The following is a 288,358-nucleotide window of genomic DNA, read 5'->3' on the forward strand; positions in this document are numbered from 1 at the left end:
GCACATCACATTAAAAGGAAGAAGATTGGAGAGATTAACTCAAAAGAAAAGAGGATACAAGTATAAAATTTGTTCTGATCATCTAAGTAATGTTTTTGAAATCTTCAATTTATCCCAAATGAATGTTTTTTTAAAGATAAACAAGAAAGCCAGGAGACAAAGCAAGTTCTGAAAGCAGATGTATCACTGCAAACCATCCCTATATCTGTGGTAGGTATTCCACAGCTACTTGTTGAGTTCCCGTATTATCAATCATCTATTGCCATAATAGACAACTATAACTGTCAGAGGCAGACAAAAGTGGACTGTTATTTACTTCATTAATAGACAAGACATGCTCTAAATAGATAAAAGACAAAAGCCCTAGGGTATAGCCTGCTACGGTTACTTTACTAAATGTTCATGCTGTCAAATTGCCTTCTAAGCATTTATGCTTATACCAATAAGCCTGGGCTACTCTCAACATTGGTTAGATGCTGTGGAATAATCCTCTTGTACACTGTGAAGATTTGTCACTTGAATTGTTTTTAATAAAACGCTGATTGGCCAGTAAGCAGCCAGGCAGGCAGTATAGGTGGGACAACCAAACTAAGGATGATGGGAAAGAGAAGGGTGGAGTCAGGAGTCACCAGCCAGCTGCACAGGGAGCAGGAGATGAATGTGTCATGCTAATAAAAGTACCGTCATATGGCAAAGCATAAATAGAAATATGGGTTAACTTAAAATGTAAGAGCTAGTTAGTAATAAGCCTGAGCTATTGGCCGAGTATTTGTAACTAATATAAGCTTCTGGGTCGGTTATTTTGGATCGGGCGGTCAGGATAGGAAACGTCCATTTACAGTTAGAGAAGCTGCTTTTTGCAGTTGACAGCAGTCAACACAGAGACCCGTAACTGGTCAAAGTGCTGAGAATAAGAATCTATGAGTGCTTTTTCCTAAACAGGAAGGACCCCATCCCAAGCCCAAGCATTCAGGAACATTGCAAAAGAGGAGCCAGAGGATAAGGATGAGGAGTGCTTTGACATGCAGTCTTCTGGCCACAGCAAGCCTATTGCACATGCACAGCAGCTGCAGTTACCTTTGCAGAATCAAGCTGGTCCGAATTCTAGCATGGATGTTGGTGGTGCTCTGTAGACCCCACCCCCAAACTGAGGAGCTATAGGCAATTGGTAGATAAAAGGGAAGATCATTCTTCTTTGAGAGTGTGGCCACTAGTTGGATCTTCCAGTCGATGGTCCCACACCCATGCACATATGGGCAGCTCCCACTGGACTTGGTAGATTATTAATAAAGATGTGAAGTTGGGAGAAGGACCTATTGGGAGGGTTGTAGGGGGAAAATGGGAGGTAGGTATGTTCCATAGTATACATATATGATTTTCCTACAGAGTAAAAATGTAATAAGAATATTATTGTCTTACCGGGTGGTGGTGGAGCTCGCCTTTAATCCCAGCACTCGGGAGGCAGAGCCAGGCAGATCTCTGAGTTCGAGGCCATCCTGGTCTACAGAGCGAGATCCAGGACAGGCGCCAAAATGACACAGAAAAACCCTGTCCTGAAACACCAAAAAAAAAAAAAAAAAAAAAAAGAATATTATTGTCTCATCACCCAAAGTTGACCTTAAAACCTTTGTCATATTCCCAAGAACAAAACAACACAAGATTGTCACATCCTATGATGCTCCCTACAGCTACATGCCCTTCTAAGTACCTGCTCACATCTTGACATTTAACCATCATCATAATCACGTTAGAGACTCTTATATTTCCATTTGAAGTACAAAGACATTGTTTCTAGCCCAAGGCACACTGCTCAGAAACGGGAGAGCTAAAAATTTTTAGGCATTCAACCATCCAAACTGCAAAGTCGCGATGCCTCTCGTATGATGGCAAGCTTTTGTTTTCAGTTTTTATTTTTGTTTTGAGACAGGGACCTCACTGCATAGCCTACGTTGGCCTCAAACTCAAGATTCTCTTGCTTCTGTCTCCTGAATGCTGGGTTCTCAGATACATGCAACATTGGGCTTAGCCTCACAGTTTCGTGCATATTGTAAATATACAGAGTTGTGTCCGGTGAGGCCAGCATGATGGCTCAGAGTGTAAAGGCGCTTGCTGACAAGCTTGGCAGCCTGAGTGGAAGGAAAGACCCAGCCCCTACTGGTTGTCCTCTGACCGCCACATGAGCTCTCACGGCAGGTACATTCCCCGCTCCAGTCAATTTTTAAAAATTGTATACTAGCCATGGTTTTAATAAGTTGGGCCAAGATTAAAAAAGCAAACTCTCACTTACATTCATCCAGCAGCCCTCATCTCTTGCTCTATGCCGTCCCTCCTGTAAGCCCTTCCCATGTTTGGTTTTTCTTCTCCCAACTCTCTCTGCCAGCAGCAAAAGCTCATAGGTAGACACCGAGAAACACAGCCGAGGCCGTGAAGTGTTTTCTGCTCTCAAACCTGTAGGAGTTTGTCTGTGACCCACTTGCCACAGTGATTCTTTTGCACTTCACAAAATGTCAAATTTAGCATCGGCATGGAAGTAGCCACAGGCAGGGTGGATCAATATTTATAAGCCTACAAGGCATCACTGGGGACTGCATACTAGGTAGGGCGAAGCAGCCTTTACTTGGCTCTGATTTGCCAGGCCCCCCTCAGACTAGGTATTAAATGTGTCTGCTTGAGCCCTATAAAGGGTTGTTTTCAGTGTGGATCATTCCTAGGTTAGTGGCATTCCACTTTGGAAATTCAGGCACTTAACTGCCACCTACTGTTCATGTTACTGTACGGCACTTGCATTAAACAGCAGTTCATAGGCAGCGAGTGGTACTGCCTTCTTGATACAAGTGCTCCCAGAGTGTGGGAGACTGTATAGACAGGGAAAAACACGAGCTAAATGTGAATCATTAAAGCGTTGCACACATCTTGGGAGGCTGTGGATGATCTGTGTCAACGTTCAGTCTCCAAATCTTACCGATTATATCCTCCTAGGTATTCCTGTCTCCCCATTTTCTGTCCCTCTGGTACCCGCCACAGAGGTGGTGATATGCTCTGGAATTAGGTGTTCATCCTCTATTTCCTAGAATATTTTTGTAACCGTAATGTGCTTTCTGACGTCAAGGCTTTCTCTTTCTGTTTACCTTATTTACTGACAGAAGCTACCACCAGTGCTGCTTGCTAAAAGTAGATTCCCAAGCCCCACCCCGCCCCCAATCAGAGGTTTTGATATAGAAAGTCTGGTGTGAATCCCAGAACTTCACATGTTGCAAAGCAAACTTCCTGGGCAATTATAAGTTGCATTACCATCGGGGAACTCTATGCATACTGGATATGGATCTTTAAAAATGCCTCAAACCCAACTCGTTTTTTTTCCCTGTCTCATCACACATACTCTGGGGCTAGGATGTAAGCCATTGCGACCCATTCTATGCACTCTGACTCTGGAGGCTTTGCCAGGAGCTTCCTGAAGCTGAAAATGCCCGTGCCGCCATTCTTTCCAACTTGCACACGAGGAGACCAACACCAGGACCTAGAAAGATGTGTTTATGTGAAGTGATCTTCTCCCAGCCCGTACACCCTACAATACATAGATAGCCCTTCTCCCATTTCCTTTGTGTCCCCTTACTGTGTTATGTACAGTTCCACTCGGCACGGTTTATGCTGTTGCGTTATATCTGTATCACGTTGTGTGTCTACCAGCTGCCATTGTGGTGGAGGGCCAGTCAAGACCGGCTGTGCTGCTTTTGTGTTGGCATTATTCTGCAGCCTCTCAGCCCCTGAAAAACAGTAGAGGCCTTAACGTCATTTAAAGAAGTAGGATACGTTACGTGAAAATGATTAATGGGAAACCAGTCAGTACAAAATTAAATCATGTCAAGTTATGCACAGTCCCTAGTAAATATTGGAAAGATGCAAGTATCAACCATATTGTTGTGACCATATTGTACCTTTACAGCCTCAGCTATGCATAAGACATCTGACTGGTCTCTGGAGCTGTTCTTAGGAAAGATTTTATTGGAGAAGGGGTTTTTCAGTAATCATTTTAAAAGTTGTGCTTGACAAGGGTTAGATCATGAAAACACTGGGAATGATGACTGATGAGAAAGGAGCTTCCTTTAAGATGTTCTGGAATTAGTGACTAATGAATATGCTGAAAATACTTAGTGGGTTTTAGAACCTTCATTTATCTATCTATCTGTCTGTCTGTCTGTCGATCCATCCATCCATCCATCCATCCATCCATCCATCCATCCATCCATCCATCCATCCATCTATCTATCTATCTATTGACAGGGGTTTGTTTTTATAGCCTTGGCTGTCCTGGAACTCACTCTGAAGACCAGACTGGCCTCAAACTCAAAGACCTGCCTGCCTCTGCCTCCAGAGTGCTGGGATTAAAGGCGTGTGGTACCATGTCCAGATCAGAATCTTTTTAACAATTGGTTGCAATAGATTTTTCAGAGTTCTACCCACAGTTGAAATTTCAGTGGGTCTGGTATAAGGCTCCCAGTATTTTGTATTTATACTAGTGCAGATCCCCAAATGGAATGCTTATGCTATGGGTGACTCTTCCAGGGAAAACCAGTGGGCTAAACAGAAAGTAGGAGTAAGAGAAACAAAATAGAATAGAATTTGCCAGGACCAGGGGAAGTGGGAAGGACATTGTTAATGGGCATGGAGTTTCATTTTGTGGATGTGAAACCGTTCTGTAGATGGATGATGAGGCTTGTGCAGTATGACTGTACTTTTACATCACTGAAATATAATCACAAATTTGGTTGAAAATGTTGTGTGTCTTTTACTACCATAGAAAAGGAAGGGGGCTGGAGAGACGGCTTAGTGGTTCAAAGCACTGCAGAGGACCTGGGTTCGGTTCCCAGCACTCCTGTGGTGGTTACAACCACCTATAACTCCAGTCCCAGGGGACCCTTCTTCTGACCCTTGTAGGCACCAGACATACACATGGTACACAGAAATACATGCAGGCTAAAACACTCATCCATATAAATAAATAAATCAAAATTAGCAAGGGGCTGCTGAAAGGACAGACATCATTAAGGTGTTGTTCATGTGATGAGCTTCATTATGGTTGAGAACAAAAGAATGAGAGATTCTGCCCTGCTGGAGAAGTGTAAAGAAAAGAGAGAACATAATAACAGAGACATATTTGTGCAGGTGTGACTAGAAATGAAGTTAGAGGCCTACTACTGGATGTGCTGTCCTTGGTCCTGAACCGATAACACCTCGTTGCAAATGGTTCTCACCTATCCAGATAAATTAGTAACTCCTCCATAAGGCTTATCGTTTTAATATTAAACCCCATTGCTAAAGATGTTGTAGCTTTTTAATATCTCAGAAACAACAGGGTCACGTTTTCCTTAACCGATTTTATCTATTTTAAGTTTTACATTTTTTTATTCGCGTATGCAGGTGCGTGTGTGTCTGTCCGTGTGCAGGTGTGTGAAAGTTAAAAACAACTTGTGAGAATTAGTTCTCTCCCTTGTGGATTTCAGGGATCAAACTTCGGTTATCAGGCTTGCAGCAAGTACCTTAACCCTCTGAGTCATCTTGCCGAATCCTCTTAAAATTGTGTGTGTGTGTGTGTGTGTGTGTGTGTGTGTGTGTGTGTGTGTGATTTAGCAGTTTCACTAGGTTTCTACTTAAGGAATTCTCTCCCTCTTCCCACTAGGCAATCTTGCTTGCCTTCCCTTCCCATCCTAGTTAAGATGAGGCATTGGTACGTTGTGTGTGAGGCATCAGTAGCACTTGCCAAATGACTGTATAGAAGGTATGGGGGTGAAGGTGGAATGGGGGTGACTGTCAAATCTGTGCTAAAGAGTCACTCCTAAGGAGACTTCTTGGAACAACCTGTTGACCTTGGCCTCCTGTCCCAGGAGGCTTTGATGCTCTTGTCTCCAGAATTGCTGCATAGCTCACATTGCCTTCATTCTTACACCTTTTCAAAATATAGTGCCTCATTCTCTCTCATTCGACACTTCTATTTTTATTCAAAAGCTTGTGCCTTCCGGCTTTAAAAAAAAAAATGGAAATAATGGACTTTTCACCAAAGAAGGTACTTAACAGTTCCCATCTTAACCACTAGGGAGATGTAAATCAAAACCACAATGAGATATTGCATCACACCCCTTAGGGGAGTTATGATCACAAAGAGTTGATAATAAGAGCTGCTGGAGCTGTAAAAAGTCTGATGAGTTCTGATAAATTGCCTTTGTGGGTATGAAACAGTACAGTAACTGGACCTAGGAATGGAATGTCTAGGTCCCATGGAAGTATGTTTAATTTTTGTGCAACAGCTGCAAGTCCACAGGCTGTCTTCCTTGGTTATTAAAGTGTTAAAACATTTAAAAATATATACATAGCATATAAGTAAGCACTCACACTTCCAGGTTTCTGTTTGTGACAATCAGACACACACATCCACCTGGAAACAGACACTTGTTCATAGCAGCATTACTCACAATAGTTGGAACAAACCAAATGTCTTTGAACTGATCAGTAGCAAACAAAATGAGGTTCATACATACAGGGGAATACTATCTGGCAATAAAAAGAAATAAAGTACTGGTTAATGCTGCAGTGTGAGGGAAGCTTAAGAACATCATGTCAGAGATGACAGTAATATATGATTTCACCCATGTGGTGGTTTGAAGGAAAATACCCCCCAAAAGGGTCACCAGAAGTGCCACTATTATGAGGTATGGCCTTGCTGGAGTAGGTGTGGCTTTGTTAGAGGAAATGTGTCACTGGGGAGTGGGCTTTGAGGTCTCAGATGCTCAAGCCAAGCTAGTGGCTTACAGTCTCTTCCTGCTCCCTACAGATCTAGATGTAGAACTCTCAGCTCCTTCTCCAGTACCATGTCTGCCTGTATGTCACCATGATTCCCACCATGATGATAATGGACTAAACCTCTGAACTGTAAGCCAGCCTCAATTAAATGTTTTCCTTTATGGAAGTTGCTATGGTCATGGTGTCTCTTCACAGCAATAAAACCCTAACTAAGACAACCCCTGTGAAATGTTCAGAATAGGAAAAACTACAAAGACATAAAGTAGATTGGTAGTTGTCCCAGATAAGGGAAGGAAGGAACAGGGAGATACTTTGTGATGGCTATTCTTAGCTATCAACTTGACTACATCTGGAATTAAACCCAAAAATGGAGGGCACACTCGAGGGATTTTTGTTTAGTATGAAATGGGAAGATCCACTTTTAATCTGGATTTTTGAATTGGGAAGATCAGCTTCTAATCTGGATCTCTGAGGTGGGAAGACACACCTTTAATCCAGATCTTTTGAGGTAGGAAGACATCTCTAATATGGGCCATGCCATCTGCTGAAAGCCTATATAAGGGCATGGAGGAAGGAAGCTTTTGCTCTTTGCCTGCTTTTGCCTCACCAGAAAATCCTTCACTGGCATTAAAGCCTACTTCTTTGAGATCCGGGTGTATCCTGAAGACCAGATGAGACATCCAGCCTTGTGGAGTGAACAACTACTGGATTCTCAGACCTTTCATACATAATCAGCCATTGTTGGATTAGCTGACCTGCAGCCTGTAACTCATTGTGATAAATCCTCTTTCTCTCTATATAGAGATAAATGTTATAAGTTCTGTTACTCTAGAGAACCCTAATTAATACACACTTCTAATGAGAAGTGTTGGGATGCTGAAAATGTTCTGAAACTAATGGAAATGGGTTTGTAGCTTCGTGAATGTACTAGAAACTACTGATTCTAACACTTAAAAAATAAAATGTGACTTTCTTCAAAATAAGCAAAAATGATCACGTGTTTCTTACCAGAATATATTTTAGGTTCCTGATTAGACTTGGTTTGCAGCTCACGGTGTGATCAAGGAGTGGAACCTCTAAGACAGTGGTTGTCAATGTTTGGGTTGAGACCCCTTGGGGGGGGTGTCAAATGACCTTTCACAGGAATTGCCTAAGACCATTGGAAAACACAGGTATTTATAATTCATAACTGTAGCAAAATTACAGTTGTGACATAGCAATGAAAATAATTTTATGGTTGGGGGTCACCAAACAGGAGGAACTGTATTAAAGGGTCACAGCACTAAGGACATTGAGAACCGCTGTTCTAAGAGATAGGGTCTAGGGGTCACAGTGGTTCAGGGTGACCTCACATAACATTATGGGACCCTCATCTTTTCCTTGCTTTTGGTCTGTTCATAAAGCGAGCAGTTTTCCACCACATGTTCCCCACCCTGGTATACTGCCGTGTTACAGCCCCAAATCTTAAGAGCCAGTTGATCACACACTGGGAATTCCAAAACCATAAGCCAAACAAACCTCTTTTATTTATAAGTTGATTTTCTTGTGTATTTGTTACAGAAAGAAAAAGCCAATGGGTACACAGCCAGCGAGCCTTAGGGAAATGCCGCACACCATCCGAAGAATGTGCTGGACTCGCTTGTAGGGTTGTAGTACTATTTTTCTATCATTGTGGCTGCAGTCCCTGACAGAAACCTCTTGATAGAGGAAAAGTTTGATTTGGTTCACGGTTTCAGAGCATTTCAGTCCATAGCTCCTTGGACTTAGGCACTGTGACCCCTAGACCCTATCTCTTAGAGCAGGACATCGCAGTAGCCCAGGGCAACTGTTTGTATCACCACAGACCGGAAGCAGAGAGTGAAGCAGGAAGTGGAGTTGGGTAGACCCTTCAAAAGCCCACCCTGCTAGCTTACTTCCTCCAGCTGGATGTCACCTCTTAAGGATTTTAAAGTCTTCCAGAATATTGCCACCAGCTGGGAAACAAGTGTTCAAAATGAGCCTGCAGGGGACATTTTAGATTCAAAATATGGTGAGAACCATCACCAGGGTGTAAAACCACTGTCTTAATCTGCTCTTGGGTCTCGAATGTTCCCACCAAAACTCTCATTAAGATGTAATCCCTTCTGATCCATAGTCAGACGCATTATCCATTGCACCACTATAAGAGACCATGATAAATGAAGACCACATGAGAATAGGAAGAAGCCAAGTGCTAGAGAGGTCCACAGAAATCCACAAAGACACCTCCACAATAGAGTACTGGCAATGGTCGAGAGACAGCCCAAACTGACCTACTCTGGTGATCAGATGGCCAAACACCCTAACTGTTGTGATAGAACTCTCATCCAATGACTGAGGGAACTGGATGCAGAGATCCATGACCAGGCCCCAGGTGGAGCTCCAGGAGTCCAATTGGCGAGAAAGAGGAGGATTTGTATGAGTGAGAATTGTTGAGACCAAGATTGGAAAAAGCACAGGGACAAGTAGCCAAACGAATGGAAACACATGAGCTATGAACCAATAGCTGAGGAGCCCCCAACTGGATCAGGCCCTCTGGATAAGTGAGACAGTTGATTAGCTTGATCTGTTTGGGAGGCTCCCAGGCAGTGGGACCGGGACCTGTCCTTAGTGCATGTGCTGGCTGTTTGGAACCTGGGGCTTATACAGGGGCGCTTGGCTCGGCCTGGGAGGAGGGGACTGGACCTGCCTGGACTGAATCTACCAGGTTGAACTCAATCCCCAGAGGAGTCTTTGCCCTGGAAGAGATGGGAATGGGGGCTGGGCTGCAGGGAAGACGGGGGGGGGGGGGAATCCGTGGCTGATATGTAAAATTAAATTGAATTATAAAAAAAAATAAAGTTAGACTAAGGATAATCTCTAAAAAAAAAAAAAATGTCATCCCTGGTGAAGTCTGACGAAGGTGGAAATGGAACACCACTGTAGTCAGGAGTTAGCGCCCCTTTCCTCTCTGGGAAACACCTGCTAGACAGACACTTGCTTATAACCTCCTGCTCTTGCTTTAATACACTGCTCCTATCGCAGATTACTATACTAGATGAAATTGTAAGTAAGGATGGCTTGCAACGAGCCTGCCCTCATTTCAGGTAGGAGAACTCAGACCATCTTCGGTAGTTAGTGTTTAGCAGGAATTGGCTTTTTAACCTTTCATTTGCTGACATCCTAAGGTTTGGTTAAAAATTGCAAGAAAAGAATTTATATGTGTGTGTGTGTGTGTGTGTGTGTGTGTGCGCATGCACATGTATGCACACACATATATGGATCCCAGTGTGCCACTCCACATATGCGGATCAGAGTACAACTTCTGGGAACTGGTTCTCTTCTTCCACCACCCCCTTGGGTCCTGAAGATCAAACTCTGGTCATTAGGATTAGCAGAAGGTTCCTTAAGCTGCCAAGCCCCGTTTCTCCGGCCCCAGGGAAACATTCTTTTTGTTTGTTTTTGTTTTGTTTTTTCGAAACAGGGTTTCTCTGTGTAACAGTCTTGGCTGTCCTGGATCTCGCTCTGTAGACCAGGCTAGCCTTGAACTCACAGAGATCCGCCTGCCTCTGCCTCCCGAGTGCTGGGATTAAAGGAGTGTGCCACTGCTGCCTGGCCGCTGAGGGAAATATTCTTACTAGAGGAAGGAGAGGGACATGACGATACCTTGGTTTACCTAGCCCAGTGAACACAGAGCCTTAAGAGAAGAAAGGACAGAGGACACCAGCAGAAGCTGTTTGACGGTCAGGGCCCTGGAGGCAATATAGCAAGCTGAGTGAAGACTGATGCATCTTCCTGCCAGGTCTTCACAGCCCATAGCATTTTGGCACAGTCAAGACTACAGAGAGTTGACTTTGCCGAGTGGCTGGAAATTACCCAAATCACTCGGATAATTTAAATCAATGGCTCTTAACTAGAGACAATTTCCCCCACAGGGAATATTTGGCAATGTCTGGGAAATTTTATGTTGATCACTACTGTATGGGCGCTACTGGCATCTGGTGAATAGAGATCACAGAAACTGAAACACACTGAATGCCCAGCATAGCCAGTCAGCCCCCTCCCCCTCTCACTCCCCTCAGCTTCAGGTGTGAAGAGTGAGTTTGAGAAACCTGGATTTACACAACAGCACTTACTACAACCCTGCTCTTTCAATTCATTATTGTCATTCAATTCATTAAGTCAATTCATCATTGGTTGAATGCCTAGTGTCTCTAAGACTTCTAGGTCTTAAAAATCATGTCTTAAAGCCGGGTGGTGGTGGCGTGTGCCTTTAATTCCAGCATTTGGGAGGCAGAGCCAGGCGGATCTCTGTGAGTTCAAGGCCAGCCTGGTCTACAGAGTGAGTTCCAGGACAGGCACCAAAACTACACTAAGAAACCTTGTCTCGAAAAAAAAAAAAAATGGCGTCTTAAATTGGCATGAGATGTGGTTAGATATGACCTTTTCTCTTAAGATGCAGTTATTAAGGCCGGGCGGTGGTGGCACATGCCTTTAATCCCAGCACTCGGGGGGCAGAGCCGAGCGGATCTCTGTGAGTTCGAGGCCAGCCTGGTCTACAAAGAGAGTTCCAGGAAAGGTGCAAAGCTACACAGAAAAACTCTGTCTCAAAAAACCAAAAGAAAAAAAAAAAAAGATGCTGTTGTTAGATCATGGTGTGCATGTCACAGTGTCCACAGCATCTTGAATTCTTAAGATGGTACGGACATCTTCCTCAAAGTTTCTATCACATCTTCTTCAAAGCTGTATTGCATCTATTGAGAGCAGGAATTTTTGAAATCCTGCCTGGGGATGTGGAAGAGTAACCTATCGATACACTAGCTGACTTGTTTTACAGGTTATATCATTAATAATTGACTTTTCTCCTCCCACTGCTGAGGAGTGCTGCTGTCACATTTTCACATGCTGATCTTTATGATACATATTCAGAACAACAACAACAACGAAGTATATTAGCTTTGGTGAGCAAGCATTTCAAAGATAGGAAACCAGAGGCCCAGGAAGGCTCATTGACTTGCCCACCTCTGCTCAGCCTGTCAGGGAGAGACCAAAGCCTTTCGGGCTGGGTCCTCAGTCACCAAGGTGCAGTCGTACCCAAGCTGAGCTCAGTGAGACATGGTTATTGTTGGATCATCTTTCGGATCACATGTGTTTCTTGCAGATCATAGTTTTTGCCCTGGGCCCATATTGGTATTTTCTTCCCACAAACGGACCACACAGTTACATTAGGCCCTGAACAGTAGTAAGTGTGAGTACACACAGAAAATCCATTTTAGTAGCCATATGAATGACAAGTGAGGCAGACAGAGTTTCCAGAGGCAATATAGTCACCCTAACTCCAGTGCGTGAATTATCCTGGATAGAGTTATACCATTACTACTCTACTAATAATGAAATCACCACAGAGCAACTTCGGGTTTATTGGATCTCCTTTGATATTTGCCAAATCCAGTAGGCATGACTGGCTCGGAACCAAGGGGAGCTCGAAAACTCATCCTTATCTATAGGAGGCAGCTTCTGTTCATCCTCCGAAGTTATTTCTAAGAGAAATACAGCCCCAATGATAGCAGATTATTGAAATTATCATGGTAACATGGCTGTTAGCTTGGTGTCTCTGTGGGACTCCTAATAGTGGGGTGGGGTGGGGTGTCTCTGACTCTGGCTTGTCCTTGGGACTCTTTTCTTCCCACTGGGTTGCTTTACCCAGCCCTGATATGAGAGTTTGTGCCTATTGTTATTGTAATTTGCTATGCTGTGTTCGGTTGATATCCCTAGGAGGCCCATTATTTTCTGAAGGGAACTGGAGGAGGAATGGGTCTGGGGAGAGGGGAGGTGGGGAAGAATTGGAAAGAGTGGAGGGAGGGGAAACTGGTCGGGATGTATTGTATGAGAGAAGAATTTTTAAAAATGTATAAAAAAATATTCAAAAGGGGGGATAGGAAGCCTTGCTTAAACATTTCTCTAGTAGTAAAAGGTGTAAGTGAGCCGGGCGGTGGTGGCGCATGCCTTTAATCCCAGCACTCGGGAGGCAGAGCCAGGCGGATCTCTGTGAATTCGAGGCCAGCCTGGGCTACCAAGTGAGTTCCAGGAGAGGTGCAAAGCTACACAGAGAAACCCTGTCTCGAAAAACCAAAAAAAAAAAAAAAAAAAAAAGTGTAAGTGGATTTGGAGAATTTTTTTTTTTTAAACTGTGGGTCATAGGAGAAAATTTTCAAAGGTCAGCATGCCTGTGGATTTTGATAGTATTTACATGAGCCATAAAAGATCCTTCTCTCCCATCCACGTATTGAGCCCTTTGAGCCACACACATCATGGGTATTTTGTATTGATGCTATAATAACAATGGACTTGGCTTTACTTATCACCGGTTAGGCTTATTAGTTAACTAATCATGCCACTTCCTCCTAAATCCAGTCCCCGAGGACAGCATGACAGCAGGTACCCTAGAGCAAACCACGTCTGGCAACAGACAGAAGCAGGTGTACCTGGTTGAGCTGCAGAGACCTGGCTTCTTCTTCCAAACTCTCCAAATGGCTTTTCACACGGGAGGATAATGAAAGCCAAAGGTGAGAGGTCAGCTTAGCTACTGCTCCAGGAAGGAAGTCCTTCTGTGTGGAAATATGAGCTAGACAGGAGTTCGTTGCTTCCTAAGTCAGTTGGATTTCATCCTTGTACCTTTGTTTTTCCATCTGACTCAGACCCTGGCTTTCAGTGCCCCATACATAGTTCAACAGAGGGATTGATGGAATCAGTCAGGTACATCAATACACTACCAGCACTTGAAGGAACATCTGTGCAGGGGCTGTCCAGTCGGTAGAGAATGCCACCAGCTGCAAGACACATTTGCACAGTAGGGACCCTTCCTGTCCTCTCTTTTCCTCAGTGTCTGCTGAGGTCTCAGGACAATAGGTGGCCTGTTCTCCAGTTCTGAGGGAAAGGGATGAAACACCATGCCAGGCCTCTAAGAACGAAGAAATAAATCGATTGCTCTCTGTGACTAGAGTTGAGGGAGACAAAAAGCTTTAAGGTTGAGATGATTGCCAAGGTCTGGTGATGCAGAGAGATGAATATTTTAATTACAGAGGAAACTTTTTTTTTCTTTTTAAATTAGAGGTAACTAGAGGATATCTTACTATCAGCAAAAGCACACATAAGGCTTGGGTCTTCTCCTCTACTCATATACTTCACCAAGATTTCATCTAATGTTCCGTTAGCAGCATTTGAATGGACAAAGGAAGAAAATAACTCAGTAATGGAGCTGGCTTTTTCTTCACACATGATCTTAGGCATCCCGCTCTTAGGCATCCTTGAACTCTCTATGCAGCAGCCAAGAATGACCCAGAACCCCTGATTCTCCTACCTCCACCTTCCAAGTGCTGGGATTCGAGGTTTGCAGGACCACCCTGTACAAAGCTGGAGACAGAACCCAGAGTTTCGAACATTCTAGGCAAGCAAACAGCCAAGTGAGTGGCATCCCTAGCTGTCTTGGCAATTACATCTTATATATGTTTCCTCCTTGCCTTAGTTAGGGTTTCTATTGCTGTGAAGAGACACCATGACCACAGTAACTGTTATAAATGAAAACATTTAATTGGGGCTGCCTTACAGTTTCAGAGGTTCAGTCCGTGATCATCAAGGCAGGAAGCATGGCAGCACGCAGGCAGACATAGTGCTGGAGAGGTAGCCGGAAGTTCTACATCTGGATCGGGAGGCAGCAAGAAGAAAGAACGACACTGGGCCTGACTTGGGCATTTGAAACCTTAAACTTCCTCCAACAAGGCCACACCTACTCTACCAAGGCCACACCCCCTAATATTGCCACTCCCTCTGACCCTATAGGGGCCGTTTTCATTCAAACCACCGGTCGTTAACCAAAAATGTTACATATATTTACTTGGTTAAAAACAAAAATCCCGTCCCAGATAGACCAGCTTGCAAGACAGTTGGGACCTAGTTTGATCAAGGGTACAACTCTGCTCCCCATGATCCTCTTAATTCCATTCTCCTTCTTTCCAAGTTTCTTTCTTACAGCGGCAGTCTTCTTAGTGAATGGTGGCTCCCAGTGACAGGTGCCATCGTATGTGCCCCCTCATTTTGAAGGAGACAACATCACTTCCCACAACCATTCATCAAAAGTCCCGAGCAGAACCCTTCTGAAAAAATCCCCATGGCTAGGGAAATGTTGTCTGGGGGTTGAGTGAGGCATTATTAATTAGTCACAAAATGCAATTAAACTACCCAAGATCCTCATAGCCACTGAAGAGAAGGTGAAACCAGCCAAGTAAACGGCAGCTACTTAATAGGGTAGAGATTGCACAGATGTCAACCCCGTAAGAGAAAATGTGTGCCAAAGGCCGGAAAGGACTAATTAGAAGACAGCCGTTCAACAGCTTTAAAATGATGGAAAGTGAACTGGGCTGGGTAGGGATCAGAGGGAGAGCAGGTTATGTAGGAACTGAGCAAGGAACGCTGGGGCCTGGCCGATGGAGGTGTTCTTGAGAGAATCTTGCCATATAAGCAACATGCTTACATTATTAGAAACTTCAGCAATTGGTTTAGTGAGTACAAGATACTGGGGAGGCTGGAGAGAGCTAAGGCTTACGTCAAAAATTTAGATACATTATCAGTAGAACCTGGCAGGAACCAGAAAATAAAACATACTCAGACTGGGTAGTAAGGAGAGCTTAATCCATGGGCTATTTACAAAGAAAGGCACGTTCAGGATTAAGGGACACCAAGCTGAGACAGAACGTGCACTATAGGGCTAGCCTCGTCAGGGAATAATTTCTGTGCTGGGGGAGGCAACACTAGAGAGCCAGGCATGGTAGAGCATGTAGGTGTGCGTGATAGCAGCTGTGATGTTTGGTAGAGGAGCACTGCTTACCCTTATCAGCCTGGCTTGGAGGAGTCGAGGAAAAGAATATCCCCCAAAGACGTCTCTCTTGTCGGTCTGGATGATTGCACTGGTTAAAATCAAGCTAAGAGGTGGAGGGTCGTAAACGAAGCCTTTGCAGATCACCAACCTGGATTCCAGAAAAAAAAGTGGAAAGAAATGGAACTAGATGTCAAAGGACAAACAGAACTCGGCACAAGAGAAGGGACAAACATTTGGAGAAACAAAAAAACAGCAGCACACATCTGGAGAGTGGTAATGGATCAGACATTTGGAGTCCTACTGTCCCCTAGAGGGCGCTCCTGGACTTCACTCCTTAAGGAGGTGAACTGATTGCCACAGGCTCAAGAAGGCGCCTTTGACCAGGCAATGGAGCTTGGAAGAGTAAAGGGATTAGGTCTGGGATAGAGACACCCCCCCCCCCCCTTTGCACTTAGATTCAGCACACTGGGATTGCTGTGTAATAAACAAAGCTAGTATTAACTATGTGCTGTGTGCGAAGTGCTTGATTTCCACTAAGCCCAAGTCATTGAGTTAAGTACCAAAGTAATTATATTATAGAGATGAGGAGAGCCTGTGTTCAGACCGCTCACATTCAGCTGCTCTCTGTACTGTTTCGTTCCCATGCTACTGGATTCATCAGCTGGGTTAAAGATTTCCCTTTCTTCAAGGGCTTAACAAAGTCAGGGCAGGGTTTGTAAGAAATACGTGTCACCAAAAAATGTGTGAAGAGCCCAGAACACTGCCTGGCAGATTGTTCATGTTGCAGAGGCGTGTGCCACATTTCTCCTGACTCGCTGCCAGACTTCGGAGCTCTTCCGGCAGGTGGGGAGACAGAGCACCCACATCAGGGGCTTAGCAAAGAACAAGGAAACCCAAAGGGCTGCCCACCAATATGTCAGCAAGGCCGAGGCTGTGGGGACGAAGAGGTTCTGGAAACTTCACTTGGTTCCGTTCGGTTTTTGAATTTGAGGCCAAAGCTCTAATTCAAGCGTGACAGAGAGGTTCTCACCAGGTATTCTAATTGACCAATGGATAGTGGGTACCTGACCCCATGTGCTAAAAGAGATTCTCAGACTGCATTGATGGACTTGCTGGAGACATGAGGGACATGGTTCTAGACCAGTGTTCTTTGACCTAGAACAGCCCCTGGGCCACAGCAACAGTTGGGCAGGACTCAGGCTCCTGATAATAGCTATTGATTAACAATTCGTGTTTGTTCAGGTCTGTCCCGGTTTTAGCCGTAAAGGGCTGATCCTGGAAAATCCCTTAACTTTGGCGCCTACAAACCAGTTTCATAAGATTTTTTTCTCACTGATAATGAAAAGAACAGTGACATCTGACCAGTAGAGAGCATTGTTTTTGTCTTGGCCGATTTCAGCATGTGAAAATGCATCTTACTCCGTCCGTCCGGCCTGTTGTAGTCTTCAGGTTTCCCCTGATTTCACAATCGCCGCGGCTACTCTTCTCCCAGCTCTTTTCCCGTTGACGTATTGAAAGGTAACAGATGGAACCCTCAAAGGGCTTAGCTGAGAAGCGCTTCACTTGGGGACCACTTCCAAAGGTGTGGGCAGGCATCGTTAACACAGACGCAGCACATACTGAGGATGCACTTAGGGATAGGTCCTTACAAGCGAAGGTCGTCTGCAGGGACACCGGGAGGCAATGTCCTCCTGGTACTCTGGGTCTGGCAAAAGCTAGAACCACACAAGAGAGCTCTCCTTGGCTGGCAGCCGGAACACGGCCTGCACTGTGGCAAGGCAGGGATGACAGAAAAGGAGGGCATCAAAAGACCTGGCCTTGTTCTCTGCTCTGGCCTCTTGCCAGGGTCTCCTGGCAGAGAATGAGAAAAAAAAAAAAAAAAAAAAAGCAAATGGGGACAGCAGGCCTAATGGAGGTCAGTGTCCAAGGCCACGGAGCTTGACAGGAAAATGCAGAGAACTCATCTAAGAATAACAATCCCAGGCCATCCCGCTGTCACTCGGCCTCCATTCTGGTCTCTCATTTAGCTGTAGACACTCAGGTCCCAAACACAAGGCCAACAGCTTCATCGTCTCCCATCACTGAGTGCAGATGCAGGCCAGTCAGGGTCTTCCCTGGAACCTGAGCTGCCCTATCAGTCATCAGTAGGACGTAGACAGTGAGGGAAAGAAACACCTAGAATGAAATAACCCACCCCAGGCCCACATCTGGGCAGGCCTAATCCTATAGCCATGGATTCTTTGTTCCGGGTCTTCATCCCATGACTCAGGACCCTCAGCTGCTACTTGACAGGGTCTCTCACGGCATCCAGGTATCTCTGTTGTTTCTGCTGCTGCCTGTCCACTGTGAATATTGGGCATGCAGTGTGATGAGGCTAATGTGTTCCAGGCCCAGCACCACTCCCATTCGATAGGAATAATTCCAATTTCTCTCGATAAGAAAAGTCCAACACACTGGTCTATGGGATCATTGTCCACCGTTGATCAAGGGTATGAATAGACTGAAACTCTCCTGGGGGAGTCTCATGTTCCCTGGTGGAGGTTCTTCGTGTGGTACAAGGACCTCAGACCCAAAAGGTGAGTGTTCCGAGAAGAAAACAATATTCTTCAAGTGAAAAATTAAATGTAATGGTGAGAGAAACTGTTCCCAAACCCATGGCTGGGTTTCCAGAACATATATTGGTCATTGATCTGACCACTTCAGAGGCCAGCACCATGACAACACAAAGTGTCACCTCTCGGCAGGCATCTCAGGAGAGTTCATGATGCCATTCTGTCGTCGTTGTCTTTTTCTCCTCCTCCTCCTCCTTCTCCTTCTTCTTCTTTTCTCTCCTCCCTTTTTTTTGGTTTTTGAGATAAGGTTTCCTTTTTTTTTTTTTATTAAAGATTTATTTATTATGTATACCGTGTTCTGCCTGCATGTATGCCTGCAGGCCAGAAGAGGGTACCAGATCTCATTCTAGATGGTTGTGAGCCACCATGTGGTTGCTGGGAACTGAACTCAGGACCTCTGGAAGAATGGCCAGTGCTCTTAACCTCTTAAGCCATATCGCCAGCCCCATGTCATCTACTTCTACATGATGTCAGAACAATACATTTCCATGACGAGCCTGATTCTACTCATGTTTAACTGTGAATGAGGTCCTGGACCACTAGTAATGGTGTGCGTGATGTTGTGAGGTGAATAAGCCAACCAATCGTGTAGAAGGTGATGCTGGCAGAAATGTGGAAAAGAAAGAGAGACTGCTCTTCAGAATGTGCAGGTATTCCCATAGGGACAGATCACTGTCCTTATATAATTAGCCTGGATGATGGCTGCCCCCAGGAAATGGCACCAGCTGAACTGAGAACTCTACCTAGTTTTTACTCCTATTTTTTTTCATTTTTATTTATTTATTTATTTCTATTATCAGCTTGATACAGTACAGATTCTTATCCTAATAGTAAAATGTTTCATTGAGGCTTGCCCAGTAATTGAGTAAAAGCAAAACTTATTATAAGCCACAGTCATCCTAGGGTCCCCCCTGCTATGTAGCCTCCCTGGTTCTGTGGGTTGCAGTCTGATTGTTCTTTGCTTTATAACTAGAATCCGCTTATGAGTGAGTACATGGAACTAGAAATTATCATCCTGAGTGAGGTAACCCAAACCCAGAAGGACAAAAATGGTATGTACTCACTCATAAGTGGTTACTAGATAAGTGGATACTAGGTTTTTACCCTTATTATTGTCTCTATTTTGATTCCCACATCCACTTGCTTCATGGACATAAACGTGGCTAGTGTCTCAGACTCTCCAGACTACTGCAACAAAATGCCACAAACTAGGTGGCATATAGACACAGAGATTTAGTTGTCACAATTCAGGAGGGCAGGAGATTCTGAGACCAAAAAGATTCTATATTTCCTCATTCACACAAAATACCTTCTGTGTCCTGTGATGGAAGGGTCTTCTCCGTCATGCTACTAATCCTATCTGTGAGGGCAATGCCTCGATGAACTAATCATTTTCCATGGTGGTTTGAATAAAAATGGCCCCTATAGGCCCATAGGTAGTGGCACTATTAGGAGGTGTGGCCTTGTTGGAGTAGGTGTGCTCCTGTTGGAAGAAGTGTGGGGTGAGGTTTCAGGTCTCAGATGCTCAAGCCAGGCCCAGTGTCACTTTCTCTTCCTGCTGCCTGCCAATCCAGATGTAGAACTCTCAGCTCCTCCAGCACCATGTCTGCCTGCATGCCACCATGCTTATCCCCATGATGATAATGGACTAAACCTCTGAAACTGTAAGCCAGCCCAATGAAATGTTTTCCTTTATAAGAGTTGCTGTGGTCACAATGTCTCTTCCCAGCAATAGAAACCCTAAGACGTTTTGCAATAATGTTATCATACTGGTGATTATGTTTCAGAATCTTGAGGGGCTAGAACTGTTCCAAATATAGAAGTCAGGAGAGAGACTCACTGATAGCAAGCCAGAGACCATCATGGCTGCTGCCTCCTTTAGCCTTCTGTATATGTCCTGTGAGAGAACAGTATGGGACACAAATAGCCTCTTAGAGGGTCATCGTATACGCTGCTTCCAGATGATCTTGTCACCAATCTTCCAAGCCTTGCATAAACCGGCCACTTTATTAATCGCTCTCTATAAATGTTCCTACCTCAGGAAACCACAAGTTATCTCTGACTTCATGTGACCAACCACATGTACTTCCCCAAATCCTGTCCACGATGCGAACTCCGTCTGACTTTCAGGACCGACCCAGAGAGAGCTACCTTCTGAAATCTGGCAGTGTCCCGTGCTTCCTCATCAAATGATCATAGGAAATTCCCCATGACATCAGAGTCGTAGTGGGAGGGAAAGTTGGGAAGCAGCAAGAAGCCTGAGTCATCTGCTTAGGCAGAGCAATCGGTGCTGAAAATAGAGCGGGAGAGGTGAGGGGTGCGGAACAGCTCACCCACACATGTGCAGTTCTTCACCCTTCAGTTAGAGGGAAAGGGCTCCTCAGCAAGCTCCTTTTAACTGTGAGAACCACCCTGATAAAGGCATCCACACTAGGTGCCAACAAGGCAAGGAGAGATTATCTTAGCTTATCTTGACACATTCCAGATAAGGAGTGTATCTTACGGTCTTTCTTCAATGAACCAGAGGTCAAAAAGTAGATAGATCTAAAATCTGTGGTTAACTGGCTTTTGCTAGGAAATGTTAAAAAATATTTTTGTGTGTATGTGTGTGTGTGTGTGTGTGTGTGTGTGTGTGTGCTCTCACTTGTGTGTGGTTATCACACATGCCTATGCGGGTGTACATGCATACAAGGTCAACCTTGGGTGTCATTTCTCAGCAGCTGACTGCCTTGTATTTTGAGACAGGATCTATCACTGGCGTAGAGTTCACCCATTAGGGTAGGCTGGCTGTGTAGCAAGAGACTCCTGTCTTCACCCCTCCATCCCTCCACCCTCACCTCTGCACTGGGATTGCAACCACGCACCAGCATGCCTGTATTTTCGTGTGGGTGCTTGGGCTGGAACTCAGCTCCTCATGCTGTGTAGCAAGCATTTTACTAACTGAGTCATCTCCTCAGTCCCCAGGAAGCCTGTCTTTAAGTGTGAGCATTTGATAAATTCCTTTGGCTTAAAAAAAAATTCCATGGGGGATGGAGAGATGGCTCAGTGGTTAAGAGCACTTTCTGGTGTTGCAGAGTACTGAGTTTGGTTCTCAGCACCCATACCCAGCAACACACAGCCACCTGTAAGTCAGTTCCAAAGGATCCAACATCGTCTTCTGGCCTCATCAGACATGTGCACACATATGGTACACACACACACACACACACACACACACACACACACACACACACACGAGAGAGAGAGAGAGAGAGAGAGAGAGAGAGAGAGAGAGAGAGAGAGAGAGAGAGAGAATAATAATGAACCTTAAAAAAAAACAACAAGATCCTTGGGGATGGAGAGATAGCTTTTCAGTTAAGAACATTGGTTGCTATTGCAGCGGACCGGGGTTCAGTTCCCAGCACTCAAACGGTGGTTCACAGTGGTCTGTAACACCCCCAGTTCAAGGAGCTCCAACATCCTCTTCTGGCCTCTGCAGACACTACACGTACGTGGTGCACATACATGTTGTTTTAACTTTGACACAGTGTCTGTGCCCTAATCTACTGCTATTTCAGCCAGCAATTGCGACTCTGCAGTTACCAGCCTGCTTCCTTAGCAGTGGCCTGGCTGCTCAGGCCACAGCCTGGCTGGAATTCTGCTCCTACAGGCAGTGGCCCTGCCGCTGCCACTAAAAGGTAGCTTACCTAAATGTCTGTCGTTCTATTTATGAAGAAGACTAGAGATTCAAAGGTTGGGGTGAAAACCTGTGAGCTCAGAGAAGCTGAGTAGCAACTAGCTGACTCTCTCTCCTTGCTGGAGTCCACGGAAGCCCCGTGCTTCCAGTTTGCCAATCCAGAAAATGCTGCACCACTCCAAATCCCTCCCTGCTACTTCCTGTGTGTGTGTGTGTGTGTGTGTGTGTGTGTGTGTGTGTGTGTCTCCCGGATGCCTTCTGTCAATTATTTCTAATGCAGTCTCCTGACCCAAGGTTAATTTTATTTAACTAATGCAAATGCAAATTTGGGGTTCACAGCGTGATTGACTATCCCCCAACACATACATATACACAGGCAAAACACACATTATATGTTATATATATAAATATAAAACACACATTATATATTATAATATATATATATAAACTATAAAGATAAACTTAAAAAATAAAAACTTCATTTTTATAGTTTCTTTGTCAGTAAGGTGAGAAAATTCACATTATTTTTATGAGGCTGGCTTCATGCAAGCATTAACGACACTATTAGATACCTAACAGGAATAAAATAACATGTGCCTAATTTGTGAAATTATAAGTCAGGAAATGAAGCAAGAGGCGGGCACCGAGAGTTGGCAATGTATTCTCTCCCCCTGAGAAGTTACAGGGGTGGCTTTTATTTTGTGAAATTACCACAAGTTGTATGTTTATGATTTATATGCTCTCATATACATTTATTCCCATAAGAAAAAAAAAATGAAATGGACTCTAATGACGATGCCCTTCCTTTAAATGTTTCCATAAAGTGGAAACTAGATGAGAAAATTTCATGAAATACTACACAACGTAGTGCATTCTTCCTGCTGAATCAGCAGTTTGCCAGAGATATTTATTGAATGCTTACAACACAAGGAATTGCTTTAAATACTGCTGAGCTGTACAGCGGGGAGAGCGATATAGAAAAACCATCAACTCATTCACAAAACAGTTATTCACCAAGCACCTACTGGATGTCAGACAACCATCCAGACGCATGAGATCCCACGAGTGAGCAAGACAGACAGAACTCCTCACCCTGCGGAGCCCATCCCTTGCGAGAGGAGACTGTCGATTAACAGCAGTCAATGAGCAAATTACAAGGTACAGGAGAAGGGAATAATGGTTCCTCAAGAACGTAGAGCAGGTGATGGAGATGCAGGGTATTTGGCAGGGGGCGGAGACTGCAGTTTTAAATAGGATGTTCGGGTAGGTGTCACCTAGAAAGTGGTACAAAGAAGTGATGGAGAATAAATCAACCATGTGCCTAGCCAGGGAGGAACCAATGGGGAGGCAGGGACCAAGTTCAAGGGAAATGGGCCGATATGATTAGGTTAAGTCAGCAATGGGGGTGGAATTGATCTGAGGCCAGATACCCAATAAGGGAGAAGATAATGGTAGACTGTTGTAAGATTTCAGTTTTTCTAACTGGGACACTGTTGTCATCTGGATGCACATGTCCCCACGGACTCATATGTTTGAACGCTTGATCTCCAGCTGGTGGCGCTGTTCCCGAAGGTCATAGAATCTTTAGGAGGTGGATCCTTGTTGGAGGAAGTGGGTCACTAGTGTGGAGCATTGAGGTTGGTCATAGTCAGGGTTTTTATTGCTGTGAAGAGACACCATGACCACGGCAACTCTTATAAGGTAAACATTGAATTAGGGTGGCTCTCTTCCAGGTTCAGAGGTTCAGTGCATTATCATCATGGTGGGGAGCATGGCAGTGTGCAGGCAGATGTGGTGCTGGAGCTGAGAGTCCTACGTCTTGCAGGCAACAGGAAGTCAACTGACCGTCACACTGAGGGAAGCTTGAAAAAAAGACTTCAAAGCCCGCCCCCACAGTGACACACTTCCTCCAACAAGGCCACACCTCCTAATAGTGCCACTCTCTGGTGACCAAGCATTCACATCTATGAGCCTATGGGGATCATTCCTATTCAAACCACCACATGAGATTTGCAGAGTAGTAGTGCACAATTTCCAGATTCTAGACCTGAGTAGGTGAAGCTGTTGACTGAGATGAGGAAGGCTAGAAACTGAGGTTTGGATACACTGGGTCTGAGATGTCCGTCAGCTTTAGGGAGAGGGGACAAGGAGGCAGCTACATTGGGTTAATGAGTTGAGAGTTCAGGATCGGTATGTGAGTGCAAATGTAAACCTCACATTAATAAGAGTAGAGATTATATTTCTTTGACTTACAGGAAGTCCAATAAAGTAGAACAAAGAAGAAAGTATGAAAAAGTTAAGAGAACCCAAGACCAAGGCCTGCAGTACTTTAAGAAAAGCACCCAGATGGATGCACCTTTAGTCCCAGTACTTGGGAGGCAAAGGCAGGTGGATCTTTGAGTTTGAGGCCAGCCTGGTCTACATAGTGAGTTCCAGGACAGCCAGACTACACAGAAAAACCCTGTCTTGAAAAACAAGACAAAACAAACAAAAAAGCACCCAAAAGGCACCCAAAGAAGAGGTCTGCCCGTGTCTGTCCTAGCTGGTATTCCAGGCTGGGAACAGAGCGGTTGATGGACACACCACTTGCTGCTGTAATAATTTCCTCCTAGGAACATAAGTCCAAGGACGTTTTTTCCAGGTTTCATGCCAGGCCACAATTATGAGTAATTGTACAGTACCTGTCCCTTCCTAATTATTGCAAATTGTTGAGTGAATTGTTTTCAAGTTTCTGGGGGCAGGCCAGATCTCTTATCATTTGAGTTCTTATTAGAGGTTCCTGGTACCTGAAATGTACTTATGCTTCCCTCCCTTCTGGCTGCGCCAGGAATACTAGGGACCAGATGCTTCAAGGTGGCTTCTATTTGAGTTGAAACGGAAACCCAGCGATCCACACATACTGCACCTGGCCCTTCTCTCTCATCGACTCCATCTGGATCAACTCTTTTGGGCTGCTAAGCATCTATCTTTCTGCCATCTATGATCCTTCACTGTTTGAATAGCCCACTGCCTCTTTTAGGCGTCATGGTGTAACTTAGGCTGGTCTCAAACACAGTCCTCTGGTCTCACTTTCCCAAGTGCTCGAATTAAAGGTGTGAGCCATCACGCTTGATTTACAGCTTTTTACTGACGCCTCTACTTAAAGACCGCCATTACAGTCCACACCACTCCACCCTCCTCTGCTTATCATTTTCTGTATGTGTCTCACTGCTTCTTGTCATTGCAGAATGTCTTTCTGGCCGGCTGGTGATTCTTTGATGCCTCCACTGAAACGTAGTCTCCTTGAGACAAGGAGTTCTCTTGTTCTTTCTTTATCCCCAGAACATAGATCTAGAAAAATGCTTTGACTAAAACAGACAGCTCAATACATGCTGGTTATGAATGAATTAACTTCCTCCGGTCTGGTAAAGACACCACGTAATTACATAATTAAAATGGGTGAGGTTAGTGCTCAGTATGAAGAAAGGTGAAGAGCAGACAATCTCCAACGCACAAAATGCCTGTACTCTGGTGGGCTGCTAGGCTGACTGTAGTCCACTCCCAAAGTTCAAACTCCCATGTCCTGCCAGGTTGTGGAGAAGAGGGACCTTGGACCTTCATGCAAAGTGATTCCACTGTGTTTTCAGGGAGAGTCACCTCCGGGCAAAAAAGCAGGTTTCAAAGTAAAAGTAGTTCCTCATGTGGGATGAATATTCTATTTTGCCTTAAAAAAAATTGTATCCAGCAATCCTTTCCTCACCACGTAGCCCAAGGAACAGGAGAAATGGTGTTTCTCACCTCACTCAAAATAGGCCAGGCATCCTTTATAAAGACACTTAAAGGAAAGGGCTTGAGAAAATGAGCTTCTCAGGGGAGTTTCTATGTGAGACCTTGTATTATTATTATTTTTAAATTGAACTTTGAAAATTTCCCCAAGCACATCCCTCCTTCCCACCCTCCCCTACCCACTGCCAAGTGAGCAGACTCAGGCTGCAGCCAGCTTACACAGTAGCACATTGTGTAGAGGTCAAGGCTCTCGGGTGACCAAACTCCGTGAGCCCAGAAATGCAAGAACCCCGATGATGAGGGATTTTTGCAGCCCAAAGGCAAGGATGTCAAGAATGCATATGGCTGTAAACAAACAAACAAACAAAATGCCACGGAAGATAAGCAAGAAGGAAAGCCTTGAGAGTGTCCTGTCTTGATCCTCTTTAGGAGTTAAAAGGATTCTAATTCTGTCTCGAGCGTAGGCTTGGGCAAACTCTCTGTGGTGGGCTGTGAGTGGGGTAGATGGAAAAGGGAAATTCCTTCAGCCCTCTCTTGGAGATGGGACAAACTCTTCCAGCTAGTGAACTGTGTTTCCCCATTTCCCAACTCCGTGCTAGCTTGCCCAGTCAAACTTCCTCTAGTCTTTTACTGATTTCACAACTTATTTTAATTTTTGTCTTTCATTTCTTAGTTCCTTTCCCACAGATGGTACTGGGTAAAATAGAAGCCTGTAAAAGTAAAACTCAAAGATTTCCTTTTCTTTTTTGGCTTTAAAATGCTTCATGTGATTGCATGATAGGCCCACCTCATCCACCCACACGTGTATTTTTCCTCTTCCTAGCATTAATAAGTCTAAACGTTCATTTAGGGAGAAATGCACACTGAAAAACTGCATCTTTTTCCTTTTGTTCTTAAAGGAATTTCTTTCTCATGATGGGGGTTCTGACTCCAGTACAGTGGACTCCACTGTTTCCCCCATGGAGTAAAGCACTAGAGGTGGGCAGAAATGCACGAGACACTTGAGTAACAAGTGGGAATCTGGGCGGTGGCGGTGCATGCCTTTAGTCCCAGCACTCGGGAGGCAGAGCCAGGCGGATTTCTGTGAGCTCGAGGCCAGCCTAGTCTAATGACAGAGCAAGATCCAGGACAGGCATCAAAGCTATACAGAGAAACTCTGTCTCAAACAAAACAAAACAAAACAAAACAAAACAAAAACAAAAACAAAACAAAAAACAAGTGGGGCATGGTGGTACATTCCTGTAATCCTATAATCCTGGAGGCTGAATCAGGATCATGGCAAGCTTGAGTCTAACTTTGCTTACATAGTGAATTCCAGGCCAGTCTGGGATATATGGCAAGATTCTGCCTTAATTAAAAAAAGATAAAAAGAACAAGTAAATCGTAGTAGGAAGGTTGAAAAGAAAGTCAAAACGATGAGTTTAACACCCCAGCATTTAGCATTTCTTGGAATGAACTAAAGGTTGTCTGGGGCCAGAAGTGGCGACAAGGGCATAGGCAGTGCTCAAGATGACCTCTAGCTCTGGCTGGGAGGACAGGAAAGTTGACTCCAGGTGCTCAGAGCAGCCAGGGAAAAACTATTACATTATCGTCTTACCTTTAGTTTGCTTTGGTTTCCCAAGACGGTCTACTACAGCGGATGCTCAGGAGCCAAAGCTCTGTGGAGGCCATCCTTGTCTGCTGGAGTAGTTGTGACACCAGGAGAATTCACAAACTCATGCTTCTTTTCTCACGTGGTGTTCTCTCACCACTTGGCATGAGATGTGGGGGATAATTGCAGGAAATGCAAAAAAAAGACAATACTAGCAAACCGCAGCTTCTCAACCAGGAGCGCAAAGAGGACCCCTGGGAAGCTCGGAGGCGCCAAACAGATGAGAGATGAGGAGCTTGGATGGCTGCTCCTGAAAATTGCTCATGAACTTCTGATCTTACCCTTGATTTGATGTTAAATCACATGGACATCAATGGCTGAGTGGCCGGACCATGACCTGGACCCTGGATAGCCAAGATCATTGACTGTGCATTGGCTAGAGAGAGAACTGAACTTGGTGAGTTTCGAAGCTTAGGTTGACACTGGAATCGTAATCATAGTTGACTGGTTGGAACGTGTAAATTCAACATCAGTTGCCTGTTAAAACAAAGCTGTCAGTGTTCTTTGTAGGATGTAAATAAGACCTCCAATTCTATAATAAAAATTTGAAAAGGTCAGCCAGACTGGCCAAGTGGCTCAGTGGGAAAAGGTGCTCCCTGTGTAAGCCTGATGACCTGAGTTTGATTCCACGATCCCATGGTGGAAGGTGAGAACTGACTCCTGAAAGTTGTCCTGTGATGCTCACACATGCATGCCCACACTCATATAACACACACACACACACACACACACACACACACACACACACACACTAACAACAACACCAGTGATGATAAACTTTTTTTTTTAATGCTGAATGCTGTTTATTTATGGACGGAAGAGGTCTTAAATACAGGCTTACAGCACAATGGTAGAACCCCGGAGGGCAGAAGTTCGCTACCCATGTTTTACAATCTTGCATCCAAGCTGTTAATGCCCATTATGCAGGATACATAGACAAGGAACTTCCCTTAAGCATTCAGGAGGGTGAAACCCAGGAGGGAATTAGCATAGGGAGGATATCAAGGTCAAGGTCAGCAAGCAAGGCAACAGTTACCCAAAACAGGGGCCAGGGCCCTACAGGTCCCCCTTTTACTAATAAATGAGCTTCTGACTTAAGTTGCATGGGACGTCAGCAGGTCACCTTACCTGTCATGGAGACGCCTGCCCAGGCCACACAGGCGCTCTGTCTTAGGTTGGTGAATGCCCCCGATAAACTTTTTTTAAAGATTGAAAATTTCCAGAATACAATCCTGAAGAATAAATGCAGTGTGTAAAGAACCAGTGACCCTGAGCCACTCGAGGAAACCAGCATTGGGTTACAACACATCAACAGACCTGGATCCTTCACGTGGAATCTGGGATAGAATGTGGTGCCTCATTCTTGCATAGCCAGTGCTTTACTGACTAACCTTTCTCTCAGCCCAACAAAAATATTTTAAACACACTAATTTAAAAAAATAATTAAACAAGAGTTCTATATTCAATAAAAATACTCTTCAGGAATTAAGAAAAAATAAAAACATTTTTATACAAAAAAACGAGAGAATTCACTGCCAGCAAGCCTCTCCTAGAAGAATAGCTGAGGGGAATTCTTGAGACACAAGTGAAATAGTGCCGGAAAGAAAGACATGGCAGACACCTTAGAGAATCCTCTTCTGTCCATTGCTTTGAATATGCCTGATGATTGACAGCAACAATTACAGTTAATGGGGTTTTCGGCGCATGCAGATGCACCGAAATAATAAGAATGTAATAAATAAGAAATTACAAAAAGCAGGGCAAGAAACGGAGCTAGATGGCAGTGAGGTTTCTGTATCCCACTTCAACTGATAAAATATTGATTCTAAGTAAATCTGAAAAGTTAGGTACGTGTGTTGAAACTTACGAGCCTCAGATGGAGAGGCACTCAGAGGGTATTTGTAGCACTAAAAATTCATATTAGAAAAAAAAGTCTCAAATCAATCATCTAAATGTCTAGTTCAAGAAGCTACAGGGAGAAGATTAAAAATAGGCTCAGAGCAATTATAATGAAGAAGTAAATGACAAGGATACACCTGATGAACTGCAATGGGAGGTCAATAAAGCTCCAAAGGTTCTTAATATATAAATGGTAGAAAGAATGCAGCAATTGCCAATATATGACATGTAATGAAATATTGCTGCAAATTCCATAGGTATTAAATATTAATATAATAAGAGGATAGTATGACTTACTATTTATAAGTGGCAGAAGAATATATCAACACAAAAAAATCCAGCTATCAATATCCTCTTTTTAAAAAATATTTATTTATTTTTATCTCATGTTGGGCACAATCCCAACCTGTAGAACAGTCCTTGAAGGGAGGAGTGAGGATTAACAAGTAATAGATATGAAAAATAGAGACATAAAGGATAACACCTAGTGTAATAGATGTAAGAGAAAAAGACAGGGACACAGGATAGCTTCCGGAGGGCTCTGGGTCAATACCACAGTCGCCTTGAGTTTATTCCTAACGGGACTTTTATATACCAGCAAGGGGAGAGGCAAAAGATCTTCCCTTTCAAGGTCAAGGTACAAAGTACAAACAAGTGTAGACCCTTTCTTAATTATCAAAACACCTGGTAACCACTCCTTATGGCAAACCATCTTATAATTAGGCTTGAATATAAGACACCTGGTAACCACGCCTTTGGCCAAAACAACTTATTATGCAGCCTTGCAGGGCAAATCAAACTTGGACTCTCTGACCCTGAGTCAAGATGGAATAAGGCCTCACTATGGAGTCTCTGTGGGCATCCACAATCTTATGTGCATTGATGTTCTGCCTTCCTGTATGTATTAAATATTAAAATAATAAGAGAATACTATGCCTTCTGTGTGAGGGTATCAGATCCCCTGAAACTGGAGTTCCAGACAGTTGTGAGCCTCCATGTGGGTGCTGGGAATTGAACCCAGGTCCTCTGGAAGGGTAGTCAGTGCTCTTAACCACTGAGCCATCTCTCCAGCCCCCAATATCGTCTTCTGATGAGACGGATAGTCTGAACAGTCTTATGACATTTAAAGAAAATTTAATTCTCAGTTAATAAACCTAAAAAATTCAAGGAGTTTCCAGTTACAGATGGTTTTCCTGGTAAAGTCTACCAAACAGGTAACACAGAAGAGAGAATCCAATTTTATAAACTTTTTTCAGGAAAATAGGAGACAAAGAAATATCACCTAGCAGCCCATTTTAGGGGCCACCATTACCTTGACAAGGAAACTAAAGGCAGTGAAAAAAAACTACAAACCAATATTCATATTTCAATGTTTCATATATGAAAACATATGCCCAACCCCTCAAGGAAATGAAACCCAACAATATGTAGTAAAGAGAACACACCACACTGTCTTCAAGTTTGGGTTTCTATTGCTGTGAAAAAACACCATGACCAACCAAGCAGTGATGGTGCACACCTTTAATCCCAGCACTCGGGAGGCAAAGGCAGGTGGATCTCTATGAGTTCGAGGCCAGCCTGGTCTACAAAGTGAGTTCCAAGACAGCCAGAGAAACTGGCTACACAGAGAAACTCTGTCTCAGAAAACCAAAACCAAAGTAAACAAAACAACAAAAACACACCATGACCAAAAGCAGTTTGTTAGAAATGATTTATGTGGCTTATACATTCTGGGCTTCATTAAGGGAAACCAAGGCAGGACCTTAAGGGAGTAATTAAAGCATAGGTCATGGAGGTTCCCTGCGTGCTACTCGCTCATCATTGTTTGCTCAGCCTGCTTTCTCATATACCTCGGGCCCACTTGCCCAGGGTGGCCCTGCCCACAACGAGCTGGGTCTTCCCACATTGATTAAGGAAATACTCCAAAAGCTAGCCTGCAGGTCAGTCTTATGGAGGCATTTTCTCAATTGTGTTTCCCTTTTCTTAGATCATGAATCCTAGCTAGTGTCAAGTTGAAAATGAAACAAAGAAAAACCCAACCAAGTGGGATTCATCCTGTGACTACAACATTGACCAACATGGAATATCACCCAAGGTAATCCATCATATTATCCATTGAAAGAATAATAAAAAAAAAATGCCACATAGATTATAGACCCAGTTGCAAAGTTTATACTTGTGTGTGGACGTGGTGTATGCTTGTAATCTCAGCACTTGGAAGGCCGAGGCAAGAGGACCACACGTTCCAGGCCCACTTGGGATACACTGTGAGATCCTCTCTCAAGACAAAAGCAAAGCAAGCAAACAAAAGATATGTAACACACACACCTGTAAAGCCTTTAGAAGAAAACCAGATTAAAAGCCTTCATGATTTAAAGCGAAGGAAAGAGTTTTGCCATGATGCAAAAGCTTGAGCCAGGAGATAGGGGGAAAGGCTCGGTGGATGAAGTACTTGGTACGTAAGTCGGAGACTTACATGACCCCCTTGTAAACTCAGCACTCCACGGAAGAAACAGGTTGGCTAGCTGGACGAGATGAATGGCTGAGCTCTGGGTTCAGCAAGAGACACTGCCTCAGTAAATAATATGGAGAGCAGTCAAGGAAGAAAACACTTAACATGAACCTAAGGCCTCCACACACTTGCACATGTGCATGTGAACCTGTACATGTGTGCCTACACACATGCACACAGGTGTTGTTGGTTGTTTTCTTACTCTTTTGGCTCTTTGCTCTTTGGGGGCCCGCCACCCAGCTCCCATATAAATCACATGGAGGCTTATTATTACTTATAAATGCCCAGCCTTAGCTTGGCTTGTTTCTTGCCAGCTTTTTTTAACTTTAAATTATCTCATCTACCTTTTGCCTCTGGACTTTTTCCTTTCCTTCTGTATATCTTACTTTCACACTTACTCTGAGGCTGGCTGTGTGGCTAGGTGGTTGGGTGGCTGGGTGGCTGGGTGGCCGGCCCCTAGCATCCTCCTTTTCTTGTTCTCTTGATCTTTCTTCTTTTGTCCCCAGATTTCTCCTTCTATTTATTCTCTCTCCCTGCCAGCCCTGCCTATCCTTTCTCCTGCCCTCGTATTGGCTGTTCAGCTCTTTATTAGACCATCAGGTGTTTTCGACAGGGACAGTAACACAGCTTCACAGAGTTAAACAAATGCAACATAAAGGAATGCAACACATCTTTGCATCTTTAAACAAATGTTCCACAGCATAAACAAATGAAACACAACTTAAAATCATATTCCACAACAAGCAGGCACACATATCACACACACAAACATGCAGAAATTTAAAGAGTGAGTGCTTGAACCATAAAAGAAGAAATTTATAGGTTTCATCAAATAAAAAACTTGCTAATCAAAAGACATTTTAGAGCATGAAAAGAAAAGTTTAGCTGGGTTGTGGTAGTGCACACCTTTAATCCCAGCACTTGGGAGGCAGAGCCAGGCAGATCTCTACAAGTTCGAGGCTAGCCTGGTCTACAGAGCGAGATCCAGGACAGGCACCAAAACTACACAGAGAAACCCTGTCTCAAAAAATAAAATAAAAATAAAAGCTTGATGTTGGAAGGATATATTTACAGATCACATTTCCAACAAAACTTTTATCCAGAATGTATAAAAATCCCTAGACTTACACAGTAAGGAACAATCAAATTGTAAAGTGGACTAAAGAAGGGCACGTGTGGATGGAAAATAGCACATGAAAAGACATACAATTTCATTAGTCATTAAGGAAAGTAAATTAAAATCACAGTGTGACTGTAAAAGTGGCAAAATGAAAAAACACTGGAACATCAAATAATGACAGTGGGGCTGGAGAGATGGCTTAGAGGTTAAGAGCTGTTCTTCCAGAGGTCCTGAGTTCAATTCCCAGCAACCACATGGTGGCTCACAGCCATCTGGAATGAGATCTGGTGCCCTCTTCAGGCCTGCAGACATACATGCAGGCAGAACACTGTATACATAATAAATAAATTAAAAAAAAAATGACGGTGATGTAATTGATAGATTTCTTGTGTTCTGCCAGTGTGAGTGCAAAATATCCAGTCACTAGGGGAAGAAGTCTTCAGAGTTCTTAAGTAAAGTAAAACATTTATCTATCACCACATCCAGCAACCCATTCCTACATATTCACCATAGAAAAATAAATGTTCCCCAAACATTTGTGCATCCCCAATGAAGCTGTTCATAAATGTTTATAACTGCTTCTATTCATAGTCACCCCAAATCGGAAACTACATCAATATAAATGTCCTCCAAGAGGAACAAACAGTGGAACATCTCAACAATGGAATTCTCTCCAGCGCTGTGCAGAACCAGCCATTGAATCATGCAGAAACTTGGATGAGTCTCAAAGTCATTAGGCCAAGTGAAAGGAACCAGCCAGGCCTCACAGGGTAGATTCCACTGAGGAGAATGTCTCTAACAGTCAGCACGCTCCAGCGAGGCAGCAGACCGACGTGAGTTCCCCGTTAGGGTTCAGAGGCCAGACACAGTGGCCGCTTTTGTTTTGCTTGTTCAGTGTTTTGGTTTTGAGGCAGGGTCTCACTGTGTCTAGCCCAGACTCGCCTTGGAACTGGTGATGCTCCTGCCTGAGTCTTTGGACTGCCGGGATGATAGGTATGTGCCGTCACCCCCAGTCCAGAAATGTGTATTTTCATGGCATTGGTTGTAATGGGAACTGGATGAGTTTATAGACATGTCAAAACTTACAGCGCCAAGCACAGAAGAGGTCATTTTTGCTCTTTGCTACATTTTAAAACTCAGGGTACGAAGACAATGGAGGAATGCCTAGGCATTTGAAAAAGGCAGACACATGTCACCTTGCTGGATTTTCCTTTGTTTTCCTGGCAGGGGGGAACATCTTGGGCCTTTCAGACTTAGGACTCTACATGTTTGCCCATTCCCATCTCCATCAAAGCAGCTCTGTAACCTGAGTCACCAAGTCCAGATCTGGAACAGATAGCACAGAGGACAGGCTATCAGAAAGTTAATGACTTGGCTGTGTGCCGTGGCTTAAAGGAACAAGGAGGAAATTCAAACCTTACTGGAAGCATTGAGTCCAGGAGACAGGGAGACATGCTTTACTTTTAATCAGCTCTTGCGCTGCGTTCGGTTCCAAGTGTTTTGTTAGGTCAACAAATGCCCAACTTCAACATCGTAAAGCTCACAGCAAAGAGAAACTATTACCTTCCTATTTTGCTCAAAAATAAAAAATGAAAAAAATATAAAGAGTTTTCTGGGTACAACAGAACTATGCTACTGAGGATGAAGTAAGACTTGAGGTTGGTTGACTGTTTTTCTGAACTAAGGATTTATCGGTCCTGTTCAGAGTTGTCTTCAGCACTCTAGACATAACGATATTGAATTCAGTTAGTACTTATGAGAGTATAATTGGCCATTGAAAGTTGTCTTTAACTGGTTAACATTTTTTTTAGGTTCCCTGCTTGTAAACTGGATTAGTAATCATGGTATAAACAGAGGATAGTGAGAAAGGGATGTCGGTGAAATGATCTTAGATGTTCAAATACCATATTCCAGAGCAGAAAAGGGAAGCATGGGCACAGCCAGGCTTGATAGCTCTGTCCAGAGGAGAGGCTCACAGATCGAAAGAAGGTTGGGGACTGCCCATGTCCCTGGGAGGAGAAGAAACTTTTGAAAACATCAAGTGATCTGGGACTTGCTTCAGCTTGGCTAGGTTGGTTTGACTTGGCCACAAATACATCCGAACAACACTCCTAAGCACGATGGGAATGAAGACAAGAAAGTCCCTGGAAACTTCCAGCCCAGCTAGTCTGGTATACATTGTGGCAAAACAAGGGGCCCTGACTCAGACAAGGTGAAAACTGAGGACCAACACCCGAGGTTGCCCTCTGACCTCAACATGCGTATCACGGCATGAATATAGCTGCACTTACATGTGAATGCAGGGGTGCGCGTGCAAACATTAAAACATATACTGGGACCTGGGGAAGGCAGCTCCCTGCATGAGGGTTGTGAGAGCCAGGAGTTGGCATTTTTCAGGGCACAATCTCTAGATTTCTAAGGCCTGGCCAGCTAGTACTTTGGCGACACACTTCTTTGTCATTTACAGGACGCAGCAGGTGTAGGGGTGGGTGAGGGCAGTGTCTCTCTTTAAGCTGGAAGAACTCATCCATAAAGAGTGACTGAGACAGAGCTTTTATTGTTGGCCTTGGCAGAGCAAAATCTGGTCTTCTACCTGGAAACGGACTCCTGCTCCCCTGGCTTTTGGGGAGCCCTGTTGTGCATGTGTCTTTTGGGGGTGACAGAGTTTGTTGGCCAAGAGCATAGGTTTAGGATGTGGATGTGCCAATCCAAGCACGGTCGGTCACTTGCTTCGTGATTTTTAAACCTATTACCATTCCCTCCAAATGCTGGCTTTATTAGCGATAAAGCCAGGATTGTTTCTTGCGGGTTACTCAACTCAAAATCCCAATCTGGTTACTTTGTTGCTTCAAGTCAGACACAGCTAGCTTCCCATTGCCCGGAGTAAAATCACAGATCCTCCCACGGGCTGACAACATCCTACGTGTTCCTCATTCCCTGGCCCCCCTGGTCCTTCCCTTGTCTGGCTCTGCGGGGGGCCACATTGGCTTCCCCATTGTTCCCTGTGCATTTATTCTAGTCACGCCCCTAATGCAGACTCCTCAGGCTCTCTGGCTGTGTCTTCCTCCCCCTTCCCAAACAAACAAACAAAAAATAAACAAACAAAACAAAACAAAAAGCTTCTCCCCATAGCCACGAAGAGTCAACTCTGCTGAAAGAGGCGAGAATCATAGACCCTGTATAGGTCTGAGCTAGGCCCTCTGCATACATGTTATGATTGCATAGCTTGGTGTTCTTGTGGGACACCTAAGAGTGGGGATGTCCCTGACTCTTTTGCCTGATTTGGGGACCCTGTTCCTTCTCCTGGGTTGCATCATCCAGCCTTGATATGAGGGTTTTGTGCCTAGTCTTATGGTAACTTGTTACGCAGTGTTCGGTTGATATCCCTGGGTGGGGGGTGGGGGGTGGGGGGGTGGGGGCGCCTGCTCTTTTTGAAGAGGAAAGGAGGAGGAGTGGATCTGGGGGAGATGGGGTGGGGGTGGGGGTGCTGGAAGGAGTGGAAGGAGGGGAAACTGTGGTTGAGATGTAATGTATGAAAGAATTAAAAAAAAAAAAAAAAAAAGAGTCACCCTGCTGTCTTCCACGCCTGAGCTGGAACATATTGTCTCGGTCCCCTGCTGCGTAGCTTACCCGGTAACCGCTCACTCTCCTTCTGCTCTAGTTGTCCTCTGCCCTGTTTCACTTTTCCACAGGGCATATCTCCTCTAGCACGGCAAAGCGTTAATTATTGATCTTGTTTATTGTCTATCTCCCATAGCTGAATAACAAGGCCCGGGGAAGTGGCGGTTTCTGCTTTCTCCCTTGGCCTATCTTCAGCCCCGGGAAGGAGCAGGTGAAAGAGAAAGTTGGAAAAAAGATGTGTGAAGAAACGAGAGACCATCGGCTCCCGTGGTTTTATTCCTTTCTCTTGCAGTCTCAACTTTTGATTATCACCCCAATTAATGTCTCTCACCTTTGGATTTCTGTTTATGGATTTGTCTCCTGAGTCATCATTTATGCGCATGTGCTGGACAAGAAATAAGAGGACAGTGGGCTACGTCATCACTACCTTAGTCACCAAGAGTCCAGGCTGTAGAAACATAAAAAAAAAAAATCCTGTCATTAGTCATTAACAAAGGTGTCGAGAAGGCGAGGTAGACGGTGCTATTTTAGGTGAGGATGGCCAGGGAGGTGCCCCTGGGGAGAAGTGGCATTTGAAGTGTGGGTGAGGGGCCAAATACATGGCTGTGATGAAATGCGGTTTTGGCAAGAGAACAGCCCAGGCAAGGGTCCAGCAGAATGATTGGCATGTTGCTGCACGCACCCAGCCAAACATCCGATGTACAATCTGCCACGGCCACACCTATCCCTGATCGGCCCAACCCGTCAGGAGGAACTCACCCCACCGGGCTGACTGTGGCTCTGTAGGTCTGTGGTCTCATCCTCCAGTGGGTTCTCAGTGCTGTTCTTACCTTACTCTTTCATCTCCTTCCCTTGCCTTACCCTCATTCCAACTGTCACCCCACACTTAAAAAACCAGAACAGCAACAGCAGCATCGGCCACCAAAGAGCCACAACTGAGTTGTGTTCATGTGGTCTATGGCCCATTCCCCCCCCCCCACCATGCATGCATACCATTTGATCTTTACAGCAAATGTATGCATTAGGACTGTTATTTTTATAGACAACTGAAACCTGAATACATCATGCAACTTGACCATACAGCCGGCCTAGTAATTGGTGGAGCCGAAGGTCAAGCTAGAGCAGGGATTGTACCAGCCAAATCCAACGTCCAACCCGATATCTATTGGCCGACTACTTCACTCCATCCCCTGATTGACTTAGAAGACGAGAGCATGGAGTTGGTCAAACACAGTCACACTCAGATTACTGACATAGTAATGACCTGGCATCAAATCTTGCTCTGTAGACCAGGCTGGCCTCGAACTCACAGATCCAGGACAGGCACCAAAAACTACACAGAGAAACCTTTTCTTGAAACACCAAAAACTAAAAAACAAAACAAAACAAAAATGATAGAACAAATGCTGTAGTAGTTCATCTTGCTTGTCAGCTTGATGAGATTTAGAATTACTTGGGAGACACAGCTCTGGGCATGTCGGTGAGAGGGTTTCCAGGGAGGTTTAATTGAGGAAGCAGTGCCCACCCTGGATGTGAGTGCCACCGTCCCATGGGTTAGAGTCTTGGACTGAAAAAAAGGGAAAGGGACTGCAAACATCTTCTGCTCTCTGCTTCCTGGTCTTCCCAAACGGGAGGTTTCAGATGCCTTCATGGGTTGCCATGGAGTCTGCACTGGGTAGTGAGGAATTGCCTCCATTTTCTTGGCCTGTGGGCATATCTGGGGGGCCATTCTCTTGGTTCATGATTGACATGAGAGGGTTCACTCCATGGTGGCAGTGCCACCCCCCCTCCGCGGGCAGGCAGTCCTGGGTTCTATAAGAAAGCAGGCTGAGCAAGCCATGGAGAGCAAGTCAGTAAGCAGCACCCCTTCACGGCTTCAGTTCCTGCCTCCAGGAGCCTGCTAGAGTTCCTGTCTTGACTTCCCTCAGTGATGACTACCTAGAAATGTAAGGTAGAATAAACCAAACCTCCCACGCTGCTTTTGACCTGTGTTTTATCACAGTAACAGAGAAGCAGACTAGGAAACCTTCCCTCTGGGGTGAACGACCCTCCATGAGCATCCTTTCTCCCTTAAGTTGCCTTTGTGGGGCATGTTGTTATAGCAACGAGAAAGGAATGGAAATGCTAACATTATTCATGTAGGAGAAACATTTCAATGTGAAAATGAGCTGTGCTCAAAAAGAGAGGGGTTTAAAGTGTGACACACTCATACCCTTTATTTATACCCAGTCTTTTCATTTCTTGCACCCAAATATGAAGTGTGCTGCCTCAAGACCAAAGCCCCTTTCTAGTGTTTAGTCTTTCTCATCATTGACTTTTTTCCCAGTGATTTTTCTTTCTTTTCAGTATTTCCTTTACATTTTTGACTTATTTTCTTTGCTTGTACATCTTGATGCAGTGTGACATTTCAGCACACGCAATCAGTGTACACTGCTCAAACTCAGCCCCCTTGCTAACCTCTAGTAATTATGATTTTTTTAACTTCATATGAGAAAAAAAAGATATAATACCTTTCTGTGTCTGGCTTATTTTACTTAGCATAATGTTCTGCAGTTTGTAAATCATGAGATTTCATTCTTTAATGCTGAACGGTATTTAATTGTGTATATATTTTATGGATATAACACATGTATATGTGTGTGTATGTTCATGTACTCATTGGTTATTACCTACTCTGATTTCATATTTTAGCTGTTGTGCCATAATACACTTGAGTGTGCCATATCTCCATTCTGCTTATTTTATTTCTTTGCATATATGCAGAAATGGGATAGCTGGATCCTGTGACAGACATATTTTCAACTTCCATATTGTTCTCCATAATGGTTGTGCTAATTTACATTCCCACTGACAGCTGAATTCCTTTGCTTCTTTCTCTTTTATTTGACAGCAGACCATCTGAATTCTCACCAGAACTTTCCATTGCACCTTCATCAGATTAAAACGTTTGTCTCATCCCAAAAATCATCTACTTGATTTACATTATTTTTCTAGTTGTTTTTTTTGTTTGTTTGTTTATTTGTTTTATTTTATTTTCCTAGACAGGGTTTCTCTGTGTAGCCCTGGCTGTCCTAGAACTCACTTGGTAGACTAGGCTGGCCTCGAACTCACAGAGGTCTGCCTGGCTCTGCCTCCCAAGTGCTGGGATTAAAAGAGTGCATTTTCTATTTCATTTTTGTCTTCCCTTCTCATTCTTTTACCCTCCTGTGTAGCTGAAGTTTTCTCTGGTCCTGCCCAGCCCCTCAGACCCCACAGCCGCTTATAAAATAATCACTCAGAAGCTTATATTAATTAAAACTGTTCGGCCATTAGCTCAGGCTAACCACTGACTACCTCTTACATTTAAACTCAGCTCATTTCTGTTAACCTATATGTTGCCACATGTTCTGTGGCTTTACCTGTGTGCTGTTACATGCTGCTCCCTGGATGGTGGGCTGGCGGCTCCTGACTCAGCCTTCCTGTTCCCAGAATTCTCCTTCTCTCCTTATCCCACCTATACTTCCTGCTTGGCTACTGGCCAATCAGCATTTTATTATCAACCAATCAGAGCAACACATTCACAGCATGCAGAGCAACATCACCCATCACTCCTGATGTCAACCGTTCCATTTAATATTTGTGGTAAGACCTATAAAGGCTATCACAGAGATAACAGATAATTCAGCCACAATTATAAAGCCAAACTTATGTACAGTGTAATTATTTCAGGCATGCTGTGGTTGGTTCTGCCCAGTAACCCCCTGCTTTGGGTATCTAATCATCCCCTACAGTATCCCATGGAAATATGGCTCAGTGTGTATGGTTCAGAATGACTGACAGCGCAGTTCCTTCCTCTTGAGTGGGCACTAGATCTAAAACTAGACAGAATTCCACATCAAGACTGGCTGAAATGAAAATGGTCCATCACACAAGTCAATCAAAATCCTGTCTGGTACTATCATCTGTGTGTTCTCAGGAAAGCTGTACCCTTTCTGCAAGGAGATTTTTTTCTTGCACCCCTGGTAGCCACCTTGTTTACTTTGTGGATGAAGGCATGGATTCCTCATGTCATCCCCTGGTTGCTGATCTTATTACACAGATCTAAAGGTGTGTAGAGCAGAATTCTTCTAAACATCGCAAGCACATGAGCTGTACGTTCCCCTGTTGCATTTAGTGTTTCTATCACTTGCAATGAAGAGTGTCAGCACAGCCCTGTGGTTTCCTCAGTGTCCATGTGCGCCATTTCCCACGAACTGGTCTTGCCCGTGACAATTTCAAGGACTAAGCACAGTTATTTCCAAAATGTCTTGAAATACTGTATAATTTTTCTTTCTTATTTGCGGATCCTAGATTTTACATAGGGACACTAAATTATGCATGTATATATGGTATGAAAGAAAAACACGAAACTGTCTAGACCAGTGGTCCTTAACCTTCCTAATGCTGTGACCCTTTAATACAGTTCCTCATATTGTGGTGAACCCCCCCCCAAAACACAAAGTTATTTCATTGCTACTTCATAACTGTAATTTTGCTACTGTTATGGATCATAATGTAAATATCTGATATGCAGGCTATCTGATATGTGGCCCCCAAAAGGGGTCGCGACCCACAGGTTGAGAACAACCAATCAGGCTCCAAGAAGGAGATGAATGGGAGTAAAGAAGACAGACAAAAAGGAAGATAGGCGTGTATTGAAGGGAAATACGCTCCAGGTATATATGCACATTATATTTATATGCAAATGTCTTTATGAAGCCCAGTGCTGTGTATAATGAGTATACACCAATATAAACATTACCTAAAAACATATTTGCCGAGTCACATGGGTTGCATATTGCTGTCACCTCATTTTATCTACTGGTGTACTGAGATGAGAGAGTTAGGTTAGCGTGGACTAGATTAAGAGTGGCGTGGGCATGGTTGGCCATGGTTGTAGACTAACCTGGAAGGGCCCATCTAACTGGACGCCTGTGAGTTCCAGTGTAAGTGTCTCCAGATTCATTTAAATCATCAGATCTACAGCAGTTTTCAACTCTGTCCCATGAGGCTTTTCTGCTTTATAAGCCCCCATTAATCCACCATCCACTCAGCAGCCAGAGTGGTATTGTTGAATGAGATCTTCTCACCCTCCTGATTTCAACCCTTCCATATGTTTCCATCATTGAGGTCTTTGTGTTACCTCTTGCTCCATCTCTGATCCAGCCTCGAGCCTTCTCTTCATTCTAGAAAATCACACTTCTCTCCTAACCAAAGGCTTTTTCCTGGAGCATCCTTCCCGTTCTTCTTCCAGCCCACTTCTACTTCCCCTGAGGCCTTGCCTGGGCCCTCTTTACCTACTCTCTCTGTAGATCCATGCCTTGCAGCCCATTCTTACCCCACATGTTGGTTTTTCTAGCACCCATCAGGGGGTCACGGTGATGAGTGACTGTATCTCCGCAGACCATCTTAAGCTGTCAATCAAGGTCAGTTTAAAAGTGTCTCCCAAGGGGGAAGTCAGGAATTGATATTTCTAAGGTTTTGAAGGCTAGGGTCAGGTACCAGCTTCAAGGGGAGTTGATAACATTTAGAAACGTCAAACAGGTTGAGGTGAGAGTCTTGAAGCAAACCTTGATGGGTGAAAAGCTGTGTGATAAGTGAGTTACACCGGGCCTCTGTCCTAAGGTATTGGCTGGTTGAGAAGCTAGACAAATTGATTTAGGGCAAGTTCTTAAAGCAAACAATAGGAGTGTTGATGGTGTGTAGTCTTACCTCCCTGGGCAAGAATTACCGGAACAAATAATGAAGTCACGTTGATGTAGGCGGCTTTGGTTCTTATCCTGAGTTGAGGTATCTGGCTGTAGGCAATCTCAGTTCTCATGACATACCTGTGTTTGTGTCTCCCCTTCCCTAGCACAAACGGCAATTGCGGCTTTAGATTTATCATCTATCTGTCCCTGTATTCCATGGGTTCTGGAGGGAAGACTCCCTGTTCATATTGGTCACCATTTTACTTGAAGAAATACCTGGTAGATGAAAGGTACCCAGTTCATACTTGCTGTGTGATTGAGACCTTGGGCAGTCGTCTGAATGGACAGGTGGAGGGGGTGTGGATGGGTGAGGGGAGGAACCCGAGCTCACTTTGGCTTCGGTTCTGAGTGAAAGCAGCTTCAGGAACCTCAAGGTGAGCTTTGGCGATAATAAGCAGTCCCAGGCAGAGCAACCGAGCCTTAATAGAATTCAGTAGAGACAAAGATCTCGGGCCCCCGAGGCAAACTTTATACATTTCGTTTGTTCAAAATGGCTTTTAAAAAATCAAAGCGACATGGAGGTCTCTTTTTGGCCCACAGACAGGTTATTTTTCCCTTTCATGGCTGTTCCTGTGTGTCTGTAAAGAGAAAGGCATGTCCAGGATTTCTTACTCTTCTTATAAAGACACCTTTGCTTTGGAGTCCCGATCTCATGACCTCATTTAACCTTAATTACCTCCTCAGAGGCTCTGTCCTTAAAGGAGTCACATTACAAATCAGGACTTCAACACATACATTGGAGAAGACATAATTCAGCCCATAATCCATTGCTTCAGAGAAGATTTATCATAGAAGATTCTTCTTTGGTCTGTCTGGGGCAAGAGTACCTGCATTGAGTTCTAGGTATGGTGCTGAATGCATCCCGAGAGTCTTCTGTGTGCTAACCCCCTTCTAAGAGCTCAATTAGCTCATTAAACCTCATGATGTCTCTCCAAGTAAGTGCTTTAATCATCCCCATTTACAGATAAGGGACATAAACAGCAAATGAAAACTGCTTGTAACTCCATGAGCAAGCATGGGCTACCCCGACGTAACTTTTTTTCTGGGAGGTCTTGGGGTAAGACGATAAAGTTGTCAAATGCTCACTTCAAAAACATCCCTGAAACTTCATCTATCTTCATAACATACTGTTCAACTGGGTGCCGAGTTACTTATCAAAGGGATGTCTGCTTATTGAGAGTTGCTCCAAAACCCAGGCCTCGCCGAACTTGCCAAAGCCCTATCATTATGCCGCTAAACCAGGAGAGTAAAAATCAGATCCCCATGCTGAAAATCCTAACCACAAGCTCCCTAAATCCAACAAATATTCACCTCTGGAGTTCTTTGAAGATACAGCCAAGATTTTACCGAGGAGCCCCCTGTTCCTGGCTCCATGACCACCAGCAGGTTCCTTTGGTGGTCTTTTCATAGAGTGATCACACAACACAATCAAGAGATGAATGCCTTGTACCCGGTGCTTTGCTGTGCGTTCCCTGATTCTGTCTAGACGATGAAGTAAAGTTGGGATAGTTAATCCAGAGGGGCATACATTGAGCTTGGGTGAAGCAAGTTAAAATTCAGGAACATTAAAGCAGTAATCCTTTATCTGTATCTGTTAGATGGCTCAGCGTAGGGCTGAACTGAATTAAATATGTGCCCAAGCCCAACTGAATTAAATATGGTTCTCAAACTGTGGGTCGGGACCCTTTTTTTTGGGGGGGTCAACCGACCCTTTCACAAGGGTCACATATCAGATATCCTGCATATCAAATATTTACATTACAATTCATAACAGTAGCAACATTATAATTATAAAGTAGCAATGAAAATAATTTTATGATTAGGGTGTCACCACAACATGAGGAACTGTACTAAAGGGTCACAGCATGAGGAAGGTTGAGAACCACGGGTCTTAGCTAATGACAAAAGAAAGATACTTAAGTGAGTATTGTCCAAAACATCATCCAGGCGAGGACGACAATTAGGAAAGGTCCCAAGGTGTCACTGAAGGATTGGATTTGGTTCACAAATGGGTTTACATACTGGCTTCATCTTTACTAGTGATTTAAAGTTGGGCAAAGTAGCGTCCTCTACTCCTCAGGAGCCAACTGTAAAATGGGCATAGTATTAGGACTGATGTTAGTGAGTTCATTTGAGAACCCAGCGGGACTGTGAACACAAGGTTGGCCAGGGGGCAAGGGAAGGTATTAGTTGTCATTATCGTAATTGTCTTTCAAGTTTTGGGGCTTGTAAAGACAGAAGATGTGATTGTTGGTGTGTCTAATGGCAGCTGGGGAATTAGAATGCAAAAAAATTGCATTTCAAGGAGAGAATTTAACACAGGATTTTTCTGCACTAGTTTATTATTTCCGCCCCACCCCCCAAATGCTTGTTACCTGGGCCATTGAGGCCGTTGTCTTGGAAAACTTTCCTGACTTGGATGTCAAAGTGCTCTGAACACTGTATTTAGATGGGGGGCGGGGGAGAACTGCCGCAGAAGCCTGACCTCAGAAGGTCAAGAATCTGGAAGCCTGAGAGAGATGAGATCTGTCAACGAAACGCTTTGTGTTGGTGGGGGGGGGGTGTAGGAGGCTGTGCTCTTGTTCTCTAGATGCTATCACGGGTGATGCAGGAGGAATGATCTCACCCAGCCCAAGGTCATTCCCTTCCAAGTGTGCTCATTCCACCAGCAAGTGAGTCCTGTACCAGCCGGGGCGGGCATGACGCAGAGTCCGACACTTTTCCCTTGCCACACCAGTTTGAGGTCTAATCTCCACAGGTGGATGCTGTCGGAGGCAGTGGGAAGGCAGTCTTCTTACGATTTCTGTGCCTTGACACTGAGGTCCACTCTGTGCCACCACGTGCTTCCAGGTCCCTGGCTTTATGTGTATCATCTTATTTAATACTTCTCAGGAATCTCTCAGGTCCTATTAGCATCTTTACTGAGTTCTTAGATGCTTTATTTGTATTATTATTATTATTATTATTATTACTATTTGGTTTTTCAAGACAGGGTTTCTCTATGTAGCTTTGCACCTTTTCTGGAACTCACTCTGTAGCCCAGGCTGGCCTCGAACTCACAGAGATCCGCCTACCTCTTCCTCCCAAGTGCTGGGATTAAAGGCGTGCGCCACCACTGCCGGGCTGTATTTTATTATTAAGTATGCCATTGGGAAAGAATCTTTTTTTAGAGTGGTTTGTATAGAGACATGAAAGAAGTGGTGTGGTGTTTGACTGAATACTAGAGCAGAGAAGTGTATAGAGAATCCATGATAACAAGTTCAAAGTCATGACTGCAAGGTCAGGAAGAAGCAGGTTGAACAAAGAGCATGGCTGACTGCTTTGATTTTAACACTTTGGACTTAAATAGCAACTACATATCCAGGGGTGAGTCTCTTACCATACACTCAGACATCCTGAAGAAGACTTAGAGATTTTGAGTCTTAAAAAGCTGGATTTTTGTCCTTTTCTGATATTTCTTTTGGGAAGTTGAACAGTTTTTAGACCACCCACTCCAAAATCATTCTTAGACTAACATTAAAAAAATATACAATGGAATATCATGTGTGCTTCTTACGCTCACTTCCAAGTTTATTTTTTGTGACTTTATTTCTAGGTTAAAAAACAGTCCCTTCCCCTCAGTGCAATCCACTGAGATTTAATAATTGCACTCCTTATCCTATCTCAGGATACAAGGGTGATTCATTTCTGTGTTATTTAATACCAGCCAACCCTTTCTCAGGAATAGTCAAAATACAGATAAAAGTTCTTCAAAAGTAACCCTAAGGCAAGAGCTGGGCTGTTCCAATGTGTGAAGTAAGCAGCAACCCTTTCGTAAATGTTCTAACTTGCTGAACAGTATGTATTTCCAAGTTAGAAACCTACGGGGCCTGTTAAGCAATCTTTGAGAGAGAGAGAAAAATGAACACCACCCTAGAAAATATGAGATCTGCAAAATTCTTTCTGCCACAAAGACTCCATGAACTCCAGCATCCTCTATGGGTGATGGTTTTGCAAGCGTCTCCATAGGAACACAGAGATGAATGATCATGAACCTGGGCATGCAAGGTGCACAAAATATTCACTCAGGCGCAACAAGAGGCTGGCAGATGGAGGGCCTGAGGGAGTGGTGGGTTTAAACTTGGTCTTAGATAATTAAGTAGGGCAGCAAGGCTGGAGACAAGGAATGCACCTTAGATAAAGTAGAACAGTTTATTATTAGTCTATATTGACTGGCGTTGAAATGAAGGCATTGGGGTCTCATGGCAGTGTGATGTTATAACACGCTAGGACGCTTTCTAAAGGGAGCCATCAAAACCTGGGCAGAGGAGTAATTTCCTTTGCATATTATTCCAGGAACAATAACCAGATATGTCACTCAGTATTCTACGTTTCCCACCCTCTCCCCTTGGCAGGCAGGCTCTAGTGGCTATATTATCAAGGGTCTTCATCCTTTGATCTGGCCAGTGGGGTAGACCACAGAGATGGAGATCGCTTTCTAGGTTCCTTCCTAGGGTCATTTTGGGCTGCTGCAGCCCATCTAAGAATTTCAAAGCTTCTCTCTGGCTTTGCATTTTAGTAACTTGTCTTGCTCCTCTTCTGGCCGGGCTCAGGAGTAATAACCTGGCTTTGCCCGCATTATACCACATGTCTAACCCTTCCTTAAGTTATACTGGAGTGAGCAGTCTATCAGCAGGCCTCATTCAGAGGAGAGGACTGGGCATTGCTCTATTTCAATCATCAAAGTAGCACTTAGTAAGGTGAAGGAGCTCACCCTCCAGGGGGATGATTGGATACCTGATCTAAATTAGGCAATTCTGATATTCGTTTTTGAGACTCTGAATTCAAAAACATCCCATGCTGGGGCTGGAGAGATGGCTCAGAGGTTAAGAGCACTGGCTGTTCTTCCAGAGGTCCTGAGTTCAATTCCTAGCACCCACATGGTGGCTCACAACCATCTATAGTGAGATCTGATGCCTTCTTCTGACCTGCAGGCATACATGCAGGCAGGTCACTGTATACATAATGAATAAATAAATCTTTAAAAAAACAAAAACAAAAACAAAAACATCTCATGCATTGTGGAAAAGAGGATAGAAAGAATGTAAGGGCTGGATGACAGGTTGGCATTTTGCAGAACAATGTCTTCCAGGACATGTGGCTATGGCATTCCTGGACTCACAGCAGCTGAGATCATCTGCAAAGGAGTTAGCCCATCAATATCCAGTCACAGGAAGAGGGAATGACTCATGTGATCCTATCCCTCCCTGAGGATCTGAAAGTGTTAATGGTCGCTGATAGAAGGAGAAACATTTTATTCATTAGTGTAGCCGTTGCTAAGTCTCTCATACTCCTGTGAGCAACTCTAGTAAAATTCACTGGGACAAACACAGAAGCACACACAGAGGCACATACACACACACACACACACACACACACAGAGAGAGAGAGAGAGAGAGAGAGAGAGAGAGAGAGAGAGAGAGAGAGAGAGAGAGAGAGAGAGAGAGATATGAAAGTAGAAGAGGGATGGACTAGTTAGGAAGAGGCTACAGGGTGAATATGATCAAAATACATTATGCACATGTATGACATGTCATAATGAAATGTAGGCTGAACTTTCTGTCCCACTGTGGTCTGGCAGCAGGTTACAAAATAATCACGCTGAGGCTTAATTAAAAACTGTATGGCCTATGGCTCAGGCTTCTTGCTAGCTAGCTCTTACAACTTAAGTCAACCCATTCCTATTAATCTATGTTTTGCCACGTGGCTTCGTGGCATTACCTGTTCTCTCACATCTTCCTTTTCCTGGTGGCAACTCACAGTGCCTCCCCGACCCCACCTTTCTTCTCTCTCTCTTGGATTTCCTTCCTGGCTCCATTCTCCCTCACCATAGGCCATAGCAGCCTCTTTACTAACCAATGGTAGCAGCACATATTCACAGCATACAGAAAGACATCCTACAGCAACGAAACCTGTTATTTTGTATAATTAATACATGATAATAAAAACATTAAGAGAAGAAACTCCATGGTTTGGTGTGGTGACTCGTATCTGTAATCCCTGCACTTGGGAGGATGAGGAAGAAGGACTGCTAAGAGTCCCCGGATCAAACTAAGTGAGAGAATGAGACCCTGTCTCAAACACCAAAGCAACAAAAACTAAGGAAGGAAGAAGGAAAGAAATTCCCCAGATGGGTAGGAGGAGAAGAACTTAGGAACCGGATTCATTTTTGTCCTCTAAGTGGGCTGAACAACAGCAAAGCGAGTTGGTCTGGAGAAATTCTCTTGTTGAAGTTGTCCAAATTTAGGATACTTTTCGGTCCTTTGATCCAGCCCCTCCTGAGCACTTGGTAAATTCTTAGGTCCAGTTACCACCCAGTAACTGTTTTCTCACAATGAACAACACATATACACACCCACACAGTTTGTCTGTTCTTCTAACCATATTGAAAGTATTCTGTTAGTAGCAGCCAGAGTTTTAATGAGTGCAAGATCCAATACACATAACCCCAGTGGCCACTCTTGAACTATACTTGCTGTGGTCCAGACTTCCCACAACGTATCCTGCCCACTTCTCTCAACTAGTGTAAGAAATTTCTTCTGACTCATTTCATTTTGGCATAAAATTGCCTTCCAATAAATCTCTTGAAGTATCTCTCATTTTTTATGGGTATTTCCAAATGGGTGTTCATAGTTTCTCACAAACTAGTGACAACCTCACCCTATTCTTTTTGTTCATTGATTACTTTACCTGTAAATAGCACAGCACACCACAAAAATGATAATATCTACATTCAAATATCTACTGCCTGGAGATGCTTCAAAATGTTTTGGTTCTTGGGTGCTCAAACACCCCGATCTTGATGAAGAGATAGGGAGTGTGTTTCATTTCTCATCCTGTGCCATAGAACTATTTAGCAATTCTCCATGTAGCTAAAGTTTATATAATGTCTTCTGGTGAGATTTATGAGTTACAGGCAGAGCTTTGCAGCCATGCTCCATGGTACATTAATGTGCCACTAATGTTACAGGGGCACCTTGGCTCTTGGGGCAATCTGATGGATACTGGGTGCCTGGAGTCCTGTCATCTGTTTATAAGTCATCTTATTTCATCAGTTCTAGCCTGGCCTACACATACTATTGTTTTCTATAAGGACAACGTCATGGGAGAGAGCTTAGTGATTTACAATACACACAGTTCCCTCTTCAGTGCCAAAAGAACACATCACAGTAGGTACTGTGATATTACTTGCATAATTGTCCTTTCCTGTTTTCTGTTGAATGGAGGTTCTGTGTGTGTGTGTGTGTGTGTGTGTGTGTGTGTGTGTGTGTGTGTGTGTACATGAGTGCTCATGTGAAAATATATTTTCTGAGTGTTGTTTGTGAGATTCCCCCAAATACCCTCACATACACATGTATGTGTGTATGTACACACACACACACACACACACACACACACACACACACACATTTCCACAATCTTTGCTACAAGGATTCAGTTTTGGAGAGACTTGGGAGTTAGGATTTCTATCTGAGGTCACACACTAATTGCCAGAGCTGTGATCCCAAATAGGCCCTTTGTCTCCAGAGTCCTGAGTTGTTTTGTTTTGTTTTTCTAGTCAAGTTGGGAAAACTGGGATGACAGACCTGTCTGAGGTGAGAGTCCCACTTTGTCCTCACCGGCTGTGTGGCTTCCACTGTGTCCTCTGTAAAATGGAATTGAAATGCTTTCATATATACCTAAGTCAGGAGTAAAGGCCTACAATATAGTTAAAAAAAAATCTTCTCTCTTCCCACCCCAAACTTCATAGCATCCTGTACTTAGAGCTCAAACCCGGAGTATCATTTAAAAAAACATTTCTAAATGCAGAGCTGAGGGGGTGGCTCAGTGGTTAAAAGGCTTGCCGAGCGAAGGAGGACGAGAGTTTGGACGCCCGGTGCCCACATCAAAGCAGGGAGTGGTGGCAGATCCCTGTGATGCCAGAGCCAGGAGTGGAAGGGCAGAGGGAGGAGGAGCCCAGGGGTGTGTGGGCCAGTCTGACTTCCTGAAAATGGGAGGCTTGGGTTCACCGAGGGACTGAACAAGATGAAGAGCTCTAGAGGAAAATAGCTGTGCTAACCTTCAGTCCCCACAGTTACACACACACTGTCTCTCTCTCTCTCACACACCCTCTCTCTCTGTGTGTCTCTCTCACGCACACTGTCTCTGTCTCCCTTTCTGTCTCTGTCTCTGTCTGTCTGTCTGTCTGTCTCTCTCTCTCTCACACACACACACACACACACACACACATACACACACTCCAACCCACATTGCTACATAAGGAAACCATTTTTAAGAAATGGTGAAGATGTAGAAAGTAAACCGAGGTTATATTAAAAAATTAAAGAGCAATTCAGCCTCTCTCTCTCTCTCTCTCTCTCTCTCTCTCTCTCTCTCTGTCTCTCTGTCTCTCTCTCTCTCTGTCTCTCTCTCTCTCTCTCACACACACACACACACCACTCTCTATGCACGGACATAGACTAAATGCTCAGAAAGTATGTGTTAGATGAATGGAGGAAATTGCTTTACATAATGTTTCTGGCTTATTCAAAATCCTAACTTCAGTTTCCTCCAAGCGTTGGAAAATGAATATTAAAAACATAATGTGACTCGACAGTTAGACATAGCAGCCAGGCATGGTGGCACACGCCTTAAATTCCAACACTACCTAACCATGGAGGTCTGGAGGTCTGTACAGACAGACAGGAAGTGACAGAGCTGGGCAGGAAGAGGAAGTGATGTAGCTGGACAGAGAGAGCAAATCAGGTGGCAGAACAGCAAGGCATATAGGGTAGACAGGAAGTAGCTCACCTTTGGAAGCTGCTGAGTTGGTGATGTGAGGTGAGCTGCGGCTTTTCCTACTTCCCTGTCTCTCAGGTTTTCACCCCTATATCTGGCTCTGTGATTTTTATTTAATAAAACTATTTAGAAATTCATCTACAAATTAGTAGAATGGGACTCTGATTACTATATAATTGATGCTCAATATTTCTCCAGTTCAAGGCTATCTGGTATAAGCCAGCATTGGTATGAAGAAGCAGCTTGAAGTAGAAGTGAATTTTCTTCTACTGTGTCCACAAGAAAATGTCTCTTTCATCTCCCCAGACTTCCCAAGTGCTTGGCTGTTACATCAAAGATGGAAAAGAGCAAGGCATAACTAACCTGAGAATTCTGGGGGATGTTATCTGTGTGAGCCCTCCCAACAGAAGCATAAAAGAGTTTCTTACCATTGACGCTATCCAATAATTCTGAACATTGCCTGGGCTCATTTAGGAAGTTCACACTTAGAGCCTGGGGTTATCTCACAGGCTTTCTCATCATGTATGGTGGCCGATGCTGGCCAATCAGGTGCCTATCAACTAGATCCGAGACATAACTATTATAGGCCCTTCTCTGTACATCACACCATCTACACAGAATCCTGTTCCAAGAGCAAATGCTTCAAGAGCTTGACACTGGAAGAGTGGTATGTGTGTGTGTGTGTGTGTGTGTGTGTGTGTGAGAGAGAGAGAGAGAGAGAGAGAGAGAGAGAGAGAGAGAGAGAGAGAAACACAAGTATGCAGGTAGAGGCTGAATTGCTCTTTATTTTTGAATATAACCTCGGTTTACTTTCTACATCTTCACCATTTCTCTTGCTATCAGACCCTCTCCTTCTTGTGGCACTGGTTCCTTATACTCCAGACTTCATCAGTATCTTACTGTTTTTTTTCTATGACGCGTTCCTCTTAGCACACCTCACCTGGGAAGCATACCGTGACTGTGACATTGCTGGTCACGGTAACTGCGATCTGTGGGTTATGACGGTGTTTGTCGTCTCTCTTCTCAGGAAAACGCCTGTATTCTTCCCTCTCCATGTTCTGTGTTTTGGAAACAAGTTGCGAAATCTAAGCAAGATTGAAAGGGAAGGGAAGGGAAGGCTCTTCTGCCTCCTGCAGGGGGTGCATCTACATAAGTTGTTTGAAATTCTTCTATATGGCAGATTTGTCTTTGCTCTCTTGGTTATTTATATCTCTATAGATTCATGTATATTTATTTTATCATTTGGGTGGTAATCCAGTACCTTGTGATTTATTTTACAGTTCAAAAGTTTCCAGTTTTGAGCACTGAAGGTTCCTTTAGTTTGGAACTAAACTGTGTCCCTTTTTACATAATCTCCTCTTTTAATTTTTTTTCATCATTTCCTTAGATCCTAGCACCTCAGGATGCCCAAGTTCTCTTGAATATTTCCTATGCTACCTCCAAAATTAGTCATTTTGCAACGCCTTTTTAAATTTTTATGTTTCGCTCCACCACCACCACCTCCAACTCCACCTCCACCACCACCACCACCACCACCACCACCACCACCACCACCACCACCACCATATTTTGTGTTTGTGTGTGTTTCGTGTGCATGCAGGTGTGCATATCACAGGTCAGGGGACAATCTTTAGAAATCATTTCTCTTCTTCCGCCATGGGTTCTGTGAATTGGACTCACATTGTGAGGATTATTCAGCTCTAGCATGAATTGTTAGAAGATCTTATTAATAAAAACAAACCTGGAGCCAGGTATTGGGGTGAATGCTGAAAGATCAGAGAAACAGAACAAGCCACAGTGAACCTCACCTTGCCAACTTCTCAGCTGATCTTGTTTCCTCAGACTGGAAGCCTCTGTGTTCTTATCCGAATGGATCTCAGCTGAACTGCTGCTCAAAAGCCTAAAATCTTAATGAGACTCTAGTTTCTGGTCCTCACACCTTATATACCTTTCTGCTTCCTGCTATCAGGATTTAATTCCTAGGATTAAAGGCATGTGCTGCCATGCCTGGCTATTTCCAGTGTGGCTTTGAACTCACAGAAATCCAGACGGATCTCTGCCTCCAGAATGCTAGGATTAAAGGCATATGCCACCATTTTCTGGCCTCTATCCCAGATAAGTTTAATAGGGTGCAAAATATATTGGGGGACACAATATCACCACATTCAGCAAGCACTTTTCCCCACTGAGGCATCTCATGTTCTCCCCATTATTTTTTTCTTTAAATGGAAGAATGGTGTTATAACGCCTTGCTTCAGATGGCAGAGAAAAATCTTCTGGTTGAGATTTCTAATAAGACCACATCAAAAGGCTCAAATGCAGGCCAAGCCAGCCAGAGGAATAGATCGGTACCTAGCCCAGTTGTCATCAGAGAGGCTTCATCCAGCAGCTGATGAGAGCAGATGCAGAGATCCACAGCCAAATATTAGGCAGAGATCGGGGAACCCCGCAGGAGAAGAGGAAGAGGATCACAGGAGCCGGAGGGGTTGAGGACACCAGGAGAACGTGGCCCACAGAGTCAACTAAGCAGGTCTCATAGGGGCTCACAGAGACTGAAGCGGCAATCTTGGAGCCTGAAAGGGTCTGCGCTAGGTCCTCTGCATATATGTTATGGCTGTATAGCTTGGTGTTCTTGTGGGACTCCTAACAGTGGGAGTGGGGGTGTCTCTGACTCTTTTGCCTGTGCTTGGGACCCTGTTCCACCTATTGGATTGTCTAGTCCCGTCTTGACGTGAGGGTTTGTGCCTAGTCTCATTCTAACTTGTTATGCCATGTTTGGTTGATATCCCTGGGAGGCCTGCTCTTTTCTGAAGGGAAGTGAAGGAGCAGTGGATCTGAGGGAAGAGGATGTGGAGAAGGGACTGGGAGGAGGGCAGGGAAGGGAAACTACAGTTGGGATGTATGAGAATAAAAAAAGACTGCCAAAAGAGGGAAAGACGGAAAAAAATTCAGAGGCTGATTGATGAGACACTGCAGCATTAAGAAAAGAAATCAGCCAGGCAGTGGTGACGGTGGTGGCGCACGCCTTTAATCCCAGCACTCGGGAGGCAGAGGAGGGTGGATCTCTGTGAGTTCGAGGTCAGCCTGGTCTGCAGAATGAGATCCAGGACAGGCTCCAAAGCTACACAGAGAAACCCTGTCTTGAATGACTTGTGTTCTTACAGGGACACAAGTAAGGCAATGTGTCATGGAGGAAGGTGGCCACGTCATCACACGGTGTCAGTGAATTCAGTACATTGAGGCCTGAGCATTCGATTTAACAACACAGAGGTCATAGGGCAGGTACGTGGAGAGGCTGGAGGGAGGGCTCAAGAGGTAAAGCACTTGCTGCACAGTCATGAAGACCTGACTTTGGATCCTCGGCATCCACAAGAAAGGTCCCAGGCATGGCGATACACGCCTGTAATCCAAGTGCCAAGACAAGATCCTTGGGGTTTGCTGGGCAGCTAGTTTTGCCAAATTGGTGAGCTCCAGGTTCATTGAGAGATCTTGTCTCGAAAAAGAAGGTGGGAGTGGGGTTGAAGAAGACACTCAATGTTGACCTCTGCCCTCCATGGGGGTGTACACACACCTGCATGTGCACCTACCCCCAACATGTGCCACCCCTGACACATGCATGCACACATACACGCACACTCACAGTTTTTGTTTTTAGTTTTTAAAAAACAGATTTAAAACATGTAGTTAAGTGGAATCAAAAGGGTAAAAGGCCGAATGTAGTGATTTAAATAGAAAAATGTGAGGTAAGGAATTTGATATAGTAGAGCTTGCTCTTTGAGGAATTTTATTTACAAAAAGGAGTAAAAAGTGGTGTGACCATAAGTAGGGGGAAATGAGTTTAAGGAAAATTTGACGCATGTCCATAGAATAAACCATTACGAGGGCTGGGGACTGAGGAGAAAGGTAGCAGACAACTGGAGCACTATCCTTGTCTAGGTGACAGAGCTCGTGTTGTGTGTGTGTGTGTGTGTGTGTGCGTTAGTGGGAGTGTGTCTCACTCCTCTAACTCCATCAAGGAGGCAGAGTGTATGGATGCAGATGCTGCCAGCATGTCCGTTGGAGGTGAGGACCCGTTGGCATTCCCTTCCGATTGAGCCAGTTAGGTTTGATGGAGTAGGAAGGTCTCAACTCGTCACAGGAATGTAAGAGGGTATGTTAGAGGTTTAAGAAATGAGAAGGCGTAAGCCCTTTATTGAACACGAGAGTGAATGGACAATGAGTGACAACATGAGGTCACTGAGGGTCCTTGCAAAGCGAGGACAGCAATTGAGGATGTTGAAGGTACACCAAGGGGTTGGTGGTGGGGCAATGGAAAGTTGTGAACTATAGAACTGAATGCTCTGGTGAATGTCCTGTGCAAGGGTTAACTTTTATAGAAATAAGAACAACCATGTTCACCAGGAATCTGAGCTTTAGGAACACATCCATCAAATTATCCGTTCCTGTTCCCTGGAGCTGGGAAATGGCTTAGTGAAGAGTTGACATAAGTTTGGAGTGTGGAGAAAGATAATTATACTTCCCCCACCAATAATATTCACCATAATTAGACAACGTAGCAACCAAAGTTTTTTGCAGATGTAATAATGAGATTCATGAATTTGGGCTGTGGCTATAGCTTGGTGGTGGAATACTTGTCTGGCATGCCCAAAGCATTGGAAGCAATTCCCAGCAGCACAGGGTCTCCAGTAATCCTTGTCATTTCTGCCATTGGAGAAAGCTTCTGGTATCATATCAAGTCACAATATTTAGTTTAATAGTCTTTTATTTTTGTCCCATACAGGGTGTTATCAATATCTTTTGCCCAAAATTTGTTTAGAAGTTGATAAATGTTGCCACACCCAACTGAGAGAATAAAGAGATTTATCCTCCACTCTTGAAGAACAACAGAGTAAGTATCCAAGCTAGGCTGAGCGTGACTGAGTGGGACGGGGCTGGATGAGTGTGGTAGAGGCAGAATGAGGTAAGCTTGTTTTCTGGAAGCAAGAGATAGAATGCAATTATGTTCTCACAGGCTTGGCCATGTGCCGGGTAAAAAGGAGGAGAGTTGGAACCTGAAACCATTAGTGGTCAGGAATGAAAATGCAGAATCAGCTCAGGTGAGATGGCTCAGTGCACAAACGTGGAATATTATTTTAACATGTGTTACATTCGTTTATGTTGTCAAATATTTGTTCAATGATGCAAAGATATGTTGCATTCTTTTATGTTGCATCTGTTTAACTCTATGAAGCTATGCTACTTTGCCTGTCTAAAACACCTGATTGGTCTATTAAAGAGCTGAACGGCTAGGCAGGAGAAAGGATAGGCAGGACTGGTGGGCAGAGAGAATAAGTAGGAGGAGAAATCTGGGAAGAAGATCAGGGAGTGAAAGGAGAAGGAGAGGAGGACTCCAGGAGCCAGCCACCCAGCTACACAGCAAGCCACAGAGTAAGAAGTAAAGAAGCGCATATAGAAAGGTAAAAGCCCAGAGGCAAAAGGTAGACAGGATAATTTAAGAAAAGCTGGCTAGAAATAAGCCAAGCTAAGGCCGGGCATTCATAAGAAAGAGTAAGTCTCCGTGTATGTATTTGGGAGCTGGGTGGTGGGCCCCCAAAGAATAAAGGGTAAAATCAACCAACTACAGGTCAAGGTGTTTGCTGTCAAGCATGCTGACCTGAGTTTGATCCCCAGGACCTATGTGGTGGAAGGAAAGGACTGACTCCCCCCAACTTGTGCTCTGACCTCCACATGTGCACTGTCGCAGGCATGCACCCTGTCCCCTCCCTCACACACAAATAATAAAATAAAATAAAATCAGTCTTTATTACAGATGTTGCAGGTGCTACACATCTGTTGTGCGACACGGTAACTAGAATCCTAAGCTCTGGGGTTAGATCGGAATTTAAACCCCATGTCCTTAGCCTTGTGGTCCTTCTTAGCTATTTGGCCCTATGGAAATTACCTAGTGCTCCATTCCGTAAGACTTCCCTGCAGGTTGCAAAGGATCAGAATAGAACTATTCTAAAACGGCCTCTTCTCCTTATGGCTTCTGTCTCCTGTATTAAACTCCACCCCCCACCCCCCATTGGAGTGGAATTCTGTGTTTGTGCACTGCACCTGAAATGAGAAATTTTGACGTCTATCGAATTTCAATTAATCTAAAAAGTACGAACAATCCAATACTTTGCCGGTAATGCATTTTTTTTTTTTTTTTTTTTTAGCATACTTAGAACAAGTTTTGTTCTGTATCTACCTCTTCAACTGGTTTTTTTTTTTTTTTTTTTTTTTTTTTTTTTTTTTTTTTGGTTTTTCGAGACAGGGTTTCCCTGTGTAGCTTTGTGCCTTTCCTGGATCTCACTCTGTAGCCCAGGCTGGCCTCGAACTCACAAAGATCCACCTGGCTCTGCCTCCGAGTGCTGGGATTAAAGGCGTGTACCACCACTGCCCAGCTTTAACTGTTAATTTTATGAGATCTAAATAACCATATACACATTTCCAACGAAAACTTAATATCTGAATTAAGATACACCCAAAGTGTAAGCACCATATTTTGAACACTTAGTTTGTAAATAAGTGTACTTAAAATATCTCGCTGATAAATTTTCTGGATTTTTGGGGGTGGTGGTGGTGGTGAGATGGTATTCTGTAGTCCAGATTGGTCTTGAACATACTATGTAGTTGAGGACAACCTTGGATTCCTGACCCTCCTACACCCATCTCCCAAGAGCTGAAATTACAGGTGTGCCATCCTACTCAGCTTGGATTACATGTTAAATATTTTCAAAATTCTGGCTCAAGATAGACTATTCAAATTAGTACTGTCTTTTTGGTTTTAAAATGAGACTACTCAAACGCCTAAGTTATGTGCCTGGCATGTATCACAATTAACAGATAATTTCGGCACAGAGTACCCATCTCAGGCCTGGCTTTTATGTTAGCTGCCTTCTCCTGTCTAAATTCAGTGGCAGCCGGCTGGAAAGAGGAAGAGAAGGAGGTGGGATGGGACAAACTTTCTTCTTCCTCAGCAGGAAGCTGTGGCAAAGACAGCATTCATAGTGAGTTCTTTGGCTCAATGGTTTCTTCCGCACTGGGGTTATTTCTACTACATTCCAGGCAGGCTATCCTTTCTGGAGAGGTTCTGAAAGATGTTATGTCAGCAGCTCAGACAAACTGTTCAAAGGCAGCCTTCATGAAGAGATGCTTGATTTTCAAGAGTTAAGGGTCATGGCAGAGAGACCGCTCAACTCAGCCTCCTCAGTGTCATGGGGGTGGGGTGGGCGTTGATTAAACACAGTGATCTCCTTACCAGTAGGCTGCATCATCTCCTGCTCCACTCAGCAGCTTCAAAGGAGGCCAAAGGTGTTGTGTAGAACTGTGAATAAGACTTCTACAAATGAGACACTGACCAAGAAATTAGCAAAAAGGAACATGCAGAAATAAAAGTTGGCTTTGCCACCTCACACACTATATTATAGTAATGCACTCTCCCACTCTGGTTAAAAAAAAAAAAATTTAAAAACAAGTCAGTTAAATATTTACATGCAGAATCAGCCCTGGCAGCAAATTCAAAGTTGACTATTAAAGCCGGCAGAAGCTGCTTCTGTGTCGGAGGCTTTGAGATTCTGGGCCTCAATTAACCTTTCCAAATAGGAACCGACAGCCCTGGATGGAAAGTATGGGGAGACTAAAATGTTTCTGAAGAATGTTTGACTACAAAGTAAACAGCCCGAAAAAAATATTGAATCAGATGCCGCCTCCACATTCCATGAAGCTGAACACAGCAAAAGTACACCGTTGAGTTGAAAGAGATCGCAAAACAAGTTGGGTTTAACCAAACTACATGAAATGAGTTGTGTTAGAATAAGACAGAGAAAAAAAATTTCTCCGGTTATTTTAGGTCTTGACATGATGTTGCTGACATTAAAGGCATAACTTCACAGATACTTATCTGCACACAAGCCTTCCTGTCATTTCTGGAGCCAAAGCAACGCATGAGAAAAATATTTACTAGATGTATTTATTCACTTTGAAGAAGGATGCTCTTCTTCTGGTAGCCAAACTATTTTCTTTTGGCGCAAAATAGCACAGTACATATTCTTCAGATTCAGCATTTCATTATGATAGAAGAAGGAGAAGCGACTTTAGGGAAAGAGGGAGCCCCAGAATGCTACAAAACAACACACACCAATGTTAAATGTCGGAAGCACCCATCCACAAGGCGGTGTCTCATGGTCAGTGCCCACAGCGTTTATTAGCCAGCACAGTATTCTCTGCAGAATGCTGGCATGTAGCTGTAAGAAGTTCAGGGCTGTGTCTCAGAAAAGCCTTTTGCATCAGCTAGCTGACAACATAGACTAGAAAAGTCTTTGTGACATGTTAAGCATGTGTCGTTCATTCGGTAAGCCTTCAAGGGTGGTGAAGCCCAGCACTGTCCTTCACCCGACTGGCTTGTCCACTGTGAAGAGAATATCACTGTTTTCTGATCCTTTGCACTAGCTAGTTCTTGTCTGGACTCCTATCTCTCTGAGCTGGTGAACCTTGCCCATCTCTCTCTCTCTCTCTCTCTCTCTCTCTCTCTCTCTCTCTCTCTCTCTCTCTCTCTCTCTCTCTCCAGGGGATTTCTCTGTTGAGTATTCTTTAACTCTGAATCTTCATGCTTATTGGATTTAATCCTGCCAGTGCCCTGACTTGGGATGGCCATGGCACTTAGAACAGTATTTAAATGGTATTTTAAAGTTATTTTTAATGGCTAATACACATTACCCTCAGATACAGGAGTTGTGCCTTTTACATTCCCGGTCCCTCTTCTGCCTACTATAGTTCCTGCAAAAGATAGAGGCACTGAGCATGTTTCCGGAACAGAACTAAAAGTCCCACTTTGAGGTTTCAGTGTATGAAGACAGTTGGTTGCTATCGTGTCGTGGATTCAGGTGGCTCTTGCACTGTTACTCCATTGTTCCTTCCACACCTGCCCTCTAGGGCTATCGCACTTCAAACCCTTCCATTCAGCCTGCTTCTGCTGCCTGCTTCCTGTCGTCTCTGAGGCAGAAATGCTTTTCTGGTTACACTCCTCTCTTACCTTAGAAGGACGCCACAGAAGAGTGGTGTGGGCCGTAGGTGAAATCATGGCTTCATTTGACAGTTCCTTAGGACTGAAGCAGCCTTTTCAGAATCGTTGCTGAAATTTTCATCACACAGCACATTCACTCTTTCTCACAGATACGTTGTGTTCTTTCCCCCCCAGATAGCCTGGTCAATAGGGTTCATGTACCATGCCTTTAAACCTTCACATGTATGGGGTTCTTTTTGTCTTGAACCTTTTTAGAATTTGGACTGCAGTGGGCCATTCCCAGCTCCATCAAACGTGCTATAATGAACAATGTCTGAAACATCAAATGTGCTCAGTGCCAAAGGTTTGGCTAGATGTGAGGGGCTGGATGTATTTGCAGAGAAAAGGTTTCTAAACATAGATGCTAGAATTTAACCTGGAAAGAGGGGGTAGGATATTTTCTTGCATTACATACATCTCTACTTTAATAAAGAGCATGGATCTGAGATAAAAAACTGAAGTTCCTTATCTTTAGAAGCATTTTGTAACAAGTATATTGTAAAATCTCCCCACAGAATGTCTCAGGTCTTATGATTAAAAACAATACCCCCAAAGAGAAAGTATAAAAGCCTATTTCCTTAATGAGACTACTATCATTCTTCTAGCTACATCTTCAAATTTATTCAATTAGTCCCATGATCTCAAAAGAGCTTTTAGTTTTAAGTATTTTTTATTATTATTATTATTATTATTATTATTATTATATTATTATTATTATTGTTTTCATTTTTGTTGCATGTGTCATGGCATGTTGTATGTGTCAGAAGACAAAGTGTTTCTCTCCTTCCACCTTATGTGGATTCCAGGGATCAAACTCAGATAACTGGGCCTGGGCGGCAAGTGTCCTTACCCACTGAACTATTTTGCCGCCCAAGGAGCTTGGTATTTGGTACCTGAGAATAATGGCCCATGTCTTCGCTCATGATCCAGCTGTGAACTGCTCATGTTGCCTGCTTTCCAACTCCTTTGGGCTGGAAATAGATAAAGGAATTGCAAAAATAAGCTGAGTAATTCAGTCGCTGCTATTTGCATCCATCAATCTTTTAGAGAAGAAACTTGAAATTACATATGAAGGTGGATCTGTTATTTCTAGGTCTTTCAGTCCACAGTTAATCATCAGCCACCACATTTTTCCTGATGTACTAAATGAAATTTATAACCTATAGCCACCCCTACACATACAACCACCCCACCTCCATACCCACACCCACACTAATAACCACTCCATATCTACAACCATCCCTCCCACAACTACCCCCATACCTACCACCATCCCCACACCTACAACCACCCCCACACCTACAACTACTCCTACACCTACAACCAACCCACACCTACAATCACCCCCACACCTACTACCAGTCATGCTTACACCAGTCACCCCCATATCTACAACCAGCCATGCCCACACCTACAATCACCCCCACACCTACAACTACTCCTACACCTACAACCAACCCATACCTACAATCATCCCCACACCTACAACCAACCCACACCTACAACCAATCATGCTTACACCAACCACCCCCATATCTACATCCAGCCATGCCCACACCTACAACCACTCCTATACCTACAACCAACCCACACCTACAATCACCCCCATACCTATAACCAATCATGCTTACACCAATCACCCCATATCTACATCCAGCCATGCCTACACCTACAACCACCCCCATACCTACAACCACTCCTATACCTACAACCAACCCACACCTACAATCACCCCCACACCTACAACTACTCCTACACCTACAACCAACCCACACCTACAATCATCCCCACACCTACAACCAACCCACACCTACAACCAATCATGCTTACACCAATCACCCCATATCTACATCCAGCCATGCCCACACCTACAATCACTCCACATCTACAACTGGCCATGCCCAAACCTACAATCACCCCCATACCTACAATCACCCCCATACCTACAATCACCCCCACACCTACAATCACCCCCACACCTACAATCACCCCCACACCTACAATCACCCCCACACCTACAATCACCCCCACACCTACAATCACCCCCACACCTACAATCACCCCCACACCTACAATCACCCCCACACTTGCCACCACTGCCCCAAGCATGCTGGGTGATTCCACCAGGCAGGTGCCTCTTCAGCTCGCCACTGCTCAGAAAGGGAAATGAGGGGCAAAGGGTACATCTTTCCAATGCACTCTTCACATTGGTCACAAACCTTGGAAAAAAACTAGAGCTTAGTAAGCTAGATAGCTCCTTGAAGCTGTCAGAGAATGTACTTGTAGAATGTCACGCATCACAGTGTTTCATAGTGGGAAGAGGTGTTAGGCCAGTGGTTCTCAACCTGTGGGTAACGACCCCTGATTTCAAATATCAGATATTTACATTATAAGTCATAACAGGAGCAAAATTAATTATGAACTAGCAAGGAAATAATTTTATGGTGGGGGCCGGGTCATATGAGGAACTGTACTAAACGGTCACATGTAGCTTGAGTTTTTCTGCCTGGCCTACAGTCAGGATAAATCTCTGTCACCCGCCAGTCCCACAGCCTCTCAGACCCGACCAAGTAAACACAGAGACTTATATTGGTTACAAACTGTATGGCCGTGGCAGGTTTCTTGCTAACTGTTCTTATAGCTTAAATTAATCCATTTCCATTAATCTATACCTTGCCACATGGCTCGTGGCTTACCGGCATCTTCACATGCTGTTTGTCATGGTGGCAGCTGGCAGTGTCTCTCTGACTCAGCCTTCCACTTCCCAGCTTTATTCTCCTCCTTGCCCCGCCTATACTTCCTGCCTAGCCAACGGCCAATCAGTGTTTTATTGATTAATCAGCAACACATTTGCCATACATCCCACAGCAGTCACAGCATTAGGGAGGTTGAGAACCACTGCGTTAGAGGGGTAGTTTACAGAGAATTGACCTCTATCAATTCTGTAACTTAAAATCAAGGCAAACATTTGCAAGTTTTTTTGTCTTTGTTTTTGTTGTAGTTGAAGTGTCACTATGGAAGCCAGGCTAGCCTTGAGTTTGTGACCCTCCTGTCTCAGCCTCCTGGGTGCTGGGATAACAAATGTGTGCGACTCCACCAAACTCAATAAATAAAACCCCTTGAAAGGCCCAATCAACGTAAAGAGAAACGTCACTGTATCTTAAAGAATTACTTTAGTTCCTAACTAGAGCCTTGGGCAAAAAGGTACAGTCATTCCAAGACTGATTCACTTATTCTTATGAGGAAAGCATGGACACCTGACCCACAGGGCTGGCTCCTCTCCACGGCCCTAACATTTTACGACAGGTTATAGGCTCTACACAAATGCCCGATGGACCCAGGCTGGCACCACATACGAGTGAGGATGACTGGGTTAGAAATTTTCTTTAAATTGTATCCTGATCAGTTCTTCATTATTTAAAACTCAATAGCAACAAAATTAATCTCACTCTCCTCTTAGTCCTACTATGAGACAATAAACGGCCCAGATACTGATAAGTGACATTGGCCTAGGGGAGCACTGAACAGCATGCAAACAGCACCTAGCTAGAATCGCTATGGGAATGAGAGTCCATGTGGCCAGGTGCAAATATATATATGTGTATATATATATATATATATATATATATATATATATATGTGTGTGTGTGTGTGTGTGTGTGTGTGTGTGTGTGTGTATATGTGTATATATATATATATATATATATATATATATATATATATGATGCTTTTATGTCAAGCTAATTTTCAATGTAGGAAATCCATGAAACAAACAACCAAACCCACCAGCCAAACATACACACACTATGACAACTGTAGCCAATTATAACACATCAGTGAATTAGACACGCTCCTGAGACACCAACCCACCGGTCCTCTTTGCTGTACTGGGACCAGCACGGATTAACTGGTTCATTCTAATAGTGCATCAGTGAAAGCTCTTCCTATAGGAGCTCCCAGCAGAGTCCCAGTGTTCTCTGTCAAGCTGTGCTCTGTGCTAGGGCTTTCTGACACTTCATCAGGAAACCCTGAGAAACAGCTAGTTAGTCTGTGTTCAGTATGAGGGAAAGATCATACAAGCTGAATAATATGTCCTAACTCATTGTTTTCAGAGTCAAGTCTGTAATAGTCACATGGAAATATTTACAATGCTATGATCAATAAAATAATAGGAGTATGAAAAGTCTCTAACATTTTTGTTTATATTTTAACAACTGCATAAATTTCACCATGAAGGTATGAGACAAAATACCTCAATAGGCTTCTGCTACTAAACGCTGGAGCCTCTAATTAAAATTATGTCGGAAAACATCTTTTAAAAATAGTGGCTCACACATTTAATCTCAGCACTCAGAAGGCAGAGGCAGGCAGATCTCTGAGATCGAGGCCGGCCTGGTCTACAGAAAGAGTTCCAGGACAACCAGGGCTACATAGAGAAACCCTGCCTCACAAAACCAAAAAAACCAAACCAAAACCAAAAACCAAAAAGTGGCTTTACTTTTGAGTATTCACACAAGTCCATATGATCACATTTGTCCCCTAACTCCACACCCTTTTTTTCCTCTCTCTGTTAGTTCCTTTTGTTCACTAGCAATATTCACATCACACACACACACACACACACACACACACACACACACACAATTTTTATGGTTTTATTTATTTTTGTTGTTGTTTTGAGACAGGGTCTACTGATCCACCTGTCTCCACCTCCCAATGCTTGTCCAACCACAACTGACAGGAAAGCGCCTTCTTCGAACCCTGTCATTCATTTGAATGAATGTCAACCACACTGTGGCATTCCATCCTCACAGGGAAATCCGATACCCGTTGTGCCTCTGGGAAGCACAATTTATCATAACCAAATAAATAAAATATTCCTTAGACAAGGATGAAAGGCTTCTCAGAACATTGAGAAAGGGCTCAGCTTAGCTATGTACATCTTAAGGAGGTTTCAGCCATCAGCTTTGAAACAACAGCCAGTTCCCCAATCACACTGTTGTATGATCTTTTGTTTGTGTTCTGACAAATAAAGCTTCCCTGGAGATCAGAGGGTAGAGCTAGCCATTAGTTAACCATAGAAGCCAGGTGGTGGTGGCTCACACCTTTAATCCCAGCACTCGGGAGGTGGAAAGAGGAAGTGATAAGGCAGGGCTTGGAGACAGGATCTCAGCCCTTTTGGTCGGAGGATCCGGAGAGGTAAGAAGTCACTGGTGGATGCTCCTCTGTGTCTCTGATCTTTCAGGTTATTACCCTGATATCTGATTCCTGGTTTTCATTGATAAGACTAATTAGGTTCATGCTTCATCACACCCTCAGGTTCCAGCTTTGGGCTGAAAAAGGGTGGGCTTGTTTGGCTAATACCACAGTGTGGTTGACATTCATTCGAATGAATGACAGGGTTTGAAGAAGGCGCTTTCCTGTCAGTTGTGGTTGGACAAGCATTGGGAGGTGGAGACAGGTGGATCAGTAGACCCTGTCTCAAACAAGCCACAGCTAAGCTCTGGACCCTTTGCAATCCATTGGAGCAGGCTTCTTGGCTAGACATTTATGGACTGAACTGATACACTCAGGAGCCACTCTGTCACCTGTTCAGACACAAAGGGGCTCCACGTCCTATCTCAACTTTCTACTTGCCATCGCAGTAAAATCCCACATTCTACAATCTCAAAATGCCTGCCAGGCTGCCAGCACAGAACACACATACCCCAGGGGAGTGAGACCAAGAGAATGAAGAAACTTGGGGATGTAACTTTTACCATTCAAACCAGAACGAGTTGGTGGGGAGGGTGTGTTAGTGATCACCTGGAGATGACCAAACCACTTTGGCAAGCTGGGACAGATGGTACGTCATTGTGAGGGACAGCTCTAGGTACTGGATCCGCGAGTGTGGGGACAAGAAAGTGAGGATGGAGCTTGGGACTTGGGGCCATGAGAAGTTGCTGCTCCATTCTAAAAAGCTGCACGGTGAACTGACTGATAGGATTCTCTGCCTCCCAGGCTGTAAGGAATGCTTGCAAATAGATTCAAGCAGCAGATGCTTCTCAAGTACTACACATGAGTAGACTGGAAGGACTCACGGTGGGACCCAGAACAGAGCACAGTAAGTACCTGTAGTGCACCATTGCCGCTTTGGAAACAAGTAGGGAACAGGCCCTAGTGCAGGATGCTGAGGGATATTTCAACTCTTAACCCAATGGACAGACATAACCAAAACTTTTTAAGATTAAAGTGACTTAGAAATTGCCCTCAGAGGCAGAAAAAAAAAAAACTCAATTAAAACTTTTTTTTTTCCAGATTGGAGAAAAGATTTCTAAGAACTCGTATTTTAATTAAGTAGATAGTCTTTATATTTTGATCATATTTAGTGTTTACTAATGATCATGGACTTTAATATTTACCTATCAAGTGATAAATGCTATTTGCTTTTAGCAATGGGGGATGACGTAGAAGTCAACTTTAGAAATGGTAGATTGCTTCAGACAGTATCTTTATTTTAAAATTTAATGTTTACTGCCGGGTGGTGGTGGTGCACGCCTTTATACCCAGCACTCAGGAGGCAGAGTCAGATGGATCTCTGTGAGTTTGAGGCCAGCCTGGTCTACAGAGCGAGATCCAGGACAGGCACTAAAGCTACACAGAAATACTCTGTCTCGAAAAAAAAAATTAGTGTTTATTATTTCTAAATGTGTGCATGTGTGTGTGTGTGAGTGCAGGTGTCCAAAAAGGCCAGAGGTGTCAGACTTCCCTGGGGCTGGAGTTACAGGTGGTTGTGGGCCTTCTGATATGAGTGCTAGAAATCAAAACTCGAGTCCCCTGGAAAAGCGTCACGTGCTCTTAATGGCTGAACCATCTCTCCAGCACAAGTGCAGCTTTAAATATGGACTTGAGTTTTGGAAGCAAGGAAATGCTTTTGTTTTCATGTAACCAACTAATTTTAAAAGTATTTGTACTTGCGAGATTTCAAACTTGCTATTGGTGTGCTTCCACCCAGTACAGATCTCAGGTTAGTTTAGAAGCCTCTGTTAAGTGAAAGAGCAAGTTTCAGAACCTGTTTTTTCCTCTGTACACTTTTTAAAGAGCACTACAGACACTTTCATTTTTTTCTTAAAGGCATCTTTTTGTTGTTTTTTTTTTCAAGACACGGTTTCTCTGTGTAGTTTTGGTACCTGTCCTGGATCTCACGCTGTAGACCAGGCTGGCCTCGAACTCAGAAATCTGCCTGGCTCTACCTCCTGAGTGCTGGGACTAAAGGCGTGCGCCACTACCGCCCGGCCTCTTAAGCGAGCAAACTGCATTTGTGGTCCTCCACAGCAACCTTGCGGGGAGAGCTTACCATTTACCTTCTGTGCAGATTTCTGCATTCTGGGACTGCCATGTCAGTGTTTCTGAGTTCTCAAACTCTGGCTGCATATTTGAATCATTTGGGAATTTTAAAAAAATGTTGCCGATGTTCTGGTCACACCGTTGACCACTGGAGGCTGAGCTAGCACCAACATTTAATGCTCCCTCCAGTCATTCATTTCTAACAAAGCTTGGGGGATACTGACATACTTCATCATCGTTATGAGAATAAATATAGGACCAGGGACAAGGGAATTAAACCAAGGTAACTGACTCAACACATCAGAGCACCTAGTGGTATGGTAAATGGCAAAATCTGACTGGGTCACTGCAGTCATTAGAGCTCTACTTGCCGAATGTGCAATAGATAAGTCCACACCAAAGCGGAAATGGGAACAAGTACTATTATTTCTCTGATGACTCTCCTTGGTTGTCTTCCTAAGGCTATGTTTATAGCTAAGATGGGATTTGCAAACTCTTGGCAGCTCAAACTTTTTATTTCAACTAAGCCAAGGGAGGCAGGAACAGCTTCTCGCAGGGGTCCATGGCTGCCGAACCACAGTGCCCATGGTGCACTCTTCTTAGAGTCAGGAAAGCACTTTCACATCTGTGATTTCACGTGACCATCAAAGGGCAGGGGCTGGACTGTGTTCCTGCTGAGTCAACTGGGGGCTCAAAGCGTTGTTAGAGTAAGGCAGAGTTGAGACCAGAACCGGGTCTGTAGACCGTCAGGTCAATGCTCTTCCCACAGAATGGTGCCTTTTCCTACCTCTTACATCCAGAGCCTCAGCATCCTCTCCCAGAAGGCTGATTCTCCCCCAGTGATGCTTCTCTGTGATGCTGGGGCCCAAACCCATGGTGTTACAAAAGTACTCTACTACTGGGATATTTTCCCAGTCCTTGCTTTTCTAGGTCTTATGTTTATCAGGCTAGTAGAGAACTTATGATTCTCCTGTCTCAGACCCTCAGGGGAGTGCAACCACACCCAGTGAAAACACTCACTCGTGACCATTTGTCTCTTGTAGTTGTATGAAGGACAGAGGCGGGGTGGTACAGGTACTGAGAAGAGATACAAAGTGCAAACGGGTCCAGAAAAGCATGGGGTTCAGGAAAGAGCTTGGGGGTGCTGGGAGAACACATGAACAAATTGCTCCCAGCAGAGAAAGGGAATAGTTAACAGCCGAGAGCTTGGGGGTAAGGGCTATTCAAAGCTTCTTGGGGGTCACTTAACTATTTCTTTTTGTTTCTTTTCTTTCTCTCTCTCCCCCCTTTCTTTCTTTCTTGGTTTTTTTGAGACAGGGTTTCTCTGTGTAGTTTTGGTGCCTGTTCTGGAACTCACTCTGTAGACCAGGCTGGCCTCGAACTCACAGAGATCTGCCTGCCTCTGCCTCCCAAGTGCTGGGATTAAAGGCGTGTGCCAACACTGCCCGGCCACTATTTGGGAAAACTCATGATAATGGTGAATTTTTGGTGTGGCATGTACTTAGTAGACAGGGTAGGGACAACAGGAAGTCAAGAAACCATTACTATGGACTTGAGATAAGAGAGATTAGGGCAATAGTTGAAATTAAGGATATTGACCAAAAAAAGTTGAAACTAACAAAGAGGTAATAGAGAAACAGCAGTGCAATAATCATTATCTACTGTTGGATCCAATGGCTACTGACATGTAACATAATGGAATATTTAACAAGGTGGTCTTTAACTGATTATGGGTTAAACAGCAGCCTGGTAGATAGGGTTTACAAAAAATCAGGCAAAGATTCATTTGCAGATCGTCCTTGCTTGTGCCTTTTAGTTTTTTCCAGGAAAGCAGTGGCTTCAGCAAAGTAGCAAACCTTAATACGGTTTAATACAGGCAGATGTAAAATCTTGCTTTGGACGAAAGCCTAACAACACAGTGAGAATGAGCAGCAGATGTCGAAATGGGAAATGCTGTCAGGGCCTGACAGCAAAATGCTCCAAGTTTGGACAGAATAACGCAGTGTGGATTTGAGTCAGCCAAACCAGGGCTTGAATCTTGGTTGAAGGGATATATGAAGATCTGGAATACACGCAATGAGGAATGGACCCGAGAATAATAAAACACAAATAAAAGGTTGGCTTGAGCATCAGTCAGAAAGCAAGATGAGTTTTCTTTCATTTCTATCAAGACTAGGAGTGTGCTGTAAAGCTCCGAAGAGGTATGAAGTTGAAGGTCGTTCAGGTTTAGGCACCAAAGTTGTGTGCCCTCAAGGAGGCAAAGCCCTCCAGGCCTCCATGTCAGTGACAGAACAGGATGAGGGAGCCAGCTCAAATACATGGTAACGATGAAGTCAACAAAGGTTACTAGGCAAAGACAGGAGACACAAGGTGGCAGTCATGCCCAAGATAAGTATGACCAGCAGGTGCCAAAAAGGGTTTTTCACAAGCCAAACAAAGGTGGGTTGGAGGAGACCTGATGCCATTAGACCGGATTGCCGAGAATGGCCATCTTTTATTTCTATAGTGAAAAACACCGAATACAAAGGTTATCCACAGGGAAATGTCCATACAGGCTGAAGCTAATGAGGAAGAGGTGTGATGTTTAAAAAAAATGGTACCGGCCTTGGGCAGGACAAATGTAAATTAGCACAGATAAGGACATAGGCGGACCTTTAGAAGGGGGCAATAAAGAGGCAGAGAGCACCCAACTGCCATAGAGCAGATGTTAAGGTAATCTCTACCCAACTGGCTCCTTAGCTTCCAATCATATCCACAAACAGCCATGATCCTTCAAAAGGCAGCCTGTTTCTCCTCTGCCCTGTGGCTTCTGGTTTCACTCAGCTTAAGAGCCAAAGTTCTTATACTGAAGCCACGTGGTCCCCTACTGCCTACTTAAGTTTTAAAAACACTCTCCCACTGGCCCAGCCATTCCGGCTACACTGACCACTTCATTTTGGCCCTCTAACTTGACGAAGTACCAAGCTACTAGAGCCTCTGTGTGAAAGAATCTTCCTGATAACCTTCCTTCGTCTCTGCTCCACTGTTACTCATCTGTGAGGACCTCTTTGACCACACAAAGCAACACAGCATCACCCCCTCCATGATCAGACTTAGGTCACATCCTGTTTGATTATGCTCAGGGTCAGAAAGGTATGAATTCGTTCTCACAGGTTCCAGATACTTGTTGAATGAGCACCTGGAGAGCAGGAGACATGGACAAGGAAAACCATCAAAAGCAGTTAGCAGCTAGTTTAAGAGGAAGTGAGGTGGGGACTAATTCCCAGGCAGTGATCTAAGATCGAGACAGGATCAGACTCCTTAGAAGAATTGGAGTGGCTGTACTATTTGAAGGCCCCTGCCCTCACATAAGTGAGGTATTACTTCCCCCCAAGCAACAGCAGGGAAATGAAACACAAAAGACCTTTTGACACACTACGAATTCACCTCAGAGAAGGCTTACGATGAAAAGGATCTTAATTTGAATTTTGAATGCCATACACCCCAGGTCTTAGTGCCTGCTTTTTTTTTTTTCCCCCTGTCCAGCTGTTCATTAAGATATACTCTAAAGACTGGTGATTTCAAAAGCAGTCTTACTGAAAACAAAACCTTTTGGTATACTTTATCTCCACGAAGATACCTTAATGACCATAGAAGCCAGCAAGCAGCATCTCAGTTTTATAAGCCAAAGGGCTAGAGTACTCATAAACTGCATTAACACAGATGAACTAAGATGGTAGACAAACAGGGTTGTCGTTTAGTAACTTGGAGCACCCCAATCCCATGTGCAACAGTATCACCTCCTTTGGCTAAATAGTCAAGCATTAGGACTTTCCGTCAAGGAAAATGCTATTGAAGCGCAAAATAACTCACCAAAGTCAGCTTAGGGAGGATGCGGGGTGGGTGGGATCAAACACAGCTATGAAGATTTCAGAGTAAAGGAGACAGAGCAGCGGAAAAGTGAACAGCGTGAGAGCAGAGCATTCTATGCCGCAGGTCTAGTTTCTGTGCCAACGTATCGCCCAAACTTCACAAATTTCATCTCATTAACGTGATAAATTTTCACCCGGCATTAGTCAGAGTGATGACCTGCTAATGCTTTCTATGAAACTTAAAAAATACCCATCTAACTAAAGTTATGTTACGAAAGAAGATCATTGTCCTGTCCTCCTCTGACCCTTCAGCTAGAGGAGGCCTGTGAGGAAAGCCTAGGCTACTTACACCCTAAGCAGCGACTCTTCACCTCAGTCTTTGTGCTGTTGTCTAGGGAGGGATCTTGGGAGCCTGAGTTATCAAGACAGAGCAGCAGTGAAGGTAACAGCAAGTAGACTTAAGTGCAGAGTTTCTGTGACACTGGGCTGACTCAGGCAGGGGCGACCAGCTGGGGCTCTTCAAAGCTGCTTCCGGTGTAAAGCCTAGTTCTACCGTGTGATCCAAAGCAAGAGATTTAAACTTCCTAAGCCTCAATTTTCCCGTATGTACAATGGGAATACACAGGGCTATTATTTACATAATCCATATAAAATGCAAAATGCTGCATAATTACTAATTTATGAGTCAATAACTCATTGCTAATATGGAAAAACTATGACGTTTAAGCCTTGATTTAAATAAAGAGAAGCTTCGTCCTGAGTTGAACCCAAACCCAGATGTGCTGCTTAAGGAAACTGTGCCAGGCATCAACACTGTAGAAACACACACATTAAGTCCCTATTTTGGGGCCATTAATGACAATTTGAACTCAGGAACAACAGATTAAGCCAGTCTGCTTGTACTAGATTTGATTATAAGCTTTTTTTTTTTTTTTTTTTACAAATATGGAAAATGAAAAAAAGTAATTCTCATGGCAAAAGTATATAATAAAGAGATTGAGAGCTTAAAGGGAAAAAGCTACCCATCTGTTGAAAAATAAATGATCTGGATGAAGATAGTTTCCTCGCTGACCCGCGCCTATGGCAGCAGTATACCAGCACACAAGCAGACTTACACATGCGTAAGAACTGAGAAAGGGGAAGTTGCTATGGAGTCAGGGCCGAAGAGGTCTAAAGCAGCGCAGGTTACAGAGACAAAACATCTATACAAAACGAGTTCTCGCTGGGTGGCGGCGGCGGCACATCTTTAATCCCAGCACAGGCAGGGGCAGGTGGATCTCTGTAAGTCTGAAGCCAGCCTGGTCTATAGTATGAGTTCCAGGACAGCCAGGCTGTTACACAGAGAAACCCTGTCTTGTCTTGAAAAACAAAACAAAAGAACCCGAGTTTTCTAAAGGTATGGGGGGAAATGCTAAGAAACGAAGACTAAAGAAATTTTCCATTCTTAGTTAGCTTTACAAACAGAACATAATTAAAAATTCAATTCTGACAGAATACACATATAAGTTCCTCATCTGACAAGATGGAAAATACCTTGCATGTTGTATGTTACTTATATTCAATCCCTTAATAATTTATGCTATCTAAATATGGCATTCATAATTATTTTGCTGGTTTGGCATTTTTTTTTTCTGTGAATTTATGGTAATTATTTCTTCTAAAGATCATTAAGTGCAAATTTCATTGTTATGACTGTTTCATCACAGAGTTAAGATAATTGTTATTGAAAAGTCTGGATTGTTTGATGAAATTTTCTTAGTAATATGGAACACAAGTTTGTTCTAAAGCAAAACCACTAGCCCCTGGGCTGATACTGTGGGCAGGAGTAAGGGCACCATACACATTTTACTTCCAGAGGCGAGACCATGGACATGAGCACACCGAGTCACTGTGTCGATCGTTAACATTCCAAGTATATTATAGAACTTCCATTATGTAGATTAAAAAAAAAAAAACTCAAGTAGAAAAACAGAATGCCAAAATATGATGTTCAAATCATTCCAATATTCAAAAAGTTCAGTCCCCATTCAGAAACAGATAAACAGTATATTTATTAAATGAGTTAAGACAAATAAAACTTTACAAATAGACAAATAATAAAAGGCTCAGTGGTTAAAATAGATGGTAAGCATCATTAAAAGAAATCAACACCATCATGGTAGTATCTCGGTTGGCTTACACGTGGAAATGAAATTTTCAAAGAGCAATTTCACAGAAATGAAGCCAGGTTTTTTTTTTTTATCTTATAAACAAATCACCATTTCTTGGTTCAAAACTGATATCTGTTATGAAAAATGACTGTATCACATATTCGTAAGATGACCAGGAGTAACCCAGCGTCAAAGTGCAGCAAGTCTATTTACAACCACAAAAAAGGCAATGATGAGGAGAAAAGGATTTTTAAAAAATATACAAAGATTTAAAAACATTTGGGATGCAAAATCAAACAAGTTTTCTCTTTTGTTAAAGATAAAATGTGAATTACAGATGTTGATTTAGCTATACACTCTATAACGGGATCCAAGATCTTTAACAGCTTGCTTGCATTTTATTCCCCCCCTTACATAATGTTCTGGAAATCTCTAGTAGAAATTACAGCGTCTCAGAGAGAGAAAAACGCACACTGAGCGTGTCTTGCTATTACTTCATGGACGTCCTAAGACCCGTTTATGGACTGGAGGTGGTGTAAGAAGCCATTGCCTTGAGTTGATAAAAAGACCAGAAAGCTGGACACAAACCCTCCAAAGCACATGCAAGTCTAAATCTTGTGGTAATTACATTCATATTTAAGCATAACCAAAATAAAATAAAAAAAAAAAAAAGAAAACTGAAAACATTTCCCTTTTCTCTATTCCCTATGCCTTGCAGGCTTCTTCAGTGGATAGGGTCAATTTTTAGAGTAGAAAGGGTTCTTCGAGAGGAGTCTAGTCCCCCCACTCTTGCAGGGTGAGTCATTTCCCCCAAGATCATGCAGCACATTAATGGCAAAATCAAGACTAGGCACCCACTCTGGACGCCTGGTCTAAATATGCTTCCCAGCATATCATGCTACCTCTTTTTACAGTATGAGTAACTACAAATACCTGATGAGTAAATGTACAGTGGTAAATGCGACAGAGCCAGTACGTTCCTAAGACTTGCAGAGGATTACTGCAGGCAACTGATGGAGAGAAAAGATTCCTCCCACCCACCAAAAAAAAAAAAAAAAAAAAAGAAAAAAAAAATCGCGAGCACCATCAACTAGGTTTCTTTGCTGGGTCAGCATTCTTGGATGTCGCAGTCCTCGTATGCTTTATCAGCCTGAGGATGGTTTATCCGGTGAAATCTGCGCCCTGAAACAATACCAGTTTCAAAAGGGTGAAGACGCAGGGGAGACAAAGGGAGAAGGCAGACAGGAAAGAAGCAGAGAGCCCAGAAATTCAACTGACTCCGGGATGGGCATTTCCGCACATGGTTAATTATCACATCTGCGTATATTACGTTTAGAAGCTTTCATGTTTTCATGATTTATCATCTCCTTTCATCTAATGTTATTTGGCCACTTAATAAAAACAAGTGTGTCAGAGACAATGGCGGTCACGACTTTTTACAAAACGGTGACACTATTTTAGATAAAACTAGGTTCTATGAAGAATAGGGTAGGTGGCAAAACTGTGCTGTCTCAGCCTGACTCTATGAGGTGAGCAACAAAGAATTCAAACCGCACTTCGTGGGGCCATCACCAGCTTGAAATTTATTCCAATTGTAGGCAGAGGGAACAGACCGATGCATCACGCAGGCAGGACCGAGAATAGGGAGGTGAGCTGTCTTAAAACCACTGCCGTGTATTTATTTAATAAAAGGGCATATTCCTCTGTGTTTACAAACAAGTTCCAAAAACAAAAGGAAAACATGTATGCTTCTACCTATTAACCTTTTTCAAAATGCCAACAGCCCTGTCTGCTGTATGCAGGTCTCTAAGGAGTTCTTAGAAAAATCAATACAGTTTACTCACAGTTCACCAAGACATCACTGAACTAACAGATTTAGACAAAAACCAAAGGACTAAAGGTTCTCTTGTAGTTTGATAGTTTAATTTGATTGGCCTGAAATAACAAAAGCATTTCAAGCATCTTTCATTGTGTATTTGACGTCCGGCAATAAACAATCTAAATTCTGAACAAAAGGTTAATATTAGCAAGTTTTCAAAAAATTTAAAAATTAAACAGTTCTTTCAAAACCATTAAGTAGTAAATGTATTTAAGAAACTAATTAGGACAGATGCCATAACTTCATTAGAACACCACTGCTCATGTTTTTTTTTGTTGTTGTTGTTGTTTTTTTTTGTCTTGTTTTGTTTTCTTTTTTTGTTTTTTGTTTTTTAAACAAAGCATTAGTGTTATCTATTTGGCTATTAGTATTAGCAATTTATCTACAATATTTAACAAGATAAATTGTAGGCAAAAATTTAGTACAGTTTCAATAGAAACACCCCTTTTTTATTTCCTGAAAATACAGCAGTATTTGAAGGACTAATTTTTCTCTGCATTAGTTATAAGGAAGCTTCCCATCTATGAAGAAGAACAAAAAAAAAAGTATCTACAAACCTTGTAAACAGATCTGTATCATTTATAAACATAAATAATCCAAATTATTAACAGCCGACAGCAGAAATTAAAGTATTCATTCAATGATCCAGGGTTCTCTGTCTTGCCCAGCTTCACTCCTCCCTCTCTCCCATCAAGGACTGAGATAAACCACAGCTCTGCTAATACACCGTCAGGACCACGCCAGGTACCACGGATGATCCACAGGTCACGTATGCTGAGCTGTTCATCCGTCAGTTCATTTCTCCCACCCCCCAAAAAGCACCCTCAGTCTGGCAGAAAGCTTTGCATTTTTTTTTTAAAAAAATAAATCTACATTCGTACAAGTGTGTCTTCTGTTGAAGTCCAAAGACAAGAAATACTATCTTGTCCGTCACAATATGTGAAAAGACTCAGTTTCAATTTGTTTCTTTACAATGCAGCTAGTGTGTTAACATTCAGCTTACAATCAGAGTGATGTTTCCAAACTATGTAGTGGGCTTCCTGGGGATGAAGAGGTAGCAGACTTGTTCATCTCTACTGTAAGGTGAATTCCGCTGTCAACAGCATTGTTATTTTTGTTAGGAGAGGGTGGAGGGCTGGAGTTGCGTTTGGTAGGAGCATCATCTTCAGCATCAGTGTCGTCAATAAGAGGGATGTGAGGCTCTGAATCTTCTATCCTAAACTCAGGGTGTGTCATAAAGTTGTGGATTGAACTTCTTGATTCTGGCTTTTCTAACCCTTCATATAAAGAACTACGAAATGCATTCACCACTCGAATCTGTAAACAGCAGAAAACACAGAAAGATGTCAGAACACCAGCAGCTTAACTACAGTAATGGTTCACTTATGAGTTTGAATCCACAAACAGCTAGGTATGAGTGAATCATATTTGCATGTAATGCAGTGGAACTTGCAATACACTGTAAAAAAATGAATATTTTAGTAGGACACTACAGAACAACAAAACCACATACTCTAATTAAGAGGTATACATTCAAAGGAAAACTAACAAAATCTTATTGTCACTGGCTAAAAATTTAATAGCCATTGTGTAGAATTTTTTTTTCCCCTAAGACGACAAAAACAAAAAACAAAATGAGAACTTAGCCATACACAAGCTTAGTTGAATTATCTTTAAATCAAAAAGAACGTACTTCTCAAAACAACTCAAGTAAGCTAGACAAAGTCAAGCACAAAGGGTTACTGTTAATCATGCTAGGAATCGGGGTGTCACCAACCATGAAAAAGCCAGGCAAATATAAGCTGAATGCCACAATGAACTCACATCTGCCCCACTACTTCCGTAATTAAAAATGAAGACTAAAGACAAATCCAAATACGTATCTATAAAATGCTACTGAACGGCTATAAATATTTGAGTATATGCCATTTTTGTACACAAGTGTTAGTGGTTTTCTGTATAAGAGATTATAACTTAATCACTACAGTTTGCTGGAAAGAACAGATTACACACACACACACACACACACACACACACACACACACACACTCACCGTCTCTCACTCTCTCTGGGACTCTGAAAAATTCTCTGAGAAAAGGACACACAGTTTCAAAGTTTTCTACTAACTATTTAGACTTATGGCCTAGCAATTTACTTTTCTTCTTGGGTGTCTGCTGTATATAAGAAAGTAGGTTAAAGGGCAATCATGAAAATGTCGCTGTAGTGCCCACAAACCAGTGTCACTCAAAAAACACTTTCAAAGAAAAAAATCCATTCAGCTGAGCACTTACATTCGTTAAAAAATGTAAATATTTTCATAACATAAAAACGTTCACTTTTGTGTCAATTCTAATCATTTTAAGAATGAACTCATCATTTACTCATAAAGAGAAGTCACACCAGCATTTTAGAAGGAAACAGTCATCACTAAAATCATCTCAACATTGAAATGATGGTTAAGCACCATTCAAATATACATTCGAATGTGTGAATGTGTGTTTTAAAAATGTATGGCTAGGGTCATGTGCCCTTTCAAATGACCCTAACCGTTCCCCCCGTTTGTCTTTCCGGACTTAGCGTCCTCATCTGTAAGCCGTGTTAAGTCTAAATCGGCGGTTCTCAACCTGTGGGCTGCAACATCTTTGGGGGTGGTGTTGCATATCAGATATTTACATTATGATTCATTACAGCAGCAAAATTGCAGTTATGAAGTAGAAATAAAAAAATAATTGTATGGCCGGGGGTCACCACAACATGAGGAACTGTATTTAAAGGGTCGCAGCGTTAGGAAGGTTGAGAGCAACTAAGTGGTCTAAATTAACTCTGCCCTTTACAGAGAAAATAGAGATGGAAAATGAGTTTCAGGCTTCCACCTTCTAGAGGATCAGGAACTGTAATCAAATGGGATTCTTCAACAGTATGGTCCCTACACCTCGTAGGGTTGTTATAGGGTATGGTACAGTGTTAGCATAGACAAACAGTCCCAGGACCCTCAGACACTAATGTGCATATGCACCAATTGGGGGTCTTGGGAAAAAGGCAAATTCTGAGCCAGTAGAGGTCCGAGCTGACGTTGAGAAGCGTGGCCATGCCCACACACAAAACCAAACGTATCCTGCTAATATTATCTTGTGACTTGACTATGCTACTTTATAATTCTACTTCATTCATGCGTTGCTATTTCAATTTGACAGACGAACAGTAGTGAATACACTGTCAATTTTGTTTGTAACTGAAGAATATTGCCTATGATGCATTTTTAAGCTGAACTGATGCACAAATGGGAAAAGCCCAAGAACCCAAGCAATAGAAACAGCATAGAAACTTAGTCAAGGACCCTTCTTATAAACACACAGAGAACAAGGCAAAGCAAGCTCAAGTCAGAAGGCAAGCAACTGGCTGTCTACACAGGAACTTTACTTCATGCTACTAAGTTACAGGACAATATTCAGGTTGAAATGCTAAATTCATTCTTTAGTGTTCTAAATGTCATTTTCTGGTTCTCTTAGCTCAGTTTCAAATCACATGCTGCTGGGAACCATGCAGTATGAATATGCTTAAAGGCATATACTCAAACATTTATAGCAGTTTCAAAAGTGCTGAGCTACAATTTTATTCCCCACATTAGCTATAGAAGTTAACACAGAGACAAGCTCCCTGATTTCCTGTCTAGTCTTTGGTTGCAATTGCTCGGCTCTTGTCTAACCCTCTAAGAAATAAAACAACAACAAATGGTAACACTTGAGGTCTCAATCCACTTTACGAAAAGAAAGCTTTATGGAAGGCCTGAACAATGACTTTAAACATTAAGGAGAAAATGAGAAAACGTTAGGTGTGTGAAGTAGGAAATGTTAATTTCATGCACTTAGGAACACACACTCACACCCCACAGCAGTAGAAGCAGTAGAAGAGGAAAACACTACATGTGTAGGGGTAGAAATATTTGTTACATCATGATGCTGGCTGGCGATGGAGGGTTGTCGCCTTAGAGCCCCCTGAATGGAACTTCCACTCTGGAAAGCATTCACTACATCCATCTGCAAGGAATCAGAGATTGTGACAGCGTGCTGAGCAAGAGAGAGAGAGAACAAGAGAAAGGACCGTTCCATCTACCAACATTTACAACGTAAAGAAAAAGGCACTTTACAGAGCAGATAAACAGGCCGGAGTAGCATTTGGAGATGAAAGGGGCGGGGGGGGAAGCTTAGGGCGTATAAGAGACACTCCTTCATAATCAGTTAAGAGTTTCACCCAGTTCAGCCATCAGTAGGTTTCAAAAGAATAAATTTTGCGGGGTGGGAAGGCTGGAGAGGCAGTTCAATAGCACAGGTGGTCTGGACCTCTCCCCAGAGAGAATGCTTACTCCCGTCGGGTTTCCTACCTCTCTACCAGACCCATACCTGTGTTTGGATTCTGTTCAGACCTCTAAACCACAAGATCTGGCCACGCCGCAACTCCCTTTCGGCATGATCGATCTCTTCAACATCCTCGGCTAACTCCTCCTCGGGTATTTCTTCCTTTTGTGTTCCATGACCAGCTTCTTTTAGGAATTTTAAACGGCTAGTTGGAATTGTTGAAATAAGCTATAACACAGGGGAAAGATCTTAAGGTGTTATTAAAAACTGCAGGAGTATCCACTTATTTTCACTAGTGAAGCAATGAGATCTTGGTGATCAGACTTCAGAACAGAAATCACTCAGTTACAGAAAAGACCCAAGTTCACAAGGCAAAATGTTTTCTGAATACAAGTTAAGTTGATGGTATTTCTCATATTTTAAATTAGACATTCATGACATTAAATTGTACAACCATATTTTACTGTGTCTATATGCATAAAATCTCCACCTGAACTCATTATTAATTACATTTACTTCAAGTAAAATGAAATGGCGTGTGGTCTTACTGGATGCAAAACAAGCTTGTAATCCACTATTGCTATAAAAATTCAACAAGTAAAAGAGTAAGAATTCAGGAAATCTTTAAGGTTATACTGAAATAGTTCAGGTTACTATTTTTATAAAACTTAGCTATCTAAATTAAATCAACACTGATCGATAACAGCAATACATAACAATAGATGCCTCCACAAACACGAGCATTATCAGAAACATCAATACTACATATTAGCGTTTGAGCGTTAACAGGCAATACCTATGAAGTAGAGTTTACCAAAGGGAAATGAAGCTACATTCAGACACAGAACAGCCTGGAGAACTTCCCCTCCTGCCATATGAGTTCACAGAGGTAAAACAGGATCGAATTTGTGAAGCAACCTGCTCATGAAATGGTTAAGATTCCAGGTCTCCCTGGCACCAAAGTCAGGGCTTTTTTTTTTTTTTTTTTTCATAAGAATCACACATTTGAAATCAACAAGACAAAATCAATGTAAGCCTGCTGCTGCTGGCTCTGTATGTATGCAGCACTGAGTTTTTCTTCTTGAAATTAGCCAAGTTTTTAGGTTGTAGCCTTGTGCTCTGCCTACCAGAGAACATTGTGAAATAATTAGAATGGCAATCAAGAAAGAAATGTGGACCAATTAGGGATCACCAAGAAAGAGATTTTTTTAAGATAATAAAAACCATGTAGAATCCAGAAACACAACTACGAAAAACATAAAACCCAAGTTTGGTTGATCTGCAGAAGGACAATGAATGAGCTCACACAAGTTATATATATATCCGCTAACACGCGACCCTGTACTCATGGACACGTCAGTACCGATTGTCAGGAGCTTGCTTGAGACTAGTAACAACAGCCTGCTGGTGAACACTGCGTACGTCAGGACCACTCATCTCTCAAAGAACAGCATGCAGCAGTAGGTAAGACGACTATCCGCAAAACTGAGGCAGATCCGACTTTCCTGGCCTTTTCATTGATAGACAACTGTTAAAACTACTGCAGTGCCTTAAAATCCCGTTTTGTGGCTCGGGTTTTTCAGGTACCCACTCACTATGTAAGGCTCAAAATTTCTCCCAGGCTTTACAAGATATTAAATTCTACAGCAAAGCAATGAAGCATGCATATCCTGAAAATATGAAGGCAGGTGGTAAAGGCACAGGCATGACCACGCTAACCCGTCATAGACACGCCATGGTTGTAACGGCAACAAGTTCCTCTAAAACCTTAAAAACAATGAAAGTCCAATGAGCGTAATAAACAAGAGCCACCTTGGAAGAGCCACTTAGGAAAGGGACGAATCCCATGTCACTCGAGTTCCCTTTTGTAACTCAAGTGGTAACTAGAACAAGTAACAGAAATGGTTGAAAGTTAAAAAAAAAAAAAATTACTTTAGGTTTTAACAAAAACAGTGAGATTTTTACCTGGCCCCAGAGTAAGGTCCCCATTCCCAGGAATATTGACCACAGCCACTGTTCTATTGAAAGTTCTGAGCAGCTGAAAGGTTTCCCACCAAACTGCACAATTAGTATCTGGAGGAATAATCAAGAGTAAATTTATTTAAATGACAACTAAAATAAAGCAAAATCTCTGCCCCACGTTTTAAATAGCTAGAGTAAATTACGCTTCCTGAAAATAAAAATCACATGACCAAAAGAATACCTTCATGTTCTTTCCTATATTTATCCCAAATAACTACATTCTTTGGTGTGCTTTCAATAGTTTAAGCCTTTCATGGAAGGTAGTGTTTTGTGGGCAGTACCACATGCCATGGGGACACATGTGGACAGAATATGCCACCTGGTTTCTTTCCTACACAGCAATCACTCCTTGTCGACATTTAGATGTTAACCAACTACGCATGCTCTGTAATAGAAAAAAAGCAACCCGGCGAAGCTAGGAAGTGTGTGTTAGCTCTGCTAGTGTGTTCCACAGCAAGAGTAAAGTCCAATGACATACATACAGAAAAGTCACACTACGATGCTTGTGATTCCTTCCTGATCCTTAGTGTTCTACAGTAGTATACCTGGGAACAGTTAAGTCAGCAGCAAAATATTCACCTTTGTCTGAGTATGACAATTCTCTCTGATATAAGGAAGTAGCTGTGAAATATTGAAATTTAAAAAAGGTAATTTTGGTACTGAACAGTCATTACCTTTTTTATATTTTTAAAAAGCATTACCAATTTCATGCTTTGCACTTATTTGTTAATTTCATTGCTTTTTTAATGTCAAGAATATTTGTCTATTTGTCCAGATAGAGTCGTCACTGGTTTGCTAGAAGCCTAGCATGATAGCTGATATTATATATATTATAACCATTAAAACTGATTTGGTTATGAGGTCTGCATTTTCATAAAGGAATGACAGTGAAAGTTTTTCTTTTGTAAACGAAGAAAACAGGGAATGGGAAAATGTTCAGTGTTTCTAGTTTTTTTTAAAATTGAAAGTTTTATCTTTGGGTGTTTTTTTTTTTTTTTTTTTTTTTGGTATAATGAGGTGTGAAGGGAAGGCATTAAAATACTGGGACAACCAATAATTATGTGACTGGCTGATTTGGTCTCATTAAAAATAATTCTCTACTTTATAGCCGAAAGAAATAAAGCTGTTTGCTGAGGCAGCTGTGGAACTGACGTTTGAGAAAGCTAGAGAGAAGTCGCCATAGTTTTCAGAATATACCTGAAAGGAACATGAAGCTGGACAGACATCACAAGTTCATATACAGAAGCTCCCTCCTGGCTGGACTCATCTGCAGAACTAAGTACCTGTGTGTTGACTATGTTTCTTATAATCTAAACCATCCTTGCCATGTACTCACCTGGACCACAAAGGTGCCTAACACAATGGTACAGAAGATGGCATTATTAAAGATTCCTTCAAACACGTTTCTTTCACCATGAATTTTCCGGGCATTTATTTCATTGAAAAGCTGCATCAGCACAAAGGTATTGAACACAATAGTGTAATGTTCGGAGGGGGGAGCGTGCAGAGGAGCATTCCTTCCACTGTCGATATCAAAAAACTTCTCTCCTGAAATGAAAAGTCACCAAAATTTTGCAACTATCACTGAAAGAGCGTAACATGTTTCAATGAAGTGCATCATCACAAAGCTTGGCCAGTCTCAGGGCTGGCATGGAGCCTGGGATTATCTGGTGCAGGTTTAGTTTTACAGATAAGGACAGTGAAACCCCCTAGCATTATGGGGACAAGTCAAGATCACAGATCTAGGAGTGGTGGAGCCTGGATAAAAGCTAAGCCTCTACCTACTTCCCCCAGCATCTCATCACTCTCCCCAAACGGAGTAGGCAACATGAAAAGCAAGTAAAAATTTAAGGTATGTGGAGGCAGGAACAGAACTGAGGCTTCCGAAAATTCTGTCACACTATACTGAGTGACAGTAATGTGTTAAGAGAAACAGTTTAACTGAAACTTGCTCACAGTGAACTCTTACCAGCAAATAAGAGCGTAAAAACCACTACGAGTTGGTAGAATGCATGACCCAAAATATTCTTCATCATTGTGCGTGAGATGAGAGGCTTATTTCTACCATAAGGCTTCCGAAGCAGGAGTGACTCGGTAGGAGGTTCCGTTGCCAGGGCCAGGGAAGCCAGGGTGTCCATGATGAGGTTGACCCACAGCATCTGTACCGCCTTAAGTGGTGAATCCTGGAAAAGACAGGCTTCCTAATACACATTCACAACTGGGCAGGGAGGCAGCGACTTTCAGGAAGCCTTTAGGGTTACAGAGACTTAAGGAACAAAACAGATTACACTTTATGTTAATTAGCCTACAATATAAAGCATCTTACTTAAATACTTAAGCACTTTAAAAAGGCAGAGCATAAAATTTTGGCTTTGAAATAAATAGTAACAGTCACCTACTTGAGTAATACAAGCGCCCGTGAAAGCAACAATCACTGCTACTACATTAACAGTAAGCTGGAACTGAAGGAACTTTGAGATGCTGTCATAGACATTTCGTCCCCACATAACTGCTTTAACAATGCTTGTAAAGTTGTCATCTGTGAGAATAATATCAGATGCTTCTTTAGCCACATCAGTTCCAGCAATGCCCTGTTAAAAAAGTCTGTGAATTAGACTAGACGTTTAAAAAAATAACTTCACATATGCAAACGTGCACCATTATTCTTAATAAAAAAATAATCACACTTATGCTAACAGAAGATAGTACTGTCATTTTAAGATGCCACCGAGGAAGACATTCAGGCTGAGAAGACATCGTACATCAAGAATGAGGCATGAGAAGCAAGATGCAAATGGTGTTGCAAATAAAGGGAGGCCTCTTCCCCAGCCATGCAAAAAGTGTATTAAAAATACTAAGAGAAAAAGAGTGGACATGAAGGTGGGGGGCGGGGAGGCATGTTGGAGGGATCGGAGAAGTAAGAGAGGTGAAATGGAGGAGGTGGATATGATTATTATACACCGTACATACGTATGACTTCTCAAATTTAAAATATTACTGTAAAATTTTAGAAAATATTAAAAGTGACTAAATGTGAGGGAAAGGAATGTTTGCAAGAAAACCAAAGGGACTGGAAGCACATGATGAATGGCAAGTAACTCAGGAGACCGAAGGAATCTGAAGCTTAGGCCATCAGTAGGGAAAGCGGAGATGAGTCTTTCTTCCCCGCTACAGAATTCCTATAAGGCCCTGCACACTTAGAAACGGATGAAATGAGAGACGCTCTTGAAGACCTGAAGACACTGAAGAAGCCATGAGAAGCCTCAGACTAGTAACATTGTCAACAGTAGAATGGGTAGATTAACAGACTATGGGTTCATAAAAACGAGTTAACTATACTTATAAACATCCCAGATAACTTTCATATACTGGTGTTGAACCAAAGATGGACACAATGCATGTAACTTTGTATAGTTTAAAACAGGCAGAAGCAATGAGCTCCAGGAGTCACAGAGTCACAGGACAAGGGAACTAGATCTCAGAGCTCTCTCAAATTCATATCTCTAGGCAGGCTGTCACTGCTACTCCATGGCCAGATTCAAGCAGGTCAAGGGGTGGGGCAGAGGGATACTAAGGTAAAACTGCTAAGATCACCAACTGTCTCTGAGTCACTGCAAAGAGACTCTGGGAATGAGTGTGTGCCAAGTATGTTAAAAATTAAGGAAAAAAATTAAGTGGACATCAACAAAAAAATAATTTGTAGGGAATACGAAAAGTTGTACAAAAAAAGGGAAAAATAATTGTAGGGGATCATGAGGCCTGGGATGGAATGGCACTGTTACAAGAAAGACTGAAGACTGATCTAACCCAAATGATGACGTAGTACTACTGGAAGAACGGCAGGACAGGGGGAGCATGAATGTCCATGGAGAGAATGTGGTACTGTGCCTGTGTTCAGTGTTGAATCCTCATCTTCCTGGAAAAGCCAGTAGTCAATGCTTTGTATGGTGACAAAGCACAGGAGTCATATGGTTTATACGTATGGGGGGGAAAATAGCTAAAATAGTCGTTTCCTTTTGGAAGTCAAAAAATAAGGTGAAAGAGATGGCATGTGGTAGGAGCATTTGACACCAAACTTTAAAGCTGTTACAGACACTGTACTACGGCTCAGCAGGAAAAGCCGAAATGGAGCTTGACTCCAAGCATTCCGTTAGAAGCAACTATGATCTAAATTTTCAGTCTCTAGGTCTCCCTCTTAGCTTTACTCTCTCAATTCCAGCCATTTTTATAGGTTGTAAATGCAAATCTCTTCATGTCTTTGCTCAAATCCTTACCAATTTGATAGTTATAAACGGTTAATTGGTATTCAAAGAAAACTTAATTCCACAGACAACTATGGTTGGGAAAACTTTGGATCAAAACAGACAAGAGTTTTTAGTGAGTCTCCCAGTGTGACACAAAAACACACAGACCTAAACAGATTCATACTCTACCAGAAGTCAAGTTTTAGCAAAAAACGGTTACAAGACCAAGCCAACCAAGCAGTTATTCCTTCCCTTTACTTTTAAAGTCAATTTCATTTTTTAAATTTAATTTTAAGTTGTGCAAAAACCCACTACCCATACAGCTTGTGGACTGCATTTCTTTTTTTTTTGTTTTTACGGGTTGTTTTGCTAACAATTATCTAAAACTCACAATGTCCGTCTTATGCCCAAGTTTTGAGGACAAAAATCATTTGTTCTATGGATCTAGTTTTGCCATCCTGGTTAGCTATCAGGGTCACAGCAGCAGTGAGTCTGGTAAGTGCTGTGGTACAACCACTGGTGGCCGTGACGTTCCTCAAAGGAACTATGCTGCTTGCTTAAAGCACAAGGCAGAATCTGAAGCATCCCTTGGCCCACTTCTGGAATTCTTCCCCAGATTTCAACATTTCACGTCAATACAGCGTCTAGACAGGGGTAGGGTGAGTCTCTTTGGAAACTTTGCTTTTTCTTGAGGGGAAATCTACTCATATATTTCCTCTTACCATCTCTCTTAATTAAATCCTACTATGAGTCTTCTTTTAAATCTCTATTTTAGCAAAGTACTGAGGACAATTATGCACGTACACACTAGTGCACAGAAACATCTTCATACCTGGAACCCTTAGTGCCAGGCTTTTTTTTCAGAATTCAATGTCTCTTATACTTTAGGAGAAGGAGGCAAATTTAGCACCCCTGTAAAAAATTAATATTTCTACAATGGCCATGGACAGTCACATTATGCGGAACAAGTAGCTCTTCAGAAGAGATTTTTGTAGTCCAATGTAAAACTTTCCAGTCCAGTGCAAAAAATAAAGACTAGGCTGTATGTATATTAAACAAAAACATTCAGATATCCAGTAATTTTCTGGTTACGTTTTGGATTTGACAATTAGGATTATGGACTATTATTTTCTAAAAATAAGACAAAGAGTGAAGAAAACACTTTAGTTGAGGAACAAGCACCCCACCCCCGCCCCCTTTAAAGCAACTCTCTGGTATGTAGACTCTAGCCTGACAGACTATGTAAGGCATCAAAGTAGAAGGGCATACCGCAGAGGGTGAAGGGCCAGCAAGAGGGAGGGGGGTGAGTAAGAGGGCAATGGCTATGTGTGAATATGAGCAAAGCACGCTGTATGCACGTGTGAGGATGCCATAATGAAACACATTTTCACACACAGGAGACTGCATGTCTCTTATAAAATGATGACACTCAAGTATCCTTTAAAAGCTGTGAGGTCACCATTGTGATCCGCTTGTTTTAAGTAGGTGGTTCTAAGAGTCAGGTGAGTTGACACACGTTTCAATGTTTTGCAGAGCACCCAGCAAATGTGTACTGTTAACAATTGGCCAGAGAAATCATCTTCTAGCCAGACTTCAAAGTATCTAATAGAGCGAGCATATAAAACAGACGGATCAACTCACTCCGGGTTATCCTTTCTCTCTTAAACTAGTTTCGAGAAACGCTGTTTAAAATCAGCAGTCATTCTGGCAACAGATAAGCAGACCGCCCAGCTAGCCCACTGGACAGAGACACGCGAGTAAGCAGCAGGTTCCTACCATTGCAAATCCGACGTCTGCTTTCTTTAGTGCGGGGCCGTCATTTGTACCGTCACCAGTTACGGCCACAACCTGACGTTGCTCGGAGACAGTGCTGTCAATTATACCTTGAACAGAAGGAGACGTTTGTGCTATGAAAAACCCTCTGAACGAATAAGGTGATCCCGTGGACTATCCCGACTAGTCCGTCTCATAGACTCAAAGTCAAAAAAATACACTTAAGCAGACATAAAAGTATAAACTACTTAGCCATGGAGCGAAGATCAATTCTAGAAACTAAAGTTCTACTGAAGTAGTAATCATGCAAGATCAACCTAACTGTCCAAAGATATCAGAAGGAAATATATCTCCATTTTACTAGAAAACTGCTCTCTGTGACTCCATTTAATATTCAGGGTTTGTTTTAACGTAAGGAAGCAGAACGCGCTTCTGTGTTAAGAAACGTGAGACAGAGAACAACTGACTTACCTTTAACCAGTGTATGTTTGTCGGTGGGAGAGGATCTTGCGAGGACTCGAAGCTTTGGCCAAATCTTGTCTATCCTCTCTTGTTCGATCTGTAAAGTTTTATCCAAGTTAAAATGTGCCAAAACTAGTCTTATAATTCCAAGTTAGCTACCTGCTATGTTTACCAGTGGTTCTTTATTATGGTCCAAAGAGTACTAGAAACTCCTTGGAACGTCTAATTGCATTCTTGGGCAGGGCCTCGGGTCAAACAATAAATACTCTTGAGTGGGGCATGTCAATCTGTGTTTTAACAAGCTGTCTTAGTGGCTCTGATTCATGTACAGGTTTAAAAACCACTGCTCTCTACACTTTAAGGTCAAATCTTGACAAATCCCGCACTGCCTATGAAAATGCACTTCCTTAGCATGAGAACTGAGGATGGAGGGTCTCCTGACTTCCTCTCCACATCAGCTCTTCCAGCCCACCTTGTTACTCTTGGTAGTAGGTAGTACAGTATTTACGAAAGTAGTCTGGACATGCCTAACTCCTTTCGTAAAGCATTCTTGCAACACACAAGCCCTTTCAGAACCACTGTTCCTATCTCCTAGACCACAAGATGGTTTTGCTTCTGAACAGCATTACTGATGTATAGCGCCTAACAGAGAATGTATATTCAATATGTATTGGCTGAAGAAATTACTAATACACTAAGCATATCAATTTAAAACTTAAAAAAATTCTTACCTCTCCTTTCTCATTTCGTATTCTTCGGTTAAAATCTTTACCTTCTAAGCAAAGGAAATCTTCCCCTGGGTGTAAAATACCACATTTGGTAGCAATAGCTCGAGCAGTATTAATATTATCACCAGTGACCATGCGCACAGTAATTCCAGCTCTCTGGCACTTCTTTATTGCCTCTGGTACCTGATTTACACAGGGAAGAAAAATTCATAGGACAGAAAATTATTTCCAAAGAATAACGTCTCACTGAACAAGTATGACCTCCCAAGCCCACAACTGACAACTTTATCTCAATCACTGCCAATGATGTCTTCTTTTCTAGTACCGCCGGCCATTTTCAGCTGCCACCCTTACTGCAGATACGAACTTCCCAATGTTACTGAAAGCCTCGTTTCCCTCTGGAAACCATCAGGCAATTCTTATGTGCTAGTTGTCAACGATTCAGGTTTCCTGCCCAGGGGACACCAGGGTAAAATGCTTACTTACAAATGGCTCCCTTCGATTTCCCTTTCTCCTAATCCAGTGATGCTCCACCTGAGGGTCGATATCAGGTATCCTGCCTCTTAGATATTCGCATTACAGTTCATAATAGCAGCGAAGTTAAAGTTATGAAGTAGCCACAGAAATAACTCTATGGGTAGGGGTCCCAACTGTATTAAAGGGTGGCAGCGTTAGGGAGTTGAGAGTCAGCAGTATCCTAGGCCATCTTCTGTCTACCTCCAAACCATTTATGAGCTAAGGACTTTAAACACACACCCTTCCTTTACACTCTGAGAGCTATCTGTATTCAAGGTTCCGTCTACAAAGTGGGCATCACAATTTGGTACGGTATGCTTTCCAAACTAACCTGGGAGTCAACTCTAATTCCTCTACCATTTCCTCCCTATGCTTCCATTAAGGCCCAACGAGTCGTAACAGATTCTGTCTCAAGCTTCTCCTGAGTCAGTTCTAGCCCCGGGGCTTATTGCAACAGCTTTAACTGCTGCCCTCGTCTCTCTCTGTTGCTTCTTCTTTAGAATGTCTGATGCACTGTACGGTAGAATTCTTTTTCACATGGCAACACGTGTTAAAAATACGCTGTGACTCCTCAGCTGTTACACACAGAGCTCAGAGCTCTCAGTACTAAGAGTAACAGATGGCCTCAGGAGAGTTCTCGAGATTTACCGAAACTTTTCTCTACTACATATGGACGGACGTGGCCGTGTGTGTGTTTCTGCTACTGTAGTTTGCTCAGAAAAGCCTTTCCTGTTCCTCTGGACAGAGAACCCGTACAGACCCTCCTAGAGCAGAGGCTGCAAATTCAGATGGCTTCGGGGCCATGCAGACGGCAGCAATGAAGGAAATATGCTGATAGAGACACACCCAAGGGAAAAAACAAAACAAAACAAAAAAAAAGCTTAATCAAAGTGTTACTCAGCTCTCACCGGGTTTGGTTTTTTTATGGGAGAATGAAGACAGCCTATGCCAACGCAATTTACGATTTCAAGAGAAAGGAGAAACTCTCCTGTGTGTGATCTCTCTACGTTCCACACGTCGCATACATACATGCAGAAGGAGGAGTACTAAATTAGTCCCGAGAGCTGCCTGCCTATGACCACTCCAAGTCCAGTTTAAATATAACTTCTCTGGAGCTCCACTGAATTAGCTACCCAGATAAACTTGGCCTTCATCTTATTATTAAATATCTCTATTATTGGCTACTCCAACATATTACGGATATTTGTTTCTTCATGTCCTCTGCAAGTCTGTTTCTCAAGGCAGGACCTTTACTTTATCTCTAATTTAGCAATTTCTGTCATTTATTTACATGTTTAAGTATCTGGTAAGTAATCAGAGCTTAGTATTTATTGTGCTTCTGACTTTAATGTCTCTGAAGAAACAGTTACCACAGGGATGCTTTTCAAGGGTGGTACAAAGAGCAGGGTATCTGATAGTCTTATAACACATAAATAATTAGGAACAACTTAAATATGTATCTAAGTTTAAAGGTTTATATTGTTTTCACTTCCCTGCCAACTCTTAGTTATCTATACCACTGGAGGGGAGCCTTCTCTACACTTCCTGGAGCTAATGTTTACTGGGTGCCATAGGAGGTCCTAGTGATGCTTAGGTTATTGATTTTTTAATCAAGAACTGATTTATGAAATACCGGCCAGTTGTTTAAATATCATGTACCCCCCTGACATCTCATACAAGCTCAAGACACACTTTAGGTCAAACAGCTAAGCAAAATCTCTGACTGGAAACTTATCTGGGATCATTTAGACAGGGAGGACAGTATGGAGATGCTGGGACTGGTTTAAAACTATGTAGGGGTTGTATTTAGGAAGGGCACAGTTGGTCACCACAACTTGGGAGTTTAAAAGGTAGGGGGAATGGTGAGATGCAGGCCAGTCAATATTTAATTATAATGAGCTAAGAAGAATAGTTTTTGGTTTTTTTTTAAGTTCTAGGTAGGTAAATGTAGACACAGACATCAGACAAGTGCCTGGCACCACAGGATGCAGGATGGGGGGAAGAGGGAATGGGTACCAGTGACTTCTGAGCTTTTGTCTCAGGTGGTCAAACTACTCTGTGATTGGCTGTGATGACATCAGCCTAACTATCAGGAAGCAAAGGACGCACCACTAGACCACACAAGGTTTCTCTGGCTATACATCTTCCCCAGGATATCTCTTTTTGCCTCGCAATTTCGCCAGCCTAGACTATTTTGTTGGCTTCTAGGTCCAAAAGCCTACTTGACACACACAGGCTGTCTCATACACTTCACCAGGGCCAAAACACCAGCACGCTCAAACCTAACCTATTCACTCATCCCCATGAGCCTACCTCTGAAGTCATCTTTCACATTCCCTGTCAGAACTGTGGTCCAAGTACTGACGGAGACTGGTGAAAAAATTCCACTGGGTGTTCCGCTTCCCTTTCTCTCTTTCCAGTCTTCAAAATGGTATTTTAGCACACAAACACTGCTACAGTATCGAAACTGTTAGAAGAACTCAGAGGCCTTACAGTTTAGTTAGGCCGTGGATAATCTCATCTCCTGCTTCTTTACACTCAGCACCACACTGGCTTCCTTTCCATCTTCCTCTGTACAGAGCTCAGTGCGGGTTTTCTCGCCTCCTGCAGTCCCCTGTACTTTTTGCTGTCTGCCTGGGTAATGGCTGTTCTTCGTTGTCAATCTGACTACATCCGAATTAACTAAAGCCCAAGCGGTTGGGTCACAGTGAGGGATAGTTTCTTAATTAAACCAAAGTGGAGAGACCCACTTTTTTTTTTTTTTTAAGATTTATTTATTTATTATGTATACAGAAGAGGGCGCCAGATCTCATTACAGATGGTTGTGAGCTACCATGTGGGTGCTGGGAATTGAACTCAGGACCTCTGGAAGAGCAGTCGGTGCTCTTAACCTCTGAGCCATCTCTCTAGCCCCTGAGACCCACTTTCAATCTGGATCTTCAGGTGGGAAGACCCACCTTTAATCTGGGCCACACCGTCCGCTGCCAGCCCACCCAAAGGACACAGAACTAGGAAGCCTGTTCCTTTCGCCTGCTTCCTCTCCCCACTCTCACTGGCCAGTCCCTTCCTTCACGGGCATTAGAGCCTACTTCTCCAGGATTCTGGTGTACATGAACACCAGCTGAGATATCCAGTCTCATGGACTGAACAACTCCTGAATTCTCCCACTGGTAGACGGTCACTGTTGGACTAGCTGGACCACACTCTGTATGTAAGCCAGTCTAATAAATGTCCTTTCTATAGACATATAGATTCATTCTGTAAGTTCTGTTCCTCTAGAGAGCCCTGACTAATATAGTCTGGAATGTTCTTCTTGTGGCTATTTATATGCCTGGCTCGTAGTATGCCACCATATTTCACTTGAGCTCAAATTCTTAATATAGTCTTCCTCAATTATCTTATTTTATTACGCCGTGCAGCTCCTTTACAATCCTTTCGCTCTTACGAGAGTCCACGTCATGTCACATTCCCATTTGCGTCACCATAGCTGCCCCCTTTCCCATTTCAATGACACAGGTTATGAGCGCAGGGATCATCACTGTTCCTCACAAAGCCTTTCTCCCCTTCCCACGGGCACACTGTCCAGGCATCCATCTCTGTACTAGGTGGGGGTATTTTCTTCCAGCATGTACGTCCTCTGACTATTTTGCTCACTGAAGTCAGTATTTCCTGTTCTCAGTTGCCCAGTATTAAGGGTTGAATAAATTACTCAGTATAATCATTGAACAAAAGGATTTTTTTGCTTTGTGCCTTCTTGGCCTAGACGTACTCACTGTGTTCCCAAAGCTGCCTGTCCTACCTTCTTTAGTTCATTATGCCCTGGGACTCAAGACAAGTAATCAACCTTCAAGAAGTCTTATTTGAACCCTACAGTGAGGAATACAGTCTGATAATCTTTTTAACTTCTGTTTTAGAGTCAGAGCTAGGATCTGAACACATCATGTCTAAGTTTCCCACACATCTCAGTATTTTCCTGTCAAATCAGAGTAATTAATATTACAACCACCAGGTAAGCACTACATGAAGTTATATGTGAACTGCTCAGAAAAAAAACTTAATAAAAAAGATGCTACTGCTTTAGATTGGGTTGATACCCCTGGGTCTCCAATTACACAACATGCTCTGTATACAACTGGCAACGGACTAACATTAAGTACAGTGTCCACTGTCACCCAAGATTCTGACTTCTTTGAAGCTGGGGACCAGATTTCTAAATTCTTTCTGTCTCTAGTACCTAGAAGAGGGTCTGGGATACACTTCAAAACCAAAAGCCAGCAAGGAAACAAAAATTTCAATTCATTTAAAAGGCAAAGTCTAATGTTCTCTGCTAGCAGATATGGGAGATGTTTAAATGTAAGTCAAGTTAACAATTCGGTTCTCCAGTTGTATTAATCCCACCTCAAGAACATGATAGAGATACACAGCCAGTGGCTTTTGTACTGAGAGAAACGGAGACATTTCTGTCTTCCCTGAAAGCTCTGCTGGACAGAGTCCTGGTCTGCAGGACGAAGGCTAACCACTTAATGACATTCATTATTAAGTTAAACGTCAATTGAAAAAGGCACAGTTAAGGTTCTGTGCTAGGTTACAGTGCCATAACCACACAGGATACCAGGGAAGTTGTCTCACTGAATAGCAGCAAGAGTAACAAATGCTATTTTACTATTGGTCCATTATTATTCCACTCATTTTTGGTTCACAGAGAGTAAAAAATCACGAACATCAGGAGCTGTACTGGAAGACCGGTTTAAGGTTAATGCCCAGATCCACTACAGCACAAGATTCTACACATGCTGAACAGGAGATTTCACCACCTCAGGCCTCACAGGATCTTCAATCCCCACAACAGCAATACAAGTCAGGCCGGTGACGACATCATTCTCGTTGTCCCACTCTGGCTCGGGCTCTCCCGCTGGGAAATCTCTGAATGCCAGACAGATGGTTCTCAGGCCTTCCGATGCCATGGGTTCAATCACCGTTTTCACAATATCATCACGGTCCCTGGGTCTGAATACTTTGGCCTCACCATTCGCACTCAAGATTTTGAAACACCTAAAAGGAAACAATGAATCCAAACATCCATAATTAACAAAAGTAAGAGCTGACGCCATCCAAGCGAACTGCAAGGCAAAGGACATCGTGGGGTCTGACAGCTGGAGGTGAGGGAATCTCAAACTGTGCATTTTGTAGACTTGTTGACTCTCCCCCAGACTAAACAGTTCTCACCTGGTTCTTAACCAGTTACCACAGATAGTCTCTAGATTTTCTTTTTTTGGAAATGCTATTTTTTAAAAACATTTTCACAAAGATTCCCAAGTAGTCACACAAAATATTTTCTCCTTTTAAATAGACAGCGTAAGTTCAAATCAACTCCTTACCTGTGAGGTTATTTTATCACCTATACTGTTTTAACCACAAAAGAAAACAAAAAAGAGAATCTTTTTGTTAAAATATCGAAGTAGGCATTCTATTAGGGAAAGATTACATCAAAATAGTTTAATTTTTAGTGAGACTAGCCCCAAGATTCCCCCTAGTACACAGTCAAGTCACATCTTCTATACTTCTCTTTGGTGATGCCCTTCTGTGTGTTTCCACGGAGGTGTCTGTCAGAGCCACACTTTCTGTTCGACTGCTTCCTAAGGCTCTCCATCAGCGCTGAAGTGTTCTGCCCGACCTTTGAACCTCAGTGCACAGCACAGAAGGCTGCCTGCTCCCTACCTGTGCGAGTGCCATCAACATTACCACACTTGCTTCTTCATCCCCAAAGTACTGTCATCTCCTCAGCCCCACATTTCGCTTCTCTCAGCGGTCATGTGTTCATTCCTTTGGATTCTGTGCTACTTCCTCCTCGGGGCTCTCACCTCCCTTCCAGAGCTACTGTGGAATAGCCACAGCTGTTCCATCCATCCCTGGCATCAGACTCCTTTCACCCTGGCCTGGAATCAGTTCCTGTCTCAAGTCACAGCTTTCTTGTTTCTGTCTTTTAAAGGAGGTTTCACTATGTAGTCCAGGCTGGTGTCTAATTTCTAATCCCCATGACTTTCAAATGCTAGGATACGCATTTATACGCATACACCCCACCCCCATGTCTAGCTGACAGTCACAGAACTTCGATGAAAAATGCTTTAATGGTATTACCTGGTTTATTCATTCTTACCTGCCCAGTCTAACACTCAAGTCTTTAATCAGAGTATAAACATCACTGTGAGTTACTGTTTGCTTACTACACATCAACCTCCACGGGAGAAATTTACAGGCTTGGCTTTGCTGCTGGTTGCCACCCCCTTTTCGAATGGAGAATGGAAAGTAAGGAGAAAAAATTCTGCCTCAGATTTCAAAGCTAATTAGTTGCAAGGACAGAGTCAATGCCTGACTGATTTTGATTTAAAAACCAAAAAAAACAAAAAAAAACCCTCCTTTGCCATTTATCCGTTACCAAGCACGCCAGGGATACAACAGATTTCTAACCTGTCACACTGAAATCACATAACTAAGTATGCTATGGATGTGAGAAAGTCGTTTGTAATCTAGGTCTCACAAAACCTTCTCACTTCCTGCTTAACTATACAAGACGTTTTCCAGTACAACTGTATCCTGTCACCTTGAAGTCCTCACTAACTCATCCCCAAACCCGTTTTAAATGCTACATCTCTGCTAAAAGCTTGTGTCTGGATGAGGGGTGCCAGTTCAAGGACACCTAGGTCAGATTCCCCAGCACTGCATAACCAGGAATGGGGACAAATGCCTGTAATCCCAGCACTTGGGAGGGGGGAGCAAAAGGGGTACAGACTGAGATACATGAGATTCTTTCTCAAAACAAAACCTAAGACAAGACAGTAAGATAACTTTATCAATTTACCAAAAGCTGCTTTTAAAAATGTACTTAGTCTCTTAAGGCTATTAAGACTATAATGTGTCAGGTGCTCATTAAAATAAGATTAAATTATAAACCATACACAAGCAATTTAACAATAGAAACATTTAAAATGTTTTAAAGGAACTCCAAATTTCCAAAATTGCTCTGATGTTTTTCTGATACTTCTCTATTTCTCTATTAGAATAAAAGAAATCAAAGTAATTTTAATAGCTGTAATAACATAAATGGGGAATTATATGTTTCTACATGGATTTCTACATGGAATGTTAACTTTGAAACTATGGAACTATAAAAGGACAAAGAAACAAAGATTATATATAAAATATATAAAAGAGGTTATACTTAAAAGACAGTGCAGCAGCATAAATATAAACTTCCCTTTGATACAAATGGGGATTTTTCAGTGAGTGGTAGTGACGCACGCCTTTAATCCCAGCACACAGGAGGCAGAGGCAGGAGAGTCGTTGAGTTCGAGGCCAGCCTGGTCTACAGAGTGAGTTCCATGACAGCCAGGGCTACAAAGAGAAACCCTGTCCCGAAAAAAACTTGAATGAATGAATGAATGAATGAATGAATAAATGAATGAATAAATCCAAAACCCAAACAAACAAAAAAACAAAAGGGGATTTTTTTAAAGATTGTATAAAAATAATGGAATCAACATCTATTAAAAAAACTGAAACACTTAAGTTTACCTTACTTAAACTACCACACTAAATGTAAGAGGCTTATTTTCCCTAGAGCAAAATGCTGAGAAATTAGAAGCTAGAGTGTGAGAGGCAGAACCCAGTGGGCAACTCTCTGGATACCAGAAGTATGCTCCAAAGCTCTGTGATGCTATCAGATGCACGATGCTCACAAAGAACGTTAACAATACACAGAGGTATTCCATATCCAACAGTCGGCTTGTTCCTCCAAGCACCCCATGCTTACTTTTTCAGCATGATCTCAGATGCACCCTTGCTGAAGATGCGGTAACTTCCATCTGAATTTTTCAGGACTGTACTCATGGACTTCCTAACAGAATTGAAGGTGTAGACTTTGTACAGTGCTTCTTCCGGTATTTCATTTCTAACATCTTGATAATCCCGTTTTAAATCCAAGAGAAATCCCAACAAGGCACATTCTGTTTTATTACCCACATGACGAGGTAATCCACCCTCTTTCTCTGGGGGCTGTAAAAGAATAAGGGTTAGAAGCTAGCATGATCTTGCTTCCCTATTAAAAATTCAACTTAATGTAAAACAGGATATAGTTTCTGAAACAAAGATGACGTAGAAACTGTCTTCTAATATGAGAATTTCAAAGAAGGGCATAGGTAAGGTAGAAAGGGGTTTGGGGAAGGGTGACATGGGTTCCATCTCAGTCCAGATACTTGCTGGTCAAGTGAATGCCTAGAAGTCAAGCTTTCCAGCTACTCTGGTGGTGGCTTCAGTAGCTCTAAAGAGGAGTACTTATGAGCTTACAATTAAATGACATAAGATGCACCTATCATTTACTTAACTCCCCGTACACAATACGACTTCAATTCCTTTTCCCGTTTTCACTGAATATTTACATATTAAGTAACTCAAAATAAAGTCCGTATTTATAACTATAGAAAATAAAAACTCAAGACTTTCTGCTAGTAAATGGCAAGACTAGGTCCAGAACCAGGATCTCCTACCTCTCATCCACCCACCCATGTTTTTCATCCACCAACTTGCGGTGTAACTTTTGCCCAACGATTTAACAAATCACTAGACAATAAAAAAGTCAAACACACGGGTTATACTTTCTGTTTAAATAAAATTTTCAAGCTTGCAAAGTTGAGAATCCCTGAATGAAGCTCTCAGAGAATCCATGGTTCCTTCGTGAGCCTTTAAAGGGTCTAAAGACAGCTTTATGGGTAGGAAGTAGTGAAAAAAACATCCCAACAAGCACACGTTTGCTACTGATAGCAGATCCCACGATTGCTTTTAAATTGACACTGGATGTTCGACCATGAGACAGCCAGGTAGGCAGGTCTGTTACACAGTCAACCGAGTCACAGTCATTTCATAGGATGAATCCGTTGGCTGGGAGTAGCACGGTGGTGGGACACTGACTTCACAGACACGAGGCCCCGCGTTCTATACCCACCACGGCAAACGACAGTAAAAGTGAGAACGTAGCCTGGCGTTCTGACGGTAAGACTTCATCGTTTCTGAATACCAGTAATTAAAGATTAAAAAAAAAAGAAAAGTACAAGTGTGGGCTAGAAGATGGCTTTGGGGTTACGGTACTTGTATACACCTAGAGGCCCGAGTTTGATTCCTGGAGCACAAGTAAACTGAGAAAGAGGGACCACTTCCAAAAAGTTATCCCCTGACCTCCAGAGGGGCTCCATGGCATTTGTGCCCATAGAAATACCGTGCACACAAACCCAGCAATAATAATAAACAAGTAAATAGCTCTTGGAGTAATCCTATTATAAACAGTCACCTTCATGCATGTAAATTAAAGGAATCTTACCAGTATTTTTGATGTATAAGCACAATTCACAGAAATTCCTGTTACTAGATAGGACAGAATATTCGGAGGAATAGCTTCTGGTTCAGGAACCTTTTTGTAATGCTGTTCATTTATGTAAGCTTGAACAACTGTCATTCTGTTCATTGTCAGTGTTCCCGTTTTATCTGAACAGATCGCTGTAGCATTCCCCATGGTCTCACAAGCATCCAGATGCCTCACTAAATTATTATCCTTCATCATTTTCTACAGCGACAAAAAACAAAACCAAACCAACAATCTCAAACAGTTGAACTACACAGAAAGACAGTCATCTCATTACATTACAACGGTAAAGTCAATTAATGCAAACACAGCTTAAAAAGTGTCAGTCTAACACTGGAAGGACTTTAAAATATTTGACCCATTCAAATAAGCCAATACTACTAGCATTGAATGGTTTCAACCATGTTACTGATGCATTACATAATCTAACAGAGATCTCAGCGTCTATACTTTTACATACTACATGCCTGGGATATGCTTAGTGAAATGTCTTACAACAGTCCAGGTACAGTGGTAATTATGGTAATGTAAGATAAAGGACTAAGTCTCATTTAGTACGAAATAAAGGGTGGTGGGAGGAGGGAGGACAGGGGAATCTGTGGTTGATATGTAAAATAAATAGAAAATCTCTTAATAAAAAAACCATACAAGTAAAAAAAAAAAAGTATGAAATAAAAAGACCCCTTAGCAATTCCCAACAAAAACATAGCTTTACTAAGACAAAGAGAAAAATCTGTGGTGGGGGTTGTTTCCTCCCCTTTTAAAAGCTGAGTTAACATTCAAAGACATGACTGAGTCACATGCATCCAATCCAAATGCTAGACATTTTCATCCTTAGGATCAAAGTGGACGTCACTACTTTCATTTGTAACCAAAGAGGATAGTTTCAAAGATGCCAAGAGTTTTCACAATAGTTGAAAGACATTTAAGTTAAAACTTTCTCTCTCTCTTACACACACACACACACACACACACACACACACACACACACACACAGAATAAGGCAGATGAGCACCGACAGGTAGGTGAGCAAGGGCCAGCATGAGCGGGACCTTTGAGGGCCACAGGAAGGGAGGCAGAGGGCTTGACACATGATGCATCTATCTGAGTTGTTTCTGGAACTATAACCCTGCCCACAAGTGAGGAGACTATGGTGTAGGAACAGAAAAGTAGAAACAGGTGGCCTCAGGAACTGGGCCCTAGGAAAATATCCTGGCTCCTGTGCCCTATACTAAACAGTGCATACCCTGGCCTCAATTTCACAGATGGGGGAGAGGGGGTGATAAGACCTCGCAAGGCTGCGGCTCTCCATGAAGTGAGCAGGTCTCTGTGCACAGAAATAGTGGAATCACTGCTTGCATTTTTAAGGGGACGGAAACCCTCCACTTTCCAGACCAGAAAAGGATGCACCGGTGTGCATTTTCTATGCCAGCCAAGGCTTTAAACGTGTCTACTAACTCTTCCCACGAACCTTGACTGAGTAGGCCAATGAGATGGTGACCGCCAGCGGAAGACCTTCGGGCACTGCGACCACCAGAACCGTGACTCCAATAATGAAGAACTTCACAAAGTACTGTATATAGATCGGAGTGCACTCAGCAAGCCATGGTCTCTTCTGGACCCAGAAAGTATCAATCACAAAATATAATACTAGGATGATAACTGTGATGGCAGACATCAGTAGACCTTGAAAGACAGAAAAAGGGCAACTGTTTCAATATATAAACACAACCCACTGCCAACTCTGTATTAGCCACTGTACGGCTAGTCTCTAACTCGCTAAGTTACGTCTGTTTTAATCTTTCTGAGAGGCTGTTATTTCCAGTTTGCACTTCATTCATCACATCTGACCCCTGTCAGATTTAAGTTTTGCTTCCAGGTATAACCCTGACTCCAGAGAACTGAGAGAAGCTTTTGTGATTCTTTAATAACTGTGTTTTGTCTTCGAAGGCCCAAAGTAAGAGGCAAATACAAGCAAACCACAAGTCAGTGCAGGCTGGGGCTTGCCATGGTCATCACAAAGATGCTGGGAAGACTGGTCAACTCAGAGAGTCTCGAAATCAAATTAACAGTATGTTTAAAAATATACACATAAAAGTATACCACCTAGATCATTTCCTAATTTATTTTTTGTCTATCTTCATTGACACATTAACTCAGAAAAATAAACTTTTAACTACAGATTACAAAACATCTACCTTTCTATGATATGTGTTACTTAGCCTCTTAAAAATGAATATTAAAAGATAAAGCAAGTCTAAATATCTGGGTCTAATATCCTACCTAATAGTCACTAAATGCTATTATTACTACCTCAGGTTTACCCTTCCCAGCGGTATGGGTCAACACTATGTTTGAGTGATTACTATACATATGTATTTGCTATTAGCAATAAACTTATTTAGTACAGAACACAGCCTGCTTCACCTACGATCCTACTGGACGTCCCATGACGCTGGCTGCATGACTCTCATAATGCATGCTGTTTACACACAGAGATGTGTCAAAAGGTGGGAATGCTGTGGGAATGCTACCTTACCCAAAGGCTCTCCTTTTTTGCCCCCCCTGAGGAGCAGCCCTGGTTTCACAGGCACTTTCTAGCGAAAGCAGCATTTTCGTATCTCAGCTTCACGATTACGCGTGTTTTCAGGGGAGCAAAATTACGTTTACAAAGATGTATTTTTTTTCACAGCCAGCCAATAAAAGGCCGAGCAAAATGTGTGCCAAGAACCTGTTACAGTTCAATAATTTGTACTAAGTAACTTCCCTGACAGTCCTTTTTCATTACTGACCCTAAACATTTAGAGCCGATTACAAAGGCTTGTAAATTAAGCAAATGCAGGCACTGATTTTAACTTGACCACTGGTTGTCTCACTGACAGGAGGAGCAAGGGCCCGTATGCTGCAATCATGTTAGGAGTGTCTATGGTCGTTCAAAAGGCCCCATACAAAGTAGAAAAATGTTCTTCTAACATCCTTTACACTTGCCGAGTAACAATGCCCAGCCCTCGCTCTGTCAAGACACCTTTAGAGGACAGAGGTACTTTAAGACCAGCACCCCGCTTTCTTCCGAGTCATACCCGCTTTGCCAATCTGAACAGCCAGTTTTGTCAGTTTCCCCTGCAGAACGGACTTTTCTTTTTTGGGCAGATTTGCTTTCTTCTTGTCCTTTTCGTCGCCGTCTGCCCCTTCTTCGCTCTTTAAGGGCTGCATCTCCATGGCCGCGCCGTCCTGGGCTTTTGCTAAGTTCAGAGAAAAACGCGATCTCACTGCATTGTAAAGGTATGATTCACACCTCGAAAACTTTTTTTTTTAAAAAACAAAATCAGTTTGTTATAGGAAAAAGGCTGACCGATACACATTCAGCGCCGTGCGTGCGTGCGTGCGTGCGTGCGTGCGTGCGTGCGTGTGTGTGTGTGTGTGTGTGTGTGTGTGTGTGTGTGTACTGGGGGTAGCTGCACAGAGGGAATATGACAACAGTGACGTAAGAGTGACACAAGACTGTGATACTGTTCCAGACTGAAGAATGCCCCGTTCAGTGATAGGAATGAGGCACACACAGTCCTTCAATTAAGAACTAAGAACACTAAATCTCAGCCGGGCGGTGGTGGCGCACGCCTTTAATCCCAGCACTCGGGAGGCAGAGCCAGGCGGATCTCTGTGAGTTCGAGGCCAGCCTGGGCTACAGAGTGAGTTCCAGGAAAGGAGCAAAACTACACAGAGAAACCCTGTCTCGAAAAACCAAAAAGAACACTAAATCTCTTTTCATGCGATGTTAGGGTTTAGGTCCTATCCAAAGACTATACAGATCCCTCTGATGTAATTTATGATCAAATGCAGAGCATCACCTGTGATTCCACATATAGAATATGCATACGTTTATAGACTTTTAAATGTAATTTCGACCCTACAGATTCTTAGGCACTGTCTACTAACTAGGTAATAACATTTCAGGTATGTTACAGAGCCCTTGAAACACTTGTGTAGAAAGCTACCTCAGCTCAGCAGCACAAATGATAATTCACAGCCTCTTCAGACTGTAGACAGCATGACCACAGCAATGGCAACAGAGGGTGATCCAAGTGAACACTGTTGATGTTCCCCGCCACATGCACCCTAATTTTGGATAAATGTAGTACACAGCAGATCTATTTTTGGAGACAATGAAAACAAGCTAAGCATACTTTTTATCTTCCTCAACTTACCTTTGTTGCGATTCTCAATAGCTCCATCTTGTTTCTTATCTGTAGGAACAAAATGGGAATGAAAGCTTTCCAAAAGAAATGAATACGGCCATGCTAAATTATGCAGGGGCAGTTCACATTTCTATAAGAGAACTGTTACACAATGGCGTGTAGGTATACAAACAGAAAACACCAGCTTGTTGAACTCACGTCAATCACTTCCTACATCTCACCATGGGAGAATACTCCAAAATAATTTAGGGCATGCATACAGTACTTCTACATAAGGTTTTACTCTTTTGTAAGTTATAATAAGCCCGAATATGGTACAAGAGATTGACAAGCTAAATACAGACCTGACCCTGAGAAAGCAGAACAGGAGAGGATGGGGGGGGGGGGGAAGATGCTATAAAAAGAAAACAGGCATACAGGAGAGCTTCAGTGGGAGTGAGAATAAGAGGATGTGAGAGCAGGGAGGTGAGTTAGTAAAGCCAGAGTATTAACAAGCCAGGATGACTGACAGTCAAAGTAACCCCTAAATTAGCTTAGATTCACAGACCACAGAGAGATCGTACACGTGAAGCAATAAGGGGGAGGGGGGACGACACAGACCTACTGTCTGGAACAAGCAAACCAGCCTCTTTCTTTCCAACTTCACTATCAAGAAGAGCATCTTCAAGCTGGGAAACCTGGACCGAGTATGTCAGGGAAGAAGAGGAGCCTGGGACAGATGTGAAGAGATAGTAAGAGAATACCTAGCTATTTTCAGTGAGCTCGGGTTGGGAGACCAGAAAACCACATTGTAGGCAGGCAAGCCAACGGACAGGGCACGGAGACAGATGAGCCCGGGCTGTGTTTGCTTAGGACAGAGTAGTCAAGAGACTAGGAGAAGAGGTAGGGGGAAGGAGGTGAAAAGCGCAAAGTGAAAACAGCCAAACAATGATTCTGATGTTAATTCCTAGGGCTATTCCAAACAGTTGGGGAAGACCTTGGCGGACAGCGCTTATTAGAAGTTACTGGAGGTCAGTAAGAGCAGTCATTAACACACGTCTTTTTTTTTTTTTTCCATAGGATTCAATGATGTCTGAGGACAGAGAAGAGCAGACAGTTTGATCAGACACTTGCTAGCCGATCAGTTATACAACCTCCATGTGGTTCATTTCCTGACAGTAAGAATGAAGGGAGGTGAGGATGGGAGTGTGCAAAGCATTCAGTAAGCACCGCTACCAGGTTTCAAGAGGCCTGTGTGGCTCGTCAAGGGCTGCCTGGGTTACTGAAGTGGAGAAATCTAGAACACGGGGCTAGCCACCCTCAACTTCAGCCACAACTTTCGACCCGCCCCCACCCCTAGCGTTAGGAAATAAACACAGAGACTGAGTATGCCATTATGTTCTCCAACACTGAGCTACAATCTCAACCTAAAGAAATTTTCAAATACATTTTGCTTGACATAAGAACTTCATATGAAAAGATAATGCAAAAAGAACAAACAACCCACGAAACTATCAGAAGCTCTGATGCGAGCCAGGTGTCATGGTTCACACCTATGATACCAATACTTTCAAGGAGGATGACTACCTCAACTTCAAGCCAACCTGGGCTATCCACTGAATTCAAGACTAGCCCGAGGCAGAATGTGAGACCCTGCCTTAAAAAACAGTCCAAGCAACCATGCACCTCCTCAACTGTGGGGCTGACTCTGGGTTCTGTTCCTAGCATCATAAACCCCAACAACAAACTCCCAAAAAGCAACAGATTAAAAACAATGATACAGCACAGCAAGCCAAAATTTTAGCCAGACATTTATTTTAGAAGATCTTAAAGGACTCAGGTGAGAAAGCAAAATACAGGCTTACATCCTAAAGAAGATGAAATAAATTCAGATGGTTACAGATGGTTAACCGCTGCCAAGGCAACGGGGAAAGAGTCCTGAAAGGTCCCTCTGTGTGAAATGGACGGCACAGGGGGGCATCTAAAGCGGCACATCCTGAACTTCCAGTCTGAGATGTCCCCGTGCGCACCAGTGTGCTCTAAGATCTCTGTGGATAAATGATACGCTATCAAAGTCTGCTGATGGAGCTCATGGTGTGTGTGTGTGGGGGGGGGAGGGGGTGGTAGGTAGCAGTGAGAGTCAAAACGGGAGATCTTGACATCGAATGATGGGGTCAGTCTGACGAGACAAGCGTGAAGTGTCCAAGGGCAGCCCCGGTCAGCGTCCAAACATCCCACCATGTACGTACAGAATGGAACACAAGAAAGACAAACATCTGAAGATTAAAAACCAAGCAAGAGCAAGAGGCAACCGGCTGAAGAGAAAAACTAGCAGTGAGGGAGAAGAAAAAGCCAATCAGGAAGGGAGAGCCAAATTCATTTAGATGACCAAATGACCAGACAGGAGACAGCCCAAACTGAAGCACTACGTCTACGCTGACCTGTCTCTTCCTGTGGTAGACGGGGCTGATGGACCATTCCAAGAAATCCCCTCTCCTTTAATTCTGTTACTTGAAAGTGTATCAGGTAACTAACATTTTACAGCCATTTTTACATCAGTCTCATGAAAGCAATCTATCTCTGTACCAGTTTTTAAGATTCCCAGTCGCTGTTATCTCCAAACACCAATTCTTACAGCAAACGGCTAGACCTACTTTTCTTTTCTTTTTTCTTCTCATCTTTCTTTTCTTCTTCTTCACCTCCAGCTCCCAGTAAGGTAAAGATAATTCCAGTTTGAGAATTCACACCTACAGCTGTAACTACCATTCTTCCAGAACCTTCCATGACATGAGTACCTATAACAACAGAGAACTTTGTAAAAATTATAACAGGTTTCCCTCCAACTACCCAATTTCAAATCTCAGTAACGCTGTTTTTAATAAACTCAATACTTAATAAAGCAGACTAACATTGAATCTTCAACTCTTGGGCTTAAAGATTGAGCAATCTGCAGTCAGTCATATACGAGCTCAAAACTTTTATCATCAAGTGACAATAGGAAAATGATAACGTATCAATTCCTTGTAATAAAAATACAGATTATAGTACCCATATTTCATAAAATGTAATACAATTTATATTTCTCAAAAAAAGCCTATAAGTGAAAAATTAGCACACTGCTTGGAATTGTGTGAGTATTCAATGAAGTCAGAGTTAGCTATAACATAAGCACATAAGGGCATGAGGAGTAGCATTTAAAACATATATCATTCAAACCTAAATATACTTATGACCAAGAATTCCACAGCACAAACACGTCCCCATACTCAACCCCAAAACCTCTCATACAGGTTTTCGGGCTCAGCTTGCCAAGGTTACTGCCAAACTCCCTAACTAGTTTCTCTGACTCTCTAGTTTATCCTGGTGTTTACTATTCCTACAGCGTGACTTAGCATCCCTCTTAGGGTCCAATGAATTCTGTGTCTACACACTGCCTACTGGATCAAGCCCAGCATCTTCATTTGAGACCAACCGGCCTTCTCAATCTTCTGCAACGCTACCAGAAAATTCCAGTCCAGACAGCTAGGAACACAGACAGGAACACTGAATTCAGACCATGTCCTTCATAACACTCTTGCAAGTTGACAAGCATCATTATCATTATTTTCTAGAAATTTGCCTAAAGTTACACAGTTATCACGAACAAGGCAAAGAGTCAATGTAGCTCTGTCAGAAGATAATGGAGACTTACAGCTACCAATTTCCTTCCTGTTCTCCAGTTTCAGTACATTTACACACAGTGCTCAAGGGCTATTTGCTAAATAAGACTATAAAGCTCATGTACTTACTCCAGTCACTGGGATTCACAGTTGGCTACAAATTATTGGATAACTTATCCAAAGTGAACTTTTGAGGTCTTTGATTCTTTTCTTGCTTAGAGAACACACAAACCCCACATTCTTAGTGTTTTACTGATTACTGCATTCGTTGTCAGTGAAAATAAAAGGTAAACACACGAAATTTAGAAGGATAATATTTATTAAATACGTCTAAAATTTCTTTGAACAATTCTGGCTTTCTTCAGATTTCAGTTATTATGCTCTGTTTTTCCTTAGTCTAAGTCTGCTCAAATGTTAACAGTGAATGTGCTCAGCAAAAGTAAACAGTTTCTGTTCAGGTCCTATCCCACCACTAACCCAACACTGCTTTTAAAAATCTAAATTTAAGAAGCCAAGAACAGCAGTGAGAGATGGCATCATGAGAGTAAATTTAAAAATAAATGCATGTCATGGTTTTTAGTACATTTTTGGAACAGGGAAATAAATGCAGAGAAACTTTCCCACCCGTATTGTGATAAGGGACTGTACAAAGTTATTTCAGTCTTTTCTTGAACATGGAAAATTTATAGACTTCTTTCGGCATCTTGGTATGTTAGGAAGGTGAGTGTATGTAAAGTTTACCAGTCATCTTTGTCAGAGGACCAAAGCTTAGTTAAAGGGACCAGGCTGAAACAGCTAAGCACTAGGTAAATCAACGACACATACACAAAAGTCCATGAAGCACACATCAAAAGGCACCACAAGGCCATCTCTGTTCACCCTATATACTAGCCAGTGAGTCTACGATGATAAGATTAGGGAATATCTTTTGTCCCTTTGGAAAGTCTATGGGTCTTACCTGGTTAACACTGATTTTAGTTTCTTAGAAACATGGCACAGCAGTAGTAAAATGAGTACACATTACTTACAGACATTATCCTTCTACATCGATGAAATGCATCCTCAGGATGTATTTTAAGTACATCAAAATGAACACTCAAACGATCAGTACTCTGTGTGGCCTAGGAGTCTGACAAACAGCATACAAATCTCCATGTTTTGACAAGGCATTCCTATGTTATAACTGACACCCACCCTTTTCATAAATAAATGCACAGTTACTCTTGATTACTATTTATTTATTCTGCAGAAAGCTTTTTCACTGTCATTAAAAACTTTATAAAGATAATGGTTAATTTTAGGTTCTGGTTTGAAGTTGTGAGTATAACTTAACTTCCGTAGGTATTATAAGTTTGACTTCGGTTCAATAAAGCCGTGTTCAATTTATTAAAATAGAAAGCTAACCAAGGCCTGAAAAAAATACAGCTGCTAAATTATTTAATAGTCATTAAATATCAAATCGGCAGGAATCTTCAATTTATGGACAGTAGCATTCCATGAACATCTGATGATGCTAGATGGCCCAAGTACCACTATTAAAATTTAATCTAACAATACAGTTCTGACAAATAATTTCATAAATGTTTTAAAGGATATTTTAAGATTAAAAGTAGGGAATCTCAGAAATTTAAATTTAAAAAGTGAGCAAACTTTTACAGACATTCTGGCATTCTGGTTTCTTCTCATTTAGTATTTGAGAAGGCAGCTTGTACTTTTTTCAGTGTCCCTTCAATTTCAATCCTAAATAACCTTAGTTTATGTTATTACTCCTATATAACACTGTGGGATGTTCTCTATGCTGCGAATGTGTTGCTCTGATTGGTTAATAAATCAAGTGCTGATTGGCCAGTAGCCAGGCAGAAGTATAGGCAGGACAAAGACAGAGGAGAATTCTGGGAACAGAAAGGCTGAATCAGAGAGACACTGCCAGCCACCGCCATGAGGAACAGGATGTAAAGTACCAGTAAGCCACGAGCCACATGGCAAGGTATAGATTTATAGAAATGGGGTTAATTTAAGATATAAGAGCAAGAAGCCTGAGCCATTAGGCCAAACAGTTTAAATAATATAAGCATCTGTGTGTTTATTTGAGTCTGAGTGGCTGCCGGGCGGGACTGGAGATAACTCCAGCTACAATACATGACCACGCGTGTCCTAAGCAGACATCTACATCTTCCTTTCCAACAGTACCCTTGCCTGTGCAAATCCTCCGGCTCTGTCCCTGTAACATGGAAATTCAAACTCATTCCTGATGGGTCTAGGTGAACGTCACTCCAGTGTGACTGCTGTCAGTTACTCATGTAACCTGACCTAAACAGTTCCCATTTCAAACAAATTACCCAACAGTTCAGGAAGGGAGGGGATTCAACTTCAGGTGTTATGTAAAACAAAACGAACCAGTTCTTTGCAGTGCATTTTTTTTTTTGCTTTAAATCTATAATCATTCTTTAGTATTTGGCTATAACAAGCCATAAGAATAAACAGAAATATATAAAGAGTTTAATAGATACCATTTATCATTAACACTATTTTTCACATTTCTTTACCTTTTGGATTTGGCTATAACAAGTCATAAGAATAAACAGAATATAGAAAGAGTTTAATAGATACCATTTATCATTAACACTATCTTTCACATTTCTTTACTGTGGGGCGTTTACCCAACCACCCCCACAGTTCCCCAGAGTTTTCTTGAGTGCGAGCAGCAGGAAATATTAGATAGAAGGATTTATTGCGGAGAATATCGCGGAGATAAACAGATAGAAAATAAAGGATAGCCTCGAGAGGGCCTGGAACCTATTCCAACGGGCCCCGACTGTCTCTGCGCCAGGGTTTTTATAGAGACGCCAAGGGGTGGAGCAAAAGACCTCCTCCCCCAGCACAGCCAAGTGCAGACCATCCCAGACACCTGCACTCAGGCCCGTGGTCTAATCATCCTCTATGAGGACCTGCTGGGTAAAGCCACGAGGAACCCGAGAACGGGCTCCCACAGGTCCCCCTTTCTTAATATATAAAAAATAACTAATAATGGCTTACAGCAATCTCCATAGCTGTTATACCTCCCAATATGGGAGTAGAGGATGATAAAGATGGCATTTCTCTTTTGAATTAGGTCCAAGGTGACTACAGCAGTCTTAGCTGCCTCAAGCCCTTTCTAAGCCAAAAACTCTTAAGGCAACTACAAACTTAAAGAATCCCTTAGCTTCATCATTACCATTAACAGGTTAACATAAATATTGCTATACATAGTCACAATTCTCTCAATCTTATAACACAAAGCAAACTCTTAACAGAACCACTTGAATTAGCATATATGGTGCTAAATATAGTTAACAATTTTCTCCGCCTTACAACTTTAACTCAATCATTTGAATTTTCTTGCTAACAGAACATAGGAAAAACTTCGATGTATTCACATCAAACTTAAATATTTCCTTAACTCCACAAAACCAGGGTGCATTAATATCAATAAGTTTCTGCAAACATAATTCAATCTCATAACTCCTCCTTTTCTTTATAATTTTTTAAACAAAATCTCAAACCTAGTTAGAGGAACCCAAACATATATAATTCCTACAAACCCATATTGAAAAGCAATCTTCTCAATCTAACCATTAACACTTTGAAAACTTAGCAAAACATCCAAAAGCAGTTTCTTAATAAAACTCTTTACACTTTAAAAGTAGTCTCTTAATATACCCCATTTGCATTTCTTACTAACAACAACATGACATTAATCCACTCAAACAACTTTTGAAATTAGACTAAGGAATATTAACTCTCCCCCTTTTCTTTATAATAGAAAACCCAAACTTCTGTTTAAACAGTTCCGTTTGTAACACAAACCAGTTGCATAAGTAATTCCATTTTACATAAACAGTTCCACAAAACAATTCATGAATCACCAGTTAATAAAGCATATATGCATACACAAAACTGCATCTTGATTCTAGGTAGAAATAAATTTCTTCATTTAAACAGTTCCATTTTTAACCCAATTCCAGAAAACAGTTCCTAGGTCATTACTATAAGTAAACTCAATTGTCCCATTGCAATGAAATCTCTATTCATTTTATTTCTTAAGTCCCAAAATTCAAATGATAAATTCTGGTACTAGCCTTCCAAATATGAAGAAATCCATAACCAAAATCTTTCTGTAGTTTTATCTCATTTTAAGTTCAAAAAGTTCAAACAAGAAATAAATTCTGGTATCAGGCTTTCACTTCCAAATATGAAGAGACATTTTTCAACCAAAACTTTTTGCTGTTAAAAATTTTAGTTCAAACAAGCGTCTCTGAACTTATTCTCAAGCCAGAGACCTTTTTAGGTACAGTAGTATTCTAAACCGCACCGTTTTTGATGTTAGCTCAGGTTTTTCTGTGTTGCATCGATTTTCCACGGATCTCAGCTGCAGATGCCTTGTTGTGCTGGTTCTCGCGTCCACCATTCTTAGCTTCTTAGCGGCTTCTGGAGCTTTTGAAACCATTCAGACTGCCTACTTTGCAGTCTGCTGGGACACTAACCTTCTGTGTCTCGGGTTCTTTCACCATATACATTAGGAATAGATTCATGTTTAACATTTACACTTTCTTACAAATTCACATATAACATTAACATCTACTTATTTATACTATAGAACTACTTTAGCAAATATATTTCTTACTACTTCTTATGTATTTCTTATGTTCTTATTTAAACTTACATTTACAACTAGCATCTTTACTTATTACAAGCTTATTACTACATGTCTTAAAGGAACTCTATAGATCTATTTTACAAACTTTTATAGGGCTACCATTAGCATATATTTAACTTAGCAAACACCTAAAGATTTCTTAACACAGGTCTAACAAGAGAATTTTTACAAACTCACATATCTTATTTTCATGTTTTTCTACTTCTTACTCTTAATTATTATCACTATTAGAAAGATTTTCTTAACTAGACAGGAAGTACATACATCATTTCTAAAGTTTAGAGTGTATAGTCAGCTTTGTTATAAAGCACTGGGATTTAGTGAGTGTTGTTATAGAATTGTGATAGTTGTTGCTAGGGGACTATAACCTTCCCAGGATGATGCCACACTCCAAAGTTGCCAGTTCTCTCAGCCGTTCTGGACCGGCAGAGATGCACTGTTAGCGGTAAACAGTTTTTAACTAGAGGCTGTCCCTTCATCCAAATTCATAATAGTTTCCCTAAGTGCTTCAATTCTAAGACAACGTTCAGTGTATAAACTGCTTTCCCTTGTTTTAAGGATTTTAAAGTGGCTTGTTTGCTCTTATAGGTAGCTTTCTGTCATCCAGCTACCGTAAAAACTTTGCACAGCTATTAGGGTAAATAAGGCATTTTATCAACCGAGCCCCAAACTGCGAAGCACCTAGTTCCGTATCCTTTCAATTTTTCATTGGAACTGACACTTAGACAATTTTCCTCCTTATTCTTTTAAAAGCTGTATTTTAAGTTTACCATGAACGTATTTTCGAGCTGACAAAAGTGTTTCAGGGCAATGTCGCCATCTTTAGCGAAAAACTACCTTTCCCAGAATGCATTTCCCTTATATCAGTCCATAATAGTATCAGTCCCTTAAATCAGTCCTTTATATCATTTCCCTTATATCAGTCATTTCCCATAGTTCTTTTTGGGTCTGAGAGTCAACTTTTAAGTTCTTTTTTACCAGACTTGCTTACAAATTCTTGCCCGGGAGGTTTGAACAAAGTTTTTTGCTTTTGCAACGGGAGATTTGAACAGGCATTTTACATTTTTAATTATGGGACATTGGGAGGTTTCTGGTCTCTCCTCAGCTGGCTTTAACAGGTGTCTCTCCTTTAATTGACACTGGCCCCCAAATCAGAACTGCACCTGCCTCGTTAGCGCGCATTGAGGTGGGCAATTTCTGATAGCAACTTTCCTCGGGGCTTGTGTTTGTCTTAGCCAGTCAGTGAAAAACAAGATCATGCACTACAGCTTTTCCATAGCTCTTTCGGAGAGATTTTCTCCCACTGATTTATCTCATTTTGCTTGTTCCTTCCTTCCCCAGATGCAGAGCTTTAAATATCTGCGGCTCTGTACCTCTGCTAGCTGCCCTTGGAAGTAGGGGCTTTTTTTTTCTCCAAAATCTGCCTCAAATTCTAGAAGCTTTTCACAGGTCATGTATTTTCTGGGGAGGAATATGTCCCTTCTGTTTCTTCGGAGTCTTTTTCCCAGACAGTTCCCAGTTTGGTCTCAGTTTATCCCCTCTACCCCAGAAACAGTTTCCGACACTACAGTGGCGGCTTTCCCTGCTACTGAAGGTAGGGAGGGGCTTTTTGTCCGTTTCTGTTTTCAGGGTCTGTGTGGTTTGCGTACAGACTGAAAATCTAACAAGGGAGGTTTTTGCCATTTCTAAACTCCCATTAGGACAGGTGTTTTGCCTTATCAGACCTTCACCTGGCCCAGTCCCCCAGTGGGTTGCATTTGCTTGTCTGGGTGCTCAAGGACAGAGCTTATTCCAGAGGCAATCACCCCTTAGGGCTACACTCCCTCATCTCAGGGGAGTCAGTTGAAACAAAGCTTTTCTCAAAGAGGTGTTCTCTCTGACAGAAAAGAAAGCTTTACTCCTGGATAGTTCTGTTCTGCCCTGGCTGGGCTCTTTCCCCAGACAGCGTTCTGACTCAGCAGCACAACTGCTTCAGACACAGTTCAGCTTTACTGTTTTCCCAGAAAGGTCCTTACTGATAGGAAAGCTTTTTTCAGATGTCTTTTTGGAGCAGTGGACCTACCAACCCGGGACTTGTAGGAAAGCAGACAACTGTGCTGTTCCCACTGGCTTTAGCTTTGGTTGTTCATTAGCAACCTTCCCCTGGGTCCTGCACCTTCCTGCCTCAGCTCTGTGCTCCAGGAAGTTTGCAACTGCAGGAACCCTAGTATCCCTGAAATGCACCCCAACTCAGAGACGCTGGCCAGTCGCCTCTGGGTTTTTGCTCAGAAGTGAGGATACAATGCTAACATTTTGCACTGCTTCAGGGGATCTTTGCATTAGGACGATTAGGAGCACCTTTTCATTCTGAAATGCTCACTCAGAAACAAAACCCTTGATGCCTCAGCTCGGTTGTAACTGAGAAGCTTGGCTTTTTTGCTTTTCTCAGGTAAAGTTTCCTGCCCTTTTGGGCTCTCTGTAGCTCTTTACCCACACTCTCCCAAGCATTTCCCTCAGGGTACTCTGACCCAATGTCTTTTACTAGCTTGAAGAGACAGTTTAGAAGAGGTTTTTAGGAACTTGTCCCTGCCTCCTGCATTGCAGGGAGGATTTTTAAAGCTTGAAAGAGAACTTAGAGGTTTTGCTGTCTTAAGAGGTTTGTTGTTTTCCCTTTGAGCTAATCACAGATGGTCCCCATACTAATATCTTCAGGTGATTCTAATTTTTGTCCTTCTGAGAGAAAGTTAAAGGCTTTAGTTTTTAAGTTTGAGAGCTTTTGAGAAAGATGAAGGCTTTTTAGAGTTTTTTCCCCCAAATTTTCCAAGAAAAGCTTTAAGAGAAAGGTTTTTTTCCCCCCAAGAGAAAGAGCAACTTTTCCCAAAACTTCCCAACTTTAAACTTTTTGGCTTTTTACATCCCGATTTTTGCCTCAGGGAGAAATCACTTTCTCCTGCCGCTTGGACTTAGCATTTCAGCTGCCCTAGGTCAAAAGCTTCCATAGGAAACTTATTCTTCCCCATAAGCTCGAAGAAGAGCTTTTTTACTACCCAAATAGCCCAAAGAAAGATTTTTTCCCCCAGTTTGCATTCAGAGCCCCCAAGTTAGAAAATTGAAGAGTTTTTCTGTCTAGTTGCCTTACTTATTTTTTCCTACACAATCTTACACTTCTAAGTTTTTCCTACACTATTTTACTACCCTATGCCTTATTCTTATTTTTCACAGATAGAAATTGAGAAAGGGATAGAAGATAGAAAATTTTGACAGAAGAGAATTTCGCTGCAGCATCGGACATCCTTCCAGTCCGCTTTCCTTTTCTCTCGAGGATAAAACCCCTGCCTCTCAATAATATATATAAAAAATATATATTTTCCATAACACCGGCATGCCTCATCCACTGGCAGGGCTGAACTCAGCACTTTCGCCAAAAACTCTGTAATAAAACTATTATTTTCCTTATTCAATAGTCCCTATTACTTTGTCTTTAGTCCCTGTTCATTTGTCTTTAGTCCCCCCTTCTTTTTTAGTCCCCCCTTTTTTTCTTTAGTCCCTTTTTTCTTTTTTCTTTAGTCCCTGTTCATGGCGCCATTCTGTGGGGCGTTTACCCAACCACCCCCACAGTTCCCCAGAGTTTTCTTGAGTGCGAGCAGCAGGAAATATTAGATAGAAGGATTTATTGCGGAGAATATCGCGGAGATAAACAGATAGAAAATAAAGGATAGCCTCGAGAGGGCCTGGAACCTATTCCAACGGGCCCCGACTGTCTCTGCGCCAGGGTTTTTATAGAGACGCCAAGGGGTGGAGCAAAAGACCTCCTCCCCCAGCACAGCCAAGTGCAGACCATCCCAGACACCTGCACTCAGGCCCGTGGTCTAATCATCCTCTATGAGGACCTGCTGGGTAAAGCCACGAGGAACCCGAGAACGGGCTCCCACACTTTACCTTTTGGATTCTATCCCCATTTATGAAATACAGCGCTGTATTCCAAGGCCTGCAATATAGCTGTCATTTCATAAAAATCTTCATGAATTCTAAGACTAGTGCTTTCTTGGCTTTTTTTTTTTTTTAGTAAAATCTTCAAAGTTTATAAATTCCTACCCGATAGAAGTAAGGGATCCTTATCTAGAGACTTCTTAACATGATCAGATTCACCAGTCAACGAACTTTCATCAATTTTCAGGTCATTGCCTTGAATCAGTATGCCATCAGCCGGGAGGAGATCGCCTGCAAGAGAAGGGCAGTGACATGCTCAACCGTGCCCAAGTTCCGTACAGCCTCGGACCCCGCAGGTGGACGCGGCGCTCTGCCTTCCTTACCGTACTTCACTTGGGCGATGTCTCCCACCGTAATGTCGGCTACAGGTATCTGGATGACTTGACCGCCCCTGATGACCGTGAACTTCTGTTCCTGTTCGATTCGACTCTGCAAACCTCGGAACTGCTTCTCCTTACTCCAGTCATTGAAGGCTGTCACTAACACCACACACACGACCGACAAGAGGATCGCGGCTCCTTCGATCCACCCGGTTTCACCCTCGCCTTCTTCTTCCCCGACAGAAACTTCTCCACAAACTGTTTGAGAAGACATAAAGAAAATAACGATTATAAAAAAACAGAGCGAATGTTTTCCGTTTTTTTTTTACTTCATCAATTTTATGCAGAGCTTTGAGCACCACTGAACTTAATCCTTCTGCTAAGGTTAAGAGCCTTGCTCTGTCAATTTCAAAGTTCCCAGCCTTTAAGAGGGAGCCAGTAAAGAGTAGAGACGGAAAATGTGGGGAAGGCCAAGTGTCAGTCTGCAGGAAAGTTATAGGCATACCTCTGTGATACAGTGCTTCATTCCAGGAAGACCCAACGCAGTCAATATTTCAACTTTAACACCAAGTTTCAGCTTTCTCGTGCTTTCAGCTATGTCCATACTATAGTCTAGACAGGCTGCAAAAGCATGAAGTCTAAAAACGTACACACCGTAATTATATACAGCTTTGTTGCTGAACCTGCCAATGATGATCTGAGTCTGCAGCAACTCCTAAGTTTTTGGTGGTGTGAGTGCTGCTCTCGATACTAATGGTGGCTGCTGACCGATCAGGGTAGTTAGTGGTTGCTGAAGGAAGGGATACAAAGCAGCAACTTCCATGAAGAAGACAGGATGACTGAGACCTTTTTATTTTATTTTAAAAGGCAGGGTCTCTGTGTGTAGCTCTGGCTGACCTGAAACGGACTATGCAAACCAGGCTGAGCCCGAACTCACAAAGCTCCACCTGTCTCCGCCTCTGCCTTCCTGGTGCTGGAATTAAAGGTTGTATCTAGGAACGTGTACACCTATACAAATATGCATGTAACAATTAATGAAAAAAAGAGGCCATGAGTTTGAAAGAGAACAAGGAGGAGGTGTATGGAAGTGGAAGGGTCTAAAGGGAGGAAAAAGAAAGGAAGTTAATTATTTATAATCTTCCCGAATAAAATAAATAATAAAAAATGGTAAGTTAAAAAACAAAAAACAAAAAAACCAAGGATGAGGCTTGCTTGCCATGAAAGGTGAGTTTTTTGCAAGAGTTTCCTGGAGCATTTAAGGCAGTTTGGTACCATTTTATCAACCGTAGAAGAGTCACTTTCAAAGCTGAAATCAATCTTCTCATACTTTATCCCTAGATACACACAATACTCTAAATCCACAAGCTAATTCCACCTCAAGATGCCATTTTCTGGGGCTGGAGAGCACTGACTGGTTAAGTCTGTTTAAGCCATTTTCTGGTTAAGAGCACTGACTGCTCTTCCAGAGGACCTGGGTTCAAGTCCCAGCACCCACATGGTAGCTCACAACTGTCTCTATCTCAAAGATCTGACACCCTCACACAGTCTATATACATGCAGCAAAACACCAATGCAAATAAAATAAAAATAAAAAAAGATGCCATTTTCTTTGCTCACATATGAGCAGTAACTCAGTCACATCTGCAGGCTGGTACTAAAAGTTAGCTGCAGTCCACCCCGTGACTTCCTCTACTGGGGTCAAGGACCCCTTGGAGTTATCCATGAAGGTGGAATCAACGTCTTCCAAATCTCAGTCAATGCCGATGCTTTTCCTCCAGGAACCAGGATGTTCTCTGTGGCATCTTGGCTGGTGAACTCTTTCCTTAGGTTCTCAGTTCACTTCTCCTTTATCAAATTACCTACGATATCCATAGCTTTAGGAAATGTATTTCTTAAATAAAGATACCCAAAAGACAATCATTACTTCCTGAGTCCGTAGGCTGTAGAGTAGATGATGTGTAAGCAGATGTAAAACCATTCATTTCACCATACATCTTCATTGGAGCTCTTGGGTGAACAGGTGCATTGGTATTGAGTAATAGAATTTTTATTAGATGAATATATAATCTATCTGTAATTTAAGTATACAGTAATAGTATTTCAAGTATGTATAGTCTAAAAATATATATTCCACATTTATAAATTACTTTATTGCTACAAACTGTCAATGATCATCTGAGTGACCTGTGTGCAGCTCGTTTTTTGTGTTGTGGTTGAGTGTTGCTGTGATGTTGATGGCTTACTTCCATGCGTATATAAAACAGTTAGCACAGGAAACCTCAGTAGTGGGCTTAAAAGACTGTAAACCATGTTAGAACAGACGCACGGTGAGCCAGCCTGTGCTATTCCATTTACAGAGCAAAGGCAGAGTAGAAAGAATTCTGGGGACTAACTGCATCAACCTTTCACAAGAATGAGCCTGCCCTTGGAAGCTGGGCACTGAAATCTTCTCTAGTTGCCAGTCTTCAGTGGTGTTTTCTTTCAATACAAGGCTGTTTCATTCACACTGAAAAGAGTTTCATGGACCACTCTCATCAATGCCATCAGCTACATCTTCTGGATGATGTGTTTCAGCTTCTGCATCAGCAAGCACTTGAACCTCGGCCTGCGATTAATGGAGAAGGGCCCTTCACTGAAGCCCATGGACCAACCTCACAGCAAGCTGCGATGTTTTCCTCTGCAGCTTCCTGAGTTTTCTTAGCGCCCTCAAAGAATTAAGAAGTCGGGCCATGCTCTGGATTACATGTTGGCTGACAGGAACGCTGTGGCTGGATTGTGTAATCTTCTATCCAGATCACTAGAGCTTCCTCTGTATCAGCACTAGAGCCGTTTCACTTGGTTATCATTTGTGTTCACTAGAGTAACCCTGCGCAGTTTCCCTTAAGAAATTTTCCTTTGTACTTCATATGTGGCTGTTTAGTAGAAGAGGCCACCTGCTATTATTACAGACGGCAGACAAGATGTAAGTAACAAGTTAAAGATGATATACATTCCACAAATCATTCTGTTTTACTACAGTGTGGTCAGTTTGGCTTCTGTAGTACGCAGAGTTAAGTAAACAACTGCTACTTGTTCGCTCCACCACATGAACCTACTGTGGGTGGCAGACGCTACTTCAGGAAACCAAGGTAGGGAGGTAGGGATGCAATACAGAGTTTTCAGGTAAGACATCAATAATAAAGTATCCATAAGTTCATTAAAAAAATAAAACATGGTTGTATGTTACAAAATAAAGTGAGGTGGGATGAGCCTAGAAAGCTGCTCTAAGATGCCCACAACACGTCAAATGGTCACCGGCGGCGGCGACGACCAGCATATAGATGGAACAGAAGAGAATTCCAGGGAGAGACCGAGGTCAGCAATAATTGCTAAAAAGCAGAAATGCAGTCAGAAAAGGATGGGATTTGACTCCTTAAGCCCTGAAAACCACAAAGATAATGGACCTGGTCCTTGTTCTTTTGGGGCTTCTACTCAAGTCTAAAACTGACTCAGCGGATCATGATGAGCCTCAGAAAAATAAAAAGAGGATACAGAGGCAGGGAGTCTTAATTTTGCTTTTCTTCTGATTGTTTTAGCTATACAGCCCATGTAGGCTTCAAGCTCTCCATCTTCCTGCTCAGTCTTCCTTGCGTTGGGATGACCACGCTGCCACCGGCAATACCCTGTCCTGAAGCTTTGCTTTGGGTATTTATAAATTCACTGGAAGGGATACATTCTTTCGAATATTACATAAAATTATATTCTCTGAGTGGAACTGAAGCTACTGGTTGGACAGGCTGGGAAGAATGACAGTGAAAATAAAAATGAGTAAATGAGCAATTGCAGAAATGGATTAAGCCTATTCCAGAAAGGTGCGGAGACCAGAGAAAGAATCTAGAGTGTGAGGTTACTGGGCAATGACCAGTCTTGGAAAGGAACACGTGAAATGGTCAAGGAAGGAACGATAAACCTAAGATCCACTTGAGATGAAGCGAATCACCACAAAAGCTATTTTGAAAGCTAGCAGAATTTAGCCATCAGTGGGCACAAAGCACTTTTGTAAGATGAAGTAGAAGCCAATGGTCCACCTAGTGCTGTGTTGACCCTGCCCCAATTCAGTTATCGGGACTTGTATTTTAATTATTTTTAGGCTGAAGAAATGATCACGTCATTAGATACAATAATACAATTGAATGAATTTATGATTTACACATGTAAAGATACCCCACACATCAAAGGTAAGAGACTAACTCTCTGACTTATATCAAGTCTGGATTCAAGAACATATAAAGGTTGTGACAGTTAGAATGTAATGGCCCCCATAAACTCATAAGAAGTGTCACTATTAGGAGGTGTGGCTTTGTTGGGGTAGGTATGGCCTTATTGGGGGAAGTATGTCACCATGAAGGTGGGCTTTGAGGTCTCATATATGCTCAAGCCAGGCCCAGTGTCTCAGTTCACTTCCTGTTGCCTTTGGATCAAGATGTAGAACTCTTAGCTCTTTCTCCAGCACCAAGTCTGCCTGCACGCCATCATGTCCCACCATGATGATAATGGACTGAAGCTATGAACCGTAAGTGAGCCACCCCATTTAAATGTTTTCCTTTATAAGAGTTGCTGTGGTCACGGTGTCTCTTCATGGCAATAGAAACCCTGAGGCAAAGGTCAAAATACCATGTTGAATACTTCCAGAAACCTGGAAATGAGCTAGAAAATCATCCAAACGAAGCACCTGCGTGAGTTTTCATTTCATTTATTAAAAGCATAAAAGAACAGGAGATAGTAGTATTATTTCAACAAAGCTTCTGTGTAGTTGACAGAAAGGACGGGGAACCAATATGGACTTGGTATGTTTTTCCACTATAGAACCCCTAGTAAAATCATGGAAATAAATAAATACGGGCCAAAATTAAGTTCATGAAGTCTTACAGCTACTATTGTACAAGAAACACAATAAAAATTTAATTTTGGGGGTTGAGGATTTAGCTCAGTGGTAGAACGCTTGCCTAGCAAGTGCAAGGTCCTGGGATCGCTCCTCAGCTCCAGAAAAAAAAAAAATTAATTTTTATTCATTTCTTCTTCCAATTTCTACTTTTGAAATTATATATTATAAAGATACAGTTGCAAATACATATAATTAAATTTACCACTCAGAGGTATGGGTTAAAATTTTTCCTAAAAGGGTAACCATAAAAGATTAAAGACAATACAATAGAAGTTACGAGGAAGGAATTGTGAAGCAATTATGTAATTATTGGTTTTGAGTGAAACACCTATTTATCACTAAATTACTGAGGATAGCAAAGGAAACATGAAACAATGGCACACTTCATCTCATATACAGCTCCACTCCACATTACTCAAGACCACGTGATCTTTGAACTGAGAAGTACAGTATCCCTAGAAACTACGACAGTTTGCGGCTGGTGACCACAGCCAACTTTTTAGAAGCTATAAGGGCAAAGAAAGGAAATCCAAGATCAAAGGTGTAAAAAGTGTAACGCTTTCATTCTTACTGTAAATACATTTTACCAAAAGAGTTCCCCTGGAAACATATTCAAACGAGAGGTATGAGGTCTACACTCCACCTTCATCTACCTCAAGGCAACTATTTCATTTAGAAAGTCTTCATTTAAGAATCTTCTAAAAATTATTTGATCAAGGATCACATTCCATGGGGCTGTGACACCCTGAATACAGACACAGACATGGGATCTCGGCTCTCTTTAAGTCAGAAATAAAAGACACACTAAAACGAGAAAAGGCAGGTGAGTGTGGCCGTATGTGTCTGCAATCCCAGCACTGGGAGGGGAAAGAGGGAAGAAGACAAGGTCTTCTTGAAAGGTCAGTCTAAGCTACATGGCAAGACTGTGTTTACAAAGTTCCACTGTCTTTTCATTATTTCATTCAAAATTATTTATGTAGAGATGGGGGGTGATAATGACTTTCCCTAAGAATGCTACCAATACCACTTTGCAGTAGGCTTATATCCTAAGTTTCATTAATATTTAGCTTTACTACGAATAAAAAAAACATGGCTATATTTAAGGCAAATGGAATATTTTTATGTGTGTATGCATATCTGCTTATGGGCATGTTATGTGCAGGCCAGCTGTCCTCCTCAATCATGCACCTCCTAACTTTCTTAGACAATATCTTTCACTGAACTTGGAGCTCACTGATTCTGCTTGGCTGACCCACGATCTCCAGGAAGCAGCCTGTCTTGTCTTCTAACAGTGTGCCTTACTCTTATATGGATGCGGAGGATCCACACACAAGCCCTTATGTTCGGGCAGCAAGTACTTTACCAACGGGGCCATCTCCTTCACCCTAATGTAACCATTTGATTCATATAGACCCTGAGAAATAATAATGACTACAATCAAGTTGATTCACACTTTTAAATGTTTCCACTTTAGTTTAGCATATGGGAAAGGAATATCTATACCCTAACTCACATAATCAAAAGCTCTTTGGAGTCCTCAAGACCAAGTATAGAGGGCCCCTGAGACCAAAAAGTTGGAGAATCATTGACATGCAGGTACTAGTGACTCACGAATTATACAGGTGACACAGGCTGTATTTCATTTCCAAACAGTATTAGTAAGATATGTCGTTAACACAGATTTTTTAAGAGGATTCACAAATAATGGACTTTCTTAAAGATACTTCATTTAGATGTGAAAAAGTATTGGATGTAAGCACCCAGGTAGTACATACACAACTCTTAAAAAATAGAATAAAGTGCAACCACCAAATAACTTTCTATCAAGGGACAAAAACCTAGGTTTCATCAACAAATTCTACCAGATCCTAAATCTTAGCAGGCTTTAAAATAACTAAATTATAGTCTCAGAGGTATTCAATTAGCAGAATCGCTAACAAATCTGAGGAAATTTCTCTTCTCTACATCCTATAAATAAAGTAGGTTGGATGCCGGGAAGACTTGCCCTAGACTTTGCTCATAATAAACCTCACACATACAAAAAAATATTTTCCTTGCAGTCTTGGGAAAAACTGTTAGTAAAAATTTTTTTGTATTAATTTGTTAACTAAAATCTAGAATATCGATTTTCAATATTTTATAATGAGAGCTGGGTAATGCAAAACTGAAAAATTCAGTTGTACATTTTAAGACTTGCAAAAAGCATGCACACACTCAAATAGATGACTACACATGGGTATATATGGACTTCTTAGAATCTGGAAGAGATTCTGAGTACTATGTAGAAAGTGGTACTTTCCAGTAAATTATTATTTCTTTCTGATTACCTTGTCTTCCTCTATTTTTTCCACAAACAAAACAAACCACACACTATCTGCTTAAATAAAAATTTGTTTTGTCTTTGCCTAATTACTGACAAATATATTACCAAAATATCTTACCTGTACCAGTGATTTTGATTCAGGGACAATTTTATGTCCCTGTGAGACAGGTTACAAAACCTGGATGCATTTGTGATGCCTTAACTGGAAGAATGGTCCAGTGAACAATGAGGACTATTTTTGATCAAATTTTAGCAGTACCGTTGCTCAGAAGCTCTGCTCTACACTATTTAAGATAAATGGGTATAGTCTGTGACCGACTTCCTTAAAGAAATCAGTGAGAAACAAATGTTCACACAAGTCCTAGGCACATGTTTGTGCATTTCTTTGTGTTTTACCTAGCTAGCCAAACTCTAGAGCTGGCTTTTTATTATTATCATTATTATTATTATTAAACTCTTCACAGTGTAGAAGACATAAGAATGAAGCTTTCACAAAAAAGTCCTTTGATATAAGAAGAAATTGGAGGAATAAATGAGAAGCATAGAAAGAACACAACAAAACCATTGGATAGACACTAAAGCCAATCTGCCTCTTTTATGCTTCACCTCCTCATGGGTCACAGTGTTCCCCACAGACTCAATCTCCAAAAAATCCCAAACACTCAAATATCTGAAATCTTTTGAGCACAGACACAATGCCAGTGGAAAACTCCAGCTAGGAAATTGTGCAGGTAATTCTTTAACATATTGTATAAAATACCTTCAGGTATGTATATCTGAATCATAAATACATGTGGCATTTAGACAGGTCCTTTCTTTAAGACTTTTATTTTGTATATATTTTGCAAATACACCCCAGTCCAAAGACATGAAATAGAACACCTTGGTCTCATGCATTGCGGTATAAGGGATAAACAACACCTTGGTCTCAAGCACTGTACTAAACCTGTGTGTAAGCATTTCCATACAACACAAAATCAAAATTTAAAAACTTTTACCCTCAATAGCAGGGTGTTATCATACAAGTGTCGTGCCCAGATGTATAACGATGTAAACACAGTATACATGCATGGAAGAACATGGAAAAACATCATATAGGAAGGGCTTCCTATATGATTCAGGCAACACTGGAACTCATCAGTTACTGTGAAAATCATTTGAAGTGCTTAGAACAGAGCCTAGCACACAGCAGTCAATAAATGTTCTCTGGCATTATTATTATTATTATTATTATTATTATTATTATCATCATCACAAATTAAGCAAATATGGTGAACTAGAATCACTCAAACACCCCTCCCCCGTTTACTTACGTGCAGTATCCCCTTCTGGAGGTTGATAAAAAGAAAGGCCCAGTGAGACTATGGCTGCGATTTCTAGTATAATTAAAGTGACATCTTGTAATGCTTCCCATACTAACTGAAGAAAGGTTTTTGGCTTCTTAGGAGGTATAAAGTTCTTTCCAAACACTGCTTCTCTTCTTTCCAAATCTGCAGGATTTCCACTTAAACCTGACGGAAAGAAACACATTTGGGTGAAGTCTGACCACTTCATTCAAAGCACATTCATGTGTGACCCTCTAGACTTGACTCACAGGATCACACCAGACAGGAAATGTTTCTTCTTGTTCTTTAGTCTACACACAGAGCTTAAGTCAGGGAGGAACATACGGAGCTTTACTCGAAGCACACATCTTAAGTAGCTAACTAACAAGAGTGGCCCATGGACTGGGACAAGGTTCAGTGGCAGAGCTCATGGAGCATACGGAAGACCCTGGGTTTGATGCCGAGCACTTCAATAAAACAAAACCAACCAACCAACCAACCAACCAACCAACCAACCAAAAAAACCAAGAAAAGGAAAGAAAAGGAAAAACCCCCCTTTTTTAAATAGCTTCAAAACTCTACTTTCACTTTCTTATTTATTTTGACCATACTTCTTATAGACACCAAGACACCAGAACCTATTACAACAATCTGATAGTTTTTTTTATGTTAAAATTAAATGCTTCCCTGGTTTTAGGACTGCTTTCCTTCTAAAATGGGGACGTTTCTGTAAAATACACACACACACACACACACACACACACACACATACATATACATACACACATACATATACATACACACACACACTCACACACACACACACACACACACACACACACACGGCAGATTTGCTTTAGGTACTGAACACTGACTAGTGAATCAACAAAACACTTTTTTTTCTAATCCTTATTTACAGAAGAAACAAGGAGTTCATTTTCACACAATCTCTAAAAGCACCTCTACTGAATGTCAGTTTTAGGTAGATTAGTACGATTTTCGTTGTCTGAAAGCAGGAGGCTCACAGTGGCCTCTCAAGGGGAGCTGCAGCTCTCCAAGTGCTGTTGGGAAAAGGTGCACTGCAGGACGGAATGTTCATTGTTCAGGTGTGGGATTTGAGAGATGGGAGGAGGAGATTAAGAGGGTTGGACAAACACCGCTTTGCCTTTCCCTTGACCTTGTCAAGCACATCCCCCTCCCCAATTCAAACTCATCCATCCAAACCCAGATACCTAAGGAATTCTCTAATGAAAAAGTGCACCTACATGCATGCTGCTCACCAAGGGAAACCAGACAGCCTCCACAGATCTCATTTTCCTCAGTTTATTTAAGAATGTGGAAGGTGTCAAGGGAACCAGAATAGTACCTTTTAATTTGTCAAATCTGACCTTATTTCAACCCCCCCCCCTTTTTTTTAACCTGGTAGGAGCCCATTTGTAAAAGGCAACAAAGAAAACAGGAAGGACGGCATCACTACTACAAGGCTCTCTCTTGTCGTCAGTGTTTCGGTTCGCCTCGAAGCTGAGGCAAGCGGAGAGCTGAAGAGACACCAGACTACATCACTAGAACAAGAAACGGACAAACAGATCCAAAGTCATCACTGGCTTTGTTGAATGTACCAGAAGAAGATTCCAGAGAATGTCCTCACCGGCAACTGTTAATATGGACACACGGCACAGTTCAAAAGGCCTTGATGCCAAGTCAACCAGAACCTTCCAGCACTCTAAACTTGGAGGTGGAGTCACCAGACAAAGACAGGGTAGACTACAGTAACGATGACAACGACACTGTACACTGGGAAGTCTGGGTTGTTTGTTTAGTCTCCTGCCTCAGTTACCTCAACGTCCAGGAGGAAAGAAGCCGAGTCCTAGTCTACCCTGTGCTGGTCTCCGCTATCGAAGAAATAGTATAAATATCTAACTTTTTTACTCATACTGACTGGAGATTACCACTGATCACATAATTAACACTTGATCAGTTTAAATATTACCACTGTAATTACAAAACAATAAGTCAAATCTATCTTGATTAGTTACAGAAAATGTTTTATGTTAATATTGAAAAGTTGAACAGTTAAAGAGAGAGGGGAAAAAAAAAGAGCAAAAAGAAAAGGAGACAGCTCTAAGGCTTTCCGAGTCTTCTAAACATCAGTTGGGCTATGGTCAAACACGCCTTTAATCCCAGCACTCGGGAGGCAGAGGCAGGTGAAGCTCTGTGAGTTCAAGGCCAGCCTGGTCTACAGAGAGAGTTCCAAGACAGCCAGAGCTGTTACATAGAGAAACCCTGTCTCGAACCAGCCCCCCTCACCTCAAAAAACCAAAGCCATCATGGGGGTTAAGCATATGCTTACAACACTCAACAATGAAGTTGCTGGGGAATTGGAAAACCTAAGAAATCTGGTGTCACTTTGCCTGGTGTGTGTGTGTGTGTGTGTGTGTGTGCTGGTGGGGGAGGGGGGTAACTTACAAGGTTGTTTTGAAGACAAGGAGAGGGCATTAAGTTTGTAAATCATAAATTACAGGGTCAAGTTTATGAAGTTAAGTAGAGGGAAGACAGGTTACCAATTTGAATACTCTAAGTTTCAAGCCCATTTGGAACATCATCTTTAATTATAGATTTAATAATCTTAATATCGTGAAGTGAAGAGTTTTGCGAGTTGCCCCAAGATGGCTATTTACTGATCATCACTATACTGCTCTGCGTGCTGGGAGCTAGCTCTATACTCAGCAAGTGTAAATTACAAGGGCGAGAGACAAAACAGGTAAAATTAGGAAATGTAAGGACACCTGTAACTCAGGTGAAGACGGTTTTTAAAAGGCCACCAGAATTCTCTCAGAGGACATTGGCCTTTCTAACCAACTACCATCTAAAGGAATCTGACCAACGAGGCGCCAACCATGAGAGGACCAGAACAAAGTATTTCCAGGAGCACAGACACAAAGGCCAGGCGGAGATCAAAGCAAGGTTCCAAGAAGGAGCCAGAGAGCACACCACTGTGGCTAAGGTCCAGTGATCAAGGAGGAAAGAAAGAATGGGTGAAAACGAAGAGCACTGGAGCCAAGACCATGGAGGAGAGGACGGAAGACTATTAGTCACTTGAACTGCGATGGAAACTACTGGAAGGTTTTCAAGCAGGGGAGTGACCACTAATGTGTGATTTAGAGAGGTCATTTACACTGCCCTGTCGGGAGTGCTTTAGGGAAAAGCCCAGGCAAGAGGCTGTGTACAAAGAGCGAAAGTGCTTGATTCTGGGTTTTAGCTGCAGAGGGAGAGAGGAGTAACTGGATCTGCCAGGTACCCTGGAAGGAGATCAGACAAGATGAGGAATGATTGGATGTGGGATCAAAGGGAGAGAGAAGAATGAATGAAGAATGGCATCTAGACCTAACTTTTAACATTTTTTTTTTTTTTTGTACAAGGACTTGAGTGGGGGTGGTTTAATGGAATGTCTGAAGCAGGTGGGTTTAACTGAAAATCACAGCTTAATGTGCGTGCGTGTGAGTGGGTGGATGGTGGTTATTTACCAAGATAGGGCAGGCTTGGGGGACTACAGGGCTGGTGGCAGGGAAGGAGGACTTAATAGTTCTATTCTGTAGACTTGGGCAAGCAAGTGGCTGTATCTGGTAAACAGGCTGCTGGTCACATTCAGAATATCTGTGCAAAGTGCGAACCAGAGGGTTAGCCACACACAAGGCTTCTGGAGACACTGGCTCCATGAGAGCTTTGTGAAGGCCAGAATAAGCAGGAAGGAGAAAAGGAAGTTTACAAGGGGAGCTGGGGGAAGGATGCACCAAGATACAACCTAGGACAGAATGAAGCATTTCCGAGCAGGACTACGGAAGTTTCCGGAAGAAAAAGATTTAAAAGATGATGCTGAGATGCCGTGAGAAGGCTCAGTAAGATAAAGGCAGAAAACTGCCTATTTTCTTTCATTGACAAAAGATGATAGTCTTGATAAGAGCCTTCCAATAGCGAAGGGTAGAAAAAAGTCTGATGAGAATGAATTGAATAGACAAGTGGAAATAGTAAGTATCCAGCATCCCCACCCCACCCCAGAAGTGAGACACACTGGGAGAGAAATACATCAGTAAAGGTGACTTACAGTGGGTATTATGTGTATTTTGTGTTTTCAAAGATGGGGGGCAGATGTTAGGTATCCACCAAAGGAAATGAGACAGAGCAGAAATGACACAGGAAATCATGGATATTCTTAGAGTAAGAACTGTGAAGAAGCAAGAAGGGATGGAACCTGTCAGAGTCTGACAGATCAGGAAGACGCTGCCATGGTCCGAAGAGTGGAGTTGGTGATAAGACTCCTTGATCCCAGTTTTTAATGATAGAAGTAACAAATTATTAGAAATAACTTATCAATAAATACAATGAAAAATCTGCTGAGTCCTGTGAGCCTGGCTGATTATAGCACCGTGGCAACCATGTCAAGGTCAAGCACAGGACTGATCTTCTAATTGCACAGTTAGCTTCACAAAGAAAAAAATACAACCACAACCCATAGAAGGCAGCTTCAAAATGATATACTTTCCATGTCTGTATCCACCAAGGTGGGGAGTAAAAATAGCCTAAAATTGATCTCATGAACAAATAATACTGATCAACAGTACTATCTTACACTTGAATGGAGAGAGAATAAAATCTAATTATATCAAGTCACTTATATCAAGAAAATACAGCATCTCAGTCGCTGACTCTTAACTTATGAAAGGAGGAGTGGGTTTACTACCGTGTTTGAAGCAGGTGGGTTTAGCTGAAAATCAAGGAGAATACATTCCACATATAACTAGAAACCATGACTATGGATACATATATTGCACATATACATGTATATGATGGTGGGATGGCTGTAGCAGTTAGGGTAACTATCCTACATGGGAGAGAAGGATGCAGACTAGAAAAGTATGTGGAAATGTGTTCATGTACATCCTTCTTCATTGTTTCACTTTTGAAAGAGGAGGTGATCCCTCACCTACCCTCAAACTATAGATCCACCTATCCAAAGTCAGATTTAACTATTCATTCCCATGTGCTACCATGTGCTAGGCACTGTGGAAAGGTACTGAACGTACAAGAGATGGGTCAGGCCAGATGTCTTTCCCTGGTTCTTGACCTTAAGGAACTCACAGTTTGGTAGGGGTGACTAATAAGCAACCACCCAGACACACCCAGTGTGTTACGCATTAGATGGCAGTGGAGACCATACTACAGGAATCCATGTGGGGAAACAAATCCAAACAGAACTGGTTGCTTCAAACACAAAGAATCAGAAAGGGGAAAGGGGGACCAACTTAGAAAGGTCCGGCAGAGCAGACCTCAAGGAGAGCTGTAGGTCTACTCGAAAATTCTAAATGCCATCCCAAAAAGCAATGGGACACTATTTGGCTTTAAGAGTAGAAAAATGACAGTGTGTAGAAGAGGCATCAATTATGACCTTAGCTGAATTTTTATAAGACAAGACAGTGAATTCCACCCACAGGGTAAAGTGAGGAGAGCAGGGAAGGAGACACTGTTGGTGAAGAGAGCATTAGGAGTTAGAATTCTCAAGACTTAATTGTGGTGATATATTGTGTACCCTAACAAAATTTGCCTGACAATCAGAGAACAGAACAAGCCACCGGATTAAATATAGAGGCCAGGCAGTGGGGGCACACACACCTTTAATCCTAGCACTCAGGAGGCAGAGATCCATTTGGATCTCTGTGAGTTCTAAGCCACCCTGGACTACATGACATTGACTCAGTCTAGGAGGGAAACAGAGCCAGCAGTGGTGGCACACGCCTTTAATTCCAGCACTTGAGATCTCATGCCTTTGCTTGGGAAGCACAAACGCCTTTAATCTCAGCACTAAGAAGGAGGTGATGGCTGGGCGTTCAAGTTTCTAACTTGGTAGCAACATGGATAACAACTTCAGAAAAAAAAAAATTAGAGAGTTTTATTAAACAAGGCGTGGGAAAAGGATTAGGGATTAGGGCTGTGAGGATCCCTGGGTAGGAACTGCTGACATGGGAACCACCAGCACCCAGATGATGGCTTGTGAAGTCAAAGTCGTTCCAACAATGGCATTGCCCAGAAGCCCTCATCACAGAGAAGTAACAGCCTAGGGAAGCACAGGAGGGGAAGAGCGACGTCTATTAACAAGAAGGAGAACTCCAGGGGTAAGCTGGGGAGACAGAAAGGGAATATCTGAAAAGAAGTTCAATATACTGTTACCTAAAACCTAAACTTAGAAGCGCAATAAAAAAACCAAGGACATGCTACTTCAGGCTCACATATGACTTTTAAAATGATATACAGGCTACAGAGTTGAGAACTAGTTAAAATGATCTTTTTTTTTAAAAAAAAAAAATCTATAATCAACAAAAACAAGTGACCAGGGCAGACATCAAAATAACACCTAACTTTCTACTACAATGTCAATACATTTCTAGGACAAGGTCATGCAGGATCACAGACCTCACAAGCCTAAAACCATACATGCTAGCACACCATGACCGTGCAAACACGGGCTGACTGTCTACGCTAATCTGTAAAACCAAGCACGAACCACGGGACATCAGAGCATTTTTGTACTAGCCTGTAAGTCGATCAGGATTTATCCCTAGGGAAAGGTCAATTTTCCCCAAGCGTTAAACTATATCACAACATGGGGACGAGGTGAAAGTACACCAGTCCAAGAGACTTGCTTCTAGGGAGTGCAAATAGGAACTGGCACTTCAAACGTGGAAACCCGGCAACCAACGACAAGGGCTATTGATCTTACCCTGCTTCCCATCATAGACCTCACTTGTTTCTCTCTACTCCCATTCTGTGCCTCCTGCGTTAGTTTTTTTTTAGCTTCTCTTTTACCTAATCTTGATGATCATCACTTCAAAAGCTCAGTTTTACTTGAAGACTTCTTTTCTTTGCGGTGCACGAAGCCAAGCCTATTTAACCCAGCATCTGTCTTTAATTTTTAGGAATTCATTTTTACACTGTGTTTAGTGTGGCATTACTGCCTAAGAGATATGATAGTGGAACTAGAGGCCTGCGGTTCCAGAAATCCACAGCAGCAGAGTCCTCTGACACTCGATGTCAAGCTCAGACAGACAATGCAGGGTTAAAGCAGAGAAGACACCTGAAGCCACTGGGAACGCTCCAGGACCGAGAAATGGAGTTTACAGTACCAACCATAGAGTCAATATAGGAAAATAAGACACAAAAGAAAAATAGTTTCCAGTCATTTTCTGAGTGAGGGTGTTCAAACAGATTGTTCTGATATAAAACTACACTCTAGAGTTCTGAGAACTGTAAGATAGATGTTTGCTCTACTACACCTAAAAGATACCATAAAAATACATGACATTCCAAGTCTCAGCTTCACTTTACCCTGAACTTGGAACTTCAATCCCCTCAGGAATTATGATGGTTAGTCAAAAAAGACGGAAAAAATCTCATGAGGCTCAAACCTGTTCAACTGGTCAACACATTTGCAGTATTCTTGAGAACAGGTTCAAACAGTACTTTTTTAGAGAACATGGGGTAAGCTGGTGTGCCAATGAGGAAGGAACACAGCTGCCTGGATATGAAGGGCATGTTTTTAAAGGACAGAGTGCTGAGAACACCACAGCCTGGATCTTGAATGCCTCCCCAAAGGCCCTTCATTCACCTCCTCACCCCCAGGTACCAAGTGAATGAACTCCTCTGCCACACACTCTTGCTAATAACTACTGCTTCCTTACAGCCCAACCAAACCCAGCGAGCCAAGTAACCATGATAAAAACCCTTAAAACTCCATCAAAATGAACCTTTCTTCCTTTCAATGCTGATTATCTCAAATATTTTGTCACTGACAGAAAGTTGACACACAAAACCATTTATCCACCACATTAACTCCCCAAAATAAGTTTGTTTTTCCACTGGGGGAAAATCTGTTAAGAGAAGAGAACAAAGGCGTCTCTTTCTCAGTATCTCAACTCTAGTGTAAGTTATACGAACTGAACTTTTATAAAAAGCAGCACACTGTGTGAGCCAAAAGCATCTACTCAGAATGAGACCACAGCTAAGTGACTTCGGGCAAGCTGCTTAACCTCTTTTTTTGGGGGGAGGGGTGGCGTTCTTGCCTATAACATAGGATAAAGGAGTTTTAAAAAATAAAATGAGTTGATATTTGTAAGAAGGCACGAATAAGCAATCTAGCACAAGAATGTTACCTGTTGTAAGGGCTACTGTTTTCGTTGTTGCTATTTCTAAGAAATGTCTTGAGCTGCTCCATCAGACATTACACAATCTAACCCAGGCACCTCCAGCACAACTGATTTCCCTTTTCCATCCATCTTTCTCTGAAGCCTAGCACACTAACACTGCATGTTTAATGCAGTCACCATACGTTTAACCTGGTGAACTGTCTATCTCCCTTTCCTGAGAAGAAAGTGCAGAGAGATCATTGCTTTATTCACGTATGTATGCCCGGGGCCTGGAAAAGTTACCTGTCACATAGCAGATACTTTCTAAAAGACACGGAGACTTATATTTCAGTAAAACTTCTGAGTGCTAGATGTAACTTAATTTTATCCTCAGAATAACTGCCAACGCCTTTCCATTCTAAGGAGATAACAGGGATCTACGGAGCACACGAGAGAGAGCCCCAGGTATGACTAAGGGCAGTGTCAGCGAGTGACTCATAAACAAAAGGACCTGAGGGACAGGGGACACCTCTAGTTTCAGCAATAAAACCCATGTACTTTGAAGAGCCATTTCAGTTCTCACTTTTCCTGAACACAGATTATTCTAACAACAAGGGATTTATGGTCTAGACATACCCTTGGCTACACAAACCCCAGCTGCTGACTTTTAATCCTGACTCACTTATTATGCTTTGGTTGATCAGTGACAAAATGTTAAGACTTTGGAGTGAAATATTTCTAATAAGGGAAAGGCTAGGAAGAGTCCTTTGGGAGCAGTTCTATGAAATTCGCTGCCATTTTGGTTATAGTTCAGCAACTATAAACACAAATATAATGCTTACAATGGACCATTTTGTAGTATTTTAAAAGAACATTTCCAAATGACAAATTAATTTATATGAACTGTAAAGACCAGTTTGTACAAATTTTAGCAAACATTAATTCACAGTATTATGAAGAACATGATCAAGAACTCTGTAAAATTTAGAAGAGTGAAAAACAATGCATAATTTCATTTAATGCCCCAAAGCACAAACAATAAAGATAAAATGTTAAGTGTTAACTCAGTTCTCTAGAGACCATTCATGGCTTCTACCACACTGTCAAGAGTAAATAATCACTTCTTCCCAGAATTTATGAGAAGCAAAAATTCCAATTAATTCATTAACTAAATCAAAATCAATGTAAAATATTACTCAAAATAAAAGAAACTGTAGGGCAAATTAATGAGAAATCACACTTATACAAAACGCCAAGGCATAGGAGAGTTATATTCAGTAATTGGGAAATAAAGACTCTTGTAACTCATAGCAACAAAATACAGAAATATGGTTAGGGAAGGGCAATCAATTGTACATCTGTAACTGAAGTTCAATGTATACCTTTTGCAAGGTTGGACATTCAACCTATGGATTTTACACATGAGGTAAATGCTCTGCTATAGGGCTACATACATCCCTAGCCACTCACTAAGCCTTTTCTGAACAAATGTATGTGACGAGGGTTTTTTAATATTAATATTTCCTACTAATTTGCTGATGATGAAGCATTCATCAGTTGGGTTTTAGATGAAATTGAGTGCATATGGGTAAAGAAAATTAATAAACCTACTAATGGAGAACAGCACATTAAAGTATAATCTAGCATGTCAAAAGCTTAAGTACTCTCAAATCATGTTTGCCTAATGAAAAGCTTCATGTTTTATCATATTACTAAGGTATAACAACAGTTAAGTCTATGTTGCTGGTAGTTCTGACTTTAAAAAGGTACAGAAAAATCTTGAGCTACCTTGCAGAAAAGACCTCAGGCAGTGAGATAACATTGTTTTAGGGCATGCGTGAGCATGGATACCGAGTTCCTTCACACTGTGGTACGTCACGGAACTCAAAGGGCCTACCTACCACAATCAGTGGTGAGCAACTCACACACAACTAGACAAATATCTTTGAATTTAGTGTGACTTCTAACTCTTGAATAGTTCTGACAATTACGTTCTGCTATTCCCTTAAGTAATAATGCCATAATTCAGTAGTAATGCCATGAAAATGCTGAGCAAAGCAGCCTTCATAAATTCTCTACAACTGGCTTTGGAATATATACCAACACAGTATTTTAAAATCAAAAATTCCCAATCTTACTAAGATAAATTGCATGCACTGAACATTTATCCTCCTGTCCAGAGCTGTTCCTTAAGTTGTCGCACAGTCTAATACAGGCACCTTCAATACTTCTGCCTTCCCCTTTCCATGAACTTTTCTTTTAGGCATGTGATACTATCCTACTACATATTTATTTGTTCACTTTCCTCCCTGTAATTTGGGAGTGCTGTCTTCAAACTCTGTATCTTTCATTTTATGAACAATAATATCAATATATAAAAGCCCCAATTTTGTCAGTTCATTTCAAAGGTCACAGTACAGCAAAGTCCATACCATAAAACAAGGAACTCACAAAACTAAAGCCTTTTCAAACAGGAAAATTCAACATAACTTGACCACACACGTTTACTAAGTGAAAAACTTAATGCTATCTAATTTAAAATTTTGTGTTCAGACCTTGTCAACTGATTATTAGAAGTTTAGATTAAGTCCCATGAGCTCCAATAGCTTTGTTGGCTACTGGAAGGGAGGACTATTTTAAGCCATCGGCAGAATGAAGGCTAGTGAGCAGTTTATTTCCACTGAATCCCCCGGGGGGTACCACTTTCAGTTCCACCCTCTACATCTCCAGTGGAAGGGCAAGCTTGTTATCGTCAACTGGAGTGCTAACGCAGACAGGAGGACAAAATATTTCGGCTCACCATTCTGAAACACGGACGTGAACAGTTTCTCACGGTAGCAATCTGAGGACTTGTTACTAAAATTGTGCAGTGGCCAAGACAACAGGAGCATCATGTTTCCATCTGAGCTGAATAAACAGCATTCTCTGTACCAGTGACTAAACAGCACACAATAAAACTTACCTTCATTGGGAGATGTTTTCAACTTGGTGCAAATTCCATAGACATCTCCATAGCTTTCCTGTATCTTCCGTAATGCATCTGTGGACCTGAGCTCCATGAGAGCCCGCAGCTCTGCGAGTGTAATTCCAAAGTCTCCATCATGATTAGCTTCCTTCAAAGAGTTTTTCACACCACTATATGCAACGGAGTTGTTTGCCATGTCGCCCATTACAAGTATAATTTATTAGGAGGAAAATGTTTCCCAAGAGAATGAAATTTTCACTTGATATATTTCCAAGATGAAAATCTTTTAAATATGAAAATCTTCCTTAAACCAAACACTCATTGTATGAACTCTGTGAAGTAGTATCAGCAGCAACAATTCCCAGAGAAGTATTCTGACCGCTGGCCCATGACTTGCTTCTTCCCCTCAATCCTGAGATGCATACATCTGTAAGGAGAAAATATTTAGGTGTTAATGGCTCATCCTCAAGAGTATTATGCATGCACGTAAGCCTATTTTTAAAATGCCACCCGGTAGCTAAACAAAGTACATTCATCATACATACTGTGAGCCGTGGTTTGGGATCACAGTATAACTTCTAAATAAAAGGTGTGCATCTAGTCATTAGAACCCAAGAATTAATGAAACTGCATAGCATGACTGAATTCTGTGCTTGTGTGTTAGCAATTAAGTTACTGTTGAAATGCTTAGCTCTAAGCGGTTAGTTCCAACTTTGCTAGCTGCCTTAAATTCTTCCTTTCATTTAACTATTAAAATTAAACACCACCATTTCTTACTCTACCCAGAAAAGTCAGGTCTCGGCAAACTAAGTTTTCAGCTAACTCAAGGGCTGAAGTATCTGAAGCTGAATGGTCTCAAAGCCACAGTTCTTTCTTATACACGGGCCTACGAAAGCTTGTTAATAAACCTTCTCATATGGAACAGCCTGTGACGACACAAAAAGCCTAATAAACAGAGTACACAGTTTCCGCACTGTTCCTGACTACTCTGCGGCCCCATCGTCCTTTGGTTTTCTAAAGCTTTTTCCGTACGGTTCCCATCATGTTACCACCTCAGGTCTTCTGTCTCCCTAACACTGCTTTCTACGCCTTAACCTTCCCTGTGACTTCCTTTTCTTACTGCTTATCTAACTTATCTACATGTTACTCTATGCTTAGCATCAAGAATTATGGCAGACCATGACAGACAATAAAACAATGAGCATAACACTAAAATACAGAAATGTCAAAAAATGAGCTAGATAATAAAAGTGTGAGAAACAGTTTTAATTTCTTCACTGTACTTTCAATTCATCTTTTTTTTTAACTCACCTAAAAATGACCTGTCGATTCTCATCTAACACGCTCAAGACTGGATTGATAACATTCTCTATTACTACACCCTTCCACGACCACCATCATCCTAATGACTTGGGCTTGAGCTTGTGGTGTCTTTGACTTCCATCCCTAACTGTTTCAGTGAGTGACCGAGTCCCGTTCAATCTTCCTATGATAACATCACCTTCAGCCAACCCTTGGACATTTTACCACGGCATTCTTTTTAAAGGCATTCATGGTCAAACTTCAGTTAACTGAATCAACTTTTCTGCCTCTCAAGCAATCTAACTCTCCAAAAAATGTCTGGCAACTGGAAAGACACTGGCAAGTACTTTTCAGCTCTAAAACTGATAGAAGGATGTATGTTTGTGGTCCACATGGTTTGTGGTCCACATACTCCAGCAGTCATCCACATCAACTGGAGGGCTGTTCATAAAAACAAACGGCTGGGGCCTACACCTCACGAGTGTTAAGTTTAGCAGAATTAAGCACGTACTCCACAGCTTACATCTCTATCAAGTTTCCAGACAATTCAGATGCTCTCTGCTCAGGGAGCATCCTGAGAACTACTGGAACGGGAGCTGGTTGGAAAAGCGAAGGTCTTCTACCCGCTGTGCTGAGGAAAGCTTGTCTACCTTGGGTTGAATCTGCAAGAATATAGTGATGGATTCTGGGAGGCATTTCCTTTCACTGCCTCCTTCCGCCCACTTCATAACCCTACCCTTGCCCAATTACTGCCATGTTACTCATCTCCTAGGCCAAGTGGGTTCCCACCTACTCACGTCAATTATTATAACAGCCAACTTAAAAAAAAAAAAACAAAAAAAAACTAGAGTGTAGTTGTTTGATAATTGTCAGTTTCCATACTCAAAATCTGTTGGCTAGAACATCACATTAACCATAGCATGGATTATTTATCCTAAGAGATAAAATAATTAAGATTCGTGTCTGTGTTGGGATAAAGGCATGTGTGTCCATCTGTCCCTGGTTTCCCTAAGAGATTTCCTCCGTAACTCCTGGCCCACGATCCCACCAACCGCAATGAAAGTGTTGATTCTGCCGGAGGTATTTCCCTAGAAGCCTTTCTGCCTTCTTTTTTTTTTTAGGAATGGCATGGCTGTATGGCTCGTATATTCTAGACTGAGATTTAATGAGAAGACTTACAAGTTATAAGGCCCACTGTTGTTCAAAGTGCCTGGAGTGGAGGAAAAGTGCCATTCTGGGCTCAATATTAGAATGTCATTGCTGCCCACAAAATCACCTTCCATTTAGCTTTCATCAGTAATATCCCTAATTTTATTTTTTGAGTTTTAGTCCTCTGGTATCCTTCTCTCCTTCCCTCTGAATCCTTCCTTTCTCTCTCACCTAGTCCCCCAGTGGCTACTTGCTCTATTAGAGAAAATGACACCCTCTCCCCTGCAAAAGCCCTTAGCCGTATTAGCTCTCATAGCCTCGCGGTCACCCCCCTCTATCCACGGTGAAAAGTTGCAGGGGCTGATCTTGTGCAGATGTCCACAGATGCTGCTGCTGCTGCTGCTGCTGCTGGTGTGTGTGTGTTGTAACGCAGATGTTCCATTTAAGACTGACTGTGTGAGTCACTTATTCTCAACACTCTGAAGATATTTGAGATAGGTCACCTTCTGCAAAGAGGACTTCTGTGCCCTGGGCTAAGAGGAGCTGCACTAGTCTACAGAAGGCAGCCTGTTGACGTGCTTGTTTGGGGAAGTGATAGCAGCACTTACATGTTTGATTCTTAGGTACCAATATTTGCTCTCTCAACAGATTGAAATCAAAGCATGTTATTCACTGGGTGCCCATAAGAAAAGGACAATAGTCAAGCTGGGAGTAGAAATGGCATGCCACGCTCTTTACATTGACAATGCTGCCTCCCCTCGATCCTCACATTTACTAGGTCACAATGGACCTAGCTGGTTTAAAACAAAAAAGTCAAATATCACCAATACACTGATTCCTATAATCAAATCAATACTCAACAGACACTGCTCTGGATTTCTGTTGTCACCTCAACAGCCCTTTCCCAGTGCTTACTAAATCTGAACTGGGTTCCATAGAAAACTCTTCCTCCATGCTCTCCCTGCTTCAGACATGTGAATGAGACCCGAACAGTCTGGCAGTGAGATTTCTGGTGTGAACTGGGTTCCATAGAAAACTCTTCCTCCATGCTCTCCCTGCTTCAGACATGTGAATGAGACCCGAACAGTCTGGCAGTGAGATTTCTGGTGTGAACTGGGTTCCATAGAAAACTCTTCCTCCATGCTCTCCCTGCTTCAGACATGTGAATGAGACCCGAACAGTCTGGCAGTGAGATTTCTGGTGTGCCTCGGTGCTACCAGCTTAGATCTTCTAACTCAACTTAAATCTGAGAGAAGCATACAGAGCTGCTATGATCACCTGGTACTACGTGATCCAATAGGGAAGGCATGTAAGGCTGGATGATGGATAGATGCACGCATGCATGGATGAACATGTGCCTTTCAAGTCCTAGGGAATTGTTTAAGCCACTCTTTTAAACAAACAGTAAAGTTTGTCCTGTCCTGGATTTTCTCAACAATTTATCAAGAAATAGTTTTGAGAAGTTGAGTTTACTATTATTTTATAACCACAGAGCCTTTGGTGGAGCATATGGTGATGTTCAGTTCCACTACACTAAATAAACAGTTTGAAAAAAGGATATTCAGGAGAAGCACAAAAACTGCAAGAGAGCTCCTGTCCAAATTACCGATGATCTACAAATTACACATCAGGCTGTTTTCTACTTCTAGATTATCTATTATCTCCTTCTCTTATTTTTTTCTTTATTTATTCATTCATCACACTGACAAAAATGCCTTAACTCTTGGTCTTTATTTGTTAGCCTCAAAATTATAGTCATGTAAGAGACAAACTATTTGGGATTCAAATACAACAGAAACCAGATCATCTATTTTGATCCTCTTTGTTCTTCAAAGAAATTTCACCTTCCATTTTAAAAGCTTAAGAGGGGAAAAAAAAAATGTTAAGTGGAAGCTGAGACCTCAGAAAGGTGGTATCTTAAAGAAAATACCCAACTCTGTGTAGAACACTTAGCCTATACAATTTAGGCCAGAATAAATGACATTTCTGATTAAGTCACTGTTGGTAGTCTAAGGCTTTCTAGAAAAAGATGCTGTAGCCTGGCACATGCCAAAAATAGCTACTATCTTCAAATGAGGGGATAGGGTAGATTCTTACCACACATAATACTTTCCTAGGAAAGAGCAGAGATACAAATGAACACACAAGGATGATTGTGAAGTCCACCTGCTAAGTGAGGCTCAGACACTGCATTGTCAACGCACAATCTCAATTCCTTTCAGAAGGTAACTGATTTAAAGAACATGGGGGAAGTTGTATGTAGTGGTATTTGTTCCGCCCATGACCTTAGGCTATCGGCGCAAGGGAGGCGATGCTTCCTGCTGTTGTATGTGACCTCTTATAAGGAGTTGGAGAAGGGTCACATGGCCTTCTCCCTGCTCCTGCCTAAGAGGTGGATTCGCTCCCAGTCAGATCAGAGGATGACTTTTGCTATTGTCTACTCCATTCTGTATCTGTGAGTGCATTTCCTCAATTTATATCTTAACAAATTCTGTTACCCATTTAACAGACTTACGTGGATTGGTTGTAAAAAGTGGCACCCAACGTGGGGCCCGAACCTACGACCCTGAGATTAAGAGTCTCATGCTCTACTGACTGAGCTAGCCGGGCAGAGGAGACACCATCCATCGCCAAAGGAGCAGCAAGATGCCCGCAAACTGGTAAAGCCGTGTTTAACCATGGTAAAAACATGGAACATATGGTAAAACACAGATTAATAGAAATGGTTAATTTAAGATATAAGAACTAGCTAGCAAGAGGCCTGCCATAGACCATACAGTGTATGAATAATATTAAGCCTCTAGATGATTATTTTATAAGTGGCTGCGAGACCGGAGAAACTTCTGACTATAGTTGTATGAAAGTTATCTAGATTCAACACAGGTAATCAGATTTTTAAAAACCATTTTACACAAACTAAAAGAAATGTAGGAGAAGAGCTAAGTAACTTATGGAATGAAATATGGAGTCATATAAAACACTCCATGAAATGACTTTAATATATACCAACAAGAGATTCCTGTAGGTAAAACAGGAAACATGTGCTGATATAACTTAGAATATTAGCAACAAGACCTCCTTTTAAATGGAATTCCCAACTCTTTAATGATTCTAAATGTATGCAGTGAGCTGAAGATGTGAAAATTGTATTTATTCAATCTATAAAATTTAAAGCAGAATAATCAGCAAATGTTAGATAACAGAATCAGGATCCAAACAGACAGATGGGAATGAGGCTAAATTTAATTGGCACACATGTATGATCATCCTATATTTAATTCTAAAATATAACTGTATAAATATGATGTATAAGAATGCATTAGCATACATGAAAGACAAAGGCCCAATTTATCAAAAGCTAAATGTGTTGATGTCATATTAATCAGCATTATCATGTTAATAGTAAGGCATCAACCCTAATCACATAATCGGGGTATACTTCCTACAACGCGCTAATGTTAAGAAGATCTACCTGCCATCCAGCGAAATGACTGTACTCTAAACTTAGCCATCAAACAGATCAAAGAACTCAAAAACAATTTGGAATTTCAGCTCACAAAAGAACATGTAAGGAGAACTCCATTTTCTCACCCCCCCTTCTCTCTCAGCATGTGTGGATATATGTATCCATCCATATGTATCAGCATAAAATCAATTCTATTTCCTTTGTACTTCCACAGTCAGTTAACAGAAGGGTCACCAACCTCGGCAACAGTTTCTACTGTGGCTAGCATTTTATTGAGAGCTGCTTTGCAAACTAAAGAACCAACCGGCCCCACCCAGTTTCCCTCAATTATATTCAAGCAGTGGGTCTCAACCTTCCAAGTGCTGCCACCCTTCAATACAGTTCCTGAAATTGTGGTGACCCCCAACCAGACAATTATTTTGTTGCTACTTGATAGCTGTAATTTTGCTACTGTTATGAATCGTAATGTAATTATCTGAAATGCAACATACCTAACATGTGATGCGCAAAGGGGTCACAGCCCACAAGTTGAGAATCATTGCCTTAGAGTGTCCCTTGAGGGGGTGGGTAGATAAATACCACAAACTAGACTGGACTGACGGCCTCCTACACTGAAAACTTACCAAGGCCAGACACATGCTATGCTATCTTGTGTCTCAGCAAGACAAACTACACTCCTTCACACTACTTCAGAGCTACTTCTGCAGAAGTGCAAAAACCACCTTTCGCCCGATTCATGCCCCCAACCCCTGAAATCTTTCAACAACTACAATAGTTTTTTAAGAAGCAACAACAACTCACTCTCAAGTATTAGGTATAACTGTAACAGTGGGAAGAGCACACATTTTAAAATCACGAGTGGTGGGAGCTTCCTTTACAAATGACCGCATATCCAAATTACCTCACTAAATCAATTAGGAAACCAAGAGAAGACTCGAATTTAATTTTACTCAGAACTCCTGTTTTATATTTTTTCAAAGGACATAAAGAAAACATACTCATATTAGAGAACACAGAGAGTCACAGAAGTTAATTCCTATTAAATGAATGTGTGCGCGCGTGCGCGCGCGCGCGCACACACACACACACACACACACACACACACACACACACACACGAAAATTCACCAAGGAGGATCTCATTTATACAGAACTGATACAGCAGAAAACAAGCTCTGTTCACAATGCCTGGTTTATTAATCTTGAAAGATTTGTGGACACTGTTCTAACTGTGGTCAGTAATTTACATTTCCTCTTCTGGAAGACTATTCCAGGCAGAGACGCAGTACTGTAAAAGTAGCTGCAGCTGTGTCGAGCTCTAAACCCAGCATGAAGGCTTCAGCAATGTCTGGGGGTGGGTGGGGGCCGATTATTAGGACAGAAGAGGACCTAGCCTGTCACTTGTCACAGCTATTTTCACACAGCTGTAACGATCTGAGTTCCCTCTCTGGGTTTTTCCCAGTGAACTGTGACCTCGGGGTGGAATCTGTCCTACTGATTGTTAACCCTCATCTGTGTCTGTGATACTGGAGGGTCAATGTTTATTGACTAGAAGCGCTCTTGGTTTACGCCGTGAGCTACGATCTATTTGAAAAAGCAGCTCTGCCACAAAGTAGTGGCAGTTCAAATAAAAACAAGACAGAACCGTACAGCCTGTTTAAAATATACGCTAAGTGCATTATGATTTCTGAGAAAGCTGGCATGTGAGGACTTTTCAAGCCATCTCCGTATTAAAGATGTATCATTTTTATTTCCCTTTGAATCCTTTGGGACAACAGAAATTACAAAGTACTCCTGGCTATTTGGGGTGGCATGTCGTCTTTAATCCCAGCCACAGAGAAGCAGCAGCAGTAGAATCTATGTGAGTTCAAGATAGCCTGGTCTACACAGTCACTGGCCAGCCAAGGTCACGTAGTGAGACCATGTTTCACAAACAAATATACATGCATGCATGCATACATACATACATACATTCCAGAGTCTCAAATGAATTATACATGACTACTGCCAATGATTTTGAACAATGGTCCTAGATCTTTGACAGGAGGCCAAGCACCAGTTCTGAGCTTTAGTAGTTCATAAAGCTTGGAGGATAAGCATGTTTATTTGAGGAATAAACTGTTAAAGTTACTCATGCCAAATAAAAACCACATCAAATCAGTACAGGAATCAACTTAGCCAGTGCTCCCAAGAAACAAAGACACTAAACTCTCAGCTAGTAAAGGCTGTTTTAATTAAGCCCCCAACCCTATCATCCTTTGAAATGCGCTGTTCCTATTTACCTCCCTTCCTGACCAATGCATTACACTCCAGCTTCTCCAGTGCCCCCGAGAAACCACTTTCTAGGTAACCAGTGATTCCCGCGTTCCTGAACCTGAAGAGCACACACAGTCTTTCTTATTCGACTTCCTGGCAATCTTTGCTACTCTTTGCCACTCTCCCAACTCTTGAAGCTTCTGCTGTTTTAATCCCTCCACTGCTGGACTCTTGCTCCTACCACACTGTCGTCTCTGGCAGCATGTTTTCATTTTCCAGAGCTTGCTCGGCTTCTTCCAACAATCGTCAAGGGAATCAGTGGGATGGGGTTGGGTGATAGGGTAACTGTTTTCAGCCACAAAATAAACGAGATTGGCTTTTCGATAATAAAAATTTATTTGCCAGTGCAATTGCAAGACTTTTGTTTGTTTTCTCTATTATTTCCAAACGTCACAATTCAATTAAAACACGCTATAGCAGTCTGGCTCAGAGAAAGTGTGAAAAAAAAAAAAATCAGTTTCCTTGTCTTCCCCCCAACGCAACTCTTATTCCCATTAACTTTTCATTTATAAAAGTGGATGCCAACCTAAAACAAAGCAAGGGTACCGACTGGCCATTCAACCACACCTCTGGGTCTTTAGACAGCTGCCATTTCCAGCACAGATACTTGTTCATGACAACAAAGCACAACAAAGAGCGTGCGATAAAATTCTGAATGTCAGTGATCAAAAGCATGGATCTCTGGACGATAACTCGAGACCTGTTTGCCTTAAGGTCAAGTTAAGTTGGTAGAATCTGATCCAGTGTACTGGTGACACCCACATCTCTGACGAGACTGGCCTAATCTTGCAAGGATGTACCTACTGAATCAACAAACCACAAGAAATTTTAAAGTTAATTCTACATACAGCAGATCTCGGCTTCTCGATTGCAGTGGCCGTGAGTAACACTTGCAGGCCTCTTAAAACACGGATTGCTGGGTCCCACCTCAGAAACCTCTGCAGTCAAGCAGTGCACAGAGTGAAAACTGACACTCCTAACAACTTCTGGGATGCTGGGGATACTCATCCTGCTGCTGCTCTGGTAAGCCGCTACTCTTAGGCAACTGCGACCTGAACTCTGACTCAAGAACTATTGGATATCCACCTTGATCCAAAAGTTTCTGGACAACATGGGCGAATTCCTCATGACTCTGCATTGTGCTGCTATTCCTCATTTTCAGAAATAATTTAAAGCAGACTACCTTCTATAAATATTTTGTGAGCTGGTGCCTTGAACAGTTTTGGTGTTTTTTTTTTTTTTTTTTTTTTTTTTGGTTTTTCAAGACAGGGTTTCTCTGTGTAGCTTTGCGCCTTTCCTGGAACTCACTTGGTAGCCCAGGCTGGCCTCGAACTCACAGAGATCCGCCTGGCTCTGCCTCCCAAGTGCTGGGATTAAAGGCGTGCGCCACCACCGCCCGGCCCAGTTTTGGTTTTTAATACCAGGTACATTGATATGTTTCTACTTAAGACTCATATTACACAAATACTGTGAATACTTCTTTCAAACTAAAAACGCTTAACCTTAAAGCATTGATTTTTAACAAAATGCTCTAATTTCGATACCTATCTTCTGTGCACACCTCTAAGATAAACTATACTTTGTTTTTTTTTCTGGCCTACTGTTCTACTTAGGCATCTTAAACCTTTCATTTTTACAGTAAGATGCCTGGCTAGGGGTGGGGGGACTTTTGAAAAAGCTCCAAAATAAAGTTAATTTTATATAATCCTGTGCAATTTACCAACTCTAAGAACATAATATGTCTCCGGTTAAATATGAGAGCCAAATGTTCCATCATTTTCTAGTTTCTCTGGTGTTGAAATTTTCAGCTCTAGTCAAGGAAGAGATTTCTAAATTAAAAGTGTTTTTTTTCCTTCTGTTCAAGGGCTAAGAGGCAACACGAACACTTGAATGTCACACCAGCTGCTCCAGCGGCCCACTCAGTTCTTAAGAGCTTCTATCCTGTCAATTCACAAGAACCTACACTTAACTGCTTAAGGAAACAGGATGCTCATTATGTCACCGAACAGGCTCACAAAAATAAAGTTGGCAATACCCAGGGAGGTGAACTCGTTCCTGTAAATTAACATGAGCTTTCTGTTTTATTAATTTAAAGTTCTAGATTCCAAAGATTTGGCCCAGCACTTCATTCCCCACCTACCCACCCCCCCCCTCCCACCCCTCCACCCCGGAATTGAGGACCGAACCCAGGGCCTTGTGCTTGCTAGGTAAGCGCTCTACCACTGGGCTAAATCCCCAACCCCATGGCCCAGCCCTTCCAAACTGAACACAAAGCTAAGAGGATGAGACACTTTTCCAGGTCTTCGTTTCTATTTTATGTACATAGTTTGACTGTGGATGGATGATCTTTTGCAATTTCCAGCTATAGTTACTGAAGAGAAGCTTGGGAAACCAATATTCACTTTCATGCTAGTTCAAGTAACTTGGCTGAAAAATAAGCTATATTTTAAGAGGATATTAGGCAGCATTTGATTGATGGTTAACTCAGTAAAGTGCAGAAAGTCCGGGCATTAAGAAAGTCTTGACCTGTAGCTTACTCCACCACACCACCAGTGAGCCTCTAAGCTGTGCATGTATTTCCAATCTCTGTCCTCTGAGGTTTCCCCCACATCCCTGCTCTTCACTTTGGTCTATAGGCTGACTGCTACTGAAGGCCAGTGCCACCCATTCAAGTCCTCACCCAGACTTGTACTCTTTTCAGAGTTCCTCTCTGCTACAACGGTCCTCACTGGTTCTCTTTAGGTCTACCGAATCTTGTCACACATTTTGACTAGTTCTAAGGTCACCACACTCCTTAACACTACCAGTCTCCCTCAAAAATCTAACTTCCCAGTATCTATCTTGATGTGTGACTGGCTCTGATCCTCCTACTAGACCCATCTGGTTAATCAGTGACCCCCTAGAAGAGACAAAGCATCTGCTTAAGGAATACTGAAAAATGACATATTTAACTAATGGGGGAGAGGGTTGAGAGAGAGAGAGAGAAGACAAGGTCTCAGTATGTATCTCTGAGTGGCCTGAGCTGGACACAATCCTCTTGTTTCTGCCTCTTGCTTACCTGACCCACCACGCCCACTGAAAAACAATTTTTAAAGTTTTTTGGGTTTTCTGTTTGTTTGTTTGTTTGTTTGTTTTTTTCGAGACAGGGTTTCTGTGTGTAGTTTTGGTGTCTGTCCTGGACCTCGCCCTGTAGACCAGGCTGGCCTCAAAATCACAGAGAGCCGCCTGACTCTGCCTCTCAAGTGTTGGGATTAAAGGCGTGCGCCACCACCGCCCAGCAAGACGTTTTTGAGGACTTTTTTTTTAGTTGATTATTTGGAAATGTCACACAATGCACCCTGATCACACGCATTTCCCATTCCTCTCAGGTCCATGTTCTTAAGGCTGGACACAGCAGCACATGCCTTTAATCCCAGCACTCAGGAGGCAGGGCAGCCAGAGGTACGCCGATTGCGGTTTGAGCTCGAGGCCCAACTGGTCTACATAACACATGCTAGGCCAGCCAGGGCTTCATGAAACCCCGTCTAAAAAAAAAAACGAAAACCAGGTTCCAGTTCATTAATAACTTACATGACCTAGTAACATACAACCCACTGACACATCTCATCTTCCCAGAATATTCTGATTTTGATTTCAAGACTTCCATTGCTCATACCATTGTTCCTTTAACCGCCACGGCAGGCCGGCATCTCAAAGCCTTTTCCGTTAGGTCTCTCCCTTGGCCTTGCCAATATCTGCAGTCATTCTACTCCATAAAAGACCATCTCTTTCTCTTCCTTTGAAAAGCCTGCCTCTCTTCCATTTTCTTTTTTTTTTTTTTTTTTTTTTTTTTTTTTTTTTTTTTTGGTTTTTCGAGACAGGGTTTCTCTGTGTAGCTTTGCGCCTGTCCTGGAACTCACTTGGTAGCCCAGGCTGGCCTCGAACTCACAGAGATCCGCCTGGCTCTGCCTCCCGAGTGCTGGGATTAAAGGCGTGCGCCACCACCGCCCGGCTCTTCCATTTTCTTAACCCATCAAGCTATCCTGTTTCATCTCCTTCTACCACACCTCGGAAAAAACATCTTTCCTCGACACAACTTCATCCCCAAGTCCCACCTTGAGGTTGGCAAGTGGATCCGTCCTGGAGTCCACATACTCCTGAGATGACGTTCCAGTGATTAATGATCTCAGGTTGGCTTTTAGCCCCCACCTTTCTCCATACAACTGTCTCTTCCAGCCACCATTATCACTTAGTTCTCATAGGTCTCTAACCAAACTCACTGGCCTTTTAAATCTTTACAACATCCTAAACGAGGGCATCACCCGGATCTCTTTGCAGGACTCTCTTGGCAACTCATATAACATCATGGCCTACATCTACTAAAGAGTATTACTCTCTTGCTACAGGTTACATTACAGCCGTCGACCCACATTACCACCACTTAAGCATTTTGTGGTACTTCAGGTGACATCACTAATAGTCAACTCATCTCATCTGCTTTCTCTGAAGTTTCTATCAGTCCCAAAGGCATCTGAATAAATCCCACGACCAAGGCTCTGTCCTCAAGGATTTCACAGTCTCTGTAAAGGAGAAACAGAGTCTCCTGCCAAGTACAGGGGGACAAGGAGGTAGCTCAAGGAACAGCCGGTCTTAGGATAAAAGCACCGTCCTGTCTCCAAAGTTGGTTTCACAGAAAGTCATCTTCTCTCCTAAAATACAACCTAAGCTTCCATAACGGAACGCTGAAGTGACAGCAGCGCTCATGTAAAAAAGAAAAGGGCTTGGGAGATGGTTCAGCAGTTAAGAGCCCTTGTTGTTCGTCCAGAGGATCAGAGTTCAGTTCCCAGGACACACAGAGGCCACTTACAACAGCCTGTGACTCTAGTTCCGGGGCAATCTTGGAGCTGTTCTCCACAGGCACCCCCACACAGCATGTGGGCACGTGCCCGCGCATGCCCACATTTACACACATACTTACTTTAAATTAAAAATAACTGAAACTGAAGGCTATTATAAAAATCAACGAGGAAACACGGAGTCTTCCAATTGGCTGACTCTGTGATTCTTTCCGCTATTAATAAAGACAAATGAAAGACTAATCTTTTGAGAAGCCCAGAAACAAGTCTAATTTCCTTTCTTAGCATTGTAGAAAGTAAACTGAAGGAACCAGGAAGATAAGGATTTGCTTTCAGCCAGTGATGGAAACTGGGAAGCCTCTCGCTCATGAGCATTAACACCGCCAGAGATCTTAACAGACCTTCATACAGACACAAGTCCTCGACTGTTGCATGCTCCCTTGTGAACGCTGACCTCTTCCCTTCCCTTTTATTGGCTTCTCCCAAGGGATGCTTCCAATGACCCCCTACTCTGACCTGACAGCATGGAAATAATCCATGTATGTGTTTCTGTGGTCTTTCGGAACCTCTGTAACACATTCAGCATGGACTGCAACCTCTTGTGCGGATTGCATGCTTCCTTGCTAAACCGCAAGTCGGGTCTGAAGGCAGGATGGCATTCATTTCTGCATCTCCTAGTGACCATTCCAGCAACAGCACTTTGTCCCTAGAAACCGTTGAACACAGGGTAATTAAACTGAGCTGGAGCACATGCAGCAACGCCATTAAAGACAACGTGGTCCTTTACGAAAGGAGCTTCATTCAGATGCCAGAAAAATGCACTCAGCTTCCTCTTCCACAGAAAGCAAGATTCTCTCAGCACTCACAATGACATACGACCCATGAGTAGTTAATCAGGAGAGGAATAATGGTTAGTCCATAGCATCTTAAATTCCATGTCACCCTTCCTTGAACTAGCACAGCAACCCTGACAAACACCGCCTCACCTTCCTAACTTTTAAAATGTGAGCGAACTGTTAACTTCAACTCCCTGGACTCAGCTTGTTCCTAGAGCCCACACTGCTACTTAATATGAAGCACTCAGTGAACTGTGACTATTGTGATGGTTTTGACTTGACTAGCAACAAAATATTCTAATTAGCTTCCTGTCACACTTGTGTCTAAATCAACCCTGTACTGTGGAGGGTTATTATGTATTTTTATACATATATGCATTATACATTTATTATAATTATATATTAGTACATTATATACATATCTAATAAATATATTATATATTTATTAAATAGACAAATGTGTCTATTTTGGTATTTGAAGGTGATATCCTTTTATATAGTGACTCCAAATAAAATTTAAGAATTTCAAAGAGCTCAAGAATTATAGTTAATCTCCAACTAAGTGGTCCATATTTGAAAGAATAGTATCACGGTCACCCAAAGGGAGAAAAGTTTTCTTCTTATGACTAAAATCAGATATTCAATTTATTAGATTTTTAAGATTCTTGGACACAAACCTGGAAAACTCTTTGCTACATAATATTATGTGCAGGGGGTGGGGGTGGGGGGGCGCAGGACAAAAACACATGGACCCAATGATTGTAACTAAGCAGAATTCAAATGCTACAAAGAGACAATTGGCAAACATAAGGAAGAAATGAGGAGCTAGCTTCCAGGTGATTTTTTAAAATAATAAACCAAAGATAAACACACTTAAAAATAAATAATAAGCACACTTCCCAAATGTTTTGGACGTTATTGGTACACCACAAAGCCAAAGTGCTGTTTTTTTCAACTGTTAGGCATTCTGATGTAAATCTACTGGCAGTTTACTAAAATGTCACAAATGTCCTAATCTCACATCCTTTGGCCACTTTCATGAATACTGAGCAGTAAGTACTGGTTAATACCTTCAACACATTTACGAATAAACGGAGAGTATACTGTATGTTTAATGCCATCTGGAGCAAATAGAGGAAAAATGGTACAATACACGTGACATGCACGGCACTCTGAAGAACCTTCTTAGAACTGGAACACGGGACACCATGAGTGTCCAAGCCCTTTTTAGGAGAGACAAGAAAAAGCTTCAGACTTCAAATGACTTAGTCTGCCTTGATGGAAACATCTAGACGGAATTAAAATTTAAAATCCTTATATCGGATCAAGCCAAATGACAGTGCCATTTCTGTAGATGACAACCAGGAAAACATCAGCAATTTCACACACTTAGATCCAGTCTAGGGAGCCGAACAGAGAGAACACTTAAACCAAACATCCTCAAAAGAATAAAACAGAGTCCATGTCTCAAGACCTACGATTAGATAGACCTCATCAATTTACCTTGAGGAGAAAATGGGCTTGTCAATCACAGCAAAGGAAGCAAAGACAGAGCAGAGAAGGAACGAAGGAGAAGCCAGCCTTTGTCATTAAGGGTTAAGAGCACTCTAAGCACACGGTGAGGTTTTAGTAGCAGCATTTGTGCACAGATGTAAGAAAGTCAACCGCTAATAGCAGTTACCGGAACTGAGGAGTACACCTCAGCAGGTTCTGTGCTAAGCAAGTCATGGCACATTGTATGGATCACGCTACGTAACCTCTCCGACCCCCCCCCCCCCCCCCGACAACAAGAGACAACATTACACATTCCAACGTAACACCTGCTTGACAAACCACGTACTCCCTAGTCTGTGTAGTCTGTCTAGAGTGGAAAGGACAGCCAGGATTGGGGGGTTTCTAACAGTTTTAGGCTGGAAAAAAAAAAAATCATCAAAGTGGGATTGACAAACGGCTGTGAAACAAACCATAAGGACCTGAGTTCAAACACCCAAGACACTCAGCACCCAGGTGAAAGCCGGGGTGGAGGCACCATTTGTAAACCCTCCCTCTCAAACTGCCCTGGGAGGCTGAGAGGCTTGCTGGCCCGTCAGTCCAGCTGACACGGTAAGCTCTTGGTTGAGGGAGAGACCCTGCCTTAAAAACGGGATGGAGACTGACAGACAAGAACACTCAGTACTGACACTGGCCTCCATACCACACACATGCCGACCACACACATGCCGTCAACAACCTCTGTACATGCACACTCACACCACACACACACACACACACACACACACACACACACACACACACACACACAGGCAAATGGAATTTCGGAACCATCAATCAGTAAGCCGGCATTCTGAGTTTTATATCACTCCCACCAACTCTGTTAGTACGAGTTTGAGTGGAGCCTCTAGAACGTAGTTACGCTGAGCTTCCGAGCCTGCAAGTTTGACTCGTTACAAGTAAATCTACTAGAGGATATAATAATTCCCATGCTGTGGAATTCCCCTCAGGGACAGCCAGTCCCCTTCTTCCCAAGATCCGATGACACTTTCACACCATCATCTGCTATCTCCTCCTTTTTCAAGTCGAGAGTACAAAAATAAACATCGAAGAATAGGATTTCTGACTAGGCTATCTATCCTGGTCCTTAATCCTACCTAGCAAATCACCATCTCTCCTGGCTTCATTTGCAAAGACTCCACAGTCTTTCCCTCTTCCTCTCGACACTTACGGCTCCCCGTCTACGGCACGCATCACCCTCTCACAGTCCGTGTACAATTCCTAGCTCTTACACTGCCCGGCATTCCTTCCCTGTGTCTTGACTGGCTTTCCTACCCGCTGCCTGTCTCTCCGAAACCCCGCTCTCTACACCCACCTCAGAAGAGCCCAAGGTTCTGTACTCAATCTCTTTAGCACCCAGTTACGACTTTGGGTTCCTCCCCTACTTTACACATCACTCTGAAATACAGTCTCATATTTTTCTGTACGCTCAGGGTATTAAAGACTGGAGCATACCTGAAGGCCCACGCACAATTTAATAGTGCTAGGTGCAGCTTACAAGTGCACACTGCTATTTTCCTCCCCAGGCTCTGTCTCTTGTTTTCCCTTGCTTGACTCTAAAACTTCAAACCCCCAGCCTAGAAACCATCTCAAGTTCTCTATGCCAGACTTCCAAGCTGGTGTCCTGGAGAGTGACCGACTCACAGTGCACTAGAAGAGGTAGTGTCTGTCTGTCACCCCAGGTAAACGTGTCTCTTCGGCCTTTCCATCGCCTCGCACACGTGACTCAAAAGAGGGCAAAGGCACATGTTGCATTTCTTGAGCTTATTTTCACTCTCTCTCTTTTCCACCAACACCTATTAATATACTCTGGAGCCAGTGTTTCACGGAATACTTTAGGAAATGCTGCTCCAGTCTTTCCTATTTCCAAGTCCCTACTACTTAGATGCAAAAGCAACTCTGATCTCCTGCCGTATCTACCCAATATCCACTCAGTCCCTCCCTAACAGTGGTTCTCAACCTGTGAGTCACGACACCTTTGGGGGTCACATATCAGACATCCTGCACATCAGATATTTACATTACGATTCCTAACAGTAGCAAAATTACAGTTGTGAAGTAGCAATGAAATAATTTTATGGTTGAAGTCACCAACCACATGAAGGTATTTGAGGCAGAGTATCTTATTGAACCTAAGGCTCTTAACTGGCTGGAGATCGGAACTGCCTCCCAGCTCTGGGACTAGAGGTGTGGGCCACCCTACCTAGCCTCTTACATAGGTTCTGAGGATCTGAACTTGCTAAGCCATTTGTCCAGCCCACCAAATTCCCTTTTTTTCTATTTTCTCACATCCATTCTTTGCGTATTACTTCTTAAACCACTGAATTCCAGATCATGTCCTATGTAAGTTACAGGTCCTCTCTATTAAAAAAAAAAAAATGTTGCTATCAACATTTCAGGACGGCTGTAAGGATTAGAATTGAATGTGCCATCTTTTCTCTGTGATACAGTTGAAATTCTTCCTGTTATGGCAAATGCTGATTCAGAGCATGAGGATTTCTAGCTGTTCTATGCAGACAGTACTGACTTTGTAAATATTAGCTAAGATTGGGGGCTTTTAAATAAGCAAATAAGAAATGTGAATGACATGTAATCAGGTACAGAAGGTAACAACTTATAGCTAGATTCTCATTTATTCAAATATTTGATGTTGAATTTCCCTAATACTTTATTATTGTGTTGCAACTTTCAACTAGTCGATAAATTTCTCAAGACTGTCATGTCCATTTCGTTTTAATCCGCGAACACATATTAACATGAAGAGCATAAATATTTAAATTTTATCTCCTCAGTCCCAGGTATTGCGGGCAAAGGGGAAGACAGACCCTCCCCCCCCCACACACACACACACAAAGTTATTCAGAACATCTGTCTCCTGCTGGAGGTAGAGGAAGTATACAATTTTATATTGTTTGCTTCGTGATAGGGTCTCACGAAGCGCCCAGCCTGGGACCCATGATCCCCCAAGAACTGCATGCCCTGACGCGGGTTGATTCATTCATTCATTCCTCTCCTCCCCGCTTCTTTCCTTTCTCCTTGGTTATTGACAGTTCCATAAAATTGAAATGGGAAAGGGGGTGGTGGTGGTGGTAATTCCAGCTTTTTGATTGAAGTCTTTTGGTACAGGCAAGAAAACGCAAGGAATCTGAATGAGCATAGCGATAGGTAGGCTGTGGCCACATGGCAGCATCAGAAGCAAATTCTTTAAAATTGCTCCTGTGATAGCAAACATACCTCAGATTAGTACTCCTTTGGCTTACTGAGGGAAGGAAACCTCTCAGTTTATTATAGAGTAAATGATTACAATAATGATGCTAACACTAGCTAACATTCACACAGTGTTTAATTTGGCCTTATGAGGTTGGTACCACAGGGTGAACCTATAATGCAAAGATCTGAAATGTTCTGAAGTCTGAACGTTTTGAGGGTTAGATTCTGAAGCATTTATAATTTCGACTTCCGGATGTTCTGTCAGTAGTCTGTCTATACAAATACTGGAAAACATCAAAAAAAAAAAAAAAATCAAAAACCAAAAACCAAAACCTCCAAAAACTGAAAACACTTCTGGCCCCAAGCATTCCAGATAAAGGATAATCAATCAGCACCATGCTCTGTTTTATGGAAACTAAAAATAGGCAGGCTAATTAATTCTCCCAAGGTGACAGAGCTATTAAGGGGTAGTGCTGGGTTTGCACCCCAGTCCTCCGTGTCTCCATGGTCTTTGCATGTATTTACAGGGGGCAGAATATTTGACCTCTCTGAGATGATCATCTATTTGGAAAGATAGCAATTCACTAAAATAAAAATAGCCTACCATTAAATGTGAAATACTGCCCTACATTACTGGAAACGCCATTACAGAAAGCACACTTACTTGAATCAGATAGCCGAGCACTTAAAAAAAATGGTCACATGCTGTAATAACCCCAAATCTACAATGCTCTTACAGGTATTACAGAACCTCTAGGTACACAGAGGGAGGACTGTTATTTATTAAAAAGCAGGTACTAAAATTCTTAGAGCTGTAATCTCAAAGCATCCTCCATTTTAAAAATCAAGGACTTTGTTATCATCAATATTTACACTGGAACTCATTAGGTAAAAGGCATCATATTACAGTATAGAAACAAGAAGAGGCAGAGGGTAAAAGTCCTATTAAGTTTGCAATCCAAGAGCAGAATCATTCATTAAAAATGGATTAGGAAATGTCAGTTTGTTCTAGCAATACGTTTATATTGATGCTTGTCATAAAACATGTATGTGACAGTATGGAGCAAATCATTATATAAATAGCGATTTGTCTTCAGTGCCAAAGCGTCTCTGCAAGGCTAACTCACCTACTCTGAAGGATGACCAATGTATTCTGCAGGCAGCACTACTCCTGACTCTTAAAACTCTGACTCTAAACCACGAGAGCATTTCTGCCATTGTTTTATTAGCGTTAAACCTAAGAAGCCCATCTTTTACCCCTGGGAGAGTGTGGTATGGCACAGGATTGACACTCATTTGCCAAATGAATCAACAGAACCACAGTGCTGGAAAAAATACACAAATATAGAATTTCCAACCTCTCCAGTGTATGGCTATTACATAATTTCCAGCTGAAGCAATGATGTTCTTGTAACTACATTCTGGAAAATTGGCCTCTACAACTCAAATCTATCAAAATACTTCACATGCTTCAAACACTACGGTGAACAGGTTAGACAGGAGTCCTTTCTACTGCCCTGGTCACCATGGTAATTTCAGTTTGGGAAGGATACTGCTTTATTCGAAAATTCTGGCAAGCCAGGATTAAATTTTAGGTGGTGTTAGGTCAAAAAAAAAAAAAAAAAAAATCAAATGACCAAAGTTTTTGGAAACAATGTTAAAGAATATGTTGGCTCCTTTGCATGCAGGAGGCTTAGGCTAAGGTTTGCTCTATGTTCAAGTATAGACTGGGTTAAATAATGAGCTCTAGGCCTGTCTGGCTAAGGTGAAATCCTGTTATTGGGGTTTTTGTTGTTGTTGTTTTTGGTGGTGGTGTTGCTTTTTAAGGAGTACTTAATCTATAAATTTATTTAAGCAGAAGAATGTCTTTTAATAATCTCAGAGATGAACATTGTTGCATATCAAATATTCTTTGATCTTTTAAGGGGAATTGGCTATCTAAAGCATAAAGCCCAGCCAGTTTAGATGTTTGTTTTACATATCAGAATCAATGGGTGGCAGGGGCTAGGGAAAGAAGAGCAGCTGCAGAGAACTTCCTAGTGTCATCCCATCAGAGCAAGCACGGAGTTTAAGGCAAGGGTTTTCAGTATACTCTCAATAATGACTGCTGTAGTCAATCTTGGATGTACAGAACCATGGAAGCCAGTGGTTCTCAACCTGTGGGTCGTGATCCCTTCAGGGTTTGAACGACCCTTTCACAGGGGTCACCTAAGACCCCGGGAAAACACAGATATTTACATTGTGAGTCATAATAGTAGCAAAATTATAACTGTGAGGTTGCAACGGAATAACTGTTGGGGGTCACCACCACACGAGGAACTGTACTGAAGAGTCGCAGCGTTAGGAAGGTTGAGAACCACTGACACAAGGCACTACAAAAGAGATCAGCTTTACACAGGTGATCTGTGTAGGGCATCTGGTGATGGCTCTCTCAAATCATGTGGTGATCAATGTCAGCTCCCACTGCATAGGCATGCAGCCCTCGCTACCCACGGCCACCTCCTGGACAAGGTCTGCATTATAAACATGGCATTTCAACTTTAAACAGGAGGGATCTGACCACGGATAATTATGCACTTATTATCGGCATTACAGGGTAAAGGCACAGCGAGGCCTGTGTAATGCAGTCTTTCCTGAATGAGGCTATCTCTGACTTAACCAGAGGCATAAAACTGCAAAGAGAAACAACTCATTCACTTGACAGTTGTTACCACAGTCACACAAAACAAAACTTCCAGATTCCTACATTCGTGTGAGATCATCACCCTTCTAAACTGCCAATTTTGAAACAATTCTAATTCCCAATTCCCAGATTTATAAAGCAAAATTTAAAACTGTTATTATTACAAGACACAAAAAAGGCAGCACCCCCCCCACACACACACACAGAGGCACATTGTTCTCTCCTTAGAATAAAATCCATACTATCCATATGGATTTAAAATATTTCAAGTCATTCTCAAAAAGAAAACAAACAAACGAAAAACCCCACCCCCTCAAATCACAGTGTTATCCTGAAAAGTATTTCAGATTTTTAAATACTGACAGCCACACATAGCCAGTAGTTCCAGCAAAGTATTCGAGGGCAGCTAGGCGCTTCCTTAATCACTGCCAAACGATACTGAATACAGACTCCGTAGGACATGAAACACCTTGTATTTTACACGGAGCTTGGGCCTGGCTTCTGAGGCACTCCTATGCAGAGCCCAGCTGTTTTGAGTGATTTATCCACAGGAGTTTAATTTCAATTGTGTGTGGGGAAGTGGGAGGCAGTGATTATACCTTCCCCAAATCTTTCCAGCGCATTAATGAATATTTTAAAGAATAGTCTCCAACTGAGATTAATTTGTCTTGAAAATATTCTCCTCTTAATTCTCCAGTGGCAATCTCTGATCCACTACACTTTTAAATGGGAGAACACAAGACCAGGCTTACAACAGAACTCATGCTTTTCTCAAATTTTACTGAAAATGCCACAGAAGCAATGTACTCCCTTGATATTCTCTGTCTTCAAAATAAAACTGGAGTGAAGGAAAGCTACTTACTGCCTTAAATGCATGGACCAAGCAAGTCCTTCAACTAAAGCTAAAGCTTGCTATCTCCTGGTTCCAAGCCTCAAATTAATAACCTCAGGTGTGCTATTCAGAATGTCACCAATGGTATAATATTATTCATATATATATAGATATAGATATATGTGTATATTTACACACACATATGTATATATGTATATGTATACATACACACTTTAATTTTTTAAAAAAACCATAAAAGACAGTTTTTGAATAATGCAAAGAGAGATCTCATGTGACCAGATGGCAGATTACATGTTCAAAGACTTCAACAGAACGGGATGAAATTTAAAAATATTAATCCCTATGTTTAGACTCCTTAGAAGGTTGGAGGCAGAAATGTAAGTATAAAATGGAAACATCTTAACAAAATGAAGGGCTGTTAGTTCACTACCAACACAAACCTAAGCTTGAGTAATCTACATTAAGTATGGAAGGCAGCAGAGACCCCAGTGTTCTCAGGGGGTGGGGGGCGGGATTAAGGAAAAGCACCCTGTTTGAATATATCTCTGATACCAGGAAAACTTGGCCAACCTTGGATGCAGAGTACAATACTTGAAAGCACCAAAAAAAAAAAAAAAAAAAAAGCTCCCTTTCTACATGAGTCAATACTTAAGGTAACCTGGGTGGGGGTGGGGATTTCATTTCTACAGAAACTGAAACCAAGAGGATCTTATGGGGAACCACACAATAAATCATTCTGCTTAAAAACAAAGAACACCTTTGAATTCCCTGTCATTTAAACTAAAGTACGGGGATTTATGCAGTCTCTAAGCTACACAACTAAACACTGATTGCTTTTAAGCTAACTGACTACAACCCTCCTGGTTATAATAAACAGCTACAGATACACTACTCTGTGTTTCTCTTAAGGCTAAAACTTTCTTAAAGAAGTCTAATTCCTGAAGTCTACAGGTCAATGATAAAGCACAAGCCAAGATCAACTACCCATTAGCTTCCATGGAGATAAGTGGGATGGCTCTGGAGGAACTTCACTATTGTTCACATTTTATCAGCAGGAAATGGGATAACCAAAGCTAAAAAACACAGAGAGGCAAAGGCACAGAACTGAGTGGTTAACATGGTAGCTATGTCCCCGGCTTAAAGAAGCCTTAAGCTTCTACTAATTTGCCTGTCTCTCCCATCTAACTTCAAAGAACACAAGTACTTATACAAAGGGTAGTATGCCAGGAGCTTTCAATGAGGATGAAGGAGAATATGAGTCTTTTAACTTATGACAGGGAAGCAGCCTCAAGAAGACATGGGCATGATGCATTCTTAGCAGAAAAAACGACAAGGTCCCGAAGGCAGGAACCAGGCTCCAATATCCAGAAGTACAGAAGGGTCAACTAGCTAGAGCGTCAAGGAAAAGCCAGCTCCCAAGCAGCTCCTGACTTAGTAAGGCCCAGATATCGAGGAGCCTGCAAACCACAGCAGTTTGATTGCTCTTTTACAATGCACAACAGTTCAATTTGTGCATGACTGTTGAAGCTTCTGTAAAAATAAAGGAGGGGAGTGTTCCACAGAATTGAAAGTTGAACCTTTAAAAGAAAGACTGATTAAGTGATGTATTCACATATGCGCATGAGCAGGTGAGCATGACAGGTATGAGCAGGCGTGTACGAGAGACGAGACCAGAACAGGGTGTTCGTTCCCTGAAGAGTTGGAGTTACAGGTACATGTATGTTGCAGGCCACCCGGCTTGTGTGGATTTGCGGTCTGTACCGTGGCCCCAATGATTCAGCAGTAAGCACGCTCAGCAGGTGAGCCACGCCTCCGGCCTGGGAACAACTGGTAACCTTTCTAAGATAATGGAAAGAGTTACCAAGATACTGCATTAGCCAACACTACTAATGCTAACCCCTGGCCTTCCTACTCCCTTGTGAGAGCCAGTCAGCAGAAGACTTTCAAACACTGACCACATCAGTGAATCATGAAAAATAGGATGACTAGTGACCAAAAATAGAGGTGACTAACCAACATAATGGGGGGGGGGGGGAACACTTTCAAACCATAGTGATTTTTCATAATGGAACTACAGAAGGATTAAATTATACTGCAGAGGGACCGGTTGGCTCCACTTCCATGCTTCCTTCCAGTGGGAAGAGAAAGAACCTATGAGTGAACGAACGACTCAGTGAATCTGTTACCTGAGCCTTACTTGCTCCCATCTCTCAATTCTTTTCCATGTTGTTTACCCTCTCAAAATAATCTCTTATAGGCTATAATCCTCAAGGGAATGTTGCCCCTGCCCCTGATGCTAGAGAAATCAGGAGTGGGAGCGTGGCCAGCACTCTGCAAGACCTCTTTCTCTACCACATTCAGACAATTCCGTTCAGATTTCAGACAAGCACATGCCTCTGGCCACGGGAGAGGCGGCGAGTTCCCGCGTTAGTATGTCTTCTTACAAAAAAAAAATTAAGAGTTGCTGTACGAAGCAATGGAACCTACAACTGCCAGAAAAGCTCAAGTTCGGCCATACACACGTCCAAACCATTTTCATATACACTCTTCAACTTCAAATAAAAAACAAAACAAAACTCTGTAAGGATATTCAGAATGTATTCTCTAAGAAATTGTCACTTCCATGTTTATAGCGACAGCAGCAGATGCTCAGCACCGTCCTGGTCACTACTCAAGGCATCCATCTAAAGGGAGGTGCCTGTAAAAGAAGCTGTTTTCTAGGAATCCTAGACGGTTCCTTGGCTGCATACGCAGCAACTAGCCAGGAACACCTGCCTGCATTTCCAACTGGTGCTCTGGCTTGTTCTTATTGACCTGTAGCCAGACTAGGTCTAAGGCTACTAGAAACATGACTTTAAACCATCAGAAGACGTAAATAGAACATTCGAGCCAAACTAAATAAACAAAACTTTTGAAAATAGTGCATGGCAGAAGTTGGCCCAAATCACACACCATCTTTTTTTTTAAGGTTAATTGCTTTTTTATTTTTAAAGGGAGGGGAAAGAAAGGAGGGAAAAAAGGAGGGACAGGGAGAGAGAACACTCCACAAAGATCACCTGGTTCCCGTAACTTCAAAATTTTAATAAATGAGCCTTTAGAGAGGAGCGTGCTTCTGCCTGGTCTAACTAAGGTCAGCAGTTCTGCAAAGGAGCTGTGGGTCGGGGCACACCTGTATGCATACATCTGCATTTGCAAAGGAAAGATTTACAGAGCTTTACAGCAGGAGAGAGAGAGAGAGAGAGAGAGAGAGAGAGAGAGAGAGAGAGAGAGAGAGAGAGAGATTGAGTGTGTGTGTGTGTGTGTGTGTGTGTGTGTCCCGGATTAGCATCCACAAACCTTCATTTTGAAAGGTTCCTTTACAACTTCTGAGGCAGGAAGATTCATTACTGCAGAAGCCTGAACCCCCATCTCTCTCTCCTCTCAGAGCTTCCAAACACAAGAAGCACAAAGCCACACATGGACTTCAGTACAAGGAGAATACTAGGGACTCTGAATGACTGTGCACAACAAACACCACAACCCAACAGGCACCTCCCCCCCTTTCCCCCACCCATCGCGAGTCTGTGTGCACCTATCATGGAAGGGGCCCAAGAGGTCTTGTGAGGAGGAGGAACCCAAATGACCCAGACAAACCGGACGAAGTCACTCACGGAGGAGAAAATTGAGTACCAAGGGCCAAAGTGATGAAGACTGGAACATGGACGTTCATCACACCCAATCACACGGGAGCCTGCAGGGCAGATGGGCCACTCAGGCAAAAAGGGCTTCTCCAGAAGCAGAAGGCGAGCCCAGGGAGGAAATGAAGGACGGTGTACAAACGACACAAATTCCTCGCCACTCCTCTTCACTACCAGCACTGTCCATTTTTGTAAAGCATCACTATTTCAACAAGGCACTCTTAAATCAGGAACCCAGCCCAAAACCTACGTAAGAGCGTGGCTAGGAATTTGGGGATGGGTGGGTGAGGGGATACAGAAATCAACCCCAGTCTACCCCAAAGAACTAGAAGTAAATGCCACTCGGATTTAAGCTGGTAAGAACTCTCCCCACCAACCAACCTTAGCCACACATACACCGTGCATTAGAAGAAAGCTGTGAAGCAAAGTCCTTCATACTGAATAAAGATAAGTGACAAAAATCACCTAGAAACAGTTGACGGATCTCGAGGAAGGGACTTAAGTTCTTTTCAGAAACTGAGAATGAACTCAGAAGGCCCCAGTGTGGAACACATCTGAACAGCATCTGAGAAGAGCGAGTGGGAGAAGGGAAGGAGAAGGACGTGAGAAATGGGAGTGAGGAGAGGCTAACAAAAGTAGAGGCTGAAACAGAAGACATGGGAGAGATTCAATGCCGTGTAACCGAAGCTCCTTAAGAAAATACTGGAAGCCGGGCGATGGTGGCGCACGCCTTTAATCGGAGCACTTGGGAGGCAGAGGCAGGAGGATCTTTGTGAGTTCGAGGCCAGCCTGGTCTACAGAGTGAGAGCCAGGAAAGGTGCAAAACTACACAGAGAAACCCTGTCTCGAAAAACCCTTAAAAAAAAAAAAAATACTGGAACAGAACTAATACTTAGACTGTAAGTAAAGAAAGACATCGACAATGTCTAAAGCAGCCGTATTGAAAAGGACCACAGCACACCTGGGAAGCCGGACCTACGTCAATCTACTTCGCGACACATACTAACCCAACTACCAGAATGCAAAAACAAACCAGAAAAATCCACAGAACATGAGCAAAGACAGGGAATGATTTGAAAGACTTTTAAGGCAGCAAAGAGAATAGTGAGACAGTGTTCGTGAGAAAGTTACCAATACCAGAGCCAAGGCGTTGGTTCACCAATAGCCAAGTCAACAGAGAAAGGCCTATCTATGGTGCTGAGGACTGACTGAACCAAAGGTGTCCCGCATTCTAAGTGTATGACAAAAACATGCTTGTGCCCAGCTATCCCTCCAGCCCGGAAAGACTTGAGACTATTGCATACATGGCCCCATGAGGAACTTACATAATAATGAACTCCATCTGACTTCCAACTGGTATGGGGTTTGACAATAGCTAAGAAAACATACTGATTTACCCATCATCCCAGCTACTTCAGTTTTAGAAATCTACTCTGAAGATACACACACCTTAGTAATATGAAATACATATACGCACAAGGTTATTCACTGGGGCAACACTTAAACTTCAGAGTACCAGGGACCTCCTCAAGCTCCCAACATAAGACAGTAATGGTTGCGCGTACAGAACGGCACACAGATCAGAATACGACCCACCTGTAACAAGGAGGAAACTGTCTACCAGGCAATATGGTGGAGCTTCTGAAATATATCAAGGACAGGGAACAGTGCCAACCTCTGTGAAAGAACACAAGAAATAAGACAGCTTATGCAAGTCTATTTCTTTGGGGGAGAGAGAAGATCAAGAACCCAGCAGAAGGAAGGTTTCTTGTGAAAGGAGGCGTGTGACAGAGCAGAGCAGGGAAGGGCTAGGAATTCTGAGTGCATGGACACTCTGAGAAGCCCAGTCTGCAGATGCACACATGGAACTGGAAGCGGCTGAGGGGCTGAGAGGGAGACATCTTACCGAAGCTCTGAGGATTAGGGGAAGTGAGATTGTTAATAACATCAGAACTTATTTTCCAGACAATTTAAGCGATTGAACTTCCAATCAAATCTCTCTTGATGTCACGAAATTGGAAATACACAGAACTTGGTAAGCTGGACCAAGAAAAAAAAAAAAAGCCTCCTGAACATTCCCACTGTTATGTTCTACTTCCAGCCATATCCCCTCTCACATCTCTCAAGCTTAACACCCCCACCCTACCCCCCGAAACCCAAAAGCCACCCTCAAGTACAGTCCCCACAGCAACAGCATCAACATCACGTTGGACCTTGACAGCCATTCAGCATGAGACAAACTCAGGAACCCCGAAGGCCTTGCCAAGCCTCCCAGATGCCTGTGGATCTCCCTCTTTTTTCCACTAGGACTGCCCTAAAACTCCTGTGCTGAAGCCCTACGTTCCAGTATGACTTCTGGTGATTCTATCTTCAAGGAAGGAATGAAATGTTAGGTGAGGTAAAAGGGTGGGGCCTTACTCCAACAGAGCTGGCACTGTTAGAAATAACCCAGTCTGTGGTGTTTTCTTACCCCAGCACCGGCAGATTAACATATCCCTTTTTACTTAAAAAAAAAAAAAAAGTGTTTTGTTTCTATGCCCTGTCTCTTGCTGTATGGACGGAAGGTACCACCAGCTATTGTTAAGAATTATTCCTGAAATTCTCTTCAGTGTCTGTTCATCAAATCGAACTTTCACAGTTTAGATGGCAAAGGGTTATTCTGTTCCTGACCCCCTTGAGAAGACACCTGCAGCCTCTGATGGTTACCATCCATCCTTTTGACTCATTCCTCTTAAAGATTGTTGACCCTTTCTCAAACATCAGATGACAAGTATGTTTATGACTACATTTTTATTATATATTACCGTTAGAATAATGTAGAATCAAACTATAGACATTACTTCCTCTTTTGTGTAATACAGTGGAACCAACCGATCATCAAACCTTCCAAATCATTTCCTACAAGAAAAAAAACACTATACTGAGTATGCCCTTCATTAAGAAAAACTGATGAAATTATTAATGCTAGCCTATGAATCAAACATATGAACCACAAATCAAACATATACTAACAAACTTAATAGTACCCTGTGTATCCACTATGTTCCATCAACACACGGCACAAAATACCATCTGGGAAGGACTTCATATTTCATGTTTATGTAGTGTATACATGTACAGCTACATCTAAATTTACATTAAGACACCGGTGTGTAACTCTACATTAGCCAAGTATACATACAGTAAAACAAGTGTGTTACTTAGAAAAAAATATATATAATCCTGCCTCTACCTAAGTATTTAAGTTTTATTTTTTAAAAATGTAAATGTTAATTAAAATAATAAATAATTCCTCTCTTCCCTCCAATCCTCTCTGTGTTCTCTCCCTCCAATGCGCCCCCCATTTCCATTAGTCCCTTTGAAATTCATGTTTTTTTCATTGATTATTGTGTGCGCGCGCGCGCGCGCGCGCGCGCGCACACACACACACACACACACACACACACAGAGTAAATACAACCTGCCTGGTCTATTTAGTATTGCTTATGAGTATATGATTTCAGAGCTGACAACTAGGTATTAGATAACCGACTGCGTGTGTGACTGTGTGGGGTCATCTAGAAGAATACTAATTCCCTCACTCTCAGTAGTCCCGAGCTGCCTGTGGCTCTGTCTAAGGGCAGGCTCCTGGAGATGTCTCCCGTCCGTGTTTGTGTGTCTATGAGTGTTGTCACTGTTTGGGTCTTGCGCAGGCAGCAGTATCGCTGCGGTACCGTGGATGAAGCTTCCCTGGCAATTTTAGGAGACCCAATCTCACAGCAGACTTTCTGGTTCTGTCTCCTCCTTTGCGATGTTCCTTGAGTTTTAGGTGTAGGAGTTCTGCTGTAGATAAATCTACTGGGCCCGGACACTCCACGAGGAGATGTTCTCTGCACTCTGACCAGTTGTGGTTTTCTGTGATGGTCTCCTTTTATTGTAGAGAAGTGTCTTCAATGAGGGTGAGAGCGACACGTACCAGGCAAAGACCGCTGGCGAACCTCTACTAAATTAATTTAATATAATACCCTTTAGAGGCTATTTGTATTTCCCACAAATACAAATGATTTAAAACAAATGATTAGGATTTTTTAATTTATTATGCACTAAGGTTAAAGAAATGAACACGCTAATCACCTAGTCCCTTTCTCATTCAAATTCCAATGAAATTATTTTCCCATAAAGATAGTAACATAAAATGTCCTCTTAAAATGATGTAAAACTTTAATTAGAACTTAGGTTGAATATTTAATTAGAAAATTTGTTCCAACTTAAGGAGATAGGTCAAGCTCATAAATAAGTTGTTTTAAGTTTTATTACAGTTTATTACATTTAACTCATTTTTCAGGGACTTGCGTTGGGGAGCATGCGAGCCATAGTGGGCATGCGGAGGTCAGAAGATCGTGTGAACGAGCTGGTCCTCTTGCTATGTGGGTCCTGCGGATGGAACTCAGGTCATCAGGCTTGGCAGCAGGCACATCTATCCACAGAACCATCTTCCCAGCATATCGTTTAAAATGATTTAAAACCTCATTCTAAGCAGTCTTATCAAAGTGGTAATTGGGCTCAGTATCTCTCTCTCTCTCTGTCTCTGTGTCTCTCTGTCTCTGTCGCTGTCTGTCTGTCTGTCTGTCTGTCTCTCTCTCTCTCTCTCGTTGTGGCAGACATGCATGTGTGGACAGGTGCACCTATGTGTGAGTGCACGTGGAGGCCGGAATCTGATGCCTGAAATCATCCTCCACCATTTGTCCACCTCATTTATCGAGGAAGGATTTCTCAACCACATCCCGAGCTCATTTCTAACTGATATCTACAAGCCCGTTTGCTGTGGGCATCCCTTGTCGCTGTCTTTGGAGGCTACAATTACAGATGGCTACCCTGTCCCCGGGGCATTTACAGAGGTTTTTGGGCATCCCAACTCCAACTCTCACGCGGGTGGGCACAGCAAGCAATTTTAACCACTGAGAGATTTTCACAGCCCCCCCCCCCCCCCGGCCGCAATTCTTTTTCTTAATGAACACCAACTGATTTTTGATATTGAGAATCACAAAACTGGTGGGGTGGGGGGCTAGTAAAAAAAAAACATTAATATTTTGAGAGTAGTAAGGTTCGACGTGGGATGGAAATCAGTGTGACTTACAAAGCAATTCTGATACCTAGGTCTGACACGGGGTCTTACATGTTACAGATACATCTGCATCTTCAGTGTCGATGCAAACCAAGCATTCTTTTCTCTACTGAGAACCACTGCTGAGAACGCATTAGACTGCCAAAATAAGAAGGGCAGATGCATACAATATTTGTGATATCTTTCCCACTGGTTTATTCTATGCTCAAACCCTAAATGAATGAATGAATGAATGAATGAATGAATGAATACATACATACATACATACATACATACATACAAGAACATGTAAGAAGAACACTGGCGCACCTGACAAGAAAATCAGGCCTATCCTGTTAATTAATCTAGGGCTTCCATGTGCTTTCTTACAGTTTAGAGACTCGTCAAGGCTGTTGGCAGATGTCTACGTCCAGGAGAAGAAGAGGCATTAGTTAAGGTGAGGCCTTTCTCTGTTCACTATCTCAGGCAATGATATAACCTGGTAACATGTTCTTCTGTACAACCAATCAGGTCTCCTCGATCGTAACAATCATCACTACCGAGAGTGACTAAGCCAACTATGAGTGAAGAAGCAGTTCAGGACCACAAGGTGCACACGGTGTTTTAAGTTACAAAGTATCTGGAGACCTGCATGAAAGTTTTGTACAGCTAAACCGTAGAATAGGGAATAAGCTCTGTAGCTCCGGACTATACACTTTAAACCAATCATTCTGTGCCACCTGGTCCCTTTAGCTACCACCTATCTATGGGAAACAGAGACACAAGACACTTCCATATACACAGGACAAGGCTGCTTTAGCCGTCCAACTCACCACCTGAAGCTGTGACTGTGCTGACATAGAGCTAACACTCATATTATCTTGAATGAACACTACTACTGGGAACGTTTAGGGATGAGATCTGAGTTTTCACCCACCTGCATGATCCTGAGCAAAGTGCAGGACCACTGGGTCTCATGTACAGAGCAGATGGGTTACACCAGGTTCTCAGAGCCTTTCAGGCTTTACCTGCCCCCCAAATGCTTGAAATCCTTGGCATCTTCAAGCACAGAAACATCTGTGCCCCATTTAGTGGACACAGGCCTACCCACACTTCTTGTATACAGTCTCTATTACCATAAAATGATTATGAAGATGCCCCAAAGGGTCACAACATACATTCATTACTGTGTTTATGTTAATGGCTCAAAACCCTGGTTCACTGTATTGAATTTAGTTTCTAAATGTAAAAATTCCTTATTGGTTCTAATCAATAAAAGCAGGTGGCCTTTAAAACTGGCTTTGAATACTGGTACATTCTTTACAACTTACACACAGTCTGTATTTCAGACTCCTATTTACCAATACAGACCAAAGATTCACCCCATTACTGCCTTCATGTCAGTCCTAAAAGGGCTATGACACCAAGTAGTGGACTTCCCATTACATTTAAATTTCATATAATCAACAAATAATGTTTAGTCCATGTATATCCCATGTAATATTTGAGGCACATAAAAATATTCACTGGCAAATGGATCTTTGTTTTCTCTGGTTACAAAGCCCAGTTTCCAAGGAAACAATTTTAAAAAGTAGATTAAGCATCACATGCAATTTAGTTTTTCTTTGATTCTGAAGGAAATTGGGTCTTCCAGCAGCTGAGCATCACCTCACTCTAGTCCACCACAGCCCACCACACTTACTGGAAATGAATTGTAAGATAACAGATTGTCCATCTGGCCTGAGCTCTTGGTCCTAATGACCACTCCGCTTCTGAGAGTAAGCTTAAAGACATCCAATGCCCAATTAGCAGTCGGAGAGGAGGACCCTCTAACCCACATTCCGCCCAGGCTCAGTATGGCCTTTCCATCCTTCCTCTACCCGCTCGCTTGCTGTACTAGTGTTCACACTAGTTTATTTCTGTCTTCCACATACAGTTTGGGAGTTTTTATTGTCCTCACATCCACCCATTACCTCTCCCATACACAAAGCACATCACGCAAATACAGTGTTTCGCTCCTATTAATTTGTTCTCTATTCATTTATCTTGAGACAGGATCTCATGTGTCCTAGGCTGACATCCAACTCCTGATCCTCCTGCCTCTACTTCCCAAGCGATGGAACTACAGACGCGCACCACCATGACCAGCTAATCCTTGTCTTCTAAACATCTAATGGTTGTAGATCACTACTCACAGACGGTGAGATGGCACTTCTGAATCATACCGATCCTGTGATAAACCCAGAGTTCTCTTTTTCCTTTTTAATAAAATCGTATTAACTGTTTTGTCTCTGGTTTAAACATGAAATGTACAGAAGTCCCAAATTCCTTACTTTTTGCAACCTTGGATACTTTGTAGTAAGACCTCACTAGGCATTTGATACAATTTCTAGACATTTTTTGTGGATGTTATTATTTCTATGCAATATGGCTATAGAGATATTATAAAAATTTAAATATACCAGATATATACAGGTTAGTAAATGCCTGGGGTTTTGTTTTGTTTTGTTTGGTTTTTCGAGACAGGGTTTCTCTGTGTAGTTTTGGTGCCTGTCCTAGATCTCACTCTGTAGACCAGGCTGGCCTTGAACTCACAGAGATCCGTCTAGCTCTGCCTCCTGAGTGCTGAGGTTAAAGGCGTGCGCCACCACCGCCTGGTGCTTTTTCACCAAGAGATAATTCTCTTAAAGTCACCTGACAGGGCTCCCACTGCTTCAATCATCTGCAACTTCTACTCCGGGTGCTCTTCAAAGAAAATGTCTCAAAGGTAGCAAATCTTCATTTTGTTTTGAAAAGGTAACACTTGAAGACATTTTGTAACTAAGTCTCAGTAATAAAGTAAGTTGTGGCTCACCCCTTTCTTAGGATATTGGCAAAGCTGTATCACAGAAACTGTCAAGAGGCAAGTCCCAACACAAAGCAGTTTTGCAATACAAAAATCTCCTAAATCAATCAGATCATCATCAAGCTCCTGAGCCCAAATTCAACAGAACTGTTTTTAAACTTTAAGCATGTTTTAGCATCAACGATTTACCTCATGTTAGTTAGGACAAATATGGCCTTTTTCTGTCCCCCACTTCCCTGGCCCTGGAATAATCAGAAACACCACAGTTCATTAACAATGGCCATTTTCTCCCTCACCCTCAACCACATTGCTGACACTATACATTCTCCCTTTAAGAGGAGAATAATACCACCAAATGTGGCGGCACACACCTGAAAGTCCAGCACTCGGGAGGTAGAGGCGGGGAGTCAAAAGATGAAGTCCAGCCTGGGCTACATGAAACCCTATCACACAAAAAGGAAAAAGAATTGGGATAATATCAAATGTTCACTGCTTGTTTGCTGCTTCCAATGAGTGATACAATCCAAACAGAACTAGATTTAAACAGATCCTTCTAAAACCAACATTTAGTCAATAGAACAAATTAAATGCACAATATCCTCAACATTTTTGCAACAATAAATGGGTGGAACAGGCAAGCATTCAAGAATCATCCAAGAAAATTTTAAGAAAATTAAGAAATTTTAAGAAAATTTAAGAAAACAAACAAACAACACACACACACACACACACACACACACACACACACACACATCTAGCTTGTGACATTACTTCACATGTACACAAGCGTGTCGGAGGCACAATTTTGGGCAGTGGAAAGGATAACTACTCAGAACTAGAGAACTGGCCCATAGGCCTTTCAGGCCTCTGGGCACTTAGGCAGGTAAACTGATTTATGTCTTTGTCTGCAGAGAAAGGAATTATGACCTTATAAGGAATCCGCCATACAGATCAAGGCACACCAGCTGTTGATGCAACATGCTTCGCACACCATCACCTAACTGTGTCAGAAAATCAGACTCTTGAACCTCATGGCTACAAAAATTAAAGCCAATGCGCCAGACCCATTCTCCTAAACTCCAGGCAAAGGGTGAAATCCATGACTAAAGCATGTCTAAAGAAGTTATTGAGAAAAACTTGTGCTATGAGATATGTGGCATGTGGTGGTTTGAATGAAAATGGCCCCATCGGCCCATAGGGAGTGGTACTATTAGGAGGTGTGGCCTTGCTGGAGTGGGTGTGGCCTTGTTGGAGGAAGTGTGTCACTAGGGGCGGGCTTTGAGGTCTCAGACGCTCAAGCCAGGCTCAGTGTTTCACTCACTCTTCCTGCTGTCTTCGGATCCAGACGTAGAACTCTCAGCTACCTCTCCAGCACCAAGTCTGCTTGTGGGCCACCCTGCTTCCTGCCCCGATGACAATGAAGTAAAACTCTGTGCCTGTAAGCCAAGCCCAATAAATGTTCTCCTTTATAAGAGCTGCCGAGGTCAAGGTATCTCTTCACAGCAATAAAACCCAAACTAAAACATGCATAAATGAAAATTTACAAAGATAGAAACTAAATAATTTGGGTGAAAAATCTTTCAGCAACATACCACCAATTATCTTGGATGATTTTAAAAAGCCAAGCACAATGAAGCCAGCAGGTGAAACTCATGATTGCTATTCAGCCTCAGCCCTGCAATGTCCCAGGAACTCTAATCGGCCTAGGGGTTACACTGTTACCAACTAACTCTGAGGAACTCCCACTCTACCCAAAGACAATAGACCTATAAACAGACTATTTAAGATAACAAAGGACGCCTGGCGGAGGTGGCGCACGCCTTTAATCCCAGCACTCGGGAGGCAGAGCCAGGTGGATTTCTGTGAGTTCGAGACCAGCCTGGACTACCAAGTTAGTCCCAGGAAAGGCACAAAGCTACACAGAGAAACCCTGTCTCGAAAAACCAAAAAAAAAAAAAAAGATAACAAAGGACATTTTAGAAACACACAGGATTGGCTGACAGGCAAAAATGTCTGCTGTGCAAGCACGAGGATTTGGGTTTGGATTCTCAGCACACACTTAAAAATCCAGGTGTGGCAGATAAAATCCCAGCACTATAGAGGCAGGCAGAGCCCTGGGGCTTGCTGGCCAAGCAGTTAATAATTAGTGAGCATGAGCTTCAGTGACAGCCCTGTCTCAAAAGATAATGTAGATGCATACAGCAAGACACCTGGCCTCCACAGTCACACAATCACTCACACTTACACACACACACACACACACACACACACACACACACACACACGGAAATATTCCAGTTAATAATTAGTGAGCACAAGGGTCAGTGAGAGCCTTTGTCTCAAAAGATAATGTAGACTCAGACAGGAAGACACCTGGCCTCCACAATCACACGGACACACACACACATGGAAATACTCCACTCCTCTCCTCAGTCATTCTTTCCAGCTTCTCAGCACTATTAGCTTCCCAAATAGGAAACTCCATCCTTCTGTCACTGTTGAGTCCATTGGAATCTGAATCCCTCATTTCTGTTTAAAGCGTCTTTCAGAAGTCTGTAATTAAGAAACAACACTGAAACCCAAACTCTAGTTTACACAGATTGCCTGTCACACGTCAGACAGGCAATAACAGAGAAAGGGACTGGCCTGCTCTCAGAAAACGGTTTTCAAACTAAGGAAGGGCAGTGTTTCCTCTTTATGCAGTAGCTCAGTGGATCATTATTACATTAAACCGCAGACAATTAGAAAATGTGAAATTTTGGGCTGAGGAGAAGGGTTCCATGGGTGAGCGTGTTTGCCGCTGGAGCTGACAACTTGGGGTCACGCCCAGCACCTCTGTAAAAAGCAGATGCTGTGGTAGGTACATCAAGTCATCCTAGCCTTCCTGAGACAAGGTGAGAGACAGGACAAGAGAAGAGGCTCCCAGGCCAGCTAGCCTGGGTCCACTGTGGAGAGACTGCCTCAGCAAGGGGTGGAAGCGGAAAGCTGACTGCCAGAAAATGCGGTCCTCGGACCTCCTTGCGTCTGTGACTGCCCAAAACTCTCTCACACACTTACATAAAGTAAAAATCAAATAAATAACAAAACATGAAATCCAAACACATCGAGACATTCTGCCAAGCTGAACAGTTACATGCCCACTGTAAAAGTTGTAGGGGAGGGTGAGACGGAAGAACACAGGTTATAAAAAGTAACAAGCTGATGTGACACCATTCCCAATCCGAGAGAGACCAGCGTGACTCAATTGACTTGAAACTCAACAGGGCTTGAACTTGGATTTCTGTATTATTTAAAAAAAAAAAAAAAAAAAAAAAGATATCCCAGTAATAACACATTTTTTTTTGTTTTTAGTTGAAGAATATATTCTATTACATGTAACAACTGAGAAAAGAACGGTCTCTAGCCATTGGTACAAGCGTTTCTGCGTGCATATACTTTCCTCTTCCCTACTACCGTTACTCACCTCATCCTTTACTTCCTACCTGATATTTCAGAGTCAAGGAAACATTAATAATATAAAAACAGCTGCAACACAGACATGGGGATGCTTCTGTGCAGGGAAGCAGGAGGGGGGGCTCATCAAAGCCTAGCCTTTAAAGTGGGCCTTGAACAGGCGCAGTGTTCTGTAATAAGGAGGGACTGAGTGAAGAGGAATATGACACAAAAAGGCAGGGAACGGTGAACAGGTGCTCTGCACATCTGGAACCAGCCAAGTCTCCCAGTATGACTGGGGTGATGACTGGGTCAACAGAGCTGGGAACCACACAGCAGGGTCTAACTAGAGGACCACTAATCTGTGAGATACCAAGTCAGAAGCACCTAATCTTTGAGAGGTGTAGGGGGTTTCATGAAGGGACCCTCAGGGTCCTAAATGATGTTTGTCCCAAGTGAAGGTTTTCCAGATATGGAGAGCAGCAAGGAGCCAATGTTTTGCAACCAACTGTCCACGACTGTTAAGTCTGATCAATTCAAAAATGTCATCTTATGCCATCAGGACGTCAAATTTCGATTTTTTTTAACCACGATCCTTGTGCTTGCCTCCAAACAATTTTGCTTCGCAAATCTGTTCTGTCATTTACAATATATTAGGAAACTAATTGTGAAAATTTTACAGGAATGAGTCTAAAATGTGAGTAAACATGCCAAGGAAACACCTAAGCTGAAAAAGAGGCTTCTGGAGTTTTGACAGGAAGAATTTGGCTCCTGAAAACGCTTTTCTGCCAGTTTCCTGGTTTTCTACTCTGTTTGACATGGTTCAGGAAACGGGATGAACAACAGCCCCAGGCTAGCCCAGAAAGCACCCGACAGCTCTTAACCGTTCCTCTGGCCCTGCTGGTGCTTCATTCTTTCCCATTCCAGGAAGACTCAGTCCACGCATGGAACTCCTCAAGACTGCTGAGACCAGCTCTCACAGTGTAGTCCGCCCTGGTGGCCTGGAACTTGCTCTGTAGACCAGGCTGGCCTACAACTCACAAAGATCGGACAGTCTCTGCCTGCCAAGTTGACGGTATCAAAACGGTGTGCCACTATGCCCCGCCAAGACTGGCATTTAATGACTTCCACATAAAGATCGCATTCTGGTACACTTCTTTTATACCTATAATTTTTTTTTCTTTAAGTGATATTACTTACATAGAAAAAACAAAACAAAACAAAACCAAACCCTACTTGTTCTGAGATCCCAAGGATACATATATAAGCAGCTATCAACGTAAAAATGTTACAGCCAACTACATAATCTTTTCTCTCTCCCCACCACATCCCCACTTCTGCAGCTGCCCTCTTAATTCCAAAGCCCACAATTCCTGTATTCTCGGTGGCTTTCAAGGATGGCCTCCAGCTTCTTCTTGTACATATTTGCAGTTTCGGCTAAATAAACATCTGTCCAAAAGAACCCTAAAACCAATCTAAATTTCCTCAACTCTAGGGGTACACACTATACTAGACTAGCAGCTGTTGGCAAATGCACGGTAGGAGTGTGGCGAAAGAACCTTGTCGACAGTTCTCGCTCATTTCAGGACAGGTGTCTTCACCAGACAGCGTCTCTCCTGGGGAACCACGCAGTCTGAATTAACCATGCTACCCAGATTGCTACGTATCAAGGAAGGAGGCAGGGGAAAATCCATATACCTAAATGGAGCCTAACTCACCAGCCCTTGGCTCTCTGTGGAAATACAAGCAAAGCTCAGGGCCACGTAGGAACATCTTCGGCAGCAACTCTTAAGAACGGAAACAAGCCGGGCGGTGGTGGCGCACACCTTTAATCCCAGCACTCGGGAGGCAGAGCCAGGTGGATCTCTGTGAGTTCGAGGCCAGCCTGGACTACCAAGTGAGTTCCAGGAAAGGCGCAAAACTACACAAGAGAAACCAAAAAAAAAAAAAAAAAAGAACGGAAACAAGGGCGGCAAAAGCCCCGAGGTCTGAAAGCACACCCCAGAATGCCCCTCTGATTTGTTAGGGAAAAATAGAAACAGCTAGAGATGATATACTCCTTCAATAAAGGGAACAAGCAAGGGAGACAGGCGAATGCACAATACTGGTTCTTGGAAGCAAGCAGCACCTGAGGAGGAGCACCCTCACAGAAAAGGAAACCCAGACAGGAGCCGAGAGTGTGCAGACTCACGGCTCCCCAGTCTCTTTCTAGCAGAGTCCCATCCACCATGACTGCCCAGCAACCTCTCTCCCTCTCCCCCTTCTCTCTCTCTCTCTCTCTCTCTCTCTCTCTCTCTCTCTCTCTCTCTCTCACACACACACACACACACACACACACACACCACACAAACTCCCCTCATGTCTCTCTCTGTACCCCTCTTTTAAGACAGAGTGTCATGTAGCCCAGTCTGGTTTTGAACTCCTGATCTTGTCTCCCCGTTAAAAACAAACAAAAAACACGTATTTAATAAAAAATTTGTCTTCCACTCAAAATCTGAAGTTTGAAAAAAAAAATCAGAAAGCATCATATGAAAATCCACTAAAACACCTTGAAATGTCTCCACAATTTTATTTTGCCTACAATGTAGCATTATATTATTAGTTTCATACAGACTTCTCCATAAAAGTTTAGATGTTAAAACATCTGTAGCTGCTTGTTCTAAAAAACAAAAGCAAACCACATTATTCTGTTCTGGGGCATGACTCTCCGGCACTCTGGGCTCACAGTTGCTTAGGGATCTATAAGGATTCTCTTCTTAGTATTTGCTCCTTAGATCAGCCCATCTTTCTATTTACAGAGGCAGTCTATTCGCCTTGCAGAAAGGGTTCCACTTATAAAGCATACAGCAGCCATAACCAAATCTTCTCATTCGTGTCCTTTGGCTAACACATCGGTCAACTCAAAAGTTGGAAGAGAAACAGGAGTTGTTGAGAAACTCTCATGCCAAGCACACTAGTGCTTCTAAGTGATGGAACAAGTATTTTACTTTTATTTTATGTATACTAGTGCCTGCGTGTATATCTGTGCAACACACGTGTGCCTGGTACCCAAGAGCCCAGAAGATGGTATCAGATCCCCTGGAACTGGAGTTACTGACATTTGTGAGCCACCCTGTGGATCCTTGGGATTGAACCTGGGTCCTCTGGAAGAGAAGCCAGAGCTCTTAACAGTGGAGCAGAACCAAATGTCTTATAGCATCAGAAGCCAATGGATACAAGCTCAACACTAGATACAAGACACTCATTCAAAGTCGTACAGAATCTCCCAGGTATAAAAATAGGCACCATGCCAAGAGCAAGTGTTAGAAAAATTAACATTCTCTACTCTCAGACTGAACAGCTCCTGGAAGCGTCAAACAGGTATACCATTTAAAAAAGTGCTAGGGGATTTCGAGACAGTAGCGGAAAGACTTGTAAATAGTCAGGAAACTATATACAGAACCAAGAAGGAGAAAAAAAAAAATTCCAAAACAACTGACTCTGGGAAGTTGGAAGGAAAATGGAATAGGTTACAAGTGACCGCACTTCTTTATATTTAATAATTATAAAGGGCACAGTCATAAGTAAAGACAAACATCTACAATTAAAGATTCACACGGAGGGATTATTTAACAGAGAGGAGAGCCAACATATAAGGGACTAGCCACAGGATAGATCGTACTAATTTGCATCATGTTAAGGAGAAAACTGACATAGAGGGGAAATCATGTCAGGTTTTTTTAAAGCAATACAATCACACTTTCTTACTTCAAGGATGTTAAAACATACACAGTTTAAACACCAAAATAATTACATTTTAAAGCTGGCTGTTTATCAGACACAGAACAAGAGACTTTCCTTTAAAATCTTTTTTATCTTCTATGTATAGATGGTTTTGTCTCCATGTAGTCTGTGCACCACGTGTGTGCCTGGTAACTGTGGAAGGCAGAAGAAGAGGGAGTCAGACCCCCTAGAATTAGTGTTAGAGGAGGCTCTGAGCCACCTCGTGGGTGCTGGCAATCAAACCTTGGTCCTCTGAAGAGCGGTCAGTGCTCTTAACCACAGAGCCATCTCTCCAGCCTGATTTGCTTTTGCTTTTACATTGTCTTCCAAACATGATAAAATTCGTGCTGTTTCACTTTTAGGTAGTCAGAAGCTAGTAAGTCACTGCATTTGTAGATAACTGTGTGTGGTTATGTGCATTTTCACATGTCTAGAGGTATACATGCACCTGTGGGTACGTGCACAGGGAAGTCGGATGACGGCCTCCAGGTGTCTTCCTCTTGCTCTCCATTTATGAGGGCAGGGTCTCTCACTGAAACCACAGCTCACTGACTCAACTTCTCTAGCTGGCCAGCTTGCTCCCGGTCTCCATCTCTCAAGGATGGGACCAGAAGTGAGCTTCCATGCTCACCTGGCATTTAGTGGGTGCTAGAGATTCGAACTCCTGTCCTTGTATGTCAAACACTTCACTCACTCACTCACTCACTCACTCACTCACTCACTCACTCACTCACTCATCTCCCCAGCCTGGAGAATAACCCTTGAAGACAATAAATGACCCTTTTCATCTTTTTCTAGACTATCTCATGCACAAATTCCACAGAACCCACTCATGTGACTGTCTTGGAACAGTGGGTTACAGGTAAAAAACTGGTATACGGCGATTCATTTTACTCAGTTATTTTCAATTTCCTTTTTCTGGCCAGAGTAACTGGAAGTACTGAGGTGTCATGAGAAGAATGCTCTAAAACATTACTACAGTATTAATGATGGCAATCCACTGTTCCTCATAATACGAACTTAGGATTTTGAACTTGAAGTAGAACGGGCTTGGAATCAGAAAGGGGGAAAAAATAAACCCATAAGTTGTCCACAGAGTATCTCTGCAAAAGAAATGTTCAGTCACAACTGCATTACTCCTTTATGCTCCTATAGTAGCGAGTTATTTTACCCAAAGTAACACGATTTGTGGATCTAAGACACTAGAGATTGCAAACAGACACAGGAGCTAACTGGTGACAGATCTGGGGTATCCACACATTGAAATTTACTCAGCTGGAGTTTTGACAAAATTCTAAGTTTGTTTAGAGCAAAGATCCGCAATGCTCTTTAATTTCAAATATCAATAATCCCCTTAGCCGTCCTACATCATTTTCTACTCAGGGGCAACTACAAACTAGGCTTTCTCATCTATTAACTATTCATTGTAGCACTTATTATTTTAGTACTTATTACGCTTTCAGATCTTAGATACTGGCCCCCACCCCCACCCCTACTCCCACCAGTGCATTTGTTAAAGGCTAGTTACCAACCTGGGATGCTACTGTGAGGGATGCTACTGTGAGGCCGTGGACATCCTGGAAGGACGTTCGGTCACTGAGAGTGTGCCCTTGAAGGAGATACTGGAGCTTGCCCATTCCCTGCTTCTGGGTTGCCCTGGGGTTATCTAGTCCTCTATCTACCACATGCTTCTGCCACAAGATGCCTTACCACAGGCCCAGAACACTGGGGCCAGGCAATCACGAACCCAAATCTCTGAAATCAGGAGCCCACATCAGCCTCTCCTCCGTCAACTGACTTATGGGGGGGGGGGGGGGGGGGGGTTATATCCCCACAAGGATGGCGAGATGACTGAAAGTACCGATCTTCATCTTTGCAAATAATTCTGACAGCGTGGCCTCCCTGCTTTACCAGGCTGAGGTTTCATATATTCCTTTTACCAACACTTTCCTCCAACTCCCCACACAAGCACAGATGATTCCTAAATCTCTGATCTAAACGATAAAGAGCAGTGTAACTCAAAAACAACAAATTAGGCTTTATACTTGAACCGAAATGCCCATGAATGGAATTAACAAATGTGGTATAGCTATATATAATGACGTCCTCATCAGCAATAAGAAGAAACAAACTATTAATAGATACGACATGGATGGATTTCAAAATAATCAGACTGAGTGAAAGCCAGACTACAAAGGAGCATGTACTGTGTGATTCTACGTACATAAGGGTTGTAGAAATGTCAAATGAATCTACGGGGACAGATCAGTGGTTACCCGTGGAAAGTGGCAGGGGCTGGTGGGAAGGGGTGTGGTAGGAAGACACAGAAGGACATTTTTATGGGAGACGACTACACGTACTGGCTGCAGTGATTTTACAGAACCCGCGACTGCCACTTTAAACAAGACGATGTTTACTGCACAGTATTAGACCTTAAAAAAGCAGTAAGAAAAATTCTACATTTGACTTTTTAAAAAGACAACCAGAGTAAATCAAAGGTACAGACATCAGTGTGTGCCTTTCTAACCATGGGTTTCACTGTAGAAGATCTGACAAAGACCGCCCCCCCCCCTCCTTTGGGGGAACACACACAAAGCAGAATCTTCAAGTCTTCCCCTTTGAGCCAGAGAACTCTCCCATGCTAGACAGAAGGCACACTAACAACTGAATGAGGGGCGGCCAGGGTCTGCACGCACTCACTAAGGACTGTATTGTGGTCAGTTGTGTGCCTCGGCTTCCCCAGAAAACAGGCTTCTGTAATCTGGATGGATGGAGGGGTCACAGAGCTACACCCAGAGCCTTTGGGGAACTCTGAAATGTAAACTGAGTAGCTATTAGGCTATCCTATCACTGGTTTAGAATTCAGCTTAGTGTGCCTGCCATCTAGCGTAGGAGAGTTCTCTAGCTCAAGGAGAAAGTCTTGAAGATCCTGATTTGTGTGTGTTCAAAAGGGAGGGGTCAGATCTTCTACAGTGAAATCCACAGTTAGACAGCCACACACTGATGTCTGTGTCTTTGATTTAGCTTGTTCGTCTTATTTCTTTTTAAAATCATAATGTAAGATTTTTCGTGCTGCTTCATTAAGGTCTAACACTGTGCAGTAAACATCATGTTATTGGAAATGGCAATCTTGAGTTCTGATGTAAGGCTCTCGCAGCTCTTTCCGACACTTTGATTTGGATGGTATGGATTTTTTTTTTCCTCTGAATTTTTAAGGAACTCACTATTCACGTTTTTTAGTGTACACTTGACAGAGAGCTGAATTAATGCTAGCTACACACAACTTCTTCTGATGAAGTTAGACAACTTAGGTTTTCAATGAATCTATTTGTCTTCGGGAACCAAACAGTGCTTGTCACAGTTGAAAAAAAAAAAAAAATCAATGAAAGTTAGAAGACAGAGTTAACAAAATTTGGAAATTAAAGGTTGGGAAAAAACAGGGGGTCTAAGTTTAATAAGGTTTCTGAAAGCTAAATTTAAAAGAGAAAATTAATTTAAAAAAGACTTGCCTTTTTATACTTTTCTGGGAGGTGACACAGAAACCCAAGTGTTTCATCCACTCAAAGTCACTAGGGTTTTCAGTGGCAAAGACAAGAAAGAACTTAAACGTGGAATCCACGAAAATCACAGAGGGAAAAGCAAAATGAACATTCTTGTTGTGGACGCACAGAGGAATATCCTAACAAAACACCGAAAACACTTCAGCAACAAGACCAAAGGGTCGGAGAAATCAGGCGGGTCCCAGCGTTCCACATACACAGAAAGACTGGTGTTCAAACTCAAAGGCAACCCAACCCAACCATTACCCCGATCTGCTGCTGTGTGGAGAGGGGACTGGCTGACCTCGGGTTTCTAACACCTGACCTGGAGTCTGACGCTGAGAGAGCCAGTTTTCCTCAGCATGCCCACCCTCTCTGCTCTTTCACTAACTGGTCACCCTTGTTTGGTGTCTTCTCCGTACGCACTGGGCCCCTCTCTCTCCATGTTTCTCGATCATGGTATTAGTTGTTTTGAGTTTACAAACTACCCAAATCACAATAAATTGGACCTAGACAGGATAATGTCCAAAAATAAAAGGTTTTAAAGAAAAATAATCAATACTTAAAATATTAATCCTTAAAACCTTTTTAAAAAATGTATAGAATTTTAAATAGTTAGACAAACAAGAACACAATATGCCAATTACTGAAAGTGGGTAATTGCTAGAGTTTTTTTCCCCCAAGTATCTTGAGAGTGATGATTTACTGGGGTTGGGGATTTAGCTCAGTGGCAGAGTGCTTGCCTAGCAAGCGCAAGGCCCTGGGTTCGGTCCTCAGCTCTGGAAAAAATAATAATAATAATAATAATAAGAGAGTGATGATTTACATGGTAAATTTATATGATCACTTGATGCTTGAAATTAATACTGTGTGTATAAAATGAGCATTCAGTAGAACTGATAGATGTGGTCTTTCCTGACCTGAAGGCAGGTGGAAGAATAACCATATTACCGTATCTTTAAACTTTACCAGACTGTATCCTGATACTTCTTCCCGATGCCCACAGTGACTGAACATTAGCTCATGGACTAACACTTCACTCGAAGTTCAACAGCCCCAAACAGGAGAACCTGTAACCCATTGCAGCTCCACCAGCAGTCCTATCCACAAACAGGAACTGCAAGAATATAATGTTTAAATTATAAGCCGCAATATAGGCTTTAAAGTATGGTCTTTCACACCATGCAAAGTACCAGTGGGTTAGGTTATATATAGACCCAGGAGGCACATTTCAACATTAATCCAAATGAAAGACAAAGATGGCACAGGCCAAAAATAAAATTAGTTATTTAAAAATATATTTTTTCCCAATAACTTGTTCTCTTTTTTATTTTTATTAATTCTTGGATAGTTGAGTTTCATACAGGTTTTGATTAAAAATACCAATCTTAACTGTAATTACTTTTCAGAATCAGAATAAAGTCTCATAAGAATAAATACACCACACTGTTTACAAACGGAAAATACTTCCCATATAGAAGCTAAATTCTACTGACTGTCCTAGTGATATTCAATGAAAAGGACTCTACCAGTAGTAAAACAGACTGTCCTTTGAAGCAAAAGAAGCAGGGTTAAAAAGTCAAAGATGGGCCGGGCGGTGGTGGCGCACGCCTTTAATCCCAGCACTCGGGAGGCAGAGCCAGGCGGATCTCTGTGAGTTCGAGGCCAGCCTGGTCTCCAAAGCGAGTTCCAGGAAAGGCGCAAAGCTACACAGAGAAACCCTGTCTCGAAAAACCAAAAAAAAAAAAAAAAAAAAAAAAGTCAAAGATAAAACAGGCTTTAGAAATTCTCAATTTTCTGCACGCTTGTTATTTATACCTTAACAAAAAGATACACAATCGATATGCAACAAATTCTGATTGAAGATCTGTTATCTCGAAGCCTATACATCTTCAATGAACCCATTTCTCAACTTTTCCATATTATCTCCTCCAAATGAAAACCCTTACAGAAAGGGGATCTATAACGTAAGAAGCATATCACTTCGGCTCAAGAGATGGCTCCGTAGTTAGGAGCCCTTTGCTGCTCTTCTAAAGGACCTGGGTTCTGTTCCCAGCACCCATTATCAGCCGGCTCACAACTGCCTGTAACAACAGCTTAGTGGGATCCAACTGCTCCCCGGCCTCCATGGGCACCAGCACACACATGGGGCACATACACTTAGGCAAGCACACACAAATACATTTCAGTAAGAAGAGAAATACATCCTACAGACAAAAACCAGTAAGTGTATAGCCAAGAGAAACTAGAGAAACTGAGGACAGGCAGATTAACGAGGAATGGCAGGTGCTGAGCTTTGAATGATAGGATACTTAGACCAGAAGACCCAGAGTTTTCTCAGGTTAGAAGAAACACATGTATGAAGTCATAGAAAAGGGAACCGGGGGACAGCCAGACTATACAACCACCTCCAATGGACAGTCAACAGTGCTACGCATACAGCGCAGCTCTCAACTCCAGAAAACAGAATGCGTTTGATGTTATTCTTATGAATAGCACCCCCCACGACTGTACAAACTAGTGACCTGGTTAGGAGCAGATTAAGGCTGACAGATGACATCAGTGCTCCTCGAAGGTGGTCTATGAAATAGAAGCAAACCCCGAACACGTGTGGATAGGTCCTATCCATATTCTCACATTAAAGCGGTGGAGAAATTCCGAATGGAAAAACTGTACAAACAGCACATCTTAGATTTCAGCTCTGCCCGCTTCCTCAAACCCTTAATATTTCTAAGAGCTAGAGTTTCCAAACACACTTTAGAAAACACTGGGTTACTTAACTGACGTAAGGACTCCAGAATAAGTTGTATATGATTAAAAAAGAAAAGAGGAACTATTAAATGTGTTAGTGAGGCAATGATGCCAGATAAGACACTTTCTAAAAAAAAAAAAAAAAGGCAACAAATTTCAGCACAAATATGAAAATGAAAATATGAAAAGTAGATTACAGTAAAAGAACTGAGAAACTTTGAGAACAAGACTGTTAGTCCCTGTAACAGGAGAACGTCCTGGGTTAATAAACTGAACAGATCTACATTGCTAACAATCCAATTATTGTAAAAGCTCCTTCTAAGTTGAATGGTCAAATCCTTTCTAAGATTCACTTTTCAGAAAACATACATTTTATTCGTAAATGTACCAGGTCTGTCCAGCAGTCATACCAGTTTGCAGTGAAGAGTATAATCTCAGATTTCACAGTGTAAGCAGGCAGTGGTCCATTCAAAAGTATGCTCCTTGTCTCTGGAGGCCCAGGTGACAGTAACATTAATTCCAAACCAGAATCCCAGAATGTTGGAAACCACAGTGTTAGAAGTTACTATACTTACAAAGAGCAAAATAATTTTCTTACCAAAGTCATTTAAAGAAAATCATGTATTCTTTAGTTAACATTGTTTTTGGGAAATTCAACAGACAACAGCTTTAGGAGACTATAGGGAGGAGTCTTCCCACTCTGCCAAAAATACTAATTTAGATTTCCATAGTCATTAGTAAATTATACCCCGTGACTCCTAACTGTTCCCTAAGGCTCAACCAATAAGCTACGTTTTAAAAATAAAAACAAGTTTCAGAAGTCTTGAGGTGGGCTTTGAAACTGCTTTCATTTTTAATGCATGTACTCTTTATCACACTGATGTACATAAACAACTGCATCTTAAGGCTGATTTTAATCAGGCAGGTTATTAAAGGCAGTTAGTCCATATACAGCATGTAATAGTGAAAGCAGCCTTAACACCAGATGAAATGGATCTTACCTAGCTACACCAATTATTAACGTGGGAGTGAAACAACACTAACTTTTGTTCTGGTGTCCCGTTGGTAAATTATCAATCTAGCATCGTTAATATTCTGGAAAGATCACCAGTACTACGTTAATGCTACTTTTGAAGTAGCTGTTTGTAAGTGATATTTAAAAGGGTGACTATTTATCTACTTGTTTATGTCCGTATTTTTTAGGACTTTCCCCCACTAACAGTAAGACAAGAGGTAGACTGAAGCCTAAAGACACAAAACTATGATGACACACCACTAGTCACTTTTAGAAAAAAGACACCTGTGTTCAAATCCTTTGAAGGCAGCAGACATTTAGACATGAACATAAGAAAGAACACTGTCTGGGAGTTTACATGCTAACATGTCACCACAGACAGATCTTCCGAAAGATGACTCTGCATACACAGTTAAGAGAGGATTTTTCCATCTATCAATTTTTACAATTGCCACAAAAACTACCCAAGCCAACAAACCAAACTTTTCTACACAGTCAAAACTATTTACAAACACAAAGTCAGCTATGTTCATAATACATCAGTGATGTCCCCCTGAACCGTGAAAGGATTTTTAACCATGTTACGATTTCGCCTAACTTATAAATTCAGTATCATTCTTTTCCAAGATGCAGACTGGTAGGCCCCACCCAAAATCTGCTGATTCAGAACTGCCGGGGCAATGCTAAGGGACCTGTGCTTTGAGTAACTGCCCCAGGTAATCCCACCAACAGTTGAGAACCACCACCTTTTTGTGTGTGTGTGAGAGAGATTTATAACAAGGTTTTGGATTTCATGAACTAAAAATCTCCTCACTGGGGACCAATCTAAACTTCTAAATTCCCCTGCTCAACAAATTAATATTCTAAAAAAAATTTAGATAACATACCTGTGGCAGAAAAACAAGCTCATAAAACGTTACAGGATTTGAAAGGAACATTTTACTCTAACAAATTTTATTATTTTTAACTAAATTATTGCAAAACAGCAAGGTCACCAGAAACAAGATTTTTTAAACAAAACTATAAATTTATAATAATTTACAGATCTTCATATTCACTCACTCATTGTTAGGCAAATCAGGGTATCTATGAATTGTTTATTTTACTTACTCCAAACATAAGCAATAATTAAACTATAAAGTTAAGCCTAAGTGAATTTATTTTTATTATTGTATTATTAAGTGTACACTGATCAGAAGCTGACCTTTTGTATATTATGAATATGAATATAATGTGAATATTCATAAACTTATACAAACACATATAGTGAGAAGAGAGTGAGAGAGCAGAAGTCGGGGGATACCTCTGGATAATCTAGAATCCAGGTCTGGCTGATTTACCTATTAGGTATGTGAACTGAACCTAGATAAATCACCTTGACTACTTGGGGTGGGGGGGTTGGGGGTGGGAGGGTTGGGGTGGGGGGGTGTACAACTGTCTACGTAACTCATTTTGAAAAATTACTTGTTATGAGAATCATGCAGCACAGCATGTTAAAAACCACACTAACTATGAGCATCTCCTAGTCACTGTTATAAAGCATGAACCAGAGTGAAGCCTGAAGAGCTACTATGAAGTATCTACTATACAACAGAGTATCAGCAGAAAAATCAAAAAAAAGTCTACGCCACAAACACAACCGAGACTACAGAGTCAATTTTTCAGGGACTCTTAAATATTGAGCAGTACTGAGTATCTCCTATGCTACAAATATTAAACGTAAGAATTCAGTTTAACACTCAAGAGGTAGAAGCAGGTGGAGCTCTATGAGTTCAGGGCTAGCCTGGTTTATATTATGCGTTCCAGTCCAGCCAAGGCTACATAGTAAGAATCTGACATTTAAAAAAAAAAAAAAAAAAAAAAGGATTCCACCTATTCACCTAATGTGCCCATTTATAATACTCATTTCTAGTATGAGGATATTGACAGTGAACAGGTTATGAGTTTATGAGTTGTCAAAATGGTCATTTAATTTGTTATTCCATTTTCACTGGCAATTTCTGTAACAAAAACTTTAATAAGGCAGTGTATTTGGTGTGTGTGTAAGCAGCATTTCTAAAAGCTAAGAAATTGTCACTTTTTTTCAAAAGGTTCCTTGTGTATCATTTTCCTAGCGATGTTACCTCAGAGCCTGTAAATCCCCAAATAAGCTATTAATGGCACCTTTCTATAAGACACTTACCAGAAATCCATTTTCCCTTCCAACTCATCAAGTAAACATTTTTACATGAGCTGCAGGAACGTTAAGTTTTAAGTCTCTGCTTCCTGATCCTTACTCTTCCTGTTTTCTCAGATTAATTACAAATTCCATAAGAGATGAAAATACCCAGTTTTAACCTTGTATGCATAAAATACAGGAAAAATTGCCAAATGTTTGATGTTCAATATTATAATAGTTTTACTGAGTGACAAATCCTTGAACTCTTTCCACATAAGTGACTGCTCCATTCAAAATGAAGTTAGCATGCTTGCCCAAGGAAATTAGTCAACTGAATTCCCAAATAAAGGATTTTTATCAAAATACACTTTACAATGTATTAATTATTCTGCATGCATCAAGTTCATGGTTTTAAATGTACAAGGTTACTAGGGCCATATTCTATGGCTTCAGGAGGCCTTGTAGCAGTGAAGGCATAAATAATCTATCATCTCAAACGGATTTTTTTTTATTTAATTACAGCTTAATCCTTATCTACAGCTCAACATCTAATGTTTTACAGTAGTCAGAAGAACTCACAAATGTTGAATTAAAATTTAAATGCAGATAAAACAGCAATAATAGCTTGTGGTCTGTAATTAAAAATCCGTATTAGGTAGTACCCATGTTAATTTACCCATTATTTAAAAGCTTACATCCTTTTCTCTCGTGTTCCACGGATGACAATAAAAAAAATTATCCTCTGCCTAAAGAGAGAGTGTACCTTAAAAATCTGGATTTGAGAAGGGAGTGAGGACGATGCAGAGGGAGCAGGGAAATCTCATCTGCTCAGCTGTCACGACAGCATCCCCCCCCCCCCAAGCCTGAAAATTTCCATTTATTTTTATGAGATGCATCTGAGAGGAGCTGTTCGCAGAAACCACTTTTTCCAACATGGTCTTGATTAAACTTCGAATATAAGTACTCCTGTTCAAAGTGCTCATTCGTATTATCTTAAGGCAAGTAATTATAAGCCCCGGCGAAACCACGAAAGGCAGGTAAACCAAGATAACGAATGGAAAAAGAATTACCATATCGCAGTCAGGCCAGAAAAAATAATTTTACCACATTTTCGGTGTTTATTTTATAACCTGTTCATAGCTCAGCAGTTTAAAAAAAAAAAAAAAAAAAAAAAGAAGAAAGAAAGAAAGTCAAAGCACTACCATGCTGGTAGGTACTGGAATTTGCTGGAATGTCTAAACACAGTGGACGACACTGCTGCATTGCCCCCTTCCTCGGTCGATCCAGATCATCAATATCCTCTTATTCTATTATCAACACGAGTCAAAACTAGTTTAGTTCCGCACCTCATCTTAGAAGGCTACGTAAGGTCTCGAGCTTCAACTAAAAGCAAAACACCATGGCTTCCCACCCAGCTGTTGAAATCCCTCTGAAGGTCTAGAAATTACAGAAGGCAGAAAAAAATGAAGACAAATCCCCCCTTCCTTCTAAACGGGCGTACGGGGGAGGACAACTGCGGTAGGAAGCCATACTCTTCATTTTCACCATGGGATGGGGGTGGGGGTGGGGGTTAACAAAATTTTCAATCGAAGGTGGCGCTCCGTCCTCACCTCACCCGAATGTGACTCACTTTTGCAGACTATATGGTAGAAAATAACAGTTACTTTTCAAAGATCTTTTGCAGTTACACCCAAGCCAAAATCAGGACAGAGATCCACCCTTAATGACAGCAATTTAACTGTCTTATCCAAAGCAAGGTAAAAACTAAAACAGCTTCCCTGAAAAACATGGCTTAAAAGGCCCATTTCATACACTAGCTTTCAAAAGCTCCCAATAAGGGGGGAAAAAAAAAATTCTATTTGCCCTCACCAGGAGGGGGGAAAAGAGGGATTGGGGTGGGGGTGCTGAACGCAGCACACAAGTACAAAAGGCAGATTCTCCTCCTCCAATCCCTCTTTAATTCTCCCAATCCGTCCCCGCCACACACAAGGACAGGGAGTCTCCCTAAGGAAGGCTGGTGGCTGGGCAAGTGAAGGCTCTCCATTCACTCACATGGGCCACCATCCAAAGGGATGCCCTAGGAGCGCTTTACACAAACCAGGCCCTTACAAGTACTTATTATTATAAAATACACCTACGCTGAGCAAGAATCTTATTTTAAAGTAAAGACTGTCCTCAGGTGGGGGAGGTGAAATACAACAAAGCCTTCCATGTTGAAAGGCAGACAGTCCAGACGTGCATATATACCTACACACGTATGAAAAAAAAAAAATCCATATAACTAATTTATCAGGAACAGCAATCGATACCAACAGGAGCCATTAGATTATTAATAAACCCAGAAAAGTAGCATGCAGAGCCGCCAAAGGAGGCTGTCTGCGGCGCTCGAACCCACAGGAAGGGTAAAAATCAGCCCACCGCGGAGGTTCGCGTCCTCCGCGGTCCTGCAGACCCCTGTCCCCATGCAGACCAGCCCCAGCTCTCCCTCGGGGTCCTCTCACCGCCAACAGCAAAAAGCACTCCCAACGCCAGAGTCCCGCAGTAAACTGGTGAATGAAATGCGCACAGACACCGACCTAGGCAGAGATCGAAGCGCAGACCCAGGGGTCGCTAACTAGCTAAGCCACAAAATTCTCTTGCAAGATGAAATAGAGAGGAACCCCCGCCCTCTCCACCTCCCCCCCTACCCCCCGCAATTGGAATGCCACCCTCCTTCTTACTGACCCTTTCCGGGGACCCGAGGACAGCGCGGAGATTATTGGTTTTGTTTTGTTTTTTTTTCTTTTAAACTAAGTACATAAACATGAATCGGAAGCAACCGTGAACATCCTGGGGGGCCAGACGCAAGACCTGAAGACAAGAGTCCAGGCGGCTCTCCAACTCCCCGGGAGTCACCGTCCGGGGTGACACGCATCGATCACACCACCCCCCCTCCGGGGGGGCCGACGCACGAGCCCTCACCTTGCGCCTCCAGCACCTCTTGGGGGGGCCCAAGTCAGGGATTAAATGGGTGACCCTCCCGGGGCGCGGGGAAGAGGGAGTGCCGGGCACGGCTGCCCTCAAGGTCACCAGCACCCGCCAGGGTGGGGGCGACCGGTCTCTGGATGGGGCTGTGGCGGCAGCCGAGCGAGGCAGCCCCGCGAAGTAGGAGAGCAGCCGCGCGGGGTGGAGACCGAGAAGCCACCGGGACGGCGGCGGCGACTCCAAGCTGGAGCCGGCGCCGAGGCGCGCGCGCGGGGGAAGAGGAAGATCTTTCTCACCTTTACGGGTCTCCCTAGCCGGAGCGAACCCCGGCGGCTCCGGGCAACTTCGCGGGGACCCGCCGCGCTCCACCCCGCGCGCCCAGCTGTCAGGACCCCCGCCGCGCCCTGCGCGCTCCGCCCGGCCTCCCCCGCAGGTGGCCGCCACTCACCTCGCCCGCAGCGGGAACCATTTTTCCGAGGGGGGGGGGAAGAATCAAGGAAGGATAGGCGGGAGGGGTCGGAGGAGGGGGGAAGAGGTGGGGGGCGAGGAGATCGCAGGGGGAAGGTGGTCTCGGGACGTGCTCGCAAGCCGGCTCGCTGGGCTCGGGGCGCCACGCGGAGGTGCGGCTGCACCTCGAGGAGGAGAAGGAGGAGGAGGCGGCCGCCGCGGAGCCCGGAGACTCTCGGCGTCCAGCAGCCGGGGCTCCCTACTCACGCTGCACCGCGAGGAGGCGGCGGCGGAGGAGGAGGAGGAGGAGGAGGAGGCGGCGCCCGGCCCGGCCCCCGCCCAGAGCCCGGCGATCGCCGAGTGGCCGCTCGCTCGCGTCCCCGCAGGACCCGCCTCCTCGGCTCCGCAAAGCCGCGCTGCTCAGGGCGCGCCGCGCTCGGCACCCAGCAGCAGCTCTGCCGGCCCCGCGCCGTCGTCCGCTGCAGCAGCAGTTGCAGCAGCAGCAGCAGCAAGAGCCAGCAGCAGCGGGCGGGGTGCAGCCCCGGGGCGGGGTCCGGGGGGTGGGGGAGGACACCGGGAAGCAGACGGCTGGAGCACCAGGGGGGCTGCGGCCAGCTCCAGGGGGCCGGGGGGCCCGTGTGCACCGGGGTGACCCGCGAGATCGTTTCCGAGCCGGCCGTGGGTCTCGGGGCCGGGGGGAGAGGAAGGAGGACGCTCACCCGTTCCACTCCGACGCTCCCCTTGGGCTCCACACCTCCACGCCTTCCCGCTCCACGCTGGCGGCGCAGCTGGCCTCCCCGCTGCCTCTGCCACCGCCGCCGCCGCCGCCGCCGCCGCCGATGCTCGCGCGGCCGCCGCTGCCGCCTTGGCTGGGCGCGGTCACGTGACGCGGCCCGCGGGGAGCCTGAGGGCGGGCGGGCGGGCTGGGCGAGCGGGCGCGCGCCGGGGCGCGCGCGCACGGAGCGGAGGTCTCTTAGCGCGGCTCGGCCGGGGACTGGCGCTTTCCCCCCCCCCCCCCCCCCCACTGTCCCCGAGAGGGGCGTTTCAAGGGGGTGGATCCACCGAGCGCGCCCCCCACCCCGCTCCACCCCGCCCCGGGGCCGGCGATCGCGCGCGCGCGCGTGTGCGCGGGACCGAAAGGGTGGCCGGGGTGCAAGGCGGGCGGCTCGCGCCTCCGCTGCGCGCCCCTCCTTCTCTCTTCCTTTACCCCCCCCCCACCCTGCGCGCCGGGCTCGCCCGCTGCCCCCGCCCCCCTCCTGCGCGTCTTCTCTCTTCCCCCCCCCACCCCACTCCACCCCACCCCACCCTTTCCCCCTCCTGCGGCGGCCTCTGATTGGCCGGCGGCCTCTGACGTCTGTGTTTCCATGACGTGTCGGCCCGGGGAGGGGCGCGGGGAGCGGGGAGGGCGGCGGGGGAGGAGGGGGCGGCCACTCCGTCCGTCACCGCCGCTTCCTAGGCGCGCGGCCGGGCGGCTCCCGCAGCGTGCGGAGGCAGGAGAGTGATGATGACTGTCGCCGCCGCCGCCGCCGCCGCCGCTGCTGCAGTGGGACGACCTTCAGCCGGGGTCCCGCTCCAGCCGCCCCCACCGGGGTGGAGGCGAAGCCGGTTCAGCGGACCCGGAGAACGGCTCCCCGCGGCTCGGCGCCCACTCCCTAAGCGGACTTGTCTTGTCTCCGGTCCCGGACAGTGACGCACTCGCCCGACAGCCGGAGTGCCTCCCCCTTGGGGACCGGAGCCCACTGTCCCCGTGTGCGCGCCGGCCCGGCTAGCAGACACCGGGGATCCCCGCTGCAGCGGGCCACACGGTGTCCGCGGGCCGGTGCAAACAGGCCTTGCAGGGTCCGCGCTTAAAGTCCTCGTGTTTCCTCTCTTAGGTTTGCTTTTTAATCTTGTTCTACCTGTGGCAAGCTAGGGGGGCTTTGAATTCCTCTTCTTTTCCCGAGGAGAAAGAAACGAGAAGAAATTTAAAAAGAAACCATACAGAGCCATGTGCAGTGTGGTGATGGTTAAAAGGTAGCCGATCCTGGCCCAACCTTTCGAACGTGTTGCAGTTTTAAAAAAGAAAAGAAAACCGCTCCTTATCGCATCTACTTTTTCAAAAGGGTTTTCTTGACTATGTCCACGGATTTAAAGATGTGTATTCTGCCCCTTCCGTGTCTAATCGCCTCTGCTTTAACTAAAGGTCCCCCGATCGTTTAGACCTTATCAGGGTTGTTTTCACTATCACTTAACCAGAAAAAAAAAAAAAAAAAGTTCTGTAGTGTTCTTTTTGTTCAACCCCTGAAATGGAAGAATTAATAGTTGCACAGTCTTCTCAAAAGCACACAGGTAAAGAAAGGCAAGTACTTCATTATGTATGTTCACTACCTGATAGCATTTGTTTTAAAATAATGTAAAGGCTTGAAAACAAAATATTTGAGTTTCAAAGCAAGTTTTCCACAATAAAACTGTTGAAAAAAACGCCTTTTTTTCCATTTATACTTTTTCACCAGGCTAGACATTACCAACCCTCTGAACTGTGCCCTTGACATGTAAAACTGGCACTGGGCATTTTTTTCCTCTCTGTTTCATCACAGAGAATAGGTTGGTGTGGTACAGTAAATAGCCCTTCTTGATACTATTTCAAATCTACAAATAGGAAAGCAGATTAATTAAATTTCACTTAGGTAATTTCCAGTATTTTCTCGCCCCGAAATATCTTTCCGAATAGCTCAGACACATCCACAAACCCTTGGCTGATTCTCAACTTTCGACCAAGGAAGTCCCCGTAGAAAATTGAATTGTGCATTCTACTTTAATCAGGAATTTGACATTAAAGTAATAAATGAATCATTGTATGCTACACTAGCAAAATTGATAATAGATTAAACTAGAATCTGTTCACTTTATGGGTTTGTTGAAATTCTAAATCATCAAATGCATGTTTTTAAAAGTATATGTTCATGAAAAAAATCACTGAGCATCCTTAGTATGGAACATTATTGCTATGAAATTTTTATTTGAGTGAAAATGTATATGTCCCAGAATATAGTTGTATGCACTTTAATAAACGTGAGTTACATGCATGATGAAATTTACTCTCATATAGTCAACATAATTGTACTGTATATTTGATTTGTATGTTTTCATTCCTTCAAATACGAAATTAAAGCTAAAAGCAATATAGAAGCAACTGCTCATTAAGAAATTCAATTTTTTTTCCTCCCACAGGGCTTCATCCTGAAATCTCCCAAATGACATACTTTTCGATGTAAAAATGCTGAATTGCTTAATTAGGGTTTTTGTTTTCCGTCTGGTGAAAGAGATGGAACCAGGGCCTTATGGTGACAGTTAAGTACCCTGGCACTGGACTAGAGTTCAACCCTTCAGAATTATTTCTCATAAGATATTGGGCTACTGGAAGTCATCAATGCCCTTGTGTATTATATGAGCATATCATCTTCATCTTAGAACTCATTTATCCCATGAATTTAATTGAACTGGAGGTATATTAGCATATAATAGGAACAACGCAATACAGTTTTCTACTAAATAATATTATAGTTTTGCAAATATGCTTTTTACTTACAATACCAAACTTATAAAGATGAACCCTAGAAAAGTTACTGTTTTGGATGCTATATTGGAAATGCAATAACATGTTAGGCAATTTTAATAGGTGCAATCTTTTAATTCCTTTTAATGGCATAATTGTATTGACATCTTTACTGGTAAATTGATTATGTCAAGCTTTATAACACATGCAGAAACTCCCCAGTGTAACCAAATGTGAAGAGAAACATTAGGCTCTTGATTCTCTTAAGAATCCTAGCCTAGCATGATTTCACACTTCCATGATCCCAGCACTCAGGAGGCAAGGACCAGGAGGATGGAGAATTCCAGGCCAGACTGGGCTACATCGTGAGTTCCAGGCCAGTATTGTAATACATAGCAAGACCCTGTCTCAAAAAAAAAAAAAAAAAAAGGCATCATATGTGTTAAGCAATGGAGCAAAATTAGCTGAGTGGCTGTGATGCACACCTTTAATCCCATTACCCGGGAGCAGAGCCAGGTGGATCTCTGTGAGTTCCAGGCCAGCCTGGTCTACTGAGCGAGATCCAGGACAGGCACCAAAGCTACCCTGTCTCAAAAAAAAAAAAAAAAGAGCAAAATTAAGACACCAACTGTAATATGTTTTTAAAACAAGGTACATTCCTTAAATGGACTTCTATATGTAAATCTGTCAGTCCCGATCATAACAGAATACAAGAGGATTGATGGGTGGAGGGAGGAAGCAGGGTGGGAGGAATATCAAACGCTTCCTAAAATACAATTATGTATGTTCTCAAATTTTCATTAACCTAGAGATAGAAAATTACTTAGCTGAAAATCCACAGAAAACTTATTTATTAGTAACAACTTAATTACATTTGTTGAATTAAATGGAGTACAATTACAAGTAAGCCTAAAATAAGAATCTTCAAGTCACAGAACAGGAAGTTTTTTATATATGAAAAATGCAAAACAGTTGGATGACATCATTTCCTGGGAATTATTTCATGCCTACATACTTTGTACCTTCTAGGAGTAAGGCATTTTTCACACCCCAAAAACTGTGTAATTTAGGCATACGGTATTGACCCCCAAATATAAATTCCAGCCAATAGAGAGATCATACCTAAATGCTGAGGAAGGTCTCTCATGGCAGATTTAGATCTGTCTTGTACCATAAGAAACACACATAATTTAATAGAAAAGAAAAAGTACAGTAAAAAAAGCTGGGAACGTCACCTGGCCGTGAACAAGTTTACCATAATCATTTCCCTTGTCCTCCATTATTCAAGTGTATCCTGATGACCCTTGAGAGCCACGCCTACCTTAATTAGAATGCATCGCTTCCCCATTACTAATGCTGAATTGTCATATATCATAGTGCTATTATAAAATTTAGGTGAAATATTTGCATAAAGTTTCAACACGGTTTTTCTTGCTTTTCTGTTGTTGTTTTTTGTGGGGTTGTTGTTGTTGTTGTTGTTTTTAAGAAAGGTTCCCATTCTATAACCCAGGCTGGCCTGGAACTTATCCATAGCCCAGGCTTGCTTTGAATTCCCTCTTTTCTTCCTTCTGCCTTCTCCACATCAAGTGTGTCCACCAGACTCATCCAAAACACAGTACTCGATATATACTATATGTTCAATAAATGACATTATTCAGAAATACTCTTTTTTTATTACAAAGTATTTACTTTTTTTTTTCAAGACAGGGTTTCTCTGTGTAGCTTTGGTTCCTATCCTGGATCTCACTCTGTAGACCAGGCTGGCCTCGAACTCACAGAGATCCGCCTGCCTCTGCCTCCCGAGTGCTGGGATTAAAGGCGTTTTCCAGAGTATTTACTTCTGGTTGAATCTCTCCAAAGTAGACAGTCCTTTAGATGGTTCTTGTGTGGAACACTCTTTTCTTCCTCTGCCATAGCATCCTTTTTAAAGTGTGTGTGTGTGTGTGTGTGTGTGTGTGTGTGTGTGTGTGTGTTGGAGCATTGTGTGAGACTTCACATAGACATGGACATAGAAGCTAGAGGAGAGTGTTGTCTGATCTCAAGGGGCTCTCCACTTTGTTGTTTGAGACAGGGTCTCTCAGTGGCCGAGAGTTTGCCCTTTACACTAGACTTCCTTCTTGGTGCTGGGATTGCAAACATGTGCCACCATGTCCAGGTATTTTTCATGTACATGCTGGAGATGGACTCAGATTCTTATGCTTGCATGCTAAGCTCTTTATTCACTGAGGTATTTCCAGCCCTTCTGTGTTTTTTAGTTGTTCTTGCTATCCATCCTGCCTATTTCTAATAGTAGGCTCTTGCTCTTCAGCATTTGTCTATCTTGATACTAAGTATGTCCACTTCCATGACTTCAGCCCCTTGATGACAGGGGTACTGCTGTTTTACTTCCTAAGTACTTATTGAGCCTGACAAATGTCCTCTGAGGTCACTAAGGTAGGAAAACAAGAAAGATTCTATTTACGCGACATGAGCATCAAGGTAATAATAGTTCATCGAGCCATTTACATAAAGAAATTTTTATTAAGCACTTACTACATGGTAGACCTAGCAGAATTTGGCACCAAGTGAATGCCAATTCATTTAGCACAGATGAATGAACAAAGAAAAGAAGTAACCGTTTCTCCGATGATGAATTCTAAGTTTATGCACATAACCTGATTTTATTCTTACCCTGTGCGGGAACGTTCTGGAGGGTCAACGTTTCTTCTTCCGCATAGAAACAATAGCGAGAGAGCAATCAACCAGTCACCCAATGCAAGGCACTGGAAGCTGTTGAGTTGATCCACGTGTCTGTCGAACTGGAGCCATGAGACGAATGTTGATAACTGTGGGGCAGTAAGAGGAATGTGGAGTCTAGAAACTAACAAGAAGGGAGCCTGGAAACGGAAGTTCAGAGGGAAGATAATGCAGGCCAGCAAGGAGGAATCTTGCTGTTCCTTCCATACCGGTTAAGACCATCAACCAGGATGAAGTAAAACTAAAGACTGAGATGAGTAGATGGAAAGAATTAAAATATGGTGAAAGAATAAAGTGTAGGTTTCCCAAGGCCTGGTAAGTTTAGCGTGCTTTTCCAGCAATATGAGTTTGCATGACAGTTTGTCAGAACTCAGAATTGGGATTGTTTTCCGATTTGGCCTCAGCGTGTAGAGTCAAGGTCTGGTGCACAACTTCCTAGCAAGAATGGACATAGCCCTGATAATCAGAGTGTATTAGTCTTTTTCAGACCTCCAACAAAATACCTCAGACTGAATGGCTAAAGCAACACAAATTGATTTTTTTCATCATTCTAGAGCCTATGGGGAGTTTCTGATAAGGCTTCTCTGCCTGGCTTGCAAGACAGACCTCCATGCTTTTACATCACGTGACTTGCATTGGTAAAAGTGAGTGTAAAGGGAATCTCTCCCTTATGAGTACACTGGCCCTATCAGATTAAACATCCACCATTACAACCTCACTTCACTCTAATTGCTTGTCTAAAGGCCTCTTCTTTATACAGGCACATTGAGCATCAGAATTTCAACACATAAATGTTGAGGGACTCCGTTCGGTTCATAATGCAGACTCATTTTTGGTAAGAAGTTTTTAGACTTCTCATATGAAGCCTCTTCAGATCTGCTGGATTAAATTGCCTGCATTTATGTAACTCTGCTCCTCCAGTGTTTGTGGGTGGTGCATATAAATGGTACCGAGGATGTAGGAAACAATACTGATAACGAAACCAAGGGTAAAGACACAAGACATTTGTGAGTCTGGAAATGGAGAACTCACTGGTAGAGGAACAAGTAACCATAAGCAGTTGTTAGTTCAGGAAATTAGTAAACCTGGAAATGAGCCAGGTAGACAGAATCACAATATTCTACTGATAACTGTGGCAGGAAATGACCGAGGGAGCAAAGTGGGTGCAATCAGTCTGTCTGAATGTTGTGTCCCCCTAAAATTCATGTTGGAAGTCTAGTCCCCCACACTGGTCAAGTAGTGAGAATTCAAAAGGCCATTCAAGAGCAGAATTAATTTGCTTTTAAAATAGTCTGGAAGACTTACTCTGTTCTCTACCATCTCAGGACACAGAAGGCACTGTTTGTGAACAAGGAAACTGGCCCTCACCAGATGCTCAGCCCCTTCTACCTTGATCTGGGACCTCCCAGCCTCTAAAACTGCAAATGTAAGCACCAGCTGCTTATAAAATAGCGAGTCTATGGTATGTTGGTAGCATTCTGCATGGGCTGCAATGTCATGTAAAGATAGAATCCTGCATCTCACAGTGGAGTGCTGGTACTGGGTCCTCCCAATTCACTTATGCCAGGGAAAAGCATCAGGGAGGCTTAATTTCTGCCCAGAATTGTAAATAAATAAATAAATAAATAAATAAATAAATAAATAAATAAATGGGGAACCAGTGATAAAAGACACTAAAGAAAACCATCCTACACACTTCACTAAGAAATCCCATGACACAAAAGACAGAGGAAGTCATAACAGCAGCTAGAAATGGGAAAAAGAAAAAAAAGAAAAAGAAAAGAAACAATTACCTTCAATTACCTAATGGCTAACTATATATTAACAACCACATGGGTAGAGAGATCAAGGACGCTTTCTTCAGCGTTCTTCTGGAAATAACTTTCTTATAGGAGTTTTCCATATTTAGTTAAAACGCCATTGCCTTCCCAAGAGGATCACTCATACTCCAACACGGGAGGTTTCTGCATACACTAGTTAGATGTCTGCATAGTCAACACGTCAGGAATAATGAGAAATGGAAAGGGATGCCAGCGTGAGAGAGACACGACAGGAAAGTTGACAAAAAAGCCCCGTGATGCCGCTCCGCATGGATGCCAGTTTCTCTGCTGGACAGCTTGGCGTGTCCTTATCAGAAGATTGCAAGGAGCTGGGCCTGGAGGAACAAGAGGTTGGTAGAAAGCTTATCGCTCATGATAAGAGACAATAGTCTTGCTGAGCCCTCCCCTAAAACTCCCACATACACCTTTATGAATGTTTGGATGTCTGCCACTCAGAAGGCATCCAGAGCCAGCCAGAGGGGATTACAAATGGAGCCTAGCCAAGAAAGGAGGCTTGGTGTTTCTCCTCAGCTCTTCTTCTTGTCCTCCACACTGGAGGCGCTGTGTCTTGGAGAAATGAAAGAGAGAGAAAAACGGAAACACAAAGACTGAGCAAGCTCTTCTCCAGTACACACAGATAGCCATGGGGAGAGAAAACCTTTGGTTCTGGTGATCTTACACTTCCCTTGTTGAAAACCCTCAGAAGGTGAAAGACTTTCAGATGTTAATGAACAGGCTTGGGAGGCTCCCTAGGCCTTGGATCAACCATTGAAATCATCCTTCCAGCAAAATATGCACGTGAGGCCATAACTGATAGGCACGTGTGTTTAGAATAAGAATACATGCCGGGCGGTAGTGGCGCACGCCTTTAATCCCAGCACTCGGGAGGCAGAGGCAGGCGGATCTTTATGAGTTCGAGGCCAGCCTGGTCTCCAAAGCGAGTTCCAGGAAAGGCCCAAAGCTACACAGAGAAACCCTGTCTTGAAAAAAACCAAAACAAACAAACAAACAAAAGAATACATGAGTAAGCTGGATATGATGTAGCAGCTGCAAATCACAGTCTCATGAAAACAGTTTGGGTAGCCTTGTCAGTCCCTACTGAAAGCTGTAGTGACAAGGAGTTTCTTTGAGCTGAACAAGAAGAGCACACCTACCTTAAAATTTTGTGGATACAATCCTGAATGCCTATCACCGTGAAAACCCGGCAGGAGCAGGGCCCAGTCAGATGTGTGTTCAGGTCTACCTGCGAGATCCAGAAATGCTGAGTTCCTCATAAAACTTTGTTGGAGGAATGGTGAAATCTCTGGGTACAGCATGTCACAGACTCATTGCTTTCCCAACTCTTCAGCCCCGACAGTTGGGACTTTGTGGGTGCCAGACCCATTTGAGGCCTTCTGGTCTTTGGCTTCCCTTTTTTCTGTTTGGGATCTGGAGTCCTCCAGGTTCTCAGTGGGTGTCTTGAAACTCCAGCAACTGTACCCTTTCTAGCTTCTGGCTACCCAGGTTCTGATGCACTGATTCCACTTCTCACATGTTTCCACTTACTTCTGCTTATTTGCACACTTAGCCTGTGATCTAGCTCTGGCCCCTCTGAAACTTTAATCATACCTGTCTCTGGAAGGTGTTCCAATGGCTGACTTTTGGCTTGCCAAGATTCTTGACTCTTCTGTACGTTTTTAGCTTTCCAAGTTCCAAATTCTAGACGCCTTTTAATGCTTTGCCGCCACTAATTGCAGTGTGTTTCTATTCCTAAAAGCCATGGGCTATTATGCAAAAACCCAAGTGCCAGGCTTTAGAGAGCTCCTTTAGGGTTGCTAGTTAGGAAGGCCCCCAAGACAGTACAAAGCCTTGCAGTTCCTCTTGGTTGTCCATCAGAGATAATGGGTAAGACTGTATGGCTGGATTCACCACACATCTTTGTTGCAAAATACACTGAAATCAAGCTGGAACTGAACTGGAAGTTTCTTCCTTGTTGGTTGGTTTTCATAGTGCTAGATGGTGCTAAGCAAGGTGCTAGGGGAGAGAAGGCAACAGCTCTCTTACCCAGCTGTGAACCCTACGAACCATAATAACAACCTACCAGAGAAAAGCTATTCACCGGTGTAGTACTGGCATGACAGCTTTGGGGGTAACCAACTACTCTTTGCTTGAATTTGAGGCTCAACCTGCCTGAGGGAATTCATGCCTAATACTGCAAATACAGTCAAAAATCTACTGTTGGAGAGGTCAGCGTGGTATTGCTGTGACAGACATGACTATTGTTTTGGGGAGGACTGTGGAAGGACCTTGGAACTCTGGCCTAGAAAATTCATTAACTGTTGAGAACTTAGTGGGCAGTTCTGTAGGAGCTTGGAAGGTAAGAATGTTGAGGGCAATGCAGAAGATGGAGGCCTGGCTTCTGAAGTTTCAAAGGGAAGTTTAAAGACTCTGTCAGAGCCATGTGTTATTTTTAATTAATATTCTGTGGCTCTGGTTAGCTGGGGCTGAAGGTCAGCTGTGGTAAACAAGATACCAAAACTACGAAAGGGAAAGCTTTACTTTGCTGAGATACTCAACGCTGGTTGGCTAGAGCTGAGAAATTAATAGTAATGAAGAGGAGACCAGCATCATTAGAGGTGAAATCTTCTGGGAAGTGTTTCCTGAGAAACACTGTGTTTCATAGGCAGCTGACGTTGTACTTCAAGTTGGCAGCTGAGCTTGGTAGTGTAAGAGTGACCCAGGTGGTACTGGTTTTGAAGGTCGTGGAGAGCAGCTCAGGCTGGGCACTGTGAGAGGCCAAGAGAAGGCCATTGTTGAAGGTGCAGCCCCAGTGGCAGTTGAAGGCACAGGACTGAAGGGGTCATAGAGAGGTTGAGGCTTGGCACCATGAAGAGAGCCTATGAGAGGCTAGTGGTGAAAGTGCAGCCCAGTTTCAGCAGAAGACCCCGGCATTTCGGAGAATTCGGTACCATGGGATGATCACCAAGAACAGCAGCGGTGGTGGTGTGGAGCCAGCCAGAGCCTAGAAGACAAGCTGGTGTGTGTTGCAGAAGGTAGAGCTGAAGAAGTGACCCAAGCCCCAGAAGCTGGTAAGCAAATCCCAGACATTAGACATTGAGTTATTTACACTTTTGGAGTTTGGTTTGGCTTTGATTTGCTTGTGACTGTGCCCTGATTCTTCTCTCTTGAAGTAAGAAGGTATTTCATGTATTTCTGATTTTACAGGACCCCACAGTTGAGAGACTTTGAATTTTAAAAGACTTCGGATTTAAAAAAAGATTGGCTATTTTAAAGAGATTGAACTTTTAGTAAAGACTGTGAGACTTTCAAAGTTATTTATATTTTTAATGCAGAATCTTGGGGATGAATGAGAAAGAAAAGGTTGTGGCTTAATGGTGATGTGTTTGGTGTCAAGTTGATAGGGGGGTCAGGTGTGCTGGATAGTTTTATGTCAACTTGACACAAGCTAATGTCATCTGAGAGGAGGGAACCTCAATTAAGAAAATGCCTCCAAGTGGGATCAGGATCTATCCCTGGTGCATGAGCTGGATTTTGGGAGCCCATTACCTATGATGGGGTGCCTTGCTCAGCCTTGATGCAGTGGGGAGGGACTTGGTCCTGCCTCAACTGAACGTACCAGGCTTTGCTGACTGCCCATGGGAGGCCTTACCCTTTCGGAGGAGGGGATGGGGAGTGGGTAGGGGTGAGGAAGGCTTGCGGGGAGCAAGAGAAGGGATGAGAGGGGAATCTGTGGTTGGTATGTAAGATAAATAAAATTAATTTCTTAAATAAGAAAATAAAATTTAATCAAATGAAAATGCCTCCGTAAGATCAGGCTGTAGGCAGGGCTGTAGGGTATTTTCTTAATTAGTGATTGATAAGAGAGGTCCAGGCCTATGGTGGGTGGTGCCATCCCTGGGCTGGGCTCTAGAAGAAAGCAGGCTGAACAAGTCATAAGGAGCAAGCCAGTAAGCAGCACTCCTCCACGGCTTCTGCATGAGCTCCTGCCTCCAGATTCCTGCCCTGCTTGAGTCCTTGTCCTGACTCCCTTGGATGATGGACTGTGATGTGAAAGTATAAGCCAAATAAAACTTTTCCTCCCCAACTTCCTTTTGGTCATAGCATTTCATCACAGCAATAGAAAACCTATCAAGGACATATATATATATATATACTTTAAAAATTTTTTTTCCAAAATAGATATTTAACAGAGTTTTAATAATAAAACATCCAAAATCAGGTATGATGCCACATGCCTGTAATCCCAGCACATGGGAAATGGAGGCAGGAGAATGAAAAGTTCAAGACTATCCTTGGCTATACAGTGAGTTCAAGACCTGTCTCAAAAAAATAGGTGCAGATAGTTACCTGCATGTGTTTACATATTTTTCTAATTTTAATACTATAGATACATGATATGTGAGAGGAAGATTTCTATAGTCACCTCCTGGCAGAACCAGAGTAGAAAGCTGTTGTAATTAGTGCAGAGTAGTTATTGTGCTGCAATAAGAGACTGATAGGATGTGGAACTTGCATACTTTTAGTAGCACTGGCCATTCACAAAATAGTAAGAGAATTTCAGAGAAATAAATGACTGTGTGACCCCGTAATATATACTGTATAAACTTACACTAGGGAAATTTAAATGAACTGAAATATTAGACTTGGCTTTGAGGAGGATTCAATATGGCATCTAGAAAGAGCCTGAGGGTTAGGTATTAGGCAACCTGGACTTGAACTCCAGTTCTGAAGTTTACTACTAAATGATCTTGTTCAACCAGTTCCTCATCCTCTCTGGTTTTCCTCTGTGTAAAAGGATAACTTTCTAGGGCTCTTTTGAGAATGAAGTTATGCAATGCACTTTTCAGAGCAGGTGTTCAACGACTAGGTCTTCTTTTTCCTTTTTTCTTCTTTCTTTTTTTTTTTGGTTTTGGTGTTTTTGAGACAGGGTTTCTCGGTGTAGCCCTGGCTGTCCTGGAATTCACTTTGTAGACTAGGCTGGCTTTGAACTCACAGAGATCCTCCTGCCTCTGCCTCCTGAGTGATGGGATTAAAGGCATGAGCCAATACACCCAGCCAATAACTAGATCTTTAACCACTGTCCTACATAATCTGTCTTATTTTAGAGTAATTCTTAAAATTCACTAGAACAGTAGTTCTCAACCTTCCTAATGCTATGACCCTTTAATCCAGTTCCTCATGTTGTGGTGAGCCCCAACCATACAGTTATTTTCGTTGCTACTTCATAACTGTAATTTCACTTCTGTTAGGAATCATAATGTAAATATTTTTGGAGATAGAGGTTTGTCGGGGGTCATGACCCACTGATTGAGAACCACTGTGGCTAGCATCTATAAAAGTAAAGTAATTAATGGAAAAATGAAAGAAATGTAGTTAAAATGTATACAGCTTCAAAGGAAGTTTTTAAACTTTATAAACCATGTTCATTATTGTAAGGGAGGTTCGGAAAGTTTAAGAAATTTTGAAATAGTAAAGACATTGAGATTGAAGTTCTATTTGTATGACGTATTAATTAATCTGCTAGCTCAGATTATTTTTTGGTCAGATAAGAAATTCACTTCTAATTTAGAAGATCATTACAATTTGAGTTAAGATCATCTATGTAGCTAGCTATATCAGCATGATAAAAAAATTAGCAAAATGTCTTTTAGTAGTTATTAAACAAGAGAGACTATGGTCTCCCTTGAAAATAAAGATAAATCATTTGTGTTGGTGACTTTTTTGTTGCTATGTTAAAACACTATGACCAAAAGTAAGTTATGGAAGACAGAGTTTATTTTGGCTTATGGCTCCAGTGGGACGAGAGTCCATCATGATGGGGAGATGTAGTGGCGGGAATCAGATTTGGGGAGCTCATGTCTCAAGTGTGAACATGAAGCAGAGAGTGTGAACTGGAAGTGGAGTGAGGCTGTGAACTCTCAAACCCTGTGTCCAGCGATGCACTTCCTCCAGCAAGGCTGGACCCCCTCCCCAAACAGTCGACCAGCTGGGAGTCAAGTGTTCCAGACACCTGAGCCTATGGATGACATTTTTTATTTAAACTGCTGCATCAATCTTCAAGAAAGCTTAAGATGACCACTGAATTCAGAACCAGAGCCCAAACAGCGAACACCAAACTGTCTCAACAAGGCATGCTATCCTTACACTGCTTCCCAACCCTGCAGCTGGGAGCTAATTAAATAGCTCAGAGTGCCGCGCTGAACCTTAGTACTGCATTTACAAAACAACTTCAGAGGACATGCTATTAAAGTCTGGGGTTTATCAGAAGGAGCCAGCTCCTTTTTTAAGCAGCCCTTAAAATTAACATACTGGATAAGCTGCTTATTATAGACAGAGCCTATGAGATCCTTCATATAGATCCAGAAGTTAAGCAGTGAATTTCTAAGCCAACTAATGAGACTATTGCACTGAGACTAAAATCTAAAAATAGCATTTTAGATAACCCAAGAGCATTTTGAGAAGTAAATTTATACTCTATATGGTCATTTCTAAATGCTAAAAGCCACATTGATAACCACTAATATACTGGAATCTCTCTGGGCTGAAATGTGGAGCAATTCTGTTCTTAATTAACTTAGAAATATACCAGTGATAATGGGAATGTGTGAGAAAAGGATATTTTAAATTACCGTGAATTATGCTTCTCCCTTTAATTAATCTGAATAGTTAAGCTTTAAAATTCATATCAAAATATCCCCTAGGCCGGGCGGTGGTGGCGCACGCCTTTAATCCCAGCACTCGGGAGGCAGAGCCAGGCGGATCTCTGTGAGTTCGAGGCCAGCCTGGGCTACCAAGTGAGTTCCAGGAAAGGCGCAAAGCTACACAGAGAAACCCTGTCTCGAAAAACCAAAAAAAAAAAAAAAAAAAAAAAAATATCCCCTAAATAAATAAAATCTTACTTTGTAAGGCAGTGATGACAGCTATCATTATTTAAATTATATACAGTAAGGGGAGAAGTATGATATAGAACCATTTAGCAACTGGACTCTTTGGAGGTCATAGAAGGTATCTACTATTGCAGGCATCCTGATGTACTGGATACTCAAGAAGACATGGAGAAAATTGGTGAGGTCTTTACAGTTCTTCTCATTTATCTCTAAAATGGGAGATGCAACATTGAGCTTACATTTCTTCCAGTGATACAACAAATTGCAAGAGCAGGTTTGGAACAGTTCAGCATCCCTGAAACCTGCTACACGTAAAAGTCATGGTGTACAACAAGACCTTTCATCTAGACGAGGAAGTTATGTGACCTATGGTGGCATGTGCTCCTACGTGTGGGTTTCATCGATGCAAAAGGAAGAAAGCTGTGGGGGTTATGTCTATGTCCTTAAAAATAGTCTTCTTACTGAATTGTGAAGCGGTAAAGTCTACAGATAAGTGTAGGATGCATTTACAGGATCGCAGTAGTGTATGAACTAGATGAGGTGGAAAGACAATCTTGCCAGTAAACTTTTAATAAAGGAACTGCCTCTGGCTTGCCAATTTTTTAAATTGTATGTGTGTGTGTGTGTGTGTGTGTGTGTGTGTGTGCTAGAAGATCACTTTCTAGTTGAAAAATCGGGTCCTTCTTCAATGTATGAGAATGTCATCCTATCTTCAGTGACTACGTCCCTATCTAAAGGCCCTGAACACCATCTTTAATAATTTCAAGTAGGAATTAAGCGTTTCTTCAAGATTGGTCTTTTAAAAACTAATGAAATAAAAACAAAGTGACTATTCATTATCATGGCAGGTTTTTTTTTCCCCCAGAAGGTTTTACAGTTTGAAACAAAACATGGACTTTTACAAATATCTTCTCCAGCTGATGGAAGCCAGACCCTCCCTTGATAAGATTCTACAATGAGCGCTTGCCTTTGTCCCCCAAGCCACAGCTGCCGCTGCCTGGTTGATCGGTGGCCGTCTTCTCATATGTAGGGTGGATAGCTTGGAAGAAGGCCCCAAGGCAAAAAAAACATGAGATGCCTTGATAAAAATGAGAGACCAGGAAGGAAACGGGTTTTTTTGAGCGTGAAATGATTGAGAAAACGAAATCTACTACTGCTGGCAGGAAAACGCATGGGGTAAAATTTAGATAGTATGCTAAGGACAGACAGCATGATGGGTTTAGAGGAAATCTATTCAAAGGCTCTTTAAGTCACCAAGGCAAAGACGATCAGGATGCTGAATTAGTGTAGGTATTGAACACAGGAAGAGAGACATAACAGTTGTCTTCAGACATCAAGGATATTAGCTGGAAAAGAGTTTATGTACCCATAGGTAATTATTTGCTTTATAGAAGCTATCTTTCTTGTTTATTCAATGGTTAAGTAACTAGCTACATTTTGAGCACCATAATAATATGGTAGGTATGACAGACACAAAGATTTAGTCTGGTAGGAAGAACAAAAAAAAAAAGCAATTCTAGCTTAGTGTGGTAAGTGCCAGGTATCATGTGTGCGTGGGGGCTTAACAGAGGAGATGATGCTCATTTTGAAGTTTGAATTTTGAAAGATCAGTTTGAGCTTGAGTGGTAAAAGGAGAGGGTTTTCATGTAGAAGGAACAACATATGCAAAAAAAAAAAAAAAAAAGGGAAGTTGAAATACCAGCTTTTTCCATTGATTGCAGGCTAGTCATAATGGCTAGAGCATAGAATATACTGGAAGCCGATTATAGGAAAGAAGTTGGAGAGATAGGCTAGCAGCAGCATTGTAAATGTGATGGGAAGATGGAAAGAAATTTCAACTTTCCAGACAGCTGTTCTGCTTAACACCTATCATCCCATTCCTCAGGTGGCTGGGGAAGGAGAATTGTATGGTCATCAAGGCCAGCCTGGGCTACTTTATCCGTTCTAAGACAGATTGAGCTACAGAGTGAGACACCGTCTCCAAACAAATGGGGGAACCTAACAACCATCATCCATATCAACAACAAAACAGGGAAAGGGGTAGTAGAGATGAGGAGAACCATGAAAAGATTTGAGTTCTGTTAGATTCTGGTATCAACGGATGGCTGTGCTTTCAAGGACCATTTCCCTAGTTTGTTACTGATACCAGTTGAAACATCTGAATCAAATAAAATATCTTAGAATGTTAAAGATGAAATGTATATACATACACATAAGTATGTGTCTATCCCCGCTGATAACCCTAGGTGGTGTGTCAGGAAGAATACAAGGGCGAAGGGAGGTAGGATAGTAAGAGAGTTAAAAATAATGTAGTTAAATATAGAAGATTATTACAAACACATATTTGAGGCTAAAATGAACAATGTAGTGGTTAAGATAAAAGAATGGAAAATAGAGAATTCCCCTTTAGGACAAATTCTTGAACAATGTATAACAAACACACACTACTTGAAAATTTTATACATATAAAACTTCCCATTGCATATGCACATGGTTCCTATAAACACTAACTGATTTAACTCTACAGATACAGGTAAAAGTACATTTTGGATTTGATATAAATATCTACTGAAGCTAAAATCGTCACATCCAATCAATTGCCATTAATGACAATTAGAAAGTATTGATCTGGGAAGGAGCCAAATGGCAAAATCATTTTCCAAACAGAAACAAAGCCTTCAAAATAAACACACAAAACGCAACCCTGTAAGCCACGAAAATAGTCAAGCCTCAAAATGGCCTATGCCGTAAGAGAATATGATAGGAAACCTCAGACTCTCTGTGTGGGCAAGTTCTTGGTCCAATATTCAAGAGCTCTATTTTTGGAGGCTTTCTATTTCTCCGTTGCTGATGGTGGGTGCCATCTTTTGAATACCAAGTACTCTCTTGCAGCCCAGGTTCCTTCTTCCTACTGCTCCATTCCAGCAACATTTCCGGAAGGACCCAGGGTCACCTTCTCATTCTATACATTGAAGGAATAGATGTCAGTATCAATGTTAGGGACCCAACTATTGGAGGACATGGTTTTACTTAGCAAGCCGTCACTCCTTTGTGGGTCTCAAATAATAGCACGTTTAGGAACTCCCTCTGTCGATAGGTTTAACTCTTTCTTTCCAAAACAGCTTAATACGTCAGTTACCATCCAATAACTTTCCGTTGTGCAAACATTTCCCTGTCGATTTGCTTCCTCCCCCCAAAAAAAAGGGATGTGTAGCAATTACCCAGTTCACATTATTGTGGTGATGGTGACTCAGGACATTGAAAGGCATGTGACTTTTAGACTTTCCCTCTCCCCATCATTTCCACTATACTTCGCATAATGCATGTGCTAATTGCAAACATCCTGTGTAATGATTTGTCAGGTTTTCCATGACTGCGAAGATGCGTAGACTTTTAATCCTGTATGTGGACGAAAGTCCATTTTGCTCTGTTGTTTCCTTGTTTGGCTGCCAAGCTTGCTGATAGCCACCTAATGAACAAAGAGTAAACTATTATCGCTTTAATTGGTCTCCACTGGCTAATTCATAGGAGGCTTTTAGAAACGCATTTATTATATAATTAAGAGATTTGCGATTCCTTTTAAGTCATTGGCCATAAAAGGCTTTGTTTAATATAATAATTACAGTCACTTCTCCTGTTGCCCTGGGTCAGCAGCCTACTCTCGCCCTTGGAGACTGTTTTCTCAAAGTCAAAATTGTCTCTGGTTTCGCTCTCCCCGCGATCTGCTTCCTTCACAGCCCACGTTCCGTTGCCCTTCGCGTTTGTAAAAACCCATAAGCTCGTCAATTGTAAGAAGACTGAAATCGCCAGTTTGTTTGTGCCTATTTCCTCCTTTCTTCCCTAATCCTCACATCCAAGGCTTTAGAGACGTTCTACTTGAAGACTCCAAACTGTAGCTTGGTAACTTAAGCCGTTGTAAAGCATATGCCGGAGATAGGTTCTGCGTTTTAAACATGGAGCTGACAGTAGAACGTTTTTAGAAGTCAAGAAAGTTTTCTACTGCATTTGTTGAATATTTGTCCCCAAGTCTTTGTTTTAAACCATCCTGCACTTGACTTCAAGCTACTTCATCTTTTTTGTTTGTTTGGTTTTTGTTCTCTTTTCTTTTTCTTTTTCTTTTTCTTTTTCTTGAGCGTGTAAAGATTCTTTCTTGGTGCCTGTACAAGCTGTTCTACATCCCTTGTCAACCGGCACGCTCACGTTTTGCATTCTTGGATTGCCCGGTCTTACCTTTATCTCTTATCTTTTTACTCAGACAGCACAGAACTACTTGAGCATGCTAAACGCAGTTGACATTCTTCGTTATTTGATAGGGAATTAGCTACTGTTAGATTTAGCATAGTCGTGTAGGAGCTGGGTGTGGTGGCTCACACTTGTTATCCCAGTATTATGAGATGGAGGCAGGAGGTTGGTCTAGGCTACACAGGGAGACCCTGTCTCCAAAGAACCATATCAAACAATCTGACTGCACACTGTTGGTGATAAAATATTCATGTTGATAATGCTGATAACATTGTGACGGCTAGAAATGCCGGCATCTTAGTACTGGCACGGCCCCTCCCCCATTGGGAGTGGAACTTGGAGTTAGACACTTGTTTATTTTTCTTTCTAATGTTATATTGTAGATCATTCTGATTTCAATTTTAAGTAAAATGAAAGCAAGTTATAAAGCTGTTTCTGTAACCAGTGAAAAATTGTGTTGACAGTCCCTTATTATTAATGTATTAGTGGTAACCTTGCTTTTGTTTAAAGACTTTGTTCTGTTGTTCATACTAGGTTGGACAGCCACTAAACTGGTGTGGAGACAGATAAATCTAAGTTTCTGGAGCACTTTTTTCTTTCACTATAAATATTTAATTGTGTCATGAGAAATCCTTATGAAAAATTGTGACACACGCGAGGATTGATTCTCCCCGTAAGTAGGGCACTAGTTCCAAATCTGCAAAAAGAACTAAAACTTTCTAAGCCTTTCGAAGTGGTGACTATTCTAGGCACTTGAAATGATTCTCTTGAATCTTCATGGTACCTCACAAACTAGATGTTGTTGCCCGCAATGTGCAGATGAGTAATTAAAAGTTAAATAGCTTACCCCCAGTTACAGTTAGCGCTGAGAAGAGCCAGGATTACAACATAGGACTGAGTCTAAAGTTCGTTTCCTTTTTTCATGTTCTTAAAATAGGCCCTTCCTGCTCACGCTGAGGGTGGAACTCAGCTCTGCAATAAATTATAATGCTCACTTCCAGAGCCCACTGCTTTGGAGGAAAAGAGCAAGGGTTCTGGAGTTGAAATTCCTGGACTTCTAACTCAGTGCTACCACTCGCCAATCGTGGTAGTGAGTATTGCTGCTTCATAATCTGTAAAATGGGTGGGAGTATAACAGTATCCACTCAATAGTGTGGTTTATAAGGACACAGAGAATACATATAAAGCAATCAATCAAGCGGTCAATAGTAGTGTTTTATAGATATTTTCAAGGGTTTTGATCTCCCTATAAATGTCAGTATTTGAGGCTGGGTTTGCTTGAGGTCCTGGGTTTGTTCCCTGGCACTGGAAAAAAAAGTTAGCTCTTTGTATGCATAAGCTATAAATTTTCTTGCTGGCTACTTATGTCTGGCTCATTTGGCAATCACTGTTCTATTTTAGATCCCTGCCCGATTTTACATGTTCGTTTTTTTTCTTTCCTTTGATACATGCAGAAGATTGAAAAATGCCTATAAATTCCCCACTAATCCTCCCTTGGAGAGCGTTCTCCTCTTGAAAACAGGCTAGACTTGGTGACCCGCTTAAGGAACCGGCCAAGACAGAGTGAGAATGTGAAGGCTAAGTGATAGGAAATCTACCACATATCTCTGAATACTCATTCAGAGGAGTCTCAGGCAAACAAAAGCACTCAGACCTCCACTTTGGAGAAGTATAGGTGACCCTGGCCATCAGATCCACAGAAGCCTGGTCTTCCAGTCATCCTTATCAAGTAAAGCTCTCTTGAGTCTTCCAGACCAGGTCACCTGCCCCCTCATTATCACAGAATAGCCTCAGTGAGCAGAAGACTCTCCCCCACTGAGCCCTGCCACAATTGTTGATCCACAAAAGTCATGAAATCTAATAAAAATGTTCATTGTTTTAAGCTATAACATGTGCGAGTAACTTATTGCATAGCAATGAATAACCAAAGAAAAGTATTATTTTTATTTATTATTACAGTATTATTTCTTTATTTTATTTTTATTTCTTTATTTTTCCTTATTAAAAAAAAAAAAAACTATTGTGCCGACAACTTCTGGTGTGGGGGTAGATTTATCTATGAGTGACCTAAGCAAGATAATTGCTGTCAATATGGTTACTGTATTAGTCACAGTTCTCAGAGAATGAAGCCAATAGGCTAAGAATATAAAGATGCATACAAAAGGAGATTCACTGTAGGAAATCAATCATGCAACTATGGAAACTCAGATGCCCCATAGTCTGTTGTCTTAAATCTACAGAAGTGAGAAAACTTGCGGTAATAAGCCTGAGGCCGAAGACCTTGAGGACTCATGGGTGGGCTGATGTCCAAGTTTCAAAACTGAAGAACCAGGAACTCCAGAGTCAAGGGTAGGAGAAAATATGTGTCTCAGCGCTAGTTTAAAAAAAAAAAAAAGCAATTTTCCCCTTTTCCCCTTTCTCAGCTTTTCTGTTCTATTTAGACTCCTAGCATAATGAAGGAATCCTAACCATTTTAGAAAGGGTAACCCATGTTGCTTAGTCTACTAATTCAGCTCTCTCTGAACACTCTTCACATCTCACAGACACACCTAGATAGGTTGCTTTCCTACCTATCAGAGTATATTTAGTTCAGTTAAGTTGGAAAACCAACTACATTAAAATTAACCCTCACAATCCCAATCTACTAAAAGCACAGACAATAAAAATAGGCAAATTCCCCAAATTCATAAATCTCACACAGTAAATAACCAATGTAAGAAGATACTGACAGGTATAGGCCTGTGGGGCTAGTAGAAATTCGAAGGGAATTTAAAAATTACTCCTCATTAATCCATTGACCAATTAATCAAACAAGTGTTTAGTATTGCATAACTACCTTGTGCTTAGTATTGCATAACATAATCCATAATGTACCCTGAGGTAAACATACATCATAATAGTATTCAAGGAATACGCCATCAAGGGGATGCTTACCTAGAGCTATATCACATAATAATATGGAAATTAGCTCAGTTATGTAGACACCAGAACTTCCCTTTTCACTTAAAACATGTGTTTTCTGAGAACTTCATATATGCATACAACCAAATATGGTTATATACAATCCCTACACCCCTATTATTCACAGATTTCCCATACCATATCCCCTTCCAACTTTATGTTGTTGTTTTACTTTTAAATAAATCTGCTATATCCAATTAGTCCTGCACACATGTGTGGGATTGTCCACTGGCGCTTGAGAAAACTACCAATGGCCACACCCCCAAAGATTCTCCCTCCCACAGCAACCATCACATAGGGGTGGGGTCTGGTGAGCTTGTTCCCCATTCATGGTGGATGGTGACTGCCTTGATCTTCTGCCGATCTTACTCATATAACCACCACTGCTGTGAGTTCATGCGCTCAGTAGTCCTGTTCAGAAGACAAGATTCACGGTACTCTGCCTGTCCTCTGGTTCTTACATTTGTTCCGCCTCCTCTTCCTGGATGTTTCTCAAGCCTTAGCGGTTAATGCAGATGACCCAGCAGCAGCTGAGCAGTCATGATTACTTACATTTGGCACTTTGACCAGCTTTGAGTCTCTGCATAAACTGCTCCCTGCTGCAAAAAGAAGCTTACAAAATTGAGAGAAACATAAACCCATAGGTATAAACATTTATTTAGACGGCTGTATGACAACATGTCCATTTAACAAAATAGCAATGATTGATTCTACCCAAGGGCCACTGACCTCACCAGCTTCAGGCCTTTGACCAGGTTTATAGTAACAGGCATGAGTTTTGCTCTGTAGAATGGGCCTCCAATCCTATCAGAGAGCAGTTGGTTACCTCATGACTGTTATACCACCATTGCACCAGGGGGCACATATTGCCTGGTGTGTTGGTAATGTAGCATGCAGGGTCTAGCTCTGGGTAAGACCGTCAATGTTTTTTCTTCCTCAGCAGCCTGCATAGGACCTTCTGCCGTCAGTTAAGAAGTTTCTTGTATCTTTGAGCCTGGTTTGAAAACTGTATTTATTCAGTTATTGATACTATATTTATTCAACTATTGATAACTGCTCTTGTCTCAAATCTTACTGATTCTACTTACCCAAATAGATATTGAATTTCCTGTCACCCACACCTATACTCCAGTTGCCTTGATTCAGGATTTTATGTCTTCTTAGCAAAAAGGACTGTTATCTCTCCTGCCTAGAATGCTCATACCCACCTTGACTGCAAAGGGACAAATTTCTTAAAATGCACTTCAGGGTTTTTCCTCCTGCATTCCAGGCGTTGAATTCATAACAAATAGTATTGACCATACTGTACTTTTAATTTATATTGAAGTCTGTCTTAACCCCCCACCGCATTACTTAGTGTGGTGCATGGCATTTCTTTCATTCAATTATTCATCCAATAATCATATATTAAATATGGGGGCAGACATTCTGCTTCAGTCCCTGATGAAGACAGACAAGGTTTCAGACCTTGTGGGGCACGCAATATAGCTAAGTAGTGGGATAATAAAAGAAATAACTACTGTAAAGTCCAATGAACATAATGATGGGTGAGTGACGGGAGGCCATGGAAGTATGCAATGTAATTATACAGAGTTGGAAAAAGGTTTCCTTGAGGCGGTAACATTTAATCTGAGACTTGGAAGATGGGTTAGACTCATCCAGATTCGGAGATGGGAGGGTGGGACAAGGAGGGAACATGGTTCCTTTCAGAGGAAATAGCTTGTGAGAACTTCCAGATGCCACCAAGGAGGTGTTGAAGGGAATTGAAAAATACTGTAAAGTCACCAGCAAATATGTATTGAATGAGTACATCTGGGAATGTGAGTCTATCTGCAGTTTTTCAATTGTAAAACAAACTTTCAAAAACAGTTTGTGATATTCCTTAAGCGCGTAAATGCAAGCAACTGCACTTCACTTCTCATCATAACAGTCCAGGCTAGTAGGCAATAATGTCAATAAGTGCTTGGATGCCACCATCATTACTCACTGCCTGTATACAGATGTGCCCCACAGTGCTCTTCTGTGCTAAAACAAAAAATTATTCCAACATGCTTTGTGCCAAGCAATGAATCTGATTGTTCTAACGCCATGATATCCAGTATGGCAAACCACTAATCACTTGTGGCGATTGACTATATGAAGTAAGATGAGTCCAGATTGAAATGCTGTAAGTATTAAGTGTAAGCTAGATTTCACAAAGTACAAAAAGCAAAATACCACATTAACAATTTTATATAGATTACATGTTGAAATAATTATGTTTTGATTTATAGTTAACTATGCTAATATAATCAATTAACTTGTTTCTTTTACTTTAAAATTATATACATGGTATGCATAAAATATCATTGGAAGCCGGGCGGTGGTGGCACACGCCTTTAATCCTAGCACTTGGGAGGCAGAGCCAGGCGGATCTCTGTGAGTTCGAGGCCAGTCTGGTCTACAGAGCAAAATCCAGGGCAGGCACCAAAACTACACAGAGAAACCCTGTCTCAAAAAACCAAAAAAAATTATATATATATATATATATATATATATATATATATATATATATATATATGTCATATATGTCTTTGGAAAGGACTGGCCTAGGCTTTTCAAAACAATCCTGCTTTTTTCTTTCTTTTTAGGCTTCCCCTACAGGTAAGGATGCTGTGACACTCTGTTCTATTTAATAATACCTGAGCAGATGTCTGCTGGGGGATTTCTAGCAAAAGCTGTATTTTCAAAAAATCTTTGAACATTCCTGTTAAGAAGAGTTTATGATGCACTTTTACTCTGCAGTTTCCTTTTTTTTTCTCACATTGAACTATGAATATGATGGCTCTATCTTATATAGTTCTTTCATTGCTTCTTGGTTTTTCATTTCATTTTTTAAAATTAAAATGTCATTACATGACTTTCCTCCTTCTTTTTCCTCCCTCCAGTTCTGCTCATGAATTTCTTACTTGCTCTCAAATTCATGGCCTTTTTAATTGTTGTTACACACACACACACACACACACACACACACACACACACTCACTCCTAAGTATATAAATACCACATACTCAATCCATATGTCACTTGATTGCACATGATTTCAGGGCTTACCATATACTACTGGATAACCAATACTTTAATATCATTTCTTCGTGGCCCAGTGCTCATGGGAAAAATCCCAGCAGGATCCTAGAGATGATTTTCTTTCAAAAAAAAAAAAACATTGATTCATTGCTACTACATCCCAAATGGCATTTATTTATTTATTTAAAGTGATATTGCTCCTACATTCTGCTCCTTGTGGTCAGATAGATTATTAACTAATACACTTATATCCAAAGCCAACCTTAGGATGAACTGTGGAGAGCCAGCATGCCTACTTTGAGCACTGTGTCTGGCATGCTGAACTGCATTGCCAAGGTAATTTAAAAGATTACTCTTGAGTCTGTGAGTTCCCATTAGTTTGGGTCAGCTGTCTCTGTGGTTTTTCTCATCATGACCCTGACCCTCACTTGCTTCTAAAATCCTTCTTCTCTCTCTCTTCAAATGAACTCCAGGAGCTTGGCTGAGTCTTTGGCTGTGGCTCTCTGCATCTGCTTCCATCAGTCACTGGATATAGGTTCTATGATGACAATTAGGGAGTCACCAATCTGAGTACAGGGGAAGGCTAGTTCATGTACCCTCTCCACCATTGTTAGGAGTCTTATCTGGGGACAGCCTTGTGGGTTCCTGGGGATTTCCCTAGCACCAGATTTCTCCCTAACCCCACAATGGCTCACTCTGTCAAGATACCTCTTTTATTACTCATCCTCTCTGTCCCTCTCCCAACTCAGCCCTCTTGAACCCTCATGTTTCTATTCCCATCCCTTTGCCTCTACTCCCCTCTCCCAGTTTACCCCTTCCTTGGACAATCCATGCATGTCCCTCCTCTTATAAGACCTCAAAGCCCGCCTCCACAGTGACACGCTTCCTCCAACAAAGCCACACCTACTCCAATGAGGACACACCTCCTAATAGTGCCAATCCCTATGAGTCAAGTACTCACACACATGAAGTCTATGGGGGCGATTCCTGTTCAAACCACCACAAACACATATTGTAAAATGTTATTCTGATTCTGAACACACCATCCAAATGGGCAGAAATCTCTTCATTGTGTTGGTTTCTTTGTTTATAGTACCTACAATATTTTACACATAATACCTGCTTAATAAAGAATTTTTAATGACAAACATAAGAGGAACTTAGGAATCACCTTCATTAGTGACTATCAAATTCTATGTCGTAAAACTAATTTTTCTTTTAAGCAGACAGCTAACTGTTTCTTAAAGGACAAAGGTATGGGACTCATTTAGTCATTTGGGAAACATTGTGTGGTTGGTTGTTTTTGTTCTTATTCTTTTTGCTCTTTTACTCTTTGAGGGGGGCCTGACACCCAGCTCCCAAATAAATCACACACAGCAGCTTATTATTTCTTATAAATGCCCGGTCTTAGCTTGGCTTGTTTCTTGTCAGCTTTTCTTAACCTAAATTATCCCGTCTACCTTTTGCCTTTGGTATTTTTCCTTTTCTTACTTCTGTAAATCTTATTTTCATTCTTACTCTGTGGCTGGCTGGGTGGCTGTCCCCTTGTGTCCTCCTCTCCTCTCTCACTCTTTTCTTTCTTCTCCCAAATTTCTCCTCCTATTTATCATCTCTGCCTGCTAGTCTTGCCTATTTCTCTCTCCTGCCTCGCTGTTGGCTGTTCAGCTCTTTATTAGACCATCAGGTGTTTTAGAGAGCCAAAATATCACAGCTTCACAGAGTTAAACAAATGCAGCATAAACAAAAGTGACACACCTTAAAATAATATTCTACAACAATATTGGCTTCAAAGCACTTAAATCGAGTGTTTTCTGAAATGTTACTATTTTAGTGTATGTTGTGGATATCTAATGGGGATACTATGTCAAGTTATATATTGTGTTCGGATTTCATTTACTATGAAATTTTGCTTGTGACACCTGTTACCATCTTCTAAAGGTGGCTCTTTTATTAGAACAATACAGTAAATTCTAGATTACTGTGTCAAATGTTAAATTTCCTGTTTTGACCAAGAGTTAAATGCTATTACCCACACAATTATATCTTACATACAGGTTTCTGCCTCTTTGTTGTAGGTATTTCATCAGATTCAGATTTTTATATTTGCTTCTGTATTTTCTATAGCCTCCCCCGCCCCCCCCCCGTCCTAATGAACCCACTTTTTGACTTCTGTTATATTATTCACCAAATAATTCTACCCCAAATAATATTAGTTCAGTTCTTATTGAGGACCTTGGGCCTTCTTTTCTGACTAAGGTACTTGAACTCAAGGGTATGAATGTTGAGACACTTACAAGTTATTGCAGATTACTTCTAAGATCTTGGCTTGGCTTTAAACAGAGAAGTTGAGTGGACTCAGGTCCAGCTGTTAGAGAAAAGAATACAAAGAAGGAAAATTAAAAAGGGAGATGTAGAAAATCACCCAGTACCAGCAGAATTTGTTTTACCTCCATTTCAAAGAGAAGTGGTTGCTAGTGAAAATGCAAACATTGTGGACAGATTACTGATTATGTTGGAACAGAATGGGTTCTTCTGAAGAAATACAAGCCACTGAAAGCTTGGGAAGCCTGGTCATTAAAATACATTTGAAAAGGCTCACAAGTACTAGAAGCATTTGGCTTGTAACATCTGATGCTTCTTCTTTATGATATATGCAATGAGTCTTGATTCTGCCAAGTGTTTACAAGACTGAGCCAGATACTTTAGCTTTAGGCCATTATTTCTCCATCTGCAGTATGAAGAGACTAACTAAATAAACCCTAATTCTGTGGACTAGATGGGGGTAATTAGTACTATGGTCTGGACTAGGGAGTCAGTAAACTTTTGAGGTCAAAGGCATGACAGTAATAGATAGCAAGTAGTATAGGTTTTACAGGTCCTGTGTACTTTGTTGCAGTTTCTCAATTTGTCCTTTGTATCTCAGAATAATCACAGAAAATACAGTCCTCTCCCCTTGTCTGTGTTGGATATGTTCTAAGGCAACTAGTGGATATGCCAACCATGGCTAATAATAACTTACACACACACACACACACACACACACACACACACACACACAGAGAGAGAGAGAGAGAGAGAGAGAGAGAGAGAGAGAGAGAGAGAGAGAGAGAGAGAGAGAGACAGACAGAGACAGACAGAGACAGAGAGATTTCCTTACATATGCATACTCTTGATAAAGTTTAATTTATAAATAAGACACAGTAAGACATTAAAAAACCAGTGGCTTCTGAAGAAAGGAAAAATATTGAAAGGCAAGCAATAACAATACTGTGACTAGTCTTCTGGTAACTGAGAGTACCAAGTACATAAGAGGCAGATAGCACATACTGTGTGGATACAGTGGCCAAAGGGATGATTTGTATTCTGGGAAGGATGGGGAAGGATGGTGTAAGATCTTGTTGTGCTAATCAGAATAGCAAGCTCTTTAAAACTTAGGAATTGCTCATTTCTAGAAGTTTCCATTTCTATCCAGACAGCAGTGGACAGTGGGTAACCATAACTACAGAAAGCAAAACTATCGATAACAGGGAAGTACTGTATTTAAGGACTTGGGAATAGAAGTATTCATATAACATTTAAATAAAACTGGGCTATGACTGACCAGTTCCAAGCTTAGACAATCAGTGTGTTGTCGCTAACTTACACATATAGACTTAATGTTATCTCACATCTGACAGTGATTGCTTTTACAGGCACAGTAACTGCTCCATAGAACCCACAGCTGATACTACTGTAACCTGTATTTCTATGGCTTCTATAGCATTTACTATAGAAATCCTGTACTTTTTTTTGTAATTAGTCTTTGTTTTCCTTATTTAAGAGCTCATGCTCCCAATTTCATGATAGGAAATCCACTCACCCCTTGCAGGAGACTTTAATGCTCATGTTAAAATCACTTCACATCTTGTGCTTTTGTGGATGTGTGAGTTGGGCATGCTTCCATCTGTAAGGAAGAAAATCAAACCAGCAATGATTCAGTCATCAGAATAGTTACTGTTTTCTTAAGAAATCTGGAGCTAGGTAGAAGTTCGGTGAGTCAGTAAGGATCCTGAATCTTTTCATCCTGCCTCCCATTCTCTCAAGTGTGTTGGCTTTTGTCTCCCAACTTCAAGTCTCATAGGACAAGATGACTACCACCACTTCAAGCTGTATGTCCTTGAACAAGTATCCAAAGCAGAAAGGGAGAGAGAGAGAGAGAGAATAAAACAACCTCCTCTTTATATCCCTCGTCTTTTATCATCAAATGAAATCTTTATCAGAAACCTCCTAGCAGAATTTCCCTTCTCACTGGGCAGAACTAGGTCACCCACCTCAGCTTTAGATCAGTCACTAGCAAAAAGAAATGAAGTTTCTGTGATGGCCTTAGACCAAGTGTTGACAAACTGTGGATAGTGGAAAAAAACCCAGCTGGGACCTGTTTTGGAAATAAAGTTTTATTGGGACACAGCCATGCATGTTCATATTTATATCAGCTATGACTGTTTTTGTGCTAGAACAGGAAAGTTGGTCAGTTGTGACAGGAACCATCTGCCTTGCAAAGTGTGACATATTTACTACCTGGCTCTGTACAGAAAGTTTTCCCTCCTCTGACTTAGACTGTCACTCATCCCATGACACCACAAAACCGGGATTCTTGAAACAAGAAGAATAACTTTAGATGACAACCAGCAACGAGATCCCCACTGTACTTATAAGATTGCTTATATGGTGAAGTTAGTGAAAATGTCTACAATCAACCAACAGATGTACTTTTTGAAAACCTTTTTCTACATCCTCAGTTTAGGCTCTTCCCCTTGTCTTTCCACAATTCTACTCAAACCTTAGTAACATCTTACATCTGTATTTTCTCTCTCTTAATACTTCTTTTGGACTATAAGAACTTAAGCATTCTTCAGACTCCAAGGCTCTGGAGTGAATATAACATAAGATTTGATAATTGAGTAAAATTGCATGTGTATTTGTGTGTGTGTGTGTGTGTGTGTGTACATATGCGTGCGCGCGTTCAGGTGTGGGTAGGTACACATGTATTTTTATACACGAGGAGATAAAGTCAACTTCTTGACGAAGCATTCTTCAAATACCATCTATGTTGTTGTTGTTGTTGTTTTCCAACAGGGTATTTTACTGACCTGGAATTTGCCAGGTAGGGTAGGTTGACCGGTCAACAAGTCCCAGGGATCCTCCTGTCTCTGTGTCCTTAGCATTCAAATTACAAATGTACACCACTGTGCCTAGCTTTTATACATGGGTTCTGGGAAGGTTGAACTAAGGTCCTTATGCTTGACCAGCAAGGATTTTACTGACTGATCCATCTCCCGAGCCCCCATCCTTTTTTGAGACAATGTTTCATGTACCACAGCCTAAACTCAAATTTCCTATTTAGCTGAGACTGGCCTTGAACTCACGACCCTCCAGCCTCCACCTTCTTATTGCTAGGATTACAAATGTATGCTACTGTACCTGGTTGAATTTCATGAAAAAATCTTCTGTATCATGTACTAAGGCTGCCTCCTGGCCTCATATTGTTCATGTGTCTAACTTTCTTCCCCACCAGGCCACTGGGCCTGGCTGGTCTAGGAAAGATGCAGGAGGGATTTTCTTGTGAGCTGCTTGTGCATTTGGCTTGTGGCAAGCTTAAAAGACCAGACTGCTTTTTAGTTGTTTTTTTTTTTTAATTAAAAAAAAATTTTTTTATCGCCACACAATCTCCTATTCCTTTGGCCTCTAAAAAGCTATAGCTTTTCATTTAGGTGTCACAACAGAGGGGTTTAAAAATAGAGGAACAATGGTCTAGGCTATGAAGGGGACTATCTCCCTTTGTTGAACAGCCATTAGAAGTTAGGTCCAACTTTTCAGGTCTAAGGTTATGGGATGTGTTTAACTCACAGTGTGAGAGAAAATTCAACTGGAGTGAAATTGTGGAACACAGAATTCTATGGGTTGGGGGCTCATAGGCCTTCTATGACCCGTTTTGTAGGTGACAAATTCAAAGAAGAAATCATTCAACCGAGCTGATCTAGTTGGGCCTCTCTTTCCTTGGAATTATCCCACCGCACGGGGGGGGGGGGGGAGCTCCAAGGGTCTAATTACAAACTGACCTGCATAAACCCCTAAACCCTTCTGCATGCTGGCTGGACCCCGTTCCATGACGCTGTGACAGCTGTCGCTTCCCCCCTGCCGTGTTTCTACCCAGTTGGCTCCGCTGGGGCACCCTTCCACGGCAGCTGTCCCCCCCTCTACTCTTACAGGAGAGTGGAAGAGTGTCTTCCTCACTGCTGCTCACAGCTCTGTTTCCGGATCCCACTGTCAGCCTGCCTCTTGGTTTACAGGCGCGCCTGCCAAGGAATCTGGAACCTTTCCTACCGGCTGCGTCAAAGTAAATTGGACGGACACAATCATATGTCTTCCTAAAAAGGTGGCTTCCTCGCTGCTAATAATAGGTTCCACAGGATGGACTCCAGACGTCGTCGTGACCTTCTCCTGGAGGTGAGGTGGGAGAGTGTCAATTGTGGCGTCCCAAGTTTTCCATCTCAATGTTGCCCCCAAGAAAACCGGCAGTCTTGGCAGCAGCTTGACCTCCTGGAGCCTGGTGTTGTAGCCCACATTTTCCAAGTGAGTTAATACTTTGAGTCATTTCTTCCTTACCTCCAGGCTCTTCTCCATCACCCGGCCCAACATATATGTGTATATATTATTTATATAATAAATACTATCAATATATAATATATAAATAATATAGTATAATAATGATATATAATGATGTGTATTTATATATTATATGTAACATATTATAACATATATAATATATTAAGGATATTAATGTGCATACTAAGCCTTGATTTTTATAACACTAAGGCAATAGTTGAATGCATGTCTACTTATCCTCTTCCTGTCCAGTGTCTTAGCCTTAACACTTGGAACCATGGAGGAGGTACTAAGCAAGACGTGGGTTAGGAAGGCCCAGTACTCACAACTCTGATGTTGTCATTTATTCATATGCTGGAGTCTTAGCAGATGTGTGCTGTGCTTGAGATTGCCCACTCGTGATAATGGAGAACACAACGGTGCAAGAGGCACGGCCAATACTTGAAATAGTGCGCATGTTTCACACGGTGTGAGTGCTTCTGACGGCAAGAGAGGGCATAATTCAGATAAAACTGCAGGAATTTGACATAGAATCTGTGCTTGAGTTATAAATTTGGAAACATTCCCCATAGAGATGACATCTGAAGTTCTGCGAGAGGTATTTTATTTATTTAGTCAACAGAAAGCATGGTAAGTACCAGTGTGGTAGAAACTGTCCTAGGTTCTTACGAAATGTGAAGATATGAGAATGAGGAAATATTTCATGGCTATGGTTTCAGTTCTGCAAGAAGGAAAACGTTCTGGAGAGGGATTGTGTTGATGGTTGCACAACACGAATGTGCTTGATACCACTGAATTCCATACTTAAGCATGATTTGGATATTCTTTTTTTGTTGTGTCGCTGTTGAGACAACATCTTGCTATGTACCCCAGGCTGGCTTCAAGCTCATGCATGATCATGCCTTAGCCTCTCAAGTGTTGGGATTAAAGGTGTGTGCTACCATCCTGGGTCACAATAGTACATCGTTTGCATATTACTCATAAAAATTGGAAATAAAACTAAAAAAAAAAAAAAAGAAGAAGCCAGGCGTAGTGGTACAGGTAATCTCAGCAGTGAGAAGAATCAGGACTTCAAAGTCATCACAAGTTACACAGTGAGATGGAGGCTAGCCTGGGTTATGTGATACCCTGTCTCAAAATAAAGCACAGTAACAAAAACAAATACATCATTTAAATATACTATGAGCTATAATATGGCACCCAAATATAATCTAGTGATAGGCAACATATAATTTGTTTGAATTTTGGAAAGTGACAAGTGCTATTGAAAAAGTACACAGGAATGAGAGGGACTAGGAATTCTGAGTGAGCCATTATTTTTGAAAAGGTTGCCAGAATATGCCTAAGGTATATGAGGCTTGGCTAGAGATGTAGAGATGATGGATGTAACCATCTGAGGAAAGCATTTGGAAGCAAGAGAAAGCCTAATACTAATGCCTTAAGATGAGAACAGGTCTGTCTGCATATTCACAGAGCCATAGGAAGTGAGTGTGGCATGCGAAGTAGAGACAGGAATTTAGGTCACTGTGGTAAGGAAGTCAGTTTTGTATTTATCACATATACAAATGTATATTCTTAAGATCGTTTGTAGGACTTGGGCTTTTATTCTGAAGAAAATGGGAATCATTACAAGGTATTAAGTAGAGGAATAGATAATGTGACATTTCTTAAAAGGATAATTATATGTAGAAGGCATATAATTAAGTAGCAAGAGAAGAGAGGATGCAGGAAGGCCTTCTGGAAGGGTGTTTCATCGGTCTTCTGTAAGAGGTGGTGATGGCTTATATTTGAGTCGTGGTAGTAGACACGGTAGGAAATAGTTAGACTTTTCATATATTTTAAAAGAGCCAACAGAATTTCTTCTTGAATGACCAGAGGTAGCTGCTGAGAAAGGGGAATCAAGGATGCAGCCACAGTTTTGTCTTGAGTCTTGGGGCCTTTGGCATGCCATCACTCGAGAGGCACTGAATGGGATGTTTTAAAGGGTATGGTGATCACAAGTTAGCTTTGGAACATACTGTGTTAGCTCTGTTATCACAGTTTGTTTTTGTAAGTTGCCCAAGTGAGGGCCATGGAAAGCGTGAGTCAGTGATAGAGTATCTTCCTGTAGTATTGGCTCAGAGTAGGTGTGTCTTTGAGATGTGGAAAGGAAAGAAGAGAGGGAGCCTAAATGACTCATGCTTTTCATGACCGTCATTCTTTCAAGTTAAGAAAATTAACTATGGTGACAATAGAGTTGGGACTATTGAGCTCTTATTATACTCTAGATACGTTACACACTAACTCCTGCCTACCTTTGTAGGTCAAGGAGATGTTAAATTTCAATTAGAGGCTAGTGAGTTTCCTAGCCTCTGCCCACAGCTGAGAACTCAGAAGGATTTTGTAGTTCACAAACACTCCCTTGACTTCATATCATTATTCACCTTTAGAACAGTTTTGTAGAGCAGGTCAGTGAGGTTACCCTTTTCATGCTCTGAGGGCTGGAGGCCTTGCTTAGTGTAGAGACAACAGTTAAATCCTTTAGGTTCTATGACTTTTCCCAATAGCTCTTTGCTACCTAACTTTATATTTACAAAATTTTAAAACTTAAAAAAAATGTATAATAGTACACCAAACATTTAAATATCTTTTATACGTTTCACCAATTGTTATCTTGCCACATTTGATTCATGTCTTACACACACACACACACATACACACACACACACACACACACACACACACACATTTTTAGATGGCCCATTTGAAAGTAACTTGTAGGCATTCTATCACATGCAAGTATTTAACCTACATCTTTTAAGAATTAGGGTATTATCCTACATAATAAATTTCTCATACCCAAGACAACTAATAATAATTTAAAAACCTATTATCTCATAAGCTATCTATATTTAAATTTTGGAACTGTCTCCAAATATCTTTTTTTTTTAGCTATATTTTGATCTTTGTAGGTGCTGATCTAGAATCATGCATGACATTTGAGTACAGTATCTTCCATCTCTTTGAATAGAACTATTTCCATTTTTAAAAATGATATTAACCATTTTGAAAAGTCCAGGTCACTTGTCATAGCGAGAGTCCTGAATTCTGTTTGTTTGATAGCTTCTTCAGAATTGGATGTAGGTTAAAGTATTTTTGGTGTTTGGGGCAGTACTAGCACACGGGTGAATGTGAGACTGGGATCCAGTGTTGGTGAGAGTGATCACTCAATTAAGGGGAGAACTTCAGGTTTCTTCAACGTGAGAATGTACTTTCTCCTCTTAAATGTATGTTACCTCTGGCGTGGTCTTTGAGCCCACGACGTTAGCAACCAGGGACATGGATTAGGTTACTTCAGTGATGGCTACAAAATTCCTATTATCTCTCCCCGCTTCTGGTATGCTGGGCTCTTACACTCCAGGGACTCTGCAGTGGTGGAAGATGCAAGAAGCAAACTGGAGTCCGGTGCAGGTGGCAGGTCAGGTGATGACAGGGCCCAGAAATGCTAGGCAGGCCATGTAATTGGGAGGCGAAAGTGCTACTTTGGTGACAGTGAGTTTCAATTCTGTAATTTTGGGGGTGATGACAGTTTCCATAACTCAGCTTTTCTTTCTTTCTATTTTGTAAAAGTGTTTTTAGGGGAAGAAAAAAAATAACTAAATCAGCATCTAGTCAATGTATTCCCACTTTAAATCCCCTTAGCGCGGTTTTCTGTTCTCTTTGCCCCTCCCATTTTCCAGTCTATTTTCTCAAAGTCACTAAATATTTGTTTATATTTTTTTCTTTGAGTTTTCTGTTCTCCAATCTATATCTTCTAGTTGACCAGTTGCTACATTTTTCTTCCTGCTGGACAGTTTCGTGGTAGGACAAAGTCAGCAGCCATTTTTTTACTTTAGTTAGTTAGTTTGTTTGTTTGTTTTTAAGGAAGCAACTTTTAGTTATGACATATACGACCCCAGTTAAACTCTTCACATCATGAAATACCTTCTTTGAGAAAACATTCCATTTAAAAGCTATCACAGTACTTTTCTCAAATAACTACCAGTTGTCCCAGGCGTACTCTGGCTTTTTAAAAATTCTGCCAACCACACCCTTTCACTTTATAAAGCTGCAAAGTAGGAAGTGTTCTCTCTCTCTCTAACTTTTTTTCCCTTGGTAGTGTCTAACCACATGCTTGAACTCTGGTTTCATATAAGCAGTTGTTGATAACCAACTGATAAGTGTTGTCAAGTACAAGAGTCATGCTGATGAAGTATGGAAATAAGTTGAGAGAACATTTGAGAAGGTGTCGCCTTAACTCTCTGAACATCTAGTTTCTATGGTAAGAATGATAAACAAGTGGGTGTGGTGGCCCAGGCTACAAAGCAGCCCTCGGGAGGCTGAGGCAAGTGGATTGCAAATTTGAGGACAGCCCAGGGTTACATAATAAACTCCAGGCTAGCCTGGGCTACAAGGTAAGACCCTGTTAAAAACAAAACAAAACAAAACAAAACAACAACAAAAAACCCAGACAGGCAACAGATTTTCACACACACGCACGCACGCACGCACACACGCACTCTCTCTCTCTCTCTCTCTCTCTCTCTCTCTCTCTCTCTCTCTCTCTCTCTGTCTCTCTCTCTCTTTAGATCATTGCCAGGGTCTACTTTGTAAATTTCATTTCCTTTTCACATTTTTTGGGGTGTGCGTGTGTACAGCTGGTCAGGCTTGATGGCAGGCATCTTTACCTGTTCAGCCAGCTTACTGGCCACCCACTTTATGATTTAAGTAAATATATTTTTCTCCATGCAGTATAATTACAAAACATTCTTAAAAGAAAAAAAAAAAAAAAAAAACAACTCCCACAACTTCCAAACAATCTCCTAGCATTCTTTCTAAATAATTTATAAGCCCAACTAATAATATCAATTCTATAGATTCGGGTATCGTTTTATACTGAAAAATGGAATTTTGCTAACTGATAAAACTTTCACTTGAATTCTCTGCACAAAAATTAGAGAATAAAGTGGCGAAGGATGGGAGAAGGTCCCTACCGTGGCACCCATGACATTGCTTGCCAGTGACTTTCAGGGGTTAGGGAAGAAAAAAGCTGAGGGAGATGAAGGCCTTCTCAGAAATGTCCTTGACCCTGCATCTGCCATGTTTTTCCAGATAAAGGATAGTGATTTAATTTCTATAATCCTTCTGAGGCTTTACATTGACCATATCATGCAGAGTAAATGAGATTTAGAAAAGTGAATTTTCTGAAGATCTTTTTAATATTAACCAAGATTTTTATAATCTTAATTGCCTCTAAACATGATTCTTTCTACTGAATAAGCCAACACAACATGAAGCATTTATTTAAATAGCAAAATAAATTGAAACCAGTGACACTTATGCTCTGTAGAGTTCACTTTTGAAATTAAAATTTAGTGACTCTATGTTGGATGTTAAGACCTACATCAAACAATTTTTGAAGGTAGCTTCAACTTTAAAATAAGAAAGTTCCAGCTTTTAGTAAGATCTTATTTTCAATGTTAAATATGATAGCATGCTGTAAACACTCATATAACTAAAAAATAAATATGTGGTTTATAATATAAATATAATGTTAAGAGAAATTAAAATAAATTTTAGTTATATGATACTTTATTTAATGGTAAAAATAACGTCATTTAGAATAGAAAACTATTTTATTATACTCAAAATGTTTGATTTGTGATTCAGATGTTTTGATTATAATTTGTGAGAATTTACTCATATTCTTTTGAAATTAAAACAAGAGCTCAGCCTGGTGGTATATGTCTAATTTTGGTGTTCAGGAGGCTGAGGCAGGAAGACCTTGAGTTTAAGGCTAATCTGGGCTACAATTGAGAATCTGTTTCAAAAAAAAATTTTTTTTTTTTTAATTTTAATGGGCTGGTTTGCAGCTCAGTGGTAGAAAGCTTGCTTAGTATGTTCAAGGCCCTGGGTTCAGTTTCCAGTACCAAAAAGAAAAAGACAAAAACAATACTTTCTCAAGTCCCCCCCCCCAAAAAAAAACAAACAATAACAAAAACACACAACAACAACAACAAAAATGCAGACCTTTTTTTGCTCTAAAAAATTTTGTCAAGCCAGGCGGTGGTGGCACATGCCTTTAATCCCAGCACTCGAGAGGCAGAGCCAGGCGAATCTCTGTGAGTTCGAGGCCAGCCTGGGCTACCAAGTGAGTTCCAGGAACGGCGCAAAGCTACACAGAGAAACCCTCTCTTGAAACCCCCCCAAAAAAAAAAATAATAAAAAAAAATTGTCACTAAAGAGTTTTTCATGCCTAGATTTTTGTCTTTGAAGCACGGGTATATTCAGATAAAACTTTAGAAAACATTATTGTCCCTTAAAGATAATGAGATTCTCTGCTTCAACACTCGAGTATCAAGACAGAGTTGGTACTGAACAGAGATGGCATAGAAGACATCAACTTAGGCAGGTTCTGAGGATTTCTTAATCCACAGACAAAACCTCCTGTAGACCTGTTAGGTCCACACCCCACATGGGGAGAGTTCTGTGATTTCTGCCCCTATAGGAGCTGATTGCCCAGTTATCCAGAGATAGTGATTCCAGTTCTTTTATGTCCCCTTCCCCCCCACAAGAGTTCACCTGTACCCCAGACTGGCCATCAACTCAATATGTAGTAGAAGATGACCTTGAGCTCCTGATCCTCCTGCCTCCTCTTCCCAAGGGCTGATTACAGGCCTGTACAACAACACTCATCTTTCTGAGTCTTTTTTTTTTTTTTGGCTTTGTTTTCTGGTACAAGCTCTTACTCTGTAGCCCAGGAACTTGGAGTGCCCATCCTTTCTCAGCCTCCCCAGTACAGAGATTCATATTATGCCTGTGAGTATTTGTTTGTTTGTTTGTTTGTTTTCTTTTTCTGTTGTTGTTCTGTCTCCTAGTGCTTTTCAAATTGCCCCTTAGAGACTCATAAAATGACATTATTAATAGATAATGAAAATGATTTAAAGTATGTAATAACAACATACAAGGAAATATATAACTACAAATAGTAGAAGAGAATTGAAAACACACAAAAGATTTTTTTCATTATTCTTTAAAAATCTTAAATTTTAGTTAATTATATTGTCACAGCCCTCTCATACTAGCACTTGGGAGGATGAAGTAAAGGACCTGTATGTAGCTCAAGGCTGGGCTAGGCTTCATAGAGAGATTGTCTCACAAGAATGAATTTTTTTTTCTAGATTGAACCAAATTAGAAGAGAAAGTAAGGTTATAATAGTAGTCACAAATATGACTAGTCTATTTTTTCTTCTGTCTTCTTTGTAGATTGTAAAAAAAAAATCTTCATATGTTTTCTGAAATAGTTCTGAACATCCCTGGTGTAGGTAGTTTTCAAGTATGCTACCAAACTAGTTTTCCAAATTACCATGCGATATTCCATATTCTTCTCTTATGCTTATTGTGGTGATAACAGTAAAAGTTTTGAGACTCTTATTCATAAAATTAGTGGTGCTAATGTTGCTAGTGTCATCCTCTTTTGGTTAGTCAATGCTGTTGATAAATATGAATAACAGATTGCCGTATCATTGTACTGTTGCCAAAGTAACGTATAGTGATAATGAGGTTGACCAGAACTCTCAATGATTCATGGAGATTTAAGGGAATAAACTTGCTTTTTTTTTTCTTTCCAGTTTTCATGCTATGTCAGACTGAACTGGAGTAAAATTGTTAGTGGCTACTGCTTTCTGATTAGCCTTTGGTTTCCTCTACCCTTGGTATGAACTCTTTCCCTGTTAGCTTTCGCTGCTCAAATGAATAATCCTCTAGAATTCCTGTTTTACTGGTTCTTCAGATATGTCAAAATCATAGACACTTGCCAAATATATGAAGAAGTATAAATCAGATCTGTGAGAAGGCAAGGCACAGCCAGTAGAGGACAATTAGCTACCTCTCCAAGGTGCATAAAGTTAGCTTTTGTTATTGAACTCCAAACTTAGAACAACCTCTATCAAAATATCAAAGTCCTGACTAATGATCTTGTTGTTGTTGACATTCCTATTGTTTCTGGATGACTTTTCTTTTCCTGTTGACCAGAACACTTAATTATTCAATAGCCTGTTGGGTGCTTTATGATTCTTTATTTGGTGGTATATATTTCTGTAATAATTTTTAATAGAATAAAGAATGTCTTACACTCACATCTTATATGGAATCTCCTAAATGAATACAGTGGAGGACAAATATTTGAAGGCTAAGAGACACTAAAATATTAATATTAATATTGAAAGTTGCAAAGACCAACAGAATGTAAGGAAACCTTGGAATGGGCATGGCAGCTGGAGGCTCAGCTGTGAAACATCTGGAACCAGTGACTTTGTTGCCATCACATCCACAGGTGATGTTTTGCTTTCTGTGTGTTTGAGCAATTTAAAAAAATATTTCATCTCTTATGTATGTTAGTTTTCTTATTACTGCAGCTGGAATTTCTATATATAGAAAAATATGTTTACTAAGTACTCTTGAGATTAACATAGCACCACTTTAGTTATCTGGATGAGATTGCTCAATGGTCTTTCCAAAAATCCCCATGAAGTCTCTCATTGGCCTTGCTTGGGAGACCTTAGAATTGTTATGGGTTGAATTGTGTGTTTCAACATGATATTGAATTTCTGACTCCAGGTATCTGAGCGTGACCTTATTTTTTGTATATTATTAACTTGATGATTTTATTCAATTGGATCCTAATTTAGTAAGATTGATGTCCTTTAACCAAGCTACAATTCACAGACCCAGAATGGCTAGGTAAAAAGGAGGGCCCAAGGGGGGAACACATGGATCTTGCTGGGAAAGAGAAATAGAAGAGATCTTCTGGGTGGATGGGGTAGGTGGCGATGGGAACTTGAGGGATCAGGTTGGGGGTGGATGGAGGGTGAGAGTACTGAAAAAGATGAATGGAAAGGAAGGGGAGCGGTTTCAGGGTCAGGTAGAAACCTGATGCCAAGGAAACTCCCACGAATCTACAAGGATGACCTCAGCTAAGACTCCTAATAGTGGATAGGTAGCCTGAACTGGCCCTCTCCTGTGATCAGACTGGTGACTATCCCAATTGTCATCAGAGAGCCTTCATCCAGTAACTGGTGGAAACAGATGCAGAGACCCACAGCCAAACATTAGGCTGAGCTCAGGGAATCCTGATGAAGAGAAGGAGGAAGGCTTATAGGAGACAGAGGGCTCAAAGACATCATAAGAAAACCCACAGAAACAAATAACCTGGGTCGTAGAGTCTGAACCAACAACCAGGGAGCCTGCATGGGACTGACCTAAGCCCTCTACATATATGTGACAGTGGTGTAGCTTGTTCTGTTTGTGGAACTCCTAACAGTGGGAGCAGGTCCTGTACCTAATGCTCTGACTGGCTCTTGGGAACCTATTCCTCATACTGGGTCGCCTTGCCCAGCCTAAATACAAGGGGAAGGGCTTAGTCTTACCTCAACTTGATGTGCCATGTTTGTTGATACCCATGGGCGGCCTGCCCCTTTCTGAACAGAAACAGAGGCGTAGTGGATGGGGGGAGGGGGGAGGGAGTGGGTGGGGAAGAGGGAGGGGAAACTGTCTTAGGGGTGTTAACTAACTAACTAACTAACTAACTAACTAAGATTGATGGCCTTGTAAAAATAAGAGATCTGGACACAGAAACAGAAGAATACGTGGGGAGACCATCATGTTAACATGGAGGCAGAAAGAGCATGATGTACCTACAAATAAGGGAATGGGAAGATTGCCAGCAAGCTATCAGGAACCAGAACAGAGGCCTGCAACAGACTTTCCCTCCCATTCCTCAGGAGGAGTCAACCCTGCTGACCCCTTCATCTTGAACTTCTTGCCTCAGTAACTGGAGACAATACATTTCTGTTATTTACACGGCCCAGTGTATGATACTTTGTTATAGTCCTCCAGAAAACTAATAAAGAGCCATTTAGTGATGGCTCGTGGGTGGAGTATACAGTTCCCTGGGAACTATGTAGGTGGTGAAAGTTGCTTCTGAGAAATGAGTCCCGGTGTTGTTTGTATCCCTCAGAATTTAGTGCTAAGTCCCTGGTGCAGTTTCTATGATTTAAAACTCAGTGGGGATCCAGTAAACTTGAAACTTTGGTTATGAAGTTTCTGTTGCTATTGTTGAATGAGTTAGTTCAGGAATCAAGTGCATGCTAAGGAGTTACCTAGTGAAAGCAATTTGCAGATATCATTCTGTAATTGGCATGTCGGCCTCAGTAAACAAGTTACCATAACTGTAGGAAAAGTGACAGGCTTGCTTTGTTCCAGGGTAGGTAAGTCCGGGTAAGGAAGTAGAATTTGTGGGTGAGCACCAGTGTTGTTAAAGAGTCTACTGACAAAAGATGACGCTGAGCCAAATTCAGAGTTCCTGCCCAAGTGGTAACCACCCTGGTTATTAACTGATTTGGATTCTTTTGTATAATTTATATCAAGCTTCTTTTAAAAAAATTCTTTTTAATTTACTTTTATTTTGTGTACATCGGTGTTTTGTCCAAATGCATGTCTGTGTGAGGGTGCCAGATCCCTTGGAACTGGAGTTACAGTTTTGAGCTTCTATGTGGGGAACTGAACCCGTGTCTTCTGGAAGAACAGCCAATGGTCTTAACTGCGGAGCTCTCTTTCCACCCCTACGTCAAGCTTCTTTTGAAATGGTCTGGTATCAACTGCTACCTCTACCCTTTATCAATTTATTCATCGCTACAAGTGCACTAGGCACTATTAGCTTTCATCGACACCTACTTTGCATCAGAGTGAGTGAAGACTCTTTCTCAGCTTGTTTTTCTGATCTGGCCATGTGGTACCTAAGATTCTAGACAGGGGCTCAGAGGCTCAGCCAACCTTCAATCTCTCCCACCATCACCTTCAACATTTTATAAAGACAGACTCTGTGTGTGTGTGTGTGTGTGTGTGTGTGTGTGTGTGTGTGTGTAAGTGTGTGTAATATCCTAATATCAGTCATTTACTGGCCTGTGTTGATTTTCATATGACAAGAGTAGAATCTAGCAGGCATGATGGAGACCACAAAACCTGAAATATTTACTATCTGAACATTTACCCAAAAGGGCCCATTAACCCCTAATCAAGGTGGCCATGGCTGTGGGAGGAGTTTTGTTTTGTGAACATATTTGTGTTGGGGATAGGCTTTTTATTCCTTAGAGGAAAACATGATCTCCACATTGCTGATAATGTCTGTGACAAGGTCCACATGATTTAAAATGCTTCATCAAGCTAATTCTTTCTTATTTATAGTGAGGTTGTAATTAGTAGCTATTTAGCTCTTATAATTTTCTTCTATGGGAAATAGTGAGTTATAGCAATGTAAGGGGAAGGGTTGGCCAAAGGTGGAATATATCCAGAGTCCTTTATCTAGTGTGTCCTGGATCCAGGAAGATATTTGTATTGATCATCAGTGGCTTATTTTCCATACAGGAAATCACCACGGTCAAGGTTATCAAACTCAGTATGTTCTTGCCGCTTGAGTGATTAGGTGATTGATTTGATAGAACATAAATATTAGAGCTGTTTCTATTTGTGAAATACAATTTCAAGGTAAGCACTCATGATAATGGTGTATGAGACAGGGACCTAACTCCTCTGTGCTTTCTGTAAAGTGGAGATCATAAAAACAGCAATTGTACGAGGTTATGAGAGACAAATGAAATAGCTTATTTATATTTGTTTGCATGTATTGTTTATGGTTATGGCATAATACAGTTAATTCCTATTAAAAATGTTATCATTTCTTTAGCTTCATAGCTTAATTTGCCTGATACATTTTAAATACAAGGAAGGCCATTAATTTACCCACTTATTCAGTAAAAGTTTAAGGCCAATAGAAGACTTTAATTTGTATAGATTCATTACAAAAATTGTTTGAAAGCTAGAGTCCTAAGATCTGAAGTTACCAACTTTTTTTGAGAATATAACATTTCTCCCTTCTCTGTCCTTTTTCCAAACCCGCCCATATACCCCTCCTTGTCTTTCAAGTTCATGACCTCTTCTTTTCTTAATCATTATTTCATACATATATAGATATATATGTATATATGTCCATATACATATATGTATAACCTCAGTCTGTATAATTATATATACATATACATAATAACTAATTAAAATAAAAATAAATAAATATACTTAAATGTCTGTTTTCAAGGCTGACCATCTGGTTTTGGGTAACCAATCAGTGTGTGCATCCCTGAGCAGACTGTTTCTCCTTCTCTCAGCATTCCTTAGTTGCCTACAGTTCTTTGCCTAGGCTTGAGGCCTTGTGGGCTTTTCTTTGTTCACTTGCACATGTCTGTTGGTGTTGTCCTTGTTCAGCTCATGTGTTGGGCAGCCATGGTGGGGAGGCTTTCTGAATGTAGCTTCTGGATTGCCAACTTTTCCAGAACTCGGAAGGCAGTTGCTGTTCAAGTGTAGGGACTTGATAATGACAAGAGCTGGTGATCTATTGAATCTTTAATATATTTGATTCATTCTTTCAGAATTTTGTACATGTCTATAATACATTTTTAATCATATTCAATCTTTGTTCCTCCTCCTGATTCTTCCAAGATCCACTCATACCTCCCCAGCTCCTCCCAATTTTCTGTCCCTTTTGGTGTTATAACTCACTGAGGCAAATTGGTGCTGCCCATGAAGTCATGGGTGTGGGGCCTAATTTATAGTATAACCAAAGATGTGAGAACCAAGAGAAGTGATGACGCACTTTCTACTCTGAGTTAGAGTTTAAAGGCAGAAGATTGGTGACCCAGATCAAAGAGAGCCAGAAACAATGCATTCTTCTTTACTCGGCTTTATTCTGTTTAAGCCCTTCGTGGGATCCACCTGCGTGGGTAGGGACAACCTTCTTTATCTACTGATTTCAATGTTAATCTGATACAGAAAGACCCTCAGAGGCACACCCTGAATAATGTTTAACCAAACCTTCTATGACCCTGTCAGGTTGACACATAAGATTAAGTATAGCAAGTCCGATCCATGTTAACCTGGCACCCTATGAATCTTCTGAGAGCATATGTGTTTTCCAAATACAGTCGATGACACACGTATCACTTGATACCACCAAATTATGCTGTGTACAAGGAGAATTTCCCTAACCCTTTCCCCAGAAGTGGAAGTACGATTTTGGGGGTGGAGTATATACTTTTGTCCTTGATATCTTCTAAGTTAAACGCCACAACACAAAAAAATAACAATACTTAAATACTTGATGTAAAGTCAGTACACTTGGTGTTACATAAGGGTGCAGAGGGAAAAAAATAGGGTTACTTGTTAAGTATATAAATAAACATTTAAGCATAGGCTTACATGTACATATGTGTCTTAAGTAGACACATACCCAAGCACACTCATGGTCAAATAAGAAGAAAATATTCATAACAACTTTAGTATTTCTGTAGCTAGTTAAGTGGCTATAGCTGTTGTTCATACCTACCCAATTTACTAATCATTTTGTATTTCCTTTACCTTCAAAAGGCACTTTACTCAGCCTGGTTCTTTACTTGGTGACCTAAACTTCCATTCTTGGAAGATCTAGTGTCCAGTGTGTCCATCCTTTTGATATTACAATATGGTGTTGCCATCCTCACCCACAAAATTCATGAGTGAGAACCACACAATCAAATATTTAAAAATGGCCAAAAAAAAAAAACCCAAACAACCCTCATACTTTTAAGTAAGTTTATAATTTTGTGTTGGGCTACATTCATAGCTATCAGTGGCCTGTGGCCTGTGGGCCACAGGGTAGATACATCTGGGTCACTCTAGGTCCTTTCTAGTCCTGCCTGGATGGGGCTGCGTTTTTTGTCTTTGTTTTTTCCCTTTGATTTTAATTACAAAGCCTAATAGTCCTAAGGGATACCCTGTGGTTACTAATCTCGTCTTCATTCTCTTCATTATGGAGAAGCAGTCTAATTTCCCCTTCCTATCATGGTCAATCACCCTGACAAGGCATCCTTCTTTTTAGCCTACTGATTCAGAAGCATGGGGAGTCCAAAGTGGCCAGATGGCCGTCTTAACTGCTAGTCTAATGGCATCGTGTCTGGGTCTTCTACTGTCAGAATTTCTTGTCTTTTCTCTCTCTCTCTCTCTCTCTCTCTCTCTCTCTCTCTCTCTCTCTCTCTCTCTCTCTCTCTCTCTTTCTTCTCTCTTGAGTTAAAACCTCTAGGAGAGCAAAGCAGAAGACCGTAGGAGCAGGAAGCACAGATGTTGACTAGGGGTAATTGAACGATGTCACTTCAGTTACCACACCTTTGTAGCCGGACTCACAACACTGCAGGCTGTGTAACTCATAGCACCATGTGTGAGATGCTGACTCAGATCATATACAGCCTTCCAGAAAATGCTTTTCCAATCCCGAAAGCTGTTTCCGAGGTGTCTGTTTCAACACTGATTGCGTCACAGCTTCTTTAGGATGGTGGGAACTATACGGTGTAGAACTATATGCCAGCTGTATCTTTTCTTGTCAAGGGATTATAATGAATCCTCCAAGGGATCATAAATGTAGACACAGAAAGAAAAAGCTATATAATGGGAATTGTGGACATTTGAACCACGTCTCGATGTTACTTACCTGCGCGTTTAATGCTGTTCATGCCGGCTTTACGACTGGTGGGTTAGATAACACTCAGTAATTGGTGGGCAGATCAGATTGCTTGGTCACATGGTGGCCTGTGGTTAAAAAGAGGCCTAACACTGTTTCTCAAAGGGAGATTATTACCTGGGAAAGATGAGTGCTTTTCTCCAACATCCTAAGGGCTTACACTAAAGTTCATCTGCAAAGTCCTGTCAAAGGCTTTGAACAGCTGTCTACTAATCTACCATCAATACTAAGCACAATTGTTATCTGTTATGTCACATGGACATAGCAACAGAGTAGTTTGCATAACAGCCTGCACTATAGTAAGTCTTTCTTTTACTCTGGACTCCATTTGACACTAACAAGGTTTTGTTTGTTTGTTTTGGTAAATGGGTTGACAATCACACCAGCAGAGGAATCTGTTACCTCCAAAATTCAAATAGGCTTACAAGCTATTGTGCCTCTTTCTTGATTATTGGAGGAACCAGACACAACCGCTTATCCTTAATCTTAAAATGGGTATGTTGGGGGCTAGAGATGACCCAGAGGTTAAGAGCACCTGCTCTTCAAAGGACCTGGATGTAGTTCCCAGTATTCCTATCCAGTCCTTCACAAACATTGGTAACTCCAGCTCCAGGGGCTCTGACATTCTCTTCTGGTCTCTGCAAGTATCTGCATGCATGTGAGATACATACATACACATAATTAAAACGAAAACAAATCTTTCAAGAAAAGAATCATTAATAAAAGGGGGGAGCTGGGTGGCAGTGGCACACGCCTTTAATCCTAGCAATCGGGAGGCAGAGCCAGGTGGATCTCTGTGAGTTTGAGACCAGCCTGGTCTACAGAGCAAGATCCAGGACAGGCACCAAAACTACACAGAGAGACCCCATCTTGAAAAAACCAAAACACAAAGAAAGGGGAGAGGATCTTAAAATATCTCATACTACTAGAGTTCCACAATTTCACCAAAGTAGATGATTCCAGATTCTTGGACACACAAAAGTCCTAAAGCATGTCTGGAGTAGTGATAGCTCCTTATTATGGGCAACTGTGATAGCCTGTGGAAGTGAGACACAGTCAGAATCCCTTTGAACTGGATGTAGCAGCTCACAGTTGTAATCCTAGCATTAGGAAGGCAGGGCCAGGAGGACTGCAAGTTCCAGGTCAGCCTGGGTTCATAATGGTCCCTGAGTAAGAAGATGTCATTTTGAAATAAATTATGATGTGGTGCTGGAGAATGGACACACCTCTAAGGTAGGACAGTAAAGACACATTGCTGACTTTCTCTGGTGAAAGCAAATCAAGGTGTAGGTACAATGATCTATCTACCACATGTGTTTCCAGCTTTATTGAAAATAATTTTATCATGTAGCTGTGGAGGGTGAGAAGACCAAATATCTACAGTTAGTAAACTGGATACCCAAGACAGCCAATGATGTTTTAGTCTATGACTAAGTCCAAAGGCAAGAGAAGATGTGTCCCAGTACGGAATCAGTCAGAGAGAACAAATTCTCCCACATTCTGCCTTTTTGTCTATTCAGGACTTCAGCAGATAGGATGTCGTTCAGCCACATTGGAAAGGGCAACCATCTGCACTACTGATTTAAATCTAGAAAGACCTTCTTAGACATACCCAGGATAACATTCAACTGACTATCAGGGTACTCCTTGACCTGGTTAGTTGACATACAATTAACCACATCCCTCATGATGTGGCACGTGCACAGACACATTACCATGAACGTGACAGTTGTACTTGCTGGCCTTGTGTCATCAATGGAGATGACAACGATGTTTCATAAGAAGTACTATGAGGAAAAGTAAAACAGAGTCAAAGGACACAGAGAGAGGAGAGCTAGGTTGGGGTAGCTGACGCTCTTAGATGACACTCCAAGAATGCCTCTTTAAGAAGTTGTTGATCTATAAACAAATACTTGAATGAGTCAGAGTAGCAAGGCATGTGACTATCTTGGGGGGAAAGCATCCTAGGCAAAAAGGAACATCAATTGCAAAAGGATGAAGAAGGTCGTTTTTTTTCCGCCCTGAGAGCTGCAGAATTAGATAATGTGCTTCATTTTTTTCTTCAGTTATATTCAACTGTTAGTGTTTGGACATGTAATAGTAGAGTATTGAGCCTCATCAGGGCTTTGATCAGATGAAGAAGAGCAGGGTATGGAAGTTGGTGGTACACGGAATGAATGATGAAGGTAGGAAGAGAGCGGAGAAGTAGTTGACATGGTCAGTTGACTGGAGAGTCTAACAGGACTGAAGTTATGAAGGGAGGTTTCCAAGACAAGCGTACTGTAGTAGTAGTAGTGGGGTTCTGTGCTCAGAATGTCTGGACTATTAACTTTAGAATTTCAAGGAGACATGGTGCAGGCATTGTAATGACAAGGGTAGAATGGTGGAAGCCAGAGTCTGGGGAAACTGAGGAAACTGTTGGAAATAAAGAGCTTAGAAGCCAGGAAATCGGGCAGATAACTACAGGTCTGCTGCCTTTATCAAAAACGATGGCAAGGGTGGTATTGAACTGAGCATCGCTGGGCCCTGTGCAAAGAATTCCATGTAGTTCTCACCCTTTCTTGAATGTGCCACATTCTCCCCCACTGAGATTTGCATATAGATGTCATTTTCTGTGTAAGACCTGCCCCGACTCTCCTTATAAAGGTTTGTTCTCTGTGACTCTATGGTACTCTCTACCTACTTCTATCATGACACCAAATGGGAGAAGTTTTAGTTCACAAATTTGCCCCTTTGTGTAGACAATGATATTCCAGATGCAGACATTCTGTCCCATATGTATGTCTGCGCTGGCTGGTTTTATGTCAACTTGGCACAAGCTAGAGTCATCAGAGAGGAGGGAGCCTCAATTCAGAAAATGCCTCCATAAGATCATGCTGTGGACAGGCCTGTGGGGCATTTTCTTAATTGGTGACTCATTCGAGAAGACCTAGCCTGTTGTGGGTGGTGCTATCCGTGGGCTGGTGGTCCTGGGTTCTATAAGAAAGTAAGCTGAGGAAGCCATGGAGAGCAGGCTAATAAGCAGCACCCCTCCATGGCCTGTGCATCAGCTCCTGTGTCCAGGTTCCTGCCCTCACTGCCTTTGATGAACTGTTATGTGGAACTGTGAGTGGAATATACTCTTTCCTCCCCAACTTTCTTTTGGTTGTGGTGTTTCATCCCAGCAGTAGTAACCCTAACTAAGACAGTATCTTTGCATCCCTACAATAAACTAGATAATTAAAGACTTTCCATTAGAATATGAGTAAATTAAGGGTGTGATTACTAGTGTATACACAGTGTGCTGCTGTCATGATAAATATTTTTGTAAACCTATATAATTTCCATTGTTCATTTCCAAAGGCCAAACAAAATTCCCCGAGATTCTTTGACAATGATTATTCTCCAAGATCTGTAAGAGTCAGAGACTTAGCAGCCTGAACCACTCAGTTAACATTTGATTACAACAAAACTTGAATCACATCTGAACTTTTCTATCTATAAATGTTTAAACCACACCAGCTGACTAATAATACTGGGCGAACGGAAAGTTGAACCCAAGTGAACGTTTACAGTTAAACTTTAGGAGAGAGTTGGAGGGATTTAGATTCAAAGGTCAGGTCAGTTTGCATTGGAAATATGTTTGGAATTTATCACTGCTGCTGAAGTGGGATTGCCTGGAGGTGTGCAGATCATGGAGCCACGGCCACTTCAGGGAGCAGTTAGATTAGTGTAACTCTTTTCAGAAGTCAATTTCTTCTTATTTGGGAGGGTTGTTCTTTTTTTTTTTTTTTTTTTTTTTTTTTAAACATGGTAATGTCCTCACCGATTCCTCTCAAGGAAAGCCCATCACGTGGCTTACATGTTGCCCATATCAGAACTCTGAGGCAGGCCTGTGCCTTAGATTCTGTGGTAAAGCTTTTCTTGATCACAGCAGGCCAAGCTGTACCCTCAGACGCCCTGGTTCAATGCGTGTCTTTCATAGCTTCACAAGAGACCCTTATCGGCTGCCAAGGTGGAGGCCCACTGGAATGGGAAAACAGACTACTGAAGGAGTTTTTGACTAAACTCTTCAGTGCTTACTAAACTGTTGGAAAGTACATTAAGGAGTTGAGCTCATTGGAGGGAGGGGCTCTATTATGTTATGATTCACCCATTAAAAAGAGACATTGTTTTCTGCAGGGCTGTGCAGGTTAAACATTCATTTATATGGACAATCTCCGAGTCTCAGCTCTTGAACGTGATGACTAAGCCCTAAGATAATGGCCGCCCTGTGCAGAGGCAGATGCTGAAGAACAGTATGTTTCTGAGGAAGGGAGACAAAGCAAGGCATTTGACACTCTCTGACGAAAGAAATGATCAATTTCTAAAAGCACAGTGTAAAACTTCAGGTTTAAGGCATTTTATTGCCCATTTTCATCTTTTATTTTTAACCTCAAGAAATTCTTCTTGTGTCATTATAGACAATTTTTGGATTCTGTTCACACATAATAAACTAAAATCAATTTTATGGAACTCTTGAGAACATCTTGTCTGTATCTTGTTTATTGTTTATTATTATTATTATTAATCTATTGTTTTGTTTTAAACAGTGGTATCCATATTCCTTTTTGTTCCTTTTAGCTCACTTTCTTTTTTTCTCTCTCTCTCTCCCCTTTGTTTGTTTGTTTCTTTCTTTAATTCTTTCCTCAAACATTCAGAGCTTCCTGCTTCTGCCTCTCAGGTACCAGCAAGACTGTGCCACCATGCCAGGATGTGCATTTTCTCTCCCATGAGGACACCTGACAGCAGGTTTCTTTCCTTTTCTGTCTATGTTTTTAGAGATGAAAACTCCCTCTGGCAGAATGTTACCTTTTCAGGAGACCTAGGTTTGGGTCTTAACGTGCCTGAGGCCTTTGCCTCCATGAGGTTCCACTTCTATCTACAATGTCCAATCCTTTGTTGTTGATGATTACCATAATGGCTCCTCTGAAAAACGGATGAGAAATTCAAAGTTCTCACATACATATTAGTCCTTGGTATTTGTGAGTTGCTCCCTTGTTTTTGTTGGTAAAAATAAAATTCTACTCAGAGAACATTGACCTTGATCTTGTTCCTGTAAGCTTCCTAAGCATGGTCAATTGCCAACATTGAGTTTCTCCAAATATGTACCAGTGTTGTTTCCTAAAGCTAGTAAAATGATTTTAAAAGGATTTTAACTGATCACAGCTCAATCATCCCTTTGCCTTGAATTAGTACATAGTCTATGTTTTTAGTAAAAAGGAAGTGTTATTATGAGGAGTGTCAGCTTCACAATACACACACAGACACAGTCCTAGAAGTGTATCTTCCTACTTAGTAAATAGCTCTGCCCTTATACAGGTAACAGATTCCTGGGGGAACTTGTCTTTTGCACTTAACGCATAGTGGTCTTCATGTACCAAACAGTCTTTTTTTCTTTCTTAGTTCTTGTTTTGTTTTTTTCTTGTGCTCCAGCATTAATGCCTCGTTTCCCTGAGTCTCTGTCCTTCTAGCTCATCACAAAGTAGGAAACTATGCTTGCCTTCACCCTAACTCCAGTTTCTCAATGCTCCCTGCACCCACACCACCAAATAGCTTGCCTGACGCCAAGATCTCTATCATTTTATCACCTGCTTTGTCTTCTGGCATCTGCTACTGTCCAAGGTGAGATCTTTTTCCCCCACTGCACACCCAGATGTATCTCACCACTCCCAGGCAGATGCCTGACTCTGCTAATCTTATCTACAATGGCCACTCATGGGTTCCAGGCCCTTTCTTACCTGCTTCCATGCGTTTTAGAAACACATAAGAGACTCGTTTAGGTCCCAGCTCCTTGGGGATAGCTTTCCTTTGATACCAAGAAAAACTCTAAAACGATCTTTCTTGTCTCCTATCCTGAGGATTATGCTGTCTTTTCTCTTCATCTGAGCAACTACATCTTACTTGTTATCTGCCTTATTTCAAGACTGTACTGTATTTCTGGTACCTCTTAGCACAGCAAAAAATCCAAAATTTTGGGTCTCGTCCCTATAATTTACTAGTTATAACTCTTGGCAAATTATTTTGAAGTGTTTTTCTTGTTAAACTCCAAAAATGAGGACAATAATACTGTCCCCATCCAAACTGCCACAGGGATTAGTTATGACAAATGAAATATGGTCATTGAAAATGGTTTTGGAAGCCAACCCTGATGGTGCATTACTTGCAATTCCAGCATTCAGGAAGCTGAGGTAGGAAGACAGTAAGTTCAAGACCACACAACAAGACCCTGTCTCAAAGCAAAACAAAACAAAAAGCTAGATTTTTTTTTTTTCTGGTATCCATGAGGAAGAGGATTTCCTATCAATGCATAGATTTGAATTAAAGTAATATTATTTGATATCTTTAGTGCACAAACAATGGACATTCTATTACAGTACCCACTCTCACTGAGTTCATTTTTATTGCAGAGATGCAAAGGAGTGACTATTGGCTATTATTAAACATTCAGGGAAGCATTCATACTAATGTGGTTTTGTTCCACTTGTTTGTACTGTGAGTAGATGGTCAGGTTCCCGGCACTCTAAGAAAGTAGCTGCTTAATTGGATTGCAGTTGATAGCCTGAATTCCTCTCAATTCTTGTGTAGCAGCTGGTGGAGAGAAGGCGTAAGGAGATGCGTCTCCACTCTGACGATTCAGTCTTGCCTGATTCTCACCTCTTTTCCTTTGCATGACACAATTCTTTCACAACGAATCACCGCAGACTCATAAACTTCCTTGTGTTTGCTCCCAGCCTCTCCAAGGATCAGAGTAAACCCTACCTGAAGTTCTCGATGGAATCTCAGCCTTTGATCATGCTACAGAGATGTTAGTTGTGACATAACAAGCGCTTTAAAGTCTCAATACAAGACACAGAACACAGAGGAAAACTATCACAAATTCTCCTATTTCGGCAGAATCTCGTCCTTTGAGGCATGAAGGAGTGAAGAATTTGAATGTCAAATAAAGAAGTTGCAATTCAAATCAAGAATAATAATGTATATTTAAAATCCTGTCAAACATGCTGTGAACTTTATTAGGCGGTAGATCTTGAGGAAATAGTGAAAAAAAATATAAGACCTAGATTTCAGAGAGGTTTCATAGATAACGCCACATAATTTTATAGTTATTTTCACACTTGCCATATTTAACTTTAAATTAAAAATTGAAATCTGGGGAGATATCTATGTGGGTAAAATTCTTGCTGTTTAATGTGTGAGGACCTGAATTTGATCACCAGAACCTACCATTTAAAAAAAATTTAAACAACCAAGAAACAACTGGGTGTGGTGTGGTGGTGGGTGCTTGCAATCTTATCACTGGAGGCAGGGACAGGAGAGTCCCCAGGGGCTTGCTGGCCAGCCGCCTTAGTCCACTCTGAGTTCCAGGCTAATAGAATAAAAACTATGTCAGTTCTAAGTAAGATGGATGGCTCCTGAAGAATAATACTTGGGACCCACATGAATGCATACGTTCAATATTGAGTCTGTGTACTCACTTTTCAAAATTCTATTACTGTTCCCAAAGTTAAAAGAAAAATTTCTTTTCAAGGAACAAGCATTCTGGAAGAGTTATGGGACAATAGGAAGACAGTTGCATCCAGAATAAGGTAAACCAAAATGATAATCAGGTCAATGACAAGACATGGCATCTAATGCAGTCATGGCAGTCTCCCCTCCCCTCCCCCCACCCCCCAAGTCAGGGTCTCTCTGTGCTGCAGCTCTAGCTGTCTTGGAACTTGCTTTATAGACCAGGCTGGCCTTGAACTCACGGAGAGCTGCCTGCCTCTGCCTCCCAGTGCTGGGATTAAAGGCGTGTGCCACCATGCCAGGCTCAGGACAGTCTTCTACAGGAAGGAGCATTTCAAAGCAGAAACTTTGGGCTTGCTTCTCTCTTGTTGATTCTAACCTTTCCCAGGTTTCAGAACTCCCTTACATCCTATTTTGACACTGTAATGCTCTTCCACATCTTTTATCCAACAGATAAAACAGGCTTTCACATCATCCTCACTCCCTGGGTGCTCTCATGGATGACTAGTAGAGGATTGTGAGACTCTAGCCTGGGCACCTGGACTAGTGGGTTGCTGCCCTCCTGCATTAATATGATTTCATTTTCAGTGGGGGCCTTTATTGCATAGTGAGACTAGAATATAGAATGATAATAATAGCTAATTTAACATTATCTTCTACAATACAGAAATACAGTATTTCCATATTATGTTTGTATATTCTAATTATTTCTATATGTACCTATCTCTATGTATAATCTCTATGTACCTATAATACTTTATATAAATTAAAATAATTTATCTTTGTATTAATTTTACAAGTTATACACTGATATTATTTGTGTTCTACTAGCATGAAACTAACTTACTAAGTACTAAGTAGGTGATAACTTTTAGCAAATCAAAGAGTCTGAAACCAGTTAAGTTCCACAAATGCTACTATGAACCATTAGGGTATCCTGCCAAAACCTGAGAGTGGGGATTTGTAGGGCATTATGGGAAATTCCTGTGTTGTAGAATCCTGGACACCCATTCAAGGCCCACCTCTGCACTTTTCTGGCTGTGAGGCTTGGGCATCATGTCTAATTTCTCTGGCACTTACGCTCCTAGATGGGGAATAATAACGATAGAACTCACATTCAAATGTTATTGTAACAAAGATAAACTAACGCATACAGGGCCCTGCTGCCCACATGTAAAACTTTCTTCACATGCGTGGATGCTTGGCGGGTGGGAAGACGGAAGGCATTTCTGTGCAAAGGGCGTTGCACAGCTGCTCAGCTGCCTTCTCACTCTGTGTGTGTACACTTGCAGTCTGCAGCAGTAGCAGCAGACAGACAGACTGGCCCACTGTCGACAGAGTTGGGAGGTGCTGAAGAACAGTGTGAACCCAAGAAACAACGGTACCTAACACGATCCCACAGGTGAGAGGTACCATATGCACAGTGCACACAGGATTCTCATAGTCACAGGCCTTTGGGAGAGGCAACTTTTAAAATGAGATGATAAAGTAGGTAGAGCTTCATAAATGGGAGCTGTGTCCTGACACATAGTTAGGTATGCTATACTCACTTTCTGCTTATAAAGACTTTTTTTTTGTTTGCTTTTGTTTTTGTTTCTGTTTTTTTTTTTTTTTTTCCAAGACAAGTTGTCTCATTTTGGTACTTGTCCTGGATCTCTCTCTGTAGACCAGGCTGGTCTCGAACTCACAGAGATCCGCCTGGCTCTGCCTCCTGAGTGCTGGGATTAAAGACGTGCGCCACTGCTGCCTGACTTATAGAGACTTTATAAGTGAAACTTATAAAGACTGTAGAAACCACTGCTAATGTTTTTATATTTTACATGTTAGGTGCAAATGAATTCTAATCATTAACTATTATTTCCTCTAGATGCTCCTCAAAAACATAAACTTAGACCTTTGCTTTGTCTCTGTGTGGCGCTTCTTTTTAACTCTACAGACAGTAAAATCTCTTCAGCAGCCCTCTTCATTTTGTCTTCTAATTTTATAAACACCAGAAGACATGCTACATTTCACATTGTCACACAGGAGGGATTATATCAAGAAATTCACATCTGTTGATTATGTCATGCAGACTGAACTGAGAGAAGACAGTTATAATTCCCAAGTGTTGATTACTGAACTAGCAACACTTAAAACATTTGTCCTTCCAAATCAAATGCTGCTGGACAAAACGAATCTTGTTACTCTGCAAGATTATCTGGAAAGGGCTAGCATGAAGAACCTTTGACTGGATACATACCATTAATAGTTTACCTTGGCTATCACATAGAGGAAGATACTAGCCTGCTTTACAAAGAGCTCTTGTGGCTAAGTTGCTTCTTCATTGATGTAAAATATTTGATCTGCAGTTTTAATGCATGGATTAAAATGTCCAATGTCATTAGGTTGTGACATTCAAACCTCTCAAGGAACAAAAGCTCACCATACATGAATTTTGAAGATTCATTAAATTTGGTTTTATAGTTTCTGGGATAGATAGAGAGCTAGAGAAGGTATTAAGAGGGCTAATATTACTCAAAAGGAGGCAGTAACTGAATATAAGATATGCCACTGTGTCAGAGACTGCTTAGGTATAAATACATGGTGATAAAATTGAGCATGTGGAAAATAATGATTGGCAATAGACAGTGATTGGCAGCTCCTCTCAATTCTCGAGTGTAGAAAAGGACGTGGTTTGAAATGGCAGTGCATTTTGCTGATCACTTTTTCAAGAGGTACAGAGAAACTTCTAAGGATGAGATTTAAGTATTTTCCTTGTGGATGCATAAAAGAAGTTGTTCTGGCTAGTTTTATGCCAACTTGACACAAGCCAGAGCCATCTGAAAAGAGGGAACTTCAATTTACAAAATACTTCATAAGAAGTGTCCAATATAGGCCATTTTGTTAATGAGTGATTAATCAACAGGGAATGGCCCAACCCAGTGTGGGTGGTACAATTCCTGGGCTGGTAGTCCTGAGCTCTGTAAGAAAGCAGGCTGAGGAAGCCATGAAGAGCAAGCCAGTAAGCAGCACCCTACCATGGCCTCTGCATCAATTCCTGCCTCCAGGTTCCTGCCCTGCTTGAGTTCCTGTCTTGACTTCCTTCAGTGATGAACAGCAATGTGAAAGTGCAAGCCAAATAAACTCTTTCTTCCCCAACTTGCTTTTGGCCAGTGTGTTTCATCACAGCAGTTAGTAACTACTAGTCTATGTTAGTTAGTCCTATCCAGTCTCAATGACATTCCTAAGATTGGATACTGAAGTTTTTTTTTTCCTATATGCACCAGAGAGATAGTTAATACCCCTTTCCTCTCTCCCTTTCTCTAACTGGCTCTATACACACACACACACACACACACACACACACACACACACACACACACATACTCACAAACACATACATTTACACTTATACCCTCACGCTCATGAACTCTTTATTATATTTGAAAGCTGAATAGACATGACTTCTGGTAACAAATAAACCAATGGATTCCACAGCACCCTGTGGCAAAGCTGTGTATGCAAATAAGACTTAAGACACCTTGTAAAGATGCAAAGTGGTAACAGAAAGACGTCCGACATCCTTAGCTTATAAAAATTAGATACTGACTTTGAGGTTAAGCGAAGCAATGTGTTGCTATAATTCTCTGTTTAGATGAAAATCAGGGGAAAAAAATCCTCTATGATCCCCCCTTTACTTATATTGAAAAATATCATTTGAAAAACTAGACACTTATAGACCGGGAAATTAGACTAATTAGTGAAAAGCACATCCATGAGAATTCAGCTCTCTGCCCTGGCATCCAGATGGGTGAGAGAAGACTTGGGAAGGCAGGTTCGGTGTTCAGGCAAAACCAGGCAGGAGACCTTTGGTGGCTGCTGTGCTCTCACTGTCTACAGGCCTCCTGTGGCACCCACTGCCAACTTTTCTATCGGGACACTCATTCTGTCTGTCAACAGCAAGGAGTGTCGCTTCCTGAGGCGAACAGCCCAGTCCCTCTCCAGGAATCACCCTCTTTCTCTGGGCATTGTCCTTTGCCAAAGGAGTTGCCTTGTGTAAGTCTTTGCTTCCTCCCCAGGGACAGCCTGCACTCAGTGACTGATGGCTGTTACCGATGAGGACCATTCAAAGAACCAAACTTCTGGCCGAAGTTCAGAATTCCTTAGGGGCTATGCCAGTTCCAGAGTTCTCTAGGAATCCACAGAGGCCTTTGTTTCTATTGCTTCACAGCTGGGTTGCTTCATCTGGCCAGTTTTGGTTTCTTGCTCCTTCACAAGTAGGGCTTTGCATGGCCACTTCCCTAAAAGGTTACTGCAAGCAATCTGCATTGGAGTTTGCTTCCCACGGACCTAGACCGTGGTAGTCAGGGTCAGTAGTGAACTGAAGAAGACAGTTCTAAGTGGGAGTTTGGAAGTGGTCATTCACTGGTCAGCTGTCTGTGAGAACCTCATTATTGGTAGTAAGTAGTTCTTAATATATCACCATGCTTTATTGGTCCAATTATTGACACTGAATTTTCTTGACTTTCAATGGCATTACATAGTAATAAATCATCATAAATTGAAAATATTATAACTCAAATGCATATAATTTAACTAACCTGATGAACATCATGTCTGAACAACACAATATACAATAAAGTGTTCATTTTTACCTCTGTGCTTGCAAGGGTGACTGAGAACTGTAGCTACTGCCTGTAGCTGGTGTCCCAAGAGTTTATGAGTAGGCTATTGCTAGCCTGGGAAAAGATCAAAAATTAAAACCATAGTAGAGTTTCTCCTGAGCACATACTATTTTTGCACCATCCTAATGTTAAAAATCTTATACTGACCATTCTGAGTCACAGGCCATTTGTACTCTCACTTCTGACTACTTGACATGAATTTCTTGGCTCTAGACATGCCTGTTGGCCATGAAATTATAATTAGAATGGACATAGTTAGTACTCAGTAAATTCTAACTCAGTATCTTTTGTTTGTAAATGAAACCTCTCACAAAGGAAAAGTCCAAGTGGAAGATTCTGATATGGATGCTAGATGAATAAAAGATAATTTTATATTCTGGGAGTTATACCTAAGTTGTAGTTCTATCATGTTTGCACCCATTTGTCTTGTTCCACAAAATAAAATAAAGTAAACACACAGAAACATGCCCAAGCAAACTGGTTTCAACCTGACAGACACAGCCAAGTTGTAGCCTTAGTGGTATATGGATATCATTCTTCATTAGAATACATTAAGCCAAACTCAGGTTCATGGTATATAGCCATTGACCTGGTTGGTACATTCTTTTTCATCTCTACGCAAAAGGAGTATTAAATCTATTTTGTCATGCGGTGTGGTGGCACATGCCTCTAATTCCACCAATCATGAGACTGAAGCAGAAGGGTCATTAGTCTGAAGCCAGCCAGGGTTACACAGTAAGATCCTTTCACCAAACTAAGCTAAACAATGGTTCTTCTTCAGATGAGGTCCACACTTAGAGTTTGGGTAAGAGCAAAGTTAATTCTTTATTGATCAGTCATAATATAGTCCGATAAGAACCAAACTGTGTAGATATCAGGCTAAAGATCCACATCAGAACAATGTATGGCTGATACTCTGTTAATCAGAGCAACAGCAATATATTAAGAAACTTTATGAGACAGACAAGCCCTAGAATTACAATACTCAATCTTGTAGCCTGCAGCCTCAACTAATATGACTATTTAAATTAAAATTCATTAAGATTGAAAACCGTTTTGAGGTTCAGTCAAGTTCAGCACATTTCAATTGCACAATAGCCACATGTAACTCATAGTATTATATTTGAAAGAACAGATGGAGAATGTATCTGTCATCAGAGAAACTCCTTGGATACCATAATGTCTGGATATGGGAAGATCCTGTGAAGGTTTAGAGGACTTCAGAGCGAAGCTTTTGAGGGCTCAGTTACCAAAGAGATGCAAGAACATCTTCTCCAAAGTAAAAGAAAATGTGCTATGTCTTGTACCACCCACTACCAAGGAGAACATGCGGCTTGGTAGATGTTTAGGTGCAAGATATTTCACATTAGGCAATGCTGCTCATTCCCAACAGCACACTGATACATGTTGCAATGTTTCAGAAGAGCTGTGTCCCCATGGCTCAGGTATCTCAGAGACAAAGGTGTGAGTCACCTCAACAGTATGCCACATAGGAACAGAAGCATTAGCTGTTAGTGTGGCCAATCTAAATGGGCAGGACAGGGAGACAGTGAATACCATCATTCATGGCTTTGAGGAGAGCCGAATAGAAGAACAGACATAGGGGGGGCGGGGGGAAGAAATAAAATCAAGCCTCTTCCTTTTGTTTTAACATCTACAGACAGGGGCTGAAGAATTCAAATGGACCCCAACTTCTCTCCTGGTTGGAAGACAGTATTTTGTCTTCAGGTGTCAGAAGCAGATCCTCTGGTTTACAAGATTATTTTAGGAAGTTGCCATCCTGAATCTTGAGAGCCTGTTCCCTGACTGTGTGTGTGTGTGTGTGTATGTGTGTGTGTGTGTGACACTACATAAATCAAGTTGATCCAGACAGCAAAACCAGTGCAGTGGTACTCCACCCTGATCCCCACCCCAAATCAAGGCCCTTGTTTTAGCTGTTGTGAGCGTTGGAGGCTGTGTGCCCCCGGGTGCCAATCTTTGTGATCTCCTTCATCTAAATTATGCCTCTTCCTTCTGTGAAGCCTAAAGACCGTGTTTGGCCCATGTGGCAGTAAAAAGACCCCATCCTTATTTAGATGAGCACAGCAGGTCAGCCCCTGAGTTCGCCATGAGATCTGCTGAAGCCTTTATATAAACATGTAGATCTTTATTTTCACTCAACAAATTTTGCCTTCTTGTTCTCTCTCTCTCTCTCTCTCTCTCTTCTCTCTCTCTCTCATATGTACCATTTTTCTGGTGAACATGGCATCAAAAAATCTCTGCATGCAAATACACACTTTAGCATCTCTTACCTGCAAATTCAACTTAAGACAGAATAAAAACTAACTAATATTTAGTCTTGGGCTTAATTCTCACACATCAAGAAACATGAGTATTAATGTGTCAAATATGATGTATTACATGATCCATATGTATGGGGTGAATTTTCTAATTTCCTAAAAGTGTAACCATAGCTACTAATAGATTAGTATTGTCATTTTGATTCCTTTTTTATCTGTTATAAAAAAAAAATCCTGACTCTAGGTCTGATTTTCTTGTTATTCCTTTCTGGGGCTTTGGGATACTTTACAGTCATATGGGGTATCGTTGCACTCTATCTTTTTAAGAGACTTTGGAGAAAATAACCTGTAAGTGTAAGACAGGTTTCCTTTGTGGATGTTGACAAGAGCAGGTAGGATGGGTGAATTAACAATGAATGCTACTAGGGACTTTGATGCTGAAAGATGGAATTGTGCTGAAGATCTACCTTCCTTGAAAGAAGGATCCTAGCACAGAGGCATTTGGCTGTCTTCACCCTGGTAATACTGGCCTGATTTGTGTGGGGGCAGCTTCCTGATAGGAAAGGCATGGCAGCAGTAATTATTACCCTGGAGTGCTGTGATTCATTTGGAAAAGAAAGAAATGGGATATAGAAATAGCACTGGATAGCAGCTGCCACTGACATCTTACATGATCCTAAGTAGTGAACTGTGTTTCTCTGTTTCATTTTCCTTGCTTGTCAGATAAAATGGGTAACTGGGAAAAAAATGTCTGAGGCTTTCCACCTAGTTCCGAAATTATGTGTTTATTTTTATCATCTGATCAACAAATCATCTCTTGGTTCTAGGGGATTGTGTTGTGTGTGACACAATGCATTAAAAGCTAGCATTTATTATTACTTGTTTTTAGTCATTTTAGACTATCATTGTATAACTTAAATTTTTATTTCAACATTTCTTTGTACTTTTGTTTAAAACTGAATACTGATTGCATTGTGTAACAAAACCTCTAGAGGTTACTTAACATTTTTGTTTTCATCAAATACAAGCAGAAAAAGGATAGCTTATAGAGCATTCCCAGAACAACAAAAGGATTTTTTAAAAAATCTGAGTTTTTTGGGCAGTGGGGAACTAAGAGTATTTGGTATGATTTGAGCCTAGGGGAGTTTTGGAAATGGAGCTATAAGGATGACTAGAATACAGCCACAGGCCAGAACACAGAGGGCTAATGGGCTTCTGGAATGCCCAGACCACTTTCTTTGCTGTTGGTACTGCAGAAGAAGATGCATGGATGATGCGGTTAGTAAAGGGTTAAAATTGGAAGCGAAGTAGAAGAATAGACATCTGAGGGGGAGAAAGGAAAAAAAATCAAACCTCTTCCTTTTGGTTTAACATCTACAGACAGGGGCTGAAAAACACCGATGGACCCCAACCTCTCCTGGTTGGAAGACAGTATTTTGTCTTCAGTCTCTCCCACCTATTTTCTTACTGCCTGATATATTTTCTTTACTCATCCTTCCTAGTTAAGTAAACTACTGAACATTGGAAGTATGCTTCATAGGGTAGCTTTGAAGCATAGAGCTAGGAGCCAGACTCTCCAGCCCTAAAACAATTGTAGCTCCAGTTGGCTGTTTCTAATCTATCTTGGAGAATCTCTACAAACATCCTCATTGTCTCCAGCGATACCCAGTGCATCTGCATTTTGGGTCCCTTTATATCCTGAACATTGTCTCTCTTGAGTGTAACTGGTGCTGTGCTGTTCAATGTAGTAATGGCTAGCTGCGGGAAACCCTCTAAGATCCATTAGAGTTACATTTAAAGTAACCAAGTTAATAAAATAAAATGACCTAAGTGGAATTAAACATCACTTCCTCAGTGGTCCTCATCAGTGGTAGCCGCTGGTTACTTGGACAGCTCAGACAAGGAGCGTATCTATTACAGCAGACAGCTTGAGTGGACAAAGATGTTTGACCTCAAGTCTCCAGAGCTTGTCCCTGACTAGATTCTGCCCTTGGTGGACTTCAGGACATATACACATCGGAGAGAGGTTTAGATCACACATTTTATGCTCTATCACCTTTTAAAACAACACAGCTTGCACGATCATAAAAAAGCCAGAATCATTTACAATGCCCTAATAATTTTTTCTTTACAATTCCCTTTTCTTTTCTCTTTCTATTTCCATGGCCCACTGTTCTCAATAATCATAACAACAATAAGGAAGAGCTGAGTGTTGCCAACGTGTCAGACACTGTGTCGATTTTTATCCATCATCTCAATTCTCACAAGTCCAGCATGTGGGTCACATTTCCATCCTCATTTTATGAGAAAATTGAGGTTTGGAACTAGCAAGTGACTGGCTTAAAATAAATAGCTGTTACACGGGAGAGCCAGGATTTAAAACAATATCTGACTCCAGAGCCAACCAAGCGTTAGGTTGCATTGCCTTCATCATTACAAACCCAGGAGACCGAAAGACTTCTGTTTCCCTTTATGTTTTTTCACTTAGTTCAGACTAGATACTGATGTCTGACTATTTTCCTTAACGTTTCCTTCTTAAACGCTTTTAATGTCTCTATTTGTTCTATATCTCCTCAAAGCTCTGTTATTGGACTTTTAAAACCAAGTTTTATTTATTGATTTTTTTTTTTTTTGCAGTTTACAACTATATGTTAAAAACTTAATCCTCATAGCAATTGATTAACTCATAAGGGCTCTGCTCTCAAGAATGGAGTGATAGATTTCTGATTTCTGAGACTGTGTTAGCTCCTGTAGAGGGGGTTGTCATAAAAGTGAGGTTGGCCTCACCTTGTTCTCTTTTTTTCCTGTCCCCTCCCCTCTCCTCCTTGTTTTTTTTTTTTTTTTTGTTTTGTTTTGTTTGTTTTTTGAGACAGGGTTTCTCCATAGTTTTGGTGTCTGTCCTGGATCTCGCTCTGTAGACCAGACTGACCTTGAACTCACAGAGATCCGCCTGGCTCTGCCTCCTGAGTGCTGGGACTAAAGGCGTGCGCCACCGCCTGGCCCCTCCTTGTTTTCAGACAGGGGTTCATTCTGTAGCCTTGCCTGGCCTAATGCTTGCTATGTAGACTAGGCTGGTCTTGATCTCCTAGAGATCTGAGTACCTCTGCCTCTGAGTGCTGGGATTAAAAGTTTGTGACACTCCCTCCCCTGAGCACACCCATCTTGCTCTCCTCATGTGATGGGGTGATGTAGCAAGAAGTTCACCAGAAACTGCCACCTTGATGCAGGAATCTCAAGGCTCCAGAACTGTAAGCATGCATTTGTTTTCTCTGTAAAATTTATGACATCCTGCTACAGCAAGATAAAGTATATTAAGACTTGGAATTCAATTAAAAAAATCTTTTACATTTATTAGTATTTTTTAAAATGGTCTCACTGGGTATGGTGGTGCACACCTTTAACCCCAGTGCTCAGGAGGCAGAGGCAGGCAGATCTCTGTGAGTTCAAGACCAGCCTGGTCTACAGAGTGAGTTCCCTAACAGACAGAGCTACACAGTAAGACCCTGTCTCAGAAAAACAAACAACAACAAAAACAGGATCTCATTATGTAGCCCTAGGTGGCCAGGAGCTCTCTGTGTAGACTAGTCTGGCCTTGAACTCTTTGAGATTGCCTTGCCTCTGCCTCTGCCTCCTGAGTGCCAAGATTAAAGGTGTGCACCACCATGCTTTGTCAATAAAAATGCTTGCATGCTACTCTTGTAGCAACCGATCATGGCCAGGCATTGAGCATGCCCTATGATCTCTGTGTATGACCAACCTAAAGTTACTGCTTTTCCTTTGTTTAAGAGAACTTTATGCATTTTCTTAGAAATTGCCTATATTTCAGGAGCATGACCGTTTTCAGAATATAACCAGTGATTCACAATTTGCCTTTCAATAACTTATTTCTCTGAATTGCCAAGAGACAGTTTCAACTTAATAATTGGGTTAATAGATATCTACTGGTTGCTTCTTATGTGAAAATAAATTTAAATTACATGTTTAAAATCTACCAACAAGAACAAGTCTAGAAATATTGTATTTTCTAGACAATAGAAAGTATTCAATCTTGTCTCAAATGAATATTAATCATATCCATAACAGATTGTTAAATGTGTATTCAGAGAAAAATTATTTGCTGATATAACATGTGTAGTGTAACAAACCTGTTAGCCTTCTACTTGTCAGGGACTTGCCCATGCATCAAGATGCCCTTGCCTTCTTGAGACAGAGTCTAGATACGTCATTCAGGCTGCTCTCAAACTCTCCATGAACTTGTGACTTTCCTGACACAGCCTCCTGAGTGCTAAGGATCCAAGATTTGTCCCACCACACCCAGTTTATAGATATTTTCCTGTAAACAAATCGAGCCAAAAAGATGTCCACTTACTGAAAAAGGTAACATGTATGCTTTAGAAGAAATTAGAACCAAATCAGCTAAAATGCAGCTAAACTTTGGCTTCTTGTACGGAAGCACTGAAAAAGCTATATGTATTCCTCAGACATATCACCTTTCCCCCATTTTATATTTTATTATAAATTGACATGTTCTAGTTTGCATCCTATTGCTTTGATAAACATCAAGACCAAAAGCAACTTGGGGAGGAAAAGATTCATTTATGTCTCTCAACTCACAGTCCATCACTGAGGGAGGTCAGGAACTCAAGCCTGAACTCTGGAGTCAGGAACTAAAACAGAAGCATGGAAGAATACTGCTTATCGGTTTACTCAGCCTGCTTTCTTACATGACCCAGGACTACCTGCCCCAGGTGGCGCTGCCTCCAGCAGGCTGAACTCCCACATCAGTCCTCATCAAGAAGTGCCTCACAGACTTGCCAGTCTGAGGGAGGCGCTTCTTCTTAACTGAAGTTCCTCTTCCTAGAAGACCCCGGCGTGTGTCAAGCTGACAAAAATCTAACCAAGACACCGTGTATTTACACATAATATCTATACTTGCTTTATGTTTTGACAAATTTACGCAAATGCCTTCAACGCATAAAAGGTGAATGAATCTCGTAACTTATCTTTTTAAAAATAAACATAACATTTTATTTATTTATTTATTTTTGAGAATTTTCTTCCCTTAATTCCCATTTACCTCCTTACTCCTCCAACTTTCTGTTGTCTTTTTAAAATTTAATAGCCCGTTAACTCCAATTTGTTCTTTCCATACTCTTCTGGGGAGGGGGCCATCCACTGGAGTGTGGTGGACCTACCTGAGCCACAGCTTTAGAGGAAACTAATTCTTTCTCCAGAATTAGTTTGGAGAAGTAAGAGCAATGACAGTAGCCTGTATGGTTTGGGGGGTTTCTGGGATACCTCTGATCACCAGCTTGAGGGGAGGTATGCCACATCTAGCACTGGGTTTGGAGGCATGGGTTTACATGCAGGTAGGGAAAAAGGGCAATCTGGTCTTTTGTACAAAACACAATTCACTGGAAGACCATTGATGGGATTAGAATAAAATGATTTTGAGGTTTAAGCTCATTCTTTGCTGTGTATTTCATGCTCATCACAAGTTCTTATCCCTTTTTTGGTTTTTATCCTTTCCATATGTAAAACATGGACAACAATAACTGATAACTGGTAAATATTCTCCATATCCACCCCACACTGCTTATGTATGCTTCTTTGGAACCTGAGAATGTGCTGCGTTAACACAATGAAAGGAATCTTGCAGATATAACATATAATTTGCAGACTTCTATGGGGAGATTGTCCTGGATTATTTAACTAGCCCTAGTCTCTAACTGGGTGAACTCTCAAAATGAGACCTCTTCCTGGTCAAAATTAATCTTCATTGGCAACTTGACTGGATTTCCAGTCACCCAGGAGACTGAGGCGTCCCTCTGGTTGTGTTTGTAAGGATGATTCTGGCAAAGACGAGTTGAAAGAAGAGGTTGAACCCCAGATAGAGGTGGCAACTGAATGGAATAAAAGGGCAAAGCAATAAAGTAGAAAATGCTGGTGTTCGTCTACGTTCCTGGCTTACCACAATGGGAACCATGCTAGTCTACCATCGTTTCCCTATCATGATGGCCTGAACCCTCTGACTCCCTGAACTGACATGAATCTACCCTCCCTGAAGTTGTTTCTGTCAGCTGTCTAGTCAGAGCAACAAGAAAAGCAAATACACACACAAAGTATTTGGAATATTTGGAACATGATAGGGACCCACCTTAATGACACTGCTTTCAGGGAAGGAGAGTCCAAGACTCCAGGAATGTAACAGCCCAGGAATTGGAATGACCCAGTTGATACAGCGAGAAAATGAGATGCTCACTCCTACAACTGCTGGGTACTGAATTTTGCCATCTACCTCAATGGGCAACAAAATATTCTCCCTTCTAACTCCGGTACACAGCTCTGGGACACTGTAATTTTAGCCTGGTGAGACCTCTATTGGGTTTCTGACCTGCAGAATGATAAGATAATACGTTTGTGTTGGCCACCCCTCAAAATGTGTAGTTATGGCAGCAATACAAGGCCAATATAAAAGTGCTATTATGTCTGCCTCGTGGAGTTGATGGGTGAAAGTGTATGAAATCGACACTGTACACAATGATGATGCTCAGGCTAACTGATGCCATTGTGTTCTCAGCATCAACAGGCTCCACCCTGCTTTTGGATGGAAAACTTTTACCATGGCAGTCTTCGAAGATGACGGTCACTATTTACCAAACACATGTATGATACAGACAGTATCATCTGTGCCCGTAGAGACAGAAAGCATTAGTATGCTGTTTTACATATGGACACTATCTCAGTCTTAGGTATTTTTCTATTGCTGCGAAGAGATACCATGGTCAAGGTAACCTATAAAAGAAAGCATTTCATTTGGGGGCGCATGGATGCAGAGGGTTTGAGTCTGTGACCTTCATGGCAGGGAGTGCGGCTGCAGGCAGTCAGGTAAGCATGGTGCTGGAGCTTACATCTGGTCCATAAACCCAAAGCAGAGGGGAGGGGAGAGGGAGATGCTGCACTGGGAATGTCATGGACTTTTGTAACCTCAAAGCCCACCCCCAATAACACATTTCCTCCAACAAGGCCACACCTCTCAATCCTTCTCAAACAGTACCACCAACTAGCCATCAAGTATTCAACTAGCTGAGCCTCGGGGGGCCATTCTCATTCAAACCACCCCAGACACTGTCAAGAAATTTGACCCTGTTAGAGTTTGATAGTATTCACATATGTTGCACGCGGTGTGTGTGTGTGTGTGTGTGTGTGTGTGTGTGTGTGTGTTAGGTGGGTATGTATACTTGTTCACATTTGTGTGGGTGCATGTGGTCACAGGTTCGTGTGGGGGCCTGAGATTGACACTGGATGTCTTTTATATATATATATGTGTGTGTGTGTGCATATACATATACATACATATATATATATATGTATATATGTGTGTGTGTGTATGTATATGTATCAGTCTCTTTGTATACTGAGACAGGACCCCTTGATGAACTCAGAGCTTGTTGCCAGCTTGCTGGGGGGGTTCCTTGTCTCTGTTTCTTACACCCTTGGACTACAGGTGGGCAGCTCCCCAGTCATTCACACACTGTTTAAAGGAGATTTATTAGATTGGCTTACAGGATGTGTTCTGGGTAGTCTAACAATGCCTGGCTCACACTGGAGAAACCAAGATGTATTTATGTTTTTAAGAATGTAATCTGTCTTTGGGAAAACTAGTCAGTGTGGGAAAGTTATATAGCTCCAGTAACAAAATAATTGAAGAAAAAAAATTTGTTTTGTTTTGTTTTTCAAGACAGGGTTTCCCTGTGTAGTTGTGGCTGTCCTGGAACTCACTCTGTAGACCAGGCTGGCCTTGAACTCACAGAGATCCCACTGCTTCTGCCTCCTGGGTGGTGGGATTAAAGACGTGCACCTCCCCCACCCCACCCCACCCTCCTGGCTGAAGACAATTTTTATAAATGTGTTTTGTTTGCTCTTTTTTTGAATGCTACAGAAGAAAATTAAGATAGACTCTATCAGAAAAAAAGAGACACAGTGCTTGAAGTGATTAAATATGAATGGTGTTTGTGAATTGTGTAGTTTACTTTATGAGCTTGGTTTGGAAGATGCCTCCTGCTGAACTGTGAGCAGGGATCAGACAAGGGCCTCAGTGTAGTGTCTACTCTGTGTACCTTTTGTGTGATTAAAAAAAAAATTTAAAGAAGAACACGTGGTTTAAAAAACGAAGCTTTAAGTATAGCACGCCAAGTCCTGAAATTCTGACTGTATCTCCATGGATACAAACATTCTTTGAAAATTAATTGAAGACGTCTAGCCTCATGCTTGTAGGGATGCTCCCACGCTGCTACTGACTTCAGGGCTGTTCATTCATGGAGTCAGAACCATTCTTGTTGAGAAAATGCCAACTGTAGCCCCCAATAGGATGCTAGGCAAATGTGGAGTGTAAGCCCGTATCTTACAATATTTAATGGCCTTGAAGCTGTTTCCTACAGTTGAAGCATGGTGTCCATAGGAAATGTGGTCTGAAATGCCTGGGACTTTTGTTGAGCACCTGGACTCTTGTTCCTCAATTTATTTTCAAATGCAATGTGTATGTGGCTTAGATCTTACATATCCTGTAGAGGCCCACATGCTAAAACATCTATGTTTTCCATGGTGCTATAGAAAGGAGATGAAACTCTTAGGAGGTAGAAACTGTGGAAGGACGTTGGGAAATTAAGGGTGCATCCTTGAAGGAAATATAGGATGCCTTGGCCCCTTACTGCTTTTCTTGTTGTGTTTTGGCTGTCATGAGGGAGACAGTGTTCCCTACCATGTGCTTCTCCATGATGTACTACTTCATTACAGATCCCAATCCTCTGCAACTGTGACCCGAGACAAAACTTTCATTCCTTGAGTTGGCTTTCTCAGTGTTTTGTTATAGTGACAGGAATTTAAGAGTCAGTAGGTTTGCCTGAGTTTGAGGGTGCTGTGACCTTGGAAGGAAGAAACTGTCTTAGCTGGACAAAATGAAAGAAAACATGTCTTGTTCCCCTTATGGCTGGATGCCTTCGCCAAGGCTGTGGTAGTAGGCAGATTCTTTTTCTAAGAATTTGTACTTCTGTATTCTCTGCCTTTTCTTCTTTTTTAAAAAAAATCTTTCATTTCCAGAGAAAACAGGATTATTGTTGACCATGCCTGGACAACATTTAATGGTGTGCTTTCTTCCTCAGTGACTGCCTTTTGTGGAGAACTTGGTAAGCACGATTACTTCAAAGGAAAAGATTTCAGATGGAAACCACAGAACTGATGGATGAAGAGCTCCTGAAGCCTCTCACAAAGGCATCAACTAGTGACCAGTTTTCCTTTCCCTATGATGTCCTTCCCTTCTTGCTCTGTGTGCTAAGTTCTCTGGGTACTGGTTGCTAGTTGTAACAGGAGTCCACCTGTAGTTAGCCATTCCGGTTATAACCAAGGTTTTCTAGACTGTGAGCAATAAAAACAGATAAGATATATCTTAGACTCAGTGAGCATTTATAACCTCATTTACAACCACTCCCATGATACACGATTCTAAGAAGTGGGGCAGAAATGCAGCCTCAAGGCCCTTAGGCTACCATTCGCTATAAAGTATATATTATACCTACCCATCACTCTCACACTGATTACAAGGCTAAGGCTAAGGCTTAGTGCTCCATCCACGCTCACGCAATAGGTGCACATTAAGCTACTCAGCTCTACCCTGGAATAAGACATTTGGGAGGTCTGATGAAGCTGTTCATTTTTCATATCAAGAGTTCTTTGCGACCAACAGAAGCCTGCTCTGTATGACTGAACTTTTCTTTTCTGTCCTGGATAAAAGAGCATTTCGCACAAGGATAGAGGAGTCTGAATGTTCTCTTTCCTCCTCTGTCCCAGATCCTCTTGGTCTCATAGGCCCGAGTTACTTTTATATTCTAAATGTCTTCTTGATGCTTTGAAAGATCTCTGACTATACTCCAGGGAAAACTGGCCAGGAAGGCCTGACTTGCCAGGGGCATTCTTTCTTCTCATATTGAGTGGATCCATAACTGCCTGCTTTTCCTGGGGGTAAGAATTACATGTTTGTTATTATTGATGAGGTAGAAATTTAGCGTCTTGTTTAGGATCCACTTATATTTAATTGCATTGAAGTCAATGCAACAAGATACAATAAATACAATAGGGAAATCCACACAAGCTTTTGGGCCCTTCATGGGGAGTACATTGAATAGTACCTGGGCACATTAATGACTCACAGCAAGTCTCTCCAGAATGATGACTTCAGTACTGTGTGTGGTCCAAGTCATAGGTGTTTTGATCACTGTGGACGCTTCTTATGATGTCCCTTTACCATCTAATACCACTTTTGTGTGCATGGTTTTGAAATAAGGTCTTTATATGCTGTAACCACAGCATAACAGTCAAAGTCATTGTGAAACTGTCATTGGTGGTGAGGGCTAAGGAGGTTTCTGTGAGGGATAAGGCCAAGACTACTCAGTGTTTCCACATTCTTGTCACCATCAGAGGGAGAATCTAGAGATGAGACAGAATTGTGAACTAGGAGAGCGCTTTCAACACCAAGAAAAACATCAACACTCCAGGGAAGAGTGCAAGTATTTCCAAGTGAGTCCTGTGAGTTTGGGATGGCACATCTCACAGTCAGTGAGCTTAATGGAGGGGAAGATTGTTCATGAACTCAGCTGTAAGAGAAAGTGGAGGGTTTCTGGAGTGGATTAGGAATTTCCCTCAGAATAGTGTTTATTCTTCATTTTTTTTTTATATGAGGTTTTCAGATACACCATGACATTATGCATGCGGGAACAGAAAATTCTGCAAGACTAGGGAGATGCCATTATTTTTTTATTTTTATTTTTAATTTTTTTTTTTTTTTGGTTTTTTGAGACAGGGTTTCTCTGTGTAGCTTTGGAGCCTGTCCTAGAACTCACTCTGTAGCCCAGGCTGGCCTTGAACTCACAGAGATCCACCTGGCTCTGCCTCCCAAGTGCTGGGATTAAAGGTGTGCAGCACCACCGCCGCCGCCCTGCTGGAGATGCCATTATAATGAAGCAAAGTATAGCAGTTGTCACTCTTGGCCAGGTTGGTCCCATCATGTTCTATCAGGTCTTGATGTTTGCTGGTTGAGCAATTGCCTGTCGTCACACTGGGACCCAGTTCTGCTGTTGCGCCAGCATCTAGCTGCCATGTTTTTTGCCTGCCTCTTCACTGTCGTTGTCTGACCTGCCTCAAAATGAACATTGAGACATGTTGTTATTGAACATGCAGAGTTTGTGGAGATGTCCTCAAGGCATGCGCCACCACCGCCCGGCACGATGTTGCTATATTTTAAGTGGATGGATCAACTATTTTGTAGACTGTCCCCACATTCGTGTTTGTGTGATGATTCTTCATAGAATGGACTTGCTTAGGTACAAGCCTGCCTTTTTGCTAGGGATGCTTAGGATGTGATGTGTTCTTCTGAGTGTATCCACTTAGGAAGCCATGTGATGTACCTCTGACCCATCACCGGCAATGTCACTTACTCCAGGTGTCTACTCACATCTATGCTGACAAGTTATTGTTTTCCATATCTAAATTAGTATCCTGTAGGGAAGCATTTGTGATTTTTCATTATTATACAATAGCCTCTGTTTGGGATATCTACCCCAGCCTCACCGTGTCCTCTTCCCACCCATCTGCATTCTGCTTTGGACTTTTGTAGTTGAGTTAGTCAATGAGAAAATGAAAAAGATGGAGAGAAAGGTCCAGGGATATATTACTGTAGTCTTCTCTCTCTAATCTCTTCCCCTCTGACATGTTTCATCATCAATAGAAGGTCAGGGGGTTCATCTCTCAGGTTGATGCTCAAGGTACTATTATTGCCTTCTTCTGTGTTGCTTCCAGCCTAGGTGTAAAGAATGCACCCCTTACATTTTATTTACCTTCCCCCCTTTATAAACAGCCCACTTTTATTTTTTTGCTTTTTGAGACAGAGTTTCTCTGTGTAGTTTTGGTGCCTGTCCTGGGTCTTGCTCTGTAGACCAGACTGGCCTCAAACTCACAGAGATCCACCTGGCTCTGCCTCCCGAGTGCTGGGATTAAAGGCATGCGCCACCACCGCCCGGCACACTGCCCACTTTGGATGTGTTGTTCTTTTCCTGCCCTGATATTACAGTACACGCTCCTATCGTGTCTTTAGCTTCTTTCCTATTTCCTCCGTTGCAGATAGTGCTGCTTGCTGCTCTTCCTATGGTCAGCACATTGACTTGCTTTTCATGTCTGTCCCGACCTTCCATGCCAAAGGCATCAGGGAATTGGGTCTGTCTGTTCTGCTCTGCAGCCAGCACTCCAACATGTCTGGGGGCTCTACCTTGCTCTCCTATCCCTGGGATAATGTGTACTTGAAGATGGCTGCCTCGTTTTCCTGTTTCTGATTCTGACTTTCGGTGAGGGTCTGTCTCCGGACTAGCATCTCCTTTTCTGACAAAGGCTCTACAATTGGCTTCTCTCCCCTCTCCATACTGACCTATATGTAATTGTTACCAGCAGAAGGCCAGACTACCTACTCCCCAAATGTCAGTGCTTGCAAAATGAGGGCTGGAGCCCTGAAGAGGATAGAAGGGTAATAATTTCTTGCAAGGATCTTGGAAACAGGGAATCAGGAAGCACAAAGTTGTTTTATAGAAAAGGGGAAGAGGAACGGAGCAGGAAGGCTGTATGTTTAGTGAGGTTATCTTCATTTCCATTGTGTGTCTCCTTCTTTCTTTGGACAGAACATCGGAGTGGACTTTGAACTCCTGGGGCTACTTCCTGTTAAAATTCACGGCAATTCACATGCTTTGTGCCGCTTCATGCTGGACGAAACTCAAGCAAGAGCATTGCAAAGGTCACCAGATGATCCAGGTTCCATGCAACCTAGATCTGAAGAAAGATTTTAGTGGTTACTGTCTCTACCATTTAGGTGGAGCTTCTAAATACTCTTCATAGTTAAACCAGCCAAGTGTATCACAAACCTTGCAAACAGATCAGGAAGAGGGGGAGAGGCACAGGGAGGGGATCTAACCAGAAGTCTGGCAAGGACTGCCCAGTTCCAAGTTTATGAGAGTCTGTCTTCTTGCCTCCAGCTGGGATCACACATTAGGAACTCTTGTAGGAGATTCTGGGAAGACACTGAGTGATACGTGAGTCCCTGTAATTGTCCCTTTGGAGCTACCTTGAGCTTTTTGCCTTCTTCTGCTGGGGGGCAGAGGGCCAGAGTTCTTTTCCAGAGGGTCATCAGCTTCCAGGTTCCAAGCCTATGTTTTCTTCTCCCCATCTTCCTATGTGTTATTGAACTCAATGCCTCTCCTGCCATATGTCCATCTGTGAAATGGCAAATTTCACCTGTGAGACCTGAAAGCAGTCTCGGGGTCACCTTCCTAAGGATAGCATTTCAGGATAATTATGGGGTCAAGAAGCAGGATGATCTGAGGTTTGAGGAAAGGTAGCTGGGAGGCAAGAAAAAATGAGGTAATTCGAGGTCTGCACACGCATAATCAAACTTCACCACTCTTCAAAGGATGCACACTCAGAAAATGGCAGCTTAGTGTGCTCTGAAGGTGGAAATTTAGCCCACGGGTATAAAAAATTTAGTCCACTAGATACTTGGGCAGGCCCAGATGAAGGGCTAGTGGTTTCGCCTAGTTTGAGCTGCATCAAAGTTACCGGAAAAAAAAAAAACAACAAAAAACAAAAAACCAAAAACAACCCAAGTAATTGTTATCTTTGTGACCCATAGTCGGGAATGTTATCTGGAGCAAAGTTAATGGGAGTGTACGACTTCTCTATTGAACTCTAAACTCAGTGATAAAAACAAATAATCAAAGCCAAGTGAAAGCCAGAAGGCTTATTCAGATTTTCCCTTAATTCCCTAGGGATGACGCCAGCCTAGGTGGGTACCAGGTGACTGTTACCAGGCTACTGCGTTTTGCTTTGAAGTTGAGTTCCATACCTTGAAAAGTCCTGTGTCCTTGAAGCACTCCACCTTGGGTGTGGCAGACACTGCCTTCTGGGACCCAGCCTGACACAAGTCTTATGGATAGCCTTTTTTGGGTTAAGGGTTTTCATTTTGCTCAATTCAGTGGGTCTGTGACTCCGATGCCTGCTACAATCCCCCTTGAGATTACTCTGCTCTGTAGAAGTGCCTGTTTGACTATAGATGACCTTCTTGGGCACCCGTCCTGCAGCTGGATCGATTTCTCCCAGTGTTGTTCCTGCCCAGTCCTGGCTTCATTTCCCCATCACTCACTTTCACAGCTAAAGTATCAGCATGCCCTTCCAGCAGAAGCCGTACTTGCTCAGGGGAGAACATGATTCTCTCTGAAAGCTACCCGAGACAGGCTTTTAATTCGGACCTATCCCTTATGAGGTTAAAAAGGACCTCAGAAACATCTAATCCAGTTGTAGTAAGGATGCGAAAACACCTACATTTGCATGGGAACCACCAGGACACCCCCTTTTACTCTGTCTAATACAGTGTGCTGACTTAAATTTGCATTGTTTTTGATACTGAAAAAGAAGTATAAATGAGCTCTACTCTGCTGTGTTTCACTGGCAGGAATATCCTGTGCCTTCCTGGTAACCCTCTAAGTCCCTCCATCTATGGAGATATTTGAAAGTGTGTTGAAATTGAGCTGGCAGGGACCTAGTCACCACTATAATATTTCCAGCTTATTGTTGTTTTTAGTATAAGGGAAGTTTTATATAACTCAGAAACATATCTCTGTATCTCCCATTGTGCCAGGTACAAAGGCTAATTCACAGTGAAGCTTCCTAAATTGAAATAAATGACTTACATTTGCAGTTTTCTAATACTGCTTGTTGTGTTAGAAATATATTTACTCTGCTTAGAAGGAAGTTTGAAGTGTGTTTTGGGGTGGACTATTATTCACGCCGATGTTTTGGGAATTGCTATTTGCACTCAGTTCTGAGTTGGAAAGTTCATGACTTAGACTGTGCTACTATTTATCGCCTCTTCAGTGACGGATGATCTTGGTCCAATTCCTGGCGCGTGTGTGCTTATTTCTGTAGAGGTTTGGCATTAATAGGTCTTCTCAGCACAGATGCCAAAGAATGACCTGGAATAGACTTTAAATTAATTTTCAAATTTGAAGGTACACCTTCTACATCAGCACCGAGGCCAACTAGTAGCACCAAGGACTAGACCAGAATTGTCAATGACTGCCTCTCCCCGCTTCCAAGAGTTGGGGTGTTTATCAAAGCTATCCGGGCCAAGATGTTCAATGCATTCATTAGTTAGAAAAACAAATGACATCTAGGATCTCACTTGACATGTTCCAAGGTTTAAAACACCTATTGTAAAACAGGCATGGAACCATTTTTTTTTTTTTAAAAAACAGTTTCATAAACAGGGTTCCTGATTACAGCCAGAGCCTTCATGTTGCTTAGCTGTTACTTTTTTTTTCCCCGAGACAGGGTTTCTCTGTATAGTTTTGGTGCCTGTCCTGGATCTTGCTCTGTAGTCCAGGCTGGCTTTAAACTCACAGAGATCCGCCTGGCTCTGCCTCCCAAGTGCTGGGATTAAAGGCGTGTGCCACCACTGCCTAGCCTAGCTGTTACCTTTTGTTCAATGTCATCTAATTAACCTCCCCCTTCCTTTTTTGCTGGTTGGACAATCACCAAAGAATAAGTGAAATCAAGATAAATCATTAAGGAGATGAAAACCAAAAATAAAGTGATACAATTAGATTTTTGTATGCTCAGTTATATGACAGGAGGTATACTGATTTCCTCCCAGTCAATTCAAGAGCTGTTTCCTTCCTTTTTTTTAAAAAAATTTGAAATAAAAGCATAGAATACCAGCACTTTCAGAGGCCCCAAAAATGACTGTTTCAACTCTGAATTTCATATTGATTAGGGAAATTCTTGGGCCAGCCTGAGCTTCCATAGATCTCTGCTTTCTGACATCCTCATCTAACTGTTGAAGTAATGGCTGAGACAAAATAATACAGTAATTCTGCTTTCAGATATATGTATATATTTTGAACTGCCAGGAGAGGCAGTCACATATTTAATTAGTTGTTATTTTCTAAAACAAAGGTTGCAATAATGGAGGAAAGGATGAATGAACAGGTGCCAGGAGCCTGTGAGAAGTAAAATGAGTTAAATATAGGATTTCCTCCTCGTTATCATTGGTTTTTTACAATTTCTGCTTCTCTATTATTTGCTTCTTGGAGCTGTGTTCTAGTTCATTGCTAGCCTTTGGAATCTCTGCTAGTTAACTGTCGTGTTCTACAGTATAGAAGTCAAGGGGAAAACTACAGAGGAGCCTTGTGGTACATGAGATTTGGACTCCCCCAGATGTCTTTCTCTAGAGGTGCAAACTAAGCTATTAATGGGAACACCGAAAGTTCTGTGCCTATATCTTAGCTTCCAGATATAATGTGGCTCCAGCATGGCAGGGGCAGGGGAAAAATATCAGGTCATTCGTAGAGACCCGTCTTGCTGCTTCGATGCCTGAAGTCTAAAAAGCTGAAATTTTAACTCCTGGCGATGAGATTGCTATCGAAACGCATTCTCAAGCAGGGCTCCTTTCTTCAGAATCCCTTTGCAGAAGTCATGCCCTAGAAGGGCTTTTCTCCATTGTCCACCTAGAGCGGAAAACATAACTTCTGTCTAGATTGACTACCCAGGGGACAATTGAGAGTATATTTATTTAAGGCTTGGGTGCAAGTTGGGTGCTTTCAGTGACTGAATTCAGAGACTACACTGACACTTTACCTCAGTGCCCTTAAGGTTGTTTTATAGTTCTTGAAGGTTAACATCAGTTTAAACCTACTGCAAGAACTATGGCTGAAAACCGTGACTTACCCTGACTCAAGTATTGGCACCCCAGGGGCTCAGATTCCACCTCGTTTTTTCTTATCAACCAGCTTCCCAGGATTTCAACACGTGACAGTTGAAAATGTAATATTGAGGTCAGAGAAAAACTGGTCCAGCTCCAAAGCAGAATATCATTAGCATGCTGTCGATACCATCCCAAGGCTCCAGCAGACTGACCTCAGCTCTACAAGGCATTGAATAATTTTCAGGCCCAAGGACAGGGTTTGTGTTTGTGGCTTTGAACTTGATGCTTTTATGTCAAATTTAGCTTTGGGGTATATCTTAAGTGCCATGACTAATTACCTTAGTTACTGAAAAATGTGGGTAAAACCAGGAGACTATCAGCTGCCGTTTAATAAAAAGTGTATTATTAATGTTTCGCATCTCCAAAATGCTTTCATATGCACCGTATCCTCTAATTCTCTTGACAGTCCAGCAGGGCAAGCCAGAAGATATTTTTATTCTATTTTACAGATGAAAAAACTGCAAGTTTAAACAGGCTGAAAGGTTTTCCCAGGGATGCTGCAGAGCTGATGTCTGATCTTTTGGCTCCTGGACCAGTGCCCTTTCCATGTGCAGCCCTGGCTGTTGGCAAGAGAAATACCTTCGGTCAGCCAGCCCATCAGCTAAGTACATGTACACATAGATTATCCAGAGCCATGCACTAATGACTACATCCATGGCATCCATCATTTTTCTCTTTGTAACTCTGAAATGACTAGGCAAATCATTTTATTTGGTAATTATGTTGAAGAGTGTGTAATGATTATTTCATACATTTTCTTGAAAAATTTGGGTGTAATTGCATTTAATGTTGTGCAGAGGTGTAGTGTAATTTTTAGATATCTTTGTTACGATTATCAGCAGGTTGTCATTTCAGTTGCTTTTAGATAAATGACACAGGTAATTTTCTCTGTACTCCCTGAATAACTGAGTAAAAACATATATACTCACATGCCATACGGCTTACATGCTTCATTTATTTAAAAAGTCCATTTACTGATCAGAAAGGTCATTCATTTGATATCAGTAAAGGAATTGGAAACATGAACAGATCTAGAATGAATAAATAGATGTTTGAAATTAAGAGCTGTGTCAACTACCGATTTTGTATAATTTGATGGTCTTATATAAGGATATTAAATTTGCTATCAAAGATATCCGAGGCATATTCCAGTTCTGGACCCGGGTGCTTTTACTCTTTGAACATCTCATCTCTTTTTATCTATGCTGTTTCACACCTGGTACAGCATGCGGATTACTTATACCTTCTCAGCCTACCCGACAGTCTACAATAGCCATGAATAGTTCAAAGTTTGTCCCACTGCTTTCTCTGAAGAAAACACTAACTTCAAAGGTTAGATAGCTCAGCTCTAGAGTTGGATAAATAAACATGGCATCTCTTGACTAATGCTGCTTCCTTAATACACTCTTCACCCAAATAAATAATCAATATATGGATAAAAATATATAATAAGTATGGAGGACATTATAGTGTCTATCCCTGCTTCTTTTTATTGGCCATGAGTATTGGAGTTCTTTAATTTTTTTATAATGTTATATTATGCTATTTATTTACTTATTTATTTATTTGTGTGTGTGTGTGTGTGTGTGTGTGTGTGTGTGTGTGTGTGTGTATGTGCGTGTATGGAGGTCAGAAGATAATTTACAAAAATTAATTCCCTTATTTATGGGGATCAAACTCAGGTCATCAGGCTTGGTGGCAAGTGCCTTTACCCAATGAGCCATCTTACTGGCCCTGGAGTTCTTGAGAAATAAAGAAATGCAGAGAAATCTAGCGGAAGAAGACTCTTCGAAAAGTTCATGCATTGCCTAGTGAGTGTTCGTTATCCAATAAAGTCAGCTAGTAGAGTAGATTAAGCCTGATTCTGAGGCATTTTTCCACATAGACTTGGAATCTATCCATGCAAATGTTGAATCTGTAGCAAAGGAAGATGTATAATTGACCCTCCAGCGGACACCCTGCCTGTTAAGACATGATGGCATTAATACCACAGTTCAGGGTGGCTCTCCAGTAAGCAGATTTTTTTTTTTTTTTTCCGAGACAGAGTTTTTCTGTGTAGCTTTGCACCTTTCCTGGATCTCGCTCTGTAGACCAGGCTGGCCTCGAGCTCACAAAGATCCGCCTGCCTCTGCCTCCCGAGTGCTGGGATTAAAGGCGTGCGCCACCACCGCCCGGCCTTATTAAGCAGATTTTTATAGGATGCTTTGGTGACTTATCTGTCAAGTGAAACACTGAAAGATCCCAAAAGGCGAAAGTTGGCCTTTTCTCATGGATACAATGGTGTCAGAAGTATTAGGACTGTGTCACTGTGGTAATGAAAAACTATGATTTGTCCTGTTCTGGAATTTAAATGAAAATCATCACTGATCGGATAGGGAAGGGGATAGACATGGACAGTAGACTTGAATCCAAGTTTCACAGCCGTACAAGGACTCAGACACTTCAGTGTTCTAGGCCATGCCACAGAGTGTCCAAAAAATGTATGCCTTTGTGCCATAATTTAGAACTAGTAAACATCAAGAATGCCAATAAATTAGGTAGAACACACCAGCAATATTACAGTAATCAAAGCTTTCCTCTCATTTCTTTGGTTACTCATCCATGCAATTTCTATAGCTACTCATGAGACTCATGAAGCATTTTAAAAGAACTTTGGTCCAGAACAAGATTTTGTTATCCACGTGATACTTCCTATACCATGGAATTCAGGTGAAGCCCTAGTTAAACTATTATAACAGTTAAAAAAAAAAAACCCAAAACAAAGAATTATTAAACTCAAATACTATAGCTTTTCTAGACATCTATCCCTTTCTTGGTTATCAGGGAAACTCATTTTAAAAGGTGGTAATCTTGGTTAGAAACTCTTCTCTATTACAGGTTTTTCATATCATAGAATCTGGGTTATCAAAAATGTTTGTATTGGCTTCCTCAGACAGCCGGAAATAGTGGAAAAGTTTAAAAAGGAATAGTTGGCGAACAGAAGCAACCAAAGGGGACAGTGAAGTTCAGTGTGACTGTTCTTATGGTGACAGCAAAGCTCTAGTTGGAAAACAGAACAGGGGAGTTAAAAAGTCAATTGGTTTTCTTTTCTTAGAATCTCATGTATGAGTGCTGTTTACATCATTTGCTTCCTCCTTCCTCTCATGTATCCCATTTCCATTCCTCTCAAATTTGTTGCTGCTGCTGCTTCTATTTCGTCTTCTTGATATATATACAAATGTATATATACACATCTTGATGCATATACGAATGTGTACATATACATCGTGATGTATATACAAATGCACATATATATAACTTGATGTATATATGAATGCATACATATACATGTTGATGTATAAATGAATACATATATATCTTGATGTATATATGAATGTACATATATGTGTGTGTGCACACATCTTGATGTATATATGACTGCATATATATGTCCATACATCTTGATGTATATATGGCTGCATATATATGTACATACATCTTGATGTATATATGGATGTATATGTGTACATACATCTTGATTGTATATATGGATTTATATACACATATACATCTTGATGTATATATGGTTGCATATATATGTACATACATCTTGATGTATATATGGATGCATATATGTGTATTTATACATATTTATACACACATACCCACACAACATGCGCATACACACACACACACACACACACACACACACACACACACAACACCTTTCTCTTTAAAAACACAATGGAGGTAGAAGGCCCCACTGGGACTTGAACCTAGGATCTCTTGTTTATTAGATGTGTATTTTTGCTGCTGAGACACAAGATCTCTCTTTTCTATATTTATTTTGAAATTAGAAATCTAGTCTCAGTATATGTACCCTCAATTTAACAGTATCATTCAACATTAATAATGTCCCCAAATAATCTAAAGCCATTGAATTTTAGCATAAAATATCCAGATGCTGCTGGGTGGCACACATGCTTATCTAACACTTAGGAGGCAGAACAGAAGGATGGAGTCACATTGGAGGCCAGTGTAGTCTACATAGTGAGATCTAGGCTAGCCAGGGCAACATAATGAGACCTTATCTCCAAAAAAATAACAACAAAAAGATATTTCTTAGCCATTTTATTTCTTCTTTGGAGAATTCTCTGTTCAAATCCAAAGCCCATTTATAAATTGGGTCACTTGTTTCCTTGACTGGTGGTTTTCTGAGTTCTTTATATATTCTAGATATTAATCCCTTTTCACATCATTGCTGGTAAAAGCTCTCTTTCACTCTGTGTGTAGGTTTCTTCACTTGATTGGATTGATTGTTTCTTCAGCTGTACAGAAGCCTTTTAGGTTTATGAGATCTTTCTTGTCAGTTGTTGGCCTTAATTCTTGGGTGAATGGAGTCCTGTTCAGAAAGCCCTTTCCTCTACCTATATGCTATATGGCACTGTCTACTTTTTCTTCTAGCAGTTTTAGCATTTAGGTTTCACATTGAGGTGTTTGATCTATTTTGAGTTGATCTTTGTTCAGGGTGATAAATAAGTATCTAATTTCATTCTTCTACATGAGAATATACAGTTTTCTCAGCTCCATCTGTTAAAGATTCTGTCTTTTCTCCAGTGTATATTTTTGAACTCTTTGTCAAATATTAGATGAGTATAGTTACATACAGTCATGTTTGATCTTCTATTTTATTACATTTATTTCCATGTGTGTTTTGTGCCGGTACTATGCTTTTTTTTTTTTTTTTAATTAATATCGCTCTGTAATATGTCTTGAAATCTGGAATGGTAACACCTCCCTCCTCCCCTTAGTCTTCTTTTTTTTCCTCAGGATTGCTTTAGTTATCCAGGGTCTCTCTCTTGTTTTTCCATCCAATATTGTTTTTCTGTTGATGTGGAGAATAGTGTGGGAATTGTGATTGAAATTTTATTGAATCTGTAAATTGCTTTCAGTGGAATGGTCATCTTTAAAATATTTTAGGAGATCTTTAAATCCTCAGTATCTTCCTTCAGGGGTTTAAAATTTTCATTGTAGAGGTCTTTTACCTCCTTGGTCAGATTTATTCACATTTTACTTTCTTTGAGGCTACCATGAACGGGAGTGTGCTCACAATTTTTTTCTCCCCTTGCTCCTTGTTTGTTGTATAGAAACGATATTAATTTCTGTATGTTTAGTTTGTATTCTGCATCTTTGCCAAAATTATTGATAATTTCTAGAAGTTTTCTGGTGGAACTTTTGCCCTCTCTTATATATATAGTGTCATATTATCTGTGAATAGGGATAGTTTGACTTCTTTTTTTCCTACTTGAGTCTTTTTAATTTCCCTCTCTTACTTTATTGTTCCAGCTAGTGCTTTGAATACTAGATTGAAAAAGAGTGGTGATAGCAGGCCCATCTCATTCCTGATTTTAAATAGATTTTTAAAAATTTTTTTCCATTTAGGATAATGTTGGCTGTGGGTTTGTCCCATATAGCCTTCATTATGTTGAGTATGTTACCTCAGGTCCCATTCTCTCTAGGACTTCCATAATAAAAGCCTGTTGGATTTTGTTAAAGACTTTTTTGTATGTATTGAGATGATAATGTGACTTTTATCTTTTAGCTCTTGTATATGATTTATTTATTATATTTATTGGCTTGCATATGTTGAACCATGTCTGCACCTCCACAATAAAGTCAACTTGATTGTCATGGTAGATGATATTTTTGATAGATACCTATATTTTTGCAAATATTTTTATTGAGGATTTTTGCATTTATGTATTCATCATGGATACTGGTCTGTAGCTTTGGCTTTTGTTGTTGTGTTTTTTAATTGGTTTTGGTATTAGAGTTAACCTGGCCTCAGAGAAGGAGTTTGGAAGTGCTTTTTCAATTTCTTGTTATGGAATATTCCTTTACACTGTGTGAAGATATGTCACTGTGATTGGTTTAATAAAAAAGCTAACTGGACAGTAGCTAGGCAGGGTTTAATGCTGAGAAGATGAAGGGCAGAGTCGCCAGCTGGATAAAGAGGAAACAGGATGGGAAGTTCAGAGTAAAGATAACCAAGCCACAAAAAAGAACACAAATTAAAAGATAGGGGTTAATTTAAGTTATAAGAACTAGTTAGAAACAAGCCTAAGCTATCAGCCGAGCTTTCATAATTAATAAGTCTCCATGATATTATTTGTGAGCTGGCAGCCTCAAAAGAAAAGTCTGTCTACACTTTTTCCTTTTTGAAAATAATTTAAGAAAGACTTGCTTTTAGATCTTCTTCAAAAATCTGGTAGAATTCTGCCACGAATCCATCAGGGCCTAGACTTGTTTTAGTTTTTTCTGCCCCTACTATTTCAATCTCCTTACTTGTTATGAGTCTGCTTAGGTTGTTGATCTCTTTTTGGTTTAACTTTGGTGGTCTGGATGAATCTAGGAATTCATCCATTTCTTTCAGATTTTCCAACCTAATCTAGTATAGGTTTTTAAAGAATCCCTGAGCAATTTCTTCTATGTCTGATGTAGTAGCCCCTGTTTATTCCTGATGTGTCAATATGGGTTATCTTTTTTCTTTTAGATAGTTGGGCCAAGTATCTTTTGATTTTGTTTATCTTCCCTTTATATTTATGCCAGATAAGTTGTGAGCCTCACCTTTAATGCCTGCGCTATCTCTCCAGCCCTTGTTTATCTTCCCAAAGAACCAGCTCTTAGATTCATTCTATCAGGCACGAGAAACCTCCTTTTGCATTGTTGGTCAGGGGAACCCAAGAGGCTCTAAAACAAAGTAGGCTACTACCTTTGCCCTTGCTTGCCTCCTGGAATTTGAAAGGAAGCTCATATTGCTGAAGATACAACCTCCTTTGGCCACAGGATGCAGATGCCTTGGGCTGGGTTTGACCCAAACCCTCCTCCCTGAGAGCTAAATTTAATTGTACTAGAAGATGTTTTACAAGCTGCCAAAGGAGGAAAGTGATCAATAGTCCTACTCAGCTGTGGTGTCTCTGAACCACAACAATGGCCAGCGTGGCAGGATATTCCTAGAGGTGCAGTGGTAGCCCTTCTGTCTTGGTGGTAGCTAACAGTTGTCTGAGTAGTCTTAGGGCCAAATCAACAGTATGGATTGACTGGTACAGTAAAGCTAACTAACTACCCATGGCTAGTAAAGTCATAGATCTCCAAGGAAAATGTACTGCTGCCACTTTCCTAAACCATTATAATTCATAACGGCACCCTAAATACTTACTCTTAGACCTCTAGACTAGTGTAGCTCTTACCCTTTGTCAAAGAAGCTTCTTTTTTTGCCACATATGGGGACCAGGAAGCCATAAACGGTCCAAATGAACAGAACAAGTGACTGCGCGGTGTCCAGCCTCCACTGAGACACCCACAACACAACAGAACCTCAAAGAAGAAGGATGGAAAGACAGTAAAAGCCAGAGAACCAGGAAAGTGTGCTGTAAGAGTGTGTGTTCCAGTTACGATAGAGAAGCTGCAGTCCTGAAATCTCAGCAATATGGCCGCTCAAACAAGATGTGACAACTGTTCGTGTTGATGTGCCCATGGGGACGGGGAAAATCTCACAGAGATGAAGACCTCCAAGAGTTTTGAGAGACGGAGGATTAATCTTTCCCAGAGAGGAGCCCCTTAATTGATTATCCAATCCCAAGTGTCAGTCCTAGACATATATACAAACAACACTAAATGGACACAGCAGGTTGGATTTATATTTATTTGCATATATGTAACAATAATAATTAAAGAGTAAGAGACCATAAATTTGAAAGGGAGGGGGCATGGGTAGGATAGAAGGAGGGGAGAGGGGGGAAATTATGTAATTATATTTTAATTGAATAAAACAAAAACAAACAGCCCCACCCTACAAAACACCCAAACCCAAATAACCAGACCTAGTACAACAGTCATTGGAGGCCTCACAAGTCATATGGTATGCTAATTATGTAAAAGCCTGTGCTTTGGGGTTGACTTGTTGGCTGGCATTTCAAAGACTGAAATGATTTATATTAGCAGGAAGTGAGACTGTCTGGTTGATGCTGAGTGTAAGCGCTTACTCACCTAGTATTTCACTACAAACATTCCTCCTCCTGTCTTTCCTGGAAGGTTTCCTCTAGCTTCCTGTCAGGCTGGAGAGTGAATCAGTGTTTCCAAGGTTGTTGTTTTTCCTTTTTTTTTTTTTTTTTTTTTTTTTTTGTGTGTGTGTGTGGTTTTTCTGAGACAGGGTTTCTCTGTGGTAGCTTTGTGCCTTTCCTGGAACTCGCTTTGGAGACCAGGCTGGCCTCAAACTCACAGAGATCCGCCTGGCTCTGCCTCCCGAGTGCTGGGATTAAAAGCGTGCACCACCACTGCCCGGCTGTTTTTCCTTCTTTACTCCAAACACCTTTCAATGGTATATATAATCTCATTCAGTCTCTCATAATTTGATATGGTAAAGAAGTGATTTTAAAGATTATAATTTTGAAATCAGTGTATCTTTAACAATTGTTGTATAAATTTTAATTCTCTTCTTCCTCTTTATCTTTTAACTTTCTCCATATATATGTATATATGTGTGTGTGTGTATATATGTATATATATATATATATATATATATATATTTGTTTGTTTTTGTTTATTTATTTTTGAGACAGAATCTCATGTAGCCCAGGCTGGTCTGGGGGTCACTATGTAATTGACAATGACCTTAAACCTCTGAACTCTACTTCCCAAGTGCTGGGAGGTATGACAAGCTCTTTTATTCCATTTATTTTAGCTTTAATATGTTGTTTTTACACGTATTATCTACTGAATATTTAAATGTACATTTTTGGCTTTAGAAAATATTTACATTTTTCCTGAATTTTGTTATATAAGAAAAAGCCTAACTTGCTGAAGAAGCAGTTAATCAGTATAGAGATAAATAGATATTAAAATACACAGTAAAATTGAACTCTGTGTAATGCATCAAGCCTTGACAGAAAGCTGCTTTTGTTCCTATACTTAGAACTCTTACAATTGCTCTAAAAAAGCTAGCTTATTTTTGTAATCTTTTCCCTTTGTTCCTAAATGGTTGGGTATCAGAGGACTCAAGCTGCTATTTCCAAGCATTTATCCACAAATAACACACTGAATGTTTGGAAGGGCTATACTGCTAACAGCTAACACATTACAAGTCAAATTGGACAAAATGCAATTATAATTTTCCATTAAATAGTGGCGTTTAAAAGATTAGAAACATACATACTGATGGAACGGCTAGAAGTTTTGATCAGATGCGTATAATTTATGAAATTAGTGTGATTCATCACATAGAAGTTTGGAATTACCGTTTTAGATTTTTAAAAAGTTGAAAGTACGTTTTTCTAGTGTGTGCATGTGTGTCAAGCACAGTTATTTCCATGCTGTGGTGCAGACATTGAGGTCAAAGGACAACTGTCAGGACTTGGTCCTCTCCTTCAACTGTGGTTTCCTGAAATCAAGCTCAGACCGGGCTTCTGTGGCTGGGGGCTTTTAGCAGTTGAACCACGAACACAATCCACCATCATACTTCTTATCAGAATGTGCGTTAGAAACATTTGAAAATTATCCTTGAATTGAGTAAGTTGACAAGAAGGCTTTGGGATGACGCTCCTGTGAAAGGCAGTTTAGGGAGCAGGGTTGAGAAAGAAAGGGGACCTAGAACATTGCGGGGTCTTGCTAGTCTGGTAGGAGAGGATTAACTCATAGTCTTCATGTCAGCACACAGACCCATCAGCTGACAGTTAGCTGTTGCTGTCTGTGACAACTCAGGTAAGACTCATACTCACAGAAAGGAATGGGTCACGTGATCACAGCTTGGTTCTAGGGTAAAGTCCTATAGAGGACTGACAGTCCCACTTCAACTCATACACCAGGAAGAGGAAGAGAAAAGGTACTGTCTTTAGAAGGTGGTGAGTGAGTATGAGTAATACATCTCAACACATCCACTTTCTCAGTTCCCAATTAGTCACTCCTTATTGGAGTTAAATTATATAATACATGACTAAGTGAAATTATGTAAAGCTGAACAATAAGCAAAACAGTTGAATAGTAGGATTAACCTGGGTCAGAGAATGCACAAACAGTGACTGAGTCACGAAAACATCTCTTTGATCACCATTGGCTGCCATGAACGTTTATTTGATGAACTCTTGGTGGCTCAAACATGCTCCTCGTTTAAAGGCTGATGCACAGTCATTGGACTGAACAATTTAACGTGCCCACTCTCTACCACAGCAGATGTTTTGCTTCTTGGCATTATGATGCCACTTTTCCATGGCAGTAATATCTGAGCTTTCTGCTTGTCCCACGAGAAAAGAACTTTATTCATAGCTGGAGAAATGGGCCAAAAGGCTGAGATGCCAAGGAACAACCTGGACCAAGGGGAAAAAAAAAACCACAATCCATGAGGAGGTAAATCCAAGAGAAATGGAGTTGAGGTCCACAAGGCCAAACCACACCTGAAGCTACCACTGCTTGTATACTTTTAATGAACCAAAATACATTTGATTGTTTATGCTAAGTCAAAATGAGGTTGCAATCTTCTTCAGACACCACACTAGCTGCTCCATTGCCAGAAAAAGCCCTGGGCTCATGAGCTGATATCTGGCATGCAAGTTCATCTTGACAAGTAACTGCTTTGTGGGAGAAGAAGCTGGAATTGAAGGCAAGTTGGAGGCATGTATGTTAGACGATTGGACATGCATTATTCGGTGAATCTTAGTCTTATTGTTGAAGCACATTTACTATCTAGGTAGCAATTATATATATAAAATCAGACACTATCATACTGTGTATCTGCAACTGGCCTTGAACTTGTGTGTATCCCAGCATTGCCCTCTGGAATGCTGGGATTGTAGATGTGTGTCACCTCCTGGCAGAAATGGCCTTCTTGGTTTTCCTTTGTGTCTTCCTACGACATTTTTGTGTCTTCTCCATTTAAAAAATTTTACTGATCATCTTTCTGTATAGTTTTAAAATCTACTAATGCTGTCAACTTTTGCTGATTTTCTGTCGGACAACAGGAAATTGCAAAATGTATTAGGCTATGTTGAACGTAGGCTCTACTTCCCTGGATGGTCCACTTCTCAGTCTGTGTTTTTCTAATTGGGCTGTGCATTAGTTTCACCTTGGTAGTCTTAAAATAATGATTCCCAAACTTAGTGTGCATCCATCAATGCACTTGGTAAAACTTTAAAAGATTCCTAGGCCAATCCCAATTTTCTGACTCAGTAATTCTAGGGTGGGGCCCCCAATTTTGCATTTATAACTGGTTCCAGGCCATACTGATACTGTTGGTCTACAGACCACTGCTTAAATACTTTTTTTTCATCCTTATGACTTAAATCAGAATCTTCTGAGTAGGAGAGGGTTTAAGGCTCCCCAGATGATTCTAATGGGGAGCCAGGCTGAGAACTATTGTCCTAAACAGAGGAACACGGCTGGGTTTTATTTCCTGCTTAAGAACTTACAGAGGTTCATAGTTCCAATAAAACATTCCTCTTCACATCTCACATGAACCCCTTGACCTTCACATTCTACCCCACTAGGAAAAGTCAATAAACTCAAATGAAAGAAAGGGCTAGAGTTGATTACCCAAGAGAAGCCCTGGCTGAGTACCAACGCTCTCTGGTCTCAAGGACTGTAGATAAGTTTAAGAGAATTCCTGTAATTATGTTACTGGGGTCCAACCAGCAAAGGTGAATAGTTTAGTGAGGGGAGTTAGATGCATAGATTGTGCAGAGGATTGGAAACTGCAAGAAGGTCCAGAAGAGGTGCTGAAGTTAACAGAGCCCAGGACCCTGGATTCCGGGAAGGAAGCTAGAGCCAAGATGGGCTTATTTAGTAGTAGCTGTGATTTCAGTTGATAGGGAGGATTCAGTGGGCACTTGCTGGGAGTTCCAGCTTCTTGTGTCTTATAGTAAATAATTGAACAGAAACACACAGACAGTAAGAAGCAAAGTGAGAATTTATTAAGAAAGGATCCACTTCCCCGGGAGGGAGCTAGCCAAGATAAGGATAAAGTTGAGAAACTTGAAAGTCCTGCTGTACAAATAATCTAGTCTTTAAAAATTTAGCAGCCTTTCTCTCTATCAGTGTGAGTTGTATGTACATGTGCCACACTGTGCATTTGGAGGTCAGAGGACAATTCTAGGGAGTCTGCTCTCTCTTTTCCACCCTGTGGGTCCTTGGGATCAAACTCAAGTTGTCAGGTTTGATAGGATTGAATTCACATCATCAGGTCTCTAGCGCAAGCCCCTTTATCCATGGAGCCATCTTTCAGTCCCTGCGTTCTGGTTTATGTGTTACTTTAGTTCAGATTTTTGGCTCATTTTCAGTGAGGGCTTTTTTTGTGCATGCTTTTGTACATGTGATTCTAGTGTACAATTTCATGTATCCCATGCACCATTAACATCTAGCGTTAGTCACTTTTCTATTTCTGTGATAAAATACCATGATGAAAGCAACTTATAACAAACAAACAATGTCTGATTGGCGTTATGGTTCCAATCCATGATGGCAGAGCAGAGACACAGCAGCAGGAACAGTTGAGAGCTCATGTGTCAAACCACAAGCCGGGGGCTTAGAAAACACTGAGGATGGTAGGAGGGTTTTGAAGCCACAATACACCTTCTTCCAAAATGCCACACCTCCCAATCCTTCCCAAACAGTTCCTCCAGCAGAGGACCAAATATTTAAACATCTGAGCCTATGGGGGCTCTCTTAGTTAGGGTTTCTATTGCTGTAAAGAGACACCATGAGTGCAGCAATTCTTCTAAAGGAAAACATTTAATTGAAATGGTGACTTAGAGTTTAGAGTTTAGTCCGTTATCACTATGGTGGCACATGGTGGCATGCAGACAGACATGGTGCTGGAGATGGACTGAGAATCCTACCTCTTGACCTGCAGGCAACAGGAAGTAGTCTCAGTGTCACATGGAGGGAAGCTTGAGCGGAAAAAGACTTCAAGCTCCGCCCCCACAGTGGCATATGTCCTCCAACAAGGCCACACCTACTTCAACAAGGCTACACCTCCTCATAGTGCCATTCCCTTTGGGGGCCATTTTCTTTCAAACCGCCACAGGGGCCGTTCTCATTCACGCCATCACACATCTTCACTCTCCACCCAAAGGTAAGCAAGCTGTTTATTATTAGAATGAGTCACCTCCAGCCACTCCAGAGTATCCCTGCACCTACCATAACAGCACCGACCAACTCAATCCAGCTTCAGGGAGGGCGAGCCTTGCTCAATGCCAAATTGTAAGACTTTGCCCAAGGTCTTCCAGACCTTTCTCTTTGTATTATTTTCCCGCCTCAGCTGGAGCCAGCAGGGAGAAGCGGCTGCTGCCAGGGATGGTCCCAAAGCAGAGAGCAGTGAATGTCGGGGGGAATAGTCTGCCTTCTCTTTTTCCCCCAGAGTGAAAATAAATGTGTTTTTTTTCTGAGAATTATATATAAATAGCCTAGGACTGAAGTCAATACAATAATTAAGACTTTCCTAATATTTGGGGGCTTTGCTGTTATAATTTCCAAATAGTCTTCCTTCTATAATTTTTAAATTGTCTTCCTCCTAGAGTATATTCAAAGTGTTATTTCTCTGATTAAAACACATGGCCTCAAGGGCCTGAATGTGATGACTCCTATTTCATTCTCTAGTTTTACCTGGAATTCTCAGTTCGTGTCAAGTTTTACTGATCCACAAATGCGTCATTTGTGAGTCCATAAAGACACAGGCTCCTGTCTCCCAGTTTGCCAACCAGATACCCATCTTTCTGGTCTCATTTTGAAGCATTCTTCTTTCTGGACACTTTTTCTGACCATGTGATTGGAAGTGAATCTCTTTCCTCAGGCTCTTTATTATTTTCTGATTTGTCCTGCCTGCTTTTTTTTCTTTCCTGTTTCCAGTCAGCATTACTCATCAACTAAGCCCACTGGAGTGACAGTTGACACTGGAGTTTAGGAAACAAACCACTGGATCAGTCCTTATAGCCTACAGATGAGAGCAGACAGGAAAAGCAAGATGTGATGCTGAGAACAAAGTTTAAGACCCAGCATACCATTCTTAGACAGTACAGGTTTTTTTTTTTTTTTTTTTTTTTTTTACAGATGAAACTGTGAGGGTGATCATTCATACATGCCACTTCATTCTTTTATTTTCTTCTTTTTCCTTTCTTTTCTTTTTCATGCAGTCAAGTTTCCTGCATTTGGAGAAATTGCAAGGGTCAGCTTAATGTCTGGAGTGCAATGTATAAGACTCACCCTAGGAGGGCCACGTTGTGATCATGGTATCTCCCCTTCTAAGTAAGTATTAAGATTTATTTGCTTATGTATTTTATGCATAGGAATGCTCTGTCTGAATAGATGCCCACACAATGCCACTTCATTCCAGTGATGGTTGGAATCTTTGTTTTGGGATTTTATTAAAATGTGCTTGTGCGCCGGGCAGTGGTGGCGCACGCCTTTAATCCCAGCACTCGGGAGGCAGAGCCAGGCGGATCTCTGTGAGTTTGAGGCCGGCCTGGGCTACCAAGTGAGTTCCAGGAAAGGTGCAAAGCTACACAGAGAAACCCTGTCTCGAAAAACCAAAAAAAAAAAAAAAAAAAAATGTGCTTGTGCATGTGATGTGTGTTTTCTGTGCACATGTGTAGTCTCCATTGACTACTTATTAACCTATTCCAAACACTATCTGGCAGTCTCCTTTCATATGCTGTTTCAATTACCTGTGGTGAACCACAGTCTGAAAATACTGAATGGCAAATTCTGGAACAATTCAAAAACTTAAATTGTACACTGTTTTGGGTAGTGTGATAAAGGCTTGAACTATCAGCTCCATCTCATGTTAGCATGAGAATCATCTCACTGTCCAGGGTACAATGTATACACTGTTCTCCCAACAGTCAGAGTTACCTTCAAAATCGTGCAGTACTTGTATACAAAGTTCAGTTATATTGGTGGTTTTGAAGTCTCTATGTGTGCTTTGGAATGCAGCCTTGGAGCATAAGCTGAGACCACTGTGGTCAGACTTTAGTGTGAGATTTCAAAAAGATTCTTCTGGTGTCTAGTACCAACTTAGTTAATCCTTTTTCTTTACCAAAAGACCTGTCTAAGATTAGGATAATGCACACATGGACTTTAGGACATGGATAGTTATTTCTTTGATTTTCTTTTAAATCACGAAGTGATTTAATATGCTTCCTTGCTTGGCAGGCTTTAGACTCTCAAACTGCCTCTAAACAGGACTCTTGTTTCCCTTACTGACAGGGAAAGAGCTCATTTTGCATTGGCCACAAGTATGCTAGGGCCAAGCTTAAGACACTCTCTTGAAATCCCCTGTAAACTTCGTTAATGAAGCCATTATTTGAGTGGTAGATGAAGTTAATTTTCCCGTTAATTTATCTTTCTGCCCCATTTCCATAGGATCATCAGAGGCTCTTTCCTGTCCAGATTGACTGATAGTCTTGTCCATGAATCTGTAAGCACCGTGTCTGTTAATCTCCAGAATAGTCATAATGTTATAGCATGATACATATTTATATGCAAGTACATTATATTAGTTATCATTCATTAGTGGCACTTGATAAAATTCTGTCTTTTCTAATAGGGTCATTTTTAGGAACTGTTCTAACAATCCCATAACAAGGGATAACTGCCCCAGCCTTAATCCAGACCTGAGTGGGTGGTCAACACCATCTGGCACTTATTAGTGAATTGGCAGCTTTAGCATCATACACCGATCTTAAAAAGTACTGTTCTTTGGCTCCCCCAATTCCCTTACAGTCTGAGGGTCTCGCCATATTTAAGAAAGTATTCACTAAGGAGCTTATGGATAAGATTGAAAGGCAGATGTAAGCGGGGGTGGTGGTGGTGGTGGGGTGGTGGTGGGTTGGGAGGGTGGTGGGGGGGGTGGTGGGGTGATGGTGGGGTGGGGTGTTGTGCCTTTGTTGTTCAGGCAAACTTGCTCCCTGGGTGTTTGGGTCTTTGATGTAGGGTGCTTGTGTGGACACACTCTTCTGCAAGGATGGATTATGGTTGGGGTGGGATGAGCAATCACATTTTTCCATTCCCCTAATTCCCAGTGGTAGTAGGACTCGCCACTCTCACGTAAGTCCACTGTGATATGTGAGAGTCGTTTCTGGAAGCTATGTATGACAAAGTCTTGCCCCTCCGGCCCATCCTCCATTTCTCTCTCTGGCAGTTTTCTCTGTATTAACCACTTTTCTGATTAGATAAGCAAGAGTGATTCTGTCTCTTCAACTTAATCCTACTAAATGCAAAAGGCAATGTTTCCCTTGATTTCCAGAAACACAATTCACACTCATTAAAAACCCTGCCCAGAAAGGGGCAGGAAAATGAGCTGCATTCAAAGACCTTTGGCCTGCTAAATTTGCTTATGAGCTTCAGTTCCTGATTTTAAGATTTAATTATTTCTTTTTATCAGTGGTATACACACGCTTGAGGTTTCAAAAGCCAAGTTTGTTACCAGAAGCATAATAATAATTTTTAAAATCTATATTTACTCCCATTTGTTTCCCTCGCTTCTCGTACCTTCCCTCCCTCCCTCACACCCTCCCTCCCTCCCCTCCCTCCTTCACACCCTCCCTCCCTCCCTCCCTCCTTCTTTCTTTCCTCCTGTCATAGCCTCTTGAGTGCGGAGATTTGGGGTCTATCTTTTGAGATCTGAGATTCATAGTCTTTGTAGATGGTTTTCAATTTCTTCTGGTCTTCATATTTTTATTTCTAAGTAGCATTTCTTTGTTGTTATTTCTCCAGTTTCCCCACTTTGGTTTATCATTTTTTTTCCCACTCTCTTCGATAGATGACGAAATATCGCTTCTCCAACATCTCTGTTTCTCACCATTTTTTTTTTTACATAGATAACAATTTTTTTTAAATTGGTCTTTCCTATTTCTGCTTGCTCTCCTCTGTTCTCTGTTCTTCTAACAGAAGAGCACGGACTTCAGGTGAGTGCATGCACAGGACCAAAGCACAAAGGCCGACTCACTGTAACTACCTGCGTCATGCAAACTAACCCACGACTGTGAAATCATTCTTGATTATGACCCATGACCCACAGCCCTCAGTGGGCCTCACTTCCCCACACTGCCTCAATGGGCATTGACGTTTCAATGACACACGAACTTCTGGTGGATGCAGCTGAACTCTAACAACTGGGAAAACATTATTGACAATTGAGCCACAGGATTTAAGGATCCCATCCCCCATCCCATCCCCCACCCCTGTCTCTCTTTCTCTGGCTTACTCTTCTAGGTATCTCTGTTGATTTTTCCACTAATTCTCTGGTAGAGTATGTATAAATCTCTTTCAGGATATTAAAACACAGCAAAATGACATTTTAATTCCATTTTTTTCCTCTGTCCTTACCATAGAGATACCTCCTTCTGGAGCCCTTCTAGACTGGCCTTCTGCTTAGCTGTCCACAGCTCCCACCTGTGCTGGAATCTCCGTTTCTAAAATCTTAGGTTTCCAATATTGGGATTTATCATCTCACTTCTTATCACTAGCTTTCTATGATTAACTTTTTTTTTTTTTTTTTTTTGGAGGGGACCTTATGCCTCTCTCTCTCTCTCTTCTGTGACTCATTTGCATGATCATTTCGCTGTGTGTTGATTTGATTCTCACACTCTAGAAATCGATTGCTACTTGCTCCCTGTTTACCGTGAGACTGCAGTTCTGAGATGCGCCTGCGCTTCCTTCCTGGTGTCTTTCTGGGGCCTGAAAACTGCAGTTCTTTCCTGGAGGTGGGAAGGGCAGCTCTGTGGACGTTCAGAATTGAGAGAGCTGTACTTACGCGGATTTCCAACATGTTCTTACTTCACCCACACCCACACCCTCTCTTTCAGAGATCCCAGGTGTCTCTGGTTTCTCAGTCCTTCTGGGGTCTTGGAGTTTATACTGCTGCATTTTTTTTTTCAAGTTGTTAAGTCAACAACCACTTGCTCTGCTGTTTAGCTTGCGTAATTGTGCTGCAGCCATCTGCTCCTTGTTCTTATATACTTTTGCTCTTGTAGTTTCTTCATTATTATTGTAGTTTGGAGGCACTTGAGGAGGGGAGAGGAGGTAACGATGCGTGTGCAGTTGGTTATATTTACCTTAAAGGCTGGTCACTGGTTTCCATATCATCTTTGTACAGGACACTTTGTATAACTGATACATAATCGATCCTGTATGTTTAAGGGTTTTGACCCTTTTAACAAACCCAGGAACTTAATCATAGACATCCGTTAAGTGTGGAAACGAAGCCGTTTGTTAAAATTCAGGAGTTTCTCTGGCATGTTTTCTCAGATTCCTAGAACACCCCATAATTGTTTCTTTTAATTTAAATCCACGAGATAGTAGGATTAGTTTACACCATAATACACTGACTTGCCCTCCACTTCCAACGTGGTATGTCTGATTTTGTTTTGTTTGGCTTGTTGATATTGTATTTTAGGTACTGCTAATGCACAAAAGCATCTTGGGGCATTTCTGTGTTAAAATAAGCAACAATTTTAACTAAGTTCTCATTGAAGAAACATCTGAATTTAGCAGGTGATTTTTTTTCCCCCAAGGGATTCCTTCAGGGATGATAACTAAGTCTCAGAAAGAATTAACTGCATATAACAAAATGCTGATATTGCCAGATGATGGAACATCTGGAGGAATAGAACGAATTTTAAAGAAATCTCTAAACAAGGGACCAGTATTTATTGTTTAAAGTCTTGTCTGTGTAGAAGGGGCTTGTGATATTTGCACATAATCTGCTTTAATCAATAACATCTTCACTCAGAAATTATTTACAGTGAATTTTCAGGTTTCTTTTAAATTGTTTTACATTTATGTATGTATGTATGCATTTATGTATTTACTGTGTGTGTGTGTGTGTGTGTGTGTGTGTGTGTGTGTGTGTGTGTTGGATGCACTCATGCTATGGCATTCTTGTGATGGCCGGAAGATACCTTGTGGGAGACAATTCTCTCCTTTCATCTTGTAGGGTTCAGGGATTAATTTTCATATATAAAAGTTCAGTTAAAAAGATTTTTATTACAGAAAACATACACAAAAGTATAATGGAAGAGTCTAATGAACCTCTAGGTTGTCTGTCTTCCACAGTTACCAGCATTCTGTTACTCATATTTCATTTGTTCTTCGCTCTGTGATAGATTCCCTGTATCCATACTTTTCTTGATACAACAATCCAAGTGTTGTATAAGTTCTCCTGTAAATACATCAGTATATATTGTAAAGTATAAGAGTCTTTCTTTTCTTATGTAACTAAAGTACCAATTACTTAACATTTATTATAAAATATCTGTTTTCTTATTTCAAATACTACTTTTCATTTTGCAATGTTTGTTGAGGATTCAAAGTCCATACATTACATTTAGTTGATGCCATTTAAGTTTTTTCTTGTTCATTAGAATTTCTTTTCATTTTTAGAAATTGCCATTTCTTTGTAGAAGAAACTGTCACTGTGTTATAGTCAACATTTTACAGATAACGTGTTTCCCCACTTTACTAATTGAGTTAGCTTCTATTGCTATGACACATTTGGAGAAAGTCATCTTGAAGAAGGAAAGATGGATCTTTTTTTCCAAGAGTTTAGTTTGTTTTGTTTCAGACATTTTCAGCCCATGGTCACTTGGCTCTCTTGTTTCTTGGCCTATAGTGAGACAGAGAACCTTGGTAAGAGATGGTGGGAGAAAGCTGCTAATCTCATAGAGGCCAGGAATGAGAAGCCAGAGACAGAGAGACAGACAGACAGACAGAGAATGTTGGGGACAATATATAGGCCCAAGGGCATACTCCTTAGACCCACTTCTCTGCAGTTAAGTCCCACCCACTAAGATTTTGTCATGTCCCAGTAGCTCATCAGATTAGGAACCAATCCATAAATGGATAGTCCATTGGTGAACTTAGAGAACTCAGGTCTCATAGTCTCTCCAAAGCCCTACCTTACATTCCTGCATTGAGAACCAAGCCCTCAACACAGGAACCTTTGGAGGAGGATGTTTCAATCAAAACACTGACAGTTGGTGGCTGTTTCTAGAAACCTGATTTGATTCTGGTCAAACTTTTTTTTTTTTGGCAGAAAAACTTGATAGATGGTAATCTGTGATCTCTGTTACATTCATCACAAGGCACCATGTCTGATTGTATATAATACATATATATATATATATATATATATATATATATCTCATGTGTGTATATATATTTGATATGAGTGTGATCCACCTTTTATAACCTGCAATAATTTTATTATATATATTTTTTTAATGCTTGGAAAATGAAAACTTTTTGTCATTCTTTTTGCCTTTGTTGTGTAGAATTTTTCTGTGAAAGATTTTTCTTCATATCGTATTTGGTTATCCAGAAATGCAGACAATATTAGCAAAAAAAGGATAACACATTTCCTTTAGCAATTCTAAAGGAATTAGTTACCCAACAACCTTTCTATGTACTTTTTTTTTTAACTTGTTGGTCAGAATGTTTTCATCTCACATAACATTCTTAGCATTTGGGGTGAATGTGTCATGTTGGTGGGGGATGTTGATCATGGGTAAATTACACTTAAGTGGGGGTGAGAGTTAAATAGAGACTATATTTTCTCTCCAGTGTTGGAAATAATATCTAAGCAAAGTTCAAAAACTTGTGAATGAATTCCTTGCCCACCACTGTCTTGCATAAAAACAAATGAAAGAGAGAAAGAATATTAGAAATACAACATGTTTATTTAACTATTGCCTTATTTTGGTTAATGTTTTTGCTATTATTGATACAGTTTGTTTGTATAAATTAATTGACAAATGTCTTTATTTATTTGGGTACTTTTCATGTATTGCTATCTGGCTTGTGACTTGATGTAACATGAATTGCTAAATGGTTTTACTGATAGAAAACGTGGAACCAGATATTGGGGTGAAAGCTGAAAGATTAGAGAGCAGAGCAAGCCAGTCAGTAGTTTTTACCTCTACGAAATCCTCAGTCTTAGGAGCGAGACTTCCTGTTTCCTTGCGCCTTATATACTTTTCTGTGCCCTGCCATCTTACTTCCTGAGATTAAAGGCATGTATGCTTCCCAAGAAAAGGCATGAGATCTCAAGTGTTGGTATTAAAGGTGTGTGCGACCATGCCTGGCTCTGTTCCCAGTGTGGCCTTGAAGTCACAGAGATCCAGATGGATCTGTGCCTCCCAAGTGATAGGATTAAGGGTGTGTGCCACCACTGTCTGGCCTCTATGT

General features: G+C 41.8%; 1 protein-coding gene and 1 long non-coding RNA gene across 2 annotated transcripts; both read right to left on the minus strand.

Annotated features, from left to right (window-relative positions):
• Window positions 1-12,188: 12,188 nt before the first annotated feature.
• LOC131895179 (uncharacterized) lies at window positions 12,189-13,777 on the minus strand. The gene is made up of 2 exons (XR_009375117.1): window positions 13,566-13,777; window positions 12,189-12,332 (listed from the first exon to the last, which is right to left on the minus strand). It is a non-coding gene; the product is annotated as an uncharacterized LOC131895179 (long non-coding RNA).
• Window positions 13,778-73,399: 59,622 nt separating this feature from the next.
• Window positions 73,400-189,580, minus strand: Atp2b1 (ATPase plasma membrane Ca2+ transporting 1). The gene is made up of 22 exons (XM_059245667.1): window positions 189,319-189,580; window positions 135,442-135,871; window positions 124,294-124,491; window positions 115,737-115,991; window positions 115,519-115,644; window positions 105,744-105,884; window positions 103,120-103,158; window positions 101,995-102,156; window positions 100,386-100,600; window positions 98,873-99,115; window positions 97,313-97,554; window positions 94,317-94,554; window positions 88,990-89,169; window positions 88,268-88,355; window positions 87,800-87,906; window positions 84,179-84,370; window positions 83,749-83,962; window positions 83,116-83,327; window positions 81,723-81,830; window positions 79,803-79,985; window positions 79,326-79,439; window positions 73,400-76,719 (listed from the first exon to the last, which is right to left on the minus strand). Exons 2-22 carry the CDS (start codon window positions 135,647-135,649, stop codon window positions 76,408-76,410), a joined length of 3,777 nt encoding a protein of 1,258 aa, XP_059101650.1. The 5' UTR covers window positions 135,650-135,871; window positions 189,319-189,580; the 3' UTR covers window positions 73,400-76,407.
• Between the last annotated feature and the right edge of the window lie 98,778 nt (window positions 189,581-288,358).

This window comes from Peromyscus eremicus, chromosome 18 (assembly GCF_949786415.1).
Source record: "Peromyscus eremicus chromosome 18, PerEre_H2_v1, whole genome shotgun sequence".
NCBI lineage: Eukaryota > Metazoa > Chordata > Mammalia > Rodentia > Cricetidae > Peromyscus > Peromyscus eremicus.

Excerpts from the sequence above, each read along its gene's own strand:
- Atp2b1 (XM_059245667.1), bottom strand. The coding sequence starts at position 135,649 with ATGGGCGACATGGCAAACAACTCCGTTGCATATAGTGGTGTGAAAAAC. Across the intron at positions 105,885-115,518 it reads GGATCCCTTACTTCTATCGG|GTACTCATGTCATGGAAGGT; the intron begins GTAGGAATTTAT and ends CTGTTGTTATAG. Across the intron at positions 88,356-88,989 it reads TACGAAATGAGAAAGGAGAG|ATCGAACAAGAGAGGATAGA; the intron begins GTAAGAATTTTT and ends AAAACTTTACAG.